This window comes from Apodemus sylvaticus, chromosome 17 (assembly GCF_947179515.1).
Source record: "Apodemus sylvaticus chromosome 17, mApoSyl1.1, whole genome shotgun sequence".
Lineage (NCBI taxonomy): Eukaryota > Metazoa > Chordata > Mammalia > Rodentia > Muridae > Apodemus > Apodemus sylvaticus.
This window is the reverse complement of record NC_067488.1, coordinates 12,392,820-12,681,177: the sequence shown is the minus strand read 5'-3', so window position 1 is coordinate 12,681,177 and position 288,358 is coordinate 12,392,820. Positions and strand designations below refer to the sequence as shown.

At 38.7% G+C, this 288,358-nt stretch overlaps 3 protein-coding genes across 10 annotated transcripts; 1 reads left to right on the top strand and 2 right to left on the bottom strand.

The window, feature by feature from the left end:
• The first annotated feature begins 11,015 nt into the window (after window positions 1-11,015).
• On the top strand, window positions 11,016-78,647 carry Sybu (syntabulin). 2 transcript variants are annotated; one of them, XM_052161467.1, is made up of 7 exons: window positions 11,016-11,212; window positions 13,067-13,283; window positions 37,464-37,661; window positions 69,975-70,077; window positions 72,825-73,028; window positions 75,012-75,161; window positions 76,889-78,647. In XM_052161467.1, the coding sequence occupies exons 1-7, from the start codon at window positions 11,189-11,191 to the stop codon at window positions 77,988-77,990; spliced, it is 1,998 nt and encodes a 665-aa protein (XP_052017427.1). In that variant the 5' UTR covers window positions 11,016-11,188; the 3' UTR covers window positions 77,991-78,647. The 2 variants fall into 2 exon arrangements, with proteins under 2 accessions (XP_052017427.1, XP_052017428.1); XM_052161468.1 differs by lacking the exons at window positions 11,016-11,212; window positions 13,067-13,283; window positions 69,975-70,077 and having other exon boundaries at window positions 37,574-37,661.
• A 20,365-nt stretch (window positions 78,648-99,012) lies between these two features.
• On the bottom strand, window positions 99,013-119,176 carry Ebag9 (estrogen receptor binding site associated antigen 9). 3 transcript variants are annotated; one of them, XM_052161111.1, is made up of 7 exons: window positions 118,959-119,176; window positions 114,861-114,958; window positions 111,869-111,947; window positions 111,042-111,200; window positions 109,804-109,911; window positions 106,439-106,530; window positions 99,013-99,736 (listed from the first exon to the last, which is right to left on the bottom strand). In XM_052161111.1, the coding sequence occupies exons 2-7, from the start codon at window positions 114,941-114,943 to the stop codon at window positions 99,616-99,618; spliced, it is 642 nt and encodes a 213-aa protein (XP_052017071.1). In that variant the 5' UTR covers window positions 114,944-114,958; window positions 118,959-119,176; the 3' UTR covers window positions 99,013-99,615. The 3 variants fall into 3 exon arrangements, with proteins under 3 accessions (XP_052017071.1, XP_052017069.1, XP_052017070.1); XM_052161109.1 differs by lacking the exon at window positions 118,959-119,176 and adding an exon at window positions 118,419-118,505; XM_052161110.1 differs by lacking the exon at window positions 118,959-119,176 and adding an exon at window positions 118,388-118,484.
• A 14,849-nt stretch (window positions 119,177-134,025) lies between these two features.
• Window positions 134,026-279,392, bottom strand: Pkhd1l1 (PKHD1 like 1). Of its 5 annotated transcripts, none has more exons than XM_052161684.1 (78): window positions 279,126-279,390; window positions 277,222-277,311; window positions 269,223-269,367; window positions 268,179-268,287; window positions 265,897-265,954; window positions 264,536-264,629; window positions 260,595-260,648; window positions 260,035-260,108; window positions 258,196-258,238; window positions 254,115-254,185; window positions 252,348-252,458; window positions 250,607-250,696; window positions 248,197-248,465; window positions 247,654-247,745; window positions 245,842-246,001; window positions 245,335-245,470; window positions 244,534-244,677; window positions 243,790-243,947; window positions 241,604-241,717; window positions 239,801-239,950; window positions 239,098-239,222; window positions 237,878-238,041; window positions 237,525-237,697; window positions 226,189-226,336; window positions 224,889-225,043; window positions 222,695-222,817; window positions 221,646-221,751; window positions 219,896-220,006; window positions 218,588-218,752; window positions 217,594-217,715; window positions 215,616-215,748; window positions 214,514-214,706; window positions 212,885-213,027; window positions 212,164-212,268; window positions 211,288-211,476; window positions 210,400-210,570; window positions 209,867-210,093; window positions 208,158-209,142; window positions 205,144-205,392; window positions 204,357-204,506; window positions 202,374-202,548; window positions 201,278-201,434; window positions 200,747-200,903; window positions 198,904-198,983; window positions 198,118-198,247; window positions 197,158-197,287; window positions 194,567-194,808; window positions 192,661-192,797; window positions 190,658-191,687; window positions 187,093-187,284; window positions 183,670-183,821; window positions 182,293-182,452; window positions 181,394-181,565; window positions 180,339-180,427; window positions 179,716-179,864; window positions 177,895-178,024; window positions 176,510-176,628; window positions 175,612-175,741; window positions 173,949-174,122; window positions 171,968-172,071; window positions 169,685-169,814; window positions 168,420-168,541; window positions 167,958-168,048; window positions 163,825-163,973; window positions 163,621-163,743; window positions 162,966-163,077; window positions 162,769-162,885; window positions 158,419-158,584; window positions 155,885-156,117; window positions 155,529-155,696; window positions 152,638-152,795; window positions 150,681-150,816; window positions 147,480-147,821; window positions 145,052-145,203; window positions 142,469-142,615; window positions 142,046-142,199; window positions 140,018-140,274; window positions 134,026-134,249 (listed from the first exon to the last, which is right to left on the bottom strand). In XM_052161684.1, exons 1-77 carry the CDS (start codon window positions 279,388-279,390, stop codon window positions 140,030-140,032), a joined length of 12,918 nt encoding a protein of 4,305 aa, XP_052017644.1. In that variant the 3' UTR covers window positions 134,026-134,249; window positions 140,018-140,029. The 5 variants fall into 5 exon arrangements, 4 of the variants coding, with proteins under 4 accessions (XP_052017644.1, XP_052017646.1, XP_052017647.1 ...); XM_052161686.1 differs by having other exon boundaries at window positions 209,867-210,090; XR_007974021.1 differs by lacking the exon at window positions 142,046-142,199 and having other exon boundaries at window positions 279,126-279,391.
• Between the last annotated feature and the right edge of the window lie 8,966 nt (window positions 279,393-288,358).

The window sequence follows — 288,358 nt, the reverse complement described above, 5'->3', positions numbered from 1 at the left end:
AATTAAGAAATTACACTTATTTTCTATTATCATGGCAAATTTATTAAGTTTCCCCAATATTTGCTGGAGTTCTTGGTAAATAACAAAGGCTTGATTCATATTTGTGGAATAAATAAAAATCACATTTACTGAAAGTCATGGATTCAAGGTATAAGGTTTGTATTTAGCAACAGTACCACTGTTAGCCAATTCCTGGACAAGAGTCAGACATACTTAGTGATTATTATCAGCTTCATCTCTACTGTATTTAAAGATGGAGAGACTTCTTGTTATAGGACAATGTTTTTCAAATATCCAATTCTGCATAATACAATGACAATAAGCAAGCAAACAAACAAACAAACAAACAAACAAACAAAACCCCAGAAGATCTTTAATTCTGTTTATTACTTATTTCTTTCATTTCATAGTCTGTTCTGTAAAGGAATTTCTGAACATAGAGGTTTGTAGATAAGACTGCTAACAAGAGAGTAGGCAGAGATGAAAATAGTAATTTAGACGCAAACCTTCCAGGTGTTTACAAAGGGAACCACAAGCACACTGACTTTAGAAAATCCACACATCTATATTTAGTATCCCAAGCATTGAGAAACTGACAGCTCGCAAAGAATATTTATAGTAGACTCATAGCATGAAATTGTCTAATAGTCCCTGCCTTAGTAACTAGTCCTTATTTTTCCAAGTTTCAAAGTAGGTCTACTGAAATCATACATAGACATGTATATATATGAAAATACTGCATTTCAATGAGTTTATTATAACAAAAAATGTAGCAATGAGAATATGTGAATATTTAAAATTTAAATGCTGGAGTTTAAAAAAATAAACTCTTGTCTGGAACTGTTTTCTATGTTAATACTAAAATTCTAATACGCAATAGGAAGAAAGAAGGGGAAAACCATAACAAGGAATCAGGGGAATAGTTTTTCAAAGCATATTCTTTGAATTCTCACCCAAGAGGATTGAACCCATTAAAAATGAAGCTAAGATTAATATTTTATAATCCATAAGATAAAATATATGTGTTTTCTAAGGCAGATGCTTTTCAAGTTGGCCAATTTGGAAATCATTATTTTCACTTGCTTACTTAAAAATTCTTTTGAATTGCTATTCAACTCATGTGAGAAGCCCTGAAGCAAACCTAGCTTCTGATTATCATATCTGGCATGTGGCTTTTTCTGTTGGAGTATACAGCCATGCAAAAATAGACAGCATTTTTAAACCATTGTGTCCTATCTTACTCTCAGGACAAGCAAGTGTGATTGTCTACTGAGTGTATGTCAAGCCCAAGGGAAACTGGATCGGGACTACAGGTAGAGACAGGGTTGTACAGAGAGCTTGGGGAGAGGGGCCTTTGTGAAAACACAAAGGTGTGGTGCCAGGGCTACATCAGGAGGGCATATGTATACACCTTTATCTCCAAATCCCTGGAAAGCACTGAAGGGATTTGGTTGGGCCTGACGGAGTCACAGTCAGGTCACAGTAGATTGGAGACTGGGGAAGATCAGATGTGTACTTAAAGAAACATTTTGGGTCACTATTTAAGAATCTACTCCAGTGGGCAAGTCTGGGAGGCCAAGTGAAGATTGAGAAAGAAATAGATGCAGAGAAATGTAGAAATTCAAAGATAATTAGGAGGTAAGAAAGATAGGATAGTTCTTTGTAGAAGTGTAGAAAACAAAAGAGTTAACAGAGTCATCAAGATCCCTGGGTTTGCATGGTAAAACCGTTTATTACCTTAGAGAATGCAGAAGTAAAATCCACCTGCAGAGGAAGTGTTACAAATTTGTTTAAAAAATAGACTGCCTGTGTGGGCATTTGGGGATATATAAGCTGAGATATCCAAGTGGATTGTAGGAAATATAATAGATATATGTATTTATAGAATTTATAGATGATCTACCTACAAATAGTCATTGAAGCAATTGAAAAGAAAAACATTACCCAGGAAGGTAAGATGAACAAATGAGTAGAAGATGAACAAATGAAACGGCCATGCCAAGGTTTGAAGCCATGCCAACGTTGGACTGAAAGGTAGGAGAGAATCAGAAAGGGAAGGATAGATTTGAGAAAGCGAGCAGTGCTTACTCAAAAGGCTGATAAGAAGTCAAGATTCCCGTCAAAACTAGCCACTAGAGTCATGGCACAGAGGCCATCTGGGACTTAGGGCAAGAGCTGCCAGTGAAAAATGGTTAGTGCTTATGGAGTGTCATAGGTCAGGGACAGTCCCAAATAATATGCCCAGCTAATCATTCATTCAAAGTATGCTGATAAGGGAAGGGGAGAAAGCCAGTAGTAATCAAAATCAGAAAAATAGAGACATATGTTGATGTAATTTTTTAAGACAATAGCTAATAAAAACTCACATCCAACTGCATGATTATGATATACTTCAGCTCTTTATTATATTAGTTCTAATGATGCTCATAGAAGCCTAAGTGTAATTATTCTACTTTATAGACAACAAAATACAATTCTAGAGAGTTAGAAGGGCTGATTGGATAATTTCCTTTATAAGACATGAAAGGATGGAATTCGATTTTCAGGTTTAGGAATTTGCCTTGTAAAGGGGGAAACAAAACAACAGGATGGGAAAACAAAGGGATGGGGTAGAGATTGGCAAAGTTATAGGATTGGAAGTAAGAGATGGACAGTTCTTCTGTACCTTCTATTTTGTCTGTCCGCCACGTGCTAAGAGCATCAGTCTGAGCATGGGGCAGCAATGGTAGAGTGGTACGTTTGAGGTATGGGAAAGGTTCCAATGGGCACTGAGGTGAACACGAAATAACACTCTAACACTGACTACAGATCACAAAATGATTGCCACATATCCCTCCAGCAGCTGGAGATTAAGAACAAACAGTCCTTCTGCGCAGATTCAGGTCAGAGCAGAGCTGGCCATGTTAAGTCTATCTGAGATAGCTCTGGATGCTCGGATGTTGACTACATATTAGAGACACAGAAGATCTTGGAAATGATACAAACAGATGAGAGGATGGGAAGCTGGCAAGATCTGTTGTGTAAGCACCTATTTTCACCTTCTTCAAAAATAGAGTATGATTTTATGCAATCAATTAAGCATGTAGGAAATAAGTTGCATTCCAACTATTAAAAGGAAAAGATGGGGCTTATTGTGGGTGTTGATAGCTAGTTTCTCTACTTAATCTTTCTATGAAACTAAAACAGCTTTAAGAAACATCAGCTTTAAAAACATCAAGCCTATTAATTTTATAGAAATAGTAAACACATGAGATAGGTGAAATAGGATCTATTTGAGAATTGTTTGCCATTATTATTGTAGAAGGAATTAGTTCACTGATTAGCTAAAGCTGTATCATATAGTTTATCTTCCCTGGGGTTATTATTAATTGGAAAAGCAGAAAAGAAAGGGAGGAAAACAAAGAGCCCTTAATTGAATTCCCAACCTGTATATGTTTCTGTGTGTGAAAGAGAATCCAATCTTTGGGGAAGAAAACTTATGAAGTAGACTGCATATGTATTTTACAAATAAAGCTATGGACTTGGGAATGCCAACTTGTCTGTCAGCAGAAGACAGCAATGCCTAGTGAGAAAGACCACTTCTTCAGTCTCCTTCAGGGCATCTCACTCCCTGACTCACAGTTATGTAGCCTTACATTGTGAAAGTTGTCTGAAATAATGCCGAGAAGGTTTGAGTATGCTATGAGGATTTCTTCACAAACCTAGATATCAAAGGAAAAATTCATTAATGGACCAATAGGTGGAAGTATAACATGATCCTCTTAAAATGTTTAATATTAACAAAAGCTGATTGAGATGCTATATATTGTACTTGGTGCTCTTTGTACCCAGTCAAGACTCTTAGACAAACCCCTATTCCCCCAAAGATTACAGGCAGTGAGTAGTGAGTGTTTCAAGGGGAACCCAAAGCTTCTGTCTGCATCAACCCATTTGAGTAGTAGATGTTTTACAAGTAGGCAGAAACAAGAAGAGGAAAAAGATCAAAAGAGGAGGGAGAGAAAGAGGAGTAGAGGGGCAGAAGAAGACAGGAAAGAGAGGGGGAAAAGATGGGAGAAGGGAAGTGTAGAGAAAAAGAAAGGAGGAGAATGGGAGAAGGAGGGGGAGGAGGAGGGAGAGGAAGGGGAGAAGGAGGACACTAAGAAAGTCAAGGGAAATCTCCAGAAGCCAGAATCATAATTGAACCCGTTTATTCTTCAAAGCTCATTTCAAAACTTTTATCCCTAGTTGCCTCAGATCCCAGTCTAACTTAAAACTCTGACAAGCCCTTTGGCATCTCTAACACAATGCCGACTTCCAGAGAGATATGTCACAGCTATGCCCATGCTTCTGTTAGACCCTAAATAATAGGAGACATTAGTTCAGAGGAGGAACATCAGTGCCACCAACAGATGAGAGAACAGGAGGCTGATAGGCGCCTGACTTCCCTCGTTCCTTCTGCGTAACCAGTTTTAATCTACCCTTGGTAGGAATGACTTATCAACCATTTTCCCAATGTGAAATTCTCTTCCCTTCTTTTTGTGTAATAATCCATGTAGGCAAACCATTTTCCCCTTTCATAAGAACGAACATCATTAAAATGAGGCAAATGCGAAACAGGCAGGAGGCAGCAATGGTGGTTAGAACACTTTGATCTGAGCAAGAGGAGATATCTAGGAAACTTTAACCATACGCCAGGCATAAATACCAGACTTGTCTAATCCTTCTAACAGTATTACGAGCTAATTACTATTATTAAGTCTATTTTATAGGTGTGAAAATGAGGCAGAGAGAACTTAATTTCCTCAAAAACATTAATTGGTGCAACTGGGTCTTCCTGTTCAACCAACCTGCACTTACAGCTGAGTCCTGGGGGGGGGGTCCTTAAACAACTCCAGTGGATGGCACAGCCAGAATGAGGCAAACAACTAACTTCAGTTCAGGGCTGTGAGGTTCAGGCCCTTGTATCTTTCATTTCTTATTCACTACACGCCTCTCTGCCAGACTAGGAAACTCATTTCCCTCTCCCTCCCGCTGTCACTTGAGGGAGCATCACCAGGAGGCCAGCCACTAGCTGGGCTTCTTAATAGAACAGCAGACACAGGTGTTTTCCTCCCAGCCCCTAATTCAAGGTTATTTTCCCAGTCTTAGTTTTACTAACTCTCCACCAGGCAGCTCATCCTAAAATTCGATCCACTATAGCCGTCACCAGAGTGGGGGGTGCAGTGGGGGGGGGGGGACGGGGAAGCCATGATGGAGATTTCAGGCTTCCTTGAAGTAGCCCCAGTAATTTGTCTGCAGTGGTAAAGAGGCTTGGGAGCCTTAAATCAGATGACTGCCCAATCAGAGGACAAGAGGAGGTGAGTAACTTCTTGGGAATACAGATGCCATTCCAGTCCGTCGTCCCTCAAAGCAGCCAGGTATAATGACATCCACAGATCCCCAAATGCCACAGGTTACTTAGAATTTTATTATCATTTTTATGCTGTTTTGGTGCACAGTAACTAAGCCTGAAATACAAACAAAGCTAACAGAAAGACCACGGGGATCACAGATATCGGGCCAATGAAATAATGAACAATTTTCGTCCTTCATTTGCCAAATTTGTTGATGATGTCACCTCAGTATCTGTAAAACTAATATGAAAGTTATCTCTTTCAAAGGCAATTTTTCTTTTATTAAACGGCTTTCTAGAAGTGACTAATGAAGACAACATAGTCCAGACTCCCAAATGCTAGTTTATTTTCTTACTGATTTTTCTGCAGTAGCCTAGGGGAGGAGACAGGTGACAGCCAAGCTGTGTTTTTACTCACTAGGTCCCAAGATGACAGCAACGAAGTAAACTGGTTGATAACAATGGCACAGCAGGCTTCGAGAATAAAAGCAGCAATCGGGACTGCCCTCAGCTCTACCTCTGTAGGGGCGTCCTTGGCTTTGCATCCTCTCCGGAAAGCACCTCCGAGCTCCCGCCTCCTTCCTTATTCCCCCTAGGCCTGCAAACAGCTCCCTAACTCCCCGGGCTCCTGCAACAGCTGTCCTTGCCGATTGCCACTAGGGGCGCTCGATTCTGTTTTGCAAGAACGCTCTGATCTTTTGAGTAGAAATTTCAAAATCAGCCCTTCCCCCATCTTCTACCGGGGGTGGAGGTGGGGGGGGTAGGTGGGAAAGGCAGAATTATTTTTAAAAGGGTGTTTACTAGAAAGTGAATGGTGGGAAAAGTACAAAGTCATATACATAAATTATATTATGGAAAACAAATCCTTAATATAAATCAGATCTAGCTATACATCTGCTTCCTGAAAAGATATTCTAAATGCCTTTTCTAAGCCTGGACTAATGTGGGTGCTGAACCAATCCTCGGGGCGCCTAGACGGAGTACCTGACAGAAATGAGAAGTGTCTTGGCCTTCACCCCTCATCTCCTTTCTAGGAAGCTTTGTTGCTGGGTCAGAGGACTCTCCACGACCCTTCTTATACCTCCAGACTCAGGTGCTTCCCCCTGGGGCCCAGAATTCAACATCTGGATTAAGGCCTTCCAGTGCCTACCTCACAGACGACTTCCTGCCCCTTTCCGTGCATCTTTGAGGCCCAGGGATTGTCTAGTCATCCGAGGCAGTTCGTTAGGGACATGGCCCAGGCTCGGCCTTCTCGCCCCTGGAAGCACGGCTTTACACGCATCCATCCCAGGCATCTAATTTTCAGTCATTATAATCCATTTTCCCAATCAGTGTACAGCTGTTTGTCCCACCCTCTGTTGCTACTTTAATACAGTCACCATTCCTGTTTTGGCTAGTTTCTTACCCTGTTCTTACAAATGGACAAAAGGCCACAGACATCAGACACCTTGATATGAGAAACTGCCTTACATCTGATTCCCCATTAGATAGGCAAAAAAAACAAAAAACAAACAAACAAACAAAACAAACAAACAAACAAAAAACATCGTTCAAAAGTCCCCAGGCCCAAGCCTTTACCCCTTCACCTGGACTTCACTTAATTTCTCTCCCTCACTTAGAAGCATCTCTAACTGAAAACTCATTTGCAGATCCCAGATAATTGGCACATCCCAAATCCAATGAATGTTCAGCCACACTGCCTCAGGTTACCCACTCCCCCCTGCCCCAAGTACTCTCTGGGCCCCCTCCTCAGGGAGTGATCTTGCGTAATCCTAGCCATCACAGTTTACAGCATCTAAATACCTTAACCATAGCTTAACAATAACACACATACAAAAGAGGAGGGTGGATCACTCACACAAGCTCTTACAGGAAAACAGGCAGCTCTCTCCCTCGTAAGAAAAATATGGGTCTCCACCCCACCACAAAAAAAAAATCCCAGGATGCCCCAGAATGCAGTTTCTTTTCTTCATGACGTGTTGTAAAGCGCGTCAGCTGCTCCTTGTTGCTGTGCAGATCACCCAACATCGGGTCACCGAGAGACCGGCAGCGCTTGCTCGCACAGCTGATAGGATTAGGAGCCGGTGCTTTGTCAGCCCTGATTGCATCCAGAACAGCCCCAGTCCCAGCACACGCAGGTGAGATGTGAGGGAAGGGCACCTGAGGACTATGATTGTGTGCTGCGAATGCTTCTCTTGGGCAGTAAATCTGTATTGTCTTTTCTATGAAGTTTCCAGTCTGGGGAAGGTGGGGTTTCTGTCAATAAAACTTGTCCTTTATCATTCATTCCTCTGACTTCAGCAGTCGGCCACTTACATCTCCTAAAATGCTTTTGTGGAACTTGTATAAGATTAGATTATGTGAAAAGGCTCTGACAGTGTAAAGTTCTCTGCATATTAAAAGTATAGATAATTTTATTACAAATTTCACATAAAGAATGCCTAGATTTGAGAAGGAAGTACACAGACTTTGCTTTTCTTCCAATCCATAATACCGAATCTCCTATATTTCTTGCCAGGCTTAGGGAGGTATATTATTTAAAATCTCTAATGGCTCAAGACTTCCAAAGCAATTTATGTTTTCTAAAATTCCAGGAAACACTCTTGATTTTTTTTCTTCAAGAAAATGCCGCAAAATTACAAACCAAGACAATAAAGTACTTATGTATAAAATGAAAGTGCTGCATAATCACAGGCAGATGAAAGATGAATATCTTAAACTATATTAGATTATGTCTTTGGATGCTATAATACAAATGTTACATTTCTCCTAACGACATGAGAAACAGTTGAATGAATTAAAGGCAACATAGATAACGATTATTTGTAAAAACTCGACTTTTAGAACAGCAAAAAAACTGGCTTGGCTTCCAAAAGTACAGAGCTCAGAGGCATCTAAACAGTAAACCATCAGCCTTTCCCTCGGTAAGGTTGCTATGGTGACAGCGAGGCTGCTGCACAGCCTCTCAGTGCCTGCCCTTCTGCAGTAAAAAGCCCTCACTGAACACATGTTGGATTTTTTTAGGCACTCATCCCATCCTTAAATACAAGGACAGCTTTATCTGAGTCATTTGCTAAACACAAGTTGTATCTATGTTTTCATCCTGTACCAGTGGGCCCTCTATAGAGTTGTGGAATTCATTCATGTGGCAGGTATGCATTGATGCTACTGTATGGAAGGAATTGTGCCAGGCAATGTCTACAATCCACAATGGAGGCAGGTGATGGGGGATCGCTACAACTCTCCTAGGGCAAGCACAGGTGTCCTGCAGGGATCTGGGAGGTTTCCTGGAAGAAGATGTCTAAAATTAAACTTACTCTCTTTCAGAGTGGAGGAGGAGGAAGATGGGTGGGTAGAGTGTGAGGTATGTAAACCGTATCAGCACTGTGCAGAAGTCTAGAGGGAGAAGAACATGAGGTCTCCGGAGAACTAAAGACTACAGTTTGAACAACAACCATGTGTGTATGGAGGGGGGGGGGGAGCAGCAGCAGGAGGTGGGGAGGGCAGGGAACAACTGTAGAGAAGCAGGAGCAAATGCAGCAGTCAGATCTTGAAAAGGCTAGGTGCCATCTTGGGAGGTTTCAAGGCTCCCTGCAGGCAAATGGAGTTGAGTAGAGATGGTCTGACTCAGCTTTGCTTAACAGAGGGCTGAAGATCGCTTCAGTGGTCAGACACTTTCTTGGAAGAATCCTTCCTTAACAAGCACAAGACCCCCTCCCCCCTTTCAATCTCCTGCACTACCACAAACAAACAAAATGACACTAAAGCTATCAGGAAAAAAAAAAATCAAACCAAGCAAAATCAAGTGAGGCTGTGAGCTATTTTTCTATCAAAGCTTTTTTGAAAACAACCCCCCCCCCCAAAAAAAAAAAAAAAAACCTTAATTGGTTAGAAAAGAAGATGGTAAGCCCGGAAATAACAACAGAACAACTTCATTGGCTTGCTTTGGAAATAACTCAGAGCAATCAGATTCCAAATGAGAGCCAGGGCAGATGCTGGACAGGATGGGTCATATTTAAGTCCTGTTACCAGGTAGAACGGAATAAGGCTTGAGTCACTGTGAATGGTGCTGTTCGAAAGCAAAAGACTAGTTTAGAGGACAAGAAAGACACTGCCTCTAATCTCAGCAGCTCTGTAGACAGTTCCTGCCATTAAGGTTGCTGACCACCAGTTTTCAGTTCTCAGGGAATGCAGAGGTTCATAGTTCATTCCTATCTACGGGCACATAGTTTTAGAAATAATAACTTTTATCAATCCTCTTAGGCCTACCTTGGTGAGGTCCGTGGTTTAAAGAGTTGTGGGTTTAGAAAGGATGAACTAGTCACCCCTTTGGCTCCAGAGACTCCCAAGATAATGTCTCTACTAAGAAGATTGAAAGGGGATAAGGATTTGCGGAATATAATCTCTTGAGGTTTTAGGGAACCAACAAATGGATTCCACTAATCTTTCAACTTTAGGATCTCTGTGAACTCAGTGCATTCCTGGTTTTCGGAGTTGGTATTCAAAGGAATGCAAGCAGGACGGTAACATTTGAGCTACATTACCTATAATCACAATCCTCGCCCGGGGGTCAGAATGAGACTGCCCACTGCTCATGGCGCTACCTAGAATAGTCTCTACTGGAGTGAAGTCATAAATGTTGAAAGCTTTTCACCAAATGGGACTTGGGCATAGCACAGCAAGACTGTCAACCATTCTGTTCTCAGTCACATTTTGAGATTATTAAACGTGAGCTTTTTAAAGCGTCACAAATGCTTTTCTCTGCCTGTCCTGTAAAAGACATCTGCAGATATTAGAGCAGCTGGACCTGACCTAACTGCCCATTGGAAGGTTCTGATTTGTCTATAGGATACACTTGTTTTGTTGTCTTCATTTATTCTTCCCAACTGCCCTTCCGGTGGGCATTTTTATCCCTCCTGTTAACAAGGGCCAAAGAACCGGTGTGCTGTTCCCCTACAGGATATTCCAGGGCCTCCTTTACAGCAGTTAGGAGAGCTGGGAATGAATCTGCGTGGTGCTGTGTCTTGGGCTCCTCCTGCCTGCTAGTGTTAGCTGTGTTTCCCTGCCACCCTAGGTCCTTCTGACACAAACCCCTCCAAGGAGAACAGAAGCCTTGAACATCCTGCAGCCTAGATGCTGTATCAATCCCATAGCATAGGCTTGGCTGGGTTTCAGGAGGACCAGGAGACCACCATGACCACCCTCGGGCGAAGTCATTGTAGAGAATCATATGTTTACTTAAAAACCTAGAGGTCACAGGGGGACAGCGAGTGGGGAGGGTGACTTTCCCTCTTTCTCCATCTTGGCCGTCTGATGTCGCAGTTTTTCTCAGCCTCTCCATTCGATTTTCACCCACTGCCAATCCTGGACCAGGGGACACATTTGGGCTGGAAGTACTGCAAATAAGCCTCCGCCTGCAGGCAGTGGGTCGGGCTAGGCTTGGAAGGGAGGGGCGCTGAGAGCGGGACGTGGCGGGTGACCTGTGGGTGCTGCGCTCTGAGGTGCCAGGCAGCTGTTCCGGGCCGCAGGTGAAGGCGGCGACCGGGAGGCGCCTCCGGAGCGGCCACGGGCGGTGGCACCACGTGCCCGGCGGGGCGGGGCGGCGGGCGCGCCCTCGGAGCCGAGCGCGACTGCTGGCGGGGACGCGGCGAGCCCGCTGCTGCCGCCTCCGCTGCTGCTGCTGCTGCTGCTGCTGCCACTGCTGCCGCAACCAGCCTCAGACTCAGTGCTGTCTCCTCCCTCGCTCGGTGCTCACAGGTGCCTCCTCCTGGACGGCGGCGGCGGCGGAGGCGCGGGGAGCCAGCAGGCAGTGGCGAGATGGGGCCCCTCCGTGAGAGCAAGGTAAGGGGACCCGGCGTGCGGGCTCGGTGACAGGGTCGGAGGGTGCTTTAGTAAAAGACAGGGAGGGCACAGCTTGTCTAGGAGTGGGCCAGGTGAAAGGTGGACCCTGGAGTTCAGAGTCCAAGCAATGAGTGGTGCTGCGTAGAGCAGAGAAGCAGAGGGTCATCCGATGGCGCTGGGATGTGGCAGATGGGGAGGTGGCACTCCAGGAAGAGATTTGGGGGATTAATATGAGGATTTAAAAGATTGACTTTAGAGGGTTAATCCTAGCTCCTGAAGCTGTGGCTTGAGATGAAGCCTTTAGTTGGTGTCATGTGTTTGCTTGAGTGTGTAATATGCGAAAGGCATTTGGTGTTGTGACTGAGAAGTAAAGACTGCAGCGTGACAGTGACACAGCTCACGAGTCTGCAGTGTGCCAAGCAGAGTGACTGGCGTGGGATACCTGCTCGGTGACTGATGGGCTAGACAGATCCAGAGGCTGGGTGTGGCTTACAGCCGGAGGATGGCACCGATGCCTGAGCCAAATTCCAGGCTGCGAGGGGTTTTCCCTGTGGAGGCCTCTGAGAGGTGTTCATTTGGCCTTGACCCTTCCTGGTAAGCTTAGGAAATAAGTAGGAGGTCACGTTGGGAAACGACATTTGCTGCTTTAGCCAAAGCCCTCTTTCAGTTACAGAGGTTGGAAGGAGCTGTGGAATTTTTTGCTAAACAAATAAATAAATAAACACTTCCTGGCTTAACACTGCCAAGTAGTGGTGACCCCCAAAATGCTCTGAAATTCCCTCTTCTAGATGATGTTTAGCATTCACACCTTTCAGCCTCAGTTTCTCCATCTGTACAGAAGTATTTCAGTAAGTGTCTATGTTGCTGATTGGGTGTAAAGATGCACTAAGTGAGCTAATGGTGGACACAAAAGTTAATTTTTTATAACATTTATGTATTTGTGTGTATGTAGGGGCATTGTGGGTGCTGTGGCATGTGTGGATGTCAGAGAAAAACTTGCAGGAGTCCTCTTCTGCCATGTGAGTCCAGGGACTGAACTCAACTGGGCTGGCTTGGCTATAAGCATCTTTACCTACTGAGTCATCTTTGATGTCAAGAAAAGGGACTTCTAAATTGAAAACATTGTCAAAATGTAGTTCTAATGCATTTTTTAAAAACCAGAGTATGGCAAGGTCTTAAAATTGGATTTCTAAATGGAGAAAATTTTCTTCTCCTGGTTGTCCTTTTGTAAAAAGAAAAGCTAGATGTGATGTAAAAGGTGGAGCCATTTTCCTGGGTATTGGATGTGTTTGCTCTTCTGTTGGCAGCAAGCCTTGTGTACCAGGATATTAATGAATAATTAAGAGGCTGTCCGGAAGAGGAGGGATTTTAAAGCTAAGTGTGTGTGATCCATTAGAAAAGAATTGTTCTAGGTATACAGGTCTAATGTGTGAGGAGACAGAAAAACAGAACTGAAATTGTCGGCTAATTCTGGAATAACAAGAGTCTATAAAGGAAAAGACAAACCAGTAAGCGTAGGTGCACTGTGAGGCTTTGAGAAGCTAAGGCTCGAATATGATAAGAAAGGCAGAGTGAGGCGGTCAGCCAGGAATGGCTTGGAGGTGTGGGATGGCATTTATGCTGATGGGTGGCTTCTGTGTTTGTGTGTGTGTGTGTGTGTGTGTGTGTGTGTGTGTGTGTGTGTCCTGCACTGGTGATATTCACAGGCTCAAAAGGGAGCTTAGTTCAAACACAGATACAGACTGCTGGACTGTTCAGAAAGGGCTCAGTGCTCAGAGATATGACCTCTCAGAAACTGAGGCTTGCGAGGGCAAAGAGAAAATGATTGTTTTCTTTTGGCTTTCCAATTTGGAGAAGGAGCAGAGAGTGCAGCATCAGGAGAAGGAGATTTCCAGGAGCCGGATTCCCCGGTTGATTCTGCGGCCCCATCTGCCTCAGCAGCAGCAGCAGCAGCAGAACAAGGTTTCCCCAGCCTCCGAGTCTCCCTTCTCGGAGGAAGAAAGTAGAGAGTTCAACCCCAGCAGCTCTGGACGCTCGGCAAGGACCATTAGCAGCAACAGCTTCTGCTCAGGTACACTAAGGCTGTGAGCCACCATGGCAGGAAAGATGTGGGCTCTCAGCTAGACAGACTTCTCCTAGCCCCAAGACACATACACTGACCCTTTCTGTCTGTTGTAAGCTACCAACAGTCTTCTGTGGTTCAGCCCAGTTAAATTCCTTACCATTTAGAATGTAAAATTCAATCTCTTTCTATAATTTTAAAGTGTTTGTTATTCTATTAAATCTAAAAATTATATTAGTTTGGGTTTCATACTAGCACTATCTATAATTCTAGGTCCTCTTGGTTATGAAATACCCCAAATAAACTAACTTCTAACAAAAGAAATAAAGATCAAGGAGAACTGCACTACAGGTCTGGCCCTGTAGGTGAAAACAGAGGCTTACTACCAGCCAGACCTGATTCCCAGGATGGGCCGGAATCCCAGACCTACACTTAGATGGTATGCGATCTTGATCAGGTTGCTTAAGTCTGGTGAACCTCAGTTGTTATAGCCATTAAATGGGACAATAAATACTGGTTGAGGATTCTTTATCTGAAATGCTAGGGAACCAAAATATTTGCAGTTTTAGGGTTTTCAAATTTTGGAGTAGTATTGATGTGCATGTGTGTATGTGTGTATATATGTTTATATGTATATACATATATAGTATATGTGTGTATGTATATATGTGTCTACATACACATGTATATACACATATGTATATACACACACATATATACACACATGTACACACATTTACACAAGAACACACATATACATATATACACATATTTTGGGATAAAGGCAAAATCTAAACAAAGAATTCATTAATGTTTCATATAAATACTTCCTAACAGATAGCCCAAGGTAATTTTTAATATGCCTATTTTTGTATGTAATCTGTTACATGACTTTTGATAATCATTTTTTCTACTCATCGACCATGCCTTTATGTCAGTGCTCAAAAGGTTCTACATATACAGCATTTGGGATTTGTTATTTGTATTATGGATACTGCACAGTACCTCTTTTGTAGAGTTTCTGAAAGACTCATTGGTATCATTTCCCTATGTGTTCCCCTAGTACAGAGGTGCAGTGTGGAGGTCTTTACTATCTGATGGCGCTTAATGTCACGAACTGTGGCTGTCTCTTCACCTTATAACTAAGAATTTTCTTTAAGGTCAGAAGCATCTTTTAAGGACACGGATCTCTTCAGAGTTCCTCAAACCTTACTGGTACCAGTGGACAACCCCTGTGGCACTGAAGCTTAACTTAAAAAGACATGTGGGTTCTTTGTTTCTTTTAAGAAAATTTAGGAATTTGGGTAAAATTTAAAGGACTGACTCTCTTATGTTATAAAGGATGTTTTAGAATGCACAAAGTTTTCAAATGGATTAAAAGAACACGTGTGAGATGGGTGAATGAATCCATTTGCTGTGACCAATGTTCCAACTTAGCAGCGCACAACATTCTTCTCCATTCAGAGCAGAAACAAGTGTTTAAAACAAGTGTCGTTTAAAACAAGTAAACTTCACTTACAGCATGCATTCACAACAGTTATATTTTAGCCTTAGATATGTAGGTGTCTACTGTGCAAATGTTTCTCCTCTGTGAAGCCTCAAAACTCTGCCTCATTCTGAAAACAGATATCACAGTGTTATACTCTGAAATGAATTTCCTTCCATTGGAATGAACAAATCTACTTAAAACTCACTCGTAGCTACTCAGTACTCTCCTGAGATGAGAGGAGGACTGGAAGCTACTGGACCCAGGGTTGCTTACTTTAACACCACTGCAGAGTTCAGAGTTCACTCTGAATGAGTGTGCATAGGGCATGACTTCCAGCTCTGTGTGTACGGCTGTGCTCCACACTTATTCCTGTTAGCCTTTTCACATACTAGCATTCTCTGTGAGTGACTTCAAGGTGAGTATTTGTCTGAAGATAAGTAGTTCCTTAAAATAACTAAATAGTTATATATAAATAGTTATATAGAACTATATATAGCTTTATATAACTGTATATATAGTTGTTTTATATATAGATTTATATATTGTATATATTCTGTACTGCATATATAAATAAATATATATAAATATAAATATATGTAAGTATATAAATATATAAGTATATATAGCTATATAGTTATATATAGTACAACTATAGTATATATGTACTATATAGTATATATACTATAAATATATATAGTTATATATAGTGTATAACTATATATATATAAAAGTATATGTGTTCAGTTATATCTTTATATGGTTATGTATATAAATACATACAGTTATTAATGGTTATATATATATATAGTTGTTTTGACCATATATACTTATATATAACTATGTATATCAAATATATATATATATTATAAAATATAAAGGCAAACAAATAAAACTGTTAATTTTGATTGAGTCAGTCTCTCCTAGACCCATTCCCAGAATCACCCCTTCTTCCCCAAAGACCTGTCTCTCATGAAGACCATAATAGTAGACATGAAGATCGAAAGGGGATATTGATTGTTCTGCCATTAACTAGCTGAGAATTGAATGGTAGACACATATAATTATGGGTGTCTACAAACCAGCCTTTCGATCCTTGGCCTTGTGCCTTGTCTCCAGACAGGGATTCCTTCCACTCCCTCTTCTCTCTCCAGCTTGCTGTGCTGGCAATTCCCCAAGGCTTGGGTCTGAGTCCTTCCTTCCGCTGTCTTACTTTCCTTTCCTGCAGGGCACTGATGAGCTCTACAAAGCCTCTGAGTGCTGCTCTGCCTAAAACTGGCAGCACAAGGCCTTTGGGGGATGTTAATGATGCTTTAGGAGGTCAGTCGGCTGGTGGAAAATAAATGGGTTTGGTTCTGTGGGGAACACTGGTGCTGCAGGCAGAGAGGCAGACAAGGTAAAACGTGTCCAGCCAGCAGGGGGAATAGCTGGTTTTAGCCTAGACACTGGAATACTGAGGCCATATTCTGGTCTCCTTAGTCAGAGCTGTTAAACCAGACAAGGAAAGACAAATGTTGACACAAGTTTAAAGCGGCCATTATCTGTCAAAATGAAACCCCCAGAACACATAACAGTAGTCAGCCACCAAAGCTTCCGACCTCGAGTGAACCTCTCTACATTAGTATTTGTTTGTTCACAGTTCTTATATTCAGTACTGCAAAGGGGCCATGGAGAGTTAAAAGAAATTCTAATATTAGGAACTGAAAATTTAGAGGAAGGCATTCCCTAAAACATCCTTCCTTAGGTTTAATTTGGAAATTATATTTCTTTTCTCTCCAAATTTGGTATCAAATTGCAAAGAACATTATTTGTTCTAAAATATTCAACTCTTGAAAGATAATAAATGTATAAGGTAGTAAATTTATACATTGCTAAAGTTACTGAATATAAAAAATCACCCCTTATTTTGATATACTGGCATTCTTATTGTTTGTATAAAACCAAATATTTTCGTAGTAGATGGTCCTTATTCTTTGATGAACTATTAGAACTCTCTTACTGCTTCCGGTACTACTGCTACGTGTTTCTGTGCTAATTTTGTTCATCGGTGAAATTAAAAGTCTGACACCATTTCCACAGTGACCTGCTCACCTTTACCTAGGGTCTCTTTTTCATCCCTGACTCTCCCACATCATGCCTTCCTTCCCCCCCGCCCTCCAGGGGGGCCTCGGAAAAGGAGCATTGAATGACTGGATTAGAATATGTAAATCTGTGTGTTGTGTATATCTAATTTTGGAGGGAGAGAGTTATGTGTGACATTTCGCCAATCACTTGGGGCATATCCCCAAAGAGCTTTTCTGAGTGGCTGCTTGTGGGCGGAGTCTCTGGAGGTGAGCCTGTGCTTGGCATTTCAACAGTATGTGAGTGTTTTCAGACGTGAGCCTCATCGCTAGAGCTGATCTAGAGAAGTTCTTGAATTTTTAGCTCTATGTAATTAACATACAAGAAGTACAGTTAATAATGTGATTATTATTCATATGTGTAATATGAATACAATGTCCGCTCTCATGTACCTCTATTCAGTGTCTGTTTCATTTAGAACATGGTTTGACATTGCATCACCATTTCTCTGCCCAGGCCATCTTCCTTGTTTCTAATGTACCCATAAGAAGTAGTGAAGCCCACAGTGGCAGTGTGTGTTTTGGGTATGTCATATACCTCTGGAAACTAGGGTCCTTTTGGGAGTGGTAGGAGGTAGTTTTATTTATTTATTTTAATTCTTTCTTTAAGTTCTTTTTTTTCTTTTTCTTTTTCTTTATTTTATTTTTATTTATTTTATTCTATATTTCTTTTTATTCTTTTTATTTGTGATAGTATAACATATGTCATCATTTACACTTTCCCTTTCCTCCCTACAAACCCTCCCATTCACCCCTCCTTGCTCTTTTTCAAATGCGTGGCCTTCCCCCCCACCCCCCACCCCCGTGGAGGGAGATGGTGAGGTATAGCTGTGGCTTTTTGTTTGATTGCAGTTTTGTTGTTGTTATTTTGGTGATTAATGCCCTGTTTGTCATTTTGTTATCACCCTGACCACCATTAGGAAAGCTGGTGATGTAGGGAAATGTGAGGAACAGCCATCAGTCACCTGCCACAGTTAGCAGCCTGCTGTGTGTTCCTCCTGGCTTAGCTGAGGCGGTAATTACCCCTCAGAATTGGAGGCAGATGGGCTGTGGAGGTTTAAGCTCGTTCTCCCTGGGGTGCCTTGTAAGCTTGACAGGTGGAACAGATATTGCATCTAGAACACTGGTTGTTTTACGAGAGACTAGTAATTTCTCAGAACTATCTCTGATGCGCACGTGGAGAGGAGATGCGTGACCAAGCCTGTGAGTTCTGTTAAAGAAAACATGTACCAAAGAGTCAAAATCAGACATGCTTTGGCATCTAACCTCAACTGAGGTGTGTGCAGAAAGTATTTGAGTTTTTACAGTGGATTTCTACAGAAATCTTTACCTGGTGCTGGCCTCAAGGTCATCGTTGTTGCTGTTTGTGGCAGAACAATTAAGGCCAATCATAACCTGACTAACCCTGCTGAGGTATGACAAAGCCTTCAGAAATTTGCCAGGCCCTGCCAAGTAGAAATATTTCTGCTTTGCTTTCGTCTGGCTTGAGGAAACTTAGCATCTGGATAGACTGAACCTTTGAACATGATGATTACAAGTGAAGAACCCACAATACCAAATTATACTAGCACTGAATGACTACCAACCTGCTATAAACTGAAAAACAAACACCCTAAGACCTGAGAATCACTCAAATGGGTCTGGGGCCTAGATACTATAGTACAATCTACATTTCAGCCACAGAAGTATATACCTAGTGGAATAGGTTATAAGTGTTGGGTATATAGGCAGTATTTCTTTGGACATGTTGTTACAGACCGTGAAGGATAAACTTTTTCCATTCAATTTTAAAAAGATCTTTAGCAATGGGAGCTGAAGAATGTATCCATACTGAAGGAGGTGAGACACATCTAAGAGTTAAAGACTGTCCCCAACCTGAAGAACCTGTACATTCTAAAGCCCTCACCAGCACATTGTTTATAAACTGCTCTAAAGCTTCACTTGTTTAAAAATGTAGACATTTGAGATCCCTCCTATACCTGTCATCCTGAACTTTGAAAGCTTGAGAATCTGCATTTTTACAGGATTACTGGGTCATTCTCATGCATGCCAAAGTCTCAGCCTCAAAAGTTTATAGTCTGTGTCATGTGGGTGGATGTAAGCACAGGTGGATGGTGATACACACAATCACACTATAAAATACACAAATATCAAAGATGGTAGAGCTGGTGATCACTGGCTATGTGGCAAAGAAATGCCTAAGTTTCCCCATGAACTACAGAGTCTGACTCTGTGTAAACAAGCCTCACATCCCCAGTCTTATCAATAATTTATATAATAATTTATATAATGGGTTTAAATTGTGCCAAGATGGTAGAAAAATAATGGTGAGGAGAAAGGATTTTCTTACTTTATTTTTTTTCTCTGAAAAATCTCTGGCTTTACTATCTGTCCCTAAATTGTTTGCGCTGTTTTCTTTCTTCGAGATGCTACAAGTCATTCGCATCCTGAAGAAAGAAAGTGTATGCAGCACACCTAGAGCAAAGCCTGGGAACTCCCATGGCTACCGTGAAAGAAGTCAAGGCAGAGAAATGGAGAGGCTGTGTATATTAGCAAACCCATCATTTTACGTGTTTCTGACAACTCAGATTTATCCCGTAGGCATTTATTAGATGCTTGCTACAGAGGAGGAGTTGTGCTAAGACAAAAATGGATGGGGCACAACAGGATTTAGAAAGACTATTCATCTTATCGCCTTAACTAGGATGGCTAAACAATACAGATCTTTGGATGGCATCCCACACTGTTCCCTTATCTTGCCCATTTAATGTCCCTGCCCCTTTTACCCATCTCCATACACACTCCTGGCCTGAATTTGAGCTTGTTTCTCCCACTTAAACTTTCAACACTGGCCTCTCACATTTCCTAAGTCCAAAGTTTCAAAGAAGTAGCATTAGTTAGCATGGTGCACTGAATAAACATAAACTTTGGCATCAGCAGAGCTCATGGAAAGCATGAAATGAGGTAGGAAGCAGCTTCGACTAGATTGGGAATAGCTTATGTGCTATGCAAAAGCTTGACGTGTGAGATTACGTGTCCATACAGGAACCAGAGCAATGACATTAACTGACAAAAGTCACCGGAGGGGACTTTAAAACTAGATGATACGTGTGATACATCTAGGAAAAGGTATACTTAGGCTGGAGTAGGAAGCCATGCCATGCACGGCAGAGCCTAGGTAATTTGCCAGTGTTTCACTTCTGTATTATTGAATAGGTCCCTGGCATACTCTATGCAGAAGCAGAATAGACCTCTGTGCTGTGCCCAATCCAGAAGCAGTTTATAGTCTGAGAACAGGAGAAGGGAAGAGAAGTATCACCAACTTGAGAAGGTCTATTGAGAAGGGGACCCAATTGTAGTCATCCTTGAAGTAAAACTCAGTGTCCACACTAATGCTTTGTCAACTGAAGCTGCCATTTCTGTGTTGGGGAACGCAGTGTCTCCAAACACCCACCGAAATAAACTCCATAAGCCAGTCACACTCACTGCTATGGGTAGCTGGTAGAGAGAGAAATTCTGAAAATGCTTCTCTCAGAAGATGACATGTAGCGGTGTAGATGCTAAGGAAGAGTTTGAGAAGCAGATAGTGGCATGACAGAAAGGGAAAGCAATGTATGTAAACACCCTTACATGTATGTATGTAAAAGTTCTTAAAGTGTTCAGCATATGGAGGGAACTGTGAAGGATACTGGCTTCCCTAAGCCCTCCTGCTCAGGCTGCACAAGCCTGTGCAAAGCCAGTCAGCGGCTCAAAGTACATGCCTCAAGTTGTTCAGCTCTGTATTTCCCAAGCTGACTTGACATCAGCTACCTCCATACTTTACCTTCAGGTGCTTTTATTCTGTGAGAAAATTCTGTCTCCAAGTTGCCAGATGGGAGACACCGAGAAGATCAAGTAGACACAGCTACTAGGCACTGTTGTGATCATAAAAAGCCAAAGAGGCATAAGAATATGTAGTGTGGGTGTGTGGGGGAAGGGCCCATGCCAAGGCATCCCTTCCCCCTGAGGGACCAGACCCATGACTGAATAGTATAGAGTAGAGTTTATTCAGGACATGGGGAGGGGAGGTAAAAGGGTAGTAGGCAGAGAAAGGCAGAGAGAAGGAGAGAGTAGAGAAGAAGAGGTAGGCCATGACCACATGGAGAGAGGGGGGGAAGGGAGGGAGGAAGGGAAGGGCCCAAGAGGACAAGAGAGGATAAGAGAATAGAGAGTAAGAGAGAGGAGGAGCAAGCAGTCCCTTTTATAGTGGGCCAGGCCTACCTGGCTGCTGCTGGGTAACTGTGAGGAGGAGCATACCTGGCTGTTGCCAGGTAACTGTACAGTAGAGTTTAGACAGAATCCTAACAGGCATGCTTCCGTCTATGGTGACTTTCCTGATTTTCAGGAAAACTAGTTGCGTCTAAGCTCCATTACTGTTCTACCGGCCTCTGTCTTATTTTGAAGGTGAAACCCAGCTCTACAGGAGGGAGTGCTCAGGCACTGGTGGATCAGCAACCTTGCCTGCGAGTCTCTTTAGGGTAGTTACCTTGTCTCCTAGAGAAGGCCAGCGCTTTATCTTTGCCAAGAACCCAAACCACTTGGCAGTGTATGCCTGGACTCAGTCTGAGGCTGGGATGCCACTCACCCATCCCAGCAGAGCCTACCTCCTTCCCGTTGGCCTGCTCCTGTGGATTTCTCTGGGTTCTTTCTCTTCAATAACTGACTGAATCATCCTGCCTTCTGCGTGGTTGCCTGTGTGGCTGGGATTCCCATGAAACACTAACTAGCCTGACTCTCAGAATTCTAGAAGGCTCGTGGATCTTCTAGATCTAGAGGGGTTGGGGGGATTCTAAAGTTCAGTTAAAGTATTTTAATTTAACTGAAAATTGATGAAAAGCATTCCCTATTAAGTGTGGAATGGTGTCTATGTAGATATGGTTTCATTTCTAAAGCTGATTTTGCTTTGCTTCTTGCCAGGGTGTGTTCGTTTGTCAGGTAACCATGTGCTATAGGAGAGGCACTATTCTAATCTCTGGGCTGGAGCAATAACAATGCTAGCGGGGCTCCGACAGGTGCATGCCACCCAACCCTTGCATCTGCCATCGCTTGTCAACATGCGGCAATCTCTTTGCACAATAGTCTAAGGTCTAAATAGGCTAAATAGTCTTTTATTGAAATCGTTCTGTTGATACACGTTTTGTATCTGAAGCTAACTTCCAAAAGTTGTGCTTTACAACTGTCAGGAATTAGACTACGTAGGGACCATGCTTCTTCCCTCATTCTCCTTTATCTTTTTCATCCTTTCTACGAGGTAAGCTGGATGTGTGCCTCAGTAGTAGAGGATCTGAGCAAGGCCTGACTTCTATCCGCCATCTCTAGCAGGGGTTAAGAGCACATGCTGCTCTTCCAGAGGCTCCAACACGGATTCCCAGCAACCACATCTATAACTCCAGCTCCATGACACATGCGCATCATTAAAAATAAAATAATCTTTAACAAAAAGTAAATATGATACATATCATATTACTTAAAACCATTATTTTTCCCAAATATTTGAAGTCTCAAATATTTTGAATGATGACCTATACAAAGAACAGTTCAGTTTTCCCCTTTTTCTTCTGTCTTATACCTGGCATTATTTTGACCAACACTGTCCTCAGATCGATGATATGAGAAGAAGTAGAAACCAGATGGAGGGTCAGTACATTGCTACAGCACAGTTTACTGTGATGCAGGCAACCCCATGAAAAGTTTAAAGCTTCTTAAATATTGAGCTCTAGAAGACTGAGACCTGCCTTCCTGATCTCTATCTCTCTTCTCTTCCTATTCTTCCATATATATTTTTTTAAGAAAAAAAAACCCAAGACATGAACAAGCCATGACCCAAGTAAATAAACTGACATTGTTAAAAAGAAAGAAATTCAGAAAGATCTGTTACTACCTAAAACAATGGTTCTCATCTTGTGAGTCCAGCCCCTCTAGGGTTGAGCTAAGCTTTCACAGGATTCTCCTAAGACTACTGGAAATTAACTCCTAAGACTACTGGAAAGATTAACATGACAATTCACCACAGTGATTTTATGGCTGGGGGGTCACCACAAGATGAGGAGCTGTGTTAAAGGGTTGAGCATTAGAAAGGTTGAGAACCACTGTCCTAAAACTTCTGTGACAGCTGGATTCAGCATTTCTCCTACCAAGCTCACCTGTACCTCCAGTTTTGTAATTTAAGCCCCTTCACTCCCAGAACATCTACATCTAGGTAAATGTATTCCTCTTACTATAGTAAATGTTTTGCCTTGATAGTTTCCCTTCAGAATCCTTTCCAGGGACAGGCTAAGCAACTTGAGTCTTGTGAGGGAAACCACCTCACCGGCCTCTCTTTCATACAATGCCCCTGGTTCACCAGCTGAGAAAATGAACAGAATTTTTCCAATCCAGGCCCCTGTCCTTCCCAGTACTTCACCCGTGGACTTTTAAGGGAGAACTCAGGGCTCCAAACTAGCCCAGAAATCCTGGGAATGTTCACTTGTGAGATGATTATTTTTGTCTCTAAGAAACAGGGGAAGCATCCATTAAATAATTATCCCAGTCTCCACTTGTCCTGGGAAACAGTGGTTCCATGACTGAGGGTGAGGTGCTCATCTGAGTTACTTAGGCAAGCCATGTCTATCAGCATTAAGAGAAGGCAGTCTCTCTAGCCCCACTTTTCTGCAGCTACTATCCAGTTCCTTAGCCTTTCTTCTCAGCAATGTGTCACCAGAACTCTTGTGACAACAATTTGCCATCAACTAGTGTGTGAGTGGCTCTCCTAGCAAGTCTTATTCTCCTTGCCTGCCACTGTTTCCCTTGGCCTCCCAGCGATGCTCCAGAGGCTGTCTTCCTCCTGGGCTTTGGTACCCCTCCCTCTTCAGTGGACCTCCTGCCTGCCAGGTCATTCCATAGGCACTCTATCTAATGTACCCCAGGGGATTTATGTAGCCTATCTTTATGTTCCTCTCCTGTGAAGTGTGGTCATCTTGAATCCATCCTTGGACTTCTTGCTCAGTCATGCATGCATGTATTTGTTCCACATCTCAAAACCATGTTGAATCCATTCCTCAATGTTACCACAGCAAAGTCAGAAATTTTAATTTCACGATTGACATACTCAGAAACTTGTTTTTCTTCATCCAGTACTGAACTGCCAGTACATCCCAACTGAAATTTAGGGGGAAATATGGAATATAACATTGTTTCTTTCTTATTTTCATTGTCATAAGTTAACCAGGGATAGGTCATAAGTACGTGTTTTCCATTATTTTTCTAAATGTATCTTAAATAAGTTTACTTTTCTAATTATTGTTTTAGCATTACGATCCCAATCAAGACCCTGCTGCTCCTCATCTATACAGCAGTTATGGCCTTTAGATGGGTATTTGCCTCTGACCTTTTATTCCTAAGGCAGGCAGGCAGCATACTTTTAGAGAACGCTGGCCTTGCCTATCTGGATTTAGACCACAGCTTTACCCCCTCACCATTTACAAGCTTGGGAAGGTGCTACTCTTGTACATGCCCAGGGATCCTGCTGATAATAGTGATTCTGAGAGGGACATAGGATTAATTTAGTAAAGATTTGTGTTAAGTGCTCAAAACAGTACTTAATGCTTACTATCAAGATGTGTTATCACCAACTAAGTCTTGTTCCTCATTAGCACAAACCAGACTTTTGTCACTTCATGCTTCATGTGTTGAGATACTTGAGATGAGTTTAACCACTCCTGCAGCAATGCGCATGCCTGGGCTTCAGCCTGCCTTAAACCACAGCACCATTCATTGTCCCCCATCACCTTCCTTCACTGTCCTTGAGGGGCCTTATCATTTATCGTCTCAGTTTTTGACACTTGTGATCACTTTACTTGGAGTTATTTTACCTACGTATTCTCTAAGAAGTTTCATTTTGTTCCTTCATCCTTCTTTTCCTTCTGTCCTTCCTTCCTTTCTTCCTTCTCTCTCCTTTCCTTTCCTTTTCTTTTTCCTTTTCTTTTTTCTTTTCTTTTCCTTTCTTTCTTGTTTCATTTTTCTTTTTTTCTTTTTATCTCCCCTGACCTCAACTCAAATGATCTCTTTAGGATCTTTCCATGGGAAGCTATCTAATGAGGCTCATCCCCATTACATAATGCCATCCAGTGTGGTTCATTAATAGTACATTACACTCCTAAGTACCTTCTTTACATATTTTCTAGCTTGCTTGTGTAATGTCTCTCCCCACTACCACAGTGTGAACTCTTTAAAAGGAAAGCTGTGAGTGCTGGTCATCATGGAGGCTTATAGCATACCTGGCATACTAGGAAATCAGGTCATTATCAGAGAGGATGGGACAGGGAGATGGCATTATTATTTCTCAACACCGAACACAAGATAATAATTATACTTTGTATTATTCCGAAGCAAAAATTGGCGTAGAGTATTATATATGTGTGAGTTATTACTATGAAATGATGCTAATCCTGGATGAATAAATAAAAGGTCTAGTAAAACATAGACTGCCAAAGTATGCTTTCTGCATAAATCACTCTGTGGGTGGAGACAGGAACACTGCCTTCACAGAAATATGGAAGCATTTCTTGCCTCAAATTTTTGTGGTCTGCTTATTTTGAGATGACTGCTTTCTGATAGATTTCTCTGTCTGTTTTTAATATGAACATTTTGAGAACTGCTGATGTTTCCTCTCAGAAGAGGCTTGGAAAGGAAAGGAAAGGAAAGGAAAGGAAAGGAAAGGAAAGGAAAGGAAAGGAAAGGAAAGGAAAGGAAAAACATGTATTTTCAGGATACATGTTTTCCATATAACTCTAAGTCAACTACTTCATCTCTGTAACTAGGAAATTCTCTTCTCAGAGCACTGGGTCCTATACAAAACAATTAAATCCTATAATTGTTAGAATTGTATGCTAGACATGAGCATGCTACTTTATTTCCTCACCTATGCCCTTCAGTGTACACTGTGTGGTTAGATTCCAGAGTCCATATTAGCCATGGTTTAAGCTTTGATATTTTATATGCATTTATCAAACTGTCCTCAAAAATGCAGTATTTGGAACAATTGTATTAGCAGCATCAGTTACATAGTATGTATTCAATAGCTGTTTGTTGAATGGATGTCAGTTGATGATTCTTTGTGAGAATAAAGCAAACTCCATATTACTCCATGTAGCGCTTCCTTATAATAGCAGTGATTCTCCTTTAACGTATGCAACTGAATCTGAGCAACATCCAAGCGTAACTGAATGTCCCAAGACATTTGGATACAAAAGCCATATTTTCTTCTGGCTGATGTTAAATCTAAATGTGTCTTCTGGAATTATTTAGTTCCAACATTTTGCAAAGCAAATGAGCTCTGAGATCATCTATATTCAAACAAAGGCCAGGAGGTTTAAAGATATACTTCTTATATTTGTCAGAGTATTTTATTTATGATTTCTGAGAGTTGGTGGAGGGGTGTTATTGTTGGTTTGGTCTGACTTATTTTTGATTTGGTTTGGTTTGGTTTTCTGAGACAGGTTTTCCCTGTGTAGCATTGCCTGCCTTGTAACTTAATCTATAGACCAGGTTGGCCTGAAATTTAAAGATTCACCTGCTTCTGCCTCTCAATTGCCTCTCAATAACTGTGCTACCACACCCACCTTTGAGAGCTGTAATGTTGTTAACTTATAACAATTCTGTGTAACTGGTACTAGGACATTTAAGTAAGGTGTGGCCATCATAGCTGCTATCAAGAGTGTTTGGTGACACTGGTTGCTAGGCATCCTTGTGAAATATCAGGAAATTTTATATTACACATTTACACACACATGTAAGCATTTTGGTGATACTAAGATTTTAGAAGTATAAATTTACTTGCCAAAATATTTATTTCTTTCAAATTTCTATGGAGACATATTAAAATGACCAATTTCCTAAAAATGTAATAAAATAATAGTTACTATCTAACCTTGTCACTGAACTTCGTAATGAATTCCAGATAGATTTAATAAAAATAAAAAATGAAACTATAGTCATCTAGAAAATAGTGTGGCTCTTTATTTAGTTGATCTTTAAATATAAAACAATATTCTAAGCATGTATAAAGGTTATCGAAAGATGCTGAGACTAGTGATGCATGGTCTTTAATCCCAGGTCTTGGGAAGCAGAGGCTGTGGATCTCTGTGAGTTTGAGGCCAGCCTGATCTACAAACCAAGTCCAAGACAGACAGGGCTCTGTTACACAGGGAAACATGATCTCAAAAAATTACTGAAAGAAAATACAAACGAACTTGGCAAAATAGGAAGTATTTGAATGTTCAAAAGATTATGAAGGTAAAAGTTAAAATAGTGAGTTAAAGCCATATATATCTAATGCTAAGTATATATGTATGTATGTATATATATATATATATATATATATATATATATATATATTCTTTAAGAAACTCTAAATATACAAATAGAAAAGACATGAGCAAGTCATGTACAGAAGGCCAACAATCCAATATTTGAAATACCTGAAGCTTTACTGACAAAAACATGCAAAATACAGCATCAAAGCATCATGTGTAATTATTAATGTAAGAAATCATAAGCAAAAGAATATTGTCAGGAACTCAGCAAGATACTTGAGAACAGAAACAAATTATTTCAAAGTTTAAACTGTAGTAATTCTATTAGACATACATTCTACCCACTAATCAGATTTGGCTGAAAATATATCTGTAAGATGTGAAAGCAATTTGAACAATAGTGACCAAAGCGGAAGCCTAAAATAAGCTATAAAATGAAAATGGCCTTTAAAAATCCATATCTTACCTATTTTGAATAGACTTAAAAATAATAAACTTAATAGAACTAAAAAATAAAAATAATGAAATATGATAATACTTTAAAAAATTAAATAGAGAGGCCTGGTGGCATGTTTTTTTATGGTTTTTTGTTTGGTTTTTTTTTGTTGTTGTTTTTTGTTTTTACCCCAGCATTAAGGACACAGAAGTACACAGATCTCTGGGAGTCTTCAAAGCCAGACTCGTCTACATGGAGAGTGTTTGGCCAAGCAGGACTAAGTAGTGAGAACCCGTTCCCCACACAATAAAAATAAACAAGAAATGAATTACATCAAAACTTTTAAAAGCATACTTAAAATTAGACTAGTACATTATTCTAAGCTCATTGCCAGTTTCATCCAGATTAAAATATGGTTGCTAATTTGTTGTGTCTATTGTGTTATTCATTTCGAAGCAAATCTCTATAGACATTTACTACAAGTCTCTATACCTGCTTCATTACCATTTATGAGTGCACGTAAACATTCTAGGATGTAATCACAGAACTATCTAAATCACTAATATAATTAATACAATGGCATGGAAATAACCCCAATTGTTTCAGAAGCATCTGTTTATTTCATCATGGTATCACATTTTGTGAAATACCAGTCAGAGGATATTTTCAACTTTGCTGAGCAGACCTCACCTTTGCTGCCGCCCTGATGCTATTGCTAGTAAGCCGCCCCACAGGGCTGGAAGTATTCCGATAACATTTTGTTTTTATAAGCGCTCAGAACTGGATTTGGCCTACAGACTGAAGTCGCCACTGGTTTAACTGTGTCTTGTGGAAAATGGACATTAGTTTTCACATGTTGACTGGCTGTAGGGACAGTTCTTTTATGTGTGGCAAGAACATTTCCTAGGGAGCCCTTCCTCTGGCTTTGCTTGAAGTGTGGCAGACCCTGTACTTGGCAGACAAGTGCCTATCCTTGAGGTACTTCCCCAGCCTCCTTGAATGTCTCAGGACTTCAGAGGATGTATACTGATTGTTAGCACCGTATTGGCAAGTTCAAGTGGGTACATTTGGGGAATGCCTGTTCTTACTATAAATTTTAGCTCTTTGTCTATGACTTCATTCCTTAAGCTTATTGCCTAACTCAATTATTTCATTGCGACTTACATAAAAGTAATTTTCTATTATTCTGCCTACTTTACTTAGCCAACATGCTCTTACACAGAAAAAAAAAAAAAAAAAAAAAAGACTTTCCAAAGGATTTTCAGATCCACTGAATGAAATACAACATATATTGCTTGCTTTTTGCAGTCAGCATATCTGATGATTCTTTCCTCATAATGGACAATTTTTGTTTGAGTCAGTGTCCATGTAGACCAAGCTGGGCTCAGACTTGCTGTGTAGGCTAATATGACCTTAACTTTCTGGTCCTCCTGCCTCCAACTTCTGAATGCTAAGACCACAGACTTTCACCCCGAGAATTGGTAGATCAAACCCAGGCCTTTGCATGTCCTAGATGCCCACTGAGCTACATCTTAGGCCTTAATGGGCAGTTTCCCACAGCATCCCTTCCAATGACTTCTAGAGTATCTGAGGGATGGAGAGGACCTTTCTCTGCTTATTTTCATTCTGTCTGTGTGAAAATCAATTCACAGATTTTTCTGTATAACGATTATCACTCGTTTCTAGTCTTTACTCTTTTTTCCTGCTCAAACCTCCCATCCTTGGCTAAAGGGGCTCTGTTTCGGTCTTGTTAATATTCTATAGCTCCTGTCTTGCTAAGCTATCAGACTTCAGTGAAAATGCTCCCTAGCATAGTAATAAGCTTCTCTATTAATGTTTATTCAAAATTTTATAAACAACAAGCAAATAAAGCATATTTGTTGCTACAGTTATGAATCTAATGAATAAAATAGACAAAGATTGTTCTTTTTTCCTGGGTAACAATTGCTATTTTTTATTATTTATTTACTAATCTTAAAATTGTTCAATTAAAGTTTTTAACATCAACAGATGGTTTTTTAAATTTTCTTTAATTTTGTAAATTCCCACAGCACATTTAAAATAAGATTAAAATTACTTTATAGAATACATAAGCATAATTTTTTATACTTGTAGGCAGTCATATAATTTTAACTATACTGAATGGTCTCAGAAGGCAAAATGATTCCCCCTACCCATCCTGACAATAGAACTGCAGTAGCCCCCAGTCTCCCCCAGCTATCTTCAGACTTTAAGGACTTTTTTCTCCCAGTCAACAATGTGGAAACTACTCTGTGTGTGTTTCTTCAGCAACTTCCAAAGGTTCCTGAAACTCTCAGTATTTTCCCCTGCTCTTAATTCCATATGGACAGATGCTAAACAACTTAACAATCACATTACTACCACCACCACCACTACCAACAACAACAACAACAACACCAGAAGTACGTCTGGCAATCCTCCTACCTTAGCCTTTGTTCGTTGGATTTTTGTTTGTTTGTTTAATTTGGTTTAGATTTTATTGAAACAAGGTATCTTGTCCTGGAACTCATTATGTAAAACAGGCTGGCCTTGAACTCATATCCACCTGCCTCTACCTCTATCTCCAGATTTCTAGGATTAAAGGCATGTGCCACCATATCTGGCCCCTGACTCAGCCTTCTAAATGCTCTAATTTTATGTATGTGACACCAAGATTGGTAGACCATTTATATATATATACATATATATGTGTGTGTATATATATATGTGTGTGTGTGTATATATATATATATATAAAACAAAATTTAAATAATTCTACTTCATTGTAGGTGGGGATCACTTAGATATAGTCTTCAGCAGGATTGTTTTTACCTAATTTCTACCAGTGGTCATCCTGAACCTCTCTAGTGGGAATTCAAATCATAGACCCCAGAAGAAAATTACCCCATATTTTTAAGTGAATCTCATTGTGTAAAGTAGTCCTGGTTCTTTAAAATATAGGAGCTATGCTTGTGAATTTTTATTGTCAACCTGATACAACCTAGAGTCATGTGAGAAAAGTGAGCCTAAACTGAAGGTTTCCTGAACCACATTGGTCTGGGATATTTTCTTGATTGCTAATCCATGTAGGAAGGCCCAACCAACTGTACCATCCCTAAGCAGACAGTGCCAGGTTGTATAAGACAGACAGCTGAACATGAGCCATCAAGTGAATCAGGAAGAAGTCTCCTTTTATATCTTCTGCTTGATTTCTTTTGCTGACTTCCTTCAATGATCCACTGACTTGGAAGGGTAAGCTAAAATAAACCCTTCCCTCCCCTAAGTTGTTATAGTTTTTATAAAGGACTCTAGAACAGGCATGCCTACTATAAGTCAAAGAAATGCAAACATTCAGTTGCATAATAATTGTGTGTGTGTGTTTTCAATTCCTCTCTGTACTGGCTAGTTTTGTGTGTCAACTTTACATAGGCTGGAGTTATCACAGAGAAAGGAGCTTTAGTTGGGGAAGTGCCTCCATGAGATACAGCTGTGGGGCATTTTCTCAATTAGTGATCAAGTGGGGAGGGCCCCTTGTGGGTGGTACCACCATTGGGCTGGTGCTCTTGGGTTCTATAAGAGAGCAAGCTGAGCAAGCCAGGGGAAACAAGCCAGTAAGAAACATCCCTCCATGGCCTCTGCATCAGCTCCTGCTTCCTGACCTGCTTGAGTTCCAGTCCTGACTTCCTTTAGTGATGAACTGCAACATGGAAGTGTCAGCTCAATAAACCCTTTCCTCCCCAACTTGCTTCTTGGTCATGATGTTTGTGCAGGAATAAAAACCCTGACTAAGACAAATTGGTACCAGCGTAGTGGGGTATTCCTGTGACAACCTGACCATGTTTTGAGGAGGACTGTGGAAGGACTTTGGAACTTTGAGCTAGAAAAGCCATTAGAATATTAAGAGCTCAGTGGAAAGTTCTGTAGGAGCTTGGAAGACAATGTTAAGAACAGTGCAAGAGATGGTGGCCTGGCTTGTGAAATTTCAGAGGGAAGATTAAAGACTCTTAGAGTGGCCATGTTTTGATTGTGAAGATTCTGTGGTTTTGGTTAGCTAGGGCTGAAGAATCAGCTGTGAGTAACAAGATACCAGAACCACTAATGTGTTACTGGGACTATTGATGCTGGTTAGCTAGAGCTAAGAAATTAGTGGTGATTAAAAAGAGACCAGCATCACTGAGATGAAATCTTTTTGGAAGTGTTTTCTGAGAGCACAGAGAGTATGTTCCAGAGATAGCCACAGTTGTATTTTGTGCTGTGGCTGGACTTGGTACTGTGTAAGAGTCACCCAGATGGTTTTGAAGGCATGAAGGGGTCATGAAGAGCAGCTGAGGCTCTTGGCACAGTGAGAGGCCACAGAAGGCCATTGGTGAAGTTGCAGCCCCAGTTGCAATTGATGGCCTAGGACTTGAAGAGATCATGCATAGGAGCAGAGGCTTGTCGCCATGATGAGAGCCTATGAGAGGCTATTGTTGAAGCCTAATTACAGTGGAAGATAGCAGTGTTTTGGAGATGCCAGTACCATGCGATGACCACCAAGAATAGCAGCAGCAGTGGAGCACAGGCAGCTGGAGCCTAGAAGACAATGTGTGTGCTACAAAGGGCAGAGCTGGAGAAGTGACCCAAGCCCTTGGAGGAGCCCAGAAGATCATGAGTTGGATCCCAGACACTGAACCATTGGAGTTTGAGTTTTGCTTTTGATTATGTCTGTGCCCTGATATGTTTCCCTCTTGAAGAAAGAAAGTGTTTTAGTGGAGCACACAGTTGAGAGACTTTGAATTTTTAAAAGACTTTGAATTTGAAAGATATTGGACATTTTAAGGTGATTGAACTTTTAATATGTAAAGACTGTGGGACTTTTAAAGTAATTTAGATCTTGGGGGTGAATAAGAAAGTAAGGGTTAAGGCTTAATAGTGATGTGTTTGTGTGTCAAGTTGACAAGGGGTCAATTGTACTGGCTAGTTTTGTGTGTCAACTTGACACAGGCTGGAGTTATCACAGAGAAAGGAGTTTCAGTTGGGGAAGTGCCTCTATGAGATCCAGCTGTAGGGCATTTTCTCAATTAGTGATCAAGTAGGGAGGGCCCCTTGTGGGTGGTACTACCTTTGGGCTGGTGCTCTTGGGTTCTATAAGAGAGCAAGCTGGGCAAGCCAGGGGAAGCAAGCCAGTAAGAAACATCCCTCCATGGCCTCTGCATCAGCTCCTGCTTCCTGACCTGCTTGAGTTCCAGTCCTGACTTCCTTTAGTGATGAACTGCAACATGGAAGTGTAAGCTCAATAAACCCTTTCCTCCCCAACTTGCTTCTTGGTCATGATGTTTGTGCAGGAATACAAACCCTGACGAAGACACTCTCCCTCCAGCAGAGCAACAATTGTCCACAGCCTCTTCCTGAAACCTCATCTTGACCTATCACAGGCATTCTATCAGCAACCTGAATCTGTAAGGATTTCTTCCATTTCCTGCCCAGAAATAGCTCCCTCATTTCTATTTTTTAGAAGTGTTTGCCATTAGTAATTTCTTCATACTAACATAATCAATAAATGTTCCATTTATAAATGCATGATTGTCAATTTATAGATTATACAGGCAAGTTTAGAAATCAGTAGCTGGGCAGTGGTGGCGCATGCCTGTGATCCCAGCACTTGGGAGGCAGAGGCAGATGGATTTCTGAGTTTGAGGCCAGCCTGGTCTACAGAGTGAGTTCCATGATAGCCAGGGATACACAGAGAAACCCTGTCTTGGAAAACAAAAAACAAAGCAGAACAAACAAACAAATGAAAAGAAGTCAGTAATAGTGGGAAACAGAAGGCTCACTCCAGTAAGTATAGTGGGCCCAATAACTGCATGTCTTCTTAAAAAAAGATTTATTCTAATTTAATGTGTACAAATGTTTTGCATATATATACATATATGTATATATAGGTATATGCATGTATATATGCATATATATATAATATATAACATATATATAGTATATACACATATCTACCATGTGCGTGCCTGGTACCCACAGAGATTAGAAGAAGGCATCAGATCCCCTGGACCTAGAGTTACAGACTATTATGAATTGTCATGTGGGTGCTAGGAATCGAACCTGGGTCCTGTCCAAGAGCAGCAACTGTTCTTAACCACTGAGCCACCTCTACATCCCCAAAACGTATGTCTCTTTAACGTATACTCCATCATAATGTCAGTTCACAATGGTAGGATTGAATATAAACCCAAAGATCATCAGCTTCCTTTGCTGTTCTCAGAATGTGACCGTAAGTGACAGCTGAGAGCATTTTGTACAGAATTTTGAAAGTGAGTGTTATCTTTGCCCAAACTGGTAAGAGTAGACAAATAGTCCCCAGGAGGACTTGAAAGGACAACCTTTCCTTCAGGGCTGCGCAGAGGAAATCCCTGAGGTACTACGGGTGACCAGGTGATTCTCTGGCACATGAAGTTCACAGTCTCCCCTTACCATAGCAAAAATGACAGATCTGTTCTCTCGCTGTTACATTCCTTTGTTGGTGTTGGTTCCACGAGAAAATTCAGACAACTAGCGCGGGCCGCTGTGAGCACGTGTTGATCTTTTGCATGTTTGTTTGCATTTACTTCTCAGTGACAAAATGTGCAAATGCGGCGATATACACAAATTCCCTTTGGCTTCTTTGTAAATCGAAATAGGTTGCAGAGTGGACTCAATAAAGGTGAGCCCCTTCAGTGCCAAAATTTGGTACGTTATTTGTTAAGAAAACCCCTCCGATGGCTATGGTTTCCCCAACCGCAGTAGACCTTGTTGGGTGCCAGAGGCTTCGTATGCCCTGGATTGCTCCCTACCTGCCCTTGGGGATTGGAGGAGAGGTGGCACAGAGTCAGTGACACAGACCCCAGGAGCAGGTGAGAAATGCGCAAGCGAACTCATCTGAACGCCGCTGCAAGCTCCTTTAATACCCTCTACTGGTGCCCCATTGGTCCCAAGAAAACATCTCTTCTAAACACCAGTTCCTGATTGGCTGTCCTTGTCCGAGTCACTCTTTGGTCTCTCAGACAGTCTGGAGTTAGGTCCTCCTAGAGGAGATTTCTTTGCAACTGCACAGCCTCTGGTGTTTACACAGAGGTGATTACCGCCACCGTTTCTCCTATAGAGAGTGATAAAATGCTTTGAGGAGGTACCTAGGGTCCAAGGCTGATTTATGTATCTATCTTCTCAGTCCTGTCTCCTGGAGATAAGGCTGTAAATGCTGATGGCAAGTGGACCACGGACTCCAGGTGAACAGTTACTACTGCCTCTCCCACAGTGCCCAAATGTCACATTCCTAAATTTTACCTAAACCATAGATAGCACTTAATCCTAGCAGCTGGCAAAGTCACAACGGGAAAAAAAAAATGCTGTTATGCATCCTTTTTACTCCTGAAGGATGTCATAGAACCAAGCAAAACATGTTTGATTCCTATTTATTCAAAACTTAATTTCAAAAGCTTTTCTAGACACTCATTTCCCAACTGAAAATTACTTAATTTTATCCCTTTGATTCTGTGTACTTTCAAGGGAATAAAAAGACATTCTAAAGCATAGATTTTTATTTATCTGGGTACAGTGTCTTTTTAAAAATAATTGGTGGGTCTGATTCACAAATAAATCATTGCAAAGGCAGTAGGCAATTTTGAGTGCTCTGACCACATTCATTTTGAATGTATCTCCTTTAGAATGGGAAAAGTTTCTCTTGAGCAACGTGCAGATACATGTGTTAATTGGTGGGGTCTGACAAATTTGCACCCCAAGAGAGGAGCTCTGATTTTTTATTTTCACTATAACAAGGGCATGCAAATGGAGGGGAAGACACAGATAGCAGGTGATGGGATAGCTGGACAGTCACGGCCCAGAGAGGGGCTCACCTCTGGGACACAGGGCCAAAAGTCACTGGCCACTAAAGAAGGATATGACACATTTGCAGACACAGTGTGCTAACCACCATCCACTTCTAGAAACAAATTGTGGATGTTCCCATGCGAAGTAATGTGTCCAAAACTTTTTTTTTTTAAAGCAATACATGATGCATTGTCTTGAAGTGCCAAGTTCATTTTGTTACAGGAACTGGGATATTTCATAATAAAAATGAAGTAGGAGCCAGCAGTGAAGCAATGGTGATTCCTTTCTATAAAAAACCTAGGCATGGTGCATGCAGTCCTTAGATTTCATACAGCCCTACTTCTGTCCGGTCCTTATTCCTGCTGTGGAGACCCAGGATAGCCTGTGGTAGATGGCACATCCCTCTGGGTACTCTAATACTCATAAAAACTCAGTAGTTCTAAGCTTCTTAGTGGTCTGTATCATCTTACAGTCTTTTGTTAAATTGGTAAAATAATTCTGAAATCAAAATAATTTTATTTTGCAAAAATTTACTATTTTACTGAGTATGTGTATGTTAAAAGTAATATTAGTTTGGTCCTAAATTCTCTTGCCATTCTCATTCGAGCTTAAATGAATGAATCAACCATCCTCAATGCTTTAATAAATAAGGAGAACATTTACAAGGGAAAGCAATGTGAGTTTTCTGTTGCATAATAGTCACCTGCACTGATCACAGTATAATGTACACATTAACTTAATACAATGAATGAGCTTAGTTATATTTAGCTATAATGAAACTTAGTATTTATTTTTCCAGTTTACTACAGGTAGGAGTAGATCTGTTTGGACTGTTTTTGGTTGGATAGAAGTGCTTATAAGATAACATCTTTCTGCTTCTTTGAACTTCTAAACTCAGAGGCCCACAGGAAACTCAGATGATGGGCCATGTGATTACAAAGCTTAGGCAATGTCAGTAACAGTCAAGTAATTTTATTTTCCTAACAAAAACAATTCTGAAAAGTGAATGCTAATTACCTTGAATTTCTCTTCTGAATTTTAAATTACTTAACCCCATCCAAGCACCTGTGGTCAGCAAGGCACAATGGCACACACTTTTAGTCCCAAGTGCTTGGGAGCCAGGGGAAGATGGATTTCTGTGAGTTCCAGGCCAGCCAGGAAAACCTAGTGAAACTTTGTCTCAACAACAACAACAAAAACAAAAAACAAAAACAAAAGAAACAAGGCAAACAAAACCCAAAACTAAAATCTGTGGGCAAATATGAACCAAAATTATACCATATAAAATATTCAAGTAGATACATGCTTTGAATAAAAAAAGATGTATGTTTCAGAAGTCTTTATGATGAAAAGGTTTGTAAGGTATATGACTGGCTGGTTTTGTGTCAACTTGATACAAGCTAGTATCATCAGAGAGGAAGAAGCCTCTGTTGAGAAAATGCGTCCATGAGATCCATCTGTGAAGCAGTTTCTCAATAAACGATCAGCTGGGGAGAGTCCAGCCCATTGTGGGTGGTTCCATCCCTGGCTGATAGTCCTGGGTTCTATAAGAAAGCAGGCAGAGAGAGCCAGTAAGTAGCAGGCTGTTGTGGCTCCGGCAAGAGCTCCTGCCTGCAGGATCCGTTTGAGTTCCTGTCCTGACTTCATTCAATAAGAAAAAGCAATATGGAAGTGTAAACCAACTAAACCCTTTTCTCCCCAACTTGCTCACTGGCCATGGTGTTTTGTTGCAGCAATAGAAACTCTAACTAAGGTAGTATATCTTTAAGGGTCTCCTTAAAATAGTGTTTTCTTTGCCAATGTGAGTGGCCAAAGTATGGAAAAAACAAAAGAAGGATCCTAATAGGAGAGTCATGCCCAGTTTACTTGGGTCCTAAGACAGACTCATTCATGAGCATATGTAGACTACATAGCTGGCTTCCCTGTGCCATGACTCAAAACTCATGGATTTCTGTCTCCTAGATGACACAGGTTGTCCCAGCAGCCAGTCAGTGTCCCCTGTGAAGACTCCCTCAGACACTGGGCACAGTCCTATTGGCTTTTGCCCTGGAAGCGATGAAGACTTTACCAGGAAGAAATGCAGGACTGGAATGGTTGGTGAGGGGAGTATCCAGTCAGCTCGTTATAAGAAAGAACCCAAGGGAGGCATCATAAAGCCAGGTAAGTACCCTTTCATTTTTAAAAATGTATTTCTTTTATTTTTTGAGATTAATATAATTGTATGAGATTATATATATAAGTAATATATGTATATTTATAAAAGCAAATTGTATATATTTTGTATATATAATTAAGTTAGATTATTTATGTAATTAAATTTCCACTTCCCTTTCCTTGCCCTAAACCCTCTCATGTATCTCTTTGCTCCTTTTCAACTTAATGGCCTCTTTTTATTTCATTAATTGTTGTTATATACATGTAGGTGTCTATATACATATGTCTAAGTACATCTGATTAGTCTGTATAATATTATATGTCTGTATGTTTTCAGGGATGACCATTTGGTGTTGGTTAATGAATTGGTGTGTTCTTCCTTCAAGGAGATACAGTGCAGTAAGAGAGATTTCCATCTGAAACCTGCCTATCAAGTCAGAAATGACTCATGTACCCAGGACCCAGAAACCTTTTTAAAGGATGTAGCATGTAGAATATTTAATGCAATAGCTGCTAGTAATTAAGTAGAGTGTGTGACCATTAGAGACAGGGTTTTTTTTTTTTTTGCATGATGGTGCCTTAGAATCTCGTTTATTAAGATGTGTGAATCCTGATTTAATGACCCTTGACCAAAGGTATCGATGGAGAGAAACCTGATTGCATTGCTCATAAGCACTAATACCATCTAAGGAATCTTGTGTTGATCTTTATATTTGTATTTTCTCAGTCAACTACAGTTTCAAACATTGTCATTGTGAGCGTCCCTGCTGCTTTTGAGTGGAGCCCAGTTCTGTACAGTAAATTCCTTATAGGAGGAAAATTGCCTGCATTGTCTGAGCAAACCTGTCCGTCTCGTAAAGATAAAGAGAGGAAATCCAGGAAGCCAGGCCCTTGGATGACTCTTACAGTTAATGAACTGCAGTGACCTAGGTTGTTAAAGCACAGGAAAGTCCTGCTCTCTGGTTAAAATAATGCCATCTGTTATCCACAGCTCCTCTAGGCCCTTAGCCAAAGGTGACCTTCAGCTCCAGAGGTATGCTCTACATTTTGTTTTTTTTTTTTTTAGGTTCATTAAAACCAATACCAGTTTATTAAAATAGGAAGCAATTAGTGGCTATCACTTTGGAGGTCTGGGACTTTTTAAGATTAAGCAACCAAAGCCAGTCTAATTTTAGGTCCATTGCTCTAGATTTGGGAACACTGCTGTCCCTACCTCAGAAAGGAGTCCCTGAAATGCCCCCGAGGTCAGTGACAGAAAGAGCAAATAATGGCTTGCGATGTAATGTGAGCAGAGGGACCTGCCAGGGGGTGCAGGAAGGGATGGGAAAGGTGAATAGCAAGTTAGCCTGCTCTCTGCCAGCTGAGCCCTGAGATGCCCTTGGCAGGAAAAGCATTCCTGCCCGGCAAAAGCTTCTACTGGAGACTTCTGAGAGACCATCTGTCATTACAGCTTCTGTCATTTCCTAACCATGCAGATTTAATTAAAAGTTGCATCACAGACTGAAGCAAAGCATTCCTACAGAACTGTTGGATGTTGAATCTGCTTTCCAGTTTTGCTTTTATTCCCACTTTTGCAAAGCATTGGAGGATGCATCTGTGTTTGTCATGAGCCAAGTGTCCAGTCGAAACATCAGTGGGAAATGGACTGAGTTCTTTGTACAAGGAGTTCAGTGGGAGGGGAGCGTGAAGGTGATGATCACCTGTGACCTCGTTTGAGGGAGTTTGTAATTCAAGGCAGAGCACAGTATGATAAATCTGATAGCTCTGATCAAAAGGAAAGGAATGGACGTCTTCTTCCCTGGTGGCTTTCTGAAGAATCAGGTGGTTACACCCACCACCACCACTCACCCACTCTCACATACACTATACCTGTTTGTGGGTGCTGTCAGGATTGTAAACTATTTTACCCAGAAGTGAAGCAAGCCCATTAAAATATTCCAGAGCCACTTGTAGTTGCTGATTCATTACTTGGAGAATATCTCAACCCTGGGAAGGAAAGAATCCACTGACACTATTTTACAAATTGAAGTATTAAAACCTTTGTCCACAGATTGACTAGAAAGGCTAGGAGCAGGCAAAATTACACAACTTAAACAAATAAAAATAATAAGAGGAAAAACCACTAGAGGCAGTTGAAGAGATAAGAGTGGGCAGGGCCAAGAACTCTACCCAGAGGCTGAAATGTTGAAATCTGCATTTGAAAGATGCCGCAGTATCTCCTTAGCCTAGGCATCAGATATCCCCAGCTAATGAAATTAGAGACCTGGTTGGCTGAACTATAATAACCTCAAAACAATGGTCCAGGATTGGTTACTTCTAGAAAAAAAAATTCTCACATCCAAAAGGTGTTTACTAGAAAACCCAGAAGATACCAACTAGGTTAGTGATAAATCAGCTCTGGTTCCCTTAATAGAGCCCTTTTACAGGGGGAAGCCCATATGTGTTCCTGGTTGTTTCTACTTCGGGATTAGTTCAGTGAAGTGAAACAACTACTTGGCCAATTACCTGAATCCATTCTTACAACCTCTGCTCCTGGAGCACCAGTACAGACCTGAAAGTTAGCATACCAGGTATAACTCCAGGTACAGTTCCAGGTGTAGTTCAGGTGTAGCTCCAGGTATAGCACCAGGTGCAGCTCCAGCTGCAGCTCCAGGTGTAGCTCCAAGTGCAGCTACAGGTGTAGCTCCAGGTGTAGTTCCAGGTGCAGCTTCAGGTATATCTCCAGGTGCAGCTCCAAGTATAGTTCAGGTGTAGCTCCAGGTGTAGTTCAGGTACTACTCCAGGTGTAGGTCCAGGTGCAGCTCCAGGTGCAGCTCCAAGTGTAGTTCAGGTGTAGCTCCAGGTGTAGCTCCTGGTGCAGCTCTTCTTGTTGCCTCTTTGGAATTTGAATTCTTTTTCAGTATGCAGGTGGGTCTTGAGCTCACTGCAATCCTTTCGCCTTAGCCTCCCAAGTGCCAAGATTCCGAGCATTAGCCAAGACACTGGATTTATAACAGCCAATCTGGTTTTGTTGCTTTTGTTTGTTTTGAAAGCAGGATGATTATATAGTTTTCCCTCCCCCCCCCAACTCCTCCCAGATCTTCTTCACCTGCTCTTGCATTCAAATCCACACTCTTTTTCTCTCTCATTAGAAAACAAACAGGCATCTAAAAAATCAATAATAAAAATAAATAAATAATGTATAAAAAGCAGAATAGTACAAAATGAGCAAGCAAAACAGAAGAAAACCAGTTAAAGAAAACACACAAGAAACACATATAGATGAAGAGACACACACATTTGCACACACAGAAATCCCATAAAAGCCGAACCAACTGGACACCAAAATATATACCCAAAAGACCCTCCAAAACGCTATTGAGTTCATTTTGTGTTGACTATCTGCTGCTGGACATGAGGCCTGCTGGACATTAAGAGTAGTTTGTATCCCCAGTGACTGTTGTAGAAAACTAATTTTTCTTTTGTGGGAGTTATCAATTGTCAATAACTTCTGGGTTAGGGATTAGGGCGTATATCTAAATCCCTTCTCAGTGCTGAGACCTCATCTGGTTTAGATCTGTGCAGGCTCATGCTGTCACAGTCTCTGTAAGTTCATACATGTTTGGGGCCTGTTGTCTTTTGAAATGTTTGTTTCCTAAGTGTCTTCCTTCCATTCAGGGTCTGATGGGGTTGGGCAAGGTTTGATGAAAATAGTGGTTAAGTATTACAGCTCCGAGCAGAAGCAGACATTCCACTGAGTATTGCAAAGTCTTTTCACTCTCTTCACATCGTTCTATTGTAGGTCTCTGTGTTTGCTCCATATAGTGCCGACAGGGGATCTTCTGATGATGGCTGAGAGAGAAAATGATCTATGAATACAGCAGAATATTATCAGGAATCATTTTAGTGCCAAATTCTTTTATCAGAATAGAAGTATTTGGTTTTTCCCTCAGCGTTGCTGGGGATGGCGTCCATCTCATGGAGTGGGCCTTAAACCAAATCAGATAGTGGTTGGTTGCTCCCGCAAGCTTTATGCCACCATTGCACCAGCTGATCTTGCGGACAGGTCACTATTGCAGATTGAAAGGTTTGTAGCTGCATTGCTGCTTACCTCTCCCCTTAGTGGTCTACAGAATGCCTTCCAGTACCACAAACACTAGTCAGTAAGGGTGAAGGCGCTAAGTAGACTCTAGCTCGACTTTCTATTCTTTGTGTTCTTTGGCATGGAGTTAGTTTCCTCACATCTTGTCAGCCATAAACAAAAGACTGCAGCAGTAGAGTCTCAAGCATAGACTGAAATCTCTTTTTGACATTAAAATAGATAACTGTAAATATATGAAATTACGTCTACTTTGGCATTCTGAAATATGGCTGATTACCAGTAATACCAATAGAAAGAAAAGCTGAGAGTGTATAGAATATTCAGTGTTCTTGGCAACATTCCAAACTCTTAACTAACTTAATTTTAACAGCTGTACCAAAAAAAAAATTGATATCATTATCCTACATTTTGCAATTTGGAACAATAAAATGCAAAGGTGTTTAGTAACTCATACCAGGTCACAGAGCTTATAAATGGGTTTTGAACAGGTTAACTATACTACTTCCTTTTATCCATTACAGAAGTTGTAAGGTCTGCCTCGAAAAATGTAATTTTAAATATGGTAGAGCACTGTGACAAACTAAAAAAGTGTACCGTATAAGACATAAATATAAATATATATGTATAAATATATGTATATACATATATTTAAGCAAATATATATTATTTTTAAATTTTAAAAATTCTTATTAGTTATTTTACATTATCCAATATAGTCATGGGTACATGGTGATAAGTGTAGCTGATGACAATGTCATATCAGTTATTTTCAGAAGGTTGAACATAAGCTGTTTTGAAGCAAACCATGCTTCAAAATAAATCATGAAGACAGGATGTAAACATTAAAGAAATGTTACAGTCCTAAGTTATTTTCATTTAATCATCAGTAAAGCCATTCTCTACAAAGATAATAGTACCAGTACTACCAACAGAAAGAAAAGCTGAGAGTTTTCCTGACTACTCACTGTCCTTGGCAAAATTCCAAACTCTTAACACACTCAATTTTGACATCATACATACACACACACACACATACATATAAGTATAGAGAAACAGAAACACACAGAATATAAAGACATCTCTTTTTTATGTACACACACACACACAGAGAGAGAGAGAGAGAGAGAGAGAGAGAGAGAGAGAGAGAGAGAAAATGAGAATATGAGAATAGTTGGTGATAGAATTCAGTCTGCCATTTTCTAGATGTCCCGGTTGGTTATTGCCAACTTAACATGACCTAAAGTCACCCGGGGAAGAGGGACCCTTCTGTGAGAGTTTACCTTTATTCATGACTGATATGGGAGGGAAGACTTAGCGCACTCTGGGCAGTGATATCCACAGCCTGGTGGGACTGGGATGCATAAGAAAGCTGCCTCAGCAGGAGCCACAGAGCAAGCCAGGCAGCCGTCCTCCATGATTTCTGCTCCAGGTTCCTGACCTGACTTCCCTGAATGTTAGACTGGTGCCTAGAATTAAAATCACAGCAAACCTTTCTTTCCTTCCTCAGTTGCTTTTTGGTCAAACATTTTATCACAGCAAAAGAACAAAGCTGAACATTGGACAAGAGCTCTACCTAATTTCTTAGATTTTTTTTTAAAAAGATGTATTTATTTTATTGTATGTGAGTACACTGTAGCTGTCTTCAGACACACCAGAAGAGGGTGTCAGATCCCATTAAAGATGGTTGTGAGCCACCATGTGGTTGCTGGGAAATGAACTCAGGACCTCTGGAAGAGCAGTCAGTGCTCTTAACTGCTGAGCCATCTCTCCAGCCCCATTTCTTAGATTCTTAAAAGAAGATCATTACTTTGGCCAAGAGAGCATTGGAAGTTATTGTAAAATGGGACTCTGAAGTTTTCATGCTGAGAGAAAATGTTCACATGGAATAGATAATGCTTTGTGGTAGGCCATTTCATACTATCCCAGCAGGACCAAAAGAGCATCATAAAGCATGGATGTAATGAGCACACTTAAGTGTTTATCTCTATGGCTGGTTTACATATTTACTTTCATGTCTTTCTCCCAATCTGTGCCTTTGATGACGTACTCAATCAAAATAATGATGCCAAATGTCCCTTAATGGGCTTTCCCTAAGAATTAGTGAATCATAATCCTCCTCTCGAAGGCAACTGCTGTCCAAATCCCAGTCTCCTAGGATTTATTACATGGCCAGTGTTTGCAGCCACTGAGTTGGGGGTCTGCCAGATGCTCACTACTTACTCTAGTATTGAGGAACCCACGCAGCCTCTCATACTGAGGAAGACACAGCCGACTACACCCACCACTGAGCTTCTTCATCAGCCCTCAGCGTGACAGACATAAACCTGGAAACATCTTTCATATGCAAACTTACAAACCAAGAGCTATAAATCTTGCATATGTGTGTGTGTTTTAGGTTGGGCTTTTTGTTTCCTCCATACTGGAGAAACACTTACTGAAGAGTGTCTGCAAAAGAATGGGAATACTTGAGGAATTCCAGTACTTAACTGCTTGGTAAAAATACATGGTTATAATAGCTTACATCCAGTCCCACATCCTGTGGTAACAAGAGAAGAGGACTGTGTTATCAGTCAGGGTTCTCAAAAGGAACACCCTGATACAATGAACTAATTTACATATATATATATATATGTGTGTGTGTGTGTGTGTGTGTGTTCATATATATGTTGATATATGTTCACATATATGCATATTTTAGAGTGACTTTACAGGCTGTGATCTGAGTAGTCCAGCAATAGCTGTCTCCTGATGAAAAAGTCTGGTAGTTGTTCTGTCCACAAGACTTGATGTCTCAGTAATCCTAGTCTGGTGTTGGAATCTCAAGGAATTCCTAGAGAGCTGCCAGTTTTCCACCTGTGTTGGGATCTTTAAGAACTAGGTATTAATACAAGCAAAGGAGCGGCTCAAGATTGATGAACTTGTTGGTGAGAGTCAGGCCAAGTCGGCAAGAAGCAAAGGCTTCCTTCTGTTGTTATGGTGATCCAGAATGAGGGTGGATCTGACCAGAAATGGTCTAGGTTTAGGACAGGTGTTCCATCTCAACCCAACAAAGAAAAACCTCTCACAGATGTGCCAAGTTTGCTTGAGTTTCAGTTCATTCCAGATGTAGTCAAGTTGACAGCTGAGATTAGATATCACAGGTCACATTATGGAAAATCCAAAGAGAGGGAGGTATTGTAGACTTGGATAGAGGTACCAGTGATCTGAGTTTATTGTTTTCTTTACAATTGCATTTGTAATATAGCATGGGGTTGTGCTTGTACACTGGTTTGCAAAAAAAAATCTACGTATTTCACAAAGTAGTCTGTTTCCTTGGGTAAATTGGGTAGTAGAATTCTTCTACCACATGTCCTAGATCAGGGCATCACTAATAGGCATCAGTAAATAGGTGCTGTGGCACCAACCAGAGGTGAGCTTCTGAAACATGGCTATAGTATGTTTGACAAAATACTTGAGGCATTGCATAAAGGAAGGGGACCCTCAGTTCATCATGCAATTGAGGTTTCTGCTTGTCCTAGGTTCGCCTCCTGGGTATGCATCCACTACCTTCTCTGTTTACTTGACACCTGTCTGTGAACTGTTTTGAAGGCACTGACAGCATTCTCATGAAGTGCATAGAGAAGAGAGGAGAAGGATGTAGTGTCTGCTCTCATGTCACCCAGATTAACGTGAGGATGCAGCTGAAACATAGGAGTATAGGATAAGCTCAGCTGTGAGACTAAAGCAAGGGCGAAGGCTAGTCACCAGGAAAGGCAGGAGATGTCCTGAGATGGACACCTGAGGCTGTCCTTTCCAACCTGGGACTTGTTTGGGTGGCTACCAGGGTGGTGAGAAGGGAAGGTGAAGTCTGTGCTGTCAGAGTGTTTGGGGGGCGGGGGGGGGGCAGTCAGGGTTTCTAGAGAGAAGCTGTGGTTCAAAGAATGTGCTTGAGATTGATTTCTCATGTAACTTGTAGAGCTTGAATTCCCTAGGAGTGCGACTGAACAGGGTATAAAATTCAGATGGCTAAGTGCAGGATGGAGAGAGAGGAAGCAGACAGGCACAGCCCAAATGACTTAGCACAAAGATAACCATTTTCTTTTTGCTTTTTTTTTTATTTATTCGATATATTTTTTATTTACATTTCAAATGATTTTCCCTTTCCTGGCTCCCCACTCCCTGAAAGTCCCATAAGCCCTCTTCCCTCCCTCTATTCCCCCATCTACCCCTTCCCACTTCCCTGTTCTAATATTCCTCTATACTGCTGCACTGAGTCTTTCCAGAACCAGGGGCCACTCCTCCGTTCTTCTTGGACATCATTTAATGTGTGGATTATGTCTTGGGTATTCCAAGTTTCTAGGCTAATATCCACTTATCAGTGAGTGCATACCATGACTGATCTTTTGAGACTGGGTTACCTCACTTAGTATGATGCTTTCCCGCTCCATCCATTTGTCTAAGAATTTCTACCATTTTCTTAAAATCATTGGATTTGCCAACTCTGGGGAGCTTGGGATATATGAAGTCATAAGTTATAAGTGATTTTGAATTTATTTCTTCTAATTAAAAGTATTTATACGGTCTTACTGATTTAGATATAGAACTATATATATAACATATTATGTGTAAATATATAATTTTTTTAGACAGGGTCTTCCGATGCAGCCCTGGTTGACCTGGGGCTTTGTATATAGACTAGGCTAGGCTTCGTCTCCCAGAGGTCCACTTGCCTCTGACTCACGGGTGCTTGTAACTGTGCTCTACCATCCCAACTACTTATATTTTATTTAAAAGTCTTCCTCAGTTATTTTCATCTCTTGAACTATTTTTTTACTTTTTCAGATCAAATCATCTTCTCTTTGACCTATTTTCCTTTAAGTTAAAGCAATGTCAAATCCATGTCCTATACTCACTCTCATAGGTTATGTATATAAGACTACATTTATCGTGAGGGTATAGGTTTTCATTAACCCCAAATACCCTGATTCAACTTACATTTCTTTGGCCCTTGCAGCATAGACTTAGGTACTTGGATGATTCAGGCTGAAAGAGCAGCTGAACTGCTGTAAAAAGCTCGCTCCTCCTTGAGTGGCCACAGTGCCTGCTGTGTACCAGGTAGAGGGAAAGGGCAAAGGGAGCGTGGAAGGTGCCTGGTCATCTTAAGGATAGGATGAGGAGGGGCTCCATGCCAGTCTAATTATAACCCAGGACAACTTAGTCACATGGACACCTGTTATCATAGAAGAGTGGACTGTAGATATGGAAATCAGCAAATAACCAACAAGTTGTCACAGTGGTCCCTGCATAGAAGAAGAACAGCTGGCTTTTCTCTGATCCTGTAGGTATCTGAGTGTTCCTTCACTACTAAGAGCTATTCACTTCCTGAGATCACATAGCAAGAGGTGCAGGGTTACAACCAATCACTTGCTGCCTTCATTGCTTACAAGGGATCCTTAACATGTGCAGGATATCATTCCTTAGGAATAATTAGGAAATGAGTTTCCTGCCCAAGCATGATCTGAAGAAGGAGAGCAGTAGCATGCCAAAGTGGACGGGGAAAGACCACAAAGGAGCTTCAAGAAGGAATGAGAATGAGAATGAATGAATATGAATGAATATGAGAAAATGAGAGCATTTTCCCCAGGGAAGCAGGGAAATGCACACAAACTGGTCACGCAAATCGTCATCTCTAGAAACATACAAAGAAGTAATATTATACAGACCAAGCAGGTTATATTTAGAAATATGTGTGAACACACACACACCCACACACACACCACTACCACCACCACCATTATCACCACCACCACCAGCAGCAGCAGCAATTAATGGAAAAAGATACCATGGATTTGAAAGAGAACAAAAAGGGGGTATGGGAAGATTTGGAAAGAGGAAAGGAAGAGAGAGATGATGTGATTACAATATAACCTCAACAGTGAAACAAAAGAAAAATGGGTTTTTAAATATTTAACATCTGAGACTCTCATTTTATTTTAAGAAATCCCATCAGATGAGCTCTGAGAGCCAGCACAGACAGAGACCATTTCAGACTGCCATGTGGTTTTCAAATGGCACTTTCTGTTCAAAGAAGGTAATTATGAGAACTCTACAATAAGAGGCTTGGGGAAGGCTCAGTATACAAAGATTGCTGCTTCTCTGAGAGGTAATTGAGGAAGGAGGCACTCTACTTATATTTAGACATGGAAGTAGGGTGATCTGGGTCAGCCTTGAGTGTGTCAGGAAGGGCTAACAGAAGGGAGAATATGATGTCAAGAAATGTTCTCTCTTTCTCTCAGTTATACATAAAAATGGTGAAATCTTGGCTTTTTCCCAGTGCTGTGGAGATCATGAGTGATGTGAGGTATGGAGCAAGGCAAGCACAAGAGCCTAAACCCCACACGGCACTGGCAAGGCGGTGTACACAGCCTCCATCTTTGCAGTTGTCACTGTCAGCATTGGAGAGAATGCTGTTACAGCAGGAACCCTTTGCCTGTATTTACTAAAAACAGTAATAAACAGTATTTACTCAATGGGTGATCATGTTTATTGTAATCCAGAAAACAGAAAAAAAAAAAAGAAAAAGTTTGAGACGTTTACAAATCACGCAACTTTCAGGCATTCAGACACTCCCCTCCCAATGGGCTTCCGTTGTCTGTAGTGTCTTGGTAAGAATCGTCCTGATCTCAGGGAGTGTCTATTTCTAGAAAGCTCCTGTCTGCAAAGTGTTCCTACAGTTGTCTCAGAGAGCCCCAGATTCCATTTTCTCCTTCTCAGAACAGTCGTGCTTCCCTGTTCTCTGCCTGGCAGCATGGCGAAATGACCTGCATACTTAAATAGCTGTAATTCATGCAGTGCTCAAGGTTTTCCCTCAAAACATCACATGCTTGCTGTTGGATTTAGAGAGCACTGTAGGTGTTTGGTGTCATTTCTGGCCATTCACTTGGGCATTATAATCAAAATGTGGAATACGGTTGCGTGCTTTGTACTAGTATCGCCAAAGGATTAGCCGGTGTGCAAGCGTTCGCTTCCATTTGATGATTTGGTATTTCTGCAAATGCTTTGTGTCCATTCACAAGGGCGATGCTTTCATTTGAAATGCTGCAGTCACCAGGGTAAAGGCTCAGTGCTCTTCCCTGATAGGCCAGCTCTCCCTCTTGCCTCCTGTTGCTATGGTGCCCAGCAGAGTAACTTCCTTGCCCTACACAAGTAGGAGGCTCCGTCTCCATGGATACCCGACTCTGAGATTGTACTCTACTGAGAGATGAGCTGCACACACTGTATTTCTGCAAAAGACATACCCTAGCCCGTGGTGGGAGGCTGCTTTCAGAGGCAGTGTTTGTCATGAAAGTCTATGGCGCTTACCCTCTTAGTAAGTACTGTTAGTCACAGTAAGTAAATGGTTATATTGGATCAGAGTGATATGCTCTGTGTAAGTGTGTGTGTGTGTGTGTGTGTGTGTGTGTGTACATGAGTATACATATGTATGTGTGTATGTTATAGGATACAAATACATAATAAAAACAAATTTTAATTCTGCCATTTAGGTATTCTGAATCCAGGGTCAATAACTAAAGTTTGTATTTTTCTTTAATGCCTACATATGTTGCTTCAATTCCCTCATCTTTTGTGAGTTTGTGTATGTGAATTAATGCCAAAAGTTAAGTTTAAAATGACGCTGGATGATTATATTTTAACATGTTCTCTTTACTCTGAGCATTGCATGATGCATTTGTAAACAGCGAGTGGGGCGTTATGAGTGCCTGAGTTAGGGGAATAGGCAAGCACGGCCACAATTAACGCTAATTGGCGCCTCCCAGTTTGCAGTGGGACTCTGTGTAGGCTGAGATGTGATGCGTTTATTATCAAGAGAGAGAGAGTCAGCTTCTGTGATTAGTGAAAGATGCCCATGTCTGCTGTTTAGCTATGAAAAATATTCAGGGCACGTCTGCCTGACCTACTTTAATTTACTTTTCTTCCATGGCATCTAGTAGAAATTCAGAAACTCTTCATGTCCGTGGGTTGGACTGTAGGAGATTTTTATTTGTGTGGTCTGAATTAATGGACTATTTTTTCTGTACTGTACATTCCAACAGTATAAAGGTTGAATTCACATTGTCATAAAACACAAGAGTCGTCCTAAAGTGCCCTTCATCTGCAAGGCAAATGATTAGTGCCTGTGGTGTTAAAATTATTAGTAGGCTCACTAGAATGGCTATACACATGTTATTCTGACTCTAGTTAAACAGTCTTAAAACTGTAACATTAAGATTTTCAGAATGTCTTCAATAGGTGTGTGTCATATGATGACTACAAATACATAAAAAAGGGGGCCATGAAGTATAAGATTCTGATGTTTAGTGATGGGGGGAGGGAGAGGGAGGGAGAGAGAAAGAGGGAATGAGAGAGAGCACAGAACATTATGCTAGATTGTAAAGTTATTTTGTTTTCCTTAATTCATGGCCATTCAAGCAGAGGACATACTATTTGGTATCATATTTTCCAACAGTTAGTCATAAAGTGTAGTTGGCCCAAATGGCAGAAAGTTCTACCCCTGAGAGCATGAACATGCTGATGACTATTATGTTTCCAACTTGTCACATGGGTCAGCAATTGGAGATTTTATTTTATAACTATTTCCATCAGCTGATACAGCAATGTGCAAATCTATGTATCTGTAGCTAATGAATTTCTCTTTCTTGTTTATCTCTAAAGTAAGGTGTGTGTGTGTGTGTGTGGTGTGAAGGTGTATATGATGTATACATGGTGTATATGCGAGTCTGTATGTGTTTGCTATGGGTCTGTGTATGCATTTGAGTATGTGCGTGCCTGTGAATATGTGCGTGGTAGATGGTGTATATGTATGGGTATACTGTGTGTATGGTGTGTGGTGTGTGTGTGTATATGTATATATGTGCATGTGCCTGTGTGTGTATATGTGTATGTGTGTTTAATTTGACTTCAAAATGTCTTTGTCTTTTACCTAAAATATGCAGACATTGTCAACTAAGGTTCTTTTTAAAATTTAATGTCTTAGGGCATTTCATAAATATTAGGTGGTATTATAGTAAGACTACTATAAGTGTAGTCCTCATCATTGTGAGACCACAAAGCAGTCAAGGGAGGCTTGAGATAACAGCTTGAGCAGTCTTTTCAGCCTATTAACTGTACTAAGAATCTACATGCACTGGGTGTTTTGAAGGGAGTTGTAAGTTTCAGTGTACAAGAGAATGTAACTATCTCAAAGTAAAACATGTTGACTTTTTGTCCACTTCAAATAGGTTGCTCTGCGTTTTGTTAAATAGTTACACATGCATAACGGAATGCTTTCCAATTAACTGCGCTGCTGGTAACAGTGACTATGGAAGCTTTTACCCTGTGGAAGCACTGTGAAGGAAGTTAAGCCACAGCCCAATTCTAGTTCATATTTATGCAACGAATTGAATATGTAACAATTAAAATCTAGGCTTGGGATTTCTAATCTCACTTCCTGAAAATATTTCCATTCATGGTTAGTGGAGTGGATAAAGTATTTTAAAGAAAGAGTAATTGCATTAAGTTGAAAGACCAGGGAATGGTGGGGGAGGAAGGGATGGGAAATGACTGATTAGTATGTATAGAAGCAGGCCCCATGCTGGGCGTTTTCCTTCTGCACTAATTCTGTATGACATTAAATCAAAAGATATAAAAATAAATAAATGGAATGGAAAATAGAAATTGGTGGTGCCATATGTACAGAGCCTGCTGGTGCTTTTTTTAAAGCACGGGAAGAGTTGACCTAGATTATACTCTGCAACTTTATTTTCATTTTGTCCTTTCATTTCTGCTTTTTCTCTCTGGCATATTCTATTTCTTCCATCTGCTTGCCCTGGGAAGAATGTGCCGTGTGTACAAAGGACTATATTGCCAGCCCACTTGAATAAAAAAATGGGTCGGGGTGGGGGCTCTAGAGGTGAAGAACTCAGAAGCAATGAAGAGCCACACACCCCACCTACCATTTGCTTAGTATGCTTTTACACGTATGCTCCTCAGATGCTCTAGAGAGAATAAGCCTCTTTTCTAACGTCCCAAGACAATTACATCTTTAACGCCATCCCTACTCACAAGACAGCTTTCAGATTTATTTTACTGGTCTTAAAACAAATGCCCTTTTTTTCCCATTGATGCTGGCCATGCACGTGCTTGGGCAGCTTGTATGTTAAGCGCTTGGGTTGCTGTCAGAGCATTAGCTGACCCTACCCCCCCTCGGGAGCATTAGGCAGTCTTGGTTAACAGTTCTGTACGCTGAGTCCTTTTCCAGCAGTGGAGCTTGTGGCTGTTCAGGTGGAGGGGTGTTCCCTTGGCTGACGCAGTGGTGACATTGTTCATGGGAACCAGATAGCCCTGAGTCTGGTTTCTTGCGCTCACTTCAGCTACTGAGATAAGCAGCTCTGCAGGTCTCTTCCAGGAAGATCTGATTTCTGCCGAAGACTAGGAGGAGGCCCGACTGTTCTTGAGCAACGGGTGCTGTGCCAGAACCTGACACTGGTTTATAGCCTGGCATCCAATGCTTTTCTTCCTGAGAAGCAGTAGCAACAAGGGATCCCAGCCACAAGCTTGGAAGAGAGTTCATAAAGAGAGACGGTGTGGGATCTGCAGAGTCCACAGCTGCAGCCCTTGAAGGGGTTTGCTTGCACCTTGAGAGCTGGCTAGGGCTCTGCAGCGTAGCATTTCTACCATCAGTCTCTGCCGCCATCCAACAGAACTGAGCCCCGCTCCACACTAATGTTGCCCACTAAAACATTATGCTTTTAGAATGGTCTCTGGGTTATATTTAATCTGTATTTCTAAATCATTCTTTATTGAGATATAAAATTCTCTAGAACAGGAACTAACTTTTCCTCTTCTCACTCACCCTGCCCTCCGCCTAGCCACCCTCTTTCTCTGTGCTACTCTGTCAATCATTTCCATGTATATTGTTCTTTCTCTTAGTCACTTCATTATATTTTGTTTTGTTAGACTTTGGAACGTTCCTTCTTTCTTCTTAAGCATTGCACATGATGTGTGCCCAGAGAAGAGTATTTGTGACGGGTGTGAGCATGACCATGACCTGATTCCATTTGAAGAACTGCTGTCATGAAAACCTGCCTTCTCTTCCCATATTCCACTCTGCTTCACAGCAAGACTGACCATTATACCAAGATGTGTGTATGTGTGTGTCTGTGTGTGTGTGGGGGGGTGTGTGCGGGGGTGTGTGTGTGTTTTCATTTCCTTACACTTAAAGGTAATTTTTTCACCTTGAACACATATTCTTGAAAAATATGATGGAATTCAAAGCTACATTTTTTAAAACCCTAAAGCAAGGCTTTCTCTATCTTTTCATTCTCCTCCTTTGCCCAATACCTTGTACTTGGTAGGTGTTCAAGGAATGCTTGTGAATAGGCACAATTGAGCCTAGGAGGTGGTGTTGTGCCTCTAGATGGAGTATTGACTGACTCCAGTTGGCTTGGTCCTTTGGACCCTTGTTTTACCTCTTCCAGGTTCTTGTAAATGTAAGGCACACGAATGTCACATCAGATCTGGTTGCTCCAGGGTGTTTTCCTACTGGCATTTCCAGATCCTGCTTACCTTCTTTTTGCTAGCAGGCCAGCAGTCCCCAGTGGCCATGAAGACAGCAACCTTCATTGTTTGTAAGCCTCTGTTTTGCTTTCCTGTTCTCTTTCGATTTTTCATAAAACCTCGTGGGGCGGAGAAGGAAGGAGCAGAGAGAGCAGAGAGCAGTGAGTCCCCTTGAATTACAGACTAGCTGGGCAGGCAACGGCCTGGCCTGAGCATGTGTGCTCTGTGCCAGCTGTCACTGTGCCTGAGATCCTGGGCATCGTTTCATTAAAACAGCCCATAGACGCACAGAGCTAATCTTTGGGCAGAACAACGTCCAATTTTGAGTGCCCTTCATTCTCTCTGAAAGCTATACATCTCATTAGAATAAGCAGAAAGCCCTTTCAGAGGGAAGGAATGGGCAAACAGGAATGCCCAGAAGCTTGAGATTTGTGGGAGCTTGAGAGGAGGGATGGTTTGCAGTTGATAGACAGTGATGGGGGCGGGGCACAGAACTAGAGCCCATCGCTGGAGATAGACTACCTCGCCTTCCTTTCCTCCACCCAAGCTCCAGAAGGAGAGCGGGAACCAAGCACAGCATCCCAGGCCCATGTGCCCAAAGAACTGCAGTTTCTTCTTCAGTTCTCCTGGAGGCAGAAAGAAAAAAGGAAACAGCCCATGTAGATAGAATTGCTGACCATATTGCAGCTGGCAACATTATTTCCCTATTATTCATTGTGCCTGAATTCTGGGTACCCTCACCCCCCCACCCGGACACAGTGTCATCTTTAGCACTGCCACAGCACCATGTTGTGACCAGGTGACGCAGGGTGGAGAGAGGGCCCACTCCACCTGCCCTGTACCTGCTTTCCTTTGATCCTTTGGCATAATCTAGAAGCTCTCGGATGGTGGCCAGGCCCTCCCCTGGAAATATTTCTACCTGACGTCTCTAGTCTCTATCCAACATCTTCACTTTTTTGTTTACGTTCCTTAAACAGATGTCACAAAGCAACCACCCTGTGAACTTGCGTTTCTCTATCTGAGTTTGTTCCCATCCTTGTTACTTGTTTTGGTTTTATTGGAGTGTACAGGGATAAATCCAGCATTGATCTTTGACTATCTCAAGGCATTCAGATTGTGTTATTCAGGGGTTTTTTTTTCTTTTAGTAGTTCCTCAGGCTATATGCCAGATAGAATTTCCATTTGTTGACTGACATAATCTCCATTTTGTTGGCTTTCCTGGCCTTTGACAAAATGCATTTATACATATCTCCTTTAGGCTGCCGTGCAGCCAGGTGTGCAGTCCAAGACAACATTATTTTTAACGTTTTAACTTTTCCTGTTAAGTCCTTTCGTTCACCTGGAACTTTACACAATTTTTGCACTAGGAAGTTAGTTTTGTAAATGTACAAGCGCTGAGAGAAGAGGCCCTACACTCATCTGCTTCTCCTTTATATGCTCTCCAGATTCTAACTGTAACTGTTGTGCCGATTTCTGCCCAACCCCCAGCCACACCCCAAACCATGTTGTCACGGTCTGGGTAAGGCATAACTCGGCTCATATCATGACCTCATTCACAGATGGCCTCCCTCTGTCCAAAGCGTGGCAGTTTTCACGCCTCGATACACTACTTGCGTTTGGACTCCATTTTTTCCTCATCTGATTACTGTATTCCACTCAAATAAAGGACTGGGCGGCCTACACACCCCACTTCCTTTCTTCCACACATCAGTTTGCACTGCTCCTGTTCCTGCTTCTTGACCTCAGGTCCCTTCCCCTATTGCTTTCTGGTTCATGGTCCACACCCATCTCAGGTAGCACTGGTCCCTACTGCCCTGATGCCCTCACTCTCACCAAGAATTTCTTCCCCTGCTGTGTACTTTGTGCCGTGTGTGTGTGTGTGTGTGTGTGTGTGTGTGTGTGTGTCTTAGGGTTTCTATTGGCTGTGATGAAATACCATGACCAAAAAGCAAGTTGGAGAGCAAATGGTTTATTTGGCTTTTATTTCCACATCACTGCTCATCACCGAAGGAATTCAGGACAGGAACTCAACCAGGGCAGGATGCTGGAAGCAGGAGCTGATATAGAGGCCATGAAGGGGTGTGGTTTACTGGCTAGCTTCCCATGGCTTGCTCAGTCTGCTTTTTTATAGACTACCACGCTAGCGATGGCACTACCCACCAACAGTGTGCTGGTCCCTTCCCCACTGATTACTAATTGAGAAAATGCCTTACTGCTGAATCTCATGGAAGAATTTCCTCAGCTGGGCTCCTTCCTCTTTGATGACACTAGCCATGTCAAGCTGACCCACAAACCAGCCAGGGCCTTGTCTACCCTCATCATGCAGCCTAGCTGCTTGGCTGGAAGCTCTACCAGTTCCCTGAGATCCTGAGTGCTGGAACTGTGTTCTTTCTGTTGCTGCCCCGCACAGAGCGCTAGAGTGTAGAAGACAGCTCGTACTTGAAATAAGCTGAGTTAGATGTCATCACCTAGCTGGACTCCAGCTGTCAGATCTTTGTGTCTTGTGATGGTGAGCTCCCAAACTGGGAGGAACTCAGCCTCAGCCAAGTTGGCGCTGACACTCATCATCTCTCAGAACTTCAGGTCCCTCATCCTTTCTCTTTCTAGGAATAGAAGGATGCAGGGGGGACACCAGAGTTGGGGCTCTTGAGCAAGAAGACTCTGAGGACATCCAGCTTACAGCAGCATTGTTATCCAACACTGACACTTATTGTTGCTTATCCCTTCCAGGCCTGTGGCACTGTAGTCTGCTGTCAGTACAGTGCCATCCATGTTTCTGTTCATGTTATCAATTAAGCACACTAAACGGGGTAAGGACAAGGCTAGAGCAGGGTGACATACTGCCAGAGGTTTCCCTGGAGATTGATGGGCAGTTCATTAGTCAGGGTTCTCTGGGTACCGAAGCGTGCTATCACCTAGTGCACATGGTAGCTTTGTTTGTCAGAGAGTCTTAAATGTTTGTATCAAATATCTACTGAATTTCAGACATGTGCTTTATATTACAATTTCAACCCTATCAAAAAAGAGAAGTGTTTTTCATTTATGATTCTCAGGGAAGGGAGAACCAACCATTGCTAGCTTCTTTTCGCAGTCATGTGAGACTTTTTCTATAATTTATGGTGATCAACACTAATGTCAATAGGAATTAATTTTTTTTCACAATTTGTCCCTTCATCTACAAACTGCAAACTCCACCCCTCCCCATTTCCAACCTGCCACCACTCTGTAATTACACAAAAACTGGTAGTCATGCTGAGTGGAACATTCCTTGAGTCTCCTGCATTCCAGGCACCATGCTTGCCTCTGGGGATGTGGTGAGGAATAAGACACAGGCCTTCCCAGGTACGGGCTAGTGCCCTTAACTGAGTTTTAAGAGAGTTGGGTAAGACAGATAGAGGTAAAATGAAGGGAGTATTGATTTGTTATAAATAACATCAATCTATCAGCTCAACCCAAGGGAAGATAGGAAAAAGAAGATGTTTAGCTTGGTCACAACGCCCTTCCAGGAGACATCACTGAATTCTAACAATGAAAGAATGTTTAGTGCTGTGAAAATTGTCGGGGTAACTGCACTTCCTTCAACCTTGTTTTCTTGGAAGTGATGGTAAGTTCACGACCAAGTATGTTAAAGCGTGTCCACAATAACCATGCCGTGTAATGAAAGCTTATGAGGCTAGGACCATGAAGGAGGGGTACCCACTCTCTTCTTGAAGCAGCTAAAGGTCAAAGGTCAACTGGGACCTGAAGAAGAGGTAGTAGTTAGACAAGCCTGGAGGGAAAGAAAATAATCCCAGCAGAAGGAACAGCCTGTGTGAGAATGAAGCATCATGGGCATTGTAGGTCATGCTAAGGACAGTGAACTTTGTCTCACTTGTGTCTCCCATGACACAAGTGACCTGGAAGAGCTTAAGGAGGGAATTATCTAAGGAGATTTATGCTCTGAAGCAGTATGGAGGACAAAGTATCTGGGACCACATCCAATGGTACTGATAATTCATTTAAAAACATATTTATAATATGTTATGCTGACTGAGAATATAGGCTCATTCCTGTTATACAAGAATTCCTAAGGAAGCTCATTTTTTATTGGATATTTTCTTTTTTTTTAATACTGATTTTCAAATAAGCATAGAAAAAGTGTAGGGCCTATATATAGGTATTAGTCTGACATAGTGCTGTTTTTTTTTCTTTTCTTTCTTTTTTTTCTTTTTTCTTTTCTATATTCTTTGTTTACATTCCAAATAATTTTCCCTTTCCCAGTTCCCCCTCCCTAATAGTCCCATAAGCCCTCTTCCCTCCACCCATTCTCTGATCTACCCCCTCCTACTTCTCTGTTCTGGTACTCCTCTACAATGCTGGAGGATATTTTCTTTATTTACATTTCAGATTTTATTCCCCTTTCCTGGTCCCCACCTCCAGAAACCCCCTATCCCATACCCCCTTCCTCTACTTTTATGAGGTTGTTCCCCCACCCACCCCTTCCTGCCTTCCAGCCCTGGGATTCCCCTACACTGGGGCATCCATCGAGCCTTCACAGGACATATGGCCTCTCCTCCCATTGATGTCTGACAAGGCCATCCTCTGCTACATATGCGGCTAGAGACATGGGTCTCTCCATGTCTACTCTTTGGTTGGTGGCTTAGTTCCTGGGAGCTCTGGGAGGGTCTGGGTGGTTGATATTGTTGTTCCTCCTATGGGACTGCAAAGCCCTTCAGCTCCTTCAAGGCTTTTCTCTAACTCCTCCATTGGGGGTCTGTGCTCAGTCCAGTGGATGCTACAAGCATCCACCTCTGTATTTGTCAGGCTTTGGCAGGGCCTCTTGGAAGACAGCTATATCAGACTCATATCAGCAAGCACTTCTTGGCATCCACAATAGTGTCTAGGTTTGGTGACTCTATATAGGATGCAACCCTATGTGGGGCAGTCTCTGGATGGCCTTTCCTTCAGTCTCCACTCCACACTTTGTCTCTGTATTTTCTCCAGTAAGTGTTTTGTTCCCCCTTCTAAGAAGGACCAAAGCATCCACACTTTGGCCTGCCTTCCTTGTTGAGTTTCCTGTGGTCTGTGAATTGTATCTAGGGAAGCTCTTCAGCAGCAGACATACGAAGCATGGGTCCACATGGCTCCACAGCCTGATGATGATGATGATAAAGAATCCTTATTGTGCAATTAAGGAAAACATAGTGATGTTTCATGCCCACAGTATTCCCAAGCAAAAGGAATTCTATAGTTACTTCAATGGAAGGAGGAAACTGAGGCATAGTGGTTAAGCAATGGCCTGAGGTCTCACGTTCCTTAAATGGATGAGTAGAAAGCCACTGGCTAGAATCACTCAAGCAGAGTGGTTTGACAGTTGCATGAAGCTCAGGCAGTATGAGTCGTTACTCTGCCAAGTAAAATTAATTAAAATTTCACATTTTGGATGTAAAATATGTAAAAAAAAAAAAACAAAACCAACTCCTAAAATATACTATAGTGGATTACTATATTTGAAATAACAGTCAAGCCTTCTGTCCCATTCTGTCAGAGGCAGCCTCGGAGAAAAACCATCTTGTGAGTCATGTCAGGCACGGAGCGCAGTGGCTCTGGAGTTTCTGTACCTGGAGGGCTCATGAGCATGGAGCCCTGCCCCACCTCTAAGTAACTTAGGTTCATAAAGACCATTCTCAGTGAGTCAGAAACATGTTTTCAGGTGACCTCAATGCATCCCCCAAGAACCACACAGTAATTAGAAGGATGATCACGGGTGACTTTAGGGTAGTCTAAAATAGGTTCCATCGCCGCCTGACCTGCTCGGCAAGCACTTACGTAACTCCCCAAAGGCATGTTGGCACAGCATCAGCTTTAGCTCAGGGATGCTTACACGACAATATCTTCACTTTGCTTTTAACTGCTCCAAACCAGGTCAAATGTTTTCTAATCAGTCGAGACCTTTAAATGGTGGCTTTCTCTTCTCAAAAAAATAAAACCAAAGAAACAAAGCTTCGTTTAAAATTCAGACATTTCCTTCACTTCTAGCTCAAAGATAGTGCGTGATCTAAAAAGGAGCATCAATCTCTGAGTTGTCAAGGTCAGTGGCACCCACCTGGTTCCCCTGTTCACCTCTCTGTGACCAGGGTTGTTGCCTTCAGAGAGATTGTGTACAAAATCCAGTAACTTAGTTACTTTTTCACATACGCTGATTTGTCTTCTTATCAAAACAAGAGGCAGAGTTGTGGAAACACGGAAAAGGCCACCAAGGCATGAAGAACCTCTTGATGTTTCGGGACAAGGCCAAGTAGGAAGTATCATAAAGGGCACGTGACCACAGCCATGCTGATGTTATTGATGAGAAAATGAAATGGATATATTATCTAGTTTTTATTGTTTTGTTTTGTTTTGTTTTGTTTTGTTCTTTGAGACAGAGTCTCATGTAGTTCAGGTTGACCTTAAACTCGGTATGTAACCAAGGATGATCTTGGACTTCTGAACCTCCTCTTTGTACCTCCTAACTTGCAGGATTATAGGTGTCCCCTTATTTATGTGGTGCTGGGGAACCAGGTATCCACCCAGTGTTTGTTAGTCAGAGAAAGAACTGTTGCATATAACAATGTGAACTAGTGATGTCTCTGGCCTTTTGAACTTTTGGTTTCCAGCAGGTGCTCATGGACCACTGATGCTCCAGAAGGCTTTGCTAAGTGGGTCTTCATTGTTTAGTTTCTCACAATAGTGACAAGTTATTGCTCAGACTCTAAAGGGAAAAGGAAGGGTCATTACTGTCCATTTCCAGATTGTCTGTTGTTTCTTTCTTCCTGTGTTTCTTCTGAATTCTCCTTCCCCACTGGTACGCCATGACAGCTTCACCCCTCCTGAGGCCCTGCTCCACATCCTTCCCTGCTTCTGCTTCTGGATCCAGATGTGATTCAGAGAGGGTGATTATCAGAAGAGAATTCAGATACAATCCTGAGCCATTGACACTATTTTGTTTACTCACACAGCTTAGCCTCTAGATCTCAGCATGATACATCCTATGATAATCTTCCCTTCGAGAATGAATGCACAGTATAGAGAGGTTATAAACCTTTCTCAAAGCCACATAGCTAGTGCATGGGGCTATTCATAAAAAGCAAAAAAAAAAAAAAAAAAAAAAAACAAAAAAACAAAACAAAACAAAAAAAAAAACAGCTCCATGAGGATTGAACATATAATCGATAAAAACAAGAAGTAATTCATGAGCCAGGATGAAAGAACATTGACGAGGTGGGAACCAGAGCCTGGCTGGGTCCAGTGTTATAGCACTGGTACGCAATAATACGAAGTTAAAAACTGATGCTGTAAGACTCCCCAAAACCGAGGGTGTCCCAGCGTCCCACGCCTCGGGAGGCGACACCCATTTCACTTGCAAGAAACAGTCTCGATTCAATAGCAGGAAGATTTTTATTCCAGAGGCTCTGGGGTCCACAGTAGTACACCGTGTAGGGTTAGAGGACTGTGGGACCCTGAGTACAGAATTGGGACAGCTTTTATAAGTTTACAACAAAAGCCCGCGAATCACAAACCAATCAATCCTTAACATTGAGAGCCCGTGTAGTGTGAGCCAATTGATTTGTACCACTCCATAATTTTTAGGCCAATCAGTTTAAATTATCAGAGCCCATGCTCTGTGGACCAATTAGTTTCCTATTTTCTTGGAGGTCTATATCTCTGTGAACTCCTGGGTGGGGGTAATGGCATAAGCAGTTTACAGAAGCAAGATAAGCAGATAATTAGCTCATTTCCAGTTACCTTATGGGATCAGGATCACCTTATTCAAGGCCTTTTTGCCTAGCTCTAGACAAAGGGCAGGCTCTGGAATGCGACCTTTTACCTAGTTTCTAACAAAGAGCAGGCTCTGGGATATGAAGTGTTTGGGACTCCTTAGAAGGCTGGAGTTAGAGCTTCTTTGGAGTGAGATAGCATTTTAAACGTCTGACTTCTTGGGGTCATTAGAGAGTTAGGCTGTATTTTCTATCCTTTCAATGCTCTGGGGATGCCAAGGGTATAAGCCAGAATGAAACTCCACTGTTTGATGGGCTATTGACTGGAAGGTTCTCATTGCTGCTGCGAAGTGTGAATAGAAGGCTGACTGCGCACAGTAGACAAAGGTGTACCCTGGGCATTAATGGCCAGTAGAGAAAGATGAGGGAGACGAGACGGTTAAGGCTGTTAGACTTCAGAGTTGGTTTGTAAACGAACTTAAGTATGGAAATGAGAGGCTATTTCAGAATCCTGGTGGATGCTTTGGCAGTGAGTTGTAAATGTTATGCTGTCTTCTTTCCAGCAAGTGGGAGTTTTTCGTTCATTGAGATTTGGCAATACAAGCTGATAATACTACTGTCTTCATAAGAATAGAGTGGATGAAGAGGTCTAAAAGAGGAAGAAATTTGTGCAGCTTCTTTTCGGTCGTCTATTCTGGACTTAAAGTCACAGCCCTGCCCTGAATTTTACTATTGTCAGCATCTTGTCCACATTCTGCTCCCTGACCCCATCCTCGCCTTCCTCCATCCCTGCCCCACACTGGGCTCTCTGCTTCTACTCATTACTGCCACCTTCGTGCTCCTCTTCCCCGATTTAGATTTTCATGCCAGACGTGCAGAGCAGGCATCTCATTTTGGTGAATACTAGATGAACACTTCTTAAATAGAAGCAGCATCCTTTCCAGTTAGCTTCATTAAAGTGGTAAAGGCTGTTCAGCCCATCAAACTGACAGATAAAAAATGAGTAACATGCAAGTTAGAGAAATACTAAGGATTGTAAGGCCCACCTGCCGTCAAGCCTGTTCCCAATGCTGAACCTACACGAGAGGCAATAGGACCCTATTTGAGAGTCTTGATTTTTCTGTTCAGTATCTCTGCCAAAGATGGGCTACATCAAAGGAAAGATTGGTTTACAGACCAGTCCAAATCTGTGGCTCTTCTTTTAAAATGGATCATGAGAGCCTTAAACCATGGGTCAACTGCAAAGTGTCATACTATCTTTGCATCCTAAGTTTTTTGTTTTTTTTTGTTTTTTTTTTTGTTTGTTTTTTTGTTTTTTTGTTTTTTTTTTTTTTATGAATTTGCCTGGAAGTGGCACACCTTTGAAGAACTTGTTTGTGTTCTCTGTGGAATCTTCATCATCCACCCCTTTTCTGTTGCTGCCTGCAGTTGCAGCAAACTTGGTCTCTGGAAGAGATGGGGGAGGGGAAAAAGAAGAAGCATCAGGACAACAGTTGCTATTCGAGATGCCCAATGTTTAATCCTGGTCTCACAATATATATGGCTTTTTGGGTTGGGGTGAGTCCCTTCCCCAAAATTCCATGGGTGTTGGCTCCAATGTTTCACACTGCTCAGTAGTAGCCTGCTTAATTCAGGAAACTGTAGGTCTAGCAGATCAAAGGACTTCAATGCTCCTTCCCAGGCTAGCTCAGGTATAGTTAGTGGCTAGCAGGTAAATAAACTGGAGGCTGTATTGTTCTATGGAGAACAAAGGGCCAGGAACTTCAAGGGCTGAGAAATAGTGACTAGCTCTGAGGAGGTTCAAAAACCCAGCTCAAAAACTGGGGGAGGAAACACTTTTCTACCTTAATTTATTTACCTATAAAATGAGGTTGAATATATGAATACTATTACTAAATAGCTCTGGAAATTCATGTAAAATTTAATAAGAAATAACAACAACAGCATAACAACAGCGAGTATACAGCAAACATTCAATACATTTTCATTATTATTTCAGTAAAGCCATAATTCCAGTACAATGATCAAAAGACACTGCAGACGATATCATGCCTGCTCCTGAGAAAGATCCACAATAAATACTGTACTAAACTCCTACATTTTTTATAATCACCTGATAGCAAAGGTAGTTTTCCCTAGAAACACTCAATTAAGAGCTTCTAAAATGAAGCAAACCTGTATGGTGTGCATATGTGTTCATACAGTCTCTAAAGACAGAAAACTCTAAAACTGATTGCCCACAGGCTGCTACTCCAAGAAGCTATAGAATTGCCATTGGGTCTAAGTCTTGCTTTCAGAAAAATCCAGGGAAAGTGCTAGCAGGAAACAATCCAGGGATCGTTACTATAGTGTTCAGAAGCCTGGCCAGGTGGCTTTCAACGTCTAAGAATGTAAGGGAGGAGGTATCCAAAAGTAGTCTTTAAAAGAGCATGGGTCATGGGCAGCTCCACCCAGTTCATCCCCTTATCTTTACTGGCTCTGCTACATGTTCTTGGCAGACATTCAGGCAATGCACCTGTTGAACAAGAGTGAATGAGAGGACTTTAAACAAGGCACAAAGAAAACTCAGCAATGGAGAGAAAGTGAAAACTTTCTAACCAAAGGCACTGCCTCTAACTAGATTCTTAGTTTTGGTTAAAATTTTAAAATCTCTTAAGCTTTAGGTATGTGTGTTCGTTCTCTCTCTCTCTCTCTCTCTCTCTCTCTTTCTCTCTCTCTCTCTCTCAAAGGTTAATATATTATTTACTTAGCGAATGTTTGTTGACCATTTGTCCAGCCACATGTCACAGTCTGCTATAGGAAAGAGGATAACAATCCCAACCTTGTATGGTTGTTATAAAGAAAACATGAGTTTGTACATAGAATGTGCTTGGTACAATCATTGATAGCCATATTGTCGATAAGTTAATGATTACTATAATTTAGCATGCATGGCCCGTACCACAGAGCTTAACAATTATGGGTTTTCCTGGGTAACACACCCATAGATAGTTTAGTTCTGAAGGTGTAAGAGAAAGTGACATGGGAATGTGCATTTTTAATGGCTGTCATAACTGACTGTGTGGCCCATGAAATAGAACTTCAAGAGAAGTGGACTTTTTTTTTTCATGTTCTTCCCAATGTCTAAATGAAGATTCAGAGCCTGAATTCAAAGTTCTCTTGACTCCAAAGGAATCTCTGTGCTACATTCAGTGTTTCAATTATTTGTAAAACAAGCCTTTATATATCTCACCACACTTACATTTTTGTGTTAAGAACAATATGTGTCTGACCAGGAATAACAGTAAAGTCAAAGTGTGTTTGTATTTGCCCCTTCCCAAGTTACTTCATGATACCCAAAGGAGGCCATGATTGACATATCATTGTTATCCCTTGAGTAAATGTTCTAGAATATAGTAAATTGCATGTGGTTTTAAGATTTTTTTCACAAAAGCAGAAACCCCACACCTAGAATCCTGCATCTTGTTTAATCTAATAACAATCTTTAAGCTCTTCTCATTTCAACTCACCTATGTTACTCTTCCCCTGGTTGCAGTGTTCCTGGTGACTGTTCTCGTTCCTGATTTAGTCACTTCCTCTTAACAGACACTAAGAGTACCCTTCCGATGCCCTTAAGAGACATAAAACTGAAGGTGTCCAATTTTCTTTTGTGTATATATATATATATATATGTATATATATATATATATATGTATATATATATATATATATACATATATATATATATATAGTATCAACACATCTTACTGGCTCTGTTTGTTTTCATACACTGAAATAGGAGACATACTATCAGACATTTTCCCAGTTTGATAAATGCAAAATGTTTTTTAACCCATATTCTTAATGTTTTGAGTGAAAGTATGAAGTTTGCCATGTACATTGCATGTTCTTATTTTTCTGTCATATTTTCTTATGTCATTTACTCATTTCTTTAATTGGTTTGTTTCTTGAATTATATAAGTTTTCAGTGATATAAGGAAATTAGCCTCTCATCCTATGATTTCTATTTTTTCTCAGCTTGGTATTTATCTTTCTTTGACTTTTATATTTGCCCAGTAGAAGTTTTATTTTAATTCACATTGCAGCTTAATACTTTAAATTTGGACTTTTTTTTTTGCTTCTATGTGCTATTTTTTATATATTTAAGTGTATGGGTGCTTCTGCACTTGAGTGTCAATCACAATAGAAGTAAATCATTTCTGAACTTATAATAATAATGAAAATTATACTTATAGCCTTTGAAGAACATTTCTGTTTCAAAATATAAGTAAGCCTTTGCCTTCAATGGATTTATCACAAGTTCCTTTTCTGAACAGCACTTGCCACAGCCTTAGATGGCTAAAGAGTTGGAAGGTTCTGTTTGGCTGTTGAACATTTACTTCTCAGATGCTGTCTGTAGCTGAGCCCCCAAAGCCTTCCCAGCTAAGAGTCAGCCTTGCCAAATGGGCTTTACAGCCTTCTGTAGTGTCTGGAGTAACTGTGCATGCACTGCTCCAGCTGCTCCATGATGCTGTGTTTGACTTCAGTGAAAACAACTCCTCTATCCTACCCAGAGGCAGTTAAAGAGAATAACTGTATTTGTGGGAGTGGAGGATATGAGAATGGGAGCAGAAATCGGCCTTGATTTCACCTGAGGGTATAGAAGGCTAACCTGAGTTAAATAGATAATTGTACTGACAAAGGATAGCAGAAGACTTGCAGATACTTCCATGGGTAATTTAGAAGGACTTATCAATGCTTACTAGATGGTAGGATTACCATGTGCTCAAATCCATAAGGACCCTATAGTGTCCCAAAAGCAGGCCTAAAAGTAGCATCAAGATTCAAACACAAGCATTGATTTAAAAGTAACTTTAGTTTTCAGCTTGAGCTGGTTTGTTTCTTTTTTTTCTTTAAGTCCATGGCCTTAACACCTCTGCCCCAAGTGCTTTTAACTCCAGCATTACAAGGAAGAACAAAACTTCTCTACAGAACACAGCAATGGTACCAAATGAAGAGGCAAACAAAATACCCATCAGAACTTTAGGTTGTAGATTTTTGTTGCCTGGAAATTGGTTTCCACTGATGGCTCTTAGTCTCCAGGAATTTATGGTCATGAAAGTCACCACAGCCATCCTTTGTCCCACTGTCACCAATGCAGGTGGCCAATGAGGAGTTTAGACAGGGACAAAAGCTCTGCAGATGGGGGATGTCATGAGTTTCTTAATTCCAGTCAGCCTTCCAGTCCCAACTTTCAAAAAACAAATCATTTCTAGTGCTTTTTCAGAGTATCTCCAGTGACGTTCCAAGTACGTGTATACACACACACACACAACTGATAACCAGGCAAATTTTCTTTTGGGCACAAAATTGCTACAGGCCAGTGACATTTCCAAATCCCTGTGGAAATGGAGTAGTTGTTAAGTCTTCCAGTTAAATATATTTTCATTGTCTCAAAATTCTTCTAGGAATCTAATGAGATCAGCCAGTGAAACAAGATCATTCCTATGATAAAGTGTATTCATTGAATATTAGCTATGTTTCTGAGCAGGGTCCCTAGGATCAGATAATCTTGTGCCTTGGCTTCAGCCTTGACTTACTGTGTCAACCTATGCTCTTCCCCTCTATGAAAGAGACTTCAGGGCACCTGTCTCTACTTTATAGGGTCTGTGTTATTATGAGAAATAAAGTATTGCATAAAGGTGTGTGGAATAGGTCCTGGTATGTAACATTTGCTTCTAATAATAGAAAACAAGTGTAAGTAGAATATTATTTATTCATTTTATTAAGATATGCTATATTTCAAAAAATTTTTACTATATAAAGAGAAAACAGCAGCCTACATGATAGTGTGTTAAGTGTGAATGCTGAATAGTATATAGCAAAATGTTGTATTTCAGAATGAATTTTAATACTTACAGAATAAAAATAGTGTTTAATACTTATTTAGAGCTTATGCTATGTTTGCCAAGCATATTTCTAAACTTCATGTTACGTATATATTAAGGGCAAACCATAAGCCTGTGATATTGTTGTTAGGAAACTGAGGCATGGAGGGTGAAGTAATTCCAAGATCCCCATAAAGAATGCAGAGGTATCATGTGAGGTGGCATTTAGGTTCTATGGTTCAGATGAGCTATTATGCAGCAACACAAAGCAGTTACCATGAACTACTGTGTCTGCAGCAATGCCCACCAGCACATGCTAAGGAAGACAGTTGAGTGCTTCTTCTTCCTCAGATTTTTGCTGTCAGCTAATAAGTGAACGGCAAGTTAAGGTCTCTAGTCTTTTCTTTATTATTTTGTTTATAAAATTAGCTTTCTCAGCTGGGCATAGTTACATGTCTGTAGTCCCAGGATGCACTGAGATAGGAGAATCAACTGAATTCAGGAATTCAAGTCTACTCTAGATCATGCAGTAAGACCCACTCTAAAATTAAACTAAAACCTCAAGAAAAAGTTCATTGATCTTATACCATGTTCACTAAATTGTAACTTTTACAAAACGTGTTGTGTGGTGTGGTGTGTGTGTGTGTGTGTGTGTGTGTGTAATATATGGCCATCAGCAGACAATGTTGTAGAGTTGATTCCCTCCACTTCCACTTGAGATCTAGGATTCAAGCTCAGGTTACTGGTCTTGTGCAGCTTCTTCAAGCTTGTGCCTTTATCCACTGAGCTATTTTATGAGGCCCTAAATTATAAATATTAAAAAAAAATCATCAGTAGCATATGCATATGCATAATTTCAGGACCATATCATTCAAATGGTTTTAAATACAGCTGCAGCTATGGGCCACCCTGAAAGTGGCTCCTAATCTTTTGCAGATGTACAGAAGATAAAATAGAATGTACTAGAACAGAGACCTTAGGCTCTGAAAATATGTTAGAGTCAATATATTGAGTCCCAGTAGCAATAAAATCTTAAACCAAGGTAACCCTTTAGCTTGAAGACCTAACAACAAGAGATCAAAGAGATCCTAGACAGAATTTAGTAAAAATTCTGGATTTTTAGTTGTGGTCTGTTTCTGTTCAAGAATTTCTGGTTTTGTGCAGGCAGTTATTAACATCTCATGACTTTTTGCATGCCTTTCACAAAATGAAAACCGGGTGTTTCCAAGTAATAATTTTACATTTGAAAATAATACCTTAGTCCTGGAGACTATAACCACATGATATATTTCTGAAAATTGCCCATCTTTGTCACTTGGTAACCAACCTGATGATCTGCTAGCAAACAATGCTGGGAAAACACAATGTCAGGAATAGTGTGTTGCCAGGTCACACAACCAATCACTCATCTTCGAGAGTGCCAAATGCTAAGGGTTCACAGAGCTTTAAAAGTAATGTCACCATTAGAGCGTTTCTACCATGCATAAGGAATTGCTGGTCTGGGTCTCAGTAAAATGTTACTCTAATCTATCAAGAACTGGGAAAGAAAGTTATTGTTCTGCTAGCAGGTTATTCATGACTCTTTCCAAAAGGGATTTTTTCTCTGTCCTGCTATGATCTACTATTCCCACTGGTGGAACTAAGCAAACTTATCAGAATCTACACAGCTAGGACCCAACTCTGGCTGCTCCTTGTACCAGGCACTTCTTGCAGATTTGTAGTGGACACCGGAATGTCTGTTGCTCCCCTTGTTCCTCTCTCTGCCCTCCAAGGGATTAAGTACAGTATCACGGGTGTGTTTTGAAGACTTGATCCTAGCCTTGCTCAAGCTCGCATGACCCTAGGGCTACTCTACTTCCATTTCTTCCATAATACAACAGTGAAATGAATGCCTGTCTCACCATACAAAATTGCCAAGATTAAATGACAGAAAGTACCTCATACCCATAGCTGATGATCTAAGAGGCACTGAATAGTCATTGTGGTGATAATAATTGTTCACTGATTGTGAGAAATGGAAGGATTTAGATCATTCTTAGTTCCCCCAGTTCAGAAATGAAGCTGGCTCTTGATTCTAGGCCAATATACAACATGCAAATTTTGGTGTAGGAGTTGAGTAAGAAAGTCAAACAGAATGTATGTAGGTTCACCTTCAAAGCCATGTTCAATTTCATGTCTCAAACATTCTGTTTTATTGCTTCTATTGCTCTGTGTTTCCTCTGCCTCCTCCCCTTCACTTCCCTAGAAAACCAATGGAAATAATCCCATTACTGATATGAGACAACTATGCCTTTTTTATTAGAATGGGTTTACATGATTCCAACCCTTAGAAAGCTATTCCAGTCTCACACCCAACTGTCCCTTCTTCCCACAAAGCCATTTGCCTTTGTAAACTAACAATCCCATCTCAAGTTTGAGTTCCAAGTTTCTGTCTCACACGTCACATTATTGTCTTTGTCTTTGGAAACCTCAATTTTCTGTTATGGTTAAGATTCTGTCCCTAAATATTTACACATACATTTAATCTGCTGTCATAGAAAGTCATGTCTATAATCAGACGGTGTTGCTTCAAGCCACTCCTGGAGCCAGTGTCTCTCTTGACTGCTGCTGACTCTCAGTCAGAGGTGCCAAGTTCAACTATCAGGAGCTGACTGCAGCAGCTCCAAGATAAATGCTGGGAAACTACTTTAGCCCCCTCAGTACTCTTTCGTTTATTTACACTTTGGGTGGTGTGAGCTGTTGGTGAGAGCCACCCAGGTGGACTTGGAATTCCTTGCCCTGCTTGGGCCACTGTTTAGAGTCTGCGGAGATTGGCTCTTTGAGTAACCATCTGCCTGTCCTTCTGTTCTAGCGTGTTTATGAAATGGTGCTTGTGCTTTCTCTTCTCTGCCCGAGGAAAGCACAAAGCTTTTGGAAGCTCTGGAATCTTGGCACTGGCAGGGTTAGAGCATGCAGCTCAGGGAGCTGGGACCTGGGAGGCAGGGCGCTGGCTGCCTGTTCTTGGCTCTCCTTCCCTTCATGCCTCCCCCCCCCCCCCTCTCTCTCTCCTGTTGTTTTTCAGGCAGTGAAGCAGATTTTAGCTCCTCGAGCAGCACAGGCAGCATCTCGGCTCCTGAGGTCCACATGTCCACGACAGGAAACAAGAGAGCTTCTTTCTCACGCAAGTAGGCACTGACTCCTGCTCTGTAATTCCGAAGCTTTAGGCAGGCGATTTTCTGTCCCTAAGGATCTGTGGAACCACCTGGACTCTGAGTTTGTTCTTAGGTGTGAGGTTTATTGTTAAGTATTCCACGGTGATTTGCAACTGGTGGTTTCCTTACTTCATCCCCCTGTCCTCCTATACCTGAGCCTGCTCTTCCTGCCCCTGCTATCTGTCAGACAGACCTTAGCTCTGAGCCCTCCTCCCTGCCATTCTCTGTCCCTTACTCAACTGTTATATGCTCTGGGAAATTAAGCTTTGCACCCAGCCTACCCCTTATGACCCTATCATTTTCTAGCCACAAGCAAAGCCTCTAACTTCCTTTCTATGAAGAAGACATTTACTCGGGAAGAAATGTTAATAGCTGAGAGCGGCCCGCTGTCTTGGCCTTACACTGGCGAGGCCTCCAGAGGCTACATGGCCCCAAACAAAGGGCTTCATTTCCCTCTACTTCCTTCTCATCTGCAAAATAGAGTTATCATGATACCTACCTTAGAGGGTTTCTGCCTAGGGCAGTGCTGTGGTAGGCATTATAAAGTGTTCACCATTAATATTAGTTGAATTGGGGACAGAGGATTATGGGAAAATGCATGCCAATGTTCACACTTAGTGGGGGGAATTCTAAGCTCAGGATTTTCTAACCATTACTAGTGCCGTTATTCTTCAATAAGTAGTCATTGAGCATCGACTGCAAGAACTCACTGAGAAAGCCATACTCATTCCAGAAATGTACAAAAATAATGCAAGGGTAAATTTTATATACATACATATATATTTATAATATAAATTAATATATGTATATTATACATATATATATATTATATACATATGTATGTGTGTATATATATATATACACACATATATTTCTATAAAGTGGGAAACATCACTGTTAAGTTTTAAATTCTCTGATTTTGAATTCCAGCTCAGCTGCACATTCTTGTATTTCTCTTCCCCAAGCCTCAGTGATCCATGGGTAAATGGGAAGCAGTGGTCTCCCCATTCTGACAGGACGAAGCCAAGTGCTCACAAAGTGTCTGGAACAGTACCAGTACCACAGAATCCACAAAGGATGGTTAACAGAATAAAATTCCCCGGGTCAAAGTTATGGACCGTTTTCTACAGTCTCTCATCTCTTGCAAGGGTTAACCTTCCAGATTTTCTTGTAGTCACATTGGGAAATACAGTCGCCAGTGCCAGGCTTGGAAGGGAAGCACAGAAAGAAAAGCCAAGCCAGAGGACATGTTCCTTTGAGCTACGCATGAAGCGCTTCCCACCCTCGGGCTGCTGAAGTCGGCTTGTCACCAAGCCATCAGCCCATCTGTTCCATATAAAGTGTCCCCTTCCTTGTGAAAGGGAGACTCAGTCTATTTGAATGATTTCAAGAGGAAAGAACTTGTAAGTTTAGAATTTGGTGGGCTCATTAGTGTTCAGTGCCCTTGCTTGACAGCATGTAGAGGTTGCATTTGAATTTAAATCTAGTGACTGCAGGCACTGAGCCCACAGGCAGCACTAGCGCTCACACATACACACACTTCGCACCGAACTGCATCAGTGGGTCAGCCTGACTTAGAACCACAGACAGAAGAGGTGCTCAGACAGCAGTACTGCTGCATGAGAATCTTCCTTTTAATTTTCCTGCAATACCAAGCAATACTCCTGATAGAACATGTTATCCTGCCTAAGTAATTTCAACATTCTCTGGATGTTTTTCAACTCTACTAGATATCAAATCCCTGGAACCAGATTAACAGGAAAAACCTAAACTAGCTGATCCTGTAATGCCAGTCAAGCGCTAAGTTACACAAAGTTTCTGGAATAAACTTGTAAACTTTTCCAATTTTATTAAAAAAAAAAAAAAAGGACAGGTCTCATGCAATGCAGATTGGCCCTCCCTCCAACTTGTTATATAGTCAAAGATGACTTTAAACTACCTTCTTCCTCCCAAGTTCTAGAGATACAGGGGTGTACTACATCAGGCTAGTTTTCCAACCAATTCTTCAAGGAAGGCAGAAAGTTTGTATTCATGGTGTGTGTGTGTGTGTGTGTGTGTGTGTGTGTGTGTGTGTGTGTGATATATGGTATGTATATGTGAGAGTGGTGTACGTATGTTGTGTCTGTGTGATGTGTCTGTGTAGGTGTGTGTGTGTGTGTGTGCATAAAGTGGCTTTCCTAAATCTTCAGTAAATGGTAGTGCCAAGAGTCTCACCCTGTTAACTCATTTCAGCAAGCATGCTAGACAACAAAAATGATAAGCTCAAAATTATAAAGATGAAAACAAGTACACATCGTCCAGGAAGCTAAATCATTTGGAATATTGGTGTCTTTAGGAGAATAATTGGAGCTGTGCAGCATCTTAAGGAATCTAGCCATTTCTCTGGAGACAAGCATTGAAGGCCTTGAAGGATGGGCACTAGTATTCGAATTCCCTACTAGAAAGGCATCAGCATCCTACAGGAGGGAGTAACACCAAATAGAAACTGTTTGAAAGAACAGCAGAGGGGGTGGTCTCTTGTGCTTATGATACAAGGAGAGCAAATACCAAGTAGGTTAAAAAAATGTGTTCATAAAGATCACACCAGTGTCCATATGCCCCAGTTAACTAGAGGAATCTGATTTCCTTAGCAATAACCAGATTTAGGAAGGAGCAAAGGAACAATACCTTGGCATCTGCAGCCACAAGGACTCTAACTAGCACCTGTAATGCTCTTTCAGCCGAGGTCCTCATGGGCGGAGCAATGGAACATCATCCCACAAGTCTGGCAGCAGCCCACCATCCCCAAGGGAAAAAGACCTTGTGTCTATGCTGTGCAGGAATCCACTGAGCCCCAGTAACGTCCACCCTAGTTACGCCCCTTCTTCTCCAAGTAGCAGCAACTCCGGCTCCTACAAGGGAAGTGATTGTAGTCCAGTCATGAGGTAAGTCCCCGTTTGCCTCCTAATTGCATGCTTCTTAATTTGTCTAGTTTGACACTTTTCCTTATAGGTGGGAAAAACCATGTAACTCTGGATTCCCTACTTTAATCTTTAATAAGACACTTCTCTTCTTTCTCACAGTTAGCTAATCCTTTAAGAGTTGATGCAAAAAGAACACAAACCAGCACAGGCTAAAACAATACCTGACAGTCCAAACAGTTACTGGATGGGGAGGGGAAATGCCACAGTGACAAGGTCTGTTCTCATTTCTTAGGCACAGGGAGGAATTGTGCAGTGTTTGTTCATTAAATGCTTATTCTGTGTTCCACACTGAGAATAGTGAACAGAAATGGCCCGCAGGATCACTGCCAAAGAAGGATTCTATCTAATAACAACAAAACCAGTCTAGATTATTCTGCAACTATCTGTTGCTATATGAATATGTAAAAGATGGGGCAGGGGTCCAGTTGATGATGGAGTGATCAGAGAGGCCACACTAACAAAATAAAATATCTGAAAAGTGAGTAGGGAGTTAATAGTAGGTTGAGGTGGGGGTGGGGTGGGAAGGAGAAGGAAGAGATGGAATATCCTGAGGAGGGCTTGGAGGGTTGGGAACTGAACACGGGCCATATTGAGTGGAGTGTAGGCACGGGGGTGGGGGGAGCAGCATGGGGGCTTGAATTGAGTCCAGACTTAGAGGAGAACCTGGCAGCCCTCCACAGCCTCTTCTCATTAGTCAGCTCTCTTTACAGCCGGGATGCCCAGGCTTAGCCAGGCCCGAGAAGGCCAAGATTCCAGCTGGGCTGTGTTTGCAGAACATTGAGTGCTTCTCCACAAAACACCCTGGGAAGAGTGGAGTGGACTTGTTCCCTCTGAACAAGGAACTTTCCATTCTCATCAAATCAGCACACATATACTGGCACTGACTTCAGGACAGTTTGAAATCGACTAATAATAAGCAAGATCTTTTAGGCAGGGGCAAACTGTGAGGAAAATTAGGTCACTCTGCTCTCTCCATCCCTTCTGATCCCCCTTCCCCACCTCACACTGTTCTTTAATATAACACAGCATGTTAATCTGCGTTGATTACCCACACCCATAGACGACCATGTACTACCTCATATGAAACCATTCCTAAGCCTTAGCATGCAGAAACATCCTTCTACAAACACACATATACCTCAGTCTTCCATGTAACCATCAGCCCTAAGACTGGCCAGTGCGTTACAGTCCGTCCTCTGACACAGGCATCTGCTCTGAGACTTCAGTGCCTGCACACTGTTGTCATTCTTCTCTAGCTGTCCATTGTGTGTCTGTTTGGACTGCTAGAGCAGTAGCTTAGATTGGGTGACAAATAAGAGGGAGATGTTCATTCAGTTCTGGAGAGTGGGTCTGAAACAGAGCCGACATGACCAGGTTCTAGTGAGGACTCATTTATGTGTTGGAGATTCCTCTTTATTGAATCTTCACAAGAAAGAAAGTGATCTAGAGAGCTCTCTGGAGCTCTTTAAACATTTGTATTTGTATATATTAATGGTATAAAATAACATCTTCATTGAGACTTTTATACATGTATATAGTACACTCAGATCATATTTACTCTTTATTTCCTTTATGTTTGATAAGAACATTAATCCCATCACAAAAGCTCCATGATCTTAATTACCTCCCAACTTGAGGGTGTGGCTGCACACAGACATCCAGTCCATTACCATCCTTTTCTTTCTGTAGAGGATGAAACAGAGCTGGAGACATTGCTCAGTGGTTAAGAGCACTGTCTTCTCTTCCAGTGGACTCGGGGTTCAATTCCCAGCACCCACATGGCAGTTCACAAATGTTTGTAGCTCTAATTCCAGGGGATCTGACCCCCCACATACAGGTATACATGCAGGCAAAACACCCCAATGCGTATAAAATAAATAAAATATTTTTAGAAAGAAAAGGAAACAGGCAAAAAGTAACATCTTATTGCTTTAATTATCTCAGAAGGTCTGGAAGATACATGTCTTGTGGAGAAAATCATGGTGTCAAACCCCCCAATCCAGAACAGTATTTGACTCCTCTGCAGCAGAAGGAGGTCACAGTGAGGCACTTGAGGACCAAGCTGAAGGAGTCTGAGCGGCGACTCCATGAGAGGTAAATCTGGACTTCCCACACCGGGAGGCTTAGCGCAGTTCCTTCTTCACAGAAAGTGGCACAGGAACCAAGACTATACTGAAGAATGAAAAGCAAATAATTTTATTAAACTTTTAAGTCTTCACATTCATTTCATAATTGTTTTTGCCTTTGCTGTTGCAGGAGCCCAAGGTAGCTAGTAGGTTAGAGGAGATCCTTTCTCCTGGGTGTGGTCAGTTGTTATAGGAACTGGGTGTGGACATGACTATTTTTAAATGGCAGAAACACTTGTAGGAACAATCTTCTTCCAGCAGAGCAGGTCACAGTGGCCCAGTCAATCCCTGATCATCTCTGGAGAGAATGGATAGCTGTGAACACTGTGACTCCTGCCAGCTATATCTATATTGAAGGAAGAACTTCATTATTCTTGGACTGTTGTTAAGACGTAAGGGGGAAACCAAAACTAAACTAAACAATAAAACAGTCTTGTCTAGATGTTATCACAGATAAAAGGGGAAAAACACCCTAAATTTTGCTATGTTAAGAGCAAGCCAGATTTTTGGCTTCATGTTTTCCTCTAGGGACAGGACTCTTAGACCTACTAGCTGTAACTACAGAGCTGCGTTCTTAGTGGGTACAGTATTTGCATTCTCTGGGAACTGACAGTCTCCATCCTGTTTGTTGCCACAGACAGGATACTGTGAAGAATCCGTTACCTTGACCGGCAAATCTGGACTGGACAAACAGTAGAGGCAGGGAGTTTTCATCTTCCTATTTAATTTGACTTATTCCTGATTGAAAGAGACTTGAAACCCAAGCTCACCTCTGGGGTGAGCTTTGTGGACCACTGTGATTCATGAAAAGTCCAGGAAAGTTTTGAGCTCTTGCCAGAGAAAGCATCAGAAAGCAGGAAAACTTGATAAAATAGGCAAGGCTGAACTCAAAGAAGCAACACTATGTGCTCTCAGATACGTGAAGATGTGGATTGATTGATCCTTGTATTCACAAGCAACCTGAGAATATATGCTTACACTGACTTTGAAGAAATTATATATAAGAATTTCTTGGTGAAGTTTTTAAAATAGGTTATTGTGAACAGTAAGCCATCTCATAGTCACCTCAACATATTGCAGATTGATTATTCTCTTCTCTGAGATGAGAAAAAATAAACTTTTACAAAGCTGTTCTTGAACATATAACATTTTACTGTTTAGAAAGTATCACTGGAATATAATGACTATATACAAGGCTATACAAGACTGTGACAGATTTTTTCCAGCTGTTCTTTAATTGGTAATTAAAAGTGAAATGAACTTTCTTTCACAACTGTTTATATATAAACATATATATACACATATATACATACACATATAGACATATATATATGAACATATATATATATGGTGTAAACTACAGAGTTAGAAGTAGGCCAAGAAACTAATAGTAAAGCACAAAATACTAAGTTTGGCATAGAGGATAATGCTAATAAAGTACTTGGTACCTACGTTGCTCTACAGTGAGTATTCAAAAAGAAAACAATGGCAGCTATTTTGATTCTGTTCTGGTTACTATTATTAGCTTAGCTGTTTTACAATTAGAGGGGAAAGTTCCCTGGCTAATACTTGCCAAAAAAAAAACAAAAAACAAAAAATCCAAATCTGAAACTTCTTTTGGGTGGTGCGGCTGCTGTGGATTGTTAGCTATTTCAAAGTTGACTTTGCTTGCAACTGTGCCTGTCTTTTCTACAGGGAATCTGAAATCCTGGAGCTCAAGTCTCAGCTGGCACGAATGAGGGAAGACTGGATTGAGGAAGAATGCCACCGCGTGGAGGCGCAGCTGGCACTCAAAGAAGCCAGAAAAGAGATTAAACAGCTCAAACAGGCCATCGAGACGATGAGGAGCAGCTTGTCTGATAAGGATAAAGGCATCCAGAAGTACTTTGTGGACATAAACATCCAAAACAAGAAACTGGAGTCTCTGCTTCACAGCATGGAGATGGCACACAACAGCTCCCTGAGGGATGAACTGTGTCTAGACTTTTCCTTTGATTCCCCAGAGAAAAGCTTACCCCTAAGCAGCACATTTGACAAGATGGCAGATGGGTTATCTCCGGAAGAGCAGGTAACAGAGGAAGGTGCTGACAGTGAGCTTCTGGTGGGAGACAGCATGGCCGAGGGCACAGATCTGTTAGATGAGATGGTGACTGCCACCACCACAGAGTCCGGTGACCTGGAGTTTCTTCATTCCACTCCAGGGCCACGAGCCCTCAAGGCTCTCCCCTTGGTGAGCCAGGAAGATGGCATTGCGGTGGTGGAGCAGGCTGTGCAGACCGACGTGGTGCCGTTCAGCCCTGCCATCTCAGAGCTCATTCAGAGTGTGCTAAAGCTGCAGGACTCGTGTCCCACCAGCTCAGCATCCCCAGATGAATCTGGAGCCGACTCCATGGAAAGCTTCTCGGAATCTCTCTCGGCCTTAATGGTTGATTTAACTCCAAGAAGTCCCAACTCAGCCATCCTTCTGTCTCCTGTGGAGATCCCATTCAGCAAGGCAGCTACGGAAGCCGGTGCAAATCGCCTCATGAGAGAGCTCGATTTCACAGCCCACACAGAAGAAAGGTTGGACAGCATCCTCTCGCTGTCTCAGGGAGGCGTCGTGAGGCAGTACTGGAGCAGCAGTTTCTTGGTGGATCTACTGGCTGTGGCTGCCCCTGTGGTACCCACTGTTCTGTGGGCATTCAGTACTCAGAGAGGGGGTACAGATCCCGTCTACAACATAGGAGCGTTGCTCCGGGGTTGCTGTGTGGTGGCCCTACACTCACTCCGCCGCACGGCTTTCCACATGAAAACCTAATTAGTTGTTACTGTGTGCCAATGCATCTGCGTGGCCTGATGCCAGGCAGAGCGGCGGCAGGTGGGTCAGTGGAAGTCTCTATTCTGTCAGTTTTGCTCCTCGCTATTTGATTTGCACTATAGTCAGTTGAAGCCTGTTCACTGTTTAAACCAGAGGTCTCTTCCAAGGCATGGAAACCTGGTTCTGGTAGATGTCCCACCAGAGTGGTGTAGAAAGCATGCTTATGCCCCTGCCGGTGTTGTCTGAGGTGCCCGTTCTTCTTCTCGTGGTTCAGGACGAGGAAATGCAGTTTGCACTTTCACCACAGCCTCTCAAAGGCTGGCATGTTATCTCCTTGCTTTGCTTTGTGCCGTTTGAAAAATGTGTAATTGTTCCAGCATTCCAATGGTCTTGTGCATAGCAGGGGACTGTAACCAAAAATAAAAATGTATTTGTGTAATTGATTCAAAGAAGACTTGAATAGCTCTTTAATGTCTTTCTTGAGGTTGATAAAGTGAGTGTTTGGATTTTTTTTTAACTTAATGTAGCTACAAAGTCTTAAAAGACTCATTTGCTCTTATACCTGTCAGTTGATGAAACTGTGTAAATTTACAATGTACTAACTTATTTTTTGCTTATTATATATAGTGGTTTTTTTGGAAACTGTTTGTACCCACACACTTCAGCATGAAAATAAAGATTAGTGTTTCCATTTAAATGTTTGTCTCCTGTAATTGTGAATTTACTGCTACATAAGACAAATAAACAGATCATTCTTTATCAAAAAGATTCTATAAAGCTGAAGCTAAGCAGAGAAATGAGAAAGAAAAAATAATGACTAAAAGAAAAATGAAGGCCTGGAGAGATGCTCCGTGGTTAAGAGCGTAAGTTGACCTCTCTGGTGGAGGACCTCAGGTCTGCTACCAGCACCCATGGGGCTCACACCACCTTCTGACCTAATAATACTGTGGCATCCACTCACAAAGACCCTTTCCCTTCCCTCCTTTCCCCCCTCTCTTCCCCTCTCTTTCTTTTCTTTCCCCTCCCCTTCCTTTCTCCCTCTCCCTTCCCTTCCTCTCTCCCTCTGTCTCTCACACACCTAAAAATAAAAATTCTTAAGCAAAGAAGGTAAATATGTCCATCCTCGAAGAGCATTATATAGAAAATGGGGGTAGCTCTGTTTATTTAAATAAGGCATGGAGCTGCTTGCACAAATAATCAGCCTGTTTGAACTTGTTCTGGGGAAGGTGGGTGGCTTTTTAAGCTTGGTAGAGTCCCAAGAGGGGGAAATTTCTAAGAGTGGCACCTATTCTCCATCCTCCTTCTCGTTCAGTGATAGGATTGAGGTGGATGGAGGAGATCTGCAGTGATTATTGATTTTTAGTAGTCTTGAGGAGTGAGTGGGTGCTCTACTTTATAAATAGGGAGCTAAAAAGTCACAGAGAGCAAAACTGCTCAAGCTAAGTTCATCTTCAGAGCCAAGAGTTTAAGTATCAGCAATGAAAATGCCTTACTATAGAAATGGAGGTCATCTGGAAAGTAGCTTCTCATCCCAAACCTTTTCCTCCACAATTCTTTAAATATGTGCTGACATTATTTATTTGTACCTTTAATAGCTTATTACCCATATTTCCTATCGACATGCTAGCTCTGTGAACAGGGCAAGGATCTGTGTTCTGTCTTATGCATGGATGTCAAGAACTTAAAAGAACCTGGCACACAGATCTGAAAATCATTATAGAATAATTCATGCAATAGCCACTAACTGTGATCTCACAAGCCGGTTAGCTGCTTTACTTAGTTGGTCACTAATAGGCAAGGAGTGTGCTTCCATGCTTTCTAACACAATTTTAGGCTGAGGTATGTGCCTTGAGCCAAGAGACACAAATTGCTAAAGCTAAGGAAGATACCTCTGAGCAACATCATGACTAAATGATGAGAAACAATGAGTAAAATGTTACACACACACACACACACACAGAGAGAGAGAGAGAGAGAGAGAGAGAGAGAGAGAGAGAGAGAGAGAGAGAGAGAGAGAGAGAAAACAAATGTTAAGACCCACAAGGTAAAAAAGATTTCAACCTATATGTTTTAGAAGCATGGCAGGGTAGACAGGAAGCTGGCTGGTTCGTATGAGGACATGTAGATAAGGTGATTAAGTTGAATAAAGATAAAGTAGCAGGTAAGAGGGAAAGGTAAAAGAAAAAGGGCTACATTAAATATAACTCAAGGTTTTCATCTTGGGCAACAACACCAATGAGTATCATTTGCTGAAAACGAAGAGTTCAAGAGAATCAAATTTGGCTGAAAAAAAAAGATTCAAAAAACCTGTGATATCTACTAAGATAGCTATGTGAGAATGCCAAGCAAATGACTGTGTATATACACATGGAGATCCCAGGAACTGCCAAGGCTAGCTACACATCTGGGGCTCCTTCTTCCACATAGAAATTAAAACACAGAACAGAAGGAATCATCCAAGAAATGAGAACGAAGGCCAAATACTAAGTCTTGCCTTATTCCCACATTTAGACACAAGGAAGGGATGAAGAACAGATAAAGCTAGAGAAGAAGCTGCCCCCAAGACGAGGAGAGCTGGGAGAATGGGGTGAGTAGGAGAAACAGTGACCCGAGTGGGGCGTTAAAACTCTAAAGAAGATTCTTAATGTAAAGGCCATAATGTGTTCACTGGCTCTGACAACAATGAATGCCAGGTCAAGGGATGGAGGCCAGAGTGGACTAGCTTAAAGACTGAACGGAAGCCCAGAACCTAGACTGCCCATGTCAAGAGCACACTCCCAGGCCTAATTCCAGATGTACACCTAGTCCACTCAACTTGCCTCCTAAGTTCCCCCAAACCTCCTCCCTCTGCACCAAGCCCACAGTCCCAGGTATAGTTTCAACCACTCAGCTTCCACCCTGGTCTTCTCTAATGAGTTCCCCCACGTTTCCTGTCCTGGATCTGGTCACACAGCTCCTGAAGCAGAGGCAGGCTAGAATCTCACATCAGACAAACAATCAATGAAAGTAATCCATCACAAAATCGCAAACGATGTAAAAGGCCAAAACAGGCCCCCCAAGCCCACTATAGAAATACCTTATAGCAGTGTTTGCCAATGAGAATTATATAGATTATTTAGTCAATGAATTTATAGTCATAAACATGAAAGATTTTGTAATGTTAACTTAAGATATAAACAAATATCTTCATGAACTAAAAAAGGGTTAGAAATAAATTCCTGAATGATGTTTATGAAAACACAAATATACAACTGACTGAAATGATGAACATAATTCAGGATGTAAAAACTGAATGCATTAAATATATATGAGTATTGAAAAGAACTCTATGAAGGTGGAATACAAAAAAAAAAAACCCTCAATAATCCAGTTAGAAAACAAGGCACACAAGAAGACTTGATCTACATGTACAAAGGGTTTGATGTCCTCCTCCAGTCACTGCTGCTCTATTCATAATAGCTACAAAACAGAAGCAACCTAAATGCTCTTCAACTGAGAAATAGTAAAGGTGTGGTACACAGACAAAATCTATTCAGCTGTAGAGATGAAGTCATGCTTTCAGACAAATGAATGAAACTAGACTATGTACTTAATGAGGTAGCCAAGACCCCTGGTCTTTCTTATTTATGGATCCTAGCTCTGAATCTTCAGAGATGATATAACTGTAGAGTTCAGGACAGTTAAAAAGGTCCACGGGGTGGGAATGAGGACTTCTAGAGAGGGGGCTACTAGGACACAGGTGCTATGAAAGGGGAAATGGGGAAAATGAGGAGGGACGGTTACTAGTGAGGTAGAAGGAATAATACCACTATTTGAAAAAAGATATAGGGAACCATGTTCACACACACACACACACATACACACACATATATTTACATACACGTGTATGTAAATTATTAAATGTATATATACATATGTACAGTTTGTGTGGAATTATGTCACATGGAGTAAAAATGCTCTCCTAAGAGAGCTATAGATTACCCAACAAAAATCCCAGTGTCAGGCATGGAAACCTCTCTTCAACTTGTTAGGAGAGTGTATACGCACATGTACACACATGCACATATATACATATATATATATGTGTGTGTGTGTGTGTATAATATATATATAACTGGCCTATGTGTGTGTATGTACATGTAATAATTAAATAAGAGCTCATGAATTTCACAAGTAGTGGAAATCAGAAGAAATGAAGAGGGCAAGAGGTGGAAATGATGTAAATGCAGTTCCTCGTGTAAGAAATTCTCAACAACAGCTAAAAAGGTGAATGAAAGAAGTGGAAATCAGAGTGTGTGGCCAGTCTGCTGTCATTTGCTTTAAGTTTTACTCTGAAGGGAGGAAGGACAATGTGCAATAGCAACGAGGAGATACCAGGTCCTGAGTTTGATCATGATCATGAGTGAATCACTGAATGGAAAGAAACTGATGACAGACAAAGGGTTAATTGAAGAAAGGAAGTCTAGGAAGGATCTTGTAAGGATACACGATGAAGAGGGCTCTCTCTGAGAAACATATCTACTGAAATGTACGGTTGGGAGGCACGCATATGTGTTCTTACACGGTAACTTATCTTGCAGTTCTAGTCCGCAGTACAGGGATTTGGCTGAAATGGAAGGGAAAGCTATTCAGGGACATGAATATTCGGAAGTATTCCAAAATAATGAGCCAGACTGACTCAGGTCCTTTCCTGCGGTCGGTCCAGCCCACACTAAGAACCTGGATACTGGCTGCTTCCTCGCAGCCCCTCCTTTGGTTTATTTTTAGTCATTGCTAAATTAAGGCATATTTACTTTAAAAAATTATAAACCTGCTTGTGCTATCTGCTTCATGTTGTCATCTAAGACCAGGATTCCACCTTGCCATCAATTCAAGATGGATCTAGAGCAAGAACTACCATGAGGAAAGATCTTTACGCACCACACAGTTGTTAGGAAATTGGAGGCAGGCAGACGATCACCTGCAGCAAATTGCTTCCTCTCGTCCTTCCCAGAATTTAAAAGCTTCAAAGAAAATTTGTGACCCTAAACGTTGTATATCCTGTGCACAATAAAACTGTCACAAAGGTGGATAGGGATCCTGCACCGCCTATTTCTTTTCCTCTTCTTTGCCTCTTCCCACTCCCCTCCCTCTTCTTTAGAATGTCAGCATGTATAATCTGTGGGAAATTACCGCTTTTATTCAGACCAGTCTCTCAAATGACTTCCTTGGAAGGAAAAAAACGTATGGAGTATGCTTGATTCCTGAAAGCCCAAGACACTGCCTGGTTTTCCGAACAAGAGGATCTGATCGGGCAGGCAGAAGTGCCTCAGAGTTGCTTTCAGTAATTTGTGAGCCTGTGGGTGTACAAACAGACAGGGAAATGGAAACAAAAAGAACAATTCCACTCTATTGCACAAACGCTACCACATCAAAGCAAACGTTAAATGCTTCCTAAGGTTAGGTGAGCAAACATTTCAATTTATAAGAAAAGATTTTTCCCAAAGGGCCATGCTGACCTTTCCGAGCGGGGGTGGGGCGTATGCACAATGCACTCGGATGCCAAGTGTGCTGACATTTGTGGTAGAAGGAAGCCTGCAATCTGCGTTCGTCATAGGGCCCCACCCATGCAGTTGGTTCTGCGTTTCTCCCTTGAAGGTTTTTCTTTTTAAAAGGTTTGGAATATTTTCTTTACTTCCTTATTGGGTCACTGAGTCCTTACAAAATGCCTGTATTCCTGATCCTGCCAGGTGAAATATGTAGCAACTTAGGAAAATACGTTTATAGCAAATAAATCTTGAGACAATGCCCACAAACTCCTGACTTAAAAAAAAAAAAAAAAAAAAAAAAAAAAAAAAAAAAAAAAAAAAAAAGCATGGTAAGTCCAAATAAAATGAAACAGGCTTCTATAAGGGCATATAATTTTTTTTTTGTTTTTTGTTTTGTTTTGTTTTGTTTTGTTTTTGAGACAGGGTTTCTCTGTGCAGCTCCGGCTGTCCTGGAACTCACTCTGTAGAACCTGGCTGACCTCGAACTCAGAAATCCGCCCACCACTGCCTCCCAAGTGCTGGGATTACAGGTGTGTGCCACCACTGCCCAGAAGGGCATACGCTTTATATCCCAATAATTAGGAGGCAGAGGCAGACAGATCTCCTAGCTCCAGGCCAGCCTGGCCCACAGAGTGAGTTCCAGGACAGCCAGGGATATACAGAGAAACCTTGTCTTGAAAAACCAGTAATAATATTATTATTATCATTATGTTTAAACCACTAGAAATGTACCGTTACAACCACCAATTTTGCCTGTCGTGACTGCAACAATGACAATAACAAAAATTCCAAGTCATTTTCAAATCCAAATAATATTCAGAAGAATTTTGTTTTAAGAATGAAGTATTTCCATATAATTCAAGTTTGTTAAAGGCATATCCATTAAAAAGTATTTTAAATGAAAAAAATTCAATATATAAAGCATATGCACAAGCACCAAGTTTTGGGATGACAGTACGTCTAAGACCTTGGCTTCCATCGGCTCCATCTATCCTCTACCACAATGAGGGCACAGCATCTGGAACAGTTTGCAAACCACTTTACCATGTTCTTTGAAAACATATACCATGTTCTTTGAAAACTGTCAGCTTATGCAAGACTTCATATGGAAACTCTCAGTTAATTGGAGTAGTACTCCTGTTAGTCATATTCCTACAAATGTGTCTGCCAGCGTTGTGCTAGTTTAACTGTGGAGAGGACGCATTCTCTTCCACCCAGAGAACAGAGGCCATGGAAGGAAGCAGCTGGGGCCAGAGGGGCACAGACTGGTGTAAAAGTCAATACCCAGACTCAGCCTGTAAATACTAGAATAGGCACCAACGCTTCTTTAGGGTGTCCATCTGTCCTTTGAATCAAAATAGCTCAGTGTTTGAAATGATTTGCCACTTCTCTTCCTACACTAAACAATAAGTCCTCACAATCTCCAACTGACCTTTACATTTTCTATGCCAGCACAGCATTCCAGGCTCATTTGTTGTATAGAGAAAATGAAAATAGTTTTAACAATTTTCCTATGCCCCACCCCAGAAAGCAATATATGAGGTATATGGGTATAGGGGTGGAGCTTTCAAAATATCAGCCATTATTGCTTCGATTCATAAGGGCTCCATCTAATCAGGACAGATTAGGCAATTATCAGAATCAGGCAAATAGCAGAGCTTTATAAAATAACTTGTATTCCTATGAATTTTAAACTTATATATGGGAGATTAAATGTCTATACCTCTATGTGCACCACACTTAGCTCTACAATAAAATGCTGATTCAAAATAAAGGCAATATTTATTTTGTGTATATTACAACATGGTCTCTGTATTTCAAGCTGGCCTTGAATTTGTGATCTTCTCATATTACACTCCTCTAAACATTGAGACCATAAGCATTCAACACCAAAGTCAGCTTCAATCGTGTTTTGAAGCATGCATTTTTAATTTCCACACATGGTAACACATGCCTTTAATCCCAGCACTTGGGAGGTGAAGTTCAAGACCACCTGATCTATACGGCGAATTCCATACAAATGAGACCCTCTCACAAAAAAGAAAATAGATGATTCATTTACTTAGCGATTGTGTTGTTTTTCTGTCGCAAAATAAGCAGAGTTTTATTCAACAAAAAACAACAAGTTTAGAAACAGCAACTGGGGAGTTAAGAATTCAAGCTTGAGAACAGGTAAGAGCCCCACCTGCCCTCCGAACCCTCCCATGCCTTCCTTTCAGATCCCAAAGACCTGCCCTCTTGACACCCCTCCCTACCCCATCACCCATGCCTGTTGCTCTGCCCTCTGCTGCTGCGCCCTATATGAGCTGATAGCCCCTGCTCAAATGCAGGCCACACCAGTTAGAACAGGTGCGGGCCATGCCATTCATAGCCATGTTGGACAAAAGGCCCTGCTAGCTGCTAAATGTCCAGCCCCTAACTCTGCCAAAGGCTTCCTGCTGGTCCAGAGGTCATGTAAGTCACCAAAATACAGACCACAAAGAACAGAACACCAAAGGAAAAACAGAAAACAAGGGAAAAAACTATCCAACGAAAACTCAGAAATCAGCACCTAGACCTATATTCGTACCAAACCCAGGTACTTAAACACAAGGGTAAGAACACAATCAACAACAACCAAGGCAATCTGGCACCACCAGACCCCAGCTATCTACTACAGAAACAGATCAATAATCCAACACAACAGAAGCACAAGAAAACAACATACAACCAACTTTCTGAAGATGATAGAGGTCCTTAAAAGAAAATGAATAAATCCTTCAAAGAAATCCAGGAAAATACAAACATGAATCCATCAAAGAAAGCTAGGAAAGCAGAAACAATGGGAAAAAATGAATAAATCCTTAAAGAAAGATTCCTAAACAGGTGAAGGAAATGAATGAAATATTCAAGACCTAAAAATGGATATAGAAGCGATAAAGAAAATACAAACTGAAGGAATCATGAAGATGGAAAACCTAGGTAAGCCAACAGGAATTAAAGATGCAAATGACATGAACAGAATACAAGAGATGGAAGAGAGATTCTCAGGCATGGAAGATATAATAAAAGAAATAGAATGGATTTATTGGTCAAACAAAATGGTAAATTGAAAAATTTCCTGACACAAAACATCCAAGAAATCAGGGACAGTATGAAAAGACCAAATCTAAGAATAACAGCAACAGAATTCCAGCTCAAATGCCCAGAAAATATTTTTATTAATATATTTATTCACTTTACATCCCTATCGAAGACCAAAGACACCCTCCCTCCTCTCCTCCCAGTCCCACCCTCATAACTCCCTCCCTCCATTCCCCTCCCTTTCTCATCAGAGAAGGGGAGGGTCCCCCATCATTATCAACTTTCCCTGACACAAGTCACAGTAGGACTAAGCACATCTCTCCCACTGAGGCTAGACAAGGCAGTCCAATCAGGGGAAAAAGACCCAAGGCAAGCAACAGAGTCAGAAAGAGCCCTGCTCCAATTGGTAGAGGATCCACATGAAGATCTAGCTGCACATCTGCACTATAGATATGTTGGCAGCCGCCCGTACCTCACCCAAAGATGGCGCTGGTTTCCTGTGCATGAGTCAGCAGAACACGGCTATTGTCCACCCCGAAGGACACAGTGCGCATGACCCAAGTTTATCACAGCCCACTCTCGGGGCATGCTAATAAGGCATTGAGACCTGCACCAATCAGGTAGCGACATGAGTCTCCTAGCATATATAAGCTGTGCCTTTTCCTCCCTCAGGGTCCCCTGCTCAGAAAAGCTGTACAATAAAAGAGTGTCCGCAGAAGGATCCTGTTGCCGTGAGTCGTTCTTGCTGGCGAGACGATAGGCGCGCGACATGGATAGGGGACCTAGGTCTAGCCCATGCATGCTCTTTCGTCAGTGGTTCAGTCCCTGCGAACCCTATCACCTGCTAACTGAGCCCAGGTTAGTTGACTCTGTAGGTCTTCTTGTGGTATCCTTGACTCTTTTAGCACCCTCAATCCCTCCTCCTACATTTCCATAAGACTCCCCAAGCACCACCTAAGGTTTGGCTGTGGGTCTCTGTATCTCTTTCTATCAGCTGCTAGATGAAGCCTCTCTGAGACAGTTATGCTAGATTCCTGTCTTCAAGCATAGTATCATTATTAGTATCTAGGGTTGACTCTCTTGAATGGGATGGGTCTCAAGTTGGGCCAGTCATTGTGTTGGCCCTCAATCTTTGCTCCATCTTTATCCCTGCACATTTTATTGGCAGCACAAAAGCATACAATGGAAAAATAAAGGTATCTTCAATAAATGGTACTGGTCTAACTGTATGTTTGCATGTAGAACAAAGCAAATAGATGAATATCACATGTACAAAATTCAAGACCAAGTGGATCAAAAACCTCAAGATAAAACAGGATACACTATATCTAATAGATGAGACAGTGAGAAATATCATTGAATGCATTGGTGCAGGAGAAAATTTCCTGAACATAACACAATCAGTTCAAGCACCACGCACTAAGAACAAAATTTAATAAATGGGATCTCATGGAACTGAAAAGCTTCTCTAAAGCAAAGGACACTGTTACTAGGACAAAATGGCAGCCTACAGGATGGGATATCTTCATCAACCTTATATCCAACAGAAGGATAATATCCAAACAATATAAAGAACTCAAAAAATTAAACATCAGCAAACCAAATAACCCAATTAAAAATTGGGGTAGAGCCCAACAGAGGAATTTTCAACAGAGGAACATCTAATGGTTGAGAACGTAAAGAAATGTTCAATAGCCAGGAGCACAGGGAAGACAGGAGTGGCAGAGCAGCTGAGACAGGGTCCTTCCGAACTCCACCTGAACCCAGGAGTTGGGCAGTGCCACAGATCTCTATGTAAGAAACATACCTCAATATTAAAGATAGATATTACATCAGAGTAAAGGGTAGGAAAAAGATTTTCCAAGAAAATGGACTGAAGAAACAAGCTGGTGTAGCTATTCTAATATTCATCAAAATAGACTTCCAACCAAAGTAATCAAAAGGACACTTTATACTCATCAGAAGAAAATTCCACCAAGACATCTCAATTCTTTTTTTTTATTAGATATTTTATTTACATTTCAAACACTATCCCCTTTCCTCATTTCCCCTCCGAAAACTTCCCATCCCGTCCCCATCCCCCTGCTCATTAACCCATTCTGGCTTCCCTATCCTAGCATTCCCTACACTGGAACATTGAGTGTGAAGACAGGACCAAGGGACTCTCGTCTCACTGATGTCTGACAAGGACATCCTCTGCTACATATGCAGCTGGAGACATGGGTCCCTCCATGTGTATTCTTTGGTTGGTGGTTTAGTCCCTGGGAGCTCTGAGAGTACTGGTTGGTTCATATTGTTGTTCCTATGATGGGGCTGCAAAGCCATTCAGCTCCTTGATCTTTTCTCTAGCTCCTCCACTGGGGACCTTGTGTTCAGTCCAATGGTTTGTTGAGAGCACCCACCTCTGTATTTGTCAGGCACTGGCAGAGCCTCTCAGGAGACAGCTATATAAGGCTCCTCTCAGCAAGCACTTGTTGGCATCCACAATAATATCTGGGTTTGGTAACCATATATGGGATGGATTCCCAGGTGGGGCAGTCTCTAGATGGTCTTTCCTTCAGTCGCTGCTCCATACTTTGTTGCACTCTCCTCCCATGAGTATTTTGTTCCCCCTTCTAAGAAGGACTGAAGTATCCATACTTTGGTCTTCCTTCTCCTTGAGCTCCATTTGGTCTGTGAATTGTATCTTGGGTATTCTGAGCTTCTGGGCTAATATCCACTTATCAGTGAGTGCAAACCATGTGTGTTCTTTTGTGATTGGGTTACCTCACTTAGGATGATATTTTCTAGTTCATCCATTTGCCTAAGAATTTCATGAAGTCATTGTTTTTTTTTTTCAGAGATCCTAGTTTATCTGGTTCTTTAGGCTGGCTTTGGCTTCCCCTAGCTTTTTTTTTTTTTTTTGTATGTGAGTACACTGTCATTGTCTCTCTCTTTAGATACACCAGAAGAGTGCATTGGATGCCCTTACAGGTAGTTGTGAGCCACTATGTGGTTGCTGGGGATTGAACTCAGGACCTCTGGAAGAGCAGTCAGTCCTCTTAACCGCTGACCTGAGCCATCTCTCCAGTGAAGTAATGGTTTTTAATAGCTGAGTACCACATTTTCTATATCCATTCCTCTGCTGAGGGGCTTCTGAGTTCTTTCCAGCTTCTGGCTATTATAAATAAGACTGCTATGAACATAGTGGAGCATGTGTCCTTACTACACATTAGAGCATCTTTTAGCTATATACCCAGGAGTCATATAGTTGGCTCCACAAGTAGTGTCCTACTGACAGTGTCCTTTGCCTTACAGCTTTGCAATTTTGAGGTTCCATTTGTCAATTCTTGATCTTAGAGCATAAGCCATTAGTGTTCTGTTCAGGAAATTTTTCCCTGTGCCCATGTGCTCAAGGCTTTTCCCCACTTTCTTTTCTATTAGTTTTAGTGTATCTGGTTTTATGTGGAGGTTCTTGATCCACTTGGACTTGGGCTTTCTACGAGGAGATAAGACTGGATCAATTTGCATTCTTCTACATGCTAACCGCCAGTTGAACCAGCACCATTTGTTGAAAATGCTGGGTTTTTTTCCACTTGATGGTTTTAGCTCCTTTGTCAAAGACCAAGTGACCATAGGTGTGTGGGTTCATTTCTGGGTCTTCAGTTTCAATTCCATTAATCTACCTGCCTATCATTGTCCCAATACTACACTGTTTGTTTTTGGTTTTTTTTTGTTTTGTTTTTTTGTTTGTTTGTTTTTTTTGTTTTTTTATCACTATTGCTCTGTAGTACAGCTTGAGATCAGGGATGGTGATTACCCCAGTTCTTTTATTGTTGAAAATAGTTTTTGCTACCCTGGGTTTTTTGTTATACCAATGACTTTGAGAATTGCTCTTTCTAAGTCTATGAAGAATTGAGTTGGAATTTTGATGGGGATTACATTGAATCTGTAGATTGCTTTTGGCAAGGTGGCCATTTTTACTATATTAATCCTGCCAACCCATGAGCATGGGAGATCTTTCTGTCTTCCAAGGTCTCAATTCTTAATATTTAAACCCCAAACACAATGGCATCAACATTTGTAAAAGAAATATTTCAAAATATTTCTAAATATGTCTAAAGTGTAAATCACACGTGAAATATCACCCAAAAATGGTAGGAAACTTCAATACCAAACTCTCTCACCAAGGGACAGGTCATCCAGACAAAATGTAAACTAAGGAATAATAGAGCTAAAGGACATTATGAACCAAATGGACCTAACAGTTATCTATAGAACATTTTTACCCCAAAACAAAAGGATATATGTTCTTCTCAGCACATCACAGAACTTTCTCCAAAACTGATTACATACTTCGTTACCATGAAAGTCTCAACAGCTTCAAGAAAACTGAAATAAACTCCTATATCCTCTCAGATCACCACAGGTTAAAGCTGAATTTCAAAAAGAGAAAAAAACAAGAAAGCCTACAAACTTATGAAAACTGAGCACCTCTCTACTGAGGGACTGCTGGGGTAAGGAAGATGACATACTAAAAAAGAAAGAAGGAAAGAAAGAAAGAAAGAAAGAAAGAAAGAAAGAAAGAAAGAAAGAAAGAAAGAAAGAAAGAAAGAAAGAAAGAAAGAAAGAAAGAAAGAAAGAAAGAGAGAAAGAGAGAAAGAAGAAAGAAAGAAAGAGAAAGAAAGAAAGAATGAAAGAGAAAGAAAGAAAGAAATGAAAGAAAGAAATGAAAGACTTCCTAGAATTCAATGAAAAGGAATGCACAATATACCCAAACTTATAGACACAATGAAAGTGGTGCTAAGAGGAAGGTTCATAAAGAAATTGGAGAGATCTCATACTCGAAACCTAACAGCACACCAAAAGCTCTAGAACAAGAAGCTGCAAGCTTACGCAGGAGGAGTAGATGGCAGGAAATAAGCAAGCTGAGAGCTGAAATCAGCACAATACAATAAAGAGACCAATACAAAGAATCAATGAGATAGTCAGTTCTTTGAGAAAAATCAACACAATACACAAATCCTTAGCCAAACTAACCAAAAGTCAGACAGAGAAATATCTGTATTAACAAAATCAGAAAGGAAAGGTTGGGGCATAACAACAGATGCCAATGAAAATTTTAAGTCATTAGGTCACACTAAAAAAAAAAATGTATACTCCACAAAATTGGAAAATCTAGCAAATGGATGATTTTCTTGATAGATACTACTTACCAAAGTCACATCAAGATCAGATAAACAATTTAAATAGACTTATAACCCCTAAGGAAATAGAAGCAGTCATTAAGTCTTCCAACCAAAAGAAACCCAGGGCCATACAGTTTTAGTGTAGAATTCTACCAGACTTTCAAAGAAGAGCCAATGCTAATAGTCCTCAAATTATTGCACAAAATAGAAATGCAAGAACCTCTGCCAAATTCATTTTATGAGCCCCCAGTCACCCTAATACAAAAACTATACAAAAATTCAATATAGAGAATTTCAGACCAATTTCCCTCATAAATATTAATCCAAAAATACTCAAAAAAAGAATAAAAAATCAAATTGAAGAGCACAGCAAAAAGATCATCCATGATTATCAAGTAGACTTCATCCCAGAGATGCAAGGATGTTCAACCTATGAAATCTGTCAGTGTAATCCACCATATAAACATATTTTAAAAAACCAAACCAAACATGATCATCTTTGACAAAATCCAACACCCCTGCTATGGTTTGTATATGCTCGGCCCAGGGTATGGTACTATTAGAAGGTATGGCCCTGTTGGAATACTTGTGTCACTGTGGGTATGGGTTTTAAGATCCTCATCCTAACTGCCTTGAAGCCAGTATTCTGCTAGCAGCCTTGAGATGAAGATATAGAACTCTTAGCTCCTCTTGCACCACACCTGCCAGGATGCAGCCATGTTCTTGCCTTGATAATAATGGACTGAACCTATGAACCTGTAAACCAGCCCCAATGAAATGTTTTATAAGAGTTGCCTTGGTCACAGTGTCTGTTCACAGCAGTAAAACCCTAACTAAGACAACCACTTCATAATAAACATCTTAGAGCAATAAGGGATACAAGAGGCATGCCTAAACATAATAAAGGCAAATTACACTAAACTTGTCACCAACATTATATCAAATGGAGAGAAACTCAAAGCAATTCTAGTAAAATAATAAACAAGATAAGGATATACACTCTCTTGTATCTATTCAAAATAGTAACTGAAGTTTTAGGTAGAGCAATAAGACAATTAAAGGAGATCTAGGAGATACACATTGGAAAAGAAGAATTCAAAGAATCTATTCACAGATGATATGATAGTTTACATAATGACTGTAAAATTTCAAACTGGGGACTCCTACAGGTGACACCTTCAGTAACAGTATCAGAGTAATACAAAAACAAAACAAACTAGTAGCCCTCCTATATACACATGACAAATGGGCTGAGAAAGAAACCATGGAAACAATACCCTTCACAATAACTACATCTGTGTTTTTGATAAAGAAGACAGAATTATACAATGAAAAATAAAAAAGGCAGCATCTTCAACAAATGTGAAATGATGTTAATTCATTCTACATTGTCTATATCAGAACCAAATAAACTCTCATCTGATGACATAACACTGTCATTCAGTTACAGTTATCAATTACTGAAAATACAACTAATTTTATTAAAATTTTAATTCATTAATTAATTGTCTCATTCCATGGCCCTATGTAGTCCTGACAGGTATGGAACTCACTATGTAGACAAAGCTATCTTTGAGCTCAGAGTTCCACCTGCCCCTGCCACTTGAGTGCTGGGATTAAAGACATGTTGTACCATGCCCATTTTAAAGTAAGATTTTAGAAAACATGAACAGGTATTATTTACTATCATTTACTAATACATCTTTATTTAGTTAGACCTGGGGAAAATCGCCTAAAACCTAATATTTTGGGCAGTTCATGGTTCACCCAGTTTGAACTTTATAGAAGTCATAATCTACTAGGAATTCTGACTAATCACTTACATAACCTGCTCTGAAGCTGCCCATTTATGTTGTACTGACTGAACATGCAGTTGACTCCCCAAGCTTTACCCTCTGTTTGGGTAATGATAAGAGCATTTACTTATAGGAGTACCAGGCTGCGTACACAGAGTTTTTCAGACATAGTGCTTTCAGTTTCCATTGCTGTGACAACATAATGAGACAAACAAATGGAGGACAATTTTACTTTAGCTTACACTTTCAGAGGTTTTAATCCATGGTGTCCTGGTCCCATTGGTTTTGGGACTGCGGTAAAGCAGAACATCATGGAAGGATACAGTGGAGGAAATATTCTCACCTGTAGAAACTGAAAAATAAAAGACTTTTGAAACAAGGAGTGAACCCTGTTCCCAAGATGCCTTTCAATAGTACACACCCATGACCACAAGCCTTCACCTAACAGCCAGCAGAGGATGGAAGTTTAAGCTCTACATCACACTGTAACTGCTGACTTGAGAAACCTGGACTTCAGTAGACAAATGATTACCAAGTCTAACTAGCCAGCTTCTCCTAACTTCTGCAGTGCCCAACAATGACGCTGTAGAGAAAGCAGGAAATGTATCTGCAGGATCTCATAGAGAAGTGTGCAGGGCCTGACAACTCCCATTTCTTTTCATGTATTAGAAGAGGCCTGGTTATGTAGCCCAGCCTGGCATTAATTTGAAGCAATTCTCACATAACCTCCTAAGTCTTGAAATTATGAACCTGCCTAGCTTAAAACTTCCTATTTGATTTTTGGATAGTCACCACTTTAATAATCTCATTTAATCCTTAAAAACATCATGCCCATTAAAAAAAACCCTTACAAACTCATGACAAACTGCTTAATTTCGTACTGTCTCTTTAATTCTATCAAGTTTTCAAAACTGCTGTCATCAGATTAATGGGTAAAGTAAGAGAACAGCTGCAGAATAGCCATGGAGATCTGAAAGAGAAGGCTCAGGTTAATTGGGGTTAACAACATTTCAGCTTCTCTGCAAAAGCCACTGCTTAGAATTGACATTCGAAGCAGGTATGCAAGAACAGAAACGAATCTTCAGCATGAGCTAGGTAGGATTTAAGACGTTCCTAAAAAGCAGTGTCTCTTTATAGCTCTACAAGACAGAACAGGGCCTCTGGTAAAACCTGCCTCAACATGTCTCAAAACCTCTCCAGCTACTAAACACACCCAGCGGCTCTAAGGGACAAAAAGTAGGGAAAAGTACTCTGAGCTCTAGCTAGGGAGCCGAGGATGGCAAGTTAGAATTCTAGCTCGCCTGGACCACAGAGTAAGTTCCAGACCAGTCTATGGGCGGGGAGGGAAGGAAAGGGAAAAACCAAGAGGAGAAGCAGGAGGAAAACCAGGAATCCCTAGCTGTAGCTGCTCCTATAACCTTGGAACCAACTGTGAATATTCTAAGGAAAAAAGGAACAGAAAATGTTTTCAAATCATCAGTTTAAAATATCTAGTCAAATATCACAAAGGGCCAAGGAAAGATATTTTAACTAAACTTAGTAAGAAATGATTGGAAAGTAAACATTTCTATTAAACACTGTCTTAGTCAGGGTTTCTATTCCTGCAGAAACATCATGACCAAGAAGCAAGTTGGGGAGGAAAGGGTTTATTGGGCTTACACTTCCACGTTGCAGTTCATAACTAAAGGAAGTCAGGACTGGAACTCAAGCAGGTCAGGAAGCAGGAGCTGATGCAGAGGCCATGGAGGGATGTTTCTTACTGGCTTGCTTTCCTGGCTTGCCCAGCTTGCTCTCTTATAGAGCTCAAGAGCACCAGCCCAGGGATGGCACCACCCACAAGGGGCCCTCCCCACTTGATCACTAATTGAGAAAATGCCCCACAGATGGATCATATGGGGGCACTTCCCCAACTGAAATTCCTTTCTCTGTGATAACTCCAACCTGTGTCAAGTTGACATACAAAACCAGCCAGTACAATTGACCCCTTGTCAACTTGACACACATACACATCACTATTAAGCCTCAACCCTTACTTTCTTATTCATCCCCAAGATCTAAATAAGTTAAAAAGTCCCACAGTCTTTACATATTAAAAGTTCAATCCCTTTAAAATATCTAATATCTTTTAAAATTCAAAGTCTTTTAAAAATTCCAGGTCTCTTAAGTGTGGGCTCCACTAAAATACTTTCTTCCTTCAAGAGGGAAACATATCAGGGCACAGTCACAACCAAAAGCAAAACTCAGACTCCAATGGTTCAATGTCTGGGATCCAACTCACGATCTTCCGGGCTCCTCCAAGGGCGTGGGTCACTTCTCCAGCTCTGCACTTTGTATCACACAGCTTGTCTTCTAGGCTCCAGCTGCCTGTACTCCACTGCTGCTGCTGTTCTTGGTGGTCATCGCATGGTACTGGCATCTCCAAAACACTGCTATCTTCCACTGTAATTAGGCTTCACCAATAGCCTCTCATAGGCTCTCTTCATGGTGACAAGCCTCTGCTCCTATGCATGACCTCTTCAAGTCCTGGGCCATCAATTGCAACTGAGGCTGCAACTTCACCAATGGCATTCCATGGCCTCTCACTGTGCCAAGAGCCTCAGCTGCTCTTCATGACCCCTTCATGCCTTCAAAACCACTACCATCTGGGTGACTCTTACACAGTACCAAGTCCAGCCTCAGCACAAAATACAACTGTGGCTATCTCTGGAACACAGCCTCTGTGCTCTCAGAAAACACTTCCCAGAAGATTTCACCTCAGTAACTCTTCTTAATCAGCACTAACTTCTTAGCTCCAGCTAATCAGCACCAATAGTCCCAGTAACACAAAGGTTCGATTTAGCGGTTCTGATATCTTGTTAATCACAGCTGATTCTTTAGCCCCAGCTAACCAAAACCACAGAATCTTCACAATTGAAACATGGCCCTGATAAGAGTTTTTAATCTTCCCTCTGAAATTTCACAAGTCAGGCCTCCGTCTTCTGCATTGTTCTTAACATTATCTTCCAAGCTCCTATAAAACTTTCTACAGAGTTCTTAACATCCTAACGTCTCTACTAGCTCAGTTCCAAATTCCTTCCAGTCCTCCCCAAAACGTGGTCAGGTTGTCACAGGAATACCCCACTTCTGGTACCAATTTGTCTTAGTCAGGGTTTCTATTCCTGCAGAAACATCATGACCAATAAGCAACTTGGGGAGGATTGAGCTTACACTTCCATGTTGCAGTTCATCACTAAAGGAAGTCAGGACTGGAACTCAAGCAGGTCAGGAAGCAGGAGCTGATGCAGAGGCCATGGAGGGATGTATCTTACTGACTTGGTTTCCCTGGCTTGCTCAGCCTGCTCTCTTGTAGAACCCAAGACTACCAGCCCAGAGATGGTACCACCCACAAGGGGCCCTCCCCCCTTGATCACTAATTGAGAAAATGTCCCACAGATGGATCACATGGGGGCACTTCCCCAACTCAAATTCCTTTCTCTGTGATAACTCCAACCTGTGTCAAGCTGACACACAAAACCAGCCAGTACAAACACATACATTGCTTGTTTACCTCAAACATAGGATTTAGGATATAGTGAAACTACACAAACTCTTTAGCCCTACCATGGTTCTTCTGTTCTAATAATACACATCTAAACCACATTGTGCCATACCAGGAAGTGGTGGCGCACACCTTTAATCCCAGAATCCAGGAGGCAGAAGCAGGCAGATCTGAGTCCAGCCTGGTCAACAGGGTGTGTTTCAGAACAGCCAGAGCTGTACAGAGAAACCCTGCCTTGAAACAACAAAATCATGACAAACCATTATACCTTATTAAAATTATAAGAACTTAAAAGAACTTCTAAAACTACATTTAGAAGCTAAAAAGAAGTTTACTACCATGAAGTATGTCATATGTATTTGACTCCATGACTTTTGTGGAATCACATATCACCAATTTAACATGGAAATGTAGGTAAACGTATTTCAAAGTTGTTAAAGAAGAAAATCTATTTCTTCCTAGTTAATCATATAAGCTATAATTTCTAGCTTGTTTTTATTTCTCAAAAGCTAACATTAAAAATCCCTCTCATACTCAAAGAGCATGACTAAGGCAGACCTCAGCAGTTTACAATACTGAGAGCAGTAAGATGACCTCATTAAAGAAAACTATTCATTATGAGTCTGATATCCATAGACATCATATAATATCCTCAGAATGAGTAAAATAAATTGGGAGAGAATAATTATTAAAATTCTAAAAAATTCCACTCAACTGAGAGTACTGGATATAATGAACACAGTGAGGCTGGAGAGATGGCTCAGCGGTTGAGAGCACTGGCTGCTCTTCTAGAGGTCCTGAGTTCAAATCCCAGCAACTACATGGTGGCTCACAGTCATCTGTAATGAGATCTGGTGCCCTCTTCTGGCCTGCAGGTGTACATGCAGTGAGAACATTGTATTCATAATAAATAATAAACATAGTCACTGACAATGTGGTCTGGTACTTAAAAACTACTATCACAGTTAAATCCAACTTATTAGAGGTAGATGGAGGAACAGGGGGAGGGAAGAGGGCTTCTGGGACTTTCAGGGAGTGGGAACCCAGATAAGGGGAAATCATTTGAAATGTAAATAAAAAATATATCAATAGAAAAAAAAAGAAAATAATTTCAAGTTGTCAAAGCAGCTTCAGTGAGTAATAAATACAGTAATTGTTTCTGTTGATGTAATAACTAACCAGAAAAAACTAATTGCTGAAAATACTCCAGTTTCAAAGACAAAAAAAAAAAAAAAGCCAACTTAGTCTGAAAGTATAAGCTAAATTTTTAAAAGTATTACTGCAAAGTTACTGATTTTGCTATGGAGTATTGCCTTAATTCAAATATATTATGTGTGGCCTATACATTTTCCATGACATTTTAAAGTCTCACAAAATGTTAATCCTAGGCAATAACTCTGAAGAAAAGAAAACATTCTTAAAAATTCCAAAGCCACAGAAAATCAGGTCAGTTATGTTTCAATGGTGGAAAAAATTTAATGTATTTTAAACTGTGAGATGTGTTTTTTCCCATAAAATACAATATGCAATTATTTTTTTAAACAAATCAACCAATATCACAAACAAAAATATTTATATCTTGGTTTGTAATAAATCAGTAATGTCATCTAGCTGAAAGAAAAGGTACCCTGCATTATATTATGTTAAGATTAAAAACAAACCAAAAACAAACCAAAACAAAACAGAGACCTCTTCAAGAATCACTTTAAAAAAAATCAATTAAAATTGAAGGCTTTCTGCATTTGAAAATGGCTTTTAAGAATGAACACTGTCAACATCTTGACATCTGTAATGAAAGGGAAAAGCTACTAATCCTAGTTCTTGTCACATGTCGTTGTCATTGCAGCTGATTTTCAACATTTATACATGCAATAAATTACAGCTCTTTATAACATTATAATACTGTTTAAAATAAGGATATGCAAAGTATTTGATAAATAAAATTATTGCATTTAATGTTATTTTCTTAAAAACCCAAATTATCATATTCCTTAATGTTGTACCAAACAATGCCAGTTCAAATTATAGAAAATGTATGTCAACAGTACCTGAAAACAAAATTAAGGGTATATAAAGCCCAACCTACATTTTGTCTAATTTATATCAAATGATCATGGAAACAAAAGATTATTAAAAGCATTTTATAATTATGCACAATGGACAAAAGCATAATAGCAGAGTATTTTCCAACATAAAATTATTTACACCCATTTATTCAGCTAGGAACACTAGCTTGAGAGGTACTTGTCAGGTATATTCCTCTTGAAATAACTTCTCTACAGCAAACAATTGTCTTATATTTGGAACACATTGAAGAAAATAATTGTCTCATTATTTTTGTGTTTTGAGTCTTGATTACTAATAGTTCAAGGTATTATGGGAGAATCCTGGTGTCCTGGATAGCTCAATAAACACATTAAGATCAAGCAGAGTGTCTGTATTCTGAAGATACTGTCCAGTCCATACAAATGCTTGTGTGGAGGCTGTGGGCCCAGACTTCTCCTCCTGGCACACAACACGACAAAGCGTGTGTTAGGAAAGCTTCACACCGATTTTGTTTTGCTCCTTCTTCATCAGGCGTTGTGCTTCCTTCTCCATTTTTTTCCTTTGTTGTTCTGCTGCTCTCTTCTCTCTGTCTGCAATTTTTTGCTGCCTAAAAAGAAAGACATACATATCTTTACTTTTATAAAATACTACAGATGAATTATAGGAAGGGTGCCTTCTTAAAAATCAAGGAATAGCCCTTCCGGTTTCCATCTTCACACAGAGCTGATCCTGTGCTCCTTACCCAAATACCACTGGGAAAGAGCTTGTCTCCCAAGAGTGCTGACATACCTATCAGTACAAGTAATGCCACCACTTCTCAAATTCCTGGCCCAAGAGGGACCAGCCCAGAACCATCAGGACACAGGAATCAAGGAACAGCCAGGGACAGGATCCTTCTGTCTGTACCCCGGAGGTGACCCTGTACCACAGCTTTCCATACACAAATTCCTCACAGAGAGAGCTGGTCTCCCAGGAGTACTGATACACAGGCTTGCAGGAAGGAGACAGCAAGACCAGCTAACACCAGAGATAACCAGATGTTGAGAGGCAACAGCAAGAAAATAAGCATCAGAAACTAAGGCTACTTGGCATTATCAGAACCCAGTTCTCCCACCACAGTGAGCCCTGGATACCCCAACACACCAGAAAAGCTGATTTAAAATCACATCTCATGATGATGATAGAGGGCTATAAGAAGGACATAAATAACTCCCTTAAAGAACCACAGGAAAACACAGGTAAACAGGTAGAAGCCCTTAAAGAAGAAACACAAAAATCCCTTAAAGAATTACAGGAAAACACCACCAAACAGGTGAAAGAATAAAACAAAACCATCAAGAATCTAAAAATGGAAATAGAAACAATAAAGAAATCACAAAGGGAGACAACCTTGGAGAGAGAAAACTTAGGAAAGAGATCAGGAGTCATAGATGCAAGCATCACCCACAGAATACAAGAGATGGAAGAGAGAATCTCAGGTGCAGAAGACACCATAGAAAACATTGACTCAACAGTCAAAGAAAATGCCGAATGCAAAAAGCTCTTAACCCAAGAGATCCAGGAAATTCAGGACACAATGAGAAGACCAAACCTACGGATAATAGGTATAGAAGAGAGTGAAGATTCTCAACTTAAAGGCCCAGTAAATGTCTTCAACAAAATTATAGAAGAAAACTTCCTAACCTAAAGAAAGGCATGCCCATAAATTTACAAGAAACCTACAGAATTCCAAATAGATTGGACCAGAAAAGAAATTTCTCCTGTTACATGGTAGTCAAAACACCAAATGCACAAAACAAAGAAAGAACATTAAAAGCAGTAAGTGAAAAAGGTCAAGTAACATGTAAAGGGAGACCTATCAGAATTACACCAGACTTCTCCCCAGAGACTATGAAAGCTAGAAGATCCTGGGCAGATGGTTTACAGACCCTAAGAGAACACAAATGCCAGCCCAGGCTACTATATCCAGCAAAACTCTCAATTACTATAGATGGAGAAACCAAGATATTCCACGACAAAACCAAATTTACACAAAGGATAATAGATGGAAAACGCCAACACAAGGAGGGAAACGACACTCTAGGAAAAACAAGAAAGTAATCTTTGAACAAACCCAAAAGAAGATAGCCACACTAACATAGAAATAACATCAAAAATGAAAGGAAGCAACAATCACTATTCCTTTATATCTCTTAATATAAGGGACGCAATTCCTCAATAAAAAGACATAGACTAACAGACTGGGTTCATAAACAAGACCCAACATTTTGCTGCATACAGGAAATGTACCTGTCTACTTCAGAGTAAAGGTCTGGAAAACAATTTTCCAAGCAAATGGGCCCAAGAAATAAGCTGGATTAGCCATTCTAACATCGAATAAAATCAGCTTTCAATCAAAAGTTATCAAAAAGGATAAGGAAGAATACTTCATACTCATCAAAGGAAAAATACACCAAGAACAACTCTCAATTCTGAATATCTATGCTCCAAATGCAAGGGTATCCATATTCATAAAAGAAACTTTACCAAAGCTCAAAACACACATTGTACCTCAGACAATAATAGTGGAAGACTTTAATACCCTACTTTTCAATGGACAATGCAATCTAATCAGAGACACAGTGAAACTAACAAAAGTTATGAAGCAAATGGATTTAACAGGTATCTATAGAACATTTTATCTTAAATCAAAAGAATATACCTTCTTCTCAGCAGCTCATGGTACCTTCTCCAATACTAACCATACAGTTGGTCAGGAAACACACCTCAACAGATACAAAAGCATCGAATTAATCCCATGCATCCTATCTGATCACCACAGACTAAGGCTGGTCTTCAATAGCAACAAAAACAACTGAAAGCCCACACATACATGGAAGAGGAACAACACCCCACTCAATAAGTTGGTCAAGGAAGAAATAAATTAAAGACTTTAGAATGTAATGAAAATGAAGGCACAACATACCTAATCTTATGGGACACAATGAAAGCAGAGCTAAGAGGAAAACTCATAGCTCTGAGTGCTTCCAAAGAAAAACTAGAGAGAGCTTACACTAGCAGTTTGACAGCATATCTGAAAGTTCTAGAACAACAAGAAACAAATACACCCATCAGAAGTAGATGTCAGGAAATAATCAAACTCAGGGCTGAAATCAACCAAGTAGAAATAAAAAGGACTATACAAAGAATCAATAAAACCAGGAGCTGGTTCTTTGAGAAGACCAACAAGACAGACCCTTATCCAGACTAACCAGAGGGCACAGAGACAGTATCCAAATTAACAAAATCAGAAATGAAAAGGGAGATATAACAACAGAAAATGAGGAAATTCAAAAAGCTCATCAGATCCTACTATAAAAGTCTATATTCAATAAAACTGGAAAATCTGGATGAAATGCACAAGTTTCTAGACAGAAAGCAGTTGCCAAAGTATCAGGATCAGATAAACCATCTAAACAGTCCCTGTACTGGCTGGTTTTGTGTGTCAACTTGACACAGGCTGGAGTTATCACAGAGGAAAGGAGCTTCAGTTGGGGAAGTGCCTTCATGAGATCCAGCTGTGGGGCATTTTCTCAATTAGTGATCAAGGGGGGAGGGCCCATTGTGGGTGGTGCCACCCCTGGGCTGGTAGTCTTGGATCCTATAGAGAGCTGGCTGAGCAAGTCAGGGGAAGCAAGCCAGTAAGTAACATACTCCCCAACCCCCCATGGCCTCTGCATCAGCTCCTGCTTCCTGACCTGCTTGAGTTCCAGTCCTGACTTCCTTTGGTGATCCACAGTGTAAGCTGAATAAACCCTTGCTTCTTGGTCATGATGTTTTTGCAGGAATAGAAACCCTGACTAAGTCCCATAACCCCTAAGGAAACAGAAGCAGTCATTAAAAGTCTCCCAACCAAAACAAGTCCAGGACCAGATGGGATTAGTGCAGAATTCTAGCAGATCTTCAAAGAAGACCAATACTCTTCAAACTATTCCACAAAATAGAAACAGAAGGAACACCACCCAATTCAATGTATGAAGCCACAGTTATGCTGCATATTTTCCTTTGGAGATGGAACATTTTCTGTCTAATCAGGAACCTGTCATAATTTCCTTTCAAAGAGGACTTCATAAAAGATTCGTTGTACTTCTATCATGTTTCATGTTCCAAAAATAGATTTTAAAAACTGGTTGAGTGATATTACTTTAGCTTCAGAAGGTATCATGTATACTTAAGAGGCATTTCACTCTTATAAATTATTTGCCTTAAAAAATGTCAATACTGATTTGTATATTTTAAAATAAATTTTATTAGTTTAATTTTTAAAAAAGTCAAGAAATAAATGTTTAATGTCTTAACTTTCTCATTTCCCTGAAAATTAAGGATTTCTTGAAAGGAGTATTTCTTTTTATTCTTAGAAGATAGATGAGTTTATAAAGCAGAAATACTATTTTTTTTTGTACAAATCAGAAAAATGAGGTACAAAGCTAAGACATTTGTCCAGTCATAGTATTAATATACACAGGGAGTAGAAGCCCAAATCTTTTGTTCATATTATTTCCACAAAGCTCTCTACTTCAATTCAGCCTCAGCATTTGTGTATGTCAGGGGAAAATTATCCAAAAAGTTTGATATTAGAATTAATTATCCTGTTATTATAATAGATTTTTTTAATCAAGTAAAGGCTATTAAGAACATACTACAAAAAAAGTGGAATTTCAGACGTATCTTCTACTCAGAACCAAGAAATTTAAAGAGTATCATCTGAGCAGCTCCATAAAGCTTACTAGTAGGTATTTATCAATTTCACACTCTGTCTGGTTCTTAGCCTAACATATCTCCATAGACTGGAAATAAGAAAAAACACTCTATCTTTACGAATTGGCTTGTCTAGGAGACTGGGACTGGAATGATGACATAGGAGAGAGGAGAGAGCACCAAACTGGGGGAGAAAAAGTAACTCAAGAAGTAGGTAAGGTTGAGGGAGAGGCATGGTCAGCTCTGAGCAGGAACAGGCAACATCTAGATCGATACAGAACAATCCAGGCTGGGGCACCTAAAGGAGCATATGTTCAACTTCAAATTCATTAAAGTGATGCTGATGCATAATTATATACACAAATATGCATATGCATGTGTATACAACTGGGTTTCAGTAACAGTTACAAATGCCAGGAGGTGGAGTTACAAATGACCAAAATCCTACAAAGGAGAACAGTTTCTTTGTGGAAAACTCTAACTTTCACCATTAATTAACCAAGTTTAAAAGAAATGAAAAAAAAAAAAAAAACCCACTTTATACTAGTTATGCTCAAGTATAAGGAAATCTGAAAATTTTTACTAAAAATGAAGCCTGAAACATTTAAAATATAGGAAGAAAATAATTATAACGTAATAAATAGGTTATAAAAAGGTAAACTTGGACCTGGTCCCTATCTGAAATGAAATTAGCAAAAATAAATGTTCCAGGCACAAGAAACAATTTAGGGATTACTGAAGACAAAAATGTATTTTGCCCATTCAGATTTAAGTCTGGAATTGCTTCAGCACTAGAATCATACTCTTTTGACTGATCATAAACCTAGAGTATAGAGTATATTATTATATACTTTTATATTATTATGGAAGCTTGTCTATTATTAATTAATAATCTCATTTAAACTGTCATAAAATACCATTTTTATTTTTGTTTTATTAAGGTAACAAGAGACAGGATGGAAAAGGGAAGGTTTGAGAGTAACATTAATATGCTCTGCTCACAGCTAAAACTTCCATAATACTATCATTAAGATTATTAGATAAACAGCTCTTTACTTTACCCTTGCATTTTATAAAATTAATAATTACAGTCCTCCAAATTTTCTAAAACAGAGTTTGGACCAATTATTTATTTTTAAAAATCAGAATAAAAATGTCATTTTTTAGTGATCCCTGCAACAGGGTTATTTAGTTCACAATTTTGAAAATACCCTTTATTAAAGACAGTTTCACTGAGCAAAAGGAGGCTAAATGTGAAAACCTCTTATCACTTCATCTTAAAACCATGATCCCCCTCCTGTTTAAGAAAAAAAAAGAGATGCTAAAAACAAGATTTAAAAGAAAAAGATAAAAGTTCTACGTATTTAACTGCACCCTCTGCTGGCTATTCAAGGTTTTTATAAATCTGCCATCAAAGAGAAGACAAGGAAAAAAAAATTAAAATCAGTTCAATTATTAAGATAGCTAAGAAAAGATAATTCATTTTTTAAGCATAGGGCAAAACCAGTAATAATTTTAAAATAAATTTCTATCACTGTATTTTGCTAGTTTTTCCCATTTTGTTTTATGTGTATCGTGTGTGTACAAGTGCCTACAGGGGCCAGAAGGGGACTTCGGATCCCCTGGAGCTGATACGGCTCCTGGGAACAGAGCCTCGGTCTTCTAGGGGGAAGTGCTCTTAGCCACCAGGCTACCTCCCAGGCCCTTGCTGTATGACCTAAATGTTTAACAGGCTGCACAAGAGTCACATGTGAGTTTGCATCAGAGACAAGCCCCACTTCTGCTTCTCAATCATTCTTCCTTTCCTTTTTTAACCAAACACAAAATGCAAGAACTAAGTTTACTACTCATATATACATAAAATGAATATCCAACAAGCATGGGCTTTAAAACTACAGAATAATATTTACTTTTCTGTACAGTGGGCTGATAGTGTGATCAACCTGTTTTATGGGACTTTCGTAGACACTAAAATTAAGATACATGTAGAGATTAAGGGTGCTTTCATTAGCTACATTCATTCAGATGCGAAATTCTGACACTATTTTAAATTGTGAAACAATAAAAACAAAATTACAAGTCCTAATCTAGAATTGGACATAATTGTAGCTCACATTTCACAGTAGAATATTATGACTACCATGTAGCATGTGTACACAAAGAAGTTTTGCCATTAAGATTATTATCCTTGGGCTGGAATGAAGGCTCAGCGGTTAATCACTAACTGTTCTTCCAGAGGTTCTGAGTTCAGTTCTCAGGAACCACATGGTGGCTCACAACCATATCTAATGGGATCCAATTCCCTGTTCGGGTGTGTCTAAAGACAGCTATAGTGTACTCATACATAAAATAAGTGAATAAATCTTCAAAAAAAGATTATCATTTGGTTCAAACAATATTTTAAATTCATAGTATCATATAACAAGATATAAAATCTGAAAGTCTAAGCAAGTTTAATAAGAAGAGTTCAATAAGGTCCGTATAGGTATATGGAGACAGACAAGGTATGTGGCAGAGTAGACTTTCTAGGTTTTCTACACAGGTGTGTAATACGATAAAATCGTTCAAATACCTCAGCACTTCTTCTGCTTGCCAGGCTGCGTCTTCTTCCTCTTCCCATGCATTGGTATTTTCTTGCCATGTATCTAAGTCACCTAATTCTGACTACATTAAAAATAAAGAAAAATTAAGATAGTAAAGAGCCATCATTTTTCTATATAGCAGTTCAAACCCAAAACTACCAAAAAAGGAGGAACTTTAAATATCTAACTCAGAAGCACCTGCTCCCCTCCTCTGGTTCCCTAACTTCCATACTGATCCCTACATAGGGCACAAAGGCCTCTCATCTAGCCTAGAACTGCAAGTTTCATAACAAGGCCATAATGTGTGACTTTCCCAAGGGATAAGAAGGTTCTGTGTAACATGCAATAGTGGCATGCATTCTGTGCCAACCAACTGACTGGATTTGAGGTTGACGTCACAACAGAGAATGCATGCCTGGTACAGTAAACCTGATCAAATGTCCATGGCTAGGGAGGGCATAGTCACTAGTAGAAAACAGTTACTGCTGCTGTTTTCCTAAACAGACATGCTCTGCTCATTAAATTACCTTTTAAAGATTTATGGCTATGCCTATAATTTGGTGCTGCTGTCAGCTTTGGTCAGAGAAGCTCTTTCCAATTGGCTGTGGTTACTGTAGACTTCTAAGTGGTCAAAATGACCACAATCAGTGAGTGCGGAATTGCCTAACACTGAGAGGAAATCTTTTCAATACCTCCTGCCTCTACCACCAAGGCTCAGAAAACACCATGAATGGGGCAGATATAACAGACAGTGAGGAAAGGTTCAAGTACGGTGGAATGCAGTCTTCCCAGAATGGCACACCAACTGTCCTGGAGAACTCACAGCAGCTATGATTAGCTGCACAAGAAAGATTTATATATGATTAATAGTCCTCCAACATTGGAAGCCACTTATGTGGCCTCTTCAATTCCTAGGGACCTACAGGCAGCTAATGATAGCCAGGTGGGAGTGGGGCAGAAAGATATATTTTTCAATGGTGCAAGCACTGGGCAAATTACCCATGCTCTTATAAGCAATCCCAACTAAAATTCATTAACACACACACACACACACACACACATTTGTGCACACAGACACGGAGAGTGGAGAAACAGAAGAGAGAGGGGGAGAGGGACAGAGAGAGAGGGAGAGGGAGAAACAGAGAGAGGTGGGAAGGAAGAGAGAGACTGTGTGTGCTGATGTAGACCAGCTTTCTTCACATCATATGTTTTACAGAATGCTGTTTCCTATTTAATTTTAGTTTTCACTTATTTAGTTTGGACTAAACAAGAATAAATCCTTTCTTATTTGTTTGTTTTTGTCTCTCTTCAGTATGAGGAATAGGAGCAAAAAGGAGGGAAAGAATAGGGATCGATCCCAGAATTAATGCCAGTGTCTGACTGGGGTAGTCTGTGCTGGGGTAAGTGTAAAAGCAGCACTGCGTGCTCCAGTTAAGTACATGAAATGTAAGGGTATTCTCAATGGCGCGTTCTGTTTTCATCCTATACAGATATAATAAACTAGGCAAAATTCATGAAAATGGTACTGTATTTTTAACTGAATTTCTAAAGAAGAGAAAAAAATCCACTAGATTTTATTAGGCTCTGTGTTTCTTGTTGGCAATCTTCCACTTATAATACTTACTCATTTCTCTACTAAAGTTTGACATAAGACATTAAAAATTTAAGATTATATATACACACAGGGATTACATGTACATATTTTTCCACAATACAAAAACAAGCAAATACACACACACACACACACACACACACACACACACCATTAAATACAGTAATTTCTTTAGTAAAAAGTGGCCTTCTACGGATAAAAGAACAAACCAAAGACAAGATAGGTAGGTACGCATACAGGAAAACTAACTACATCTGCAGCTGGGGAAGTAGCTTCAGTATATAAAGTGCTTGCTGTGCTTGAGTTTGGAACTGCAGCATCTAGGCACAACACTGGGCATGGCGGCACATAATCCCAGTGGCTACCAAGTGAGACATCGAGGTCTGAGGTTCACAGGCCAGCCAGTCCAGCTAACTGTTGAGTTCTAGGTTCAGAGATAGACTCATTCTTAAAGTCACAGCAACAATGCTCAGCATTTATTTCACCTCTACATATATGTGCTTATGTATGTACACACACACACACACACACACACACACACTAAATACATCAAAAAATGTCCAAACTAAGCCAAGAACAAAGTGAAAAAGAATAAAAGACGACACAAAAAAGTTGATATTCATAGGATAAAGGATTTACACAATACAAATAATAAACTTCAGGACAAAAGTAGAATATTAAATTTGAAAAACAATCTACACTGAAAACCTATAGGCAGTGGTTAATGGTTACTGGGGGAGAGACATTTTCTTCAGTAATGTAGCCACTCATAATTGCCACTGTGAATAATCCCTCATCTAAGCTCTCCACGGGACCTAGTAAAATATATAGGTCATTTTTAAAAACAAAGATATGAAAGTAGAATTTCTATAATGTTGATATTTATAGCACCATGTAAGTGTTATTTTTCTAATTGTGTTATAATAATTTAATGCTGTCTCGTCACTACAGTCAATCCCTTCCTCTTCCCACACCCTGGTACTGCCACAAGGAAATCCAAGCAGCCCGATACATGAGTACATGGTAAGAAACAAAGATTTCATGCCAACCTTTGAAGGTGAGCATATCAGTCCTACTGAACCGTCAAGTCTGCCACTGACTACAATTTCAATGCAGTGACTGTTTATAAAAAACTCACTAGAAATCCTGACATAGAATGGCCAAGTTCAATCACCCTTGGAGTGTTAGACAGAAATTAACCCATTTTATTTAGAGTTTATAATTGTTAGCTGGTGTAATCAGTTACTCAAAGCTTGCAGAGGCCTATGGAGGTATCTGGATAATTGTGGGAGTTTTTTTTTTTTTTTTTCATTTTTTGTTGACTAAGCTTCCTGACTCATTCTGATATATAATGTTCCCTTGGTGCTGGGAACCCTAGCTTTCTGTTCTGACCACTTTTGCCTTTATAATTCACTTAAGTCTAATTCATCTTAAATTACATCATACTTTAAACACAAGCTTACTCTTTGATGAAATCAATTTATAAGTCAAAACTTACCTTTATCACTTTGGGGGTAAATCCTCGAAATTCTAATTTCTAAATATCATTAACTTTTTGTCTCTCCCTTGTCTGTGTGTAATGGTACCCTGATGGTAAGTGCCCAACATAGTTCTTAATCTTTTAAGATGTTAGGTTGGTAAAGCTACAGATCAACTTCTCATGAACTTTTAAATATGTTCCTTTTTCTCTTCTTAAAAAATAAAAAGATCAAATCTTTTTCTAGATCTCATTAACACACTTACAGATTGATGAATAAAAGGCATATCTTGTGTAGCTGCCAATCTACTGGAAAAACCTGTGCTACCATCTGGAACACCAAAATTCAATGGCTCTCTCTTCTTAATGACAATCTGAAAGATAAATTACAATAGGACTATAAGGATATTTTACACAAAACTACATGAAAATAATTGATTGAGGTATTTCGTAATGGCTTAAATTGTGCTTTCTGCTTTAAAACATACAATGTAGCTAAGAATTCACAAAACTTCCCATGCAATTGTAACATAAATCCTCCAAATTCTAATTTCTAAATAGCATCACCTTTCTGTCTCTGTCAGAATTTTCTGTGTAAAATGGTACATACTAAAAAAAAAAAAAAAAAAACAGGCACTTTTAGTTACTAAACTAAATAATATAGCATGGATAATATATCCCATCAGAAGTGTATATCCAGCTTCTTTAAGTTGTAGGATTTATCTATAAATTCATAAGTCTTTCTGGCTAACAGTATTAAAATACATTTACTTAATATATTGTAAATTTTGCAAAAACTACCAACAACCTAAAGTAATGTAATAAGACACCATATATTAAATTCCAGAAATATATTTTCATAATATAACATATACATCAACTGAGAAACTTATGAGTTCCTTTCCTTTTCAGTACTGATATATTTGAACAACACAGTTTTAACAAGAATGAAATATATGTAGATGAAACTAAGAAAAAGGTGCCAAGGAAATACATTAGGCGTGTGGAATAAATAATATTTTCATGTAATACAAAATATGTGTATCTATATAGACATGAATATACAAACATGCATAGCATGTTTTCTGTGTTTGAATAACTAATGTAATGCTCAGGATAATTTGCTGAAGTAAGAGAGTTAAAACAATAACATTAGAGTATTAGAAGGAAATGAAGCGAATTAACTCTTATAATGTGAATGAACTATATGTATAAGTGGTATCAAGCAACAGCGATATGTAATATACAAACAAGTCAAAGGAGTCCAAGCAGAAAGTTACTGAATGGCTGCTTCTGGGAAGCAAAATTAGCTAGTGATAAGACAAAGTCAGTCATATTTTGTTATAAGCCCTTCAATATTCTTCTATCTTAAGCACATACAGTATCTTGATAAAAAGACAGGAACATAGTCATTGTGCTCTTTCCAATATCTCTAAGTGATCTCATTGTCAACTGAAAACAGAGTGAAGCATTTTAATCTCCAAAGCACAAATCTTCAACATACTTTCTGAGTTTTCCGAATTGTTGGTGTCATGTCCTTGAAATAGTCAGGTTCCAGTTGTTCCAAAGAGTTCTGCTGCGTTGCCACATTCCCATTCCCTCCCTCAATCTTTACACTTGTGGGTGCATCTTCATCCCAGGAAGTCCATTCCTCCACGTCTGTCTACATATGATGAGCGAATTGTCAGCCACAAAATGACAACCTAATGCTCACTGCAGTGTTAATTAGAGAAACAGGCTTTCGAACTTTCAAACGTTTCAACTATAGGCATATATGTGATTCAGCTACATACCAAAACTTTGTCAAGCAAATGCTTTTAAAAACTAAACTAGCATTATATATACAGCCCATACAGAGTGGACTGGAACTTTCCACTTATGCCTAACCAAACTAATTACCCGACTAAAATAAAAAGAAAAGAAAAGAAAGAAAAAAGAAAAAAAAACAACATTCTCCACAAGACTGAAGTAAAAGTCTCAAAACATAATACCTAAATGTCCAAAAAAATAAGCCAGAATTTTCAGTGTATAAGGAATCCATGAATATCAATTCATATGGAAAGTTAATTACAAAATGCCAACCCCAAGATGATATAAATGTAGGACCATAGCTAAATGCTTAAAATATTGTTATATTATATTATAATTATTATTATATATAAAGGATCATATATATGCATATATATGCATATAAATACACACATATATACATGAATATGATCAAGTAAAAGATATAGAACAAACAGTAAGAAAAATCAATGAGAATCCTGACCACCAAATTATTTTGTCGTAGTCTAGTTTGAAAAGCCATGTTCGGGAGTACAGGACTACCTGCTTAGGGACAGATGAATAATCAACTGTGGTGGGCAAAGTTATTTGATCTCCACTTAATTTCCTTCCTCTGCCAGATCTGAAAGAAAGAGCATATATTTCAAGAATCACCAAAACAAGCAAGAGTAAAAAGCATTTAGACAGTAATTTACTCAGAAGATGGAACTTTTTACTTTTGTAATTATTGTTTTAAATAATAACTGCTCAGAAAGCTATGATGATAAAGCATAGCCCAGCAACTTTGTCAAGGTTTCCAAAATCTTGTGCAATGTAATGGCTATTTGGTGAGGATTCAGAATTACATGCAAAATTACAGGACTCAGGACGAATTAAAAGCCGAACACAAAGCAAGCTTGTTGGAAAGCTTGGCCCGAGTGAGCTGTGGGTAAAGCTCTAGGCTACTTTAACCAGGGAGGGTGGTGTGTGTTTTAAGAGTTTCCTGGAAAATTAACTATTCAACTATTTAAAAGTTTGAAAGTCAATTATCCAAACTAAACTAACTGATTTCAAGGATGTGTAGGAAAGTACTAATCAGGATATAATATACCACAGTTGTTAACATGGACTTTGCAATCTATGTAACCCTGGTTCTCAAAGTTACTTTACTGAGTCTAGTTAGAATTACCCAATTCCTTAGCTACAATGTTCTTAGCTGTAAACTGGATATACACACTTACATTTCTAAGGTTCTCTAAGGATTTAAATAAGAGACATACTTAAACAACATTGGCTACATAGCCAAACATTAAAACACAGTAGCTATTAAAAATCAGTCATCTGAAACTCATTCCCTTTAAGCTACTTGCTGAAGGAGTTGTATTAATGACAAATTCAGAAGTTGTATTTTATTCAGTTAAATGATTAAAAAAAAACCATACAAAAGTATGGGGGTCTCTTACAGGTCTCTTATAAAGACCCTGTCTTTATATTACAGGGTCTCTTTATATATTACAACACATAATCCAAGTTAGTTTTGACACCTAAGTTTATCGTAATAAATTTGTTTTCTTTTCACATGTATATACAGTCCATCCTAAACATATTGATACTGTCAAAGAACTCAGTGACAACAAGGTCTCAAAAACATGAAGACAAACACATGCTCCGCGACTGTCCTTAGCAATGTCGGTCACCACTCTGATAGTACTACTCACCCCCATCCTATTTCCCCTAGGAAATGTCTGATTTCTTCTTCATTCTGACTTGAGCATTTTTCATCAGTTTTTATATTTCACAATATAATCCTATCACCAAGGGCAATTTCAACAGTCAATGCCACCATTTTTTTCCATATCTCTTGACTTCTACCAAAGGTCACTTGTACCCCACTTCATTCCATCAGCTCGCTAAGCTCTAGATAGGATCACCCTAGTATATGTAACTTCTAAAGTTACCCACTGAAAGCATAGCTGATTACCATTTACACCCTCACTTACACCTTATCTTAAATGTATCACCAAGTTCTTCTGGGAATATTTAGGTCAAATAAAATATCTAACAGTCTAATAGTTCCACAGATTGATAAAAGCCTCTTTTTTTCTGTTTTTTTGTTTTGTTTTGTTTTGTTTTTGTTTTTGTTTTTGTAGGCAGGGTCTCTTTATATAGTTCTGGATGGATATGTCCAAGAAATTCACTTGTCTCTGCCTTCCAAATGCGCAAATTAAAGTCACTCCACGAGATCAAGCTGCCAGGCCCAAACAGTTTAGTAGTTATGCATATCCCGAGTTCTTAGCAGCTTAGTAGCTGATTTAAAATCTGAATACACATGTATCTTTTCCCGCCTCTAATTTCATTCAGAGAGCTGAGGACGAAGAATTGCAACTTTGAGGGCAGCCTACACTCCACAGGAATGCAGAGATCAGCCTGAAAACCATAGCAACAGCCATTTTCAATACATTAAACAACAACAAGGACAACAAATTTACAAGGCAGAAATTTGGAGTAAAATACAGCTAAAATATGTGTGTGTTTTGGACACTGCATAGCTTCTCAACTCTTGAAATTAGACTGAATACCACCACCCTCATTTTCTGTTCAGAATTAATTTTTGCGACATAATTACTTTAAATTACAACCTAAGAACCTAGCTTTGCAAAGATGTTTTTTAAAAAATGCCGTAGGCCCTACTGCTGCAGATATGAACTCCCTGAAATAGGATTTCATCAGTGCTCCACAGCTGCTGGCCTCTGCAGCTCTGCTGCAGATGGTTAAAAGGCCACACTTCTAGATTTCGTGATGAGTCCTGAGGCACCTCAGCAGGTAAGAAGCCATAGCTAGGGTATGGCCATGTGGTAAGACAGAGGAGTTGGGATCTAAGGATAACCAAATGAAGCCAAATAATTTATTCTGGTCAATGAACACACACACACAAAAGTTAATTTTACTTACAGTTTCTCTGTTTAAAGTTTTTAAAATACATTTTTATTTTCTGTGTCTGTGTATCTCCCCCTAAATGCCAGTGCACCACGTGCACACCTGCTTCCTGCAGAGGCCAGAAGAGGGAAGTGGCTCTCCTGGAGCTGCCCTGTGGATGCTAGGAGCCAAGCCCAGAGTCTCTGCAATAGCAGCAAGTGCTTTTAAGCACTGTCATTGCTCCAGCTCCCTCTGTTGAGAGGTTTGAAAATAACTATAAAAGTAGCATTCCTATGAAATATACATAGGAACACCTATGCTTTGCCTAACCACTTTTAAACATTCCAATAAAGAAAGAGTATATAACATCTGTGGTGGTGGTAATACTTAACATTAATCTGCTTCTTTCTGAAATCTTATAGAACTAATCATTTCATATATTTAAATGGAAGGTGTAAAAATCTGAAAGATTAAAACCACTGACTTTGTTTTTAGTTCTGAGAAACTGTTTTCAAACAGCATAGAGAATAATGACCATTATAAACAGGACAACTAATTTAAAATGGTTTCATGTCTTCTGAAGTTAAGAGGAATATAAACCAGTGAGACAAATAGGTCAGTTCAAACAGAAATCATTTACCTGCATATTAATCTCTTCAGGAATGAGAACACTGTTGCTAGGCAGGTACAAACTTTAAATAACCGAAACTGAGTGATGGCCATGGTGAAAACCAGAACCTGTGGGAAGGCACACCCACACAGAAACAGCGTGTTAGACACAGTCCTGAGGCGGTTTCTTCTTTTTAATTTAAACAGAAAAGACCTTTGCACTAAGAGAAATCTGGTATTTATACTGCTCTCTAAAACTGTAACAGTAAATTCTAATATACATGAACTACTTAAGAAAGTAAGTTTTCAAAGTACTAAGTTGTAAGGAGGAATTTTCTTCATTCTGAGTTTCTGAAAAACTGAACTAAGGAAAATCAACATGTTCAAAGCATGGCTAGTCAGTTCAAAGAAGTGATAGAGCCCATCTAGTTCACATGTGCAAAGCTGGTGATCTGCTCAAGGAACACCAATGCCTGGGCCTGCACTTAGTAAGTCCTTAAGCACATCTCTGAGGAAAAAGGGCTAATCACAGGCAACAATAACTTCCCAGTTTTTAAAAATAGTTCATAACGCAGTATTCTCAACTAAATGAAGCAGGCTAAAAATTAAACAGTAAAGAGTCGTAATAAACTGTACTGATGGGAGAGGAAATATAAGCACATTAGGAAACTGAGATCTATTCTCATCCTAAGAGGTAACAATACTATTTGCTTTGTTGTATATATTGCTTATATATTATATAAAAGTTCAAGAAAAGAAAGAAAAGAAAACAAGAAAGTTAAAAACAAAACAAAACAAAACATACTAACTGTTCTGGTCCCTGACCTTAATCACTCTGTAGTCACTAACTGGCAGTTTCTTCTGAAGAAATACAGAGCTAGAGTTAAAAGTGGAACACAGACTATAAAGCTACAATGGCACAAGGTTCCCTTGGCGATACTCGTGTATTCTGTGCATATCAAGACTATCTTTCTCTCTCTTTTTTTTCTCACTTATTCACTTTACAGCCTGCTCACTGCCCGTTCCCGGTCAACACTCCCACAATGCTTCCTCCATCCTCCTTCCTTCCTTCTTCTCTGAGCAGGTGGGGACCTCCCTGGTTATTCCCCCACCCTGGCACATCAAGCCTCTTCCAGGCTACACTCATGCTCTGCTACTGAGGTCAGACAAGGCAGCCCAGCTAGAAGAACATATCCCACGTGCAGGCCATAGCTTTGGGGATATCCCAAGTACAGGCCACAGCTTTAAGGATACACCCCCCCTTCCAGTTTTTCAGGACCCACACAAAGACCAAACTGCACATCTGCTACATAGGTGTGAGGCAGAGAGTGTTGGACAGAATAAGCTAGAGTCAGAAAGATAAAGATAGTATTTTTTCCTCATTTGTGAAAGCTAGATTTCTAATACAATACATGAAAATAGGGTACTGTTTGACAAGAAGAAAAAAGGACCAGAAGAAGAACAAGAGACATTATGGGAGGGAGGAGGTCAGTTAATCACATTATCTAGAGAAATGAAATATAATGAAAATCAAGATTTCGTACAGTAACACAAATATATACTAATAAAAAAATCAGGGAAATTGCTAAAAAATAATAAATTTTCAGAAACAAAATATAAGAGGTGGCTAATAGACACATGTAATATAGCACTGGGAAAGAAAACACAGCCAAAGAGATACTCCAGCAAGATTTTTTGACAAAAAACCAAATACATTTAATATTTTGGGAATGTGCAGAGGGTTTAATGTCAGGCTGAGAGTGATATTTCATTCAGAGCCTTGGCAGCTACAGCTATTCCCTTCTCAAATGTCCTTAACTGTCATTACTCAGTAAGTACCTCTCACCTTGAATGGCTCCAACAAAAAGTAGAAATAAAATTTCAAGTTTAACTAGAAAGGGAGATTATTGATAACAGAAGTGAATGCCCCCATAGCAACTAACAGCATCTGAACTCTGTAATAAATCTGCTTCTGCAATTAATGACACCTAAAATTCACTACCATCTATTATGAATGAGCACTATCTCAACAGTAGATAACTGAATTCACAAAACTTAATTCTAATGAAACAGATATTAATGTCATCCACTCAGGTAACAGCAGCAGAGTGCACAAGTTCTAAAGCTCATACAACTGCTTGCATTCAAACCCATCTGAAATGGCCAAGAAAACCTAGTCAAGGAACATTCTTAGTAATCATGGAAGGTATCAATTCTAAGCAGTTTCACGAAAATGGGGGAAATGTAAGCAAACTATTAAAGCAACACTTTGTCAGTTACAGGGATTTATAGACAAATTTTATTCAGGACTTGTACATAATGCTGCAGCTCAATAGAATGAGCATATATTAGCACCAACTATGTAACACATGCTGCACTGATACAGGGAAACGCTTCCCTGCACTGAGAAACTCTCTGCTACTCAATGAAGGTCTTGAATTTCTTTCTGCATTTGCTTTTATTCAAAGGAAAGAGTCCTTAAGGACAGGACGCCACCAGTGTGGCTTATTTTTTATCTCTAAATCTTAGTCAATGACAGCATTTAGGTGCTCATTTAATTCAAATATTTAATTCAAATATTTCTTGAATTAAAGATTAAAAACTTAACATCCCTTGGGCCCTTAACATGTTCAGGATTTAGTTCAATAGTTCACTATTTCCATTAACAGGTAAGGCCCACAAAGGGCCTGCGTAACTTAAACAGGTTAAATCAGGAGTGAGTATAAGAGGGAGAATTCTAAGGCCAGGCTATCCCCACAGATTCTGTTTCAAATGATTTCAATTTTATACATATTGCTACAGTCTGATTTCTAAAATGCCTATAGATTATCAATTAGGAAAACACTTATTTGGAGCTACTTTGCAATTTGGGTGCTTTAAAATGCTTTCTAGAAATATAGAAATAACCTAGGATTAAAAAAACAAAATTCCTTAAAATGGCTAACAAAATGCAGAAACTTTATGTCAGAGGAATAACTTTGAAGAAATGGCATCTCCAATTAAGCAAGAGGAATAAGAGCTCTGTTGTGAAAACTAATAAAGATTTTCCTATAAGTGGGAGGAAGGCATAAAGAAGAATCCCGCATGATGTGGCCAATCTATCCTTGTGCTCGGTCAATTTTTTCACACCCTACAGTATACATCAATTAAACTACAATCCATTAAGCCAAGCCAGGAGATACTCACTAAACAAGTCGTCGAATGCTGCCCTAAACCTGTCTAAGTCTTTCCATACTTGAAAGTCCTATGACCTACGACAGCACAGAATATACTCAAATTAGGTCTGTAAGTCGCTAAAGTTAAAAATCACAAAGCTCCCAAATAAAAATCTACCTGAACTCAAACATCAAAAAGAAAGGGTCAACACCTGGGGCAAGAAAGCCGAAACAGAAGTGCAGTTTCGGAAAGCTGGTGGTAAAAGCCGAACGTTCTATACCATCCGGCCTTCAACTTTGACGCCCCAGGGGCTGTTAAGTTAGCCGAGCTGGGCTAAGGTCTTCTGAATGCCTCAACAGAGAGCCTCATAACTAAAATAATTTTCACTTTCAGATTACCCACCTAGAACTTGCTGATGGAAAAAAAATCATACCCACTGCACAGATGAGCAAAACAACACACACGCGAGCTTTCTGGTTACGCAATCCCACGCCCGGTGGCGGGCGTCATGTGAGGCGCTCTACACTGCTGAAGGTGGGAGCCGGGTGGGCTGGGGTTTGGGTGTTGGGCAGATCGGCCCCGAGGGGTGCGAGGCCCGGAGGCGGAGGGCAGGAAGGCGGCACATTGCCCTTGGGGAAGACTGGACGTGGGGCTTTTCCGGGTCGGCGGCTCACTGGCGGGTCTCCAGTGCGTGAGCGCAGCATAGCGAGGGGACAGGGACGAGCCGGTTCCCAGCCACGCTGGGCTCTCCCCGCAGGTCACCCTGACCCGGAAACAGTACCCCTGAGTGGTGGCCCGGCGAGTGGGAGGTCGAGGTAGAGGGCCGAAGAGGAAAGCGGGAGGGCAGGAAGTACGGGGCGACCCAGAGGGTGCCCGGGAAGCACGGCCAGCAGCCGCAGGCCGGACCCGGGTCAGGAGGCGGGTGGGTAGAGAAAAAGCCCCTCGCGGGCGCGCGCAGGCCGCACACACTCACCTGCCCCTCCCCCTCCCCGCCCGCCCGGCGGAGGCTCCGAGCTGCCGCGGGCCACGCGCGCTCACGAGGCAGGCGCGCGCGCACAGCCTCCGTCTGCCCCGAGCTCGCGCTCAGCCAGCTCAGTCCCAGCTCCGCTCATTCAAAGCCGGGCGCGCGCTCCGTCGCAGCCGCCGTTGCCGCCGCGCAGCCGCCATGGCCGCCCCTTCTCCGAAAACACCGCCCGGACCCGCCCTAACTCCGCCCTGGCCCCGCCTATTTCCCCCGCCCAGACCCTGTCTCCAGGCCCTCACTTCCGCACCCTGCCTCTCGTACTTCTGGCCCAATAGAGGATAGGTACGTCATTGATGTGCAAGACTCAAGCCAATGAGTGCATAGGGGCGTGGTTAGTCGCGACAGTGCTAGTGCTTTGGCCTTTTGTTAGTAACGTGGTGTTGGTTGAGTTTTTTGTCCTGGAGCGATTGAGCTCCTGCCAAGTTGTTCTCCTTTCCTCCCTCGTAATTGAGTGTCTCGCCTGTGACCAAGTCTCCTTCTGGTCCATCCTTAAACCTGTCTGCTAGATGGGTCCAAGGCGAAGCTGCATCTGGATTGTGAAACATTGGAGAAGCTCCTCTGTCTCAATGATTTGGGTGTGACTAGAATATCCCAGTTACTGCAGCACCTGAGATGTTTACATGTCTCTTCCAGAATTTATCCTGCTCTGCTTATGTCTTAGTCCCGTTTTTAACTGAAAGTAAGGCGGGTGTTTCCTCTAAAGTCCTGCCTTATATCCTGCATCAGGGGCTAGCCTTTTTACCAAGCTTTTGTCATCTTTTTTGTGGTTCTTTCTTGCAATAGGATATTTTTTTTTTTTTTTTTTTTTTTTTTTTTTTTTTGCTGTTTGATTGCCGTTTTGGTTTTACGTTTTATTGCACATGTAACTTTGTTCCATAAAAATACTTTCACTTAAGGATACATTGTGAGCTGGAGAGATGGCTCAGCCGTTAAAGGCTAGGCTCACAACCATAAAATAGAAGGATACATTGTAACTTGAACAGATGCCCCCTCCTACCTCCTTTTTCCTCCCAACTCCCATAGACCCTTGTTCTTCTAGACAGTTTCACTTCTACATTTATACATATGTGTATGTGTATATATGTTCACACACATTATTTTCATGTTTTTTCTATCTTGTATGCTTATAAAAATCGGAGTTTATTGCTCTGTTAGACTAAGAGCCCTTAAGAAGCTACTGTTAGGAGGTGGCTGGTAAGGGAGTATGTGTATGTACATATATTTGTGTTTATGATATATCTAAACGCTGAAAGCAGGGTTTTTTCAAATTCTTGCTCAGCTAGCCGTTCCTTTCTATACCTTTATAAAGTTTCAGCCGCCCTTGTTCTCTCACCATGATTCGTCTATCCAATTAACCTGAAATATTCTGCCCCCACTCTCTTCACTACAATCTGCTCCATATTTTTATTACTACTTATTGTGTTTCATTTTCTTTGAGAAAGGTTTTTGCAATCCTGAAACTTAAGCCTCTCTTGCCTCAGCGTCTACAGTATTCTGAGATTACTGGTGTGCACCACTAATCCAAGACAGCAACTTACTTGCAATGAGGAAAAAAGTAAATTTAGGATTCTTTCTCTGGTTGTAGGTAAACATGAATTATTTAATCAGGGTTTCCTCTTAAGTGAACTTACTGCTTGCAATGCTTTCAGTGCAGCTAGGCATATATCAAGCAATTGTAGACAATAGCCACTCAACTATCATAAAACTGCAATATTTTTAGTAACAACACCTCACTATATCAAATAAATAAATGAATGAATAAATCTCCCAAAGTTCCCTAAACAGATATCCTAGCTATAATCCAATCTAGTACTATCCAAATTCCAACAATCTATAATTTCTGCCATTTTTTATTTCCCCAAATCCCAATATGAGCATTTTTTTTAATTTGATGAGTTACAACTTTGTTTTAAATTATTTATTATGCCCCATGATGATTTTCCTTTTCATGATCTTTTTATAATTCACCATTTTCAGTTTGAAAAAAACGAAGGAGGAACAGACTTCCACAGAAATCCTGGCAGCTGGGGACTTGTTTTACAAAAGGAGACAAAAGGAAGGCAACTGTACGGGCAAGATTTATATCAAAGTCATCAGAGCCATCCGAGAGGGAGCCTCGATTTCATTGAGAAAATGCCTCTGTAAAACAGGGCTGTAGGCAAGCTGAGAGGAACTCTGTTAGTGGCTAAGGTGGGCAGGCTCACCAGATTGTGCATGGGGCAGCTCTAAGGAAGCAGGAGGAGCAAGTCGCTTGGCGCTTGCCAGTATGAGCATGTCTACAGTCTCTGCATCAGCTCCTGCCTCTAGGTTCCTTCCCTGTCTGAGTTCCTCTCCTGAGTTCCTTCAGTGATGGACTAGGAATATAAAAGCATAAGTCAAATAAACCCTTTCCTCCTGAACATGCGTTGGTCATATTTCATCACAGCAATGAGAATCCCAAGATGACAACAAAACCGCATATTGCAACCCAGATTCACTTGTAAAATACCTGTAAGAGGATATTTTTTAAATCTCATTGGTGATCTTACATGCCAACACTTCAGGACCCCTCACTGGGGACCACTTCTTGAAATATGCAACTTTAAGTCTTGTCCATTGCCCACATCTTGTGTCGGGGCAGAAGAGAATGACCAGATGTAAAGTAGAAAGAACAAAAAAGAATTTAAAATAAAATTAAAATTACCATCAGAAAACACCATCACCGTTACTGCCAGTAAGTGACTTTTTCTGGATTACCTTTCTCCATGGGGCCTAGCTCTTTCTGCCTGTTCTGTGCATAAAAAGTTTGCATTTTAAACATAAAAACATTCTAAAGCTTCTGATCTGCTTCCTTTGATTTTACTCAGGCTCCCTTTGGGTGAATCTTCGTTGTTTAAGTTCTTCAGCTGTGGCTGGACATGGTGCACTGACCCTGTACAAAGGTTGGAAGAGTCCCATACTTCCACATTAACCCACCCCAGTATCTGAATTTTCACCAAAGGGTGCTTTTTTTGGTCACACTGATAAAACTTGGACGTTAGTAGATTTTTATTAATGAGCAAGCTGTTCATGATTGAATCCAAATTATGAATTCACATTTATATGCTGATCACCTGAGACAAAGGCTTGTAGCTCATAGCATAAAATGACAGTCTGAGCAGGCATATTTGAAAGCACAGATTTTTTTTTTTTGTTGATAATTTTAGTAGATTGTTTTATTGGTCTGTATACTAGAGAATTTTATTTTAAAATAATAAATTCAGTATTCTGGAAATGTAAACCTTTTTGATCTCTAATGATAAGTTTATAATGAGCCAATTTATTGGAAAGCTGCTCTTGGAAGGGTGAGTTCACTGGCCCCAAGGAAGGAGACCAAGGAAGTTGCCATAGAAAGGGAGACAAGGGGAGGGAAAAGAGAAAGAGGGAATATGTGCGCAGAGAGAAAGGAGGGAGTGGAGGAGAGAAAAGAATAAACAAACATGTCTGGATCGTACAGCAAAGAGCCTCTGGAGGAAGGACAGCCCCGCTAACGACCTGAAAAGCTCAGGGTTGGGGGCAGGGTGTCATGTAGGGACTGAGGAATGCTGGAAGAACCTGGAGGCCAGTTCTGTTTTAGCATGTAAAATATGGCGCTTAGCTCTTTGTTCTGGGGCCGGAAACCTAACAACTAATATTTAGGGTTAAGAGTTTAATAAACAAACTCAACAGTTTAAAGCATCTTAAAAGAACAAAAACAAAACCCCCAAACCAACCTCCTTCTATATGCTCTTCAGTTGGCGGTTCAGAATCTAGGCCTCCCACGCATATGCAGCTGATGTGCAGTTTGGCCTTCATGTGGGTCCTGACCGATCAGAACTGGGGCTATCCCCAAAGCTGTTGCCCGTGCGTGGGATAGGTTCTACTAGCAGCGCTGCCTTGTGCGGCCTCAGTGGCAAAGGAAATGCCTGACCTTGCTGAGACATAAAGTGCCAGGGTTGAGAGCATACCTAGGGGACCCCCACCTGCTCAAAGGAGAAGGGAATTGGGGATGAGGGAAGGATTGTTGGAGGGGGGTGACCAGGAGAGGGTGGGATGTAAAGTGAATAAGTAAAAAATTAAATTAAATTAAATTAAAAACTTCAGTGCTATTAAGTGAAAATTAGCTTTCCATGGAGTATTTCATTTCTCCTGTTATATGGGAGAAACAGTAACAATAATCTATTGCTTAATACAGGAAGACGTGAGATCTAAGAGCAATTGTTCCTATTAGCCAAATTTCTTCAGAAGGGGCCTGGGTAGAAATGTAGAAAAAATAACACATTTCGTTCATTTTTTTGCTTTTTTTTTTTTCCTAAAACTTGACAAAGGTTGCAAACTTGACAATAGTGTGAACTTACAGTGATGGCTTTCAGCTATATACAGCAGGCTGGGAATGACAGCTCTGACCTTCAACAATGTTACGCTTCAGTTTTTATATCTACAATATTAGGTTAATAATTTTTTCCTCACGGATTTATTTGTAAACTAAGTGTCATGAGGTGAGCGGAAATGTGTTGGAACCAGCAGTAAAAGTCGGTGAAAGACTCCAGGCATACAAGCCTATCATGGTCACATTCAGTAAAACCTTGAGCTCACTACTAGAAAGGCTGGTACCAAGGAAAACAGAGGGTGGAGTTTTTCGGTCATCTCAATGGCCATATTTGCCAGTACCGTATTATTTAAAAAGAAAAGGAGCAGGATTATTAGGGGTTGAAACTGCAGCCTGAAATTAACCCTGGCCAGTATCCTCTGCCTTTTGTTTTAAAGGCAGTACAAGTGCAGAGTTCAGAACTGGGACACTGCAGCTCTTCTCTTTTCTCCTCAGACTTGGTTTCTACTCATAACATTATTCACACCAAGGCCATCCATTCTGCCTGCAGCCCATTGTTTGAGCACAAGGAAACATCCCCTGATGTTGTTTTGAGTTTTGTTTTTGCCCTGTAAGTCAGCTCTGTACTTTGCTGTATGCTTATTATAAACATGTCTTGGGTGCAGCCTTCTTCATGATTTAGACTTTTTTAAAGCACACAGATCCAGTTAGCACTGTCTGTCATTTCAAATCTATTTGGGAAGTGTTATCTTAATACTTGCTACTTAAAGTCTGAGTGTATTTCTGACTGTTGTTTTGAACCTCCTTCTGGACACACACTTCTGGCTCTTGAAATTATTATATTAGCAATCTTGTCAAAGATGTGAGTCTAGGTGTTCTATATACTTACTATGGTAGAGCTACTCATCTCACATAATGAATATTATAATTGAAGTTAAACCTCTTCTCAGTAAGGTTTAAGTGCAAATTATAATCATACAAGAAATACTAAAAATTTTAAGACATGCATTTTCTCTTTTTAGGAAGAATTTACATATACAAAAGATCATCAGCCTAAATACATAAATTGCTCTGAAAAATAGTGAAAATGCTCTTGTCATGTAGTCAGATATACTCATAAATATCTTGCTGAAAAGGAATTATTTTCTCTGCTCATAGGCACAGATCCCATTGCCATAGCAACTGTAGCTAGTTGCTCTGAAACTGAGTGTGAATTTTATACAGTGTTATTTGAAACATTAGGGCTATAAATCAGGTTGAAGTACAATTTCCATAATATTTGGAAAGTATGTTTTATCTTTAAAAAATACAGTTTAGGAAAGTTTTTGTTATTCTGCCTATAAGTTAATTTACTTAGAAAGTTTCCTTTCCACTTAAGGATATACTATATGCCAAATTCCCATATAACCCTCAACCTAGAGGAACTTCTCTAATAAAGTCACACTCATGGGCAAGTAACATTCATGGGCGTACAACTTTTACCTAAGTATTTAATCATTGCTTCATGTTCATATTCAAGAATTTCTTAACATATCAGGTCCCGTGAATAGGACAATAGACATCCAGGTACCTACTGTATGTCTTCTGGTGGGCAGGTCTTTTTTGCTTTTATACAATTTATGTAATTGCTGTAGGGAGAGAAATCAGAATAAATAAATGCTAGTGTATCTTTCCCTGGAAAAATTTGTGGTGTGTGGAGCCCACAAGAGTAAGCTGAAAATGCCCACTGATGAGTGTGAATTCTGTAGATAAAAATTCCCTGACCAACCAGAGATTGGGTCAGATCAAAGTATAGGTATTTCTGCTTTGGATAGAATGGATGATGCCTTAGTTTGAGTTACTATGGCTATGATGAAGCAACATGAAACAACATGACAAAGCAATACCATAAGCAAGTTGGTGGAGGAAAGGGTTTATTTGGCTTATGCTTTTACTTCCATAGTTCATCGTTGAAGGAAGTCAGGAGAGGAATTCAGACAGAGCAGGAACCTAGAGATAGGAACTGATGCAGAAGCCATGAAGGCATGCTGCTTACTATCTTACTCCCCATGACTTGCTCAGCCTGCTTTCTAATAGAAACCAAGACCATCAGCCCAGGGGTGGTCATACACACAAGGGCTGGGATCGCCCACATCAATCACTAATTAAAACGTGCTCCCCTGACATTCCTTAAACTGGGTCAGTGACCTGGAAGTCATTATAGTTTCGGGAGTCTGTGGAGGTTAAAAGTAAAGTCAGGAGACATCCAGAGACCAGCAGACCCATGCCTCAGGGCACCAGTGGAAAAGAAACCCACAGACATGCCCTTTGCCACACGGCAAGGTGAGCTATAAACATAGAGAACTCTGCCTGCCACCATGGTGAGCAGCTCCGGAGCAGGAAGACATAAGAGACCTGCCTAACGCCATGCCATGCTGAGCTGGTAAGGAAAGACATCCAAACACCCAGAGACTTGCCTGCTGTCACATGGCTCTGGGAGGCTGCAGACACACAGAGGCCTGCAATACTGGCAGAAGACATCACCCAGAGGCTCACCAGCACCATGGCACACCTTTAACAGGAGCCACTTCCATGTTTCAATGTGCAGGGTTGGTGGACGGAGGGGAGAGGGAAAAAGTGAAGCAAAACACTTTGAGCATTTGAGATGAAACTGGGGACTCTAGGGAGGAAAGAAACACCCTGTTTTGAGTAGGCAGCCCTTCTTCCTGAGGTCACCTTGAAGTCCCTGTGCTGTCAAGTGGTCTGTGTTGATGTGCATGGCTCACTAGAGTCCATGGGGATATCTCTGGTCTGAGCAATACTTGAAGAACATGGATGTCCAGGGACTGTGCAGGATTAGTCCTGCACCCTCTTGGTGCCATGGTCTGGAGAGCTGGCCCTACCTCTCACTGGCTGCAGCACTCAGGAAAGCAGGCTTTGTTGGCAGGGAGTACAGGTAAGGGGGCGCAAGGACATAAGCATGGGAGAACTGAACCTGCCACTCATCTGCCATGCAGTGGCCCTTCACTGGCTGCAGCATTCGGCAGAGCAGGCCTGTACCTTGCCTGGACAGCACAGTAGTGGTGGAGAGGGTATAGGTAAGCCAGCTGGAAAACAGGAGAGCAGGCGAGCTGACCATCCTGTTGATGGCAGAGCAGTGCTTTGGTGGTACAGGTAAGCCAGAGGTCCCCAATACAACAAAGCCTTTCTCTCTCATAGTTGCCCATCATAACCAAAAGATATTTTTCTATTTTTAAAAATGCCCTACACATTGGTTGCTGAACATCCTGAAACCAATTTTGAATTGACTAGGAAACTTTCTTCCTGCGGCTAGGTTTCATAGTGCTAGAAGGTCCTGATCACAACAGTGGAGAAGAAAAGATATCAATACCCATCTCTGGACTCTATTGGCTGCAAGACTGACCTGCCAGGCAGGATGTGCCTGCTGATGCAATAATAGAATGTCTGTTATAGTGTAAACGATCATATTCTGATTGTATTTCAGGCCTTCTCCACAAGAAGAAATTCAGCCCTGGTATTATACATCTGCTCAAAATCTCACCCCTCAAAAGGTTATAGACCCTAGGAAGGAACCTACTGTTGTTATATTCGATAACTGACATGTTCTTTTGCTGCCTTCTAAATATTTATGTTCATACCCCCAGGTCTGTATTGCTTTCAGCTTTGTTCCCCAGTGGACAATGGTCAATGCAGAGACTCATACCTGGTCAAAGTACTGAAAATTAGTAACTTAAAGTGCTCTGCCCTAAAGGAATCATCGACAACATTCCCCACACCCATCCCCAAAGTGCAGGAACCATCATAGAGGAGGAATCAACATCGAAAAAATAAGAACCAAAGAATTGGGAAGAGAGCTCTGAAATGCTGTCTCCTGGAGATGACATACATATCTGTTGCGTTTAGAACACAAATTCACAGTGTCTGTGGTTACTTACACAAAACCTGTATAAAATAAGCTACTTAAAATCTCAGCATAAGTGGAAATGGGTTTCTTATGCCTGGAAGCATTCTTGACCTCCCTAATACCACCAAGGAGCTGTTTCCGATGCAATCGCACTAGGGTCTCTATTACAACAAGCTCAGGCTCTCCTCCAACTCAACCCTGACACAGCAGGGCAGGAAGGCGGAGCTGCCTTGAACCCCCAGCAGGACAGGATTTTAAAGCAAATGGGAGCAAGTGAGGAGTTCTACAGCCTGGCAAGCATCTAATAGAATAACTATTGTAAGAGGCAAGACCATGAACAGATAGTCTGAGAGTACATCTGAGACAATCAGACTAATCTTTGATTAACTGTTGCTAGGCAGTAGCTAGGGAGTAACTCTGGGGTGTGGGGCAAGGACTAGCCATGGGGTCCATGGGTTCTCCTGCAGGCCAAGTTCTCAGACTTTTTTTCTTTCAAGATGGAGGCTGGTTCCAAGATCAAGTAGGTTTGGCCTCTCAGGTTTCAGCTCAAGCTTAGGTGCTGTTAGTAGTTGATGGCCACTAAAGGAGAGTCATCTCTGTTTTTGCTGTTTGGGTTGTGGTCACTGGAAAGCTGACTGTTTTCCCGTGGATGGCTATATAACTGTGTGCCTATGGCTAGCATTAATTGGAACCAGTGGGGAATAGACAAGATGAAGATGAAGAAGAAAGAGGAGGAGGAGGAGGAGGAGGAGGTGAAGGAGGAGGAAGAGGAGGAGGAGGAGGAGAAAAAGAATAAGTTTGGATCTCCCTGCTCTCATGGATCATTGCCCAATACAGTCTGTGAGGGCAGTGGGAGCAAAGATGATGTGCGAGGGTTCAGAAGCCCTCTAAGAATGACTACACTCGGACCAGCTATCAGGAGGCAGATCAACTTAGGATGATTCAAGGCTTATAAAGTTTTGGGTGACAGAGAATAGGCACATCCAGGATGGGCTAAGGTCACTGACTGAGGGCTTAAGGCACCAAAATGTTTCATTAGCATGGGGAAGCATTTCAGGAATCTCTGGTACTGGTTGAACAGGTTTTATCAGGAGAAAGCAAATTGATCCTGTAATCTAATTGAGGTTATGTGACACTCCTCAGGTAGAGGCGGATGTGGGGGCTTAGAATTCTTCAGACAAGGCTCTGAGTCAATGGCAGACTTTAAACTTAATTAACAGAGTTTTCTCACAAAGAAGAAGAAAGAAGAGGAGGAAGAGGTAGAGGAGGAGGAAGAGAGGAGCAGGAAGGGGAGGAGGAAGAAAGAAAACATGAAGTTGGAAAAGGGACATATTGAGGGAGTTTGGATATTTTGAAGGAAAGAATTGTGTGAGTATGACCAACATACATTGTATCCATGTGTGAAATTCTCAAAGTGTAAATAAGAAAAACATTTAAAAGAATGTAGTATTCACAAGATAAAGCAACCATACTTCCACGATCTGGGTTTTCTGTGATAACTGGCCTTTGTCCTACTTATTAAAATGTGTCTGGCACCATTCCTTAGCAAAAATAGAGCAGGAAGAAGGGCAGAGAGTTATGTCTTATGGGGAGTTCTTGGAATAAGTCATAAGGTTATTTCTGTGTCTATAATGTATTACAAAGGACTTAGAAACTCATTACTACAAAGAAAGATGAGGACTAGTGTTAGCACTTCTTCTAGGCTGTGCCCCACCCTTCCTTGACTGCCTGATGTGCTTTTAAAGGAGCTGCCCTCTCCTCACTCTTATTCTCTTGCTCTCTGGCTCTTACCCTTTTGCCCCTCTGTTCCTTCTGCCCCAATCCCTGTCTCTCCCTCTCTCTCCACATGTTCATGGCTAGCCTCTACTCCTCTCCAATCTTTCTGACTCTTCCTGTCCACTCTCGCTGTCTCTGTCTCTTTTTCTCCCTGTCTGCCCCCACCTCTCTCTCCACCCCCTGTCTGTCTCTCTCTGTCTCTACTACCCCTTCAACTCCCCTCCCCAGGCCCTGAATACATTCTATTCTATACTATACTCATCACTCACATGTGGCTGGCACCTCAGGAGCAAAGGTTTCTCAGCGTGGTTTCTCAGCGTGAGGGACTATCCCATCCTCCCCAAACTGTGAGAAACAGACAAACCCCTTCCTTCCAGTGCTAGGAAAGGTGATGGAGACAAGGGCAGGAGGAGCCGTGCACACATCATCACAGAGACTACAGAAACGTTTTAGAACGATCACCGCTATTATAAATCAGGTTGATATGAACATAGTGGAGCATGTGTCCTTATTACATGCCGGGGAATCCTCTGGGTATATGCCCAGAAGTGGTATAACAGGGTCCTCCGGAAGTGTCATGCCCAGTTTCCTGAGGATCCGCCAGACTGATTTCCAGAGTGGTTGTATCATCTTGCCATCCCATTAGCAGTGGAGGAGTGTTCCTCTTTCTCCACATCCTCGCCAACACCTGCTATCTCCTGAGTTTTTAATCTTAGCTATTCTGACTGGTGTGAGGTGAAATCTCAGGGTTGTTTTGATTTGCATTTCCCTAATGACTAATGATGTTGAACATTTCTTAAGGTGTTTCTCAGCCATTCAAAATTCTTCAGGTGAAAATTCTTTGTTTAGCCCTATACCCCATTTTTAAATAGTTGTTTGGCTTTCTGGAGTCTAACTTCTTGAGTTCTTTGTGTATATTGGATATTAGCCCTCTGTCGGATAGGTGAATGAATACAGAAAATGTGGTATATTTACACAATGGACTACTACTTAGCAATTAAAAACAATGAATTCATTAAATTCTTAGGCAAATGGTTGGAACTGGAAAATATCATACTAAGCGAGGTAATTCATTCACAAAAGAACACACATGGACTGCAGTCACTGATAAGTGGATATTAGCCCAGAAGCTCTGAATACCCAAGACACAACTCACATATCAAATGATTCCCAAGAAGAAGGAAGGAGAGGGCCCTGGTCCTGGAAAGGCTTGATGCAGCAATGTAGGGGATTATCAGGACAAAGAAGTGGGAGGGGGTTGATTGGGGAACTCGTAGAGGGAAGAACACTTATGGGACTTATGGGGAGGGGAGAACCGGGAAAAGGGAAATCATTTGGAATGTAAACAAAGAATATAGAAAAAAAAAAGATCACCCGCGATATTACAAAATGTAAATATTTTACTTGATATAGAAAATGCAGGCAGATGCTCTCACTTTCTATTGCCTGACCATTACATATGAAAGTGATAGCATTACGATTTTTTTCAGATCTTAGATAGAACAGTGCTTCATATAAAACAACAAATACAGACTCAGTTTCTCTTAACTATGTGTTCAGAACACAGATCACTTTCTTCTCTACATGTGAAGAGTTTTTGTTTCTCTAGACACTAAGTAAGCAATCAGTTCAGTAGACACCAAGTAGACACCAGCTTGGGCTCAGAACTTAATTGAGTTCTGACACTCTTTGCCTGGATATAGAATCAGATCCCAGGGTAAAGACTTGGTCCCCAAACTGCTTCTTTCCTTTTAGCTGTTAGGGGTACACACCATCCTTCGAGTTGTCTTATCTGTGCTTCTGTTTAATTGACTGTGAGTCAAGATCACCACAACCCCTTCATTGGTTTGACTGTAGCTCACAGAATTTAGGGCTACATATATGCCTTTATTATAAGGGGTATTACAAGAGACAGAACTGGAGAGCTGCAGTATAGAATGTCCAGAGAGTTTCCACGTTCTCTCTCAGCCTGTATCATCCAGGAACTTCTGTAAGTTTAAGTACCCAGAAGCTCCTGAGCCCTCTCTGAGTCCTGTTTGTTTTAAGTTTTTTTTGTTTCATTGGTTGTTGGGTTTTTTGTTTATTTTTTGTTTTGTTTTGTTGTTGCTGTTTTTTGGCCATTTCATCTTGTATCTAATGCAAAAACCAGTCTGGCATGTACAGATTGTTTCCTCTTAACTAAGGACAGGACCATCTGAAATGGAAGGAGGGATAGAGTCTTAACTATCAAACGAGTTGGTCCAAATGATATTGGGCAAGATCAGAATTATTGTGACCTGCCTTGGAAACAGAAATTGTATTTTTTTGGCTGCTCTTTTAAGTCATAAACCAGAAACAAAAACAAGGAACACACATGCATGCATGGGTGTGCATAAACACAAACACACACATATACACAGGCCCTCCCACATCCTCACCAGAAGCATGCACTCTCACACACAGAGTGAATTTTCTTCTCAGTGAATTGAATAAAACACCCCATTCTAATATGTAAAATTATTTTAATAATTAAAATATCAGTTTCTAAAGCAAAAATGTCAGAAAAAATATTTAAAAGCAAGGAATTTAAAAGAAAGGGGAACTATTATATGAATGAAGATGTATAAAGTACTGCAATGGATTCCTTAAAACTGGGGAAATATAAAAAAAAGTAGTTATTTGTGATTTTTCTATTATAATCTACTATGGAATTGTAGTATGACAATTCTACCAAGTTCTTAAAAAACAAACGTGAAAGCCTACAATAGTTAAATCAGTAGCTTTTAAAACAGTCTGTGGCAAAGAAGACAGGTTTTAGAATTCTTCTTTACTGCCAAGCATCACATTATAAAACTTCTGCAGATACCTGCCAGAAAAAAAGCTGACCAAAAATTTCTAGTGGGTGAAATTAAAACTTAGGTGGAAAAAGATACACATATGGTACCAATTTTGTGAGCTTTATTTTTGTGTGTGTGTGTGTTACCTGGAGATAGTAAATTACAAATCTAGAGATTTAATTTTCTAACAGAAAGGAAGTATTATGAAATGAAAAGTAAATCGGACTTGCCTTAGAAAGCCTGACCTGAAGTCTCACATGGAATACTAGTGCTTTGGCCTACTCAACCCCATCTTAGCCAGATGTGTCTCAGGCTGTCAGGGACCTCTGAAGGGGCTACAAAAGTGCTCAGTTACCCAGTGGTGTAAGACCAAGTGTCAGCCACACTCTGACACAGCAGGCGTTTGTCACAAGGCTTTCATGTATTGTTTCTAAACTTTCTTGTCAGGGACCCGCTTACCTACAGTTCCCACAGAGCTATGACTAGTTCTACTCCGGCCGTTGGCTTGAGCTTTCTGTATTGTTTCTAGTCATCCATTGGCCTCTCCCTGCTTCCCTTTCTGGTCACCTTCCCTGTTAGGCAGCCTTCCTAGACAATGTTTCTCATTGTTGAACTCTTCCTCACCAACCTGTCTGAGAGAGAGAGACAGACAGAGACAGAGACAGAGATAGAGACAGACAGAGACAGAGAGACAGAGAGACAGAGAGAGACAGACAGAGAGACAGAGAGATAAAGAGACAGAGACAGACAGAGAGACAGAGAGACAGAGACAGAGACAGACAGAGAGACAGAGAGACAGAGACAGAGACAGAAAGAGGTTCATAGCTCATCTTGTGTATCTAGCAGACGTTGTGAGTTGTACTGAATAAGTTCTGCCCTTCACTACCGAAACCTGCTACAGCCTTCATTTTTGGTCCACATCTTTTTCCAATGTATAGACTGGACCTCAGGAACACATATTACGTTTTCTGTGTGCCAAATGCAAGTTCTTTTCTCTTGGTTTGGAGTTAGAAGCTGATCTTACCCTTTCTGTTTTGAAATAAGGCTTCTAAGCCTCACCATCTCAGAAGATCTGATCTTGAAAAAAAATTCTTCCTTTAATCTTTATCCTTTTAGGCTACTCACTTTGAAATATGTTACATATTTGTGTGGTGATCTCCCTTTGAACTTACTTTGTCTTAGTCAAATTTTGTGTTTTTATATCTGGTTAAATGTACATCACCACGACTACAGAACAAAGAAAATATCCTCGGGTGCACTGACAGAAGGATGCCTCTTTCCCAGCCTTGTCTCTCTTCTCTTTCATGTCCTAGGATGTCTAATAGTGGCAAGAGGGTGAATACACTGGGAGATGGTTCAGAGGAGACAAATGCTTGGGTTTCTAGAAGTCTATCAATAGTCCCAAATAGGAACTTTCCAACTAGGAAAGCTCCAGGTGGACCTTCCAGAAGTATGGCCACCATGCCATTACTGCACATTGTACCAAGTCATGCCATTACTGCACATTGTACCAAGTTAATGATTCCCCTTACAATCTCCCGAGTAAAAGTTACACTTTAACAGTATGAGAGCTTTTGGGTAACTGTATTAATCTGTGCCTTTCTGCATCCTCTAATTTATCACCTTGTAAAACAAGGTTTTGTTGTCACTGTGATTGTTCAGTTCCTCTCTAGAGTCAGAGCACAGACTCAGCAGAAACCTTTTTGAATGGGAATGAGGGCTGAGCTAAAACTAAATTTAGATATGTTTGGATAGCTCATTTTAGGGACCCCAAGAAAGTACACGTTCCTTTTGTAATTCCTAGAATACCTGCAGACCTGAAAGGCAGGCATTCAGCCTGATGAAGCTAGAACAATCTTACTACCAAGACTTCTAGTAAGTTCAATGACTTAGCCTGTTGGAAACTAGAACTTCATGAAGTATACAGAACAGCAGAAAAGGTTGATTATTTTGATTGCTTTTTGTTGGCCTGTTTTTGTGATGGTTTTACTGTGTAACCCAGTGTGCCTTGGAGTCACCTATGATGTTCTCCCTCTGACTCAACACTGGGATCAACGGCTTTAGCATCAGTTAAGAAGCCTGGTTCCTTCAACTTCTTAAAGGATTCTCTGCTTTGATGGGTTCTGCAGGTGGAGTATCTGCTGCCACATCTGAGACTCCTGTAAGTTGTAATGAAATACGAACATACAAGTATAAGGAATCAAAAAAAAACTTTATATTTTGTAGAAACCTGAATTTTTTGACTAAATGTAATGATTACATGTCGAATATTACAAAAATATTTTAGCAATATTTCCTTGAAAACTCTGTAGGCTTTTTCTTTTTCTGAAGCCAAGTAGCTGATGCATCAGTAGTATTCCAGTTTGTTTTGTTTTGCTTTTTCAGCCTGGTCTTCCACAGGGCACTTCAGTTTCTTCCTGAAAAATGAAAATCATACATTTTTAAAAAGAGGAGTAATGATGTATTGTATATGTTAAAATATGTATCATTAATTTTAACCTTTAAAATATTTCATGGGTTGGCTAGGAAAGTTAAAGTAATACACAATCATTTCAAAATTTACAAATTTTTCATTAAAATCAATAATACTTTCTTGGTGAAAATGCATATAGAGTTATAATACATATATCATCTTTTGTGGTCTTTGTAGATGTTGGCACTTAGTTTAGACTCCGCCCCACAGTTACCTGGCAATAGCCATGTGTGCCCGACTCACTATAAAATGGGCTGCTTGGCCCTTCCTCATCTCCTGCTCTCTTCCCTTCCCTTCTCCTTTTGCTCCCTTAGCCTCTTTCCCTTCTCTCCCCATTCCCCTCCCCCTTCTCTCCGTGTGCACATGACTGTCCTCTACTTCTCTCTCTCTCTCTCTCTCTCTCTCTCTCTCTCTTTCTCTGTTTCTACAACCCCCTCAGTTCCCCTCCCCATGCCCTAAATAAACTCCAACTATACTGTCATATGGCTGGTCCCTCAGGGGGAAGGGATGCCATAGCACAGGACTGCAGAGGCACCCCTGCCCCCACACCATACCATGCCTCCACCAAACATACTTCCTTTCCTATTTTTTTAAATAAAGCACAGCAGTAGATGTTTGCAATTTTATTTAGTAGAGTGTGGTGATTCTCTTAAAAGTAAAGTATTAAATCACAACGAAAAGTCATAAAAACCTAGTGTTTTCAATGCATTATGGGAGCTGAACTTTTATGTTAATTATAAATGATTATCTAATAGCAAATCGAAAGCCATTGACTTTTTTCTTTTAAAGTCATGGAAAAGACTCAATAACTATATAAACGAATTGAAAATATATATTTTTTAATTGTAAAAATGTCAAAAATTGTGAGGGACAGTTAAGATGACTTTGAAAGATAATTGAAAATGAAGCCATTTGATTACCAGTCACAAGATGCACTTAACCATTAATGCAATTAACTTATAATGGTCTTATAAGTTGTATTTGTTGTACTATTAATATTTTTTTGAAAAAATCTGTTCTTTTATTAACATCCTGGAGATAGAACATCAACCATAAAGCTGAGTTGTGCAACTTGCCTGGTGTTGTTTACCTAGACCCACCAGTGTTCCCTCTGCTTCAGCCCCACTTCCTTCTCCCTTTGTGATTTAGCTGTGAGAAGACAACTCTCTAGGTCATACCCTCGGATTTGATTTCAGCCTCCCCTGCTTTTGCTACTCCTAGAAACAGCATCACAGTGACTGCCTATCCTGGCTTCCTTTACACCTGGTTTAAAATCCAGCCTTGACATTTTTATTTGAATATTTCAATAGTTTGAATTTCTGCTTCAGTCTTTCTTCATCTTTATTAGTGTTGCTTATGTAATACTTCCTGTTGTGATCATAAAAAGAGAAAGAGGTTAGAGGATATGATATACAGCGGTGTGTGTGGGGGGGGTGCCCCAGTGGGCCCATGCCGAGGCATCCCTTCCACCAAGGGACTAGACACACACTGGCATATTATAGAAGAGAATTTATTCAGGACATGGGATGGTAGTTAAGGGGGTAGTGGAGGCAGAGAAAGGCAGAGAGAGGGAGAGAGTAGAGAGTAGAGGCCGGCCATGATTACGTGGAGACAGGGAGGAGGGGAGAAGAGCCCAAGAGGGGCAAGAGAGAAGCTGAGAGTAAGAGAGATAAGAGAGAGATAAGAGGAATAAGAGAGAGAGGGAGGGGGTGAGTAGCCCCCTTTATAGTAGGCCAGGCCTACCCGACTGTTGCCAAGTAACTGTGGGATGGAGGTAGATACTAACACTTCCTCTTCATTAACCTGCCCCAATCAGAAGGTTTCATATTTTACATCAGTCATAAATTGGTTAATATCTGTCAACCCTTTAAGCCCCTGACTCAGTAATATTTCCATTCTAAGTCAGAGCTGAGGGCTTACTCCCCTCTGAAGAGTGCATATCAATTCAAGTGCATTTTCATTCAGTACCCATGCATTTCAAGTGCATTTTCAGTACCCAGTATCCACTCTTCTGGCTGCTTAAAGTTTAATGAAAAATATATTTTGAATGTAAATTCGATGCAAGCATATAAAAGCATATGAATGAAGAGATCAAGGAACTGGGGAAAATGTTACACAGAATGGGAAGGAAAAGGGAAGTTGACTGGGGAAAAGAGATTTTGAGCCAACCTTAGAGAATGTTGAAAGAGGTCGGACGACTTGCGAAGAAGAAGGACATAGTCTACATGTGGAGTTGACTGGATGAATTCATTTACATATTGCTTATTTTTGGTACTGAGGTTGAACTCAAGCCCTTACACATGCTAAAAAGTCTAGCACTATAAGTCTAAACTATATAGTTGCCAGCCTTGGAATTTAGAACATGAAGTCAGTCTTTAAAACTGTTTCTTTTTTTTTCTTTTCTATATTTTTATTTTCTATATTCATTGTTTACATTCCAAAAGCTTTCCCCTTTCCTAGTTCTCCCCTCCCCATATGTCCATAAGTCCTCTTCTCTCCATCCATTCTCCTAACTTTCCCCCTCCCTTTTCTCTGTCCTGATACTCCCCTACAATGCTGGATCAAGCCTTTCCAGGATTAGGGCCCTCTTCTTCCTTCTTCATGGGAATCATTTGATATGCTAATTGTATCTTCAGTATTCAGAGCTTCAGTGCTAATTAATATCCACTTATCAATGATTGCATTCCATGTGTATTCTTTTGTAGTTGCGTTACCTAGCTTAGTATGATATTTTCTAGTTCCATCCATTTGCCTAAAAAATTCATCAATTCATTGTTTTTAATTGCTGAATAGTACTCCTTTGTATATATATATACCACATTTTCTGTTTACATTCCTCCATTGAGGGATATCTAGGTTCTTTCCAGCTTCTGGCTATTATAAATAAGGCTGCTATGAACATAGTGGAGCATGTGTCCTTATTGCATCTGGGGAATCCTCTGGGTATATGCCCAGGAGAGGTATAGCAGGGTCCTCCGGAAGTGTCATGTCCAGTTTTCTTAGGAACCGCCAGACTGATTTCCACAGTGGTTGTACCATCTTACAATCCCACCAGCAGTGAAATAGTGTTCCTCTTTCTCCACATCCTCACCAACACCTGAGTCTCCTGAGTTTTTAACCTTAGCCATTCTGACTGGTGTGAGGTGAAATCTCAGGGTTGTTTTGATTTGCATTTCCCTAATGACTAATGATGTTGAGCATTTCTTAAGTTGCTTCTCGGCCATCCGCATTTCTTCAGGTGAAAATTCTTTGTTTAGGTCTATAGCCCATTTTTTTAATAGTGTAATTTGGTTCCCTGGGGTCTAACTTCTTGAGTTCTTTGTATGTATTGGATATTAGCCCTCTATCAGATGTAGGATTGGTGAAGATCTTTTCCCAATTTGTTGGTTGCCATTTTGTCCTTTTGATAGTGTCCTTTGCCTTACAGAAACTTTGTAATTTTATGAGGTTCCATTTGTCAATTCTTGATCTTAGAGCATAAGCTATTGGTGTTCTCTTCAGGAACTTTCCTCCTGTGCCTATGTCCTCAAGGGTTTTCCCCAGTTTCTTTTCTATTAGTTTCAGTGTGACTGGTTTTATGTGGAGGTCCTTGATCCACTTGGAGTTGAGCTTAGTACAAGGAGATAAGAATGGATCAATTTGCATTCTCCTGCATGCTGACCTCCAGTTGAACCAGCACCATTTGTTGAAAGGGCTATTTTTTTTCCACTGGATGTTTTCAGCTCCTTTCTCGAAGATCAAGTGACCATAGGTGTGTGGATTCATTTCTGGGTCTTCAATTCTATTCCATTGGTCCACTTGCCTGTTCCTATGCCAATACCATGCAGTTTTTAATACTATTGCTCTGTAGTATTGCTTGAGGTCTGGTATACTAATTCCCCCAGAAGTTCTTTTACTGTGGAGAATAGTTTTAGCTATCCTGGGTTTTTTGTTTTTCCCGATAAATTTGAGAATTGCTTTTTCTAACTCTGTGAAGAACTGAGTTGGGATTTTGATGGGCATTGCATTGAATCTGTATATTGCTTTTGGCAAGATGGCCATTTTAACTATATTAATTCTGCCAATCCACGAGCATGGAAGATTTTTCCATTTTCTGAGATCTTCTTCTGAGTCTTTGGTCTTGATTGCATTTTGTGTAGACTGAGGTTTGGCAGTCATTGTTTAACAGGGTTTCTCTGCCAACAAAACAAGCCAGCTCAGGCTGAATTGTGAGTAAAAAGGCAGATTTATTTGCTGGCAACTCTCAGGTGGGTTCAGTGACCTCACGGGAAGTCATGTGGCGAGGCCATGCAGACAGGAGACAGCATAAGGCAGGCATGGAGAGAGACATCAGAAAGAAAGAGAAAAAGAAAGAGAGAGGCCAAAATGTCTGGATTATGTTGGGAAGAGCCTCTGAGGGAGGGGGAAGACCAGGTCTTGGATGGCAAAGTTCAGAGTAGAAGGTTGACTATCCCAGTCACTCCCTGTCAAGGGTAGGACTGAGGGGCTCTGGGAGAAGCCAGAGGCCAGTTCTGCTTTGATATGTTAAATAGGCACCTCAGCTTCTCTTTCTGGGAATGAGACCCAAGACTGTTATCACCACGTGTTCTTGTGCTTTGAAAAGTGAAACCTAATGAGAATTTAGAGGGCAAAAGTGAATGAGTTCATGAGAAAAGCTTCTAGAAGCCAATATGGTGATTGAAAAGAGGAGAATACAGAGGAGGAGACTTTGAACATGAGGAGATATGAGCCCTATGATGGTGATCTTCATCAGATGGATATTGAGTTCAAGCAGAAAAAAATGAAGTCTAAATATGAACCAAAGGGTTCAGGAAAGGATGCTATCAGTAACTGAGAAGAGGTAGGCGTGGGGGAGTGGTATATGAGGACTCAGTGCTGAATACATTTGGTTGAAAATAGGCCCTTTCCTACACCCACATCTCTCTCTGCTCCTCGTTTTTCTTCTCTGTATAAATTGTAGACATTTTATGCAGCACTCCAGGGCTTCACATACTGTTCAGGAGTGACGTTCAACACCATTTAGAAGCACTGTAGATCAGAAAGACTTCCTTTTCTTCACTATCTGTCTACCTGTCACAGCTATGCCTAGCATCATTTTCAACAGGTCACCACTTGATGTACTCAAGCCAAGCCAATAAGAGTCCCGTGGCCACAGTTACTGGTTCATGGATAAGCACGTGTCTCAATCCAGCTCAATGACTTGGCTGTAAGATCTGTTGAGGAGAGTGTCTGTGTATTGCATTGGCTGCTGGATTGTATAACATGAATGTAGGCATATCAGGACCTTTGCCACAAAGATTAGGAAGAAGAGCCCAGATAGCAGTGGAGTTACTACTAAGTAGAACAGAGCCAAGAGGTAGAGAAAGATCACCTGAGTCCTTGACTCTGCTGTGGCAGAAACCAGAACACTTCTGAATGTCTTAGTTAACTGGTTAGTTACACAAGCCATCTCAAGCTTCCTTGGCCCTTTGTAACATTTGAAGAGTTCTGAGATTGCCTGCATCTCTCTACCCCCACATTCTTGTATTCCAACACACAACGGCAATATCATTTTCATAGAATTATCTTGTCTGCTATTAAACTTGTACTTCTCTTTGCACCTACAGTGGTGCCAGACACAATTGTTGTGCCGAGTTCAGGAAATACTTGCTGTTTGTTCCCTGTGAACCTGGAGACAAAGTTACATGTGAAATGAACTGCAACTGCACTCACCGTTGGTTGTGTTCAAATGAAAACTGCCACCATAAATACTTCCAAGAGCAATACTCTTCCTACAAGACACCCTGCTACGAGAGCTAGTGTCTGGACAGGTGTCCCCACAGAGGATGCTTTGCTGTGGCCACTGCTGCTGCTGCCACTGCTGGTGCTACTTCCGCTGCCACCAGGGACAGTTTGTGCTGACAGGCTGAAGGGTCTAGATTCCACATGAACAGCATTATCCAGGACAAACTCAATTTTATAATTTTTTCCTAGGGGTGAAAAACATAGTAGTGGTTGACTCCTCTGTTCTTGATCAGTTAGTTCCCAAGTATTTTTATAAATGGAACCAAGTGACATAGTTTGAGTACAGAGAGGAATTAAGGTCTCAGAAGTTAAGTCTGCATCTAACCCCAGGCATGGGATGCAGTGCTCTCCTTAGGCAGGAAGATCTGGGGTGTGCAAAAAGCCACCAGAGCAAGCAGAGAGAAAGTAAGTAAGAGAAGTTGTCCTCCATGACTTCAGAGCCAGGTTCCTGATTTGGACTCCTGGCTGGACTTCCCTAAGTGATGGGTTATTATCTGGACACGTAAGCTGAAAAGGACCTTTTCCTCTCCTACATTGCATTTGGTAGTGGTGTTTATCATAGCAACAAGAAACGCACTTATGATTCTCTACAGCAACTGGTTTGTGGAACTCAAGGCCACATGTGCCCATATTTTCTCCTTTTCATTAGCTTGCATAAAGTCTAGAGTCCACTTCCTAGATCAACTATGAATTCTTGCATAGATTATTAAAGTACCACAAGTGTGCCAGGCGGTGGTGGTGCACACCTGTAATCCCAGCACTCTGGGAGGCAGAGGCAGGAGGATTTCTGAGTTTGAGGCCAGCCTGTTCTACAGAGTGAGTTCCAGGACAGCCAGGGCTACACAGAGAAACCCTGTCTTGAAAAAAACAAAAAAACAAAACAAAACAAAAAAGTACCACAAGTGTACATATTCTTAAATGAAAAGGGCATATATTAATTTTTGTTATTAAATATTTAGTGATACATTATGGAATAATAACAGACAAGAAGAGAATACAAATCATGATGTCTTTTTATATATAATCTCAAATTATATTTAAATTTCTCAGTGCCTGTTTCCATCAGCTGCTTCATGAAGCCTTTCCGGCCTCTGAGATGACTGGTATGCTAGGCTTCAGTCTGCAAGCATGACAGAACTTCATTAATAGTGTTAAGTGTTGGCTATCTCCCATGGGGTGGACATCAATTTGGGCCAGTCATTGGATGGCCATTCTCTTAATCTCTGTTCCATTTTTATCCCTACACATCTTGAGCCATAGGGGTCAAGGACACCACATGAGACAACTAACTTGGGTCCATGGGGGCCCACAGAGATTGAAGTTTGGTCTTAATGTGAGTCCTCTTAACAGATGCAGCTGGGGTTGTCTCTGACCTGGACTCTGTTGCCTGCCTTTGGCCCCCTTTCCCCTAGCTGGCATTCTTTGTATGGTCTCAGTAAAGAGGAAGTGTCTAGTTCTGATTCAGCTTAATGTGCCAATGCAATTTGGTACCAGGATGGAGGGAATCTTATTCTCTGAGGAGAAGGGGAAGGGGGATGGGGAAAGGGAAGTTAAAGGGTAAGGCTTGGAGAAGAGGAGGGAGGGGCTGCAATTGGGATGTAAAATGAATAAATAAATGAATTAATGGGAAAAAACGAAGAAAGCCCAACATTAAAGGGACTCATATTTGACAGTTAATATTTATGCGAAATGAACCATAAGTAATAGTAACAAAATTAAAAGTTATTTTTCTTTGGTAAAATAAATAAATAAATAAATAAATACATTTCTCCTACTGCTATTTTAATTTATTTTTTATATTAAATACGTTTTATAAGTGAGACTATATTTTAAAAAAGCAGACTATAGCATCCTGATTTTTACAATTTATTGACCAAAGAATTTAGTTATTTTGTCCACTCAAGGAAAATGCACATTACTGTGGAGATATATGAGAATGTAATATAGTATATTTACCTGTCCTGTGAAGAGTGAGGTCTGTATAGTTGGCCCAACAGGTGCTAAATGGAATTGTTGTATTTCCACTAAGGCCACCAACTTGGTTGTTATTGGAGTCCTTTAGGATAGCCTTCAAAGTCAGTGATGTAATTCCCACTGACACACAGTTACCCTCAAGAAAAAAATAGCAGTGGAGAATTATAACAAAAGTCCTGTCCTAGCTCTTCAAAAAAGACAAACTATTTGTCAATGTTTGTTATAAATGTAAAATCTACATAAGATCCTAACCTCACAGGAAGAGGTCTTGAACAGCAAAGCACATTTATTTTGAAGAAACATTTGGGAGACAGTAAATAGAGGCGATTCACAAGTATTGGTTCAACTTCCGCTTTCAAGCTGCCAGAGAGCCAAAGCTCGAGGAAAATGAGAGCTACAACTTACCTCAGGATCTACTGCCTTTACTGAGGGCTGCTGAGGAAAGGGCTGCCCTGGCTGTGCTGCCATTGGCTGAGCAAACACTGAGAGCGAAGACACAAACGCCAGGTAGTGAACAGGAAATGCAGACCTTTCAACTGGCTGGGCAGTCACCTAGCATGGACAGAGGAAGGAAGTGGTCTTTCCAGGACCAGCTGCATTTCACAGCAAGTTCAGCCAGGCTAAATGCAGTATTCAGTTTATTTGAAACAGTAGATTCAACATGTAAAATCAACAGTATCGTAAAATTTCCTTTAGATCAAACCTGCGAGATCATTAAAGTATTCAAAGCAAAATACACATAAAATTAGCAAAAGCTAAATTTTAGAAGTCAAGAGATCATGTGCCCCTGTGTGTGTGCATGTGCGTGTGCATGTATGTATGCATGCATATATGTATGTATGTGTAGCCTATATTCCTATAGGCATATGCACCTATAAAGGTCAGAGAAGGGTAAAGGAAGGAAGATGTAGAGTAGTAGGATGTCCTGCCCTACACTTTCTACCTTACCTACTAGGGACCAGGTCTCTCCCTAAACCCGTGTTTAAGCCTGGTCAGCAAGCCATGATAACCTTCCTGTCTTCTCACCTAGTCCAACCCTGGGCTACAGGCATGCTTAACCATACCTAGCTTTACACGTGAAGAATGGGGATTGAAATTCAGATCCCCACATGTATTCATTAGTTTTATGTCAACCTGACACAAGCTAGAGTCATTTGGGAGGAGGGATTTTCAGTTGAGAAAATGCCACCATAATATGGGCCCATAAGAATGTTTGTTAAGAATTTTCTTGATTAATGATTGACATGGAAGAGCTCCACCCACTGCGGATAGTGCCCTTGAGCTGTATAAGGAAGCATGCTGAGGAAGACCTGAAGAGCAAGTCAGTAAATGACATTCCTCCATAACCTCTGTTTCAGTTCCTGCCTCCAGGTTTCTGCCTTGAGTTCCTGCCCCCAACTCCCCTTCATGACAGACTATATATAACCTTACATTGAGAAAAACATATTCCCACCCCCAAGTTGGTTTTGGTCATGGCATTTTTTATCACAGCAATAAAAACCCTAAGAAACATGCTTGTACTGTAAGAACTCTGACTCATTGAGCCTTATCCCAACTTCCAAGTTTTTATTTCTTAAACTACCTTATTACCATTTGAGTTAGACCATAAAAATAAATTAGAAAGACATGCTATCTAAGTGTCTGTTGTGAAATATAAAGAGGATCTTAATTCTTAAAAAACAACAAGCAAACAAATGCCATTTAGAAGAAGATAAAATAGCAGAGATTAGTGGCACACGAGCAGTCCCCTGACCTCCATTGTCTGGCTCTGGGCTCACCCTGCCATCCTGAGGAGCTATGTGAGACCCCCCAAAGTATCCTGCTTCCCCAGGGAGACCTGTGTAGGACGGAGGCACAACCAGTTTGTAACCCTCTCCTACCAATTCTTTGACAGTCAGTTTCCGCCTGGGGCACAGTCATTGTAGGCTCCCCTGTCATACACTGCCTGACCCACCACTCTCCCTGACTTCCCAGGGAATCCTGCTGGCATCAGGATCATCCATCCAACACCAGGAAAAACTAGATGGCTAAAGGGCATTGTAAGAACACAATCAACAAGAGTCAGGGCAATATGGCACCACCAGAGCCCAGCTATCCTGCTACAGCAAGCCCTGCATATCCTAACTCAGAAGACCTTAAATCCAATCAAGGATGATAGAGGTGTTTAAAGAGGAAATGAATAAGCCCCTTAAAGAAATGCAGGAATATACAAACAGGTGAAGGAAGTAAATAAAACTGTCCAAAAACTGAAAATGGAACGAGAAGCAATCAAGAAAATTCAAACTGAGCCCCAGTCCTGGAGACAGAAAATCTAGGAAACTATAGATACAGATAGAAGCATCATCAACACAATAGAAGAGATAGGAGAGAAAATCTCAGGTATAGAAGATATAATAAGAGAAATTAATACATTGGTCAAAGAAAATGGAGAATCTAAGAAGTTCATGACACAAAACATCCAGGAAATTTGAGGCACTATGAAAAGACCAAAACTAAGAATAATAGGAATATAAGAAGGAGAATATTCCCAGTTCAAAGACCCAGAAAACATCTTTATGAAAATCATACAAGAAAAATTTCTTAATCTAGAGAAAAAGACGCCTATGAGCATAAAAAAAGTTTACAGAACACCAAAATTGGACCAGAAAAGAAAATCCTCCCACCACAAAACAATCAAAACACTAAATGCATAGAACAGAGAAAGAGTATTAAAAGGTGCAAGGAAAAAAGACCAAGTAACATATACAGGCAGACCTATCAGGATTACACCTGAGTTCTCAACAGAAACTCTAAAAGCCAGAAGGGCCTGGACAGATGTCTGGCAGACTCTAACAGACCATAGGTGTCAGCCCAGACAAAAATACCCAGCAGAACTTTCAATTACCATAGATCGAGAAAACAAGATATTCCAGGACAAAACCCAATTTAAACAGTATGTTTCCATTAAAAAGGATAAAATAGGTTTTTATTCTAGTTGTGTGTTCTTACCTTAATCCAGCCAGAATCAGTTGGTTCGGGGATAGGACTGGTAATAGACATGGAAGAAATATTGAATCCAAGGATAGAACTAATCTTTCCTAAGATGACAGCTTGTCCAAGAGAGCTAGTAATTTCCTGGAGCTCAGACAACTGCATTTGACCTATCGGGAAAAAGCATTAGGTGATTTGTATTACAAGAATATACAATTGTGAGAAAATGGGAAAGTTTTAATCTCAGTATTGTTTGCATTCGTCATCACATAGATTTCTAAGACTTTAGTACCACAAAACAATAAGATAGTCAATAATGAACTGGGGGGAAACGAAGGACTCAAGAGAGTGTTCTAAGAGAGAATTTAAGGTAAGAAAGAACAAAGATACACACACACACACACACACACACACACACACACACACACTGACTGAAAGTATATGAGAGAATGTGTCTATTGCTTAAAACTTACCCATGTCACTTTTTGTTTGAAGTGAAGTATTATAAGTCTTTTCTGTCACCACACATTACTTTTTCAGAATAGAATATTTTTAGAACTTAAGTATAATAAGCATCCACCCCATTATTAGTATGTGCATTAATAACTTGCTAAGGTTGTCAGGTTTCTAACAACCCATTACCTTCTTTGGACATCTGGCAATTTTGAAAGTTGTTTTTCAGACTGCACACTTTCCGTTTTCTCTTCTTTTCATGGCAGACCTGGGATTGCCTCTTAAACCTACCGCAACCCCCAACAAGGATTGATACTTTATGAACTAGTACCTCCATACTCCTTTTGACAGAGTCTGCTATTTTTTCTTGATTTCTTCACTTCTCTACCATATCATATTTAACCATTAGCTGATTTTCAACTCTCTTTGTCCTTACTGTCAAAATCCTAGCCAAAATTAGTGGTTATGAAAATAGATTTAAAACTGGCTTGTCACTTTCTATGTTATTCTACACATTGCAGTCAGTATGGTTTTTAGATAACCACTGTAGCCAGGATGTTTTTAAGATACTGCAACTTAAAAAAAAATCTGACACCTTTCATGTCCTGAGCCACGCCTTCGGGAAGAAATCACTGAGTTTCTCCCATCAAAGGTAAACTAGAAAGCTTAGTGTGCTCTCAACATTGGCCAGTGAGCCTACATGACACATTGGAACCCACACTCAGAATTTTCAGGTCAATTTGAAAGCTTGCTTATGTGACTCAGACTCTGGGATAAAGGCTGAGTCTTTCAGATTCCTTGGACCCTGTCTCCTATCTCTTTCCAGACCTCCTTTCAAGATCTCCTAATGTGAGTTCTTCTATGATCTATGGTAGAAGTACCAAGATGCATCATCCCAGTCCTCTGTCCCTTTATGCTCACTGGTTCTCAGTACAGAGGCAGATCCAATCTCTACGGTATAGCTGGAGAGAGTTCTTCCATTTCTGCTGACTGCCATCTCAATGCTGAAGGTCTTGACCTGAAAGCTGCTTATTTGGAAGATTCTGCCCAGGCAGAGGTCTCCTAAGCACTCATGCCATCTCTCTCTCTCTCTCCCCTCTCTCTCTCTCTCTCTCTCTCTCTCTCTCTCTCTCTCTCTCTCTCCTCTCTCTCTCTCCTCTCTCTCTCTCTCTCTCTCTCTCTCGTGTGCCTGACACTGGGGGAGTGCTATGTGTACATCCTGGGTACCCTGACCATATGTGAAAGCTGTATTTTTATGTGGGCATCTTTCTTTTTGCTTCTCCATACCTTTCTGTGATTCATTCATTCCAGGACAAGTTGAAGGGCTTTCCTTAAGACTTGAGACCCTACCCTAGTCTGTGCTTTGAAAACATATCAGCTTATTTTTCCTTATGTTCTTATGTTCCATGATCTCAGACCTGTATCTTATATTTGTCAGATTCATCTGTTCTTGCCACAAGAGGGTAAATAATCTACCTCTGTACAATGGGCCTATTGTGATTCCTGGATTAAATCCACAGGTAAGTGGAACCAAGCAAGTAAGTCACACTGAGACCATAGCACTGACCATATAAGTCTAAGGAAGTACACAGCTGAAGAAGGAAAGTCAGCTATAACTCCTGGCAGACAACATCAAGGTAGGCATTGCAGCAGCATAAACCTAGATTTTCTCTGTTCTAAGCAACAGAGTTCTATTAACAGAATTCTCTTCTAATTGACTATTTAACCTATTTTATCCCTTTATCAATACACTATGAAGTCACTTCCTATTAAGTCAACTCCTTCTGTATAATGTATGAACATGCAACTCCTTAGTAATTTCTCAACAAGTTATTATAGAAGTAGGGAAGTAAAATAATTTGTAGGCTCTTAGGGTTCCAGGAATACGGGTAGTAGGATTTTCTGAGTGCTGGTTAAACAGGCCATGGTAGGTTTATTTGTGACTTTAGGCTTAACAATGACATTTCTTTATCACAAAATCTGACACCCATACCTGTGGTAGAATTGCTTAAGAACTGAGCGGGAGCAGCCCCAATCTCAAATTCCATTACACGTCCTGTGGATCGCTTCCTTCGCAGACTCGCTCCTATTATTCTGCTGACACGGATTTTGTCACTTGGTATTTTTAGGAACAAGGCAAGATTTCTAACTAGATTGTGTGAGCTAAAAAACTCATCTGCTGTCATAGCCGGCAATTGGAAAGATACAAAGATGACAGTAGCAGTGTGCACCTCCACAGGTGTAGTTCCTTTCAGCAAAAGGTACAGCATCTGGTAGGTTCTATCAAAGTAGTTTTCACCAGGGACAGTGGAACCCAAGTTAGGAAGGAATTGTTCTAAAAAAGAAAAATGGCCAAAATAGCATATTTAAATATATTTCTATTCGCATAATGGCCACACAGTGGTTAATATTTGAACCCCGAAAAGCTCAATTTATAATTTTCATCACAAAGCATGCACATTAAAACAAAATACTTATAAAACTAACTTTCAAATTTATAGTATTTTAAATAATGCCATTAATAACCATTTTATATAAGATTTATTTCTAAAAAATTAGCTATAGTTACAAGATAAACGAGAAAGCAAATTAATTGTAAGTCTAGAAGCTTATTCTCCGCTCATAGGATAATATCTATACATTAGCTTTAAAGACAATGGTGAAGGAATTTGGTAATTTAAAAGTATAAATGGCCTTCTTATTTGTGCAGTGCTAGATGCCAATTGTTAAAAGAGCATTTATGATTTAATATTTCTATTTTTACTGAGGACAGATGCATGTAATAAAAACTAAGGAACCATTAAAACATCTCAGAGGAATCTTAAGCCAATGAAATGGGATTATATACTAGCTTGTAAAATCTTTGATTAATCAAATTCTACTTGGAAATTGGATTTTGTGAAACTGAGGTCATTTGTGTGTGTGTGTGTGTGTGTGTGTGTGTGTGTGTGTGTGACAATATCAACAGAATTAAAAAGTAACAAATGCCCAATTTTAAACCCCAAAGGCTGACACACATCATAGTGGTAGAATGAACCATACCGCTCCTGAGTCTACTTCACTGTGTGAATCTAAAGAATGTGCTTCATGTTGCAAAGTGGGTATGAGTTCATACTCCTGCTGCTGATGCCTGTCCCATCCATCTTAGTTAACTTTTTCATATTATTACAACAATGGAGGACCTAGTGATCCAGAGATAAAACATTTCAGGTAAGCTTCAAATATAGAGGCTTGTGACTTAAGGACATTCTGTACTCTATGTGCTAAAGCGTTAAAGAATACATGCTAAAACAATGCTAATTTGTTGTTTTTATTTTGGTTGGAGAAGTGATTGTAAGTGAGGCCCTTTGGTTTGAGCCCCAAAAGCAATCTGATAACACTTTCCCACAGTCTTGTTAATCTCAAAAAGGCATCTGTGCTAGTGTTCTCCATCCTTTTGTCTCTTTATAAATTCTGCTGATTGTAATGGCTTTTATTTTCCTTACTTTGAATGATAGTGCTTCATACCACATATGTTGCTTTAAAAGAGTTAACTCTGTATGAACACTGAGCCTGAGCCGTAAGGAGATGGCATCATTTGTATTTAGAAGGTTAGGTTACAAAGAGGCAATGTGGTAGAAACATTAAGAGCACATGCTCAAGAACTAGGCAATATTGTCAAGTCCTTGCTTGTCTGTTCTGGCTTGGAGACTTCTATAAACTGAATTACATCCTCCCAAGACTCCTGTGTTGAAGCCTTAATTCTCTGTTTGAAGGTATTTGAAAGTGGAGTTCTCTGGAGGAAAATTACGCTTATGTAAGAGTGTGAGTGAAGACTTCATTATGGAATTAGAACTGTTAAGGGAAAGAGGCCAAAAAGCTGGCTCTCACACAGGGTGAAAACACAGCAAGAAAGAAACCTCTACACTTTAGGAAAACATTTCCTCACCAGAATCGGACTATTGACTAGAATTATGAGCAAAAAAATGTCAGCATGGTGACTCATATCTTTAATCCCAGTGCTCAGGAGGATGAGGCTGGCAGATCTCTGAGTTCAAGGACAGCCTGATCTACAGAGCAAATTTCCAGACATCCAGGGCTACACAGAGAAACCCTCTCACAAAGAAAAAAGAAAAAAGAAAAAAAAAAGAAAGGAGCAAAAATTAAATTGAATAAATAAAAAAATTTGTGTTTAGTAATGGAAAGTAACTTGTACTGTTTAAGTTCATAGGGTTTTGTTACATGGGCCAGAGGAGACTAAAGCAGAAGCCTTGACGAACGAACGGCATCCTCTTCCCCACCTTAGTGTACCTAGCTGCTTGCCACTGCTGATAAGTAACGATTTACAAGTAAAACAAAAGCCTAGTATCAGTCCTGTGAGAACGTCTGGGAATTTTGGGAAATTTTGAGTAGTTAAAACAAGACCTGTTTTACAAATGGTGAAGAGTATTGACCACATACTCATATTTAAAGTCTAGCTTCTATTTTGCTGTTAATGTTTGTGCCATGATGGGCCAAGCTCTTGGAGCACAGAGATAAATGATCTAAGTTCACTCACAGAACACAGTGTCAGCTGTCAACAATACTAGAATTTTGTTGAATAAAACAACCATAATCCTATCCCTAACCCTAACCCCAACCCTAAACTTAACCCTAACCCTGACCCTGACCCTAACCCAATTCTATCCCTAACCCTAACACAACCCATTTTGTTCAATAAATGAACAGGGATAAATACCACTATGTAGATTAATGTAACCTTTTCACTTATTACGTTTGAATCAAGTTCATTATGTCATATTTAATTAATAACGTTGATATTATGCTAGCTTTCTTGATAATACTTCTGGTAGCTAGAATTAATCCAGACATTGACCTCTGTAGAACAGAAATAAAGCAGGGGGAATGTAAAAATTCCAAGCACAATCTTTTTTGAGCATAAGAATAATTAAACTCCATACACACATAAGGAAAAATTTGTCAGGTAGTAATCCACGTTCAGAATCTATCATTACAGAATCTATCTTCATGCACAGGGAGGTAAAGAGTTCCACTAGCAGTCATCTTACAAAGCATTTCATAAATGACCATAGCTTAGTTTTTGTCGAATGGAGGTAAAAACACATTCTCTTCTTTATTCATCAGTATCTAAGGAACAATGTCATATTGCAAAGAATGTTGATAAGTAACCAAGTACATTGTCCTGAAGAAATACCTGTGTTCAGATGCCTTTCAAGTTCACAGTGTTTCTTTTGGGCATTCCATGCTGTATTTTTGGGACAGACCAAGGAATTGTTCACATAGACATCCAAACGCTGAAGTGTGGAAAAAAAAATTCCTACTAGAACAGCCTGTTAAAAGCAAATATTTGCATGTTTTTATTAGAGCAATTTAACAGAATAATTAGAACTTAGTTTCTAAAAATTGCATTCCAACTATGTGCACCTTTAATAAGATACCAAAACCAGTATTTGTGAACTTATGGAAGATATTGGACAAAGATTAAAAATATCTAACCATTCATATAGAATAATAAATTAGCCACTGTAGTAAGTCCCAGAAGAAGAGTGTAATGTAAGAACAATTATTAGGAATCCACACTAAGCAGAAAAAATGGTTCTTTTCAAAGATAATAAATTACAAAAGATTCTTTTGAATCAAAATTAAATTTGCGGTGTTTAAAACTATCTCATGAAACGTTGGCTGAAAGGCCCATAAAAGTCAGTTGAAACATGAAATATTCCCATAGGTTCTTGTAGATCATTGTGTAGGGTCTCATTCACAGAGATGAGTGTGGAGATAATGAAAGACAGAGGAAAGACCTGATCTGGTCTTTGCCAGAGGAAACTTCTAACATTTCCTTCCTGGCAGATGAGCGCAGACCAGTGGAGGGCAAGAGTGGATTCAGGAAGAAGAGTTGCTTCCATCTAGGGCAACGATAGAGTTGTTTTACTGAAAGACAGTAAGAGGTCCTCTGATGCTGGATGTTTGAAAACTCAACTAGACTTACAGTTGGATTATATAAGGAATGCAACAGAGTAAGATGGTTAAAACAAAAAGAATGACCAAGTTAAAGATGGAAGTGTTATCGCCTGGGAAGGAGGGAAGGGAGGAAGGAAGGGAGGAAGGAAGGAGGAAGGAAGGAAGGAAGGAAGAAGGAAAGAAGGAAGGAAGGAAGGAAGGAAGGAAGGAAGGAAGGAAGGAAGGAGGGAGGGAGGGAGGGAGGGAGGGAGGGAGAGAGGGAGGGAGGGAGGGAGGGAAAGAGGGAAAGTGGGAGGGAGGAAGGAAGGAAAGAGGAGGGAAGGGGGAGAGAGGAGGGAGGGAAGAAGGAAGAAAGGAAGGAAGGAGGAAAGGAGGGAGGGAGAAATGAAGGAGGGATGGAGGGAGGAAGGAAGGAGGAAGAAAGAGGGAAGGAAGGAAAGAAGGAAGAGAAGAAGGAAGAGAGGAAGGGAGGAAGGAAAGAAGGAAGGAAGGAGGAAGGGAGCGAGGGAAAGAAGGAGGAAGGGAGAGAGGGAAGGAAGGATGGAGTAAGGGAGAGAGGGAAGGGAGGAAGGAAGGAAGAAAATCTCTCATTGTTCCTCTGCTACCTGCTTGACCTGGCCAGAGGTTGTCTGCACCTAACATTGTAGCACTTTGAAGTCTTGTGTGTTTAGAAACCAGTCTGAATTATGGGACTACTCTTAAGCACTACACTTGTTTCCACTGACAGCCTGAATAAAGTTAATGCTCCCAACTGAATTCCACTTATAAGATTTGACATTATCAAAGATATTGAAAATAATACACTGAGAACACTGACATCAATTCCAAAGGCATATTTCTGGCATGTGTGTGCATCATAGCCACATGTAGGAATAAGAAATGCAAATCTGTAACTTTAAATAATACACAATTTTAGTATAAATTTTCAGGCTTGCTAGCTAGTCATGATATCATAGACATCACTGTCAACCCTTATATGTGGAGTACAGGAGTCAGTACGTATTGGAAGTGTTCGGTACATGCATGTTCTTTCACACAGAGAAAACCCGTCCAGATTAATACATGAATGGATCTTTTAAAATGAGCTGGTAGGATGACAACATAAAAAGAAGGCTGGAAAGAAAGTTAATTGCTAGTGGTGTGAAACTAATTATGATAACCTTTAAGGCATTATTTGCATCTAGGTTCACCTTATTATGCTCAACATTAAGCAGCATCAGCCGAAGATTCTGAGGACTGGTCCCAGTAAAGTAAACCTCATACGTTTTATTCAGAGCCACTATGCCATGGAACAGAGACAGTCTTCTTTGGCATGTATACCCCGCACACCAGCCATGGTCCTGTGGGCCTAAATCCATGCAAAATTAAAGTCCATGTACCTACTTATAGAATGCTAATTTTCCCCATACAATATGAAGACTCATTATATTTGAAGTATATTGCAAGTGTTCAGATACCTTCAAAGGCTCAAAAGCTCAGCATTTAAACTTAATATTTATCTGTCATCTACCCAGACTTCTAAGCTGGTTTTCAAATTTTGGCTAAGATGGAATCAACTTGCTCCTATTCTACTTTCTACTTTCAGGGTTAAAGCGATAACAATATGTCAGCTAGGATTTGTGTTATAGATTCACTTACGTAATCTATTCAAGACTCATCATTTTTCTGAGGTTGTTTCTAGGAAATCTGCTAGCACACATTGATTAAGATGGAGCTGACTAACAAAGAATGGACATTTGTATTCCTGAAGAAGACTCATCAATTGTTTGGAGGATATTGCTCATTTGTGTATTGGTTAACCTATAAATTCCACAACACATTTAACGTGGGGGAGCTGTGGAGATTGAACCTAAGGACTCATGCATGCATCCTACCTGTTTATCAACCCTTAACATAGGTTTTATTTTGAAGCAGAATTTCCCTCGATTTTCCAGTTTAGTCTTGTACTCACTCTGTAACCAGATACTCAGCAGCCTGCAGTATAAAGGTTAGCTAACAGGTTTGTCTGAATCAAGTCTTTATTCTTCTCTTATAGTAATAATAACAGTACCTTTTTTTAGACAGTTGTTTAGGCACTACTGGAGAGTTAATCTAATTAACGAACTAAAATCATCTGTGCACATTTTACCATCAAACAGATGCTCTAAAAAGCTAAGATATAGCATATGGTTTTCTAGTCAGGTCTAGACATTTCCAGAAAGAGTACAGCATAGTTTTCACAGCACATTTCTCTATTTCATTTCAATAAAAAATGAGATATGACTGACAAAAATCTCCTGATGTATTTCTTCATTATATTTGCTGAATTGTCTGGCTCACTTAGAAACTTATTAATATTTATAACTGCATTTCAATCAAAATTTAAATCAATATCAACTTCTAAATATCAAGGAGAATATACATCCCTTAGCACATAAAATATAAATCCCACTTTAAATATATCTTCTTTGCAGGCTTTAAAAAACAAACATGCAGAAATGTCTATGCATAAAATAAAAAAATATTGTAAAGACCAAAGCTATATATTAAAAAGAAAGAAAACTTAGCATTAATATTTAAAAGGAAATTTTAGTGATATTCACTAATTTTATTGTGAGTAATTTTCCCAAAGCCTATATGATTTTCATAATACATTCATGATTTTCTCGCTAGTATTATCAACTTTACACTTTTAAAAATTAATCAACACTGTTAAATTTAAACTCATTTATCAAAGAAATGATGTGTCACTGTGGGAAGTAGAAAACTTATACTTGTTTTCAGAATAGGTTAATGTAAAAATTAATATAACTAAATCTCTCCATCCTCAAGTCAGAGCAATTTGAAGAACTTCTCTTCTACCCCATCATTATTCATCAACGTCTCTGTAATTATTCTTATAGCCTCTGCTTTAAAAATGAAATGGCAGTATTTGACATTGATTGTTGGCTCCTGCAACTAAGTGGGGAGAGCCAGAAAATGCTGAAACTTTCAAATCTCTCTAATTTAGTGCCTTTGGGTTCTTTCATGGGTTTTAAATCAGTGGATTTTCTCGGAGAATGGCTGCTTAGTTGACTTCTACACTGTTTTTGACACTATGTTACTTCATAGCCATGGCATGGAAAACTGGGTGATCCAGGTTCTGTGCACTTTCCGTGATAAGCTTGATGAGAGGCTAACATTTGAGGCCCAGTACTATTAGGGATGCACAACGAATCCCTGGCCTGTGATTCTGATACCTTATAGAGATTATCCTAGTAATTGAAAAATTCTCGGTCTCCAAAGTCTATCTGCATCTCTATGGAAACCATTTCTTCCCATTTGCACTCCAGCTATCTAGGGCTAGATTGGGAGAAGCCTAGACACAGAACCTTCACAAATTATTCTTGAAGGTCAAAATCACAAGCTATGTGTTTATATAAACAACCACTATTAGCTTCAAAGTATGTCCAATGATCCATAGAATAATAATGAGAGGTTCACAACTCCTCTTACATATTCTGAATAATATCATCAAGCTTTCTTTTAATTTATATAAGGCAAAGTATATATAAGGCCAATCTTTTCCTTCAAAATATTTATGCATTTTTATCAACAAAAGTGTGAGACTGGAGAGATAGATGGCTCAGTGGTTAAGAGCACTGACTGCTCTTCTGAAGGTCCTGAGTTCAAATTCCAGCAACCACATGGTAGCTCACAACTGTCCGTAATGAGATCTGACTCCCTCTTCTGGTGTGTCTGAAGACAGCTACAGTGTACTCACATATAATAATAAATAAATCTTTAAAACAAAAACAAAAAAACAAAAGTGTGACAATCATTGCAGAACAACATTCCTCTTCCTTATCCTTTGTCTCTTTCCTCTTCATCGCCTTCTCTTCTTTTCCCTTTTAATACTCAATATGAAATAAATGTCTTGGCATTCCTGAATGAAGAACTACTAAAGAGTCAAATCTCACCATTGCACATAAATAATTCTTAAATATGGAAAGCAAAGAAGTCTTTGTATTTGCTAGATTTGTATGTAAGTAATTTTTCACATAGTTCTATTCATTGAATAAATGCTTTGACTAACTCGGGTCTATTTACACTGAGCTCTTACCATTAATGAGATCAATATAACCATTGCTCATGATAGCCACTGGGGAAAGTCTTCGCGTCTCTGTGTCAGAATCCAGGCTTTCAATTACCATCATTGCATATTCCATTCCAGAACACTGATAGCTCTGCCACTCTGGGATGTATTTACAGGTTGCATCTCTAATAATCCCTAGAAATATATGTAGTAATATTTTAGAAATGATAGGAAATCTCTGTAAAACTTCTTTCTTTTGTCTTTATCTCATATATACGATTGATTAATGGCACCTACAAGTTGTTAGTTCATCACTCAGTTCTTGAAAAAATGCATTTGTTTCATAAAATTGAGGGTTAATGAGCAAATAAGACTCAGCATACCTTTATGAGGTGCTTTCTCAGCAACAGGAATTCTACTTCCATTGAGGTATGTGAGCATGGCCTTAGGAATTCTGTAGTCTCCAATTCCCAGTTGGCTGTTTCCATCCCACTCGTACTCTGCCTGAGGGATCACTGACCCAGAATACCCCAGAAAGGAACCATCCAGGTCTCTAAGAAAAGATTTTCTCTTGGCATCACAAACCATGTCCACACAATCAGATGGGTTCACTTTACTGGGAAGAAGAGGCACAATGAATAGCTAAAGTCACTGAAGTTTTATTTCAGAAAGAATTTCTGGTAGAACAACGTAGCCTATGCAATTAACATTGCAATGAAGAATGGTTTTTTTCATGGTGTTTATTTGTTTTATTATTATGGATTTATTAACATTTCAAAATGACAAGTTGTACATGTGGTATATATTCTTAGAACTTCATGCTGTTATTCCATATTTTATATGATTATAGATTTTATTTTTGTGTATTGTTCACAATATCCTAACATTTATTTCTCTATATAGCAGATGGATGTCTATTCTATTGTAACAGGATGGAAATCTCTTTGTTGGTCAGGTAGTCTTTGTTAATTGTCTCACAAATGAGGTATTACTACTTACTATAAAACAATATGAATATTTAATAATAGTTGTCCATTTCACCTTCCTACCTGTTATCTTAGACTCTGGGCTAGTTTAAGGCTGCTACATATTCTTATAGAGTCTTGTCTATGTACACACAGATAAACTTGGATTGTGATCCTTCTGCTATATACTGATACCAATTCTTTACGTAATTATATTGTAATACCTTATACTGTTCAACCTAAAATGATATATTGATTTCATTTTTAATTACTTGTAGTATTAATTGATTGTCTTCAGATATAATAAAGAAAGACTGCTAAATATGAGATAGATCAACATTCTTTCTACAGATGTACTGTGTATTTAGAGTTGCTATGAAGTTGCAATGAAGAAATTTATTTCATCCATGATTTCTAGCAAGAATATAGTAGTAGAAAGCTTCGGTCTCTTATATGAAATGACCCAAAATATCTCTGACATTTTTTGTGTGTGATGGGACAGTTATCATCAACTGTCTCTATAATACATATACTTTGGAGAATTTCAATAAATACTTGAGTTCTTCATATGTTCTTTATGTTCAAGTGTGTGTAGTGTGGTTTGAAAAGCAAAATGGTCAGAGAGCCTCAAACTGTGTGTTCTATTTTCACTCAGGCTCCCAAGAGCCTAAAAAAGGTAGATTTTTTTCTGGTGTAAGTTATGGAAAAACGCCTTCCAATACAGAGGAAGAGAAGGAACATAGAGCATGCCTGATGTCTTCAGATAAGCTTCATTCTGATCTTACGAAATGTCTTGGAAAGTGAATTACATGGCAGAGCTATTACTATCTCAAGGTGATTCTCCAGAATCAGTCAATTATTTTCCCTTTATTGTAAGAGTGGTAATAACAATTTGTAATGCAGGGATTTCTATAATTCCAATGTTGAAAGAGGAGGCCCATGTCTGTTATTAACCAACACTTGGAACATTTGAAGATTGAGTGGCAAGGAAGAACTGGAGAATACCAATGATATCCACTATAAGTAAAACTAAAGGAAATGGTAACTAAAATCACAATCCAATATTCAGGACCTAGACATTAAAATTATACTTAAAATATGAAGGCTTCAATCCCCACTAAATATTCAGATGTTAATTGTATAATGGAAAGTGACTCTGTTGAATAAAACTACCAAAATATAATAATGTTAAATAAGTGAATGTTGGGCTGGTAACATCAAATTATATGAAGTTGAGCAACTTATGGAACACTATTTGTCTGGGAGGAAGCCTATACAGTTATAGGGAATTGTTCTTTCATAAGCTGGCTAAGTACTTTTGACAGAAAATTTCTTCTCTTGAATATTGTCTTATACCAGAATTCCTGTTCTATATGTCATAAAACACTATTTGGAATCGACTTGATTATTCAATAACTTCAAATTTATGGAATCATTTTTCTAGAAATGTCTTGATATTAACTGATCAGGAAAGGTCTTGGGTCCAAATTTCTATATAATTACAATCTTTGTAATTAGAATAACTGATGTGTAGTTCCCAAGCACAGTTTTGGAGTGAGCATAACAGGATATTTGGAAATAACAAGTAACAAAGCTTAACAAAAAGAAATGATACAGCAATATCTCTTACATATTATGATGACTCACGGAGAAACATTCTTATGGAAAACACAAGAAACCTGCTTCCCTGCACTTTGACTTTAGTAAAGATGTTACTGATGATGCATGAAAAATAATGTGAGAACGCATGCAGTAAAACTCAGTTTCTAAAACAACTGAGGATACTAAAATTTAAAGTGAAGTCTGAATATTCATGCATACTACTTTCCTCTAGATATAGCAGTTATTTTAATGTAGTAACTCTTCCTCAGATCTATCAGGGAACATAGAGCAGAAAGTTAATAAAGAAAATAATTTTCTTATTTATTTCATAATAGTTTTCATAATGATACCTTATATCAGGTCTATGTATAAACACTTTGGATTGTTCAATAGTGTCGATGAGTTGTATATTCTTCACATGGATTGGATGCTGTAAATCTTCATTTAAAGGATTAGTAATGAATATCACATTAGTTTCTTCAGAGCAAACATCCTTAAATCCAACAAATGTTGAACCTAAAAGATAAATAATAGAAAAATGATTGTCCTTCTCTGAAGGAAGATTTAAGGCCAGAATTATTTTATCCACCACATTCTTTCTCACTGCCATGAACATGGAGTCCTAGTTTGGCATGACAAAAGCACCTTCCATTATTTATGGTAGAGTATTGCAACTCAGTATCTGGGTAATCCTCTCCCACATTTTCTCTCAATTTGGCTGTGACACTTTGCTTAAATAATAGGACAGACAATATCGATTGTGGCACAAGAAAACATCTGGAGAATATTTTCATATTAGGGCTAGCAATCTTGATGCTTCTTGGAATTCCATAACTTTCAATGGGTACGTAAGCATAGGACACACGTGGCTCAGTCATTCCACATCACCATAGCTAGTGTCTAGCAATAGTAAAGAGACATCAAATTCCATAGAAGGAAGTAAGTCCATTTCTACATAACCACCGTGCATTTGTCCTATAAAGTAGTAGACACTCAACAACAACAACAACAAAAAACCCAGGGGACAATAGCTAAAGAATGACTTGTTTTAACAAAGTCTGGATTGCAAATCCACTGATTGTGAACTAATAAATTGTTCTAAACTTTAAGTTTTTAGGTTATTTGTTATGCAGCAAGAATGAACGGATACATTGTTTTTATTTTGGCCTCTGTTTATATTATATGCCCTTTGGGTTACATAATAGGCATTTTTAAAAATCATACTTAAAAATCTAATAATGCAAAGGCCATTTCCAAAATCCTTAAGTAAGTTTTTCTACTACACTTACAAAATGTATTTTGTTTTAAGAAATTCTTTGCAAGAATAATAACATAGATGTGTAGAAATGAAATGCAGTGGTAGATGCTGAATGTGTCTTGCCTAGATCTTTATTAAGCCAGTAAACTCAACTCCATCTCCTCCTGTAAGTGTGGACTGCAAACCATTCATAGCAGTATGGTTTTTAAAGATTTTCTTATGAGCACATATGGGCTCCCTTGCCATAAAAATTAGACACTCCTCATTATTGCTGATATAGATGTAGGCAGGCTCAAGCAAAATGAGATAAGAAAGACCCCTAGGAAAATATGGGGTGAACTCAAAGAATTCAGTAGCCCTCCTTTATACAAATGGTAAACGGGCTAAGAAAGAAATTAGGGGAAAAATACCCTTCACAATAGTCACAAATAATATAAAGTATCTTGGTGTAACTTCAACCAAGCAAGTGAAAGAACTGTATGACAAAAACTTCCGAAGTCCCTGAAGAAAAAAATTGAAGACAACATGAGAAGATGGAAAGATCTCCTATGTTCAGGGATTAGTAGAATCAACATAGTGCAAATGGCCATCTGAGTAAAAGCAATCTGCAGATTCAATGCAATCCCCAACCCAGTTCCAATACAATTCTTCACAGACATGGAAAGAGCAAGCCTCAGCTTCATATGTTGAACAAACAAAATAAACCTAGGATAGCCAAAACAATTCTGAACAACAAAAGAACTTTGGGAGGAGTCATAATCCCTGACCTCAAGCTATACTACTGAGCAATAGTGACAAAAATCCCATGGTTTTGGTTTGGAAACAGGTAGATCAATGAAACAGAATCAAAACCCACCTATGGACACTTGTTTTGACAAAGAAGCCAAAAACTATACAATGAGAAAAAAGAAAACATCTTCAACAAACAGCGCTAGTCTGACAGTCTGCAAGTTGAAGAATACAAATTGGCCCATATTTATCACCCAGCACAAAGCTCAAATCTAAGTGGATCAAGGGCCTCAACATAACACTGGATGCCCTGAATCTAATAGAAGAGATAATGGGAAATATCCTTGAAAGCATTGGTACAGGAAAAAGTTCCTGAACAGAACACAATGGCTTAGGCTCTAAGATCAACAATTGAGAAATAGGATCTCATGAACCTGAAAAATTTCTGTAAGGCAAAGTACACTGTCAATAAGACAAAACAGCAACCTACAGATTGGCAAGAGATCTTCACTAACCCTACATCCAAGGGAGGACTAATATCCAAAATATATAAAGAAATAAAAAAGTTAGACTTCAAAAAAAAAATCCAAAAACCCAGTTAAAAAATGGAGAACATAGCTAAAGAGAATTATCAACAGAGGAATCTTAAATGGCCAAGAAGCACTTAAAGAAATGTTTAACATCGTAAGTCACCAAGGAAATCCAAGTCAAATCGACGCTGAGATTCTAATTTACACCAATCAGAATAGCTGAGATAAAAAAAAAAAAAAAACTTAAGTGACATGTTTTGGTGAGGATATGGAGAAAGAGGAACACTCCTGATGGGATAACAAACTTGTACAACTACTCTGGAAATCTACTCTGGCTGTTTCTCTGAAAACTAGAAATAGTTGTACCTGAAGACTCAGCTGTGCTGCTCCTGGGCTCAAAAGATACTTTACCATACAATAAGGACAAGTATTTCACTTTGGTCATAGCAGCCTTATTTGTAATAGCCAGAAACTGGAAGTATCACAAATGTCCTTCAACCAGAGAATGGATACAGAAAATGTAGTTCATTTACACAATGGAACACTATTCAGCTTTTAAAATCAGGGACATCATGAATTTTTCAGGCAAGTGGACGGAACTAGAAAATATCCTGAGTGAGGTAACCCAGACCCAAAGTGGCATATATGAATGTTCTTATTGATAAGTGCATATTAGCCCCAAACTACAGATACCCTGCAAACCCAAAGAAGTTAACAAGAAGGAAGGCCCAAGGGAAGATGCTTAAATCCTACTTAGAAGGGAAAACAAATGGGATGCAGAGGGAGAGAGGGAGGGAGGTACTTAAGTCTGAGATGGGGAAGGGGAATAGGGGACAGGATCAGGTATTGGGAGAGGCAGGAGAGAGGCCCAGAGGTTCAGGAGCATGAATGGAAATATTCAGATGCTGCTGATGAGGTCTGGAGGAATCTCTAAGAAGTTTCAGAGACCTGGCTATCCTTAATGTGGGTAACCTTAGCAGAAATGCACAGCAGTATGGATATAGAACCTGAAGAGACCACTTCCAGTAACCAGACAGGATGGGGACTCCAACCCACCTACAAAAGTTTTTCACCCAAAATTGCTCCTGTCTAAAAGAAATAAAGAAATAAAAATAGAGGAGACTGAGTAATGGCCGACAAGTGACCAGCCCAGCTTGAGATCCATTCCACTGGGTAGGGAGAACCAATCCCTGACACTGTTACTGATGCTATGTTGTGCTTGCAGACAGGAGGCTAGCATGGCTGTCTTTGTGAGTCTTTACCCAGGACTGAGTCGGATGTAGATACCCACATCCAAGCATGCAATGGAGGTCAGGGATCTCTGTGGAAGAGTTAGGGCAAGGATGGAAGGAACTGAATGGGATGGCCACCCCACAAGAATACCAACAGTACCCACTAACCTAGACCCTTGGGAGCTCTCAGAGGCTGAGCCACCAATCAAAGAGCTGATCTGGTTGGACTGGTCCAAGGCCACAGACACATATATAGTAGAAGACTGCCTTGTCTGGCCTAAGTGAGAGAGTCCTAATCCTGAAGAGAGCTGAAGGCCCCAGGGCTGGGAGATATCCAGGGAAGGTCATCCTCTCAGGGCTGAAAGGGAGGATGGATGAAGGGAGGACTGGGAAGGAGCACATTTGAGATGTAATTAAATAGAATAATTTGTATCAAAATATTAGAGGTCTAGGGAGATGGCTCAGGGGTACAAGTGCTTGGTCTGCAAGCATTAAAACCTCAGTTCTAATCCCTAGAACCCATGCAAATGACCATGCATGGCTGTTCATGCCTTGTTAGGTCGGAGACAAGCAGGCCTTGTGAATCTGCTGGGCACCTGCTTACCCCAAACAATGAGTTTTCCTATCTCAAGGCAGTAAGACAGTGAACGACAGAGGCCAGGAAACATCCTGCCCTGGCCTCACACGAGCCCTCCTCCATATCCACATACATTCCCTCTATACAAGTATGACACACACCTACTACGTGCATTGACTTCACTAAGGAGCCAACCTTGAAATGGAATTTGAAGTGAGATTTCTTTTATTGTCATGTGAAATCATATTCAGCAGATTACTATAAAAATCAACTTAGATATATTCCACCACTAATGAAGCACTGTTAATTCATAGGCGCTTTACTGATGCCTGTAAACACTGGGCAGATTTATGAAGGAATCTATGTAAACTTGCCTGAGACATCCAAAAGGCCACTGATAGCGTTGTAACTCATGATCCCAGCATGAGGCTTCCGAGGCGCCATGTTGTGAGCTGAAGCAAATGTCGGCCAGCAAATCCCACTTCTCCCACCTTTTAGTAACAAGAAATAAATTAACAGAAATTGCGTGCACGTATGCATCAAAATCGATACTGAGATTCCCAATTTTTACCTGATGGGGGCCTAGAACTTCGATGGGCAGAGGTGAGTTCTACATCAGGACTGTCATTAGTTAAGACGTCAGAACAGTTAAACTCAGGGCTACTTCCAACAATTAAAGAGTTCTACCAAAAATAGCCAAAGAAGAAAGTATTAATGCTCATTCTTCCTAAAAGAAAATTATAATAATACTGAACTGTATGGTAAGAAAAAACAAACAAAAATTTTAGAAGTATACTGTTCATTAATCAAAGATTAATCAAAGGTAATGCTGAAATTGATGGTATCAACAGGAATGAGTCTCACATGAAAGCAGCCAGGAAGGTTAACACGCAGATAATTAGATTAAATGAAATATTCTGTTTCTGTGATGATAGAAACACCGACATAATTTAAAAAACACCAACATTTCCATCAATAGAAGAAATAGCAAGTGGAGGTGGTGTTATTAGCATCTCTGTTGTTTCAGAACAACCTTGGTGGAGAAGATGAAACAGCAGCGAACTGACACAGATTGCGTTGATAAAAAGAGGTGAGAAGAGAAGACAGGGGGTAAGGAGAAAGCGTGGCTACGTGATCTCAAAGAGACACCAAAGACACTATCCTAGTTAGACAGTTAACCGTTTTACTCTCCTCATTGTCACCATTTCCCTGCACTCATTTCTTACTTTAATTTTTACTGTTTTACTGGAAACTTTGTGGGACACAGAAGGTGGCATGTAGATCATTGAAAATATGCCCATCCCGTTGTTCACCAGGGTCACGTTAGAGATATGCATGCTCTCTGTGGTCTGAAATACAAGACGTAGTTTAGGCAGTGCTAAGAACAAGCACAAGAGAAAACAAGCTATCATCATTTCCATCACATTTACCTGAAAATAAATTCCATAGTCCCAGCATGTCCAAATGGTAAATCCTTGTATAAGAGAACAACCAGGAAGGCCATCCTGGTTCATGTAGATGCCATACAGCCCCCCATGGGCTTCATTGTTAAACCAGCTTTCCATGGGATTAGCCTGGCCTTTGAAGAAAATGTGGAATCAGAGATAACGTTACAAGGAATGTTTTATAATTTTAGCCATCACTACCAGTTAAAGATATTATTATGTGTGTGTATGTATATTTGTTTCCAATGTGAACGTTTTTAATGAGATAATATCTTAATGGATCTGCTATTCATGGTTCATTTTGCTTGGCATTACCTTTATTTAACTTGCCTTTTATTATTCATAATAATTGTACATTCACTTGGAAATTGTGTAGTCACTTACACCAGGAACTCCCCTAATTACTGTATCAATTTAAACAATCATAGACTTTGTTTGAAAGATTGTGAAGTTTAGATAAAGACAAGTTTAAACTTGAAATTTAAACTTGAAATACTGTGATTTCCATTGTGTAAAATTCACCCCCATCCTCATGCTTTTCATACTGCCCTTTCTGAACACATCATTTTTAAGAGTCAGCTTCTTTAAAAGGCTGTTACTAAACACCTGATTCAAAATAACACTTCAGTCCACTTCCATTATAAATCAATTCTTACCACTTGATATTTTATAAATTGTTCTTCTCTCCTGCTAGAATGTTAGCACAAGGAGAGAAGACATGTCTGCTTCATTCATCACTGAATTCAGAGATAGTGTTCCTTTAATGTATTTTGAATTGATATATGACCTTGGGAAAGCTGTTTTATCTCTTAAAACCCCAAGTTCCCCCGGGCGGTAGTGGCGCACACCTGTAAATCCCAGCACTCTGGGAGGCAGAGGCAGGTGGATTTCTGAGTTCAAGTCCAGCCTGGTCTACAGAGTGAGTTCCAGGACAGCCAGGGCTATACAGAGAAACCCTGTCTCAAAAAAAACGAACCAAAACAAAACAAAACAAACAAACAAAAAAACCAACAAAAACCAACAAAAAACCTCAGGTTCCATGTATGTAGACAGTTTTAATCTCTAATTCAGAGCTATCTTAAAATCAAATTAAATAAACAAAACAAGATAGCACTATATTGATACACTACATAACTGAAGATTTTAATGGAAGTGTTATTTAAATCCAAATTGGATCAATGGCCAAACTATATTGGATAAACAATACACACCCAAGCAGCACCTACCCCACCTCCACCCCTCCCCACACCCCACCCCACCCCTACTTCCCCGCAACTTGTGTTTAGGATGCTGGCTCATTAAAGTCTGTCCATATCTGATTCCTCCTATCTTCCATTCACTTTCCTTATTTCTAATCCTTTGAATTTTACCTTTTATTTCTGGTCTTTCTGGTCTTGGCTTAATTTGTTTCCCCGACAGAATCTGTCCACACTTTTGGTTTCTACATAATGAAACCCTTTGCCTGTACTTTAGCACATCCCTGGGAAGGACTGGAGAAACTGACAAACATTCAAGGAACTTAAACCCCTTGTCATTCTTGATGTTTTATATTTCTATTGCTATAAATATATATTAAAAACCATTTTAAGTTTTGAAGATTTCTGTCATCTGAAAATTTTCTTTTACTTTATGTATGTGGTTGTTTTCCATGAATGTATAACTGTGTACCACTTGTGTGCCTGGTGCCCACAGAAGCCAGAAGAAGGTATCAAATGCTCTGAAACTGGAGTTAAAAACAGTCACGAGGGGCTGGGAACCAGAGCCCCCTAGAAGAGCAGAGTGTAGACTTAGAAACATTCTCATTTAATGATACCAACAATCAGTGTAAAACATATTTCTGAATCATTATATCTTATTAGTAGATATTTAAATCTAAGGATTATATTTTGATTGTATGAAAAACTTTAAGAAAAAATTTATAGAAGTTTCAGAAAAATTATAGATTTTTTCATGAAAAACATAAATCTATATTTATCATTATTTATCATGTCAAACTGTTGGAAATTTAGCTCTAATTAGACCATATATCAGGAATTAGTTAAATCTCTTGTTACAATTGTTTATCTCTTCAAAATATATTTTGGAAAAATAGGCTTGAATCAAATTGTTTTTAATAGATAAAAATGATTTCTATAATCTTACATATAAATAACTCATTCAGTAGAATATCTTGCAGAGGAGCTGAACTTCATGGTAAATACATAATTTCCTCTTAAAGTTGTTATAAATTATGCTCCAGTGAAACAAAAGGAACACTAAATGGAATACAAAATTTTCAGATAAAGGCCTATTTTTAAAATATTAAAATATTAAAAGAACATTTTAAAAAATATTCTTTAACTTTCTTTAGGTTGAAGCAGAAACTTGCTCCCCTCTGTGTGTCTGTCTCTCTTTTTCTCCCTCTCTCTCCTGTGCATGTATGTGTGTTTGGGTGTGAACATTTCCATGTGTGTGTTTGGGTGTGAACATTTCCATGTGTGTATGTGTGTAGATGTATGTGTGTGTGTGTGTGTGTGTAGGTCAGTGGTTGACACTGGCTGTCTCTCCATTGAATGCACAACTTGCTGAGTGTGACAGATTAGCTATCTTTCTCATAGCATCCCCTCTCCTTGGATGTTGGGAATCTGAACTCTAGTCCCCATGCGTGTGTATCAAGTGTTTTAACCTATAATCTAATTTTCCAATTCTTATTTTCCTTTATGATCTGGCAATAATTTATGTACATCCTTAAAACAGAAAGGAACTATACAATTATGTAATAATGAATGTCAAATCACATCACTTCCTTGCTTACACCGCCATAACTTTTCTTTGTTTAGTACAGTTTGTTTTTTATAAATTCAAATGCCATACTCATTTTCATTTTCTTTCCTTCACAAAACATTATACCCAAACAATAACCAAAAAAATTTTGTCTATATTTTTTCAGCACCTGGCACACTCATCACTTGCAAAAACCCTGAAAATTCCTTCATCATTTTCAGCTTATTTTTCATAGTTGCTTGTGTTCTAATGTTTGTCTTTTTCTACATATCCAACTGTTAAGGAACACAAGATGGCTTGTAGGACTGTGCGCCTGCCCAACTGCTGGGGTACCCACGTGTGGAGCACAGCCAGGGGAGGCAGCTCAGGGGAGGCAGAAGACTCTGAGATGGGGGTCCCAGCTACTGTTTTCCAAGGTGAGAAACAGTTATCTGGGACAGATGCTGTGGTTCCCAGTCTCGCACATGCCTAGACGCTCCTGGGGACTGCAAGGAGTTGGGAATGGTGGTCTGCGGGTCCTCAATCCGCCACCCAAGGACGGGGCAGAATCCAGCTTGGTTCTGTTAGAATACGGAGGCACTAGAAGAGGGAAGGCCTTCTCCAGGAGGTTGAGGTGGAACCATCTTTACAATCCATCTTTTCAGATGGAAAGGCAATTATTGGCTATGTTTCCAGATATGGGTACTCCAAGTAAATGCACACCTGGCGTTAGTAGACATCGTTAGATCTCTTCTGCAGGGGCCACTTTCAATCAGAAATATGTAAGCATTCCCGAGTCCTTTCAAGCTCATCAAATTAGTAAGCACTTGATTAGTTCTTGATTTTTTTCATGAATGCAGGGAAGCAATGTATATGAAGAATATGTCCTTTGGAAGTTTCATGTATGTGGCTTTTAATATATAATTATTGGGTATTTGTTCTAGGTCGGGAGGGAACACAGTATCATATCCCCAGAGGCATGTGCTTACATGTGTAAAGACGCTGGTTTGGATAAAGCAGCAGTGGGGCGAGGTTCTCACTCTACTAGTACCCACTGAATCAAGAATTTAAGCAGCCATTGGAATTTGGGGATAATCACGTTAGAAAGAAAAAGTTTTCTTAAAAGTGGTCCTGAGATAGAACACTTGCCTGGGATGCACAAGATCCTACATCCATCCCCAGTGTGACACACACACACACACACACACACCATGTGGATCTATCTGTTAGATTGGATGGTTTTGAATCCATGTCTCTTCTGTTAGACTTGAAAAGGAGGTGATACCACACATCAAAATGACAAATGATAATCACTCATTTTCACGACTTGGACAAGTCTTTCAATTATTTTGGCAATGCTATGTGAAAAGACTCACTTGGGCATGGTTCACCATCAATGCGGTATCCTACTCTTCCAAATCCAGCAACCACGTTGTTTTGTAAGACTGTATTGGTCCCTCTGTTTATCTGACACAGTAACAAATAAAATGCTTAGGGTTAGTCTAGTACACACTTACGCAAGCAGTGTATTTGGGAAAATACTTATTATTTTGCTTTAATTATGATAGCTTATCCAATTCAAATACGTATTATAAGTGTAAGTACATTATGTTTTTCCTTTTGAGGTTCTAGAAATTGTATTCTGTACTTTATATGCTAGTTCTGTACCTACTAAGTTAAAACTCTAGTCTCATATTAAATCAGTTTTTCAAAAAGTTCATTAACTTCTTCAACTACTTTGCTTTATCAGATCTTCAACACCTAAGAAAGAGTTACAGCTTTCACAGAATTTATGTTTATGCTATAATTATTTAAAATTATGAAGATGTTCTCCCTACCTCAATTGCTGCGTGCCAAAGTGTCGAACTCAAGTCTTTTCTGTTCTGGTAGGTTCCTGGCCAAACTGAAAGGGTGACCAAATTTCCACGTACTCTGTTGGCATCCCCCCATATTCTTATACCTTAAAAAAAAAAAGACAGCAAAATACATGTACATTTTATAATTGATACTATGGATGATGTCTTTCATTGTTTCTGCAAAGTTATTTTTTTCTAGTATGAGACTTGAAAGGGTCCCCTGATCCCTTTGGTAGTGAACTTCCTCTTATAAAGGACTAGCAAAATCAGAATCTTCTAGATACTTGCTAAATTTTTTGCATTTTGGGCTTCATATCAGATTTTAATAAATATATGCATAACATTAATGTACAGTAAATGACTTTTTAGTATACTTGATATGGTAGAAATGAAAAAATATACTCATATTGTATGTAATTTTTAATTGAAATGACCTTACTTGTGAATAATGTTTATGATTTACAAGCAAGGAATACCCTAAAAGTCACAGCAATTCAGCAGACTCAGTAGCTCCAGTGGGTAAAGTTGCTTGCCTCAAAGCCTGGCTACTTAAGTTCTATTCTTGGAACCCACATATTAATAGAAAGAGTAAAAAGACTTTGTAAAGTTGTCCTCTAACCTCCACGTGCATGGTATAGCATGGATGCCTTTTTTCATACACACAGAATAATAAACACACTTAACATGTGTCAGATCATAGTAATTACAAACTTTAGATCACTTGTTTTTATGTTTATGAGTGTTTTGCCTGTATGTATGTGTGCGTACCACATATATGTCTGGTGCCTGCAGAAGTCAGAGGAGGGTATCAGATCTCTTGGATCTGGATGGTGGTGAGCCACCACGTTGGTTCTAGGAATCTAAAGGCTCTCTGTGAGAGCAACAAATGCTTTTATCCACTGAAGCTTCTTTCCAGCCTACGTCACAGTAACTGAAAATATTAGTGATTAGATAACTCACGTTAGGTTCAGGTCTATACTGTTTGATAATACAGCCATATAGGTAGCTATTTGAATGGAAATTAAATTTAATTAAGTAAAATTAAAACAGAAATTCAGCTCCACAGTTGCACAAGCCATGATTCAGAAATTCATTACCCACATGTGGCTTAGTGTTTACTTTACTGGACAGCACAGAAAGGCCACTTCCATCCTCACTGAAAGGTCAACTAAATAGGCTTGTCAAAGATTTCACAGTAAGATTGCCTCAGAGAATGCACTATGTGAACCACAATATTATCGTGTTACCTTCTCCTACTGTAAAGTAGATGATGTTGTCATCTATGTCCACCCCATCGGTCCCAAACACACCAATTGCTGGGGAGAAGCCATGATGAAATGCACAGCCTCGAACATAAGACAAGCCATGGTCTTGTATCTAGGGAATAGTTGGGTTAGATGAACATTTTTAATAATAAAATTTAAATATGTATAAAGAAAAAATTTAAGTAAGTTATTTTTAGTAAACAAGTCTTGATCATATACACATACTATTTCTTTTTTCCATGCATTTTTTTCTTTTTTTGGATTGGGTTTTGTTGTTGTTTTTTTATTATTTTTTTTTTATTTATTTATTTTTTTTTTGAGACAGGGTTTCTCTGTATAGCCCTGGCTGTCCTGAAAATCACTCTATAGACCAGACTGGCCTCGAACTCAGAAATCCACCTGCCTCTGCCTCCCAAAGTGCTGGGATTACAGGTGTGCGCCACCACCGCCCTGCGGCACACATATACTATTTCTTAAATAAGATGATTTTCTATAATCTTTTAATCACAGAAGATTTACATGACGTGAGTTTATGATTAAATAAGGTAAAAAAACATACGTCCATGTTAAATTGAGATTAAATCTTTCTCAAGGGTTTCTCCGTGTGTTTATATTTTTTATCACCTTTAAGAAGATAATGTGATAAAAGTGTTTATTAAAGTACAGTAAAATTGTTAGTAGTGATTTTCTAAAAAATTAAATAGTTGGTGGTGGTGGCACAGGCCTTTAATCTCAGCACTCAGGAGGTAGAGGCCAGAAGATCTCTGTGAGTCTGAGGCCCGCTTGGTCTAAGACAGCCAAGGTGACACATACACAAAAATACTTGTCTCTAAAAACAAAACAACAAACAAATCCTGAACAACCCCCTTCAACCTAAATAATAACATTCCAGGTAAGAATCATGATTCAAATGCTGACAGTAATGGATATGTCAGAAGGATCAAATTTAAACACATTCTTTGTATTTGTTTATTTACTCTATCCCTTCCTCATTTCTGTGTGCATGCGTGTGTGTCTGCATGTGCATGTGTGTGTGCATGTGTGTGTGTGTGTGTGTGTGCATGTTCTTATGTTATAGCACGTGCATTAAAGTCAGAGGACAGCTTGTGGAAGTCAGTTCTCTCCTTGCACTCTATATGTCCTGGGGATTGAACTCGGGCTGTCAGTCTCGATGGAAAGCACGTATACCTTCTGAGCCACATTACAGGCTCAAGTGATACTTTTATTTCTCCTAAGAAAAATGTTCTTCCCCATTTCTCTTAACTCTCCAGCCCTCTTAGCATAATTAGTTCCCCTTTTTGCTGGAGATGTAGATGCAGATATTTAGATCTGCGTGTCTTTTGAAAAACATAAGCAACACTCATTTAGAAGGATTTATTCTTAGTGACTGAAAAGTAAGGCTGACCCGTGATACAGTGTGGCAGGTATGCCTGCTGTCCAAGACCAACAGCCTGAGTTCAAATCCCAGAAGCAACACGGTGTAAGGAGAGAACTGAGCCCCCAAAGCTGCCCTCTGACCGTCACGTGCTCTGACGTGCACCATTCAATTCTATTACTTTTCCTAGCTTTATTGACCTTAAATAAACACTAAATGATTGAAATAATGCTACCGTGAGTCTATTCAGATTGATGTACAACAGAACCAAGGACGTTTTCTTATATTAGAAGATACATTTATCTATCTGAAGATACAGGTAATATTTAAAATGCAGATATTATAAGTTGAGCATATATTAAACTAAAACACAAACCTTTCATAGGTTAAGCAATGCAGGTAAAGGATATATGAGTTAAGAAGGAGATTATAAAGCTAGTTGTTTTTCTAGTTTAGGTCGTCATAGGTTTTTAAACTTTTATTGTCAGTATATAAAAATGTAAATGATAGTTTGAGGGTAAAAAGGCATAGAGACTTTGGTTCTGGACCAGTGCTTGTTTAAGAGATTTTCTTAAACTTTAGCTGTGTGGTGCACTTTATTTGCAGAGAGTTAAAAAAAATAATGTATTTAGTTTCACTTCATACATATTGGGGTTTTGCCTGCGTGTGTATCTATCCATATGCTGGTTTCAGATTCCCTGCATCTGGAGTCACAGACTGTGCTGAGCTGCCTTGAGTTCTGGAAACTGACCCAGGTCCTCTGGAAGTGCTCTAAGATGATGAGCCGTCTCTCCAGGCCCTATCTGCAGGACTTTTTAGAACAAAGATTTTTTTTTTTATCTGTGAAAGATATTTTATTTGGAACATATAAAAAAAATTAAAGCACAAACCTGTCCCAGGTTAAGAAATGTCACAGCATATCTTGGATCTGTGCTATCCCTGTAGCCTTCTTGACCACTGTGATAAAATTCCACATTACTTATTCTTGCATTTCCTAAGGGAGTAGATGATTAAAAGAAAATGTCCTAAAATGAATAAAGTAAAAATACTTGAAAAGATATAATATTACTCAAGTTCTTCATGGAAACCTTATTTTTCTTTGCTCCATTACTACAAAGGAAACAATATTTCTCAATCTTTTATCCATCGATTTTGCTCTTAGATTTTATCTCCTATAGCTTCTTTTCCCTGTAAAATTATAAAATTTAAATTATACAGATTTAACATTTATCTAAAATATATAATGACTCTCTGGAATACTGCAAACCATTTCAATATTTAAGATTATTTTTTGTTTGTTCTTTTGTATTATTTATTTATGATTGTATCTAAAGGACAATTTTTCTTCTACTCTAGGGTAATATTGCCCTGCTAAGAAGCACCTAAGAATTGGATGTAATTTACCTGATGTTTCAATCCTATTGCTATAAAGAACTTTTATTATGCAATTCTGTTTCAGAGACTCTCAGCATGTGTGTTGCTACTCCTCTGTCAGTCGATTTGCCATTGTACTACTGAGGTGCATGAGATGGTATTGTCGATCAGCACTGATCGGTAATAATCTATAAGAGATTACTCTGCGCCAAGTTCTGAAGCTTCCAGAAGTTCCTGAAACTGACTAGATGCATTAGGTCCCTCTGGACCCAAGCTTACATAGCCAGAGTTATTTAAAGAAATGACTGTTCTGTAATTCCAGAAAAAAAAAAAACTATACTAAGTATTTGAATATTGGAGAATGAAGACTCAACAATATTAACTCATTTGTAAAGAATTTATGACTCAAGATAAATAATGGAGCATTTGAGGATCAATGAAGCAATCACAATGGATTAAAGCATAATAAATATGTTTAAATGCATGGCTTATATAGGTAACTAGTAACAAAACAAAGTTCTTGTTAGGCTGAAGGTGATTCAGTAAGTAAAATTCTGGACACTATGCATGAAGTCCTGATTTCTATCCTCCAGAAGCCACATAAAAACTCATGCGTGATGACTGTGACTTAATAATGCCAGCACTGGAGAGGTGAAACAAGAGGATCCTAGAGGATCACAAGCCAAAGCGCCTCACCCAAGGTTCAGAGACTTTGTCTCAAAAAATAAGGTAAAGAACAGTTGAGGAAGATACCTGATATTGAACTCTGGCTTCCATATGCACATGCATGTACCTGTGTCTGCACACACATAAACATGCCTGTGTGAGCATGCTCATGCACACATGTGTACACTCACACACAGATACACAGATACAGACACACACACACACACACACACACACACACACACACACGGAAATACACACAGAGGAGATCATCTTTGAAGTATTCTGGAGAAACAATTCAATAGTCTATGTGATATGAGAATCAAGGTTTTTTTTTTTTTTTAAACTCTTCTTCAAGAGCCATAATGAAGCTTAAAAAGAAATGTTCTCTAGATTACAAATGAGGAGAGAATGGCAGAGTTAAAATACTAGGAGATAAAACAAGATTGGATAGAATTGGTACATTGGTGATCATGATCACTAGAGACAATAATGGCATTGGAATTTACTAAATTGCTTTTTTCTGTATTTGGTATATTTGAAGTTTTCCTTAAAATAGACACAGAAAATATTATGAAATAATTTGTTTGGTTAGAAACAAGTCTGGCTATCAATTAACACCATTTCTGATTTGGTAATTCTTTGAAGATAAAGTCTTTGAAGCGAAAGTAAATAGTTAATAATGTTGCACTTCAGAGAGTAACACACAGAATACATAATCACACCTGAAGTTCTATTTTTCAGTACAGTCCTATGGAGAAGTGAGAATTACAAGTACAAGAGACTACGTTATATGTCACTTGGAAAAAATTGGACTGAACTTATACTAACCTTTAAATGTCATCATGTTTCCAGTGAATGAGCCAACTAGTATCCGTGCACCAAAAGAGTCCTTGGACCAAACCGAATAATTGTCACCAACTATTTTGATGTTCCTACTCAGTATCCCAACATCAGCTGATAGTGTGTAGCTCTGACTTGTTCCAGGGATCCACTGTCTTTCAGCTGTAATCAAGCAAATGGGTCATTGTCAATCTTAGGAAATATTTATATGCTAGTTCCTTTGCAATATATAAGGTAAACAACTTTCCAACACACTGAATGTTGATACAAATGTATAAACTGATATACATATAGATATACTGCTTAAACAGAGATAAAAGGCAAATTGAAATTAAGATGTTATTTTATTTAGATACTAATGCATCTAAGATATATCATCTCTTTAAAATAAAAGTTTATTAAAATTAGAAATTAAATAGTTATTGCTTTCCTCCCCCTTTTAAATGCTTTTATACTTTTATAAAATCCGTAAAGCACAATGTGAAAAAGTCCAATATTAGTTGTCCTGAGACTAACTTAATTCAGTCAATATGCCTATTTCCAATTGTGTTCCTGAAAATGACATAACTTTGTTCTTCTTTATGGCTGAAAAATTTTAACATATATACACCATGTTTTCATTATCCATTCTTCTGTGGATGAACACCTAGGCTTGGTTAAGGGCTTAATTCTTATGAATAGTGAATATCTTAAGATAGTATGGAAGGAATAGATTCAAAGTACATTATAAATGTGTTTGAAAACATCCTTATATATCATAGCATAATGTACAATGAACACAGGCTAATGAAAATTAAACATGATAGAAACAGACAGTGCTTAAGATTATTTTAAATAAGAGCTACTGCTTAATACTCTTCGAAGGTAGTTTACTATATCAAGTTATACATGAAAACATTATTGCAATGCAACTTGAAATGCTAGTTTTAATTTTAATTAGTGAGGAAACAGAGTTATTTAAGAATGTTGCCCTAGGCTCTGAGTTGAATTTTCAAGGAATAGATAGTATTTTTTTCCGAGCTCCTAGACCTGGCATGGCTCTACGTTCATACGCACGTTACATATGTACCAGGATTTTGTATACATAGTTGTGTATCAGATACAATATATATCTTTGTTTTCTTGTGGTATGTTTATTGGTGTTAGTTTTAGTACTACACACATATCTCTGTGCATTTAGGGGCCAGAAGAGGGTGTTAAATGCACTGAAATTGGTGTTATAGGTGGCTATGAGTCACTGTGTGGATGTTGGGAATCATTACCCAGACTTCTGGAAAAAGTGACCTCAACTGCTGAGCCATCTCTCCAAGCTCCAGATAAAAGTTTTGAGAATTCCATGACATATCAAGAATTACTTGGAAACTTACAAAAGAAAACGTCGGGGACTTGCTCTATAGAAGGTTACATAAATGGTCTTTGTTGAACATTTGCTGAATGAATGAATGAATGAATGAACAAAGAATTCATATAGTAAAGGATATTGGACAGTTAGACATAAAGAGTAGGATCCACTGGTACCAAAGCTAACCATTCTGGCAAAATATTTGTGAAGTTTAATCAAAGAATTATAATTACGGGATACATAGCTAAAATATGACCATTTCCAGACACTTTAATTATATATCTGTTTGGTTAAAGAACAGCCACTTACCAAGGTGAGTGTAGGCAAGGCTATCATTGAGGATGAGAATTTTGTGCCCATGCAGGATTTTAGCAATCCTTCTGATCTCTGTCTGATGCAAATCATAGCTTGTGGTAGTTATCACAATATCTTCTCCCTCCTTAGGAAAATCCAAGTGCCAAATGCAGCAGTAATTTTAAAAGTAGGTTTATGGTTAATAACAATCATCAAACAATTCTAAATTTATAGCTTAGTAGCAACCAGGGCACTACCTGAGATAATAAACTATACATCTAGATTTCTAGCAATAAATATGCCTTGTTGATGTTATGAATTTTAGAGTATGACGTCCATCCATGTACCATGACACATACATACAACTCCATGCCCACAAACACATGCATGCCATGTCCTCTACCCTCAAACACCTCCACAAAGAAACACATACACACTGATTAAATAAAATGCAAAAAATTTGCATAAATGCAAATTATGAAGTTATTATTTGTATTGTACTATTCTCTCATTTAGCATAGGCATTACTTAATGTCATTGTGCTTTTTTATCCTAAATGTTAAACATTTAACATCAAAGCTAACAAGTGAAGAGGTAACCAAGATAAAAGTAAAATATATTTAAAATAATTCTACTTTTTTTGCAAAATGTATAATTTACAAATATTTAGAATCAACCATTTTCATATTTTTCTTTTATTTCTAAGGTACCCATGATGCCTTTTATATAGTTTGAAGAACTTTGGACATCACTGTTTTTAACTAATTGTTATTAAGGGTCATCCCTTGCAAGCTGACTATAAGATACACATTTTTAATACTGTTAATTACAAGAAGTAAACAGAAAACAGAGAAGAAACTGTTTCAAGTAAACTGATGGTATATTCATCTTATGATGTATTTTTGTTTTCTACCTGCCAATCCACAGCATCCACCAGAGATAAGATTTTGGAGCCTGCTTCCGCAGTTTCTAACAGTTTAGTTTTGTAAACTGAACGTGGAAGTCCATGCAGGTCCAGCTCGCCAAACACTCCTGAAGGAGAGAAGAATTCTTAAATGCCATACAGTCCTGAGTAAGGGGCTAGTGTAGACTGGGACTGTCTACTGATGCATTTCAGTAAGCTACTAAACATTGGAGAATGAATGGAATGAATTGAGGTTGGTTGTGCAAACATGTTGGCAGTTTGACATACTTTTAGGAATCTAGACCATAGTAAATCCAGCATCTAAGGAAGCATAAATCAGGAGGCTTGCCACAACATTATTTTGGAAATAATAAAAAATAGAATTAATGCAGATGCATATAACGATTAACTATATTTCATTTGTATTGATAGTGGGGACCAGTATTCTAAGTAAAGGAGAGTTCTGTCTGTTGACACTGATTGATCAGGATCATATATCCACAATATACTAGCAAAGAACTGAAAAGCTTTTAAGAACAAATGACATATTTATTTTAACCATGTTTTAGCACAAGGGAAACACAATAGTTATTAGAAAAGAAACAGTATATGTATAAGACAAATAGATTAAGCCAAAAAAGTACAAAGTTGCTGCCTAATACTAGTTTTCCTTAAGATATGACTGGAAACATATATGTTTTTAATAGTATTTTTCCTTGATGTTGCTTGTAATATTTGTAATAATGCCATTAAAAAAAAAAACAGAAAACCAAGTACTGTTAAGACCTGTGTCTCCTAAATGAATATGCAACCGTATTAATAAAAGCAGCTGTTAATTATGGTCAAATTAAACTCTTTTAAGACCTTTGCCTTCCAGATTTAAGTAGGACTGTGCACAATACACTGATGCCTCAGGGAAATTAAGCTCACTGGCAGCTGTAAGTGGGTAACCGACTGTAGAGCTGACTGAGTCACACACTGCTTATGAATACTGAAAATGGAATTAAGTTAGGGAAGAAATCTGTTAGAGGGAAGGCACAAAATATGAAAAGGTATTATTGATCTTTTATATCAAGGAAAGATTACAGAGAAATGATAGAGCTTTACTAAATTTAGTTTTATATGTAGAGCTTTACTAAATGTAGTTTTATATGTAGAGCTTTACTAAATTTAGTTTTATAATACCTTGCAGCTTGATTTGAAATATGCATGTCATATCAGTTACTAAATTGTAATGTGATATTATTTAATATTTTTAAATTTTCCTCCTGAGCTTAGTATAAATAAATGACTATAAGAGATTGCGATGCCATACAATTGTGAATTAAGTCCTAGGTAATTTGAAATAGACTAAGAAAAAAGACCTGAGACATTGAGCATGGGGTAGCACATACCTAAGACCTTTGCCCCTTGATTTAGTCCATCTGGAAAAGCCCATTCTGGGGTAGAATGATTTCCTCGAAGAACAATCTGCAATTCTCCTTTAAAGGGGTTATCTTCCCAGCCACCAATTAATCTCCCTCCCTACAGGGAAGCAGAAAATTGTTAGTACTTAAAAAAAGTGAGCAGAAAAAAAAAAAAACCCTCATCCATAAAAGAAAATTAAGAAGTTACTGGAAGTCTCTGTAGTAAAAATGAAGGGATTTTGTTGGATAATTCTTGTAAGTGGGACGGACTTTAACCTATTGGCCTGAGGATAGACAGACTGAATGATTTTTTCAAGGTCAAATGCAGTATCTATTTACTGTCAGAATCAGACCAAGAACTAAGATCTTCTAAGACCTAAGCTAGTGATGTTTGAACACACTGAACCGTATTTGCATGCAATAGATCATACACAAAATACGCTCCTAGCTCTTCTATCTCAGCCACACCAGTTATGGCCATCATAGCTAATTAATAATGATGTCTGTCACCAAATGCTTGCTGACTAATGTAGTCCTAGTGTAAGACTGCATCTGTATTAATTATAAACATTGTCCTTTATACTAAACCCATGAGTTGATATTTTTAGCTTTGTTTCACAGGTAAGAAAACTGCTGAGGTGTCAGACAATATATCCAACGTATTACCAGTGAAGATTCACCCATAGCTTTATTTTACTGCAAACCCTTACATCTGTCCAAAACCTTATGCTCTGTAAAGCATCAAAATCAGTCTCTATACTTTATACTTTCAAAAAGAAAGACTGATTCATTTTAATACAGAATTTTTATTAATTTTTTGAGAATTTTACATGGTGAATATTTAGAATTTACTTCCCTTTCACTCCTCCCACTAACTCCCATCCTCCCAGATCCATTCCTGCCTCCCCACAGCTCCCACGTGGCTTTTCTTTATCTGCAAATAACCCTCACAGACCAATTTGTGTTGCCCATATCTTCATGCATATGTGGCCATCTACTGGAGCATGTTAATCTGGCCAAGAATCCATGTCTGGGGAGTTCAAAAGCCCCAGAGCTGAACCCATAATAGCACTATTGTGCTGCTAATGGACACAGTATCAAACTGCTGTGTGCATTTATACATCTCTACCCATGGACCACAACTGCAGCTCACAGATCTCACCAGAGAAGTTTTTGTGCAATAAATGCTCTTTTCAACCAATCTCTGATAGCTTTTTTGTTTAGCCACTCTTTTCTCCTAAATAGTAATAAGGAGGCAAAACAATGAAACTGATCAAGCTGTTACAAGCTCAAGACCACCCGAGGTTTATGGAGGAGTTGGGGTGATTGTCCCAACAACTGAAACATTTCCTGGGTCACTTTTGATTCCATAATCCCATTGATGTTCATTCATATTTATGAAATGTCTGGTTTTTTTAATAAAATCTTTTGATTTTTCTGTCCATAACACCTAAGAATTTGTTATTTGTTGTTGTGAATGCATAATTAATAATTAATCTTTATATAATAATAAATCTTTATTTATATAATAACAATATGAATATCTTAAGTATAACTAAGATAGCAGCAACCACACACTAAAGAGTTTGTTGTGAATTATCCGAGTAAGGAAGATGAAGCCACAATTTAAAAAGAGCAGAAATACATTGGATGTATGTGATGCTTCCAGTTTCTTGTTTATGGCTGTGTGTGTGTGTGTGTGTGTATGCATGTCTACATACTGAATATTTTTCTTGTCACCAATCCCACAAATTATCATTTCAGAAGTGAATAGGATTTATAATATAAATTAGAAGACCCCACTCTTACCTGCACTGAGATGTAAGTGGCATTTAAAACAACTCTTCTATAAGCGGGGCCTGCTGCTCCCCTCTCAGATTTATCTTCCATTTCTAAGACTCCCCAAATAATGAGTTTTTCCACTGGGGGTATATCCATGTCTGCTACAATCCATGTTCCTAAAAACACAGTAAGAACCAGCACACTGAAGCTTGGGACAGAATACTGACAAGCCTAACAGCCAGTCTTGTCTTTGAAGTTCGAATTTTTTCCACCTAATGATTCCTATAGCTCACAGAAAGCATGCTATCGTGGTTTCGTCCTGGTTGTTAGTGTTATTAGTGTTTCTGACAGTTATTATGTTTCTGAAATTGGGCTTGAACTCCCGTGCTACACACAGCCCTTGGTCTTCTGAGCCCTAAAGAAAACAGGCCCATGCCACCACACCCAGCTAACATTGTCATTAATAGGTTTAAATACACAGAAAACTGGAAGTTTGTTTCATACCCATACACAATAACAAAGCCCATGTCTTCACGCGTACTTGCTTTTCCCGGATGTGGGATGCTTAAAGACAGAGTCATAGCTACCTCTGCTCCACTGCAACATTGGTGTTACCTAAATGCCAACATTTTACTTATTTATGTGTTTACCTTCAGGAATAACCACATTTGCTCCTGGGTGAGGTACAGTATAATTGTTCTCTGGGGATGATTGCCAAAAGGACTCATTTGACCATAAACTGGGGGAAAAAAAGTAATACTTCCATTAATAATCACCTCTGTATTTAATGAGTAATTCCTTAGGGCACAGCATTATATTAGATGTCTTTGAAATGGTAAACTATGAAGTTGATATTAAATAATTTTACGAACTTGCTAAGTTAATATGTATAATTAGTAGGATACAACATATACAGATTATGTCATTTTTCTATTGAGGAAAATAATTTTAAAAATTTGGACACATTTTTTCTCAGCAAACCCTTATTTTGATATATGACAGTTTTCAAACCAATTTAATTTATTTTGAGATAATGTCGATTATTCTGTTTTCTTATATGATCTGACCATAGAAAATTTAAAATCAGCGCGCCCTGTATTTATGGATCTCTAGCAAATATTGCCATCTCACATATTTGGGTGAGATAGCTGAGGACATATTTGGGTAGATTCCGTGAACAGAAGGACAGGGAACATAATGTCTGACTTGCCCAGAATACAGTGAAGTTATGCCCTGGACAGCAGCAGGGTAGGAGTTTGGGGTAAAGCAGAATAAAGACTGAATTAAATGGAAATAAACCTGGAGAGGCCGCTGGAGAAAGAAGGTCTTAACCTTTTTGTAATTATGCCTTCTAGAAACTACTTGCTAACAAAAATTTTCCTAAGGGATGTAATTACAAAGTTGATATCTTCTTTCTGGAAATGACTAGTAATGAAATGTAAGAGATCCATTTACACACTAATTAAAAAGTGATGATTCAAATGGTTAAAAAAAAATAGCCATAAAAACTGATAAGCTAGAAGGAAAACATTTTAGCTGGAAGAATTGAAATCTGTGACCAACTTTCCACAGTCATGAGACTATTAGCAATTTTTACATATACGTTGTAGGAGATTTCTCTATTTTTACCCTGGGAAGTGGATTATAAATTTAGAGAAATATGAGTGTCTTGTGAACCAAAATCCACTGAAGAAAGCCTATGTACTTGTAAGTGGCTGGTCGTTTCCTGGGAATTGGTTTTCTTGATGGTGGATGAACAGGAAAGCAGTCTTGGAGAACACAGCAGTAAGCTTGGAAATTAATAATCACATCCTTCGCATCAGGATCTAGGGTCCCCGAGATGGGCTGGCTCTGAGGAAGGTCACTTCTCCCTGACACTGGAACAAAATCAATATTGTTTTCAGTTAATATGTTAACATGGTGATTGAAATATTCAACTGTATGCAAAGTCATAGCATTTTGGAAATAACATTTCTTCAGAAACAGAAAGTAGGCATTGAGAAACTTCACCAAGATAGATAGTATATTGAGATAAAGTATTAAGAAGAATGAAAAATATCTTGACAAACACTAATGCCTTAAGGGTCTAGAGGGATAGGTAGCTTAGCAGTTAAAAGCATGGGTTATTCTTCCAGAGGGCCTGATTTTATTCCCAGCATTCACATGATAGCTCACAACTGTATATAATTGCTTTTCTACATGGTAGAATATGCATATGAAAATGAAACATAAAATAAACATATACACATTCATGAAAAATAAGAATACCTTAAATTTTCGTTTAAATTTGTTTTTAAATAATTTTATTTTCTAAAAATAATTTAAAAAATATGAGTGGAATATATACCATTTGTCATTCTATTCATCTCTAATATTGTAAAATTAATTAGGACCTTGTGTAATTATATCAGTATTATCTTAAAAAAATAAGTTTTCTAAATTAAACGACTTTTCTAGAATTAATTTTTATGTCTAGTATTTTTACTCAACTTTATATCAAGTTCTGATAACACAGGCTACAGTATATCACACATTTCTATTGAGAAAGTGTTCTGCTTAGGTAAATTACTAGGTCAACCATCACTCTGGGTAATGAATACATACCCAAGTAATAGAGAGTACTGGTGTTGGCTTCGAGATGCCAGTCTCCATTCTTGCTAGAATTCCAGTTCAATGGGTTTGAGGAGCCATTTCTCATGTCAACAACATTAAACATATCAGGATTTTGAGTGAAGTTATGAGATATAATTACATAGTCTTCTTCCTAAAATATTTGCAGAAAAGTGTGGCTTGATTTATGTAAAAACATGATTCATATTATGACTTACTTTTAATCTCGTGTTAATAGCTGATGTAGAGTATTGCCAGCATAGTTTGGTTCCAGTGCCCTTCAATTTGCTTTTATGTTCTGTCTGACATTTTGTAGGTCTATGTCAACAATGTTAGCTCTATAGCTGAGGAAAGTAAAGAATCTCTCCCCTTTCTCTTTTTTATTCTTTTTTTCTCTCTTTACACACACACACACACACATACACACACACACACACAGGTTCTTCACTCACACATTCATATGTAAGTATCATGCATGTGTTAATGTTCTTAACATACTTTTCTATGGTACCTTAAGTATTTTGAATAGTGCTAGACAGGGTTTCTGAGCCACACAAATATGTGGTATCAGTAGAACAATGAGGAAGGGAACATCTCATCAAGATGCTGATTATAATTACTGGACACTGGAGAACTGAGGTCAGAGCATGGAGCTTCTACAAACTTTTATTTATTTCCAAAGATAATGTAAATAGCAAATATGTAGATAGAGAAATATAAAATATTGTATGATGTTCTTTATTTAGTTCATGATACAAATAAACACATAATATTTGGAATATTATAAATTAAATTAAAATAAATTAAAGCTATTACCGTGGCAACAAGAAGAAAAGCAGACAGAATCATAACATAGCACATAAGAAGAATTTCTTCCTTCTTAGATTTTAAGTGAGCAGGTCATACGGGGTGCATTATAGGCCTTTAAAAGGTTGATTTGTGAAGTGAAAGCATCCTGGCTAATAGGTTAAGGAAATCACTCAGTGGATAAGAGTGCTTGGTTTGGAATCACAATGATCCAAATTCAAAGCTCAAGGCCCCATGAAAATGCCAGGCATGACTCATACACCTTTAACTCCATTCCATAATGGTTCCGAGACTGGAGAATACCTGAGGCTTTCTCCCTTTAGCCTAGCTCCAGGCTGGATGAGATATTCTTACCAAGGGGATAAGGTGGAGACTTATAAAGACATGGATGTTCAAGTCTGTATACGCATATGTACATATACCACACATACACAAACTCACACACACACACATACACACACACACATACACACACACACACCCTCAGATTAAAAAAGAGATGGGGGGGGGTTGCGAGGATGACTGTGTAGGCTGCTGTTTTGTTTTCTGTAGCTCTTTCTTTACCTTAAATCCATAGAATGTTGAAGTGTATGATATGTTGGTTAAGTGCTCCACACCTTTAAAATACCAGTTAATGTGATTTGCGTTTGGAATCAGAGCCATCCACCCTGACATATGGGTCAGTCGTTTCTTCTGAAAGGGAACAATGCTGGTGCCTGTAGGAAAACAGGAGATAAGCAGCAGCCATAAGCTACACCTCCAAGAAAAGCCTCTGTTTCTGAACAAAAGAAAATACAAATACTTGCTCATCCCTGGAATTTCGTTTATAGTTTTTTCAGATAGGGTTTTCCTGTGTAATCCTGGCTCTCCTGGAACTCACTCTGTAGGCCAGATTGGCCTTGAACTCAGAGATCTGCCTCCCTCTGCCTCTCAAGTGCTGGGATTGAACAGTGAGCCATCACACCTAGTTTGTCCATGGAAATTCTTTGGAAACGATTCTACTACATTTAAAATACCTTTAACCAAAAGCCCCCACTATTTAATATTACGTTCAACTGTGGTATAAAATGTCGGCTCTAGTATTCTTTTTTTTAAACTTTTTTTGAATGTTTTGTTGTTGTTGTTTTGATTTTTCGAGACATGGTTTTTCTGGGTAGCTCTGGCTATCCTAGAACTCACTCTGTAGACCAGGCTGGCCTTGAACTCAGAAATTCACCTGCCTCTGCCTCCCAAAGCTGGGACTAAGGGCGTGTGGCACCACTGCCCAGCTATAGTATTCTAATGGATACAATTTTATTTTAATAGGACACTTTTTGATTATTTGACTTATAGTGAATACTATCTTTTCATATTGCAGTTATTTATATTTTGTAATCTTTTAAAATTTTAGTATTTATTTAAAGGACAACATTCATAAAATACCAGATTCAATTTATTTATTTATTTATTCATTTTTAGTTATTTACTTTTAGTGTATTATATACTCTAAGGGGAGAAAATGTAAGAATGCTTTTAATCAAATCTAAAATGACTATATCATCATAATAAATGATAATGGTCATATTTGGAACAGGGAGGAAATAGAATTGATTATATAGACATAATTTCACTTCATTTATAATTGTTACTAAGTTGAAGTCATAAGTTCTTATTTTGGTACAGAATTTATTTTGATACAAAATCAAGGTTTTCATTGGTATAAATTTCTACTATTGATACTAAAAATTTGTAAGTACAGGACTTAGACCCAGTTCTTCTATTGCTGTTATTATAAACAGAATTGAGATGTTTAAGCCTGTGAGTTTAGGGCCAAATAACAAATTCATGGCTCTGAGTTTATTGTTAGGGTGTTCTCAAGATTCTAATTAGAAACAGCTGAGACTAGTTAACAGACAACAGTCCAGATTTCTTTATAAAGATAGTTGGTTTTCAAAAATGTCAGACATCCACAGAATGTGACATTTAATGTTACTTATTTCACTTGTTGAGACTAATCTACTCCTGACAGCTTTCCCTTTCTTGGATTCAAAGAAAAAATTGAGCATCAACTGGAGTTTTGTGGCAAGAGAGTCACTAGGCAAGAACTGCCTCATTTCATCTACAGACAAAATACTGTCCAGAAGAAGGACACACTATGGGGAATAGTTGACTGATAATCTCTGCCAAGACAGTCATTCAAAATTCTTCATTACAAAGGTCTCTCAGATGACCCTGGGCCAGAAGGCTGAAACTGATGCTCCAATGTTTTGTATTATAGGGACTATCTAGGTGGTCAGTAGTCTTTATAAATTGGCTAAGTTTTGGAAGCTATATTTTATGCTTCTTATATTTTCACGTAATATTAGTCATTCTTGGATTTCTGACAGTGTTGAAAACTGATAGTCTCATAGCCAGGTGCAGAACTATAATCTTTTAAGTTAGGAGAAAGGACAGTGTTCAACTTTATTGACAAAAATGTTGAACTCGGAGTCAGGTCTATCTATACAACCCATTGGATGTTTTATTGGTTTCTAAATAGATGAACAAATGGATAGATGTAATAAGCCATAGACAAATATGCAGACTTGAACCACTCAAGGTAGGCTAGCCAAGGTATAAATGAGAAAAGATATGGTTAGTTACTGGCTTTATAGGTATTGGGGAGATAACACATCCTTAGCAAGAACTAGGAACTAAGAACAGTTCCTCCCAGTCAGTAAAGAAGACATCTGTCCTCTGTAGGCCAATGTGCCTCACATAAAGTCCCCATGGTACAGTCTCCATGGTGGGGTTAGTGGAAAGCAATAAAACCTTTAAAAAGTACAGCCTCATGAGAGGTATTTGTGTCATTAACAACAGGCCATAAGAAAGGAATGTGAACCAAGTCAGTAGCTTTATTCCACTACTGTTCCTCACCAGGATGTACTTCCTAGCCACAGACTCAAAGGCAACTAGGCCCACTGATCACAAACAGAAACTTCAAAAAACTGAGCCAAGAGAAATCTTTCCCTGTACAAGCTAATTATCTCAGGTCTATGTTGTAGTAATGGAGAGGTGAGTGACTGCATGACTGTGCCCTTCCCATCTCAGCCCTCTGAGCAGGAATTTCCAGACCTCAGTTAGCCACAAGCCTCCCCCACCTGGGGCGGAGGGACCAAGGTGAAGTCCATTGTTCTTCCAGATCTACAGTTTCCTGAATTAAGCAGGCTACCCGCTGAGCAGTGCAGAGCTGTGGCGCCAATGTCCCCTGACCAAACCTTGGGGGAAGGGTCTCACTCCCCACCTTAAATTCTCAGTGACCCATTAAACTTTGATCAGCAATCTGTTGTCCTGGTCTGGCTCTCTGCCTTCCCACTTATCCATGGCTTCCCTTTCCAGGTACAGGGTTCGAATGTAGCCTCAGGCGACTACAGTGAGTGATGGCATAACACATTGTAAGGAATTTCAGAGGCCAGTGTCAGTGCAGCAACCAAAGATTTATGACATAGGAGAAGCAAGCTCACAAGTTCTGTTTGGCTGAAAAATTGCATATGGATTGTGAGTAATTACTTCAACCTAGTCAGGCAGTAATGCCAAGGACAGCCAGTGTATAAGGACAATTTTATTACTGTTACAAATCAACAATCCCTGGGACTTCTTGTGTGTCTGTTAACCCATCCCATTCATTCAGTGAGCCTGAAAAAGTTTGTCTTCAATGAGAGTGGCCTCACTATATCTTTACAGCCTTGTTTTGATGGCTATGCCAAGTTTCCAGCTCTTTGTAATAATATCATCTGGCAATTCATCAATCAATAGAATATGTATGTATGTATGTATATATGTATGTATATAGATATGTATATATCTCCCAAGCACTCACCTTGAATAGCTGGTTTCCTGCCTGGAATATGACTGGCATAAATGTGTATTTTGCAATATTTAGAACACCATGAAGTAACTCAAGAAAATGACAACAAGAAATTAGGAAAACATTGAAATTTGTGTCTTACACTGTCAGAATTCACTTACCAAAAGAATCTGAGAGAACCACATCTTTTTCAAGTAAAGATACTGGGGAAGGCTTGTTGAATGCTAACCGGTGGAAACTGACAGAAGCATCACAGACAGAGCCAGGAAAACCAATGCTCCATGCAGCCTCCTGAGTGCAGTGTGAAGGGTCCAGTAAGGAGCTGTGTGGAATGACAGTGTGCCCTCTGTGCCCTGGAAAAGGAACAGAAACAACATGATGCCAGTATATAAGAAAAGGAATAAACCTGACCTACAGTGTGCATAGGTTCTGTGACTACAATATTACCAACAAAATCTACAAACTGGCAGAGGATTTGCTTGCAAGTGACAGACATTTGTTTTGCAGTAAACTTTTCTGTCAAGGGACTCACCACAAATATATTTGAAACACAAGACCCAAAGCATCTATGAGAGTCAAAAAGATGGAAAGCAGCTTCTCAAGTTCTTTATACATTTTGGATATTTGCTCTCTATCAAATGTGGGGTTAGTGAAGACTTTTCCCCAATCTGTAGGTTGCTGATTTGTCTAATTGGCTATTTCTTTTGTCTTACAGTAGGTTTCCAGTTTCATGAGGTCCCATTTATCAATTCTTGATCTTAGAGTTTTGTTTAGGAAATTTCCCCCTGTGCCAATGAGTTCAATGTTCCTTCCCACTTTCTCTTCTGTTAGATTCAGTGTATCAGATTTTATGTTGAGGTCCTTGATCCACTTTGACTTGAGCTTTGTGTAAGGTGACAAATATGGGTCTATTTTCACTTTTCTACATATCAACAGCCAGTTAGACTAGCACCATTGCCCTCTGAAAGACCCAACAAGCAGCTGAAAGAGTCAGATGCAGATATTTGCTCCCAACCGATGGACAGAAGCTGCTGACCCCTGTGGTTGAATTAGGGGAAAGCTGGAAAAAGCTGAGGAGAGGGCAACCCTGTAGGAGGACCAGCAGTCTCAATTAACTTGCCCCTCCACCCCCACCCCCGAGATCTCTCAGATACTACAACACTAGCCAGGCAGCATACACCAGCTAATTTGAAGCCCCCAACACATATACAACAGAGAACTGTAGGGTCTGGGTTTAGTCAGTGAAGATGCACCTAACCCTCAGGAGACTGGAGGTCCTAGGGAGTTTAGAGATCTATGGGGTGGGGGTGGGGACATCTTCATGGAGCTAAGGGGGCAGGGAGGAGGTATGGGATGTGGAACAGTTGGAGGGTAGACGGGGAGGGTAATAAAATCTGGAGTTTAAAATAAAAAGAAGAAAGAAAAAAAAGAAAGAAAGAAAAGAAAGAAAGAAAGAAAGAAAGAAAGAAAGAAAGAAAGAAAGAAAGAAAGAAAGAAAGAAAGAAAGAAAGAAAGAAAGAAAGAAAGAGTATATCAATAACTAATAATAAAATGGCATGGTTATAACAATAAAAGAAAGATAGAACACAACACAAGTAATTTGATTCAGGATTCACAGAAAAGATTCAAACCTGCTCATAGATCATGTGCTCTTAAACAAATATATGCTTAGTTACTAAAGAACGTCTCATGCTGGCTCTGTGATCATTGGAGAGAGAATCCTTAGGAAGCATTTAGGGAACTAAATACCATGCCTCCCAGACACTAAGCAAGATAATTGTCCTCTAATAACTAATTTTAAAAACCTATACTAAGTTAGTAAATAAAAGTTACTCAGAACTTTAGTGAGAACCACTACATTCTCCCTCCTGTAAACCACAATTAGAATGGGAGATAGAAGCCATCAACTTTAGCTGAGAACTCAGACCATGTGAACACTGAAAAATATGTTATTTCATCTTTCAAAGAGACTTTCAGTATTTAGCCACTAAGATCTCTAGGTTTACCTGTCAATTGATTCTTAAAAATGTGTTACCAAGTAACACATCTACACAAGCTTCCTATTCTGTTTAGACAAGTCCATTATTAATAATTAGTAAGGATAAAAACCTTTAGAAATCATAGATATTTATAGAAAATGTGACATATTTTGACTTAAATGACTTAGTTACTTAAAATGATGAAAAACCTATGATATATATTGATTTTTCTAGGTTTGACATTTTATTTAAAACTTTAATAAATTTTATTATAAAAAAACTTGCAAAAAAAACACACACACTAAATTTGCCAGATCCAATATCCATACATCTCAATGAACTTTGATGTAGTTAGAATAGCCACTCTGAAGCTATCAAGATACACATTAAATTTTACATTTCGTTATCAAATATATCTCATGCATTCATCTACCACCAAAACCAAAATTCTACAACAGAGCTAGAACTAGAAAAAAACATTATATCCTCTTTCATAATTCTTGTCCATTGAACACATTTCAAAACAAATACAAATTTAGACATTAAATTACAAAGGAGTTGATAGCACCTTGTCATTCCTTGTAAAAAGTATTGTAGGCAGGCAGGGGTCCCAGCACTTGGGAGGCAAAAGCAGGTGGATCTCTGAGTTCCAGGACAGCTTGGTCAACACAGTGAGTTCCAAGACAGCCAGGGCTACACAGAGAACTCCAGTCTCAAAAACAAAAGAGAGAGAGAGAGAGAGAGAGAGAGAGAGAGAGAGAGAGAGAGAGAGAGAGAGAGAGAAGTTTCCTATATTCTAGTAAGGATATATTCTGCCTGCATGATATATAATTAGAGATGGAATTTATATCTATTTGTGAGCCCACAGCATGGCAATTATGAAAACAAATTTTTGTCTTAATGAAAAATGATGGCAGAATGGTGCCATCTAACATCAAAATGGCAGTGTCTCCATAGATGCTCCACAAAACTACTGGTAATTCAAAATCAAATTGTTAATGAAAGAGATAAAGGACATGTTTGGAGGCTGCTTCTGACAATTTGGAGCTCTATTAAAAAAAGAAAGAGGAGGAGGAGGAAGAGGAGGAGGTGGAGAAGGAGGAGGAGGAGGCTGCTTCTGACAGTTTGGAGCTCTATTAAAAAATGAAAGAGGAGGAGGAAGAGGAAGAGGAGGAGGAGGAGGAGGAGGGGGGGGAGGAGGAGGAGGAGGAGGGGGAGGAGGAGGAGGAGGAGGGGAGGGGGAGGAGGAGGAGGAGGAGGGGGAGGAGGAGGAGGAGGAGGAGGAGGAGGAGGAGGAGGGGGGGGGAGGAGGAGGAGGAGGAGGAGAAGGAGAAGAAGAAGAAGAAGAAGAAGAAGAAGAAGAAGAAGAAGAAGAAGAAGAAGAAGAAGAAGAAGAAGAAGAAGAAGAAGAAGAAGAAGAAGAAGAAGAAAAGTGCCAAAAGTGCCTTTGGCTTTCCTTTCATTTTCAAATCAGAAGGTAAATTTACTGTTCAACTATAATCTGTGATATTAGTGAATCAGCCTTAACCATTCAAATCCATGTAAACACATATTTGGATTTTTGATACAGGATTTTTCTGTATAGCCTTGGCTATCCTGAAACTTACTCTGTAGACCAGGCTGGCCTTGAACTCACAGAGAACTACCTGCCTCTGCCTCCCAAGTGCTGGGATTAAATGTATGCATCAGCACGTCTTAAATGTATTTTTGCTAATTTTTTAAATCACAGATTGAAGAATAATATTACCTGTTAGTGAGCCGTCAACGTCAATCAGTACTGCTTCGTGTTCCCAACGAAAACCAGCCTTATTGGGTGCATGAAAATACCGGATATCAACAAACTTGGTACTCCAGCCTCCACATCTGTCATTACACACCCCAGTGATTGATGTTACTCCTAAAGCCACACAGGCATGGCGGTCAAAATTCATAAAATGTACGGATGACACAGTCAGGCCCTGACTAAATGGGAGAACCAAGCCTTTCGAGGTGCAAAATGTGGGTCCCATTCCCAGATCATCAAGATGACCAACAATCTTGGCATTTTTAATCACAGCTCCATTGCTTTCCCCCCATCCCCCAACATAGGGAGCCAGGATCCTCTTGGTCTCAATTCCAGCCTCATTGTTGTTCACCATCACAAAGTTGTGGAACTGCAGGGCCCCTCCATTGACCCATTCAGCTCCTTTTTGACAGTTCCACACAGTGAGGGAGTTAAAGACAGCAGGCACTGGTACTGTAGAAGTACAAGATCCTGTTTGCATGGGGAAATACTCTTCAAAAATCCACAGTCCAAACCACCCCTGCGAATGAACAGTATTGTTAAAGAATTCTCCAAGCGGAATTCGTTTTTGGCAAATGTTTCGGTCGAAGGATGGGCCATCAGGGTGGTCATTCATTCTGTACCAAAAGCCAAAGTGAGTGCCACCAGCAGCCACATTGTGTCGTATGGTGTTGTTAGGGTTGGTTACCCAAAATGCAGCTGGGGTCACATCATCATTCAGTAGACTGGTACTTTGCTGTACAAAGACTGCCAGATTATATTGTAGAATGTTGCCGTGTTCAATACCATCTTCTATGAAAAAGGCCCCTCCCTTTATATCGTATATAACATTCCTCTCCACAAGAAGGTGATGTGTATTGTGGATTGTAACAGCTCTGTTGTATGCTTGATGAATTGCACAGCCTCTCACATACGATTTGAAGCGTAAATCTCCAAGCAGGTGCCAATGTATTGGGTATCGTCCCAAACGGAAAGACTGGCCAGCATGGAACACCTGTCAGTCCAGAAATAAGAACTGTTCAGTTCTTTCCCATTTCAAAGTAATCTCCAATTTCATATTAAGACATGGATATATTTATATTAATATCCTCCACGTTATTCATGTTGTTACTTGAAAGTACTATTTTATTCTGAATACAATCTTCGATATAATGCAATTCAATATGACAATACTTGCTAGGGCAGGAATGAGTGGGGCACATAAGTGGGGAAAGAGAATAGGTAAGCAAACCTATTGTTGCAAGGTAGCTGTGCCTTCTACCATATGCTCAATGCCATCTTTGATTCTTTTGTGCTTTGCCTCTTCTCTAAAAGTAAACTGTTGTGTTTGTTAAAATAAAAGTCTCTTTATGACTCAACTTTTCTATTGAACAAAATAATTCTGTATCAATGTCTTCTTTTTCTTGATCCTTTGATTCCCGAATATAAGAAATGCTTTGGGATATATACCAGGTACCACACACATGGTAGTGTTTTATGTGCAAGGTCACAGTCTTTACCATGATCTAGGGAGGCTGCCACTGACTTCACCTCACACGTGAAAAAACTGTAAACAGCCCAAGGGCCTTGTTCACACTTGCAAAGCTCCTGGTCAATCCAAGTGGGTGTGGCTCCTGATTAGAGGGTGTTAGTAACCATTCTGCTGTGTTCTTTCAAGCCTATAACCTAGTTATCTAATATTCAAGATGCTGACATGTGTGATTCAATATAACCCAGTCATCTAAGAAAAGAAAATATTATAAGTCATTATTAGGTTTTGAATTGTGGGTCTGGATGAACATGATTCATGCTTTTTAAAAGTACAGAAACAAATATTTGAACTGATGAAAGGAGTGAATACCTGGTTGCATTAAAACTGTTCATTTATCAGTCTGCTGTCCATTTGGAAGTAGAGTATGGCAAACAGCAGGAGCTCAATCCATAGTCACTGTATGACACCTTGGTATTTTAAAACTAATTTTCCTTACCTCTATGTATTCTATTCTTCCAATTACCATGTCAGCCCCAGGTAAAGGAGCATGTAACATGATACAGCCTCCAAACTGGTCACTTCCCATTTCTTCTCCAAACTTTCCTTGAAGGCATGTTTGTGTAGCAAATTCTCCTTAAAAATATTTTAAAATATTTAAAATTATTCAAGACCTTACAGCAATAGTCTTAAAAAATTTTTTCTTATACTCATTTTGTTTCTCTATATTCAGGTGTATTCAACCTTATTCTGGAACATAATTATTACATATTCATATCTTCTTTTTTCTAGATAATAAGAAAGGTAAATGATGTGTCTTGTCTATCTTTGCATATTCTAAAGCATTTTTTAGAGATAGTACTAACTAATATTTGGATGGTTGAGTGAATAATAATAATAGTATTTTGTTTATTGTTTCTGAAGCTTCCACTTCAAGATGGGAATTAACATAATGCAAATTTATGCTTGTATAGCAGAGTCTGACAGCCTAATTTGCATAACAGGAAGTATTCTCATTTTCAACAGCTTGAGACTTGCTTTCATATTCACTCTGAGACTTGATGCAGATAAAATGGCATCAGAAAATAGGTCATTTAACATAAAATCCGAAGAACTTATGCTTATCTTTAAAGAAAAAGCTAGTAACTAACTTGTGTCTGTTGTTATTTAGTTACTTATTAATGATTATACAAATATGGAGATAACTTGTCAAAAGACATTCTGCTTTATAGTATAAACACATCATTAAAATGCATCAGTATCCAATAATTCTCTACTCTGTGTTCAGGGCCTTTCACTAACTCATTCCCTTAAACTTCATCAAAGCTGTTGTCTTATCGCTGGCCAATGGTACATACACAGAAGCAAAATACATCATTTCAGAACCGTTGCAGTTAATTGGTGGTTTGACTCTCTAGCCATCATATCTTTACTTCAGGGATTATGAAAACCCATATTGAGACAAAGCCTACATCAGTCTGAATTCTAAAATGATTGTAATGGAAAGGACCTCCTGTTGACCCATATTAGTCTAGACAGATGGAGCATGATTAAGAAGTATCCTTTGTCATTGAGTCATGGATATTTTGGGCTTGTGGAATAATGGTACATATTATAGCTCTGTGGATTGAAACTAGGGATGATTTCATTTCCAGATAATACTTTTAAAACATCTGGAAACTATTTTGGTTGACACACTAATGGGAATCTTACTAATATTTGGTTGGCTCAGGTCAGGCATGTTGCAAAATATCCTGCAGTACATAGGACAGAAATTCACACAAAGAATGATTTGGGCCAAAATTTCAAAGGCATTGCTACTGCCATAGCATGCCCTCTTAAAAGTCACAGATCTATATATCTACACACATATCTCTTCATCTTCTAATATATACATATTCTACCTAGCTACAATTGTCGGTGATCTATTTATTACAATTCTATGTACAATGAAACTACTCACACATATGCTACAGATTTTGGAAAATACAAAAAGCATTGTTAAAGATTTGTTAAATAAAATCATCAAATACTGTATTTGAAACTCTACATTTTCTTGGTAAATATAAGTGAGGTAGCTTCTGGGTGACATGTGAAGCTGTAGTTACCAAGGACTGCATAATAGAGGACCCTAAGATAGAAGAGTAATAAGAAATCACAAGAACAGGAAAGGGACTTTATCATGGATGCCAAGCACATTCACTTCTTCCACATTGGTGTCAGCATTGATTGTTTTTCTCATTATATTGCAAATACTATCAAGCCACCAGCGTCTCCAAGCTCTCATGTTTAATATCCGCATACATTTTAAAGTTGAAAATAAAATAGTACACTTCAATATAAACCAAAATGTTTTGAAAATCTGGAATGATCACTGTCAGCCACATGCTGGTTGCTAAGAGTACCTGTGTCAAATCCATCCGGACATGATGGAACCTTGTCATTCCACTCCACATTATCAGACCCTCTTATTAAGATATTTCTTGTAAGAATTCCAACTTCTGCCCTGGCTTCAAACACAGTTCCATCGGGGAGTGTGGTGGCGATTCCCAAGTGTGTGTAGTTTAGTGGCCTAGTTAGAGTTATGTGCAATCCATCAGAGGACACTGATGCAATGGTCCGCTTCTCGTTCTCTACTTGGCTGTGTCTGTAAAATTTTAAGAAAAAAGAAAGTTAACTTACACATTTGCCATATTTGGTTTACACATTTGAATGTTTCAGTCATAAAATAAGGTGCTTTGGAAAAATGTCACGCCATGTTCTGAAGAGATATTTGAGAGAAATGTTTTATACGCAGAGTAAGTTTGATGACTTATTTCAAACCGGAGAGCTAGATTTGTTCAGAGCCTGCAAAAGTAATCATTTATAGCTTTAAGTATCATCCCCAGAGGTTCTTAAATGAGAATGACTTTATAGTCGCAGTAATGACTGAAAACAGCTTCCGAGGGGCTGTGCCACTGGCATCCTGTGGAGAGAGGCCAGAGATGTTTCTAAGCATCCTGTAAGACATACATAATAGCTTCCTACAGCAATGATGATCTGGTCCAAGGTGTCAATAATGGCAAAGCAGAGACTCTTATTAGAAGTTTCTAAGCGGAGAAATTATTCAGTTGTCATTTATTCTCTAATATACTCAAGATTCCAGCCACAGTGAGTCTTGCTGATTTTATGATGTACACATTCATATATTTAGTTCTTTTAAAAATCGGGATCTGGCATGGTTCTAGTGTTGCAGGTGTACCGTGACATTATTTAGTGACACCACAATCTTATGAAGCACTTTCGTTGAGGTATATTTTGCTATCATGCCTATCACCTCATTGCATCTTCACCGCAGTTGTGTGAGGAAGGAAGTGATAGCATTGCAATTCTATGGAAACCGAGAGCGACCAAATAACGGCCATGGCAAGCATTCTTGCTAGGAGTGGACAAAGCCCGGTCCCCATAAAAACTCATTTCCTTTTTTTTAGCATTGAAAATTTTTATTTTTTTTAAATTTAATTATAACTACATTGTTCTACTCTTTTTCTTATATTCCTCCCATATTGACCCCTTACTTCCCAAATTCACTATGTCCTCTTCATTAACCAGCGTTGTTACAGAAAAGCTGTTTCTTAATTCTGGCTTTAAAATTTTTCAGATTGGATTCACCCATGAATAGTAAATTAGATTTAATGAGAAGTCCCTTAATTTGTATTTCTTAATTTGTATTTCTAGCTTTTAAGAGCTGGGCCATCTTTCCAGCTCTAATTCATGTGTCCTTAAACCAGCTCTATTATAAATTGCAAACTTGCTCTTTTATTCCATATAGATAGGCTATAAGTGAGGATTTCCCATTTTATTAGTAAGCCCTGTGATTTTCCTCCTTTTGTATTTTGTCATTATATAATTTAAATTTCCTTCTGTGGGGGGCGATAAATGAATACTTCCAAAGCTAAATTTGTAAGTATATATTTATCTCTCTCCAACATCTGTAATCCTATTTTTAACTTGAAAAATGGTATCTTGCATTTTAATTTTTAAATTCAGTCACGGGTTTGGCAGATCTGTTTCTTGTCATAATTACTCTTCATTTCCTGATAAACATAACCACATGCAATCTAAGTGTCTGTAATTTAAACATCAAGCTAAACCAAAGTGCCTCTCGTCCTCCACTCTTTGATATTCTTGGGGCGGCGATGCTAGGTCCTAATTTATTAATTGCTAGAATATGTAACTAAATGGAAGTTAAGGCGTTTAGGTAGTTTCAGCTGTGACGTGTCAGGCATCTGGAAAGTTATGCCAGCTTATTCTCATTGTACAGATTTCTTCTCCTTTGACTCTATCACAACCTCCAGTTTTCTTCTGTGAGAAACACTGCCAAGCATGGATGATAAGGGAATTCTGCCTGCTGCTTAGTCACGTCCTCTGGTGACCCCAGACAAAGCAGCTCACATACACAAATGTGTTTAGCTAAAGCCTCAAGTCTGATGCTTTCAAATGACATTTAGTAGCAGAATGCTTCTTTCTAGTGAAATCTTACAATAGAATCTAACCATGTAAAATGAAGCATTTTACTGCTATATATTGTTTTACTATGGTTCAGATTTAGTCTTGTTCTTATAACAAATTCAGTCACTGGAAACTCAACACACATTGGTGATCAGACAGACGCTAACATTTGGCCCACATGTATTTGGCTGTTTATATTCGCCTTTTCTGTTTGTTTTTTGTTGTTTTGTTTTCTGAGACAGGATTTTTTTTTTTTCTGTGTAGCCCTGGATGTCCTGGAACTCACTTTGTAGACCAGGCTAGCCTATAATTCACAGATATCCTCTTGCCTCTGCCTCCCAAGTTCTGGGATTAAAGATGTGCACCACCATCACCACCCAGCTGGCTTATCATTCTTTACCAAATGCTTCAAGTTCAAATAAAATGGTTTGAGAAATTCCCATTAATCAATTTTTTCATAGATTAAAAAAAGCTGTAAGCCAACTAAATCAACATTATCTGATACCTGTGTCCTGTGCTTGCAATCACGATGCTGTCTCCTGCCTTCCATGTCACTGCTTCTTGTACAGTTAAAGTCCATTCTCCTGCATTTGCAGTATGAGCCAAGCGAGTCCAGACCACAGGAATAGGCAGACCTGAAAGCCACATACAAACCAAGCATCGCTTCAGAAGTGTTTTCTGGGTTACTACGCGCATTCTGAATTTAAATTAAGTCAATTGGAGAAGATTTATTTTATCTTTATTTTACCACTTGTCTCAAAAAAGAAAGATGAAAATTTCTTTTATTTTAGAAAATGAATAATCAGGTTAATAGTAATCTACATCCATAATAATGTATGAATATATGAAATTAGTAAAGCAGCTTAAACTGACAATCTACAGCTAAACTGTATACATATATATTTCTAAGAAATTGCAGTAGGATATATATTTAGTACTAAGTGAGACATCTAAGGTCACAGTATTTCTGTTCATAGCAGTCTGGATCCATAAAAGGCTTCAACTACCACCATAGAGAAGACATCAGTGTAAAGGTGACTTTGTTCATGTTTAAACAATGTTACCCTAGCACCTCAAACATGATGAAACTTCATTACTTGCTGTCAACGTCCTGAACTACAGCTATATACAACTATAAATTTGTTTTTACATTTTAGAAATATTCTGGTTAAAGAAGTAAAAATGAAGAAATTACCATCTTCCAATTTCAAAATTAGTGCCTTTTCAGACAGTAAGTAATGATTAGATAGCATACTTAAGGAAAGGGCAAATGGTACCAATAGTGTTTGGTTGTCCACAGACATAGCTATCAGAAGAGTATGAGAAAGCCTAGAAGGAAGGCATGAAATTAGTTCTCAGACTCACTTCTGTGTGTAACTTTCTAGACTAAGGGAGTCAGAAAGAAACAGACTATCCAAAGATAGGAGAAGATGGGCAAGTTTATATCTGAGCGCCTTTAGCCTACCGTGAAGATCCAGTGTGCCCTCCCGCACACCCAATGTCTTAGCTCCATATACAGGGAGCTCAGGAGATCTAAGATGCCCATGAAGAGTAATGACAGCCTTGTGTTGGAATGGAGATGCTTCTGTCCCAATCTGAAAGAATTCATAGATCTTGTTCAGAAAACGGAAACTCAGAATTCATAATTCTTATTTAGCAAAAATAGTTATTTTTCCTTTTCATCCTTATTTGAGAATAGTCTAGTCATTTATATCATTCTTTCTCAATGTAAGCCTTACATTTTTGGGTGTACCTGTTTTGAAATGCATGTAGGTACATGTCTGTGCTGCTGTCACTTGGAAAACATCAATATAAAAAGAGCGCAGCTTAGGAACCTTTTAAACACTGTTATCCTGGTGTCCAGGGTATGTAAAGCAGATTATTCTACATGTGGAGACTAGAAGGTGACCTCCAGAGTGGTTCCTCAGATTATGTCTACTTTTTATTGTTGATCTCTCCAACGCCAAGACTTGAATTTTCTAATAGGCCGATCAGTATACAACAACTGACCTTCAGAAACAACCGGGTGATTGATACAGGAAGTTTTTTTTGTACTTTAAATTCCACAACGCACCAATTTTTCTCTATCAAAATGCAAGAATTTTCTGAGACTCACTCTCCTGTGAGGTTATAACATTAATTCAACCAATTAAAGCGAAGATAACTTCAGAATTATTTGTTAGAATTAACTATTAGTTTTATACATAATATTTTAAACAACAAAATTAAGAGAAGATATTGTTTCCCATACCTGAAGAACGCCCCCATCTGTGATTAGGATATTTTCCGCCTGGAGTTCAAGATCAGCTTCATCAAATATCAGAGTTCCACCTGTGAATCCCATAATCTTAATATGTCTCAAGACCCCAAGGGTTAACAGCAAAATAACGTCTAGGGTAAACTGCTTTGTAATAACCATTTGCTATTTTAGTCATCATTAAACAGTTCAACTACATGGATTAAGTTCATAAAACAGGTCTTCAAAATATAAATTAAGAAGAGAGACACAGTCATCTTTATAAAAATTATTGTGATTGTAGGTACCCGAGGCCTGAGGCCTGCAAAGCTTGTGACGCCATGCAAAGCAATGTATAGGTCTGTTGCCTAGGCAATGGCTGCCATTTACCCAGAATTCCATAGCCCACCTTTACCTGTAATTACGTCACTGCCTGTATATAACTGAGCAGTGCTCCTTTCCTCTCTCTCTTTTCTTTCTCTTCCCCCTTCCCTTCCCGCCGGCTACCCCTTCCCCTTCTTAAATAAAGCCCACGTGGAGCTATCTGGTCTAGCGTGTCTCATTGCGGTTCATGGTTCCACCGCGGCCAGCGGCCCGGCACCCGGGGTGCGCACGTGTGAGCCCGGCAGAGGCAGCCACAACGCAGGGAGCAGACGGGACACCTGAGCGAGCGCAGAAATCAACGCAGAAACCAACAGTGATGTCAACATTAGTTCTCATCTTTTAAAAAAATTATCTCTGAAAGCTTTACTATTTTGTGCCATAGCAATAGCTAGACGAGCATAATTAGGAATATACTGAGATGAGTTTTTATAAGATTGATGTCAATTTGAAGATACTACACCTTAATAATTCTTTAATGACTTCAAATAGTATTAAATATTTTTTATAATTGTAGAAGCTAAAAAACTATCCTAAAACTACAGAAGGCTTTAGGCACAAAAGACCATTCTGACAAAGTTTATGCACAAAAACTCCAAGCACTTTATTATTACTCTTTATTATTTTGTTCACTTAGAAACGGGATTGCTATGGTTAATTAATTTTTATAGTAGATAGAGAACACAAAAATCATAGAGGAAACCCAGATCACAACTGAAGGCAGGTTCATGGGCAAAAGAGAGGAGAATTGTAGTCAGCTTCTAGTTAGAAACCAGATCTTGGGTTCAGACTCCTTCTTAAAGAGTCTGACCTAAGGTTGGACTCTTTAGCACCAGTTTCCAGGTTACAAGCCTTTCCCTGGCACTTCACTTCATAACAACCACGAATCAGGAGGAAAGCAGAATTTAAGTTTATGGTTTGGCTCCTACCACCAGCCAACCATTATAAAGGACCACAAAATTCCGTAAGACCCCCCCCCCATTAGATGTGTGCCAGGCTAGCAACCCCCTGGCTTGCTTGCCATTTCCTATAAACCTTTGTGCCACTGAAGGCTTGACTAAAGACCCTAGATTACATCAGAAATAGCTCCTTGGTGGTCTTTTGGGGTTCGTGAAATGGGCACAACACTAGGGCAATCAGGGCTTGTTAGGACTGACTTGAGCAAACTGCTAAAATTTTGTAGCCTCTGGGATCCATGACCTTAGTATTTTCAACATTGGAAATTATGCTATTTTAATTGATTAAATGTGAGGACATTGAGATGTTCAGCACCCTCCCCTATTATCTCTGAAAAAAAAACAACTTCATGAAGCAAAGTTTAAAGAATGTTACTGGAAACCCACTAAATAATATCATAATCACAAACAGGTTTTAAAAGTCTGATTCAAAGATGAATGCTCATAATCAAGGCTTTTGATTAAATTAAGTTGATGGAAATAATCAGCAGAGTCTAATATACAAATTTTTACAAAGTTACCTTGAATGAGTAACATTTTCAGAATAGGAGTACTTTGGTCCAGCAGAATTATCTGTCCTTTTGTAATAACAGCAAGTGACCCTTCCTCTGGTGGCGGCTTTCCTCCCCATGAGGAGTTGGCAGACCACACATCGGCATATAAGAAGTCAGCATTTTCCTGTAGCAGAGTGCAAGAAGCCACAAAGTTCAGAGAATTTATCAGAAAACTTCTCAAAGAAAGAAAATCTGAAACAGGATATATTTATCTAAATAATAAAATGGATCTCAATTTTAGGGTGTTACAGATGACTCAATTATTTCATGATTATAACAAGGTTAAAAATCCATTATTAATTATTCCACAGACAGAATAACTAAAATATCAAATAAAACATGAAGAATAAAGAATAAAGAACAAAAATGTTTACGTTTAGTACAGGCACACTTCAATTATCTGCTGGAGACATTCAAACAAGATATCTACTAGTAATCAGCCCTCCTCCAGAGTGCTAGATTTTCATTGCTGTGGTGACTATACTTAACTGACATTACCAATTTGGCCATGCCGATGTTTTTGATGTTGACATTAACTATAGCCCACCCCGAAGGACTGTGAGCACTTGTCATGCAGACGATATGTGTCTTGTTGGAATGTTGGATATCACATTTGCTGTTAGCTATGGAGACTTGAACGTCCTGTGTGTTTTCACTGTAAAGGAAGAAAATGTTGATGATCACACTTACTTTAAATTTCTACTTCACATATTAAAAGCTCTGCATTCATAAGTTACTGTTAAAGCAGTGATAATACTGTATGGATTATCAAAGTGCAGGCTGATACCATCTTAACATTCAGAAATGTTTGTTGAGAAGAAGTAAAGAAAGGCTTTAAGAAGTCAGGGAATAGAAAAGTACGAACCAGCAAGTGTTTTAACATTAAAGGAAAGGGCTGCCTGCATTCAAGGGATCCCAGTTCTTTCTGGTCTCCAATAGCTGCATTTTGCAAATTATAGAACTTGCTCACGGATTTTTTTTTTCCCTTGGCAATTTGAGCACGGTCACAATATTTTGAGCACGGTCACAAGAATTTAACCTCTGCTTGAAATGAATTACAGAATATCTGTAAGCACTTGAGAAATTTATCAAGCCTTCCACTCTTTAAAGCACTGACGTTAGCTTTGCCCACTGAAGATAGAGAGGCCGTGCAGCTGAGTGATGGGATCGGAAAAAGAGCCCGGCTGGTTGAAAGGAAATGGATGACAGAAAACATGCTTCTTTGGGCCAATGAAACAAGTTGCTATCAGAGATGAGCTGATGGGGAAGGCGTAACAAACGATTTATGTTTGTGAACTTATTGCTAGACTTGGGGTAAATCATTCTGTCTCTTTAACCTTAACCACCAGAACATGATGTGAGATAAAAACACCTTATATGGCAAAGAAGGAAACTTCCGTGGGCAGGAAGGCCCGTAGCACAGAGTTTGTAACCACTTATTGTTATTGTTAGTACTATTTTGTAGCTCAAGCATGGCTTATAAACAAGGTCCGCACTTCAAGACTGTACTTGATTACTGTGAGATACAGAAGAGAGCAAGTGTAACACCTTGCATCTAGAAGCAGGTTGCTGTGTACCTGTGTTAAAATGGTACCTGAATCCAGATCCTGTGACTGTAAGCCTGGTGCCTCCTGCCGTGCTGCCTCTCCTGGGAGATACTTCAGTGATGAGAGGAGTCAGGGACAAGACATATGTAAATAGCTTCGTGGTTTGAGATGAATCTTTCCCGTTGACCACCCTCACTCCACAGACTTGATCAGATCCCATGCCTACGATGAGAAGGGAGTCAAATGAGTAGAGTTCTGCAATCAGGCCCAGATTCATTGCCAAAACCCTGAATATTTTCATTATAGTCTTGTTTTTCCCATGAACACTTCATAATGCACACAGGATGTACACAAGTTAGCAAGATCCTCTAGCAACAGTAAAAACACAAAATACACATATTCTTTATACTCTATTAACAAGGGAATGGGGAAGAAAAACACTCAGGCCTCCCTTGTGGGCAGTTCTGCAGACCTGCCAACTTAGTTTTGCAGCACTAGAAGGTCTAACATTGCATATCACAGCTGGAAAGAAGCAGCAGCAGCAGAGGAGGCAAGGGAGGGGCTAAAGCACACAAGGAACCCATGTAGAATAACAAGAGGAGGAGGAGCCAATGTTGAGACTCACAACCTGCCAATTTTCCTTAGTACTGCTGCATGATGTCATCAAAATACCAATTCTAGTGTCTAAGTGACAAGACTAATCATTAAAACATCAGGTAAACAAAAAGTTCAAAAAAAAGTCAGCAAAAAATTCCCAAAACTATGAAATCTTACGTTAGAAATATCTGCACATAAAACATATTTGTCTAAAATGTCATTTTAAGGCCTTCTCAAACTTTTCCGCCAGTTGGTGGTGACACCTTTAATCCCAGAACTCTGGAGGAAGAGGTAGGCTGATTTCTGAGTTTGAGCCAGCCTGGTCTACAGAGTGAATTCCAGGACAGCTGAGTATACATATAGAAACCCTGTCTCAATAAACGGAAACCATAACTAACTAACTAACTAACTAACCAACTAACTAATCTCTCTCTCTCTGAATTGTTAAATAATAATAATAAATCTCTAAACAGTACTAGACAGTTGATATCCACAAGCAATCAAATTATAGCTAATAACATCTCCATTTAATAAAAAACCTATGGTGGAGAGACATTTAGTAACTTGGCTGCAGGTAAAAAGGAAGAGGTAAAATTTGAGATTTAGTATTACCCAGAGCTCAGGTTTTATTTTTCAATCAGTAAAAATAAACAAGACTTATAATAACAAAAATCATAAATCATGTTTCAGATATCCTTTTACATTTGTTAACTTCAAAATAATCCTATGAAGAATGCCACTATGTTAAAATCAATTTGATAGATAAAACATCTGAAGTAGAGAGAGGTTTGAAATTTTCCCCAAGAAATGTTAAAGGCTCAAACCCTTTTGATGACTGCCAAGGTTAATCCACAAAAGCATTATAGCAATTCATCTTTTAAAATAACTGATTTTTTGAGGTTATGTTATAAACATATAATTTCCTCTCATTTTTCGTCTCTCCGAACCCTCCCATATATACACTTCTTTACTCTCTTTCTAGTTTATAACCTTTTCCCACCAATTGTTGTTACAGTTATATATATGTATTATTGCTAAATACAACATGATCGGTCTATGTGATGTTACTTGAATGCATATTTTCTGAGCTGACCTTTTAGTATAAGATAACCGGTTGGTGTCCTCCCTGGAGAAAACTATTTTTTCCGCTCTCAGCACTCTTTAGTTGCCTTTAAAGAAGATTTGACTAATAAGAACTAACAACACGTTCTCCATTCATATGCTCAACTAAGAGCCATGAATTGATGTCACAAACCAAAGTTGTCAGATTTACACAGGTAAGAAATACAGTTCTGACCAAATTGCTTGAAGTCAGGATGGTCATAGATCCGACTCAATTACTTCAAAAGAATTCAACAACCTGAGAAAAGACTATTTATTATCTTTCTAAAAGTAGCATTTCTTACAGGCTACCATTTCTTTTGAGAACTTACCATTATTAGGTGGAATCTCACAGAACAATGTTGTAGAGTCAGATCTAAGTTTGTCAACTGCACATTCAGAGTCACAGACCAATATAGTTGAATTCCATGGATCAAATCCCATGCCTGTCACAGTCAAGGTTTGCCCACCACCAAAGCTCCCTGAAGAAGATAAATCCAAGGAGAACCTGAGCGAATAGGCAGGAAATGTCCCCTCTGTACACATTTGTTTTAGTTAAAAATCCAAAAAGAAAGTTACTTTATGTAACTTTCTTTGATCTGAAATTTATTGTTATTAATAAAACCAAAGATCTTTTAATTGCAGTGTTTTAATTTTTCAGTGAACAAATGTAACTTCTGCTAATTTAAGTAAATAATTTTGGAAACTAAAATTTAATTTAAAGGAGATGTCACAAAGGATTTTAGAGTACTCAAAACATACATTAAACATCACTACTTGAGTATTTTCATCACACTTTTTGAGGATTTTTTAACCATTAATTTTCAAGTAGAAACAGTGCTGTGGAAATAATTTTATTCCTATTATAATAAATATGATTTTAAAATTCCCACATGTAACTTTAGAGTTTAAAATTAGAAAACTTTTAATTAAATGATATAACAGTAAGAGAAATGTAAAAGTTATTATTTTGGAATGATTGGTCAATACTCTTTTGTTAATTTATTGGACAAATGAAGGTAAGTATTTTTATTATTATGTGAAGTACAAGTTATGGCAGGGCTTTAAGATTATGTTGTTTCCAAATGAGTGCTGAAATAATATAAACTGTCTAATCACCTTGTATTGGGTAAATATTCTGAATAGATAGCGGGTACTCAAATACAACAGAGGAGACAGCAGAGCCTTTTGTCTTATGAAGCATCATCACAGGAAAAATGCCACCTGCATGTTCTCCCACAATGCACTGTAACACAGTGTTATTGACAGTGGTCACATTACATACACTCTCTTTTATCATCACTGAAACATCGGAGATAGCAAATCCCAGATTAGACCCGGTTATTTCAACTTCAGTTCCTGGTAGACCTTAAAACAAAAAGGAAACCATATAAATACACAAATACATATACCTGCTAATGTTTCTATATGCACTTAAAGATATGCAACTTTACTTCTGTGAATAAAAGAATATTGATTTGATCCAGGCAGGCCTTGACAACCAACACCCAAGAGGCAGGTAGGTCATTGAGTTTGGAGGCTAGCCTTTTCTACAGAGCAAGTTACAGCACAGCCAGGAATACAGAGAGAAATCCTGTCTTGAAAAACCTAAAGCCAAACCAAATCAAAATAATACCCAGCATTTTAAAAGTATATATAACAGTACACATGATATGCTATGTACATTTTTACTACAATATATACCAGCCTATTATACATTCATTACAAGTGATTTATCTCAATGTTTGCTGTTTTCCGGCCCTTCTATCCATGATAACTTATAAATTACCTCTTTAGTCTGGTAGAGAAAGAGGAAAGAAAGAGCTATGGATTTCTGAGCATGAGTCATCACTTTGTGGTCATTTCTCCTTTGTAGAAATTCTTTCTGAGAATGGGCTACACTTTCGGTTACTCAAGTGTTTTCAGTAGCTACATTTTGAGAACAAATATGCCATGATATAAAAATAATGATTTACAGTAGAAAATAGAGAGAAAAACTAATTTAAATATTTTTAAAGTAAATATTGATGTTAAAGCTTTAAGTTAAATACAAGCAAACCCCAAATGTTCATTTTATCTGTTACTTTATTTTTGATACAATAATCATTTCATTCTTTTTAATCTCTTCATGAATTTTAGTAAGTTTTAAATACCTCTTACTTTGTGTAAGTGCAGTTAGGTACAACTGTTTTTGTAGAGCTAGAGAGATGGCTCAGCAATTAAGAGTACTGATTCTCTTTCAGAGAACCTAGGTTTGATTCCCAGGACACACATGTTGACTCATAATGGCTCCACAAGTGGCACACATACACACTTGTAGGCAAAACATAACAATAAAATAAAAATTTGAAACTGCCTTTAGGTTTTCATTTTTTAATAAAGTCACTGTAAACATATAACATTTTTCTACTTTTATGTAAATCTTATGTTGAATTAATTATCAAGGAAAATAGGAACTCCAAGATAATGAAGAATATTACCTTCATTATATAGCCCCTCCTTCTTCACATACACAATTATTATATATCAAATTACCATTTTTTGTAAGAACAAATATTGTACATGTGAGTTTTCTTCCTGCTTTCCTATTTTATCCCATCCAAATCTGTACTGCTTGTTGACCAAATCATGTCATACATGTCTTTAATTAATTATGAATCTAATAATTCATAATCTGCTGTTTCTGTTGAAATTATTTAACAGTATCTCATATTTATTGAGATTTATTGAGAACTATCTATATAGAGTTCATTATTTTCTGTGCAAGCACGACAAGAATTAACTTGTTCAGAACTCTGTTTAGCTCTACAATCTCACCTTTAGATGGTTAGCTCTTTAAAAAAAAAAAAAGATTGTACTTTGAAGGCACCAAACATGGAAATTCCATAGGACATTAAAGTTCCATAGAACAAATTCCTAAATTTTGCCTGAATAGATAGTAATCTTTATAGATTATTATGAATTAAAATCTATATTTAGCTCTTAAAATAAAAATTACTAAATGATTGCCTAATGAAATAAAGATTATGACAATAAAAGTAATTATGAGTCATTACCATAAAATTATACATATTAATGAAAATTCATGCTAGCAATATTTTCAAATACAAGCTAAATTATTTCTAAAGGTTAAAATTTTGCTTGACATTTCAAATGTGGCATTCTTTTAGAGTAATCAATCAATAGCCTATCCCATTATTAAACCAAGTAGCTATCTTACCTATTTTAAGTTTCTTATTCATCACACAGGTTCTTTGGAGAATACATACATAGACAGATGGAAAGAACAGTCATGGGAGCAAACAACACAATTGCTGATGAGGTCAATACCAGCCCTGTGCAGGTGCCACAGGTGTGCTGTTAGTCCTAAGTGGTATAAAGAAGCCGGTTGAGCAAGCTTTGGAGATTAAGATTAAGCAGTGCTCTTCTGTGGCCTTTGTTTCAGAACTTCCTCCAGCTTCCTGCCTTTAGTACCTCCTTATATGGGGGATTGTGATAGGATGTGTAAGTGGCATGCTGTTTTGAGTCAGGACCTGTTACCCCAGCAATAAAAGGCAAACTAAACGGCCATGCTCTTGACTGTTTCGCTGCAGCTGCTTCTGTGGGAGCCCTCACATAGATAATGAGTAGTCAGATAGCGTGGAGACTAGAACCTGCGGCACAAGGCAAAGGGTAAGATGCCATCTCCATTTAAACGTGCCACTTCCTTGGAAAGAATCTTGTTGTACCAACAATATTTAGCTGGAGTTTATAGAAATAAAATATTCTGAACGAGTATCAGTGTTAATAAGCTCAATCACTCGTGAATCTTAACAGTTGTTTCTTGTGCCACATCATTATTTATGACATAACCTACTCAGTTTGTTCCCAAGACAGTCATCTGTTTCTTCCTCATTTGTAATTTAGACCAAGATGATGGACATTGTATTCCTATATTAAAGCTGGAATTTTACACTGAAAATGCATGAAAAAAATCCAAAATTAAGACTGCAGAACTTGAATCCCATGCATTATATTAACTGGCTTAAGGAAAATGATGTACAAGACATTCTTTACTATCATAACTCAATAATAATATAACTGTAAAGTGACATCAATACAATAAATAAAAAGGCATGTAGATATTGGAGTACCTCTATTAGGGATGATTCTTTTTAGAAATGGAGTATCCTCCATGGCATATGTAAATGACAAAGGTGGGTAGGTGACCACATTGACTTCAATCTTCAGAGTGGCTGCACCAGCTCTCCCGGCTGGGGTGCTACAGTAGACCTCACTGGAGTTGATGAACGTAATGAGACAAGGCTGATCCCCAACAGTAACTGTGGTGTTTCCGGGAGAAAATCCATTGCCTGTGATCATCAACATTGTTCCACCAGCAATGCTTCCAGAGGTTGGTGACACAGAAGCTACTGCAGGGCTGCTGATGGTGAGATTTCCCAGAGCCAAGCCCTTAGACCCAACAACAACACTGAGAGAATGAAGTCCAGCTGCTAGTGGAGTCATGAGAACCGTAATATTATTCTCACTAACATCTATTACTCTGAACTGTTGACTGCCAATAAATATAGAGATCTCTTCCAACACTGTCCCAAAACCTTCTCCTTTGATGAAGACATTTCCAGATCCTTGGATCGAGTTTGGGAAGACTCCTGTTACAGAGGGAGCAATGTTTTCCAAATATGAAAAACTGCAGTTGCCCTGACATTGGGCAGGAACTCCATGTATTAAAATGTCTACAAGAACAAGCTGACGGGGAGCAGGAGATGTTTCACATTCAATAGCTGTGTAGGTTACAGATAGAACTTTACATGGGAAATCACCCATAAAGACTTCTACACCTGCAGAAGACGCCATAAATCCAGAGCCTTGTATGGTCACCCTTGTCATTCCTGTAGTTGACCCTGCTTTCGGCATCACCATATCTATGTTTGGCAAAAGTACAAACCGCCTGTCAAATTCATTGGGCAGTGTGTTGATAGCAGTTCCCAAGTTGTAGACAATCAAAGTAACAATTTCTCTGATGCCAACATCCATTGAGTTTTGAGGGTCAATATGACACATAATAGAATTTTCACTACTTTCTTCTACAACACAAGGGTAGCTACCAATTGTAACCTGGAAGAAAAATGAATATAAAATAAGATGCATTCATCCATTACTCTCCTATGAACTTCATGTTTGTATTATCATCAATTATATTTTTAAAACAGTAATTCTGTGAAAAATTTGTATTCATAAAATTAATTTGGGAAATTGATGAATACATGTATTAAGTTGACCTTATGTTGTGGTTTTACAAGTGTGTTAATAACTGAGTTATTCAAATTAACCAAAAAGTATAAAACTAAATAACCATCAACTGGATGACTGAATAGACTCTATGTGATATACATGTGATATAACAATGTGTTTATTCATCCATGAAGAGAAAGGAAGTACAGAAACATGCATGAACTTTCAGCATATTATGGCAAGAGAAAATAAATGTTCACAAAGAACTTCATACTGTAGAAAAATACTCAGAATAGGCAAATCTATCTAGAAGGAAAACAGATTAGCAGTTACCATTGTGCTGAACTGGGTGAAGGACGTGGGTGATGTCCAATGAGGTTTCTTTTATGATCATGACATGTTCTAAAACTTATTCCAGTCAGAGGTGTACAATTCTATTAATATACTATTAAATATACACACATACATGCAATTGTAAACTTCAAATGAATTCATAGCATGCAAGTTATAGGTCATAAATCTGATAAAATTCCACCAGGAGATTGTTGTCAAAATATGTTCTTCTTACAGAGCACGTGGATGCTGAGAAGAGACTCTATTTTCTTACCTTGTTAGCACATGCAAGACTACTGAAGCCTTGTCCACTGATAGTTATGAGTTCATTTGCTGTTCCGGTAGAAGGAGTAATGTTGATGATAGAGGGTGAAATGCACTTGGAAAGCTCGAAGAATAACTTATTTGAATGCTTAACCCTTGTATCGTTTAGGCCACACAGGGGTTCTGTTGCTAGGCAGCCTGCTGCAGTACTTGCCAACTGTAAATGCGCAGGCCCTGCTTTAGACAAAAAAATCATTTGTAAACCACGCACACTATCCTAAAACAAGAACTCTGTTTAGACTCTATTAGTGTTTACATTAATGAAGGGGGTAGATGGTTTTGCCTTTTGGAGATCTGTTATTTTTAAAAATATTTTTAAAGTATTTTAATTTATTTATTAAATTATAAATTAATTAGTAATTTTACATAATTCTAGCCTTAGAAAGAAAGAGGGTCAGGTAGATGCAGTCATCTGACATCTCCTCTACAAAGGTCACTTTAAGCTGGGTCACCTGGTGTAGTTTCCTTCTTTAGCCCTCTTACCTGGAACATATGTCGCTTCAATGTTTCCCACAAACAGATGCAAGGGAATGTGCCTGGTTTCTGCTGGAAAAACGTTAATGACTCCTTGGAGAGATATGGAGTGAGTCTCATCAACATACCCGCTGCTGTAGTAATGGATTCCAGGGGAAGTAAACTGGTAAGAAAATGACCCTGCCATAGAATAAGATTATACACAAGAGATATAAGCAATTAATGAATCTTCGAAAACTAGGCGGGGAAATTGGAAATTATCATTTCAATGCAAGTGCAGATACAATTTTCATATTATTATGTGTCTTATAGCTCAATAGGAAGTAGTAGAAAATGAGTCACTGGCTATAAAGACTTTCTTTTGTTCATTTGGTTTTGGTTTTCACAATGAATTTCATATAAGAAAGACAAGATCCAGTTTTACTTTTTAAAGAAAACCATGGAAAGTCTGGCCTAATTTATCAAATTTTAAGAAAAAAGTAAAATGAAAATTTAAATAAACTATTACATGCATAGAATAAACTAGTTATCTGAAAGGCATAATCACACTTAGTTTTCCATTAAAAATGAGGATAAGCTGATTACAATCAACAAAAGTTCATTATTTATTATCAGGTTCGTGTGACTAAAACATATAATCCTATCTTCATATAGACCTATTGTACTATGTTGTATAACATATGTTTCAGTTGGTCAATTATCATGGATTCAGTAAACATAATAAAACCAGAAATAGCATAATAAACATCTTAGTATGTTTAAGATAATTTCTTGAATTTATTTATGCTTTTTCAATAGGAATAAAATGCCAGGTAAACTAATTTCTGTGTTTTCTTACATGACTAATTCATGTAAACATATTTACTATGAGTAAGAAAAAGGAAAACAATGAATTACCGGATGCAGATTTTTGCCTTCCATTTGTAAATCCTTTGCCATCGTAAGTCACACTTCCGGGACTGGAGACTGAGAAAATTCTGTACCCTATACCCCTAAGAAAGGGGTGTGCTTGCCAGTACCACACCACGGTATCGCCCACAGTCACATTTAAGACTGATGGTGACCAGGCATAACCTAGTCCATGCACTGGGAGTAAAAAATTGAGGCAGATTTTTAAAAGGAAAAGAAGTAAATGTCTTAATAAGTGACCATGAAAACAGCCATTTTTATAAAGTAAGAACAACTTTCAAGTTAGTAGTCTATATTAATGTTTGTACATAATTTAAACTCAACCAAAATAAAACCAGGATTACTAGAAAGCAAGATCATGATATGCAAAAGATGTAATTAATAACTCTAGAGTGATATTAAAGAAACACTGAAAAGAGTTGGATGTTTAAGAAATAAGCTGTTCAGAAATGCTCCATGGAGTGCTTCTAATGTTCTTACCAACTCCTTACACAGAAGAATTTTTGGAAACAACTAGCCATGCAAATAATTTCGACTTGAATATTTATTCTGAAACTCATGACTGAAAATAAGCAGTAACTCAGGACATACTCAACTGCAACAAAAATCACTGGAAATTCCTGAGCATGAAATTATAAATCCTGGCCTTCTCATCTCAACCTCAAGATGTAAACTCATTATTAAGTAACCTCATCATTACATATGTAGTGAGAATGTGAATTTTAATCTCATATGGAGAACACTACAAAAGTATAAAAGAAACAGCACTGGTTCTCGAAACAACTTAAAATGCAAAATAAAAATCAACCTAATCTTAGCATAAACTCTCTTCATTTTTTTCAATATATAAATCTTGGTTGGTACCTAAATGTGAACCGTTGTTGGTAATTCTGAATACAGTCCCTGTTGAATGGAGAGTGCATTTGATGACATTTTCTGATGATGATGTAATGTCGCATGGGAAGGAGCCTAAAAGTATAAAGGCAGGAAAAACATTATCAGGTGTTTTTTATGAACTATAGAGGTGATGTATCAGCAGTAAAGAGCCATTGCTAAACAAAGCTCTAATATTACACAGGAGGATCTTTGGTACTTCTGATGGTGATTATGTTTGAGTGTGTGTTTTCACACAAATGTTTTATACACATTAAATACACAACAGTAATGAAATATTCAAAAGCCGAGTTGTTCACTGTTTCTTTATCACTTTAACCACAAACACTTCTCCTTTTCTGCATTAACAAGAAAAAGTATTGGAGAGAGGGATCGGTAGTTAAGAGCTCTTGCTACTTTTGCGTAAGCTCCAAGTTAAGTTTCCATCACTGATATCCAGTGGCTCACAAGTACCTATGACTACAGCTGTAGGGTACCCAGTGTCCTTCTCTGGCCTCATATGAGTACCAATATGCATGAACCCTCCCCAAACACATTATAATATAGAAAATCAATTAAGACTATTTGTATAACCTTTCTTACAATATTGTAAAATCACTGAAAACATTGTGTAACAGCCCAGTTCCTCCAGCAGATCATTTTAGACAAGGAAAACCTTAACAAATTAGCCCCTACAGGACAAAGATTTTACCTAAGAGAACAGAATTCTCAGTTGGTGTTGTGCTGAACCCAAAACCCATTATAGTGATTTCAGTGCCACCATACAATGAGCCTCTCTGGGGAAACATGTGGATGACTTCCAAAATGTACTGTATGGAAGCATTTATCTTGTTCCTGAAAAAGACAAAAGAACAGATTTCCAATGAGTTTCCTTACCTCACTCCACAGTGTTTTGGGAATAGGAAATAATTGAATACATATACAATTAGACATTAACTTTTCAGACCAGATAATCTGGTAATCATCTTTACTTTGGTTAAATGTATATATTAATTTTGAAAACCAGAATTTTGGAAAATCTAATAGCAGAACTATGCGAGATGCAAAGTCTTAAAATAATACAGAAAATAGGATTTTAAGAAATGAGGTCACAAGAAAATAAATAAAATTCCTTAGAGTATTTAAAATTTTTTACTAGAGTTAACTGTAAAGACAGACGTACATGTTTATAAAAGTAGCAACAAAATTCAATCAATACATTATAGAAGTATTTTTGTGTAATTCAACTGAATTTTTCCTAGTTGTTGAAAACTTGTCAAGACTTATTATTTCAGGGAAAACACATATTTACTTTGTTTTATTATAGATGATATGCTTGCTAGGGTGCCATCAAATATTTTGACCTGATACAGAGGGTTCAACCCCTCTATCCTAGGTCTCACCATGATAGCACAGTAGATTCCAAAGAGGTTTTGTATTGCTTCACTTAACTCCCTTAATATGCTAAATTGGCATTTCTCCAACTACCATCTAAATACACAGTTTGGGTTTGACTTTGTACATAATATCATCCACGAATATCAGAAAACAGCAGATTTTCAAAACTGTTGTGAAATCCTCCCAGGAATTCCAACAGGGGATGCGGTTCTAGAGTAGGCTTACTGGTCCTCACTTCCTGTAAGACGGGCAATCATCTGCCCTTCTATGCTGACACCTGCCTTCTTTCTAAAGCCATTAATTTAGTTTGCTGTTCTTCAAAGTATTCCAAACTATCAATTGTCTCAGAGATGAACTAAAATTTTGCTGTTAACAGTTTAAGGGAAGAAAATTCAGAATTCCTATGAGAGAGAGGAATCCACTGCTTTCTTTAGATGGCCAGATCCTGGCTTGACTGTCATCATTTAATCCTGACCTGATCCATGGAATGTGAGTTCACTTCATATACATTATTATCATACCAGTGATCTAATATTAATACATTTTTACATTTCTAACTGTTACAGAATTGTTTAAGCATTGATGGAAATCCTCCCAATATGTGAGTAACATTGTTGCAGGAAATTACTGTAAATTCAGAATTAAACAACTGCTCTCCCTTCACTGCCAAAACTGCTTGAAAAACGTTTCCTGGACGCATGCAAATCACATGACCAGTACAAAAATTCAACAGAGAATTTTTATAACTTGTTCTAAATGGTTAAAAACCAAAGTGTTATTTTGTACTTTATGAGAATTTTAAAAAACATTTTCCATGAGGAGATACAAAAGAGTAAAGAAAGCAATCAACATCTTTGAAAGTTAATGATTAAATTTTCCCTAGCTCTATTGTATCCCCAAGCATTCCATAGTTCTATCATTATAACCAGTATCAGTACCATACCTTGTTGATGCCAAACCCCAATTTCTGACTTTGACATAGATGTCATATCTTCCTGGAGGCAATGTGGGCAAAAGGCAGGTGATGTCTGTGAAGTTTGAGTGAAGAATCTGGCAGTGCTTTCTTCCAACAGAAACTGTATTTTGTGCGAGTTCATTTCCAAAGTTATAACCTTTAATTGTTAAGTTGACATTTCCTATTGTTTTAAAAGAAAATTACTCGTTGTGTAAAGATTTAACTTTTTATTTAGATAAAATTTTCATATTAACCAAACCAACATATTTATCTTTTATTGGATTTAGAAAACTTTTCCACTTTCAGAGGCAAAATCCAAAAGAATGAGTTAATGCTTCTATGTAAAATGCCATGTTTATTTTACAAAGAAAAAAGCACTGAAGCATTTTTTAAAGATATAATATTTTTCTCACCATTGTACATATACAGAGTAAAATGTTAAGTTGGCTTGTTTGTATTAAAATAAAGGGAAATAAAAGGCATGTTTCAGTGTAAGGAACAAACTTCAGTGAGAACCTGTGCTTTGAAGAACTTTCTGGTTGTGTGTGTGTGTGTGTGTGTGTGTGTGTGTGTGTGTGTGTGTGTGTGTGTGGTGTGTGATGTGTGTGCGTGTGCGTGTGCGTGTGCGTGTGCGTGTGTGTGTGTGTGTGTATGGTGTATGTGGTGTGTGCGTGTGTGTCTGTGCGTGTGTGTGTGTGTGTGTGTGCGTATGTATGTGTGGTGTGTGTGTGTGTATGTAATGTGTGTCTGTGTGTGTCTCTGTGTATGTGTGTGTGTGCTTGTGTATTTGGACTCAAGAAAAGTGGGGAACGTCACTTGTAGCCCCAAAATTCAGCAATGTGTTAGGCACTATAAAAATGCATAATGTACTACAGTTTGAGATTATACAAAATCTACAAATACTTATGAAGTCCTAGATGTCCATTGATGGTGGACAATGAAAATGTAAATATACATGATGGAATTTTATTTAGAGATGAAGAAAAAGGATATTATGAAATTTGCATTAAGTTAATGGAAATTATCATATTGAGTGAGGTAACCCAGACCCAGAAAGACAAATGACTGATCTCACTGAAGCATTTCCTACCCAGAATTGTCCGTTCTTTTGGGCTGAAATCAGTGACAACGGGTGTTTGCAAGCAGCTGTAGCTAAAACTATCTTTTGCTGTGGCTTGAATTCCATTGGTAATGACAGATACATCAACTGTACCCTCAATTCTCTGGGAAAAAAAGAAAAAAACAAGATAGAAAAATTAAAGTGATAAAGTATTTAAATCCATTCAATCTGATGGGAAGCTAATTCAGTCAGTAAATATTTATGTTGCAAGCACAAGGGCCCAGGTTAAATCCCTACAATGCACCTTAATAGAGGAGAGAAACAGAGAGAGGAAAGAAAGTAGATGTGGTGTCTTGACCTCCCATCCTAGGCTTGTTGGCAAGATCTAGCCTGGGAAATATCATATCTGAGAAAATATGGTGAACAATTCCTGGGGAAATATATCCGAGGCTGTACACACCCACACACCCACACACACACACACACACACATACACACACCAAAAAACCTCTAAAGGCTAAAGAATATTAGAATCACTATAAATAAACTTCTAAAAAAAGTTTCATTTCAGTCAAGAATCAGAGTTAATTCTCAGATATTTAAAGTTGACATATTAAGTATAGGTTGCATATCTCAATTTTCAAGGCAGAGATATAATGGCCCTCCAGTATTTATGATCAATTTAACTGTAGCTGTATTATTGCATTTTAAGGTTTTCATGGTGCAGCTGAGAAAATGGCTCTCTGACTGATGAAGGGTAAGATACCAAAAATGTATCCTTGTTCTCTTGCTATAGACTCAAATCTAATTTTTCTACTTCATTCACAAACGAGGCTGCATATTTAGCTGATCAAGTTACATACTCTAAGGTCTAACATTAGAAACCACTTTATATTTTCCCGGATGGCTTTTGTGCAATTCTCGGTAAAGTAATCTTGATCATCACATACTTCACTAATGCAATACTGTGTATAACTGAATTATTTTTAAAAAAAATGTTTGTTCATATTAGCAAAGCCCCTAAATCCTCACTCTATCATTCAGTGACTGATTCTGCATTTATCATCTCTTAGCACATAATTAGTGAAACATAGATCTAATTTAAATCTAAAGGCCAATAAAAGAAAAATAGGGAATCATGGTTGATTCTAAGTTCTTATATCCTATAACAAACTCCAAATTTTTGCCTACAAATTGAAATTTTAGTACTTTTAAATATAACTTTCTGGGTCAGATAGATGGTTCAGAGGTAAACATGCTTACTGCCAATAATGATGTTTGGTCTGATCCCAGGAAGAGATCTGCCTCTGCTATCTAAACATATGTGCAGCAATAGTTACATCACACTCACACATCTATACAGAAGGTAAATAAATGTAAACTTTCAACACAAAAATACAAATAAAAATGAATTTCTTTCTAAGAAGTAAGCATGATTAGAGTTGTTTCTCTGAAATTTAAAAATTATTAATACTGAGTTCTTTTCATCTTTCAGTTTATCTGGTAATTTCCTGGTGAGCTAAGTGCTAACTAGACATCAACTCTTTTATGAGACTCCATCTGAACTCCCATCTCCACTGAATTTCATCTTTACTTCATATCTACTTCTGTTATTTCAGGTGAGATGCATTGGTTTACTAGTGACTATTTTCACCATCGTTTTAAAATGTCTCAGATGTAGAAATAATATTTTGTCTTTGGATTTTAGTTTAAAATGTTGAAGAAATGATTTTGACAGACAATAATGAAAGCTCTGAAATTTGGAGAAACACGCCACTTGACTACCCACACACCTAGAGGCTCATTGTCCCAAGGTATGGAAATGCCAGGTCAGGGAAGGCAGAGTAGGTGGGTTAGTGAGCAGGGGGAGGGAGGATGGCATGGGGGGGTGGTTGGAGGGGAAACAAGGAAAGGGGATAGCATTTGAAATGTAAATACAGAAAATATCTAATAAAAAATAAGGTTAGGACCTTTGGAGGCGAGGAATAACTGAAGTCATAAACCTTACTTTTGATGTTCTGCAGGTTATCCTATTCAAATCTCCTTTGATCACATCGCAGGTGTCATTTCCAACTAAAACAGTAGAATTTTCACTAAAACCAAATCCAGACACTGTCAGCAGAGTACCACCTTTATAACAAAAAACAAAGAAAATAAATCCACAAGTGAGGCCAACTAGGACTGAAAGAAATTTTGTCCCTATCTACCTCACCATCCCCAAGTCGTCTAATGATACCAGATGACAGCCAGTGGATGGAGAAGCAGGTCTGCACACAGTTTCCAGGACAAGCCCAGCTAAGACCTCAATTGCACAGGCTTGCCCATATTGGGGTATATTAACAGCAACTACTTTGTCCTGGAAAGAAGTGACACTATTTCTATTTAGCCCAAGTGTGTGGAAAATGAGGGTAAATTAAGACCTAAATTTTAATATCTCTAAGCAAGGAGAAAATCTAAAAGAAAAAAATGAAGTAAAAGTAATAAAATTTTTAAAAAGCGTAAAAATTAAGACCAAAGCACAATTTCTTATATTAATTTTGGTTAAAAAATATACAACATAAGTGAAACAGCACAAGAAAAATGTGCTATTGTCTGTGCATCCTCTTTGTCAGCCTTCTTTTGTCCTGTTTGTCCCAGAACTTTATTCTAGGTCGAAGAGCTCCACTGAGACTCTGATTATAAATTGAGCAGCTGGTAAGCAGAATAAAAACTAATAAATCTTATCTTGACATAATTAATGAGGTTGTTATAGAAACATGTAATAATTGATGATATTAATTCAATAACCTATGACGTAAGTATAAGCAGTTTCTGAATGGTGCTTCATAAGGAAAAGAATTAGCCAGCCATTTAATGTCCGTGCCTTTCAAAAGGACATTCTCTATTGGGCTATGAGGGTGCTTTGGGTTCCTTGACCTTCTCTTGGCACTAGAATCAAAGCACTGGAAACCGAGTTGTGAAAATGTATGGAATAACCTCTTTGGAGAGCTGTAAGCTATTACCTGCCAGGCTTCCAGAATCAGGCCAGACATGGGAGATCTGACTCCGATAAATGAAGTAGGATCCCTCACCCTCTAGATTCTGTGCTAGTCCAACATCAGCAATGGACACAGCAACTGGTCCATGTCCAGCACTTCCATTCAGAATCTGGCACTTGATCTCATTTTCTTTTGATAAAAAAGAAGAAGAAAATGATAAAGCAAATGTGGTGGTGTTTTCAGATTTAAAAAAGAACTCACTAAAATTAATTTGTAAATATTAAGTTTGGTTTTTGTTTTTAAGACTCCTAGAACTATATCCAAGGTAAACTACTATTATTCTGGTGGGGACAGGGAGAGCTTAGTGGGGAGGTAGAATGTTTGCAAGATACTTGCTGCTATGAATTACTAACTTCTAGGAAATGGTAAACAAATATTGAAAATGAATCTGGAAACCTTGCCCAAAGAAGGTCTACATCAAAGTTATCATGAATTTATGTTAAAATTTCAACCAACATTTTACTTATATGCACAACTGAATAACATGTTCTATCAATAAACATGATAAAATCAAATTAAAAGATTTTCTTCACTTTACCATAATTAAGTAATACTGTTATAACATTTGCTATTTGACTTCAAGAACACATTTAAATAAATACCAACAGAAAGTATTTGGTAAATATTCTTGTTCATGTGATTTCATCTGTCTAAATTGTAGAAAATATCTAGGATTTTGAATGATAAGTTTCAGTGAAATGATACAACTATGTTTCCGCCAATGTCAAGAAGTTAAAATTATAAATGGTATTTAAATTCTGCATAACTTGAGAGATCCCATTGAACTAGAAATAAAAGAATATGGTCATGTCCTCTTACCTCATAATGAGTACTATTGTCACAGCACAGACAGAAGAAGGTCAGTGATATAGTTTTTGGTAGAGCACTTACCTAACATGCCTTAGGCTCTGGATTCAATCCCCAGTACATACAAAAGCAAATAAATAGCAACAACAATAGACATTGATCAGAGACCATGAGAGGAAAGAGACATACTTTGACTATCTCTGTGGCCTAGAGATACAAACACATGAAATATCTTGTGATATCACTTTGTAAGGTATATATGAGTGGAGGTATGGTAGATCACTCTTGATGCAATAAAGACACTGTATTACACTCAGTCTATGGTCATTATATATTTCCAGACCAGGTTGCTAATTTCATGACTCTAAAATATATGCTAGAAGGCAATCATATTTGTGGTAGCTATGTCTTCCACTTTATCTAGGAGAAAAACAGTTAAACTTCATGACAATTGAAAGAACCTACCATCCACAGAAAGAGGAGAGCATTTGGCAGACCCAACAGAGACGGATACAGCTGAGGTAGGAGAAAATCCCGAGCCTGCTATGGTTAGAATCGTGCTTTCTGCATAGGATCCTGAAAGTAATAAACTTAAGTCATTGCATTTCAGATGGAAAACCTTAGAAGAATGTGTTATTACAAAATCAGATATTTCTTAGGAAGAATATACCTATCTTTTATTAGATACAAACAACAAGCTTGAAGGTAAACAGAGAGAAAAGAGACATATATTTGGCAATAATATTTTTCATAGAATTTTTCTGTATTGATTTTTATTTTCTGTGTAAATAATCTTCAGAATATTATTTCGCTGAAATATGGAATTAGGTAAGAAAAGAAAAATTACTATTTTGACAAACAAGTTGAAAAAAAAAACCAGCAATCCACCATGAATGAGGGGCAAGTGACCCTTGTTTGGCAAAGAACATGGAAGGAAGGATATGCATCTTGAAGGCAAAAGAGGGGAAGTTGAGAGGAGGAACTGGGGAGAGGACAGTGATCAGCAGGAAGAAGAAGGGAGAGGGGAGAAGAGAAGGTAATGGAGGATGAGTATGATCAAAATACATTGTTGCATGTGTGAAGATGTCACAATGAAACCAACTATTATGTATTATTAATACATTCTAATTACAGATAAAACAAAATAGACCTCTCCTGAGAAATGACACCTAAGACAGACTTTTAACTCCCACCACAGACACACAGACATAAACAAAAACACACACACCAAAATTACTATATATGTATCTCAAATACAAAGGGCATTGAAACAGAATGAAAAAAAATACAAAATCAATTACTGTGGTTGACTCAGAGATCTAGGATAGGGATAATACTTAAGGGAATACTTAGGGATAATACATAAAGGGAATTTTAGGTTCTCATAATAATTCTCATTATGATTGGAATTGGAATGTGTATAACAATATGTAAGCATCCATTAATTGTCAGTGAAGAAAAATGGCTAGTTTTTTATTGCATTCTTTTTTTCCATTATTTTCAACTCAATCAAATGATAAAATTCAGGTTGTTAATTATTTTGAGCCGAAAGTAATTTGGGGGGAAATACACAGAAAAATGGAAAATTGCTAGCAAATACATGGACACAAACCAGATGAAGTTTACTATCAGCTACTAAGACTACATATAAGATACTGATTTCTGATTCATCACTATGGTTAAAACCTCATCTTTTACACCTTATCCCTGATGTTTATTTACAGTTTTAGGAGCTTACACAAAAGGCACAATCACATTTTCCCCAATAATACATACCCTAGGTTGGGATGCGTTCTTGTCATTAATTGTGCTGTTTTCTCAAAGTGAGTGCTCAGTTCTTTTCTTCCGTTACACTATAGCTATCCTATTGCTTGCCTAGTTGCTACCTCTGTGGGAGAATTCTCTCCAGATGAATGTTAATACACACACTGGGTCAAACAGACGAACAATGTCTCAAAGTCACCAGGAAATTCTAGAGACTGATTGTAACTTGTAAAAGTAGAGAATAGAGATATTAATGGCATATTTTGGCTTCTTTTTTTTTTTTACTAAATAAGTAACAAGTGCTTTTCCATAGTTTCAGCTAAAAAATAGTTCTCGCTATATTGAGTTGTTTGCTAGCCATAGTCAGTGACAGTAGTATATATTTAAAGCTCATTATCAGAGGTTACACTTCCCCCCACCTTGAATTTCAAGATTAAAAATGAAGCATTACCTTCAGAAGGTGTTGTTGTCAAGACCAGGGGTGTAATCATGGCATCCCATGTAAACCCACAGTCGCCTGAACATTTGGCTGGAATTCCATTGACATACACTTCAATCTTCAAGTCAAGAAACACAGATGCAAAGTTGATCAAGGCTAAAGGGCCAGAAGAGCTCAGTACACATACATAGAATTTAGTAATAAAATGGAGTCATAATGCCAGAGTGTATCTACTTTATGCACTAGATTTAGAACAAGAAGCATGTTATTTGCCCAAAACTATTTACGCTTTCTGCACTGTCACCTCATTTATTCATGTAGCCATTCATTTATTCATATATTTATTTGTATAGTAAACGTTCCATTAGGCTTCTGATGCAGTTGTAAACAGGAATCAAAGAAACACATGCAAGAAAACAAATGTCACCCTTGCTGTCACCTAACTCGAAGTAAACGTAGGATGGAAAGTTACATAAATTAAATCATGAAAACACTGTTTAAATTAGTGCTATGAAGATAACTAGAGGTTGCTTTTGGGAAATATGTTTTAATATTCTTATCGCTAAAGCAGCAACATTAATAATTACCTGACATAATGTTGTAAAGATCAACTAGAATAACATAGTTACTAATTCTGTCAGTGGTAGATTTAAAAGAATTCTTTCATCATTAGGAAGATAATTTTCTCCAAATTTAAAAAATAATGAGTTGGACAATTGTTAAAAAGAAATATTCACATGAGGCTCGATGTCCCTTTGTAGGGGAATGCCGGGTCAGGAAAGTGGGAGGGGTTGGTAAGCAGAGGGAGAGGGGATGGGATAGGGGGTTTTCAGAGGAGTAAGGGGATACCATTTGAAGTGTAAATAAAGCAAATATCTTATAACATAAAAAATAAAAAATAAATTCACATAAAACTACAGTTTGGTACGTATGAAACTACAGTTTCAGGTGTTTGAAAGTGTATGAAACTACACTTTGATTTTACAAGGTCTTTGGTACATTGGTACAAATTAGTTATACATTTGAAATTATAAGTGTTATGAGAAAAGCTTGAATCATACCTGTGGTTGCTGATTTGGTGTACGAAGCATGTCTCCAGGGATACGTTGTCTAAATAAGCCACCTTCCTTTATCGTGGTAACTGTCACATTAGCCTTTTCCCCGATAATGTTAGAATCATTGATCTATTTTTAGACAAAATGAATTTATAGAATAGCAATGGAAAATGGAACCAATTTAAGAATAAATGAAAGCTGAGTAAAAACATATGGATGAAAAAAAATTTAGTAATAGTTTTTTGAAAAAGCTTTCCTAGAAAAACAATAATTAACTCAAAGGAAAAACAGTGAGACCATTGGATGATAATATATTGCTTAATTAAAATATAATGGAACTAAAGAAAATAAATTCATTTAATTTTATGTTTGAAAATGTTTCCTGTTCCTTCTCAATATAGTTAATGTGGTAAATCATTCATAAATAATTAAAAAGTTGATCTATTTTTTCACTTTAGCATTTTTCATCTTGGCTATTCTGCTGTCTCATTCTGGAATCATATTTTCTTTTTTTTTCTTTTCTTTTTTTTTGGTTTTTTTTTTTTTTTTGGATTTGGATTTTTTGAGACAGGGTTTCTCTGTGTAGCCCTGGCTGTCCTGGAACTCACTCTGTAGACCAGGCTGGCCTTGAACTCAGAAATCCACATGTCTCTGCCTCCCAGAGTGCTGGGATTACAGGTGTGTGCCACCACTGCCCGGCTCATATTTTCTTATAGTCATAAAAATAAAGCCAAATTACATCCATATGTATGTATATCTGGTCATTCAAAGTCCTTATGCCAGTATGGTAACCTTCTGCTATCTAAAGGTACTAGCAAAGACAATAGTGCCTCCATGATACACATGGTACGCATGATACGCATGATCTCGTAATGAAGAACAGCAATAGTGAGAGGCGGAGACTGGTGGTAAAGAAAAGAGATGAATGCCAAAAATGAGCAGAAATAGCAAGAGGAGGCCAGTCTCAAGAATAGAATTTCATAATTTTAGTTCCAAGTATGTGCCTGTAAAACAACCCCTGTGGCTTTATATATCTTACACAATAAATTTTGTCTACATACTTTTATGTGTTTTTTCTTCTACTTTTCTATCTCCCCATTCAATACAATTCCTGAGTGGGGTTCAGCACCTTCTCCACCTGGTCATAGCATATGGCTACAGAGTAAAGACTTCTGTCATTTCAGTGATCATTCTCCCATTAAAGAGATTTAACATTCTACAGTTCTACAGGGAGAAATGATGCAGTGGTGACTACGTTTTTGGTTATACCATTTCACATTGGTATAACTGTTTCAGTAGGGTGACTCACAGGTAGTTATATGTTAAGATAGCGCTACAACAGCTGCCAAAATATTGGCCTCCTTTACATTCTAACCAACAGGATATGAGAAGTGCTTTCTCATACTTTCACCGTTGCTAAGAAGCATTATCCTTGTGTGTATGTGAGTGTGTGTGTTAATGTGTGTGTGTGTGCGTGCGTGCATGTGTGTGTGCATTAAATACAAATACCAGAGGGTTCTGCTCTATCCTACTTTCAGGAGACTTGTTTTCATCTTAGATTCTGTAAGCTCCCATTCTTTTCGAGATACACTGGTGTTCACTCAGATTCTATGTGTAAAATATAACAATAGATGACAACTTTAGACTTGACTGAAACAGGCCATCTTTACAATAACAAAAGCTTTCGCAGTCTCAGATATGAATATGAACTATGGATAATGAAGCTAATGTGTACTCTCTAAATTATAGATGAATATATTTATTAGACTACCTGTATACCATCAAGGATTTTCTCACAATTCCTTTTGGCTTTTTCCATATAGCAATGGGACTTAAAAGTATCAACAGCTAGTCTCTATGGAAAAGAACACCTGCCTGCTCGAATGCAGAATATTTTATGTTCAAATAATTTAAAATATTCACTTATGAGTTTGGTGTGGTAGCACACACGTTTAATCCCAGGATAGGCAAAGGCAGGTGGATTTCTGTCCATATTTCTATCTATTCAATAGCCTGGCCTACATAGCAAGTACGGGCCAGCCATGGCTACAAAGTGAGACCCTGTATAAAACAAACAAACAAACAAAAACAAAAAATTAAATTTAGTTTATGCTTTGCTTTTGTTTTTTTTAGGATGAGGAAGAGTACCACTTAGCAAAGAGCACAGCGAAGCACACACAAGCTGTACTACTGCAGGGACCTGTAGACGAGGTTGCTTCCCACAGGGGCTTTTCCATTTGATGCTCCATGAGTAGCCAGCACAGGTTCCCTCTCTGCTTACTGAGACTTGTTCTATTTCTTCCAGGCTCTGCAGGTCAAACTGCAAGTCTGCAGCTGGCACATTAGCAGGGATGCCTGTATCACAGAAAGGAGCAAAAAATACACAAACTGAGCACTCTTCAAGGTACTGTGTATGTAAAGTATCATTCTTTGATCACATTCTTGTCAAAAAGAAGTTTAGAGAGTTTATCCAAAGAGATTATGTATTAACAAGAAACAGAATTATATGAGCAATGAATCTAAATGTTGTCTTGGGTTTTATATTTTTATTTGCATGCCAGTTTGCTTTATGAATAATCTGTAAGTCATGAAAGTAAGATAAACTTTTAAAGTAAAAGTTATATTTGATAAGGCAATGAAGAAAACACTCAAGTCTCCTTTATTCTAGATAATCTTGTTTCTTGTTTGAATTTTAGCTACATAAATCAAAGAAAGTATCACTAAAAATAAGTACTAAAAATATATCACTGTTTTTTAAATTAGCACTCACTGTCTCTATGATAAAGATTGATTAGCATGGAAGTTAGTATTTTCTAGTACTAGCAATAATACTTTACAAAGTAAAACTAAACTGGTACTAGAATTAAACCTGAACCACTATGAGATGACACACAAATATTATTTATTTCAATATATGGTGCTTAGTTCAGCCACACTATTCAGTGGACACATGGTAATAGGTACCATTTTGGAGAGGACAGCAGATATTTAGATGGATTAGTTAAAACTGTATTTTAAAATACTATTCCAATCCAATTTTATGTTATTTTAATTTCATAATGCTTCTTGATAGTATAGTCATGATTTTTCAGTATATGCATCATAAAGGTCATAATCTCCATTTCATAATTTCAACTTTATACAAGGCCTTAGTTTCAACCACTTTCTGAAAAAAGGATTTTTAAGGAGTTTGCTATGTTTTTACTGACATTTTGTGTATTACTTTTAAATAAAAATGGCCATAACTGATAACATTGGCTTCAGATGGGTGAGTTTTTTTTTACTAAACTATGAACAAACAATTCTGAGACAAAAATGCTATTACTGACCTCAATAAGGTTCATGCTATTACATTTCACTTATTTAGGTGTTTGAATGTAAGATAACTGTACATAGTAAATATCAGGAACAATACTATTGAACCTTTAGCAAACAATGCATGCATATATACTTGAAAAACTTTGGTAAGCCTCTAATAATTCTGAGCATTTCATATCTACCTTTCAGGGTATGTCCATAAGCTTGAATATCAAAGCTGCCACTTATAGGTGGAGAAGCTGCTTGAAGTCTTTGAATACGAATCTTTGACTCCCCTGGCCAATTATTTCCTCTGTAAACCAGCTCATTCTTTGTCTCATTTGTGATTATCTAATTTCCAAAAATAAATATTGATAGAATGATTAAACCTAACAATGGCTAACACAGTTTCTATTTCATCATGCAGGATCCTGTGACAAGACATAAATGAGCCTCATATATTCAGGATTCTTCAGGACATTAAGGAGAGTTCCATAAATCAACACAGGGCATGCCTATACAGCTCAGTAATGAGGCCAAAGTCAACCCAGTCATCTGTGCAGCCATCAGCTGGAATCACAGTAATACCTCATTAATTCAGAGCATACCCTCCATCACTCAAGGAACAAATATTTATCAAGCAAGCACACTGTTCAAGGTACAAAGCACACAACTGTGTGGAGGCAAAAACATGAGATGTAATCATCACTATCAAATAGCTAAAACACCTTTTAGAGAATAACTATAAATATATAACCAACAATACAAGAGTTATAAGGTCAGCAGAGTGGCTGCCAAGACTCATAGACAATTTTAAAGTATTGAACACTAATCAACAGAAAAAAGTAATAAGTGTTATATTTATAGGTTGTAAGTGTAATAAGAAATTTGGTAGTCTCCAATTTCTAGATCTTGGAGATTTCTGTTAGTCTTGCAGAGTTAAAATTCATAAAAAAATAAATAGCATAAAGGACAGAAAAATATATGTGTGTGTATGTGCCAACTTTATATATGTCAAACATTAGAAATAATGCAAATCTTTATCAATAGAAAGGACAAACTTTGCTCTTTTTGTACTATAATGTGCAGCAATTAAACAGTATGAACTATCACTAAAGGTAATAAAGTGAATCTTGCAATATTGATAAAGAAAACTTGATTAAAATCATGTGAATATTTATAATTCTATTGTAATGAGGTTCTAACTTTCTGGAGTCTATATGTGGGACTCTTGTTAGCACTCCTAGTGAAAGATAAAATACCCAGTCTGAAATGGCCATCTTTTGTAGCCAGAAAGACTTTCAGTGATAGGCTGGGATTGGTTTGGTTGAGTTATTGAGATTCCCAAACAGGCTGATGCTAGGACAGAAAGCTTCTCTCTGAAAACTGACAATGGGGTCCATTGCCAAGGACAACATCCACAAAGCTCATTGAATGCAAGGAGGTTCCGCTGGTGCCTGTATAGAGCCTTTGCCCTTATATTCTAGCCTTGTTGATGCCGGAAGGCATTTTCTAGAAAACATAGATACCAACTCCAGCCCAAGAACCACCAAACCTATAATCTGTTTTGTCTATAAGATGTGTTGGCCAATGGCAGGATATAACATGTGGAAGTGGCCAATGTCTGGTTTAACTTAAGGCCCAGGTCATGAGAAGGAACCCAGAGTAGAACCAAACACTACTGACAAAAAAAGAGAAAGAAATCAGTGAAATGTTTCCTAATGATAATATTCTAATAGATTGGAGTCTTGTCTAGTCATCGTTAGGAGAGCTTCCTCTAGCAGAGATGAGAGTGGATGCGATAGCCCACAGTTAGACATTAAAGGGAGTGGGAATCTAAATTGGAGGTCTTCATTGTGTCACTCCCCTTAGAGCTTAGGGGAACTTCATAGAAGAGGGAGAGGAAAGATTATAACACAACAGAACAAGGCCTACTGAATAAACTAAATGGGGCCCATGCGGACTTATAGAGTCTGAAGCAGCAAGCACTGTTCCTGCATGGGTCTGCACCAGGTCCTCTGCCTATAGGTTGTGGCTGTTAGCTTGGTGTTTTTGTGGGACTCCTAATACTGGAAGCATGTCTGTCTGAGTCTTGCCAGGTCTTGGGACTCTTTTTGTCTTATTTAGTTGCCTTGTACAGCTTCAATATGAGGGCTTTTGCCTTGTCTATTGTAATTTGTTTTGTGTTTGCTTGTTGGCTTTTCAAGGCCTGCTTCTTTCTGAAGTAAAAAAGGAAGGGGAATGGATCAGGAGGAGAGGACAGATGGGGGCAGGGGAGCTGGGAGCAATGGAGGGAGGAGAAACTGTGGGTGTGATGTGCTGTATGAGAGAAGAATCTAGAAGATCCTGCTATACCACTCCTGGGCATATACCCAGAGGATTCCCCACCATGTAATAAGGATACATGCTCTACTATGTTCATAGCAGCCCTATTTATAATTGCCAGATGCTGGAAAGAACCCAGGTATCCCTCAACAGAAGAGTGGATGCAAAAAATGTGGTATATCTACACAATGGAGTACTATTCAGCCATTAGAAACAATGAATTCATGAAATTCTTAGGCAAATGGATGGAGCTAGAGAACATCATACTAAGTGAGGTAACCCTGACTCAAAAGGTGAATCATGGTATGCACTCACTAATAAGTGGATATTAACCTAGAAAACTGCAATACCCAAAACATAATCCACACATCAAATGAGGTACAAGAAGAAAGGAGGAGTGGCCCCCTGTTCTGGAAAGACTCAGTGAAGCAGTATTCGGCAAAATCAGAACAGGGAAGTGGGAAGGGGTGGGTGGGAGGACAGGGGGAGAGAAGGGGGCTTGCGGGACTTTTGGGGAGTGGGGGGCTAGAAAAGGGGAAATCATTTGAAATGTAAATAAAAAATATATCAAATAAAAAAAGGAATAAAGTCACATGGCAAACATAAAAAAAATAAAAAAATAAAAATCAAGACCATTTATAAGGACTTCAAATTTTAAATAACTACATAATAGTCTAGCCGAACATGATCTCGGGACTGGTGAGATGGCTAAGCTTGCTGTGTAAGCATGGGGACAAGAGACTGTATTCCAACAGCCACATAAAAAAGATGAGCAGGTCCTTAAATGCCAGAGACCCCATAGCTATGGAGAAAGAGACAGGAAGATAAATGAAGCTTGCTGAACTTAGCAAGCCAGGGTTCAGAGAAAGACCCTATCTAAAGAATAAAAGGTAGAAACTGATAGAGCACAGCATCTTATATCCCCCTCTGGCCTTCACTTATGTGTATATGCACACATCACATGTACCTATACAACACACACACACACACACACACACACACACACACACACAAGAAGTGCTTACTGACAGGAGCCTTGGTATAGCTATTTCCTGAGATGGTCTCCCAGAGCCTGACCAATACATATGTGGATGCTTGCAGTCAAGCATTAAACTGAGCACAGGAACCCCAACAGAGGAGTTAGGGCAAGGTCTGGAGGAGCTGAAAGGGTTTGCAACCCCATAGGAAGAACAACAATATCAACCAACCAGATGCCCAAGAGCTCCTAGGGACTAAACCACCAACCAAAGAAGACCCATAGCTCCAGCTGCACATGTAACAGAAAATGGCCTTATCTGACATCAATGGGAAGGGAGGCCCTTGGTCCTGTGATGGGTTGATGCCCCAGTGTAGCAGAATGCTAGGGAGGTGAGGCAGGAGTGGGTGAGTGTGTGGGGGAGCACAGTAATAAAAGTAGGGGAAGGGGGATGGGATAAGGGGTTTGTGGAGGGTAAACCTGGAAATGGGATAACAGTTGAAATATAAATAAATAAAATATACAATAAAAATTTAAAATAAAAACACCTGAAAGCTCTAGAAAACAAAGAACCAAGTAACCAAAGGGGAATAGAAGGCAGGAAAAAATAAAAAAAAATAAGGGCTGAATCAATCAGTTAGAAACAACAACAACAAATCAATGCAAAGAATAAATAAAACCAATAGCAGATTCTTTGAGAATATCAAGGAGATAGACAAACCCTTAGCCATACTAACCAAAAGATAGTGTGAGTGACAGTGCCCAAATAAACAAAATGAGAAATGAAAAGGGAGACACTAGACACTGAGGAAACAATATAACAATAGACACTGAGGAAATTCAAAGAATCATTAGGTATGACTTAAAAAGATTGTACTCCACAAAATAGGATAATCATAATGAAACAGACAATTTTCTAGACAGATTCCACTTATCAAAGGTAAATCAAGATAAGGTAAACTATTTAAAAAGCCATATACCCCCTAAGCAAATAGAAATGGTCATAAGTCTCCCAACCAAAAGGAGCCCAGGGCCAGATGGTATTTCTGCAGAATTCTACCAGATTTTCAGAAAGAGCTGATACCAATAGCCTCACACTATTCCACAAAATAGAAACAGAAGGAACACTGCCAAACTCATTCTATGAAGCCACAGTTACCCAGATACCTAAACCACACAAAGATTCGACAAAGAAAGAAAACTTCAGAACAATTTATCTTAACATTGATGTAAAAATACTCAAAAAAAAATACTTGAAAACTAAATCCAAGAACACATCAAAATCATCATCTACCATAATCAAGTAGGACTTCATCCCAGGGATGCAGGAATGGTTCAATATATGAAAGTCCATCAATGTAGTGCACCATATAAAAGAAAGAACTGAAAGAAAAAATCACATGATAATCTCACTGGATGCTGATACAACCTTTGACAAAATGCACTAACTATTCATGTCAAAATGTTAGAGAGATCAGGGATCCAAGGTACATATCTATACAAATCAAAGCAATATACAGCAAACCAATAGCCAACATCAAGATAAAGAGAAAGAAACTTAAAGCAATTCCACTAAATCAGGGGTAAGACAAAGCTGACCACTCTCTCCCTATCTCTTTGATATGGTACTTGAAGTTCTACCCAGAGCAATTAGACAACTAAAGGAGATCAAGGGGATACAAATTAGAAAAAAAGAAGTCAGAGTATCACTACTTTCAGATGATATGATAGTACGCATAAGTGACCCCAAATATTCAACCAGAGATACAGCTGATAAACACCATCAGCAAAGTGATTGGATATAAAATTAACTCAAACAAATCAGTAGCCCCTCTCTATACAACCAATAAACATGCTGAGAAAGATTATGAAAACAATACCATTCACAATAGCCAAGAATAATATAAAATATCTTGGTGTAACTCTAACCAAGTGAGTAAAAGATCTGTATGACAAGAACTTCAAGTCTCTGAAGAAAGAAATTGAAGAAGATATCAGAAGATGGAATGATTTGTCATGCACATGGATAAGTAGGATTAACATAGTGAAAATGGCCATCTTACCAAAAGCAATCTATGGATTCAATGCAATTCCCATCAAAATCCCAACACAGGTTTTATAAACCTTGATAGAACAATTCTTACCCTCATACGGAAAAACAAAAAACCCAGAGTAGCCAAAACAATCCTGAACAATAAAAGACATTTGGAAGGAATTACCATGCCTAACCTCAAGCTGTACTACAAAGTAATAGTATTAAAAACTGCATGGTATTGGTACAGAATCAAACACACTGATCAGTGGAATCGAATCAAAGACTCAGAAATAAATGCAGACACCTATGGACATTTGATTTTTGATGAAGAAACCAAAACCATATAGTTGAAAGAAGAAAGTATCTTCAGCAAATGGTGCTGGTCTAACTGGATACTACATGTAGAAGAAGGCAAATAGATGTATATTTTTCACTCTACACAAAACTCATATTCAAGTGGATCAAGAATCTCAACATAAAATCAGATACACCAAATCTCATAGAAAAGAAAATGGGAAATAGCTTTGAACTCATTGATACAGAAGACAATTTCCTGAATATAACACCAGTGACTCAAAGTCTAAGACCAACAATTGATAAATGGGCCCTCATGAAACCAAAAAGCTTCTGTAAGACAAATACTGTCAATAGGAGAAAACAGCAACTTACAGATTGGAAAGCATCTTCACCAACCCTACATTTAACAAAGGGCTAATATCCAAATTTTATAAAAAAAATTCAAGAAGTTAGACATAAATATCCCAACTAACCTAACAAAAAATGAGGTACAGGGATAAACAGAATTTTCAACAGAGGAATCTCAAATGACCAAGAAACACTAAAAGAAATGTTAGTCCTTATGAAAATAACTCTTAGAGTGGTCAGAATGGCTAAGATCAAAAACTCAAATATGCTTTTGAGGATGTGGAGCAAGGGGAACACTCCTCCATTGCTGGTGGGAATGCAAACTTGTACAATCACTTTAGAAATCAAACTTGGTGGTTTCTCAGAAAACTGGGAATAATTCTACCTCAAGATCCAGCTATACCACTCCTGAGCACACACCCAAAATATGCTCTACCATCCCACAAAGACACTTGCTCACCTATGTTCACAGCAGATTTATTCATTATAAACAGAAACTGGGAACAAGCTAGATGTCCCTCAATTGAAGAATGGAGAAAGAAAATGTGGTAGATCTATACACAGGGATACCATTCAGCTATTAAAAACAAAGACATCCTGAATTTTGCAAGCAAATGTATAGAACTTGAGAGTATCATCCTAAGTAGGCAATTCAGTCCCCAAAAGACATACTGGATATGTACTTACTTATAAGTGGATATTAGACATAAAGTACAGAATAACCATGGTATACTCCACAGACCCAAAGAAGCTAAACAAGAAGTAAGGAACAAGTCAGGATGATTGAATCTCACCTATAAGGGGGAATAAAATAGTCATAATAGGCAGATGGAGGGAACTGTGTGGGAGAGAGGGTGGAGAGGGGAATTGGGCTGGGGTTCAGGATCAGCTGTGGGGAGGGACAGGAGAGAGGATTAGATAACCATGATAATGAATGGACCTCTGCAATTGACTGGGATAGGAAGGTTGGAGGCATCTCAAGGATGTGACAGAGACCTGGGATAGGGGAAGCACCCAAGAATCAATGGGATGACTCACAGCAGTGAGGCTATGGAACCTGAAGAGGCCATGTCCTGAAGTCAGGCAGGAACCCCAGTAGAGCGACAGGTACTCTAACTCATCCACAAAACTTTAAACCCCAAATCTATCCTGTGCACAAGAAATGCAGGCACAGGGGATGGAACAGAGACTGAGGTAATTGCCAAGTATTAATTTGCCCAACTAGAGACCCATCCCACAGTAAAGCACCAATCACTGAAACTATTAATGACACTCTGTTATGCTCGGAGACAGGAGTCTTTCATGGCTGTCCTCTGAGAGGCTCCACCCGTCAGCTGAATCAGAGGAATGCAGATACCCACAGCCACACAGTGGATGGATCATGGGGACTCTCATGGAAGAGTTACAGGAAGGATTATGGGTCCCAGAGGGGATAGGAACTCCACAGGACAACCAATAGAATCAACTAACCTAGACCCTTGGAGGGGCTCTTAGAGACTGAACCAAAGAGCATACACAGACTGGACAGAGGCCTCCCTGGACATATGTAGGAGATATGTAGCTTGGTCTTCATGTGGGTCCTGAACAACTGGAGCATGGGTTATCCCAAAAGCTGTTGCTGATTGTAGAATCCATCTCCCTAACTGGGCGGCTGCCTTGTCTGTCCTCAGCTAGAGAGGATGTGCCTTGCCCTGGAGGGACTTACTGTGCCAGGGTCATGGAGAACCAGGACTGGGATGTTCCCTTTCAGAGGAGAAGGAGAGGGAGGTGGAAAACGGATCGTGCAAAGGGATGACTGAGAACCAGTCAGTGAGCAGAATATAAAATGAGTTTAACAAGGAGTTTTTAAAAATGTGCAAAAAACATAGCAGAAAATATGTGACTGGTGAAGAAGTTCATAATAAGATGTCCAGCATCACCAGCCATTAGAAAATATAAATTAAATCCTAATGAGATTAATATCATCTATTCAAAAGGCTTAAATGAGAAAAAATGATAAGTATACCAAATGCTGGAAAATTTTGCATGGAATCTGGATCTTTCATGTGTTACTGGAAGGAACACATAGTAGTCAGGCTACTTTACTTTTTTGGACAAGAGTATACAGTGTCTTATGGAATGGTAGATTTGTTTACCAAATTACCCCATAATTGTAACTGTTATTCATACAGCACCACAAAATGAAAAGTTATGATCCAAAACTATGAAATAATTTCCCCCGATTGCATTCAAAATAATTCTGAACAACAAACAAATGCGTTTCATTAAGTCAATAGTAACTAATCATGGCATGAGCATGGCTTTAAGTCCTACTCTCAAATCACTAGTAAATACGGATGTGTCTCATAAAAACTACGCTCTGAGAGAAAGGCAGTCTTGGGAACCTTTATAGCATGTTATTATGTAAGGTTTCAGTCCACTTATATACAGTTTTGAAATGACACAATTGTGGAGACAGGTCGATGGTGGTCTGATAGATACATGTGGCAGGAACCTTGTCCAGAAGGTGGCTGTTGCCACAAAAGGATAACATGGTGAGATGCATATAATAGTACATTTCTGGTGGTGATCTGATGAACCTAGAGGAGTGTATAGAAACACACACACGAGTACATATAAACTGACACAATCTGCGTAGGATCACTTGTTTGGGCACAGCCATGTCCATTTCTTCAATATCCTACTATACTATTCTATGCCATCTGTACAAGAAGTTATTACTGAAGAAAAATGCCTGGGGGATATAAAGTTATCTCTAAATATTTTTTTTACAACTGGGTGTGATCTTGCAATAATCTCAAGGTTAAAGTTTCTAAAATACTGTCTGTTGCTGCATTGATCTTTGCAATGGTTTGAAGATGTTTGGCCCAGGGAATGGCACTATCTGGAGGCATGGCCATGTTAGAAGAAATGTGTCATTGTGGGAGGGGGCTTTATGACCCTCATCCTAGTTCTCTGGAAGCCAGTCTTCTGTTTGTCTTTGGAACAAGATGTAGAATGCTCAGCTCCTCCAGCACCATGCCTGCCTAGACACTGCCCTGCTCCCACCTTGATGATAATGGACTGAACCTCTGAACCTGTAAGCTGGCCCCAATTAAATGTCCTTATAAGAACTGCCTTAGTCATGGCAGCAGTTCTTATAAGGACTTATTCACAGCAGTAAAACTCTAGCTAAGACAATCTTACATGTGAAAATTTTTTAAAACACAAAATAAGGTCCATATTCTCCAATTTAAGCTTAAATAAATAAAACTATGTTAGAATTAGCAATTATTGGCATGAATAAGGAATCTTGGCAAAGGCTCTTGCATTTGAAGAACACAAAGCCCCAACTTAGCACATTTTGTACTATTATTTAGTAAAGCATTTACAAGAAATATTAACAAAATGAGCATCTTTAAGACAGTAAGACTAAACACTGGTCCAGAATGAAGTAAAGAAATATTTTGTAGAATATTTACTACTTCCTTATCTTCAGTTATGAAGTTGTTTATTTGGTGAGGGGTTCTTTGCAGGTTAGATAAACTTTAATCTTGAGCTTTCCTACATTTCTTTATAATTTGTTGTACAAATAAAACCAACAAAGTAAGCATTTATTTATAGGAAATTACATTTTAAAATGTTCATTATATTTTTAGCTTTGAATTCTGGTTGAAGTTTAAATAATTCAAGCAGTATATGAACTTTTAAAATTCCTTTGAATCCATAAAACACACACACACACACACACACACACACACCTTCCTTTTTGTATAGATTTTGAGGCAAGCAAATGAAATGCTGTTCATAACATAAATAATTTTAAAACACTGGAACACTCAACTTTTCCTTCAGCAATATATATTTAAGAATCTCTTTGGGGTCTCAGAGGTGAAGAACACTGGCTGCCCTTCCAAGGACCCAAGTTCAATCCCCAGCACCTTCAAAGCAGTTCATGACCATCTGTAATTGCAGTTTCAGTTACTCGATGCCCTCTTCTGGCCACTGTAGTCACTGCACACAGGTGGTGACATACATGCAGGCAAAACTGCCATATACATATCTAAACTAACCTAAAATACACTTCAAAATGAATATCTAATGGAGAACCAATGAATGCCTGCCTATACAAGGAAGATTCTATTTAAATCTGACAAACCCTCTTCCCCTTTACTGTATATTAATTCATTCTCTCTCTGTCTCTGTCTCTCTCTTTTTCTCTCTAGTGTGTGCGTGTGTGTGTGTGTGTGTGTGTGTACCATGTATCATGATGTAATCTCTTTCCACTACGTAGGTTTCAGGGATTTAGCTCAGGCTATCAAGACTGGCAGCAGCAGCTACCCTTACACACCAAGTCATGTCAGAGGCCTCAAGTCTTGATGTTTATGGATATTTCTCCCCAATTTTTCTCCATAGACACACTTTTGAGGAATTTTCAAAATTTTCATCTTCAACTTCAATAAGTCTCTAAATCATGATCATTGATTCAGCATGATAAATAATATTCAATTATATAACAAATATTTTTTCATTAAGAAGATACACTACCTTCTTGAGTTCTTTGTATATATTAGATTAGCCCTCTATCAGAGAACCCAGAGAACCAAATAACCCTATTTAAAAGTGGGGTACAGAACTAAACAAAGAATTTTCACATGAAGAACTTTGGAGGGCTGAGAAGCACCTTAAGAAATGTTCAACATCATTAAACATTAGGGGAATGCAAATCAAAACAACCCTAAGATTTCACCTCACACTAGTCAGAATGGCTAAGGTCAAAAACTCAGGAGACAGCAGGTGTTGGCGAGGATGTGGAGAAAGAGGAACAGTCCTCCACTGCTGGTGGGATTGCAAGATGGTGCAACCACTTTGGAAATCAGTCTGGTGGTTCCTCAGAAAACTGGGCATGACACTTCCTGAGGACCCTGCTATACCATTCCTGGGCATACACCCAGAGGATTCCCCGGCATGCAATAAGGACACATGCTCCACTATGTTCATAGCAGCCCTATTTGTAGTAGCCAGAAGCTGGAAAGAACCCAGGTGTCCCTCAACAGAGGAATGGATACAAAACATGTAGTATATTTACACAATGGAGTACTATTCAGCCATTAGAAACAACGAATTCATGAAATTCTTAGACAAATGGATGGAGCTGGAGAACATCATACTAAATGAGGTAACACAGTCTCAAAAGACCAATCATGGTATTTTGACAAGTGGATATTAGCCTAGAAACTTTGAATACCCAAGACATAATCCACATATTAAATGATGTCCAAGAAGAACGGAGGAGTGGCCCCTGGTTCTGTAAAGACTCAGTGCAGCAGTATGGGGAATACCAGAACAGGGAAGTGGGAAGGGGTAGATGGGGGAACAGGGGGAGGGAAGATGGCTTATGGGACTTTCAGGGAGTGGGAAGCCAGAAAAGGGGAAATCATTTGAAATGTAAATAAAGAATATATCGAATAAAAAAATATCCAATTAAAAAAAACCAGAATTCCCCTTAAAAAAAAAAAGAAGAAGAAGATACACTACATCAAATCTGATGGTCATGAAGTTAAAAGATCTAGGCTTACCTGCCCAAAGCTCACAGCCATCATAGGTATATTGTGACTGCAGTTATATGAAGTTATGGTAACTGAATACTGAATTGTCATAGCTGATCCGTTTAATTTGGTCTGATTAACCTGAAAATGCTTTAAAAATATTCCTTTATTTGCTAATGCTGGAGGTCTCCTCTTTGGCATTTCTGAAAAAGAAGTGGGAAATAAAATTACAGTATTTAGTTTTTGCTCAGTTATTGTCACAATTTCTTGTGTATGAATCTATGAATCAAACTTGATAAATGGATAAATGATACTATTACATAGAAATAAACTTTTCACTTATAACATTAGCACTTAAGTCTACATAAAATGACTCAATATACCATCCAAGACTGAGACTGTAGGTGTCTGTCCAATGTATACAGCATCCACATAAATGGACTGGAATTCTGATGATTTTTGTAAGCTAATCCTTTGTAGAGAAAAACTTGTCCCAGCATATTTGGTTTGTAAGAAATCTAGAAGATCTATGCAAGTGTAGGTCCACCTGAAATATATTGAATAATCTGATATTTAAATTTGTTACACACACAGGCACACACATGCACACACACACACACACACACACATAATCTAAATGGTGTTACAATTTAAAGAGTATTAGGCTAGAGAAATGGCTCTATTTGGAAAATGCATGTTGCACAAGCAAAGGGGTCTGGGTTCCCCAACATCCTTGTAAAACATGGGCGCCACAGTCTTTAGTGACAGTACTGGAGAGCAGAAACAGGGGGAGCTCTGGAGTTCATCGCCTTTAAAGTCTATCCCACCTGGTGAACTCAAGGTTCACTTTAAGATCCCATCTCAAAAATAACATGGAAAGTGTGACTTAAGAAAATTCCCAGTGTTAACCCCTGTAGTTTACATACATACACACACTTCCACACATGCCCACAGGTACATGTACACACATATATAAGCAAATCCTACCTCCCAAATTTTATAAAACAAATGATTTCACTGTCAGTGAAAGATTAGTGTTGTCTACATATATAGATTTTTTTGTAGCCTTGGTATTAGCTGTAGAGATGTAAACTAACTTCCTATCATGGTATGTAGGAAGTTGAGAAACACAATTGGTATACAGCACATTAATGAAATGAAGTTAGGGTAAAATTAGCTATTATGTTAAATATGTAGAAAATAGAATAAAAATTCGGGGTCTAATTTTAGTGGAAATGCTTTGAGTTTTTTCCTTTTGATATATATTGTTGCCTATAGGCTTATCATATGTATCATTTATTAAGTTATGAAATATTCCTTGTATTAATCTCTTTGGGAGTTTTATTATGAAGAAATTCTGAATTTTGTCAGAAGTCTTTTCTGTGCCTATTGTAAGTGTCTTGTGATTTCTGTTCTTTATTCATGTGGTACATTAAGTTTACTGATTTGCGTATGTTGAGTTGTTCCTGTACCTCTAAAATGAAGCCAACTTGATCATGGTGAGCAAAAGAAATGAGAGCATATATATATGTATATGTATACATATATATATACATATATATATATAGTAGTGTAACTTGTTTGAACCCATGATGTATCTTACTTATTTCCAGAAGCAAAGTTATGTTCAAATTTCACATCAGCACTTCTAATGATCTTGCCACTGTCTTGATACTTGAACTTCAGACCAATGAAGTTGGCCAGAGATCCTTTGTATGCTAAACACAACTACATAAAAATATGAAAGGAGTCAATAACAATATTTTACAATTGTTTTGTGTTATAATAATTCAAATCAATACAACACAAATCAGTATTTGAATACTTATTTATTGAATGTTTTATATACAAGACCATTAAAAACAAAACAAACCAGTATATTTTGACTAATTAGCTTTCAGAGAATTGGGAACATCCTCTTATGGAAGACAAGACTTAACAGTGTCTTTGTATACTTTGATGCTATTTCCTTTTAAATATAGAAGATATTTTACACCCTATGAGAGTGAGTTATCTATAAATTCCAATTAAAATTTATGAATAAAATGTCTTATAAAATTATAACATAAGGCATAAAACATGATGATATATTTGCTAGTGCTCTCTCCCTCCTTCCTCTTTTTCCTTCTTTTTCTTCTGAGAATCACCAGGAGAAAGATCACAGAAGCCAGTATATGAATCATTGCTCCTGTCCAACATGACATGATTCAACATGGCAAGCACTTTTCTTAGTCTTAAATTTTCATGAAATTATATTAGCTGGGTATTTCCCAGATTCAATTAGCATATAATTTTCACAAGCTCACCTGATTATAAGGAAATAATAAAATGTCTCCATATGGTGATTTGTTTGGCTTAACATCTGTTGAGTCAAAAAGAACAGCTGGGTTTTTCAGGGAGTAACGGCCACAATATGCATCTGTTTCTGCTGTCTTCTGCCCTCTATTAATATGTTCCTATAGAAACAACAATATTTCAAATAAAAATATGACTTATTGTCTTGCGTTTCTTACAACATCTGCAACTAAGTTATTCAAGGTCTTACTCTAATCCTCTTCTACAGTATTGTGATGTAAAAAGATCTCTCCCACCTATGAAATCCTTCAAACATTCATTCTGATCCCAATTTGTACAATTCATTGTGCCTCTATATGACTGTTTTCCAATCCTATCATCTTTCTTATACTACAAGCTAATTAAAGATATTTTTCATTTTCTATGAGTATTTATTTAGTAATTACCCTGTAACAGTGTTTTGTTTGTTTTGTTTTTATTGTATTTTTTATAATTCAAGTGATGAAGAACACTATCCTTATATGAAGTGGGTAACACTAGGGACAAAATAGCTAAGGATTCTGTTACTCTTGGTGACAGGCATCTAGCTCATGTAAAAGCAATCTACCAAAAGAGGTAAATGAATTGCCTTTAAAGATAAACAGGAATTGTTCAAATTAGAGAGAGGATCAACAGATTTCAGAGGATAAACATCTGTGTGATATATCAAAGACAGGAGGAGCCTGGTGTTGGAAAATGTATATAGCTGAAGTTAAGCAGAGCACAGAAATGAATACTGGGATGGTGATGGGAAATGCAGTAGTGAGGAACAGAACATAGTTCTTACAGTCATTAGGACTACATTCAAATATATATTATACATTAAGTTGAGAAGGCTGCTACTAAGCTGTAAAAACCTCCATTTTGTTGCTAATAAGTCTGTTAATGTAAAGTATCATGAAATATATTAATGATTCATAGTTATTTCTAGATTATTAATTCATTTAATTACCTAGATCCTATATTTTATCTTTGAGTATGTGTGTGTGCATATTTGTGTACAAGCATGTTTATGTGTCATGGAACATTAGTAAAGGTCAGTCCACATCTTTCACCTTCTTTGAGACAGGACCTCCTTGCTGTTGCATATACATGCTAGCTGGTGTGAATGTCTGGAGATTCTTATGTCACTACCTCCAATCTCATTACATAAGAACTGGGATTATGGAAACTCAACCGCCATGTCTAGATTTACATGAGTTCTGGGAATATGAACTCAAGTGCTCACATGTTTACAAGTGTTTCATTCACTGGCCCCTTTCCCTAAACCTACATTTGATATTTTTGAAGTGCCACTTAGCATCCTCAAGTATTCAGATGAAAAAATAGAATGTTATTTTTTAAAAATACTCTAACTACTAAACAATTTTTTTATCTCATCAAGAAACAAACAAGAATAGGTAAGCACTGTAATAATTGACTAAATGATGTCAAAAGCATAAGAAAAGGAATTTACTATAGCCCATTCTATAATTTATTCCAATACAAACTTATGGTCTGAAGCCAGGGAGGAAGAGAACATATTCTTCAATCATATGAAGAAAACACATAAACATAACCCAAAGTTCTTAACTTTATCCATTGTGTCCATTGTCTACACTGAAAGCACCGCTTTCCTCTTAACTTTAGGGAAGATGCTAAATAGAACCTTGCGGTTTGACCCAGAAGAGTGCTGACAACTAATGCTAATTCAAGAAAAAAAAAAATCACAAAATCTCAAATACTCATAGGAAAATTTACTCAGTATCTTTCAAGGTTCACCAAACATTACATACCAGTTCAAAATCAGTTTCGTAGTCTCTGAAGTATTTCACTAGAAATCCTTCTTCCAGATGTGCTATTTCTGGTGGACACTTGGCACCTACCATCTCTTCCACAGCTACCTGAAACTAAATGAGGAGTATGTGCTTCAGTAGGTCCTTTCTAATGAATTTAGGGCATCAGCAACTCTACTATTAATTTGGCTAATTAGTTTTCTATCAGAATATTTTCATGAGATAATTCCCATGTGAGCCACAATTAGGATACTTTTATCTATAATTTTGTAAGAATTTTCAAGCTAATCACCAAGCTCAAGAAGAAGGAGCACTTAAGTAAGGGTGCATCGGTTCCTCTAAGAAAGGGAACAAAATAGTCACAGGAGCAATAAGGGATACAATGTGTGGAACAGAGACTGAAGTAAAGGCCACCCAGAGACTGTCCTACCTGGGGATTCATCCTATAAACAGTCAACAAACCCTGACACTACCATGGATAACAAGAAGTGTATACCAAAAGGAGCATGCCATGGTAGTCTCCGGAGGGGCCCCACCAGAGCCTTACAAATACAGAGGCAGATGCTAACAACCAACTATTAGACTGGGCATGGGGTCCCCAATGGAGGAGCTAGAGGATGGTCCAGAGGAGTTGAAGGAGTTTACAGCCCCGTGGGAAGAACAATGATTTCGGCCACTCAGATGCCCCAAGACTCCCAGGGACTGAACCATCAACCAAGGGGCACACATGGTTCCAGCCAAAAATGTGGCAGAGGAAGGCCTTATTGGGCATCAGTGGGAGGAATGGTCCTTGTTCAGGTAAAAGCTCAACAGAGGCCTGAACAAAGGGAAACCGTGGGCAGAGGGGAGGGAATGTATTGGGTGGAGAGGCATATATGTGGAGGCAGGGGGAAAGAGGAAGGGGAGGGGTTGGGGGTCTTAGGGGAGGGTAGATATCCAGAAAGGTTTTTACCATTGGCAATGTAAATGAAGATGATATACAATAAAAATAAATAAATTTTAAAAAAAGAATTTTCAAGCTAATGTGTGATTTCTTGAAGTGTCCTTTGATGTTATCAAGGTTTTTTTTTTTTAGGGTAATTATGTCCAATTGGCTATTATTATATACTTTTGTATAATGCAGGCATTTTATTAACTAGTGTTTTAAAGATATCAATAAAAAATAAATAAAAATTACCTAATAAACATATTCCAAATGAATAATTCCAAAATTAATTAAAAATTTCTTAGAACAAAACTATATCCTCAAATGTTTTTTCAAGAGAACATATCAAACCCTGTATGCCTAAACTTCCAATTATCTAAAATACTAAATATTTCAGATTAAATGGGAATTATTACACACAAGTCTTATAACCTTCATGTTTATTTGTCTAGTGAAGCACAAAAATTGATTGTTGTTTAGGAATTAAAGGCGTAATTAAAGGCAATGCATAATAGTTAATCCCCAAGCAAATACAAACTGAAACTCACTGTACACACATTTTGCAAGACTAGGTAATGCACAAACATGCTTTCTTTAAACACATCCCCTATTCTACCCCTACATAGCATGGGTTATTCTTTGACATGGGTCAAAGAATTTTTTTTATTTTCTTGGTCATTGGCATATTTCCTCCCTTCTTTGCTTACAGTGAATTGGCCAAGGCAGTAGCAGAATGTATTACATCTCCTTGATGTATTATTTATATAAGTTTTTAATTATTTATATTATATTATATTATATTATATTATATTAATTATTAATTATATAATTATATTATTAATATTATTGTATTATTTATATAAGACTAAATGGTTTTGATTTCAATTAAATAATGAAGTGTTTAAGTTTCACAAAAAAGTCTTTGCTTTCCTTCATCTCTAAAGGTCTCTCCTAATTTGGATTTAAGGTGAAGGAGAATACTGGTGTAAGTAGAGTCGTAACTGCTCCCCACATAAGCATAGAATGGTGGAGATATATTTGAGATCCTTTCTCCAGAAAAATGAGTTGTCACACTGTATTGTCTCTGAGCCAATGTGAGACAGAATCATTTATGATACATATTCCATCAAATTAACCGAATGTTAAGTGATTTTTTACTGATATCTTGAGGCAATGACCTTTCACATCTGCCTATAAATGGCTAGTAGGAACTGTGAAAGGATCCAGAAGAAATTTGTGGTAGAATGTTCATGGAACATACTTCAGCTTCCAATGACCCCAGGGTAAGGGGCTTAGACGCAATCCCATCCCAGTTTAATGTGAACGTCTCCAAACTGGGTTTTCCTTTTGTTTGTTCTGTGATATTCAGTGTGACATTACTTCCTTCAAATACTTCATAACCAAGCAGATCAAAGTCTCCTGTATGAAGTACCAAATAGAAATTTTAAAGGATAATGAACACAATACACATACATCAAAAAGAGACATTCAACTGTAACTAAATTGATTGTATTTGGAGTTGCATTAACATAAAAGAAGGAGGAATTAGGAAAGATGAAGAGTATTTCAGTAGAGTAGATTTATTCACAGAAAAAAAAAGCCAAAATAACATTTGATTCATTTAAATGCTACTTATGGGTTAAGAGGAAACATTAATAAGAAGTGCACATTACAATCGAGTCAGGCAGTAAAGAGCACCGGGGTATTCAAAACATTAATTTAGTCTTTTTAGATGCAAATATTTATTGCAGAAATCTATTCAGTGCAGAAAACTGCTAGTTTGTTGGCTGTCAATAGAGTATAAAGTCAATTCCCAATAACAGCTTACATTCAAGAGCTTGTGTATAAGGTGCCTTACTTGGTTAAAGAGTGGAATTCCACTGCCCTTCTCTATTGTGTACAGTCTTGTAAATACACCCTGATAGACTTTACCATGTATTTGTTAAGGTCTCCTAAAGTGTCAAAGTTTCTCTGTGATCTACAATACAAATGAAACACAGCTTACCTCTAGTTGATAAAAAGGTTATTGTGTAGATATAGCTCTGGAGATCCCTGTTGCTGCTCACTTGAACTGTATCTGGTTTTATAGACCAAAGGTCATTTAAAGCTGATTTCAACATGAAGTCAGAAGCATCAGCAGGCAGCCAGACTTTGGATGAATTTAAAAAGGAAAACAGAAAATATGAAGTCTTTCTAGACTATTGTAGGCCAAAATAATGTCTTGCATTTAAATTTTTCTTGGTCACATTAAAGTTAATAAGCAGAAGACTGATCCAGGATAGTTATGTTGACTGTTGAATTGGTTAGTATTGTCTTTGATAAAAGACACAAAAATAACTGCACTAAATGCATGCACTAATTGATAATTCTGACTATGGCAACAAAAAACAGTTGTCTAGAATTATTAGTTGTTTGGGATTTATTAATACAGAAATACATTATTTACTGACAAATTAGCATTTTATTGATGTGTTACTAGAGAAAAATTGAAAGATGTATTTATTCTGTATTATAATAAATTAGATTCCTAGTTTCTAAACTTATACATGGGAGTCAAATGCATATAAATATGCATATGCTTTTAGGTGTGAAAGTATTATTATTCTTATAAATAAATGCAATGGGGTATGCCTGAAATTTGTTTGCTATATTTTAATCTCAGTAGAACCCTTTCTTTATATGTTTCTTGTCTTTTGTCTAGCACACTCCTGAAGCTATAGTTTCTAAATTGTTATTATGCTAGAGTGACAACTTTATACATATGCTTATACATAAAGGCAAATACTTCTCTTGTTAGTATAGCTACCAGTCTTTTCCATGTTGTAGACAAATCTATATTGGGAAAGTGAACACGAGTTTGCTTCCACACATGGGCTGGTTACTGTGACCTGCTGGACTTCATTGGTCGCATCATCTGTCTCCCAGTTTTCCAATGTTATAATCTATTTTCCAAATAAAGAAAACAAATTAATATACGGACATAAAAGAACTTGAAATAATTGTAACTTGGCTATTCTGTGCCTCTCAACTGCTCTATTGTATTGTAAATGATATTTAACAAAATGTTGAAATGAGTCTTATAAAAGCCTTATGGTTCTAATATAGATATTTCAAGAGGAACCTCAATTTCTACAAAATTACATTCCTAAAACATATAATGTCATGACCAAATGGACACTGCCACCATGAATTTACTCTTTTAAGGGACAGGGAGTGAACCCAGAGCCTCACAAGTGTTAGGCAAATATTCTAGTGACAATCCTGAGTATTGCATACTGATTTTCAGTATAGTTAATTCATTATCACAGCAAACCTGTACTTCCGGGGTAACTGTTGACTGAGATTGGATGACTTGCTCTTCATTTTGTGCATCTCCTGTCTGCTGTTCGGTAAAGACATTTTTATACTGGTAGAGTCCAACATCAACAAAAGCACTCAATGTATACTCTTGCAGCAAGATTTCAATGTAATATCTAGGAAATAGAGTTAAGACAATAAATATTTTCCTCAAAACACGTCATGAAATGTTTTTTTCCAAAAAAGGTGAATGCCAAGAATTCAAACGAAAGTTACTAAATTATAAATAAGTTGATAGAGACAGTACTAGCCCCTATCTTTAAGAAACTGAAGCAAATACAATGGCAGACCATGACAATAACTCCCTGGAATCCAACAGTGAGGGCAGGAATAGTTTAAATGAAGAGATTTAGAGCTGCAGAGAGAACAGCAACTAGGCTACATTTATCACATGACCTCTAGATCAGTGGCTGTATAGTCTGAGGTAGAAAGTTCTCGATATAGTTTGCATCTTTAGTTTTCCCCAAATGGACAAATGATAAATACATAGTGGAGAGCCTATGACACTATTAGAGAAATGAAGCCTTTAGCAGGGGGAGCTAAGTAGAAGAAAGTCTTTGAGGACATATCCTAGAGAGAGATACACTGAGCCTCTCTTCCTCTGTCCACATCTCTCTTTTGTTTTTCTTCCTGGGTATGGTGGGGTGAATAGACTTTCTCCACTCATTACACACTTTCTGCCATGGTGCACTGGGCCAGGAATAAGATCTAGGGACCATGAATTAAAACATCAGAAACGGTGGTGGGTTTGGCTTAATGTTGTTTATATTATGTCAATTTTGATTACCAAAAATGTTTATGTGAGAATCTGTACATCTATACATAAGACACTGGAGAACCCTGCTCCCAGTTGGTTCACATTGGTAAATAATGTTGTTGACAGCCAATGGCTGGACGGAACAGAAGAGAGAGTTTTAGGATTTTCAGGCTAGGGACAGAGAGGAAGGAAGAAGAAAGATCTGCCATGTCAGTAGACTGAGAGGAAAGATGTCATGCCTGAGAAGGTACAGGACAGAGAATATAGTCACTATGTAAAAGCCGGAGAATAGAGGCTCCAAGAGGGCTGTCCGACTGAGTCCAGGACAACAGAGATGAAATACAGAGTTTGGTAAGTAATAACTTGGTTCCGTCAGAGGGAAGTCAATTAGCATGATGGAGGTTAGGAAGTCGCCCAGACGTTGAGCTGTTTAAGACTTATCAAAATATAAGTCTCTCTCTCTCTCTCTCTTTCTCTCTCTCTCTCTCTCTGTGTGTGTGTGTGTGTGTGTGTGTGTGTGTGTGTGTGTGTGTGCCTTTTATTCAGGAACTCAGAACATTGGGGCACATAGACAAAAATGCACCACAGCCAGGATCAGTTTGAGCATTTAATTGGATACTGCTACATTTAATTGGGTACTGCTACATTTAATTGGGTACTGCTACAGTGGCGCCCAACATGTGAAACAATATAACCTTTCTTCTAATTTAAACCTACCTCCTTCATTTAATGTCAGTATTTTTGAAAATATAGAACTGAATTTATCAAAAACATGGAAAATAAGCAATTATAAATACCTTTATAGTACAGGATACAGAACCTAGAGATTTGTGCGTGCTTGGTAAGCTTGTTACAGTGAACAATGTGCCCAGTTTTTGAAAATGATTAACTCTGTAAATTAAGCCAATAGACCATTGTGTGTACCAATAAAAGCAAATTAAATGCTTTAAAGTATAAGATTGCATTTTAAATGACACATAGTAACTTAAATGCAAGGATAAAAACCCTTACTCTTTTCCTTTCTGAAGATGAATCTCATCTGATCTTTGTGTTGAATTTGAAAAATAACTGTTGGCATTTCCAGAGTAATATGCGATCCTCACCTTATTCCAGAAAGAGAGAAGGAAAATTTAGACTAAAACTTTTCAACAATTAATTATCATTTATCATGACTTCAATTTTAGAAATTTTATCAGTAGGAAAACATGAAAATCTGTATCTTTCTTCCAAGATCTGTCATTTTTAACATCATGAATTTTAAAAATATTATGGGGAGGAGAATGGGGGATCAGGTAAAGTGAAAGAGAAGAGAAATTGGCCATGGGCAGGTAGAAGGTGTCTCTAAGTGGCTCCAGAGACCTGGGACTGGGGAGGCCAACTAGAGTCTATAGGGGTGATTCTAGGTGAGACACCTAGCCAGTGGGGATATGGAGCCTGAGGTGGCCTTCTCCTGTACAGCCAGGCAGGACTCCCAGCAAATGTATAAAGAGAGCAACCCACCCACAAAACCTTTGACCGAAAATGTGTGCCAATAGCATTTGGAATGTTCCCCACCTTGTCCTCTGTGCGACCAGTTTGGCTGAAATAAATAGCATAGCGGTCATCCCCTCTGATATAAAACCTATAAACATCAGAATCTGGAGGCACCAAAAATCCACTGATGCGTGCAACAAATGTGTCTTGTTCTATGGGCCAAACATAGGAAGCAGAATCTGTCCAAATGGCACCCATGTACCCTGGGGTATGCTCATTGTATTCAAGGATATCTTCAAGATGTGCTGGTCGGCTATTATTCCAGACCTCCACCTTTAGGCCTCTTCCACCTAAAAGTAATACAAAAGATGACATTATTCACCAAGATCATGATGGAATGTCTCTATAGGCCATTTGGTGACAGTTATTGAGATTCTGTATCAGTTTGCATTTTTATAGCAGGTATGTAAACAATTTCACAGACCTGACGTTCACCTGATCCTAGAGGCAGAGTGCTGTTAGAGAATTCTACTCTTTATTATTGCTTAATTTTCAGAGTTGACGATCCAGCCATATTAAACAAGGAAATAACAGTATGAGTGGCATACACTGTGCATTTTAACTATTTTATGCTTAACTTCTTTAGGTAAGATGACAACATGTAGTTGTACGATGCTGCTCTACTGTGTGACTTAGGCTTCATGAAGTAAAGACCCGAAGCTTCAAAACTAAAACCATTTGGTTACAAAAATGTGGCCTGATCATTTTCTCCAATGAAAGCTATTCTATAATTGACTTGCAAAGTTGCTAGTAAAAGTACTGACATTACATTTTAATATTTCTCTCAGCATTTGAAGTCTTTGCTTTTGCTTTCTAAAACGTTGATTCTACATCAAGATGCCATTTGTCATCAGATAGAATCAAAGGGGAAATATTCTCAATTTGGTGTACCTACAACTTGTAGATTAACATGTCACCTGCTTCTTGTATAGGCTCAAGAGGGAATATTCCTGATTCAGTGTAACTACATGTGTTTGATTAGTATTTTTTCAATCTCTGGATTAGTATTTTTTCAATCAGAAATGAATTGTCAAAATCTTTTTTCTTTTATTCCTAAAAAAATGTAACACCACCAGGCCTATGCCTTCTTTCGGTTTGTTTGCATCTGGGAAATGGTGGCTAATCCTCTTCATTTGAATTTGCTGGGGGAAAAAATAACTTGAGCCAGTGAAAGTCAGCCTTTTATGGTGTTCACGGATACACAACTTTCCCTGAATCATCAATCACTCATGAGAAAATTATTTTGTAAATTAAGAACTTCTACCCAGTATTCAAATCAGGGAGGTCTAGGAGGCTACAAATAATAATGTGTTATACTACAAACACCCGAGACATGATAAAGAACAGATTTCCCTGCATTTTTCTTCTAAGATCTGTTATTCATAACAACACAAACTTTAAAACATATTATGGGGATCAGGTGTAGTGAAAGAGAACAGAAATTGACCTATTTCACTATAAAAGATATGCAATTGCTGCTACTACCAATTGCATTTAAAGATGCAAAACACAGGGTGGTCATGCATGGACATTTTACATGAATATAGCAAGAAAGACCGAAAAGAACTTTGAATTGCATTCTTTTCCTCTATTTTTGTGCCAGATCGTTCTAAACCAGTAAGATTTAATTTCCCACATTTACAGTGTTAAGCATGGAAAAAAAGTATTTTTAATCCTTTCATAAAAAGCATTATTTCTTATTTTTGAGATTATACTTCCGTTAGAACATTTCTCCCCTTTTCTTCCTCAAAATCCTTCTATACACCCCTCATCACTCTTCTCCAAATTCATGCCTCCTTTTCATTAATTGATATTGCATGTGTATATACACATATATTCCTAAACATGACCTGCTCAGTCTGCATAAAGTAACTTATTTACATGTTTTCAGGGATGACCATTTGGTATTGGATAACTATTTGGTGTGCTCTTCCCTGGTGAAGACAGTTTCTCCCAGTCTTAGCATTCCTGAATTGCTTGTAGCTTTTTGTGCCTTGTTGAGGCCTTGTGGACTATTAAATTTTCCACAATAGCTGTGCCTATAGTCACACTGGAATTTAAATAAATGTACCATTCAATTTTTTCCAATAAAGTCATGCAATTTTACAAAGAGATGTTAGAAGCTGTGATTGGTTTTCCCCTACTGGCATAGCTTTGATGTAGCTATTTTTGTTTTTTGTTTTTTGAGACAGGGTTTGATGTAGCTATTTTAACACAAACATTTCTTATGGTTACAGAGATGGCCCAGTTGGTAAAGTGCCTGCTATAAAATTATCTATGAACCTATGAACCTAGAAAATTTAAGCTGGAAAGCTTTGAGGAAATTTATTCAAATTCCTAAAAGTTCAGCTAATATTTTTAAACTAAGAATATATATCAATAATATTTTTTCTGCAGATGCAGACCGCATTTCTCAGTTCTGGCAACTTACCTGGATATGTAGCTTTGAGGACATGTGGTTTGGGAGGAGTCTTGCAGTATATATTATTTTCTGTGACATTCAAAATATCACAGTCTTGACCTATACAAAAGCAAAATATAGAACTTTTATGAACATGCTTTCAAATGCAAAACACACCAGCCTATCTTAAAAAAATGGTTTTAAAAGGTTTTGTTAGATTTATTAATTTTAATTTATGTTTGTTTTGCTTGTGTGTATGTTAGTTCACCACATGCTTGCTTGATGTCTGGAAAGGTCAGAAAAGGGCATCAGATTCCCTGGAACTGGAGTTATGAATACCTTGGAGCCATCATTTAGGTATTGGAAATTAAATCTGGGTCCACTGCTAGAGCACTGAGTATTATTAATACCAGAACCATCTCTCTAACCCTAGAAATGCTTTTTTAATGAAAAATTTCTATAATCAAATTGCAAAGCTAGGGCTTCTGTGTCCTTCATACACTCTCCAGCAGGCTTGTAATTCACTAGCTTTTACACTTCTACCAAAAGAAAATTACTTCCTGGCCAAATATCAAATATCTGAGATAGAAAATTTCATTATTTCTGAGAAAAATGTGGGGGGAAAGAGGATAAAACTACATGTAAGTATCAAACATGTTGTTTCTGAGTCCAAAGGAAAGACTTCAAGTTTGTTTTTCTACTGAGAATCAGACACAGAAGAGATTCAGATTGTGTTAAGGTAGGAGATTCCCAATGCTCTTAAGTGGAAAGCTGGTACCTTCATTCAATTTCTTCAGCAATGTATAAACGGTGTTTTAATAGGTAGACCTAGAGCAAAACAGACAAGGATCCCAAGAGGAACACTGGCACTTCCATGTAAATACACTTGCACTGCACTTAGTAGAAGAACCTACATTTTAGACACCAACATAAGGCCAGTCCATGCTGAGTATTTTCAAAACAGCAATCACAGTATATTAAAAGTTTGAACAAGGGGGATACAGAAGTATATCTTTGCCAAGTTTCCTTTTGGTGACCTGGAATATTTAAACTTCAGGTGTACCATTTTGGCAGAGTCACAGATGGGAACCTTAAAAGGCAGCAAGTGGCTGGAAAATAGGGTTAGAGCAGGGAACGTATGTGCCCACTGCACGGGAAGATATCTGCCCCTGCTATCAAGTAATGCAATGTCATTGTAACTCAGTGGGAGGAGCCTCACCACTACATCGATCTAAGGACCCGTAATAGCTGTGTAGTTCCTTTTCTCAGGAGAGAGCTAGACAAATGACAGTAATGTGTCAGCAGAGAGCCAAGCTCCACTTGCCTTTATAAACGGGTAGCATATTAATGATGTTCCCGAGTCCAAAAGCACCAGTAATTGTTGCTAATGCTTGAAGAGTGCAGAAGAAGGGTCAAGAGTATCTGCAAATGACAACTGAAATCTCCCCCATTACTAGCAAAGTCATTGAAAGGTAAGTGAAGCTCAAAAGGGATGTTTAAGAGAAAGTCCCAAAGGGCGTGTCCTCAGACATGGTGAGGAGTTGGAGAGTAGCAGCCAAGATGCTCTCTGCTGCCACAATTGGAACTCAAATCCCAGTGGAACAGGATTGCAACAAGAAGAATATTGCCCTCCAGAACCAAATAATGAGTGAAAATAGGCACCTTTAAATAGACGACCACCATGAGGCAACTGTCCATACAAACTGACAAAGACAGGCAGGACTTGTTCTTATAAAGTAGTACAAGAAAAGTATATATATATAAAATATACCTCCAACAAGCACTCTCACTGGGAGATCAGTCTGGTCGAAGAACTGCCCGTGTATGGTCAATATGGTGCCGCCTTCGGTGCTGCCCTTTGACGGCGAGACCATCATGACCTCTGAGGAAGAACAGCACATTTTGTAAGATGCAAATATTACACATTAATTCAATTTTCTCCATTTTACAAAGATTTCCATATATCCTAGTCAGAAAGTCTAAGACAAGAAAGCCTCAGAGTGCCTCAAAATGGATGGCAAATGAATTAATTCAAGCTTTCGCTAATGTGGTTCAGCTGATAGCACAGCTCTGACCAAGTCCTCAGGGGTGGAGAGTGACTGGTGGAGTGAGAAAAAATAGAGACAATCTGAGTTGAGCACAAACAGCTCCCCTTACCAACTCCCTCAAAACACGCAGAATTGAAGTTCAGAAACCTCTCTTCCCATGGGATCTTGGAGAACACATAACTGTAGAACAACCTGTTGGTTTGGCGATGACACTAACTCTGTAGGGCCTGGTACTGAGTATGTAGTCACAGCTGAACTTGAGCTCACTGAAAAGCTACAGTCTCACCTTCTGAGTTCCATGATCACAAGCAGCAGATATGCTAGGCATTGGACTTACAGCTGATATTTTCTCAAAAGAAAAATACATTTAACCATGCTTTCATGTGTGTGTGTGTGTGTGTGTGTGTGTGTGTGTGTGTGTAGTGTGTGTTTGTAGTATATGTTTATATATGTATCATATGTATATATAGTATATGTATTTGCATATACATATTACAGAAAGGTTTATCTATATTATTAAAAGATCCTAGTCTGAGACAAATAGTAAATCATTACTAACTGCTTCTATATATATTTTCTTCTTGTATTTACATATAATCTGTATTATTTAACACAATCAAATCATTTGGATTTATTATTTTCTAAAATTACCTCAATCTCAGGAAAACTTATCATTATTTCACAGTTCTATACATTATCATTAAATGTTCTATACATTATCATTAAATGTGAATTTGCAATAACTAAGTCAGAAGAAAAAGTCAAGATCTTCCGCAGCCGATTGATTTGATCACTCAAACTCTTTCCCCATATTGTTAATGTCCTTGAAAGCTTTGCCTGTTCATCTGTTACTCCTGACCTCAGAAGAAGGGCAGTTCTTCCAGCAGACTTGATATTTGCCCTGACACTCTCTTGGGAGTAGTTTAACCTGAGGTTCCTTCAAAACGATTAAATCAAATTAAAGTTTGCTAAGGGATTTTTGTGGACCACACTAAGAGCACAGGCCTCGTGATATTGGCATGGGGTTGAAATTGAGAGATTTGCAGCCCTCAACCAACAACTAAAGTTGAGGCCAGTGTGTTTCAGTGCTCTCTCTGCTAGTGGGATGAGTTTATGGCTCAACGTTACACTAAGAACACCTCTGAGGGGCTCTAGTTCTTTGTTAGGCTTTCAATTGCATGCCCTCCTTGGGTGGGTATTGTTCATTTCCTAGCAGTAGATGAATTTTTTTAAAAAATTTTTTCGAGACAGGGTTTCTCTGTGTAGCCCTGGCTGTCCTGGAAGTCACTCTGTAGACCAGGCTGGCCTCGAACTCAGAAATCCGCCAGCCTCTGCCTCCAAAGTGCTGGGATTAAAGGCGTGTGCCACCACTGCCCGGCACAGTACATGAATTTATTCTATACCTAACTGTCATTACTTGTATTTGGTTGGATGAAACGTAGTGTACAATCTCTCTCTCTCTCTACAAAAGTGAGGAAAACGTCACATACCTGCATATGTTTGAAACATTGAAATTTTATTGAGAGATGAAACAAAATATGACATTTTTTCTGGGAAACTCCTGTTGAAACAAATAAACATTTTTTTTGCATACTCACTCCAGATATCTCCCTTTCATTCCTAAAGGCAACTCCCTCCCTCCTTCCCTCCCTCCCTCCCTTCCTTCCTTCCCCCCTCTCTCTCCTTCCCTCCCTCATTCTCTCTCTCTCCCTCCCTCCCTCCCTCCCTCCCTCCTTCCCTCATTCTCTCTCTCTTTCCCTCATTCTCTCTCTCCCTCCCCCCTCTCTCTCTGTCTCTCTCTCTCTCTGTAAAAGTATGAGGACAGAACACAGCAGGAAGACTCTGATGTAGGTGGGTGAGCTGTTCCCCTCACCACCCCACACTGTCCCTTTGCCTAGCATCTCCCCAGGATGTATGAACACTGAGTTAAGAGTACTCAGTATGTTGTGCCATGTGATCTTCACATAAGCTACCTGAGGGAGATGAAGATCAAATTAATTAAGTCAAAGATACAAAGTCACTAATTAAGTCAAAGATATGGCAGAACCAGAGCCATAGCACAGCTCACTTGAATGCAGTGCCCAACTCCCAACTATGGACTGCACAGTGTTCCTAGTTTATGTGATAAAAATGGATGGGAACAAGGTTTCATTCACTAGGTTTAAATCATCTTTCTCGCCAGGCAGTGGTGGCACACGCCTGTAATCCCAGCACTTGGGAGGCAGAGGCAAGCGGATTTCTGAGTTTGAGGCCAGCCTGGTCTACAGTGAGTTCCAGGACAGCCAGGGCTATACAGAGAAACCCTGTCTCGAAAAAGCCAAATCCAAAAAAACCAAAAAAAGAGCTCTAAAATATATACATATATATTTATATAAATATATGTATAAAATACACATATTTTCATATATGCATATATATGTGTGTGTGCATATATAATACACATAATTCCATAACCTATAACATTAAAAAGGAAAGAAGGGATCCTGAAAAATTAATACTGATGTCATAATTATTTCAACAAAGTCATGGTTATAAATGACTGAGAAATTTGAAGAATAACTGAAAAGTCCAACACAATGATCTTAATCGCTATATACTGAAATAGCCTCTAGGATAATGCAAGTCTTGTGGCTGAGGCCGACAGTGAACTCTGCTATAAATCTAACCCAGGCTTTATAATGTGCACTCTCAACACTAAAGTGTCCAGGAAAATACTTTGTTAAATTAGTTATTTAAGAAGACCTTCGTAATTTGTCTATTTTCATGTCATAAGATTTCCAGGTGCGTCCCATGATCTGAAGCCATGCCAGCATCAGGAACCCTGTGTCTGGCCAGACGCTGCAGCTCAGACATTAATGCTGCTCCTGAAGGGAGGAGGGAAATTGCCTCCTGAAATAAAATTTGAATGTAATTTATGGTGGATAACACTGAGATGATTTCTACTAATTTATTGATAATGACTGGGCATTTCTCAATTAAGACAGCCTCATCTAAACCTTATCAGTTTGAAACAGCTGTTGTTTGCTCTTGAGGAAACAGAGCCTCGGAGATTGGGCATTCTAAGAGATACGTAACGGTGCCGACGTGTTTTAAATTGTTTCATTTGACATGCAGGGCTGCTCCTGAAACTTGTGACACATGAAATGTATAACTTATAAAACATTTTAATACTGCCATGTGATTTTAAACCAAGAGTTTTTATGTGGAAATTTTCATATTTTAATAATTACCTTAACTTCCTAAGACTATTTTTTATATAGAAACGTACTTTTTAAAATTATAAGGCATTAATGCAAAAAGATTAACCACGTATTTTCTTTCTTTCCATAGTTATTTTGAGACAGGGTCTCGTTTTGTACCTCTGATTGTCTGGTATTCACTATGTAGCCCAGGGTGTCCCTGAACTTAGGGTAAATCTCTTGTCTCAGCCTTTCAAGGCCTGAGATTGTACTTTGTAACCACCATAACCAGCTAGTCACTAACATTAAAAAGAATGAAAATGGCATTATAAATCAGAACCACGGAATTCATAGTTTAGTGGAGTATTCCTGACAAAATTATATGAGTTTGCAAACTTTAAAGATTATGTTTGAAACAGGGTCTTATTACGCAGCCCAAATGGTTCTCCAGCTTATGACAATCCTGCGTCTCATCTCCCCGTGTGTTCAAATCACAGGCATGAGTTTTCCTCATCAGGCTTTGCTGGACTTTTAAATGGAGTCTAAGTCTGTGACTGTGCCAGATTGATTTGTGTTCATTACACAATCAAAGTCAGCCTTGATCACTCAAACCATTTACTTTAGGATAATTGCTTTTCTGAGAGATTTATGATGGATTTGGCAATTAATATTTTTCATATAGATGTAGAAGCAAGGATTAATTTTATTTTATCTTAGAAAGAATGAGACTGAGAGCCTAAAAACTCTATGTGGTTCTAGAAATCATTTAAAATTCAGTATCTGTTGGTTTTAACAAATTTTATAAACTTCTGGTAAAATTCTACTGCCTAATTTACAAATTATTTCTACAAATGTCTGTTTTTATACAAAATAGCTATTAAGTCACAGTGAATTCAAGTTATTCACATTAAATAATTTCCAAGGATGTATTATAATGTATTTATATATTTACTACCGATTTGGTTTTGAATTATACTAAATTCCGTGTTTCTCTTCTAACCATGTGATCTATAATAATAGATCTAATATACTTTGTGTATAATAACATATCTAGCCTGGGCTTCATTTTGTCATAAAATGTTTGCTTCTATGTGGTTATAAGCAGAAATCTCTAAGTACAGTGGGTTTTGGACCTTGACTTAACTGCAGTTCCCTGCAGGGAGGGACAAACTGAATCCCTCCTTCAGCCTGTGACACTGACAGGAATAGGAGCCTCTACTTGTACTGCACTACAGCCATTCAGTTCACAATGTCAATCACTGAGCCTTTCTTCAATCCCAGAAAGCAACCAATAGGCCCATCTATTATTGATTCACTGTGGTGTCATTAGTGTCAGATACTAAATAATATTACTCATTTAAATACACATCAACTAGCTCACTTTCTTGATGTAATACATTATGGCATTTGAGGCCAAACAATTCATTTATGTTTACTACACCATGATCCTGCTCATGAGAGTCATTAGCATGCACAGTTTTCCTGATGGTCAGTTAAAGCTGCCATGACACATATCTTCAACTGGTCCAGAGTGCAGGAGTCCTGCTTGGTGAGAATCTTAGATAAGAGTTTTAGATGATGATGAGATGTGGTACTGAGCCCTCCATCAGTCATTGCAGAGTGAAAGAATGATGTATCCAGGACATAGATTTAAACCACATGCATTAGCTGGTTCTATTCATGAGATATTTCTGATGAACTATTTAATATTCATTTATTTTTCTAGTGGGAAACAAGGTGGATGATAACTTACCTTATAAGTTCTTTGTAAGATGAAACTAGACAACATAGTTAAAGTGCCATTTTATTATTAAATATAATATGAGCTTGCAACACAATGAGATGTGCACATTATTATTTTTTTATGAAGTCTTTGTACTGAGATGGGTTTAGGAAATTTAGAAATAAAATCTGATTTTACTAAGAGACATAACACCTCTATATTATTCGTAGTGATATTAACATACAGATATCATCCTGAGTCTGGATATATTAAAGGAAAGTATCAGGTAACATTAATCATGAGGTTTTATTTATTCTTACATTAATCAAAACATTTTATTTTTGTTCCTAAAAGAATTGCAATTAAAACAGAAAAGGAAATAGACATAAAATAATGTTTTTCATATCACACTTAAAATGTCCCTTTTCATTATTTCATAAGCTCAATTCTCATAATAGAAAGGATTTTTTTCTTATTTGTTCATTTTGTGTGTTTGTTTTTGTGAGACACGAGTTATGGGTGTACAGGAGTTATGGACTCTTTAAATGTAAATTTTGGTGAGAAAAATGATTAATCCTTTAATCTTCTCATTAATAGAACAAAGTAAATATATACTTTATTTATCCATTTGAATAAATTATGAAAATCATTATTTATAAAATGGCCTACCTTCCGTAATCACTATCTAAGATGAAGCTGACATTGTGATGACCTGGAATTAATTAAAATACACAATTAAATTCTCAATCAGAACAGAACAATAATTCTACATTAAAGGCTGATTAATATTTACAGAAATTTACAAAAAGTATACTTGATCTATAAAGCCCTAAAGAAATGAAAATTTTAAAGTATTATAGCATTAAATATATAAGTGGGTATTTTGAAGTTATAATTAGAAAATCTAACAAAATATTATTGCAAATAATGAATGATAAAAGATGCATATGTGTTCTACCCTGACATCTTTTCACTCATTCAAAAGCTATTGAATTGTTTGGAGCTTTGTCAAGCTGGTGAAGACAGCATGAACACACAGCCCTTGTCCTTCTCCTAACCCAGCATATTATCTAGGGGAGAGTATAGTCAGCCCAGAGCAATGACCGAGAACTAACCTATGCAATAAGGCTACCAAAGAGAAGAAAAAGGAGGTCTGAGAGTGAAGGAGTTCTGGTAAGCAATCTTATCTGAAATGTTCAGGCTTAGAATGTTTGCAAAGAGGCAGAACGGAGGAAGCTCATTCAGGAATTGAAATCTGTGCAATGGGGGCTAGAGGCAGTAGGGAAATGGTAACGGAGTGAATTTGAAAATTGCATTGTATACATGTTTGACAGGTCACAATGAACAGTTATGTGTAACTAATGTGTGCTAATAAAACCTTAAGGAATTAAAAGATCTATATATTTGCGGTATACAGTGAGAAGAAAAAGGTGCTAAAGTTAAGATAAATACAACAGCAGAAGTAGTCATGAATCTTCTAATGGAGAAAAGCAGTAAAGAGAAAGAGGAGGAGGTGGGGAGGAGGAGGAGGACGTCGAGGAGGAAGAAAAGTGCTACGTTATAAATAAGGCTGCTATGAACATAATGGAGCATGTGTCCTTATTGCATGCCAGGCAATCCTCTGGGTATATGCCCAGGAGAGGTATAGCAGGGTCCTCTGGAAGTGTCATGTCCAGTTTTCTGAGGAACCACCAGACTGATTTCCATAGTGGTTGTACCATCTTACAATGCCACCAGCAGTGGAGGAGTGTTCCTCTTTGTCCACATCCTCACCAACACCTGTTGTCTCCTGAGTTTTTAACCTTAGCCATTCTGACTGGTGTGAGGTGAAATCTCAGGGTTGTTTTGATTTGCATTTCCCTAATGACTAATGATGTTGAGCATTTCTTAAGGTGCTTCTCAGCCATCCAAATTTAGCTGGAAAGAATGCAGATGACCCTCAATGGAGGAATGGATACAGAAAATATGGTATATTTACACAATGGAAAACTACTTAGCAATTAAAAACAACGAATTCACGAAATTTTTAGGCAAATGGTTGGAACTAGAAAATATCATCCTAAGTGAGGTAACCCAATCACAAAAGAATACACATGGAATGCAATCTCTGATAAGTGGATATTAATTAGCACAGAAGCTCTGAATACCCAAGGCACAATTAGCATAGCAAATGACTCCCATGAAGAAGTAAGGAGAGGGCCCTGAACCTGGAAAGGCTTGATCTAGCATTGTAGTGGAGTACCAGGACAGAGAAAAAGGAGGGAGGTGATTGGAGAATGGGCGGAGAGAAGAAGGCTTATGGGACATATGGGGAGGGGGGAACCGGGAAAGGGGAAATCATTTGGAATGTAAACAAAGAATATAGAAAATTTTAAAAAAGTGCTACGTTGTAATTAAACCTTAAGAAAAAGCAAAGTTACAAATTTGAGGGGTAATAATCTGGGTAAAGTCCAGGAGAAAATAACACAGGGAGGAACCCGGCTTGGCAAGAGGATGGTCAGCACTTACCAATGTAAGTCCCAGTGGCCTTACATGTCACAGACCCTGTATCTCCATTGGGATGATCGAGTTTTAGACCATACCTAGCAACGTAGATAGGCTGGCATCAAAGTTCATATTTACTACTTAGATACTGTTATTCCCTTAAAAAAATCCCATTACTTTATAGTAGGGTATCTAGATAGCAGCTATTTCTGCAACTGAAATTTCAGCAAAATGAATCATTTCTCACGCTTTATTGAATATACTTCAATCAAATTCACTGAAATGATACAGTTTGTGATTAATTTTGGTATCTTTGTTACCTTTAAGGAGTTTAAAGTGCTGTTAAATGAAACAATGATTTGATGAAGTTATTTCTCAGTACATGGCAATACTAGAACCTAAATAGTATAATACTACATTAAAGACATAGACATGTATAAAGAAGGCAGTTACACAAGTAAATACTAATTTGCTACATACAAGATAATTATTATAATACATATAGCTATGCATTATTGATAATGATTCCTATTTCAAATTATATTTATATCAATTTCAATTAAAAAAACATTGTAATTACTTACAAATCATCAGAATGTGGTATGAGGAGTTCACAGGGCATTCCTCCAATATAAATTCTGTATAAATAATATTAGAGAAGATTAAGTCATTCTTAATAGATTATTTAAACTTCTACTTTTTTTTTTACCAAACTAAATGGCTATCATTTTTTTCTCAGCTGCTTACTATCCTTCATTCACTCCTTAAATGTCAACTCATCATTACAATGTGTCGGGTCCTGCTCTTGGCACTGGGACACATCTATAAATCTGGAACTTATATAATTGGAGGTCCTACAATTTTCTTCAAAATACTACTCAATATGAAGATCATAGTGTATTTTGGTATAAAGCATAAAACAAAATAGGATCTTCTCATTAAAGTTTTAAGCAAGCCAAATAAAAATAATTTTGTAAGTTTGATATGCAGGAACTAAACGTTGGAGCTCCTGATAGTATTCCCAAATGCTACCGGAAGTTCACAGTTGACAACTATCTTATGAAAACATAATTTATTATTTGCAGCATCAGAACACATCACCTGACTTCTGGGAGCTGAATTATAAGCTCCATGCAGATATGAACTATAAAAAAATAATTATTTCTACTAGAAGAAAATACTGAAATTTCAAATGTTCTTTAATACATCATCTGTTTTTCATTTTCTTAAATCAAAATATAATTACCTCATTTTACTCCCTCAATCCCCTTTTATGTTCCTTCCTGTTCTCCTTCAAATTCATGGCCACTTGGATATTGTTACATATATGTATAAGTGCATAAATATATTTTATTTAACCATTATATTTGGTTTTAAAAGAAAAGAAAAAGAAAAACCAGGTCATTACTTCCATTATAGAGCTCTGTCAAGTCAAATTGTCCTTTAACCTTCTGTCTTATCCCAACTAAATAATAAATTTAGCAGTTTACATAAGCTCTTGTTAGATAAAGTTAATCATTTAATAATTATTACCCTTCTATTTTCTTCCATTTTCATATGAATAAACTAAGGCAGGAAATAGCATAGCTTGTCCTTGCCTAGCCAGTGAGGGAGGGATACAGTAAGATTCCAAACCCAAGTATTCTGTGTCCTTACCCACATGTGTTCTCCCCTGATAGAAGAGTACGTGTGTTTAAAAATAGTATCCCATTTGACCTTCAACATTTATATCTTTTGGCATTTTCCTTGTTGAAATTTTGAGATCAAAAACTTGGAACCAGGTACCAGTTCCTCAACTCATTTGAGTGTCCATTATGTCTGTTACGATTCATACCTAGAAAAGTCTGGGAATTTTGTCTGGTCAGACAAGGCCCAATGAGTAGAAGATTTCTTGGCTTTGTTCCCACTGCCTAGGCCCTTTGCAATCAAGGCAAAGAACGATAAAGTGTCCTGGGGCCTCTGTGTCATAAACAACAGGGGCAGGTGAGATCGATGAGTGTTTCAGAACTCTCATCATCTCAGTAGGTGAAAGGTTCACTTACCAGACTACAAGAGTTAGGGTAGGATGACCTCTGAGGCTCCTTCCAAACAATTTTTTTTTGTTTTAAAAATTAGGTTTCATTGATTTCCAAGTAAGGTACAGCTATAAATTCCAATGATAGGGAGAGGAATCTCCTATGTTTCCATTTGGTTTTATTTATTATTGCTGTGTATGTATGTATGTATGCATGCATGTATGTATGTATGTATGTATGTATGCATGTATGTGCTTTCACCATGGGCTCTGAGGATCAAACTCAGACAGGTGAGCTTGTTTGCAAACGCTTTGACATGCTGAGCCATTTTGCTGGCCCAGAGTCTCATTTTGAAGTTTATAGTTTCCATCCCTGGTCTCATTATAGGAGAAGATAGCCAAGAACATTCTATGAAACAGTTATAAGCCATTCGTGAGAATCAATTATATACCACCAGACATTCTTTACCTACACTAAATCATGTACATAAATTGTTTCTCTTATAATGATTTTCCTACATACACATATTCATGATAAATGGCTGTTAAAGATTATATATTACCATGATTGAATTGTGAGTTCTAGTTTATAATCAGATAAATTAGTTTTATTTCATTTAGTAAAAATTTTCATTGCTTCTTTAGAAAACCATATATGTAAAATATGATCTGTAATCTTTTTAGTATTTAATAAATCTTTTATCTGCTATCTAAATGGTAAGTTAAGTTTATCCATTCATCTGTATAATACAAGTATTCAGCCAGCATGAAGCACTGTGAAAGCCAGAGTATGGAGTCTGAACTTCCTCGGGTAGGAGATTGATACCTTTCAGTCATTTGCCAAAGGGGTAAGATAACCTGACATGTGCTACGGGAGAACGCTCCAGTGGCAGCCCAAAATGTAAGTTATTTTTGGACTAGTAGTTTTGCCAGTCCCAAAATTCATCATCTGGCCCACAGCTGGTTAATATAGTGACCAAGAGTGAAAACCCCGGATGCTCATGAGTTGGCTCGGCTTACTTTCAATAGTCTCCACTATATTAAAGTGCACCAGAAACAGGTAGATATTGGATATTAGCCCAGAAGTTCACAATGTCCATGATACAACCCACAGACCACATGGAACTTAGGAAGAAGGAGGTATTATGGGTGCTTCAGCCCGGCATTGCGGTGGAAACAGGATGATCACGGGAGCTGGAGGGATGGGGGGGCTCAGGAGAGACAGAGGAGGAGAAGAAAAAAAAGGAGGGCAGTATCAGGTACTGGAGGGCACAGAAGAGAGGTACAGAGGGTCAGGAAATGGAATAAAAATAGGTAGCAGTGGAGGATGAGGAACTGGAGATAGCCACTGGAGGGTCCCAGATCCCGGGAAACGAGAGACTCCCAGCACCCAACGGAGATGACTTTAGCTGAAATGCACAGAGAAGGGGAGCTAGAACCTGTAGACACCACATCCAGTACATAGGCATGGCCCCCCGGGCAAGAGATGGGGCTACCCACCCATCTCAAAGCTTTTATCCCAGAAATGTTTCTGCCCAAAGGTAACACAGGAACAAAAACTGAAGCGGACACTGAAGGATGGGCCACCTGGAGATCCATCCTGTCAGAAGACATCAAACCCCACACTGTTGCTGTTGCCAAGAGGTGCTTGCTGAACCTGGTGTGGCTATTTCTTTGAAGGTTCGGCCTGCAACTGACCAATGCAGATGCGGATGCTTGGAGCCAACCATCAGACTGAGCTCAGGGACCCTGGTGAGGGAGCTTGTGGAAGGACTGGAGGAGCAGAGAGGGGATTGCAACCCATAGGAAGAAAAACAGCCAACTGGCTAGCTGGACCACCCAGTGTTCCCGAGATTAGACGACCAACCAAGGAGATTACAGGAAGGGACCCATGGCTCTAGATACATATGTAACAGATGATGGCCTTGTCTTACATCAGTGGGAGGGGAGGTTCTTGGTCCTGTGGAGGTTTGATGCACCAGAGAGGGGTATGCTGGAGCAGTCAGGCAGGAGAGGGGGGGAGCACCCTCATAGAGGCAAAGGGGAGGGGGAGAGGGTGGATGTGGGATGGAAGGTTTGTGAAGGGGTGGGATATTATTATTAAGATGTACACGAACGGAATCATTAATAAAAGAAAAAAAGGAAAAAGAAAACGAAACAGGTAGATATGTGCAGAAGCTTTGAGTTCTATTCTTGACCTTGATTGAGCAATCTTCATAAGGCTTGGGTATGTCTACATGTGTATAATGCCTGGTAAGTACTAAGGTTCCCCATTAATGATGTTCCCTGCCTGTACCCCCAGTTATTATTGACTTTGCCTTCAAAGACAGAAGTGCTATCAGACCAGAAAAGAAACTATACATAACTATAAATGGTTTTCTTTCTATGACTCTGACCAGTATGATCCAATTGTATTGGGCTTTTATACCATTAGGACTTTATTACTTATAGGTTATCATATTTGATGTATGAGTTATAAGAATATTGTAATAATTTCATAAGAACAATTACCTTAGAATCCTAACATTTCTTCCATTTGAGCTCAGGGCTGTGTTGCTTCCATACACATCAGTGAAGAGCCTGCCTTGAATTGTTATTAATGTACCTAAAAGCAAACCGAAACAAATCTTCATATTGGTTCTGGTTGGGAGTATCTCATTCAAAACATTATACAATCCCATACATTTTCCCAACAAACCAGAATCCAGATGTCTGTATCATGATGTTTAACCCTATTTTTCAGCATTGGTTTGAAATATCTACAATACAGCAAAGCATAAATGACCATCACTAAATAGTCATACAATGAAGGTGCTATACAATGAATATCAGGAAAGTTTCTTAATAAATATTACTTGGAGTTAATGGTTAACTTACTTGAAAAAAATCCCATTTTATTCCAAAAGTTTAATAAAAATAACTTTAAAATGACATTTTAAAAACTCCTGAAAGTGTATAAAAATTTATGTCATATTTATAAAATCAGGATGCTATTGCCCAGGATAAATGGGAAGGATAAAGAGATATTAAAAATCTATAGATTTGGATAAAGAGAATTGAAAATTACTTTAAAGAAAGTTTAAAGTAAATTATACATTCAAAATATATTTTTCCACTTTTAAGTCAAATATGAACATTTATATCATTGAAACGAAGAATTCCTAGTAGGAAAAACACAACTACATTTAAAGCAGGCCAAGAAGCTGGCCTGGTGACTCACACACCTGAGCTTCCAACACTAGTGAGGCAGAAACAGGGACTGCTGTAATTTCCGGCCCTGCCTGTTTTACAAAGTTAGTTTTAGCCCAACGGGGGTACCTAAGAAGATATTTCCTCAAAAATATTTTAAAAGGCAGAATAAAACAAATAATATTTAAGGGAACACAATGAAAAGTAAACCTTAGATAAATTCGATGGCATACATCAAAGAAAAGAGAAAGATTTAAAATCAGTTAATTTTTAATTTTTTTTTAAAAAACAAACAAACGCTCAGTGTGAATTAGATAACTCCTGCCTCCACCTCCTGAATTCTGGACTTACAAGTTTGTAAGTTTATGCAACCATGCCTGATACAAAATTCTTGACAACAATTAAGTCTTTCATTAGTTCAGGCTGGAGTAAAGGGCATTCTCACATAGTTCTCCAGGATTATAAATTAATAAAACCATGTTATGATAATGAACACTACTAAATCTCTGGTAAGGAAAAACACATTATTAGTGATTAAGCTTCACCCTTTGAAATGAATTTTTAAATTAGTCTTTGTTTTTGTATTCATAAAAATAATATTTATGGATTAAGTATACTTTTATATGCTAAAAATAAACAAATAGGTACAAAATCCAAAACATTTCAACTGATGTAGAACAGACCTGGAGTCCCAGATAAAGGTGTGATGCTCCTTATTGTGGGGGTTCTAAAACTTTTCGTCTGTAAAATATTAACAATAATATCAATTAGCATCTCTTCCCCTATTTTTGGTGCTAATTTCATGACAAAGTCTGCCTATTGTAATATATATTACAATATATTATATATTGTATATAATTATATGTACATTATATAATTATATATATATATATATTCTGTTTAATCTGACTGTCAAAATAGTTTCTCATTTAAGAAATGAAGTTCAGGACATCACCTCTCTCTTTCAAACCCTTGTTTTAATTCTCTAAAAACTGTCGTGCATTTCAAGATAATTGTCCCTTTTTAAGAAGTATAGGCTAAATCACAAGAGCCCTCCAGTAAAGATTACCAGGATAAAATACATTTTAAGACCTGCTTTTGGTTAACCTTCTGAATAAAAATAAGTAACAGTGTTTTTCAAAACATAAGATGAAGAAGCAGAAAAATTTCAGCAAGACTTAGTCTTGATGAAAATAACAATCCTCTGGAGCAATAAGGTATAATTCTTAATAACTCCAGGAGAAGTGCCAATGTGGCAGACACCCCAATACCTAAGACTCCAGTCCCCCAAAGTGCCCACATTCCAACATGAGTACATCAGGATATTCGAAGTTGTCTACAGATGGACTGAACATTGCTTAGGAGCTGCTTTTGAAACCACGTTGGAAGCAAAGTGAGAGTAATGTATCATAGGAGTGAGTAGACTCCTCCAGACTGATCCAGTTTTAAAGCAATGGAAGATGACCAGGAGCCAAGGAATGTGGACAGCATTCAGTAGCAAGAGAAGTGAAGGCAACAGGATCTCCCCTCAGAGTCTCCAGCATGCCACCCCTCATAGACATCTTGACAACTCAGACCCACATTAGGCTTCCTATCTGCAGAGCTGTGGGATAGGAGATTGTATAGCAAGTCACCTTTACAATGATTTTTTACTGTATCAATTTAGAAATCAACACCTACTTTTCAGACATGCTTACATACATACATGAAGAAGGGGATAGAGTCAGTGGTCTAAATCAATATGTAAGCTCAACAACTCCCTAGGTATGCAGTTTACTAGAAGTAATAAAATTCTGTGCACCAAATTTGGTGATAATAATATGAGTACCCAATTACAAGATTGTTATGAATTAAAAGTTAATAATCACAAAATATTTAGAATACTGTCAGACATACAGTAGATAATACATTGATTATTAGAAATAATTATTCAAATAAACATGTCATTTCTTTCTAAAAAACAAAATAGGATATAGCTAATGAAAAAGACAAATAGTGGTACTTAAAAAACAAAATTAATATCGATTAGGTAAAGAGCAGAGCTGATGGGTAAAATCAGTCATCTTAAGTAGCACTGGGGCATGTTGATATTCAGTAAAAAACAGCTGAAAACCTAAGTGCAAATTTAAAGAGTATATAAGACAGTAAAGAAATATATTTCATTATACCATCATTTACAAAATCCTAAATTTGAGAGGCTCGTTATCTTAGCAACTATATACAAGGAAAAATAGTTATCATTACTACTTAAAGTTCTTTCCCTTGAAAGAAAGAAAAGAGAACATCTATCCAAGAGCAGAATTTAGAAGGACAGAAATAAATGACCAACAGGAAAGTCAATTGATGATGTGACAACTTAATTTATTGATAAAACTAATGTCCACACATAAAATAAATAAATAAATTAAAAAACAACAAAAAAGGGCTGGAGAGATGGCTCAGAGGTTAAGAGCACTGACTGCTCTTCCAGAGGTGCTGAGTTCAATTTCCACCAATGACATGATAGCTCATGAACATCTGTAATGGGATCCGATGCCCTCTTCTTGTGTGTCTCAAGACAGCAATAGTGTTCTCATATTTGTAAAAATAAATAAATAAATCTTAAAAAGAAAAATTAATGTAAAGGAGAGGAAAGCAAACCAGAAGTAAAAGAGGCTGTGTTACTATGGAAGACAAAATTACTGCTAATATATATTTAAAAGTAAAGTGGATAACATTTGAAATGTAAATAAAGCAAATATCTAATAATTAAAAAATAAAGTATTCTGTCATTTAAAAAAAGAAAATGTTATGAATTCATGCACTAGAAATTGCACTCTGCCCTTTGAAGACTACGATACTGCAGTGAACTTACAAAAGAAAAGAAAGTAGACATGAATAACAATCTATAAAACTACAAACTAAAAGTCCAGTTTTGCGAGAAAGACATAAACTCATTTATTGACAATCAAAAGATCCTACGTACACTGAAACTGCACGCCCAGCTGCTGACGGCCCCTTTGCAAGTGTTATTTTCTGCAACTGGCACCCCATCCACACTGACTCTAACAGAGTAGGTATCTTCTGGCATTGATCTAGAAAATAATTGAGGAACACATGAGACATGAAGGAACTTTTATTCAGCATATAGCAACAATGAGAACCAATGCTCTAGTCAACATCATTACTAAAATAAAGTCTCAAATCCTAATTGATCTATTGTAACTCCCACTTTTATATTGTAAAAAGAACTTCATTATAAATACCCTATATTTCAAATTATAATATCATACAACAAATGCTTGTTATAGGTATGCATGAGTATTTTTTAAATGTGAAATAAATAATACCTCAACAAGAAATAATAATCATGCAGAGTGTGCCCACTATGGTATATTCAGTTATGCTGTACTATGCTTTTTAAAAAGTGTTGATCAAGTTCCGCCTTAAGTACAGATTGTACAACCCCCAAACAGGCAGCAAATCTAATGCAGATAAAGCCCTTGGGAGCATGTGTTTAAGTTACTATTAAAGGTTGCATTTTTAAAATGGCTTAATGCTTCCCCAAATTATTAATAACAGAAATCAATTTGAACTGATATCAAAGAACTTAAAATGTCACCATACAAAATGATCATTTTTTAAATTGTAATGAGAATAGGATGATTGGAATAAGGCTAATCAAGCTGAACAGAAAAGCATGATTTGAATATTTTGAGGCACATCATTATTAATAGTAGCCATTCATCTTTTAGAAGAGTCCAATCATAATAAAAATGATAGTGTTGATAACAGTAGAATGGAAACAAAGTATATGTTTTTGGCATCCTCATGTATAAAGAGCATTATGACCAACCATTAACAAAGGTATAAACTAATATCAACATCATGAAATCAAATATAATGACTGGTAACCAGAGATATTACCTGTAATAGGCACCATGATCAAATTGTTAAAATATCAACATACATAACCAAATTCTGTCATGATGAAACTAAGGCTGTTTGTTAAAGGTACATTTAAACAGACCTAGTATAGCATGTAATTTGAGTTGAATGACTTGAATCTTTTTCCACATCACAAGTAATCGACTGGAAAGAAGAAACTAATTGCACATGATTTCCCAATTCAATATTGTCAGCTCCATAGTTGAACTGACTTGCTTGAGAAAAACCTGCAAAAGTAATAAGATTATTATTAATTGCATTCTATTTCTTGAGCTCTGACAGTTACAACCCAGCACAGAACCATTCATAATGTAATAATGAATAGTATTGAAGGATGTTAGATTTATTTCAATATTTATTCCTATGTTCATACTATTTGAGGAAATAAATATTGGCCTTGAATTAACTTATTCATGAGAATTTTTTGTTAAAATACACATCAGGTGGAGAAGGATGGGGAAGGGAAGAGATCACACTTTCTTTCATGTATATAGTCCACAATCCTGTATATTGAAGCTTCCTATGGGCATACTATATAGGCTCCAATATTCTACTTAATTTCATCAGTGAAGTCCTTTGGCACAACAAAGACATGTGGGAACATTGAGAATGAAGAAGACACACAGACCAAAGTAAACAGGAACCTATTTGGGGAAGTTAACATTAAAAACAAAAGCAAGAATATGGAAAGGTAACTTTAAGAAAAAAAGGACCAGGCCAGGTGGTGGTGGCTCACACCTTTAATCCCATCACTCTGGGAGGCAAAGGCAGGCTGATTTCTGAGTTCCAGGACAGCCAGGGCTACACAGAGAAACCCTTTCTCAAAAACAAACCAAAAAAAAAAAAAAAAAAAAAAAAAACACCAAAAAAAGGAGAAGAAGGAGGAGGAGGAAGAGGAGGGGGGAGGAGGAGAAGGAGAAGAAGAAAGAAGAAAGAAAGAAAGAAAGAAAGAAAGAAAGAAAGAAAGAAAGAAAGAAGAAGAAAGAAAGAAGAAAGAAAGAAAGAAAGAAAGAAAAGAAAGAAAGAAAGAAAGAAAGAAAGAAGGAAAGAAGGAAAGAAGGAAAGAAGGAAAGAAAGAAAGGACCAAGTAAAGATATTTCTTTTCATTCTTTTTTCCTTTTTTTTTATTGAATATAATCTTCATTTACTTTTTAAGTGCTAAAACCTTTCCCTGTTTCTCCATTCCCTGAAAACCCCCAACCCCTCCTCCCACCCCCTGCCTCCAAGTATATGCCACTCCACCCGACCCACTCCCACCTCCCCCCAACTTGATTTCCCTTTGTTGGGGGCATCTATGGAGCCTTCATAGGACCAAGGACCTCTCCTCCCATTGATGCCCGACAAGGAATTCCTCTGCCAACATTTTTGGCTGGAACCGTGTGTGCCCCTTGGTCGATGGCTTAGTTCCTGGGAGTCTTGGGTGTCTGGGTGACTGACATCATTGTTCTTCCCATGGGACTGTAAACCCCTTCAGCTTCTCCGGAACACTCTCCAACTCCTCCATTGGAGATCCCACACCTAGTCCAATGGTTGGCTGCTAGCATCTGCCTCTGTATGTGTAAGGCTGTGGCTGGGCCCCTTTGGAGACAACCATAACAGGCTCCTTTCGGTACTGCACTTCTTCTCGTCCATAATAGTTTGGACAGGGTTTGGTGACTGTTTATAAGATGAATCCCCAGGTATGGGCACTGCACAAAACTGCTATTCCCTACATTTTCTTTTCTTTCTTCTTTTCTTTCTTTCTTTCTTTCTTTCTTTCTTTCTTTCTTTCTTTCTTTCTTTCTTTCTTTCTTTCTTTCTTTCTTTCTTTTTCTTTTTCTTTTATTTTTTTCTTTTTAAATAAAGGGTCTCGGCCAGTGGTTGATGGTTCACGCCTTTAATCCCAGCACTTGGGAGGCAGAGGCAGGCGGATTTCTGAGTTCTGAGGCCAGCCTGGTCTACAAAGTGAGTTCCAGGACAGCCAGGGCTACACAGAGAAAACCTTGTCTTGAAAAAACAACAACAACAACAACAACAACAATAAAGGGTGGGTCTCATACGTCCAGACTGCCCTTGAACTCCTGATTCTTGTGCTCAAGTTAAATGAATGGCGGAATTTACAAGCACGAGCCATCATCCCTTGCCTTGTGCTCTACATTTTAAATACAGTTCATATCTAAGTACTGAAAAAGACAGGCAGTTAAAAGCTACTGAACATCCACTACAAGAGAGTTAGGAAGGTAAGCTACAGGCTCATGGCTACTTGCTAGTCTCCAGTCTGTAATTAATATTGATCATATCTCTTCTTGATACCCTTTATAGCTGCTTCTCATTACACAGTGCTGAAGCTAACAGGGTATCAGCAACCTTCATCTCTCAGGAGTCAGAAGTCATAATTGCCTTCTTTCTGATGAGTCACAGGCATTTGGAGTCCCTCAAATACCGTGAATTCCAGACACACTCCTCCTCCTCATCACTAAGCAAAACATCACTACTTCTTCATGATAAGTAGAATGAATAATCCATGATCATGTTCTCAAAATTCTTGATGAAATCAGGCTAATAAATAGTACTGGTAATATCTACTTAGTTCAGTTTAAAACCCATGTTGTAATCTGTAGGAGAAGATGCATAAAATAGTTCATGATGTTAAATAATATTAAGATCTGAAGAGCCGGGCGGTAGTGGCGCACACCTTTAACCCCAGAACTTGGGAGGCATAGGCAGGCAGATTTCTGAGGCTAGACTGGTCTACAGAGTAAGTTCCAGGACAACCAGAGCTACACCCGGCTCAAATTTAATTTCTTAAAATTTTGTCCAGATTGCTAAAAATCTAAAATCATTAAATTTGAATTTTAAATATATATATATATTTATTGGTACGGTAAAGTTTTGTCTTATGCTGATTTTGAAATTATCCAAATTTGTATTTTATACTGAAATATTTCATTCATGCACATTTATAAGTTGCTTAAATCTCAAACATAATTATTTTCAGATAATATACCCAGAACAATAACTTATTATCAATTATCAATGAACATAAAAAAAACATGGTAAACCCTGAAAGGTCAATAAACTATAATTCCTGTGTATAACACTGTTTATAATGATATAAATGACACTGTGACACAAATATTCTGTTTATTATACTAATTAATATTAGGAAATCATAAATATATCCAGAAAGGTCTACTAGATGACAATACTGCCTAGTTTAACATAGCAAGAATTTGTGTGATAGATTCCCATCATTCCCCAAAGCCCCTGGCCTCGCTCAGGTAAAGCTGTCTGTGATAGTGCCTTCTCATAGAACTGTGAGCTCCAGGGCTGGAGTCCTAGAGCCAACACTTCCTGCCAGACTGACTTTAAGTTTAATCTATAAGCTCTCTTATTCTCTTCATCAGAGAAATCCCCATCATCTCTGCTGTTGGACTGCCTGAAATGCTAAGTAGTGTATATAGTTCTTACCTTGGTACCAGCTCCATAGATTTTATCCAGGAGTTCATTTGGTACATGCTGTCAGTCATAAAAGTGCTAATGTTTAGGTCCAGGGTTAACATCCCTTTTAAAAATAACACAGGATCCAGCAAACACTATTACTTGTTTCCATGTTTAACTTCTACCATCCCCTATTTTTTTCAGTTCCTCTCCTCTCCTTTCTTGCATAGTAATGAAAGAAAGAAGAAACTCAGCAAAGAACAGAGAAAGACATTGCTCCACTGAAACATTAATCAAACCACTTATTCAGCACAGATTAACACAACTGCAACTATAGATCTTGAATGTAAAAGATGATATAGTATGATTTGAAGTTTTAAAACTATAAAGGCGGTTACTAAAAAAAAATAGAATTGTGGGGGAAAAAATCCATGAAAAGAACAAATGGAGCACTTGCAAACCCACCCTTTTGCTTCTGCCAACTTCTGCTTATCTTTGGAGTTCACATTGAGTTTGTAGTTTGCAGGAGGTTTGCTGGAAACTAAAGAATGGAAAGTTTTACTTGTGATATGCTCAGGATGTAACACGTGTGCTTATTTTTGTATTAGGAACATGTTGTTTCAATGATAGGTTAGCACAGGTCTGCGTTTTGGCATTCTGAGACAAGGGCAACATCCAGTCATAATGCTAGAGAATGATGGATTTTAGATAATGGCTTTCCCTTAGAAGTAGCTGTAATATCAAACATGCATATGTGAAGATGTTCAAGAAAAGCCACAGAGATAATGTCAGAAAGTCAGAAAAAAGAAAGTCAAAGTGAAGACAGTCAGAAAGACTTTTAAACATTTTAATTATACATTTAGCCTTAGAGACATGGATAATGGGGCTGGAGAGATGGTTTGGTAGCTAAAAACACTAGCTGCTCTTCTGAAGGACCTGGCTTTGGTTCCCAGCATCCATGTGGCAGCTCACAACCACCTGTAACTCCAGTTCCATGAGATCTGACACCCTCTCTGGCTTCCACAGGTTCTAGGCATGCATGATGCACAGACAGATAAGCAAGCAAGGCAAAAATATGCAGAAAATAAATGAATAAAAATAAATGCTGAAAAAGTATAGAGTATATCTTCAGTTAACCTAATCCCAAGGAATAAAAAAGAATTCAAGCAGATTATTTGTTAATTTATTTCTAAGTTCATTTTAAACAAGTCATTGGGTAAAAAGCTGACACCTCTGGAATTTTCCAGAGCACACAATTACAGGAAAGGTTGGGTGTGCCCTGGAAACAGAAAGGATGAGGCTTTAGATGGAAATTCCTTACATATTGATGTGTTTTTTTTTTCTTTTGAAGAAAAGCTGGAGACAAGAATTGCCAGGCACACAGAGCTGGCTCTACTGATAGCAGCAATCCAGAGGTAACACCCACATTGCTATCATGGAAAAGGGCACTGTTGATTAAGCTGACTGTTGTCATGCGCAGTGAAGGCTGTTTTGGTTTCTCGGTTCACAAAGCTGGCATGAAAAGAAGATGCCCTTAAATATCATAAAGCCATGGGGAGGAAAGATACAAAGGAATGCTAGCAAGAATAAAAAAATATGATTTTCCTTATATTTTTCTATGGTTTTCCTAGGACAGCTTCACACATTCATGTTTAATATTATAGCTATTTCTAAGGTCAGACCTGTATTAACCTACCATTGATGTAGTATGTGTCTAACATAAACATACATCCTGAAGCATATCACAAGCAAAACTTTCCATTCTTAATTTCCAGCATCCCTTCTGCATGTTACAAATTCAATTTGAACTATTGAGCTTTGAACAAAAATCAAAACTCAATAGATAGAATATGGACTATGTAACAGGTACCTTGATTGTGTTACTCTGTTCCAAAGTCATGAGTACCAGCAACTGGGAAAAAAACACCCATTTCATTGATGAGAAAACCAATGGTTGCAGAATTAACTAGCTCCAAGGTAAAGTCTGATTAAAAGCCAGTTGGATTGAACCAAATCCTATATCTTTTCCAAAATATAAAGAGTAATATGACCAAACAATTCAATTTAAAATAGAGACACAATAACTAAGCTGGAAAGAGAATCAAATAGTATAAAATATAACTTGAAAGCAACAAAATCAATGCAGTCATGGCTACAACAAGACTACCCAAATGACTACCCCTGTTTTCAACTCAGTCACCATAGAAGGGCAGATACTCCTATGATATCATTGTTTAGAAGACATTGGCTTGACACCAAAATTGTAATAGCATATATCTATTCCCCCTCAAAAACAACCCAGTTGTATTTTCTTCCATTTTTTTTTTCCTTCAGCGCTTGGGGTAGAGCCTAGGATCTCAGGTATGCTGGTCAACCAAACCACCACTGACCTACACAAACCTCCAACCCTAAGCACAGCCTTTTGAACAAAATAATCCATAAAAAAAAAAAAAGAGATCTTGGCCTTGTAAGAGCCAAGAGTCATTTAGATACTGTGAAGGGTCAGTAATCAATTTTCTTGTGGGTGGAATCATAGAGAATTCAACTTCCAAATCAATACTTTCTCAAATATCTTGTCTTTGCATAATCAGTTTTATAAAATAAAATATCAATTCACAAGTTTTGGTGTGCAGGTTCATTATCATTGCTTCATACAAATGCTGTGTACATCGCAGACACTCAAAACCCTATAGTAAATTTACTTTTTTTGTTTAAAAAATGTAGTACTGAAGTATGATTAACCTACAAAAAGCTATACATGATTAATGTACTATATATAATTTAATCAGCATGGAGACTTAAAATATACACACTTCCACAAAATTCATCATCTCCAAGTGTTTCTTCCTAGGTCCTTTCACTCGTTTTTATAAAAATCATAATAATAATGCTTCACATAAAATCTTCTCCCTTAGGGCAATTTAAGTATGAAAGTCAGGTCATCACCAGCCAGACTCTGTCTTGTACAACACACTAGGACATGCTCTAGATCATACTCATGTCTCATAAGGAAAGCTTTGTTCAATTTGCCCTTCCACCTGCCCCCAGCTAAATATGCTTTCATAAAATAGTAAAAACAGCAACTATCGTCAGCTTGAAAAGAAAGACACACACCAACAGAGTATGAGTTGGCTACAGAGTGTGAATAAAGCAGAAAGGGAAAATCATACAGGGGTGACTGCAGGTGTCTCGGACTCAAATGGGATCCTCCTCACCTCTACACTCTGGCAAAGCAATCAGAGAGTGTGAAGGAAAAGGTAAAATTTACCTTAATGCTTTCATCACAGAGCCCAATTGCCTCAAGGGTCACAAAAGAGTGAAGATTACAGCCAAGGAATGGTTCCCTCTGAAAACTCCTAAGCAGCCATGTCTGGTTTTGTGTAGCTAAACTTTGGTCATGGTTCCTATGCCAGAAGTTCACAGTTGAAGGCAGCAGGAGATGTTTGGGTGTCGGTGTCTTGATTTTTTTTTTTTTTAAACTTGAACTTTCCTCTTCTGGCATTTAAATTTCTGATGAAAATCTCACAGTTTCCAAGTACATCATCTCTTGGTATTTTACAATATAAACTAGATAAGATTACGATGTGTAAAATTTTTTAACAAATGCATAATTTCCCACTACACATAAAAAAGGGCACTATGAGTATTGCTTACCACACAAGAACAGATTATTCTGTTTTAAGCATGTCATGGAGGTATTGAATTTTATACAAATGTTACAAGTAATCAAATACATTTTTATATGACAGAAGAACCATTTCCCTATGCCAACTTCTGACTCCAAAGGTTTATTTTAAAGATCAAAGAGTTTTTGTTAATGTTTCTTTTTTTTTTTTAAAGAAAAGTGTTTCTTTCAGGCTCTTCAAAAACTCTTACTGTCTGAGTTCTGTTGTCATTTGTATTACAAAAGTCTTGTGGCTGACAGCACCGTGCATTCATCTCCTCCTGGGCGGAGGTGTACTTTAAATCTATCTACCTTCTGTACTTTCCTTCTGAGACCAGGAGGAGGAAGCATCGTACATAACTCATGTCTTGATTCAGCATGTGATAGCACTTACATGGCAGCAGGAAGGAGCCCACATTTTGTTTTCTGTTATCTTATAGCTTTCATTAACATCTATTTCTAAACCAACATCCGGTTACATTTCAACTACGAACTGAAAGAGTAAAAGCACCAGGCCTGTAGGGGATAAGGGAAAGAACTGAAGAGCTGGGTTAAAGAAATTCCTTTCTCTTTACTTTAGCTACTAAATCCAGATCTCTCAGTATCAAATGAGCCGTTATAATTAGTGTTCAATGATCAAGGTGATTTTAAGGTGGTATTGCTTGGCTTTTGTTTTAAATTAATATTAATTAATGTTAATTAAATTTATTGATTCAATTTATTAATGAAATTTAATTAAAATAAATAAATATTCATTACTATCAAGGAGGAAGAATTCAGCCACTCTAGCCAAGTGCAAAGACTATTCCAGTGATGTGTGGTTTGTCAGGGCAGTGATGTGAATCATAAATCTCTATGGGGAGAAGTGTGTCCACCTAGCATGTGTGAAGCCCTATGTTATGTGGAATTATAATGTGGAATCCAGTACCACAGAATTAAAAGAGGAAAACGGCTCATTCTTGGTGCTTGTGCGTGGCTACACGTGGGGCAGGCATACCTTCTCCCCTGATGGTCAGTCTTGTTGCTCCGTTTATGCTGCCATATTTAGGTATAACTTCTGTCACTTTGGGAATTGCCTCAGAGCTACCTGAAAAACACACAAGGAAGATAGTGGTGACATAATCAAGATCTTCATTCCTATCATTGCCTTTTACATTCATGCAAGATATGAATGAACAGTGACTAGTGTTCAAACAGGGATTTAAGTACTTAAAATAACTTAACACTCAGAAACTTCGTGAGAAGAACTTTCCTGGGTTTACAAGGAATAAGAATAACATAACGGTCTTCACCATTCATATCTACCATATTATACCACACTAGTAACCTTTAGCTTTCTGTCCTCCTCCTCTAGCTACAGATCCATGACTACACCAGCAGCTTACACAGCGCCAGCAACACCTGCATGGAGAAATAGATTATTTTTTAGCACTTAACATCTAAGGGCAGTGTTAGGAGGTACACAGGCAAATCTGTATTTTAAGGAGAAAGTGTTTCCTATCACTTTAGGAGCGGTCGATAGTTCCTGACAGCTTTCCAGTGTCCTAATCATGTGGAGTGAATAGGGAAAAGACCACTCAGCCACTCTTCAAACTGTGTCAGCTTCCTGAAGACAGAGAAGGGCATATTTGTACTAGCCCCTCTCCAAAGTTTAGCTTAGTCCAAAATAACAGAAACAATGCAGGGTCCTGGGTGGCTTGGAAAGAAACACGTCCCTCATATTTCTGGGATCTCTCTGGTTTCTAGGATAACCAGATTCCTCAGCTGCAAATATGGACTAGTTACCCTGGATCTACCATCCAGAAATAGAAGAGAGGTTCTAATAGAAGACATTGCTGGACCAGCAGGGCAAAGCCAGCGGTTTCTTTGAAGAACTGTACATAATTCTTTAACATCGATGTGCAGTAGCTAGAGATGTTTTATTATCTGCCTAGAGTGTATAGAGGCAATTTAACTAGAAGCAAAAAACAATTTATTAGAGTAAGTACAGAACATTAAAGCACAAAGAACAGCCCCAAAGAGTATTGTTTGAAATGGATCTTTGGAAAAAGGGGAAGGAACTTATGACTGAGTAGTTCATTGCTGCCTGAAAACATATAGCACGGTCTTGACTTATAGCAGTCACAGCTCGTAAGCAGAACAGAGGCTTCCGGCGCCGGGGCCCAATGCTTGTAAGCTTCGGGTTAGCATAGATCTTGAGTTTGCAGTGTGTTGCAGTCCCGGCCCCAGAGAGTCAAGAAATTATCTATCTGCAGGGAGCTGGATCCTATCTCCAGACGTTGCCGTCTCTCCTATCTCAAGTTCATCCTCTCCTTATCTCAGCACACAACTCCAATTTCTTATCACTTTCTCCTCTCCTGGGGTTTGCCTTGAAGACACTGGGCAGCTTACCCTGGAAGTGACTGACACCACCACAACAGAGCCAGCCATTCCTGGCCTCCTGAGACCAGCTTTCCCTTCTGTAGAGAAACAGACCCAAGGAGAGCAAGAAGAGGGGGGAATTCAGGTGGTGCCTACTGCCTCACCTAGACGCTTTTGCAAGTTTTTTTTGGTTTTTTTGTTTTTTTAATTATGTCACTCTGGAGGGAGGTGAGGAACTTCCTCAGTTCAACCCCAGCACTGGTCAACAATTATGAGAGAGGTTTCTTGAGCTAGCCCTACCTCGACTGGTATCTTTCTCTGGGTTCCAACCTGTTTCAGACTCTCTCTCTCTCTCTCTCTCTCTCTCTCTCTCTCTCTCTCTCTCTCTCTCTCTCTCTCTGTTTGAGTCAGAAGAAGGCCTTCCAAGACCCCAGGTTCCCAGGAGGGCCTCTGCCCAGGGCAGATAGTAGGTTCTCGCCTCCCTGTGACCAGTAGAGCAGAGTCTCTGGATTGGCTCCCGACCTTCCCCCACTGCGTTACCTGTGTGGGAATCTGCTGCACACCAAAGCAGCCCAAAGAGAAACCAGGTCCCTGAGAGCCACGGGTGTCCCATGGCAGAGCAGGTGCTGCAGAGTCTGCAGCAGCTGCTGGATTGCAGAAGCCGCCTGTGCTGAAGCTTGCTTGTCTCTGGAGCTGCTCTTGTGCGGGCGGGACTTGCCCCAGAAGCCGGGGCGAACCTGGCTGCCAGAGACCTGCCCCGCCCCCAGCTCATCCACGGTGCATCTGGGATTTCAGACACAGACATACACAGGCATACACCACACACACACACACACACACACACACACACACAGAGAGAGAGAGAGAGAGAGAGAGAGAGAGAGAGAGAGAGAGAGAGAGAGAGAGAGGGAGGGAGAGGGATCTCCCATCTTTAATTTTCCTTCTTTTAGAGCTATATATTTTTATTTGCCTGTCTACCGTGCTCATTAATCGTCTTAGACAGATTAATTATAAGACCATCTAATACACGAACCCCATTCCCTTTCCTTCACACAGGATCGTGCTATCTCTTCAGCTGACAGAGATAAAAATAAAACTTTATCTGATAGCTGGAAGTTTCCCAGACACTGTCTGTGGCGGAGCAGACATAACTGACAGCAACTGATACCTTCCTTGCTAGCACTAGCCCCGCAGTCCCAGCAGACTGAGATACAGTGACATGCAGCAGTTGGCTCGGGGAGTGAGAGCTAGAACCAGTATTACTCTTATCAGAGCCTTGCACGGAGAGAGCTTGCTGGGAGACCAGGGTATGGCCGTAGTGTCCATAAGGGTGCGGTGTAGCAGAAAAGTAAGAAACACCGGCTCCCACTGGGCGGTTTGCTTCTCATGCCCACTGAACTCTCCCCAAGGTGATTTCAGAGTCTTCGACGTCCCTAATATTCTAACCTATTGATCTTTGGACTGTCCGCCTTTTCCTTCTCCTTCTAGTTTGCAAGGTACTTTTTTCTTCCTGGAGGCCTTGGAGAGCTGAAGAAGGATCAAGTACTAAATGCCATGGTGGAAGTGTTTGACTAGGTGTCCTTCCGGGGCTTGTGGGAAGGGGGCGGGGCGCTCATGCTTGCTGAAGTATTTAGGGCCCCAGCATCATGATGCAATTAACCTCACATGCTTGACCAAAGAAAATGTGTGAAGTCAAGTGTGAATGATGATTAAATAAAATCTAGAATTTTAAATAAATTCAGAACGTATGCATCCATAATGCATATGCTTTTCAGTTTTCTGTAATTTAAATTTTTTTCCTAGAACATTAAAATTCTTTGTTCACTGTGTCACCTTTCTCTCTTATAGGAAGAAATACCTTTCTTCCATGACACTCCATCCTCTTCCTATCATTTTACCAACATCCCTCCTACCTCATGCCAACGAGCGAGCCCCCTCTCCCTGTGCCCACTTTTCCTACAAATAAACACAGTATTCATTATGTAAAGAATAAAAACAATGTGTGTGAGCACATTGGTGTGTGTGTGTGTGTGTGTGTGTGTGTGAGAGAGAGAGAGAGAGAGAGAGAGAGAGAGAGAGAGAATGTGTACAGTGTGTATGTGTTTGAGCTGGGAGGGGTGGATCTACTATACAGCCCAGGCTAGCCTCAAACTCTAGATCCTCCTATCTCAGCCTGCGGTGCTACCACACCCAGACCTTTATCTTTTTGTAAAATTATGGCAAAGTCCCAAACTTGTTTGTTTTTACAGTTCTCAAAGCGGCTTTAATAAACTCCTTATTCAGGGCACTGCTCAAAGTATTCACCTGCTCCAAGGGGACAATCCCTGGTTCCCAGGTCTGCTCCAAATGCTTGTAGGGTGGGGGAAGGGTGCCTGTGCCAAAGTGAGTATTTGGCAATCAGAAGGCAACTTGCAGTGGTCAGTTCTGTCTTTCTAGCTGGTGAGAGGGACCCAGGTATCAAACTCAGAGCATTAGACTTGGCAACCAGTGCCTTTACTCTCGGAGCCATCTTTCTGATTCTCTTGTATCCTATTTTATGCTTCCCTTAACCAAGAGTAATGACCTGCTCCATTACAGTCCTTCTTTCCTCTGAGCCTCATCTCCATTAACAGTAGCCTATTTAACCAGATTAATTTTGTTTTACGATTGTGTATGTATGTACATGTATGTTTTTATGTATATTGCTACATATGCACCTGTTGCACATGAATATATGATATTCAACACTACTGATTCATTTTATATTTAATATATGATTGTATATAACAATTGGTATCCCAAATAAAAGGTCTGTTAAAAGCAGGAAAATATTTCTACTATCCTTTTTTTTTTTTAAGCTAAATTGATAAATTGGTTACTCAACAAATAGATCACTTAGACCATTAGGCTTTTTTAAAGCCTAATTGGCTTTAAGAAAGTTAATTTTTAAAAGCAAATTAGCCGATTTTTTTTTACAGTGCCTGCTTTCTTAAAGAGCCAAGCACTATACTTTGCATATATGAATTTTCAATAAGCTTTGGTTGAATTAATGAGCATCTTTAACTGATTTTCCCTCCTTAAAGGGTACTTATTTATGTGATAAACTCCTTGAGATAAGATCACAAGTGATCTTATCACTAGTGAGAGTTTTAATCATGAATTACTAAAATAATTTGAGGAGGTAATATGGCAATAAATAATTATAATTTGATGTATGTCTTTTTGGGTCCAAAAATTTGGCTATGTGATCTATGATTGAAAGGACATCCTTTAAATACTTAAAATTTCATTTTTAAAATCTTCAAGCCTCTGTATTGGAAAAAAAACCAAGCATATAGATCAATGACAGAGAGTAGAAATCCTGAACATAAGCCCTTGTATTATAACCACTGAATCTTTGACAAAGAGACAAAAAAATGCATACCTGAGAAAAGATAACCTTCTTCATCAAATGGTAGTGGAAAAACTGGTTATCTACATATAAAAGAAGGAAAATAGAGCCCTTTTCACATTAATAAATGCAAAAATAAATGCAAACTGGCCAAAGACCTCAACATCAAAGTTGAAACTGAGAAAATTAGAAGAAATAGTGAATACACTGCCAGATGTAAGATATGTAGTTTTCTAGGGAGATAAGTCTTTAATAGTCTCATAATTTACCATGTGACCTGTACGCATTACAGTTCCAACCAGGCAGGCTAGGTGTGCCTGCTGCTTCAATAGTAGCAAAACTTTCATGGGATAGCCAATTCCTCTTGAATTAGATTTAAGGCCTGTTCCATGGAAGGGAAGATAAATCTGACACTGTTTCAGAGGGGGAACGAGGAAAGGGAATAAGGTTTGAAATGTAAATAAAGCAAACATCTAATTGAAAAAATCTGACACTGTAAATCTAGCCAGAAGCTCACGTCCGTGTGGTCAGAGGCCTTATAGGACAACTAACTCCTATTTTTCAGCTAAATTGACTTGGCACAGAACTGCAGATTACATGCTTATGCTTATACACAGAGACAAATGCTAATCCCATCCTTACTCAGAGATGTTTCTCTTTGCTGTGAATGGTAGGTAATAAGTGCCTTTTTATCACCACCACACAAGGTTCAGGGAATACTGAGAAGCAAAACAGAAGAATTTTGTCAAAGACCAGCTTCCCCATCACAGGGTAAACAGAGATGGAGTGTGGAGTTGGCCTCGGCATCCTTTTCCCTAAGGGAACAAAGCTTGATTCGTTGGGGCCTATGAAATACTTCCCGAGGGGATGACAAAAAAACCTCTTTGGGGGCTAAAATAAATTTCTTTGGAGGCCAGCAAGAACCTTTTTGAGGTCAGTGAAAGGGGAGGGGGGAGAGTTGCATCCTAAGGGTACAGATCTACTCGTTTACAGTTTTTATTAAATAATATCAGAGAGCTGAGGGGGAAAATGCATATAAGAACTTAATGATCATTTAGAATATCAGTCTAGCATCAGCAAAAGAGTCCCATCAGCTAGTGCTGTTGGGGCTGCCCTGATTCTTCTTAGACCTTAAAGAAATCCCTGGCTTAACTATTAAGGGTGTGCCTTTCTGAGCTTCAAATTGTTTCATAAGATTTTCTACATCAAAGTTCTACAAAAACATCATAGCCTACATATACTAACAATCTGAATCTCTGAAGTCTTTCCTTTTTTTTTTTTTTTTGATACTTTACATTTCAAAAGTTATCCCCTTTCTGCATTTTCCCTCTGAAAACCCCCTGTCCCATCCTCCCTCCCCATGCTCATTAACACACCCACTCTCTCTTTCCAGTCCTGGCATGCCCCCACATTGGAGCAAGGGGCCTTCACGGGACCAAGGGCCTCTCTTCTCATTGATGTCCAACAAGGCCATCCTCTGCTATATATGCAGCTGGAGCCATGGGTCCATGTGTATTCTTTGGTTGGTGGTTTAGTCCCTGGGAGCTCTAGGGTTACTGGTTGGTTCATAATGTTCCTCCTATGGGGCTGCAAACCTCTTCAGCTCCTTGGGTCTTTTCTCTAGCTCCTCCATTGGGGACCCTGTACTGAGTGCAACAGTATGCTGAGAGCATCCACCTCTGTATTTGTCAGGCACTGATAGAGCCTCTCAGGAGACAGCTATATAAAGCTGCTGTCAACACGCACTTGTTGGCATCCACAATAGTGTCTGGGTTTGGTGACTGTATATGGGATGGATCCCCAGGTGGGGCAGTCTTTGGGTGGCCTTTCCTTCAGTCTCTGCTCCACACTTTGTCTCTGTATCTCCTCCCATGGGTATTTTGTTCCCTCTTCTAAGAAGGACTGAAGTATACATACTTCGGCATTCTTTCTTCTTGAGTTTCATGTGTTCTGTGAATTACATCTTTGGTATTCCTAGTTTCTGGGATAATATTCACTTATCAATGAGTGCATACCATGTTTGTTCTTTTGTGATTAGGATGATATTTTCTACTTCCATACATTTGCCTAAGAATTTCATGAATTCATTGTTTTTAATAGCTGAATAGTACTCCATTGCGTAAATGTACAAAAATTTTTGTATCCATTCCTCTGTTGAGGAACATCTGGGTTCTTTCCAGCTTCTGGCTATTATAAATAAGACTGCTGTGAACATAGCAGAGCATGTGTCCTTATTACATGTTGGGGCATCTTCTGGGTGGTATAGCTGGGTCTTCAGGTCCGATTTTCTGAGGAATAACCAAACTGATTTTCAGAGTGGTTTTACCAGCTTGCAATCCCACCAGCAATGGAGGAGTGTTACTCTTTCTCTACATCATCTCCAGCATCTACTGTATCCTGAGATTTTGATCTTAGCCTTTCTGAATGGTGTGAGGTGGAATCTCAGGGTTGTTTTGATTTGTATTTCCCTGATGATTAAGGATGTTGAACATTTCCTTAGGTGTTTTCTCAGTCATCTGGTATTCCTCAGCTGAGAATTCTTTGTTTAGCTCTGTACCCCATTTTTTAATAGGGTTATTTGGTTCCCTGGAGTCTAACTTCTTGAGTTCTTTGTATATATTAGCCCTCTATTGAATGTAGGATTGGTAAAGATCTTTTCCCAATCTGTTGGTTGCCATTTTGTCCTATTGACTGTATCCTTTGCCTTACAGAAGCTTTGCAATCTTATGAGGTTCCATTTGTCAATTCTTGATCTTAGAGCATAAGCTATTGGTGTTCTTTTCAGGAAAATTTCCCCTATGCCCATGTGTTCAAGGCTCTCCCCCATTTTCTTTTCAGTGTGTCTCCTTTTATGTGGAGGTGCTTGATCCACTTGGACTTTAGCTTTGTACAAGGAGATAAGAATGGATCCATTTTCATTCTTCTACATGATGAATGCCAGTTGAAGCAGCATCATTTGTTGAGAATGCTATTTTCCAATGGCTGGTTTTAGCCCCTTTGTCAAAGATCAAGTGACCATAGGTGTGTGGGTTCATTTCTGAATCTTCAATTCTATTCTCTTGATCTACATGCCTGTTACTGTACCAATAATAAGCAGGTTTTATCACTATTGCTCTGTAGTACAACTTGAGGTCAGGGATGGCAATTCCCTCCAGAAGTTTTTTATTGTTCAGAATAGTTTTCTTTATCCTGTTTTTTTTTGTTATTCCAAATGAATTTGCAAATTGTCAAAGAAAAATAAAAGTTCGTTAATTGTTGAGAATAGTTTTTACGATTCTGTGTTTTTTGTTATTCCAGATGAATTCACAAATTGCTCTTTCTATCTCTATGAAGAATTGAGTGGGAATTTTGATGGGGATTGCATTGAATCTGTAGATTGCTTTTGGCAAGATGGCCATTTTACTATATTAATCCTGCCAATCCATGAGCATGGGAGATCTTTCCATCTTCTGAGATCCTCAATTTATTTCTTCAGAGAGTTGACATTCTTGTCATACAGATCTTTTACTTGCTTAGTTAAAGTCACACCAAGGTATTTTATATTATTTGTAACTATTGTGAAGAGTGCTGTTTCCCTTATTTCTTTCTCAGCCTGTTTATCCTTTGAGTAGAGGAAGGCCACTAATTTGTTTGCATTAACTTTATATATAGCCAATTTGCTGAAATTGTTTATCAGGTTTAGGGATTCTCTGGTGGGATTTTTGGATTCACATAAGTATACTATCATATCATATGCAAATAGTGATATCTTTACTTTTTCTTTTCCAATTTGACCTCCTTTTGTTGTCTAATTGCTCTGGCTAGGACTTCAAATACTATATTGAATTGGTATGGAGAGAGTGGGCAGCCTTGTCTAGTCTCTGATTTTAGTGGGATTGCTTCAAGTTTCTCTTGATTTAGTTTGATGTCAGCTACTGGTTTGCTGCATATTACATTTACTATTTTTAGGTATGGACCTTGAATTTTTGTTCTTTCCAAGACTTTTATCATGAAAGGGTGTTGGATTTTGTCAAATGCTTTTTAAGCATCTAAAGAAATGATCATGGGTTTTTTTTCTTTGAGTTTGTTTATATAGTGGATTACATTGATGGATTTCCATATATTGAACCATCCCTGTATCCCTGGGATGAAGCCTACTTGATCATGGTGAATGTTTTCATGTGTTCTTAAACTCAGTTGGCAAGAATTTTATTGAGTATTTTTGCATCGATATTCATAAGGGAAATTGGTCTGAAGTTCTCCCTTTGGGGTCTTTGTGTGGTTTAGGTATCAGAGTAATTGTGGCTTCTTTAAACAAATTGGGTAGTGTCCCTTCTGTTTATATTTTTGTTGAATTGTTTGAAGAGTATTGGTATTAGGTCTTCTTTAAAGGTCTGATAGAACTCTGCACTAAACTCAACTGGTCCTTTGCTTTTTTTTTTTTTTTGCTTGGGAGACTATTAATGACTGCTTCTGTTTCTTTGTAGGGGTTATGGGACTGTTTAGATCATTTATCTGATCCTGATTTAACTTTGGAACCTGGTATCTGTCTAGAAATTTGTCCATTTCATCCACACTTTCCAGTTTTGTTGAGTATAGCATTTTGCAGTAGGATCTGATTTTTTTTTTATTTCCTTGGTTTCCATTATTATGTCTCCCTTTTCATTTCTGATGTTGTTAATTTGGATACTGTGCCCTCTGGTTAGTCTGGCTAAGGGTTTATATATCTTCTTGATTTTCTCAAAGAACCAACTCCTGGTTTGGTGGATTCTTTGTATAGTTCTTTTTGATCCTACTTGGTTGACTTCAGTCCTGAGTTTAATTATTTCCTGCCATTTACTCCTGAGCAAATACACTCTTGGGTGTATTGACTTTTTTTAAATTTTTTAATTTTTTTTTTTTTTTTTTTTTTTTTTTTTTTTTTGCTCTAGAGTTTTCTGGTGTGCTGTCAAGCTGCTGGTTTATGCTCTCCAGTTTCTTTTTGGAGGCACTCAGAAATATGAGCTTAGCCCTGCTTTCTTTGTGTTCCTAAAGTTTGTGCCTTCATTTTCATTACATTTTAAAAAGTCTTTAATTTCTTTCTTTGTTCCTTCCTTTAACAGGGTATCATTGAATAGGGTGTAATTCTGCTTCCATGTTTATTTGAGCTTTGTATTGTCTTTCTTTTTTTCTTATGGAAGACCAGCCTTAGTCCCTGCTTATCTGATAGGATGCATGGCCTCATTTCAATCCTCTTGTATCTGCTGAGGTCTGTTTTGTAACCAATTATATGGTCAGTTTTGGAAAAGGTACCATGAGGTGCTGAGAAGAAGGTATATTCTTATGTTTTATTATAAAATGTTGTATAGATATCTGTTAAATCCATTTTGTTCATAACTTTTGTTAATTCCATTGTGTCTCTGTTTAGGTTCTGTTTCCATGATCTGTCCATTGATGCGAGTGGGGTGTTGAAGTCTCCCACTATTATTGTGTGAAGTGCAATGCATGCTTTGAGCTTTAGTAAAGTTTCTTTTATGAATGTGGGTGCCCTTGCTTTGGAGCATAGATATATAAAATTGAGTGTTCTTCTTGGTAGATTTTTCCTTTGATGAATATGAAGTGTCCTTCCTTATCTTTTTTGATAACTTTAGGCTGCAAGTTGATTTTATTCAATATTAGAGTGACACCTCCAGCTTGTTTCTTGGGACCATTTGCTTGGAAAATTGTTTTCCAGCCTTTTACTTTGAGGTAGTGTCTGTCTTTGTCACTGAGGTGGGTTTCTTGTATGCAGAAAAACATTGGGTCCTGTTTATGTATCCAATTTGTTAGTCTATGTCTTTTTATTGGGGAATTGAATTCATTGATATTAAGAGATATTAAGGAAAAGTGATTGTTGCTTCCTGTTATTTTTGTTGTTAGAGGTGGAATTATGTTTATTTGGCTGTCTTCTTTTTGGTTTGTTACAAGATTATTTTCTTGATTTTTCTAGGGTGTAGTTTCCCTCCTTGTGTTGGAGTTTTCCATTTATTATCCTTTGGAGGACTAGATTTGTTGAAAGATATTGTGTAAATTTGTTTTTGTCTTGGAATATATTGGTTTCTCCATCTATGGTAATTGAGAGTATTTCTGGGTATAATAGTTTGGGCTGGCATTTGTGTTTTCTTAGGGTCAGTATGACTAGGATCTTCTGGCTTTTATAGTCTCTGGTGAGAAGTCTGGTGTAATTATGATAGGTCTGACTTTATATGTTACTTGACCTTTTCCCCTTACTGCTTTTAATATTTTTCTTTGTTTAATGCATTTGGTGTTTTGATTATAATGTAAAGGGAGGAATTTCTTTTTCTGGTCCAATATATTTGGAGTTCTGTAGGCTTCTTGTATGTCCATGGATATCTCTTTCTTTAGGTTAGGAAAGTTTTCTTCTACAATTTTGTTGAAGATACTT

What these genes read in the sequence shown, in the direction of transcription:
- Ebag9 (XM_052161111.1), bottom strand. Translation starts at nt 114,943, where the DNA reads ATGGCCATCACTCAGTTTCGGTTATTTAAAGTTTGTACCTGCCTAGCA. An exon ending in CAATTCGGAAAACTCAGAAA is followed by an intron (nt 109,912 to 111,041) that starts GTATGTTGAAGA and finishes TTTATCTTTCAG; the next exon opens with ATTGTCATTAAGAAGAGAGA. An exon ending in CAAGCAGAAGAAGTGCTGAG is followed by an intron (nt 99,737 to 106,438) that starts GTATTTGAACGA and finishes CTTTCTTTTTAG; the next exon opens with GCAGCAAAAAATTGCAGACA.
- Pkhd1l1 (XM_052161684.1), bottom strand. Translation starts at nt 279,390, where the DNA reads ATGTCTGTGTCTGAAATCCCAGATGCACCGTGGATGAGCTGGGGGCGG. An exon ending in GCTGGGCGTGCAGTTTCAGT is followed by an intron (nt 265,955 to 268,178) that starts GTACGTAGGATC and finishes AATATTTTACAG; the next exon opens with ACGAAAAGTTTTAGAACCCC. An exon ending in CCTCACTCTTCACAGGACAG is followed by an intron (nt 140,275 to 142,045) that starts GTAAATATACTA and finishes TTTCACCCCTAG; the next exon opens with GAAAAAATTATAAAATTGAG.
- Sybu (XM_052161467.1), top strand. Translation starts at nt 11,189, where the DNA reads ATGGGGCCCCTCCGTGAGAGCAAG. An exon ending in GGGAGGCATCATAAAGCCAG is followed by an intron (nt 37,662 to 69,974) that starts GTAAGTACCCTT and finishes GTTGTTTTTCAG; the next exon opens with GCAGTGAAGCAGATTTTAGC. An exon ending in GATTGTAGTCCAGTCATGAG is followed by an intron (nt 73,029 to 75,011) that starts GTAAGTCCCCGT and finishes TAATTATCTCAG; the next exon opens with AAGGTCTGGAAGATACATGT.